This window comes from Salarias fasciatus, chromosome 7, assembly GCF_902148845.1.
Source record: "Salarias fasciatus chromosome 7, fSalaFa1.1, whole genome shotgun sequence".
In the NCBI taxonomy this organism is placed as follows: domain Eukaryota; kingdom Metazoa; phylum Chordata; class Actinopteri; order Blenniiformes; family Blenniidae; genus Salarias; species Salarias fasciatus.
In genome coordinates, this window is record NC_043751.1 from 16,573,895 (window position 1) to 16,860,791 (window position 286,897).

The following is a 286,897-nucleotide window of genomic DNA, read 5'->3' on the forward strand; positions in this document are numbered from 1 at the left end:
GGGAGGGGAAACGTCCAGAAGGACACACACGCACGCACACTCTCTCTCTCTCTCACACACACACACACACACTGCTCTTGTGCCTAAAAGCTCACAGGACATAAGTCTCTCAATGCATAGTAATCCAGAGAGATTTCACACCCTGCTGTGCATTTTTATGCAGAGCAGCGAGCAGGGTGCATCCCCTCCACCACTCTGTCATTCTTCTCCAAGGATACTAATCACAGAAAGCCCTAAGAAGCTGGCTGGAGCCGGGGAAAGATGAAAATGGGTGCCAAGAACTGGTGGGATGGAGATTCTTTTCCTTTGATGTGTTGCCTTTTAATGACAGAACCTGTCACCTTGTCCACTGGCAGATTTGTGCCCTTGTAGATGATTGTAATTGCTTTAAATCAGTAGCTTTGCTCTCAGAGATGGAAAAGAGCAGCCTGGTTCCTGGCAGCCAGACACACTCCGACAGATGCCGTGGTGCAGATAAGAAATGTATTCTGATATAATATATTCCACCTATATTTGCATTTCACTTCCACACTTTGACAGTACTGTTCATGTGACAGACCCTATATCAGCAAATCACCAGAGTACATCAGCTGAGCAATACGTGTCTCACAAGTTCAGCTTTTGATTTGTTAGGAAGACTTTCAAAGTGCTGAGTTGAGTCAGAGTTCACATAGATGTGAGCTAAATAAACGTGTGTGGAATTTTCCCAGAATATAGCTGCATGGCTGCTTTTTCATTGAATTTGGTCATTGGGTAATATTGCTGGGGACATTTTGAAGTGGAAAATATGTCATGAAATAGCCACATGGTGACCTGTTGGCACTGGAAACCTCAATTCTGATCACAAACTTGACTCCATCATTTTAGGCCACCTCTCATGGAGTCGGTTTTTAAGGCAATCTAAAATGTCGGTCTGAACGAAAGTTCCAAAAGTCACCAGTGACATTTTTTGAAAGAAGTCACAACATTGTCAATATTTAACTTCTTTGGATACGTTACTTCAGTTACACTGGAGAGGTAGATGATTTGCAGGAAAATTCCTTCAAATTAAAGTGGAAAGTCTACACATCAAAAACATCTCGACCATTTCGTTTCAAATCTGTTTTTTGAAGTGTAAAGAGACAAAATGCAAAAAATTGTGTTAATGGTAAATTATTCATGGGCCTGACTATAAGTTTGAGTCTGTCCTCATGTGCTGCAGTCGCTTTCAGAGTTATTGTTAATGTGGTTATCATTTGTTTGCATTAAAAGTTGGTAAGAAAGAAAAAAAAAACTATAGAATTTTTATATAGCTGCCATTAACAGGTGTCATCTGATCAATCATTCACCACTGTTATACACATTTATATTATGTTCTCTCATATTATCTCTCATATTTCCTCTCTAATATCAGAGAGCAACTGCTGCCAAAGTTTCCTGAGAAACACAGAAATCTTCACGTTTGACATCCCAGAGCCTGGGAGCCTCCTGTAAACTCCGCTCCAAGGTGGAACCGAGTCTTTTTCCCACTCTGCAGTGTGACAACCTGAGGGGGAATTAATTCAGCAGGAGACAGAAGCGCCCAAGTCACACTCACAAAATATGCGCAATCATAAAGTTGCATCATTTGGCCTCAAGTTTAAAAGGAGCACCGTTCACTGGGGACTGATCACAGAGTGAGCGTTGTCTCAAAGAGGCATGAATCATTAATTTCTTCAGAGATGCTTGGTTTGTAGATCTACCTCCTCCTGAGCGGAGAGACTTTCAAACTGCAGAGAAAAACAGCGAGAGACTCCACAAACATCCAACCAGTTGGCAGCTCACGGTCCATCTGTTGGTCGCTGGTCGCTAAAGCCACAAGTAAACTAATATACATGCACCTTTACCAGACATCAAGGGTATTCAAATCTGCATCTGTTTCCACGGCAACCAGGTTGATGTCTCGCCCCGCTTCTTCTGAAGTGATGTGAGCCCTGGAAAGCCGAGGTTTCAGAGGTCTGACGGAGAGGGGGATCAAAGTGGAGAGTAAAGTTGCGAAGCTGCTCCTGCTGCTACCAGCGGGAAGCTTTGTGCCGTAGTAACCCCAAGCCAGACGAAGAACTGCATTTTTCTTTGAGCCCCCCCTGAGAGTTATTGTAATTTTGGGAAATATTTGGCAACACTGAGGTGACCTTGAGGTTTTCTGATGTGGTCTCATAATACTGCAGAACTGTGACTCTTCTGATTTGTTAGATTCACCAGATATGTTTTCTCCATGTAATCAGTCCCCCCTGACATATATTCACCCATAATTCAATTATCTTATGATGTGAATGTCACAAAAACCTGTTTTGAATAAGGTCAGGCTTCAAGTGTTGGTTGCTATATATTATGTACTTTTCTGTCAAACTGAAGTTTTGCAACTTCTTTTTAGCAGTTAATGGATCATGCAAACTTCGACATCAGAAAAGCTCCAGAACATCAGGTAGCAGGAAGTGAGATTACTGGAAAAAACTTAATCTTTGAGGTAATTTTTTTTTCTCAGATTTTCTGCAGTTTTTATTCTTTTTGCATGTGTGCATGCATGAAATTAATCCTATTTTTCAAATTTGTGTTGGTTGGATCAAATGCTGTTTCTGCACGGTAATGTGGCGGTTATCATTGACCTGAGGTCACCACCATGAGGAGAGCAGAGGCGAACTGAGGGAGAATAATGTATTCAAAACTGTTCATTTACCAGGATTAGAATTAGCATTTTGATTAGAGTCTTAACCAGCAAAGTGATTGTTCATATTAGCTCTTACTTGGGGGTGAAATTTACATCTTTAATTTGGCAGAGTCTACGGTTCAGTAAATCCAGTGGCACTGCTTGGGGAGTTTAATTTTCCCTCTATTCTTTGTTTTCATTGTTCTTATTGTGAAAGGACACATGAAATAAGTATGTACTAAGAATGTGTGTCTCCGTCTGAAAATATCGGCGAGCACTCAGACAGAAGTTCATCTTAAGGTCATGGATTACAGCACGACCACAGCTGAAGTATGGAAGAGCAGGGGGAAGCCGTCCTCCAGGCTCACTGACTAAACACATTAGCGCCACAGCAATACAGTCTGGACTCGCCTTAAATCTTTCCCACTGTTGCTTGATCTGTTTGTCACTGGAAAACACAACAGATTAATGAACTTTGGAGGGGGAGAAAAATCACTTTTTATCAGCTTCAGAGGAAAAGTCATTAAGATACCACGACCAGTCTGTGACTGGCAGGAAATCCCTGTGGATTTGGCCTATTACTGCTGATGAGGAAGCACAGTGACCCACAAGTCCCGAATTTAATAGAGTGGAACAGATTGCTGGATCCGACCGACTCTTCATTTATCACCGCATTGATTCTCTTTGTCCTCACACACTATTTTGCTCTGTAGATTTTATTGCCGCCGGACATTGGATGTTACAACTGTAGATTATGTCACAACTAATCGCCCTCATGCAAGGACCAGTGCGTTAAATCCCACGCTCATCTGAGGGGACCAGCACGGTGCATCTGGTGTGGCGATGAAAGCTTTTTCTTTTTTTTTTTTTTAGGAGCAGTGGGAGTCACATTCACTTTTCCTTAAATGTTGTTTGTCAAAAAAAAAACATGATCTATACAAAAATTCAACTTGAGGCGTAATCATCCCCATAAATGAGTCCTTACATAACAGCCAGCTTAGATCCAAAGCCACATTGTCCTTAGAGACGGCAGCCACTGAGAGTAAACACAGATGTCCTATTCCTAGACGTATGTGATATCATGTTGCCGGGAGAGCGAATGCTGAACTCCTCTATTTTTATCTCAGGTTCAACAGATTAGATGAAGAAATGAAGGAATGAATGAAGAATGACCTCATTTGGACGTATGCCGAAGAATAGATATAGTAGGCTATATGACCTCAGTGCAACCTGAAGGTAAATCCTTTGCAAAACAACTGTGTGAGGCACCAAGCGGTTCACTTTTCAAGCTCGCTGTCTGTCATTATGGCTCTGCTTTACCAAAATCTGTAATCTGTACATAAAATGTACATGTGAGTTCTAGTATAAGACCCCCTTAACCTCCTAAATCATCTGAGAGACATGTACACACACTTTTCTCAGAAGAACATAAAAGATTTGAAAACTGTGCTTCACAATCATCTTAAACCTGTGAAAACATCCATCACAGAACCAGAAAGCAGCAGCATGGCACATGGAGGTCATGATCTTTTTTTTTTTTTTTTTTTCATCGAGAAAACAACAGCAACACACATGTGCACTGAAACCTGAATCAGGTTCACTCTTTGAACAGTAACCTTACCTTCATTCAATTTAAATATTTCACTCCCCCTAAATCTCGTACGCCATATGGCCAATCACAAGGAGGGTTCTGGGACAGATGGCCAATGGCGATGACCCTTACTCCAAGCAGGCTTAAGCCCAGGAAGGCAACTATAAGATTAGTCTGCTTCATAACCAAGTGAGGGTCCTCAGAGTTGCAGTAACATGTGACAAAAACACTGTGGAAAAACAGGAAGCAGATTGGTAAAATGATCATAAGAGTCTTTTTCCCCATCAGCTCATCCAGTCCACAGGTCTGCAGAACTGAAATTCAAAGGAAGTTATCAAATCTGCATGTTTCCAAAAACTAAAGCTCATTACTCCGAACTCCCATCAAACTGGTGTAAAACAACAAAAACAAACTGTGAGTTAACAGACATCTTGGCCATGTTTGACCCATAAATTCAGCATGCGAGAAAAGCAGAGACAAGATTTTCCCCATTAGCGAACAGAAATCTTCTTAGCACCGCCTGATCTGTGGATGTGGCAGCAAGCCTGTAGCAGGATGAGCCCAGTGTTACTTTAGGTTCCTCAAATATATTTTAACATTAAAATCTTTTTAACCTGTGATGGAGTAGATATATCAACAATTATGAGTTTAAATTATTCTGTGCCTTTGTTGTTTTTTTTTTTTTACTATGAGCTGAGCTGGGATTCACTTTTCCAGAGATCTGTTTGGGACCCTCATGTTACTTTCTAATCATGTGTTTTACTTGGTCTTAAAAAGCAAAAAAAAACGGGAGTGTTGCATGAAAAACAGCAATCCATATGTATAAAAAAAATATGTGGGTCAGTAATACACTTATTTTGTGCTTCTGGGGAGAGCCATCTGCTGTAAATAATAACACTCTGAGAGAGGCTGAGGATTTTTCTTTCACAAATTCAGGTCCTTTGATTATATGCTGTACTAATACACTGAAGATGGAGGCTTTAAGAAAAAAAAAATAATATTCGGCATGCATCTGACTGTTAACATGCTCTTTGCCACAAGTTTTTTTCTTTTTTTCCCCACCCTTTCTCTCCACTTTTTAATTTAGTCAAATATACAAAGCTGGTCTTTGCAATCAAGGCCTAAGCACTTGTAGGAAGGGGCTTTAGAGGCATAATTAAAAGGCCTGAGTGAGAGATGGCAGCTTTGGGTACAAAGTGACAGAAAGTGAGAGTTGATAACAAGGTTGTTTTGAACATCCGTCTTTGAGAGTGTGATCAAAGGACAGAGAGAGGGAAGAGGGAGGACAGGAGGAGGAAATAAATGTGTTGTACTACCAGAATAGATTCTACATGCATGGATGGCGAGTATGAAGAAGGTACAGAGTTCAAATCTGTCCATATTTCACTATATGCTCAGAGAATATGAGAAAACAACAACTATTCTGATTTTCTTAACAAGTGGGGAAAATATAAAGAGATTTAGTCATAATGAAGCAGATTTATTGTGTTTTAATTTGCGGTTGTAACTTGTTTCATTTCATTTCCCTCAATAAAACTTTGTGACAAGGGAAGAAGTAAATCAGCGCAATACTCTGTTAGTAAGAGCAAATGATGCTGAGCCGAGACAACAGAGTCCACTGTGGGAGATGTGAATTTGGATGATCAGGCTTCCAATGCAGTTTTAATTACAAGGCACACCAGTGGCGACCCTGATTAACCCGACAAACTACAGCGCGTGTGTTTATGTAAGCATGAAAGAGGATGGTAGTCAGTGGGTATGGAGAAAGAGACAGAGAGATTTGGAAGTCAAGGTTGAAGTCTTTCTATACCATTATCGGCGGGGCTTCTTTTAGGGGCGAACGGGGCAAAGACGGGCGTTTCAAGAGCAACTTGTGATGGGACAGCAAACAATAGCATAGTTTCAAATGTGTCAAGAGAAAATTCTTGTTATTCCCGTAAATGTGGTTTGAACTCTTACATAATATCTGTAAGATTTGATTTTTGGGAGACATACTGCAAGTGGTATCGAGAAAATGGTATTTTAATTACAGGTTTTGTCTGTGCTGCTTACACTGTGGTTTCAGTTTTGATAAAGGTATTTCTCTATAAGAAAACAGAGATCATCAGCAGTGATGCAAATATCATTTACCCTTATGAAAATTAGTCGAGAGAAAATAAAGTGTAAGTGTTTATTTTTGAACAAATGGGAAGCTAAATTGATTGAACAGATTGAACTGCAGATACAAGCCCTGAAAATACGATCAAAACAAAGAGACGTTTTAATCTCTAACTTGTAATATATATCCTATTTTGTCCCATTACAACTAACTATTTCTGTTTTAATTTGTGTGTATGTGTGTGGGGGAGGGAGAGGTTATGAAGACATAACTTAATATGTTAATAAATCTCAAATGTGGGGTAGCAAGATACATTGCTTTGATACCATCCTCTGGTACAAATTTTCAATATCAATATATCTTAATATTTCAATGAAAAAAAATGCAGGCGCTGACTGGGATCTTAAAATCCATTTTTACTGTCTGTTTAAAACAAACTGTTCAAAATGATGAGGGATTTGCAGCTCTGCTGCCAACTAGTGGTCAATCTATAGAAGTGCAACATTAAAAACGGCTTGTTGTTCTTTATTTATTCCTTCGCTTGGGGGCGCTACATGCCCTGTCGAGCCACGTGATCACGCGAGTATACCGCCTTTGTTTGTCCGCCTGCATTCAGTGTTGTTGAATAGATTTTTGTGAGAAAAATCACAGAATTCGTGATGTAACCCTGCGTCCCTGAAGGCAACATGGAAGACAAACAGCGCGCGCTGCCTTCATGGATGATATTGAGGAAGGAGGAAGTGAAGCAGCCGCTGAAGAGCAGGAGAAAACTCAAAGCTGCAAGGTAGAGAATGGAGGAAACAAGACACGAGCTTTGCTTTTCTTCGAGCTGTTTAAGTGTTTTTTGACTCAGTGATTGTTTTCAGGGCTGCATTTTACTGCATGAACGAGAAGGAGCTGGTGGAAGCGGCGATCTCATATCTCACAGACGGTGACCGGCAGGAGGCGCTGCTCGGGACTCACCAGCAGGTGGTGCTGTTTCTCTCCATGTTCAACCTTTGAAAGGAAACGGAGATGTGGAAAGAAACTCAGCAGCCCATACATGTAGCTGTATTCAGACTTAAAAACCAACTCCCTCCAAATACCACAAGTACTTTAACTATTTATAACTCTTTCTTGTAAAATTAAAAACTTTTTTTTTATTATTCGACTAAAGGAAAAAAAACTGTAGAGAGCATTGCAAAGCTTTATTTATTTATTGCACTTTAACTTTTAAGAGTTTTTTGATCCAGAAGCTATATATCCATCTATTTGTTTTGTTTATACCACAGCACACTGGAGAGCCTCGCTTTCACCCATCATCCCAGCTGATGATGGGTAAAGACATGATACATCCTGAATAGGTTGTGGTTCGATCCCAGGGCAAACACAGAGACAAGTTGATCACACGCACTCACGGTCACACCTATGGGTAATTTAGCCAGCTTGGAATCATGGGGCTATAAATGGGAGTAACTAGGAGTGCCAGGATACTCACACAGGGAAAAGGTGCAAACACTGCACGGGAAAGCCATTCAGCTACACCACTGCACTGTCCTCTGAGAAACTACATCACATTCAACCATTGCGTAACCTGGTTATCAATAAAATCTGTCAACTTCTGCACTTTAATTAAACAATATCTTAGTTTTAAGTACAGGCACTTGTGTTAAATACTGTTGACTAAAAGAAAAATAGGACAATTACTTTGTTATTTGCCACCTCTCACATAGTCTTCATCACTGTAGTGTGTTTTGGTGTTTGTACATTCATCAGTTTATCTTCCAAGTAAGTAATTTTACTCGTGTAGTGTGCACCACATAACCTGACTACTTTAAGAAATCATGAGTCACTCCTGATTGAAATGTTATTAAAATGTGCTGATTTACATTTTTTGCAGCCAGTAGATGTATTCATTTAATAGACATTTAATAAATTATTATTTTTGTATGATCATAATCATGGATCATATGCAGAATTAGGCCAATTTGAATGTATGATTTGCGCATCACGATTTCACATCAATAAAGATGCCGGCCTGCATGCAGTACTTGTCCTCACCATTGAAGCGTGGGGGCGCTATGCCTTAAACGTCACTTTAAGCAGACGTATTCCCACCGAGGCACGCGCACCATCCCCCCTCCCCCCTGCAGATCCTGCATTGTCAGTGTTTTAGAAACATGGCTGAAGTGTTTGGCTGCAGATGTTTTTCAGTGTTGTTGCTGTCTTTGCCTGCAGGGAGAATCAGTGGTGTAAAAGGTGGATGGGGATGTTTAAAATACAGCCGGCGCCACCATCAACAGCCACTTCAAATCCTTAAAGATCCTAACCTTATCCTCTCTGTAACATGCACACAGGTTGAGGAGAAGCCAAAGGACTCCCCACAAAAGAAAGATGAACCCATCGTTTTACAGAAAACAACAAAGCCGACGACAAAGACCTCTGATGAAACGACAGACTGCAGTGAAGACCTCGATGCAACGTGTGTTTCAGAAACAGACCTGGACGTTACCGAGATGGAGACATTGCCGTACGCCGAGGGCTGGCGGCATGCTGGATCCAAGGGTCAGAGGTCAGAACCCGATCAGGACCGAGGTCAGCTACCAAACCCAGATGTGGAGACAGAGAAAAGAAAGCAGCCGTCACAGACGCCAGCAGGTGCAGCAGAGGATGACGAGGCCTTCCGACTCGTGCGGGAAATTTTTTTCACGTGATGATGAGCTTTGAGTTGATGATAATGCACTAAATAAAACTTCAGTGATGGTTTTGGGCAAATTCCCTCAGGGATATTATGATTTCCTGCAGACTTGTGTATAAAAACAGACCAAAATAGCATCCATTTCCCACACCGAGTTAAGTAGTGAGTAAATATTAACAATTAAAATGAGAAAACACAGAGATACAATGATGAAGCTAAAACAAACAGATCCAAGTTCAAAGAAGTATTTACTTATTAAGAAGCCCAATAAAATACTGCACAGTGCCAGTTTACATTGTGTGATGTGATGGGTGTGTTCACTGCTCCTCCCTGAAGTTTTGTTTAATTGAATATCTCCTCAGTGTCTCAGGGATGCGAAGTCCGACATCGATAACTTACCAAAGAAATTCCCGGTGGAATAGATGTGTATTTATTTGCATTTACTCCTTCATGACGATACCTCATTTTCCTGTAACTCCTTAGCATCTTATCGTTGATGGAGCTGGTTAGTATTTCTTTAACTGTCGCCCAATAAAACCGTAGTATTTCCCTGTACCATCAAATTGTGGAAATTCCATTCAGCAGGACAACACGTCAGCGGGCCGCTGAGAGCGAGAATGACACAAACAGGACACTTTTTGTGCTGAGATGCACACTCGTCACAAGGCAATGAGTGGAACTGACACCAGCTGTGGTCATATTACAGTGTTTATCGGGCCTGAGGCTTGTTTTCAGGGAGATGTGTTTTCATAAACCCTCATGAGATCATTTATTGAGTATCGCACTGCTGTTCTGTCTACAGCCTCTTCGTGTAGACGTGTTTTCTACAGGTATCAGAATAAAGTCTCGTTTAAATGATGAAACTGTTGCTCTGTGTTTGTGAATTCACTTTGGAGTTTACTGTATTTTCCGCATTATAAGGCGCACCGTCAATGAATGGCTTCTCCTAAAAACTTTTTTCATATGTTAGGATGCACCGCATTATAAGGCACATAGAATAGACAACCCAGTCTCACAGATATTCCTGCTATGAGTCACGCAAATTAATGTATTGAATCGTGTCCAGGAGCAGCGCTTTGCACGGTTTTTTTCGTGTCCCATGCTTCTCTTTTTAAACTAATACATTTCAATGAGAGTCGCCTGGCCACGCCCACCTCACAATTAAACATGCTATAGTTTCTTTTATTCAGACGTTCAGATAACAGCCAGTTTTACTATTATTGCCCTGTCCATACTAAAGGTAACTTTACAGATCTTTGCACCCACACTGCTGAACAGGAACGTTCTAGAAACATCACAATCGTATCCATTCCAATATAAACGGGGAGAAAAAAAATCCTTCCACTTTCTATATGAGTGAAATACATATTACATTATCTACGTGGTTACATTCTCGGTTCATATGTGTTCTATAGTGAGAAAAGCGACATATCCCAGCCCGGCTGACAGGTTAGAGGTGGAGAATGTGCCTGAAGCTTCCATGTTTGCCGTTCTGTTTGAACTGGCTAGCTTAGCTACAAGCAAGCAGAGGTTGTTTGCTCATGTGATCAGATCGCAAAGAATTATGGGAACCATAGTCAAAATAACATGGACTGACAACCAGATGGTCTTTATTACCATATTTTTCACAAAAAAAGGCACACCGGACTGTTGGTTTTTGAAAAAATTTGAAGCTTTTAGGTGCGCCTTATAGTGTGGAAAGTACAGTACATGAACTTTGTCACTTGAACTTAATTTAAACTCTGAGACCAATTTTACATTGAACAAAACAGATACTGAAGTTAAGCTTTAGTTTTGCATGTCAGGAAATGGATTTGACATCTTGCTCTTCTCTTGGCATTTCTATTGCAGACTTAAAGCAGCAGCTTTTACAAACCTGTTTTTCCAGAATTAATAAACACTGCACAATTAAGTAAATGAACTAAAGGTTCCTTGCGAATGACACCAGCTCCTTGTTTCAGTCCAGGAGGCTGATGCTCCTACCTTTAGGATCAGGCATTAATTATGTATTTGACAAAGCTTATAGTTAAACGGGTTAATGTCAGAGTATACCTTTCTAAGTGGATCGCTTAAGTCTAAACCTTGGCTGAAGGTTCAGACTGAAGCCTTAACGCTGAGCTTTATCTTTGCTATAAGCTGTGCCCTCACCTGTTTTTTTTTTTTTTTTTAATCTTACTGAAGGTTCAGCATTGGAAGCTGTGAAGTTATATGTTAATGATCCAAAGTTTCTTGTATCAAGCACAGTATTGATTATTTGTCATTTATCCTTTCCATTCTGTCCCCGGTCCAAAGGTTGGAAGAAATGGCTTCTACTGCTGAGCATTCCTTCTGTTTCTTTAACTCTTATATAATTCATATTTCTTGCCTTCACAGTATTTTGAGGCCAATTCAGATCCACAACAAAAAATACACAAGAATGCCTTAACAGTATAAAATGTTGAGAAATGATTGATCTTTTTATTTAAAGAGCATGAACAGCTTATTTGATGAAAAACATCTATTTTCACACAATGGCACAGTAACACACCTGAAAACATAAGCTAGGCGTTCAAATCGCAATTGAACAATTGTAGAAATTTGACTCCCTGTGCCTTTTGACTTACTTTAGGCAAAGGTTTCAAGATTTCCAAGTTAAGATATTTACATATGTGGCATTTTTTGTGCTGTCAAATGACAACATGGATCCATTTTGACCAAACAGTCTAAAGGTGAAGCGAAAAATCAGTTTTCCTGTCTTCCATTGTCTCTGCTTTCTCACGTGCTGTGGGTGGTTTGGCTTAACTTGTATTGGAATTTTGAGTGATATCTGCAAAAAAACAAGTAGTCCAAAGTATCATAGGTCACGCGGTTATTTTGAAAGAGAAACTGTCCGAATCGGGTCATTCCCAGTCAGACTATCTCCTCCCAGGTCAGCTTCGTCGAAACAATCAGCTCTAAACGTCCAAACAACGGCAGAACCAAAGCGTCATGTCTTTCCAACTGAAATAAGACTGATGGAGCTGTAAAAAAATCTAACGAGGCCTCCAGAGTGAGTAAGCCTGGAGCGGACCACGCTTTGGCGTTGGCCGCTAACAGCAAAGCCAGCGGGGCAAAGGCCACAAGCTCCGCAGGAATGCATCAACCAAGGATTACCAGTGTTGAGAGGACGTTACTTGGTGTCTCAGAGGCCCGCTGCACTGGAACTGCTCCTGAACCGCGAGGAACGTCTTCAGAAAAGCATTTATTAGAAACACAAAATTCCCTGAAGAAGAACTGCACAGAAATTCTTAATCATGAAGAAAAAACATCTGAGTATCCCTCAAGGAGCAGCCTTGGACGGAGAAAGTTGTCCACACTTCATAATAACACATGCTGAAGTAAATGTGTCACGAGTTTAAAGTTCAACCTAAAAGAAATAGAAAATGATCACATCTCCACAAAAAGAACAGTGACTGCAAATATCAAGTGTGTACGAATCGAGTATTTCTGCATGGCGATAATCAATTAAAGTGTGAGTAATCTTCAAGAATCAGTCCTTAAATAGTTGTCAACACGAGGCACTGATGACACAGTGGATTTGTCGTGGGTCTAATGTCGAAAAATTAAATAAATAAACAAATGGGCAGCAACATCTATAGCTTGATTTTTTTTTTTTTTTTTTAAATAAATCCATATAGGTTCAATCTTCAACCCAGAAACATGGACTGGCATTTATAATGAAAAGTGCATTTAACAGAAATACAGAAATTGGCATGACCTTACTTGAATAATGTGTGAGATCCTCAAGAATGTCACTTCAAAGAGATAACTGTGGGATTCTCAGTATGAAGCATTAGTTTAATCATCAACCCAGATCAGCTGATCTGCATGTCTGCTTCCCTGACATGATTACATTATGTTTACTGGCTATGCTGAACACTTAATACTTCAGCTTTCTTCACAGTACAATTGTGAGTTTGATAAGAAATCTTCTTCCAGGCATGATTTTAGATTACAGATTTTATTTTGGTGCAAAATAAACATAAAACTACAAGGTGGGTAAGACATATATGTATATATATGGTTAACATGTTATGTAACCGAAAAGGTTTAGGGCTGAATTATACAAAAGTCGAACCAGAGACCACAGTTCAGATAGATCATAACAAAGGGAGTCATTTTTTTTTATTCTTTTTTCCTGTCCTTTTATCTTTTATCTTTCTTTCCCTTTTATTATTTTCCTTCCTTTTTCTTCTACTCTCTCTTGCCATCTTCTTTTCCATTTCCTTTCCCTGTCATCTCTTTTTCCGTTCAGTTTTCCTTCTTTTTCTTTGTTCTTCTTCCCCCTTATGAGGCCACTAAGAATGGCATTAAGAATAAATGATAAACTGAAATGGATTACGAAAAACAAGACAGACAAAAATGATAAAAATAATAGATTAATTAATAGATCAATGAAAAAAAAAGAACAGAAACAGAGATCACTCTGTAACTTAATTTTTATGAGGATGAAAATCGAGCCACAGTGATGATGAAGTGATCAAAACTGTCCTGTCAAACTTTACTCAGCTGGACAGCGCCTGATAACCGTGGAAGAAGAAGAAGAAGAAAAAAATCCAATCAATGTGACTGTGGCGTGCTCACTGGTACGCGCACCGGACGCGGGCACGCGCGGCGCTCGAGCGCTTTTTTAGGGCTCCTAGGAGCGCGCTTCAGCAGACAGTCGGACTGTCCCACGTCTGCAGGCTGCGAGCTCATCTGCAGCGTCTATTCCGCCTCAACCGCGACAAAAAACCAGCTCCAACAGGTCGGTAACGTGTCTGTCAGCGTTCTGCGTGTTCAGTCTGTTGAATTAACCTCTAAATTTTCCCACTTTTTAACACTTTTGGGCACTTTTAACAGTTTGTTCTGCACGGCGGGGAGGCGGGGTCGCCTGCACGAGCTTCTTTGTTCGCGTTGCTCTCACGAGCAATTTGTGAAAATTAGCTAACTGGGATTGTTCGGATCCGTAATGATCGTCCGGGGTCTGGATCTTTGTGTTTCGGGGGGGGGCTGATGAGCTGTGGCGGGGTTGCACGCGGGGCTGCGGGTCAGTGGTTCTGATACACGCAACTGGAAGAAGGTGCGGTTCTTTTTACAGAATAATTACAAACCAGATGTGGGAAAAAAAAAGAAAGACTTTCCGCAAACTCGGAATTTTCACTCGACGCAAACTGACAGTGGTTTGAAGTGACGATCAGGTTTTATTGCACGCAAGTCAGAACTCGCCTCAAAAGGTGCTGATCGTGGAATTAATGCTGGTTTAATTACAGTGTAATAGAAAAAAAGGGATCGATGACTTTAAGGCTTTAAAACGGGCATCTGTTAACCTGGAAAACGTTCAGTATTTGAGCACGCTTGTCTTCCTTAAATATTCCACATGTTGCACATGCAGCCTGGGAAGGGAGAACATAATGTACCATGGCTCACAAGCAGAAACACTTCTGCTCAACCAGTTCCACAAATCTGTGAAGGGCTCTTTCTCTCTCTTTACTCTGAGGTGTTCCAAACGCATGCAAGAAATATGTTGAATTCCCTCTAACAATACACTATAATGCAAAAGCGGATGTGTTTTGTGTTTGTCCAAAGAAAGGAAGAACTTGCACGATCGCACCACAAACGGATTGATTCTCATCTAGGCTTCCTGCACAGGTCCATCATGGGAAACAAGTCCAGTCGAAGGCGAGATGTTCCAGCCGAGACGGCGGCCGCCGAGCAGAAGGCCGCAGAGGGGCCGGTGGACTCTGAAGTAGCACAAGCTCAAGAGGCCACTGAGGCGGTGGGCCTAGATAAGGGGGCGGAGGAGGCAACAAAGGAGACCCCGGCCGCCGCAGAACCCGAACCGTCGGTGCCAGCCGAGGAACCGGCTCCTCCAGAACCAGAAGCGCCGGCTGATCCGGCGCTCTCCCAAGAAGCTGTTCCAGAACCAGTCCAACAACCTGCGCCTGTCTCGGTTCCAGAGGCAGTGGCTAAGGCAGACCCAGAACCTGTCCCAGAACCAGAACCGGTCCCAGAGGTAGTCCCTGAGCCTGTCCCAGAACCAGAACCGGTCCCAGAGGTAGTCCCTGAGCCTGTCGCAGAACCAGAACCAGTCCCTGAGCCTGTCGCAGAACCAGAACCAGTCCCAGAGGTAGTCCCTGAGCCTGTCGCAGAACCAGAACCAGTCCCTGAGCCTGTACCAGAACCAGAACCAGTCCCAGAGGTAGTCCCTGAGCCTGTCGCAGAACCAGTCACAGAGACTATTCCTGAACCTGAAGCTGTGGCAATCCCAGAGCCTGAGCCTGTCTCAGAACCAGAACCGGTCCCAGAGGTAGTCCCTGAGCCTGTCCCAGAACCAGAACCGGTCCCAGAGGTAGTCCCTGAGCCTATCCCAGAACCAGTCACAGAGACTATTCCTGAACCTGAAGCTGTGGCAATCCCAGAACCAGAACCCGCCGCAGAGCCAGAACCTGAACCAACGTCAGCCCCAGCCCCAGAGCCAGAACCTGAACCAGCCCCCGAGACAGAATCAGCCTCAAGTCCTGAGCCACAAACAGAGGCAGAGCCCATCTCAGAACCAGAACCTGTCCCTGCAGACCTGCTCAGCCAAGAGCCTCTACCTGAGCAAGCGCCCGCCCTGGCCGACGCGGACGCCCCTGAGGCCACGCCCATCCCAGACAGCACGGCCGAGTCATCCGACGCGCCAGCAGCTGAGCAGAGTCAGGAAAACGCTGAAGAGTCTGCAGAAAGCTCAGACTCTCCAGCGCAGCTGATCGAGGTGGAGGCTGGAGAGAAGCTCGGGAATGACGTGAACGAAGACAGCGTTTGTGAAATCCTAAAGAACTTGGAGCTGAAAGGAAATGACCTGATTAATGACCTCATTCCAAGTGACGCGGAGATTCCGGGAGACACTCCCATCACAGACATGTGCACGACCAACGAGCTGATCTGAATCCTGCAAGGGGATTCGTAAAAGAAATACTTCCTTTTTTTTTTCCTGTGAAACTCTTCTAACCATTTTTATGTGAATTATGAGTGGTTCAAATCTACTTCTTATCTCACTGTAAGTTGCCAAGTTAAGACAAATGTGGCAAATCCTTTCTTTGTTCAAGAATTGTTTGAATCAACAGTGTAAGAGGAGGCCAGATGAACCGAAGAATGAACTGAAAACAATCATATTCCTATACTTTTTGACACATTTATGCAGTCAGCTTGTGTTTTGTTGAAGGGTAAAGGGGCTTAAACAGCTCAGGGGATCTAAGTGTATTGTTAGACAACAGAGATTTTCCTCTATGCAAACCCTCCGAGAAGAAAGTAAAGATACTGAAAGCCAGCAAGTGAGGACGGAAGATGCAGCCACATTTCACAATATGGCAGGATAAACATTGATGCCTTCTAATAAAAAAATGTCAGGGGTTTGCAGCAATTTTCTACAGACAGCGATTGTCACATTATGGTATTTTAATTACACCTAAGAGATCTTTAACTCAAGCAATGACTTGATTGTAAAAATAAAAATTGTATTCTCCATGTGTGTTGCTTATGTCCCTGTTTTTTTTTTTTATAAGTAGGAAATGCAAATAAATTCTGTTTGTAGGTTAAAAGAAATGGTTTATCAACATGAAGGAAGGTTGGTGTGACGGCTGTAGGACTACAGTGTGCACTCTGTTTTAAATGTGACATACCGGGAGCCTTTTTTCAAGTATCAAGCTGTGCTTTCGACACACAATGTAAATGTGAAGGACACAGTGTACACTCAGTCGTCAAATTCTAGCAAGAGCAGCACAGATCATACGAGAAAGACAGTGCTGCCTCACAGCCTTGTTGGAGAGGACACCAGAGGGGAGGGAAGGAGGAGGAGGGGGGGCACATTCTTTCCAGAGGAAGGAGGTTTTCGGGGGGCCTGGGTCAAAAGTCTTCAGTGTGACTGCGTTTCAGTCCATGAGAAATCCGCTCCCTACATGCCTCTCCCACCGCATTCCCCCTGCACTCACTGCATTGTAATTCCAACATTGTGACCAGGAAGTCAGCGGACTGGTACGAGAAACTCTGCAGGAACCGTGAACATTGTCGCTTCCACAGCAACAGCACCGAGCAGTGAGTAACACCTCCACGCAGTGTCACTCAGATTTGCCATGTGGAAGAGCTCCATTTTCACAATGACAGTAAGTAGTAGATTGACAGAATTGTCTCTTGGTTAGTTCTATAATCACATTAGATCCAGCTCTCCACGTGCACTCTGTGTCATCCAGACGCGCCGAGCTTCGACGGCCCACGCCTCGGGGCATGGCATTCGGGTAAATCCCCCGATTTTAACAGCAGACTGACGAGTCCCCACAGAGAGGGAGAGGCACTCTTCAGACAGTGATCTCAGTCAGGCTCGGTGTTAGGAAAAGATACAGCTCAAGCATGCACGCACGCATGCACATGCACGGCTTCTCCAGAATAGATGAGCAGCATGATTTGCACTATTTGTGATTCCCGTCATACCAGAGGCTTTCCACCCAATAAACAAAAAAGCAGTTTCTCCTTATTTATTTCCTGTCTCTTTATGAACTGAGAGCTGAGAACAGAGACAAATCAGACCGAGTGTTTACTCCCATGTCAAGAAAGTTATACCATTTTGACTCTTAAACAGAAATCCACATCGAAAACTCACTCAGCCAATATCAAGTCGTGGCTTCTAGTTACAAAACAGAGAATGAAACATAACGTTTTCTTTAAATACAATTAAATAACATTTTGACAATCTGTCAAATCTGACAGTCTGAAAAACACCAAAAGACTGCAAGTGAAAACATCTGACAGTACAGCCACAGGCAAAGCACTAAAAATCAAGCAGTCATTGAGAATACAACATATAAACAATTCATTCTGGATTTAAATAATTAGACATCAAAATGAAGACCTTGCAGATCACTTCAAGCTGGAGGCCACCGAGTCTCAGGATATTCACACACAGCCAGCGTCTTGGGCTTCACGTTTCTGAGGGCAAAACCCAGGAAACTAAGTATCTGTGCTGACAACATGCTGACAGGTACAGTGGAGTATTTCACTGCAGTGTTTTCTCTTTACCAGCAGCCGTCTGTACTTCATGGCCAGATCGACGTTGGTGCGTCCGGGCTGAAATGGGTATGACCACAAGAGGTCCAGGAGCCGCCGTACCGCCTCGCTCCGCTCAGCAGGTAATGCACCTCCTCGCAGGTGAAGTTCCTCCGCCTCCTTCTCTACAGGTATTTATAAAAGTCACGCAGATAAGACAACACTTTTCAATGCTGGAACAAAAAGGAATTCAGGAACAGGGGATGGAAAATGTATTCGTGTGGGTTTATTCTTATGTAGGTGTTGGAGGAAATGAAAGAGCTGATAAGATGGCCAAAGAAGCAGTGAGGAAAGCACATATTGATGCACCCATCAGACTGTCCAGGTCAGAAAAAAGAGGACGACACCTTTACAGCATACAGAAGGAAGTGGGAAGTACGAGGATGGGAGGAGGCAGCAGAGAAGAGGAGACAGCTATCACAAGACTAAGAATTGGTCATACATACCTAAATAGTACAAAGCATTTAATAGGGAAACATCCAACAGGACTCTGTGATACGTGCCAGGAGCCAGAAACAGTGGAACATGTGTTAGTAAACTGCAGGAAGTATTACCAGGAAAAGAGGGAAAATGATGACAGGATTAAGGCAAGAAGGAATGGAAGGGGGAGGGATGAGGGAAATATTGAAGTGGGGAGGAGGTGGAGGACATTTGATTACATTCCTGAGGATGGAGAGAATATAAGAATACTATAAGATAGAGAGGTAATGATCAGCAGATGGCGGTAGTGCAACCCCATGGGATGCAAGCCGCCATAAAACACCAAAGAAAGAAGAAGAAGAATACAACACTTTTCAAAACATGGTGAATATTGAAAGAAAAATCATGCCTGCATGGATTCACACTTTATGGACGCAGCATCTAACACCTACAATGACTGGACTTCCTCACTCTCACTGAACTGTTCCTGAGTGAACAAACCATGAATAAAACAGGACAAAATGTGCTGAACTAAAACATTTTTGCCTTTATTCCTATAGAAAGTAATCTTCCCAAGCTGCTCATAACATAACAATTAGGTGGTTTGGCAGATTTCAAACGTTGCATATATAACCGGGGAACTGAGCGACACCTACCATACATGTGTTAAGTGACTTCAGCTTTCCCAGTTTGTTGTGACAGTCGAACTGCTGATGTGTAACATATGCTGTTGTGCCATTTCTGCATTTCATTAAAAAGGCACTGGAGCGTTGAAAGACGCGGGACGCTGTACAGTGAATTCTCTATGACTTCTTGTTTTTTTTTTTTTTATTTTAGATCAACTTAAATAGCACTTCTCCAAACATGTCCTCTCTTTATTCCTCAAATACTTTTCCGACTTTGTCAATTTTTCAGCAGATTTCAATTCCATGACTGCTTTACACACTTCAGAGTCTGCAAAAACATATTTGCACATTTTCTCTCGGTCTTACTGTGTCGCAATAGTCACTGTCAGTCGTCTGCTGGTTATCAAGCTTTGGTTTTCCACTTCTCCTTCTCTCTGCAATGAACACATACAGCAGTCTGAAAACTAGATAGACATCGAACAAAGAACGATACAGCAGGAGATGGATGGCTGGTGACAGAGAATGAAGGAGAAAAGAAGAAAAGTAGCAGAATTACAATGGAAAAACAGCATAACCTCAGGAGGAGTGGGAAAAGAGCTGACTAGGCTAGAAAACTGTGGAGTGGATGAAAAACTATTCTAAGTATGAACTTTAACAATGTGAGCTCTGGAAAAAGCATTTGGCTGAGAGGTAATAAGAAACAGTGAATCTTAACGTGACACCACGGAAACACTGCACAGTAAAATACTCCACATGTCAACAGCACAATTATTACACGAAATTCTGTGTAAAAGGCAAAACTCAAGGAAGCAGAGGAAAGAAAAACATAACTGCAAAATAAAGCCAAATGTTTCAGAACGTCAGTATGTGAGACAAAATGCCAATTCCAGCATGTTAAATTAGAAGGCAAACATTTCCTTTCATGTCCAAGCAGAACACAAATACATCAAAATACATGACGACGTTACACGTGTGTCTGTCACACACATGCAGCCGCACTGACACGGAGTGTTTCACAGTGTGTGAAACGGCTTAATACAGCTGTGCGGCTCTGAAGCCGTTCTGGCCTGCTCTGTGAGAACATTGGCTGCAGTTCAACATTCTTTCTGCTCTTTGGTTCGTTGGCTGCCAGAAACACATCGCAGAAAGCTGCTCCCACCGCAGGCTCTCAATCACAACATTCACACACACATGCTCGAAGGGTTCCACTGTAAATACCTCTATCTGTCACTGCAGATCTATCTGCAGGAAGGTGTTGCCGTTTCATGGGTGTCAGGCTCGGACCTGGGGGAAGAAGTCTGTTTAGTGTCGGTAAGTGTGAAAAAAAAAAAAAAAGGAGGACAATACTGAATGACACACTGCTGCCGTGTGATGATCAGTCATACCAGCTCTGTTGTAGGGGACGGATGTTTCCTCTTTCGCTCTTCTGCGCAGTGGAGTCAGAGTAACTGCTATGAGGATGAGGACAACCAAATTCAGCCTCTCAATCCACCGATATCTGCAATAATGTTGTGCACTCTCACTGTGTTCACGACAGTTGTGATACCAGGATCTTGGAGGAAAGTGTTGCTCTGTCCCTCAGCATCTGATTAGCTTAGTCTTAAGTGGGAGCAGGTGTTTAAAAATGGAGCTACGGGCGGAACCAAAGCTCTTTGGGTTTTCGGGCTGAGAACAGACTCAGCAGCTAAATGGCAGCTCAGCATGAAGTGTGAGCTGCACGGCAAGGGCGCTTCAGGAGAACATCAGCTTCATGTCAACTCGTGTTTTTAAAATGGCCAGAATGAATTACAAAAGAAATTCTTCAACCGTGCCGTCATTATTACTCACGTTACCGTGACTTTCCCATCTGACACTACTTGTCATACTTTTCTTTTCAATGCAATGAAAAGCAATGATGAAGATACAAGCTGTGGTTTTATAAGGTCTTACTGCTCCATTTTTCACAGTCTCTCTGTAGTCCTGTGGCCGAAGGCCTCTTGTCAGGTCCTCTGCCGTCCAGGTTGTCGTACTGTCGCTCATTCCTGAACAAGAGCTTGCAGTGCTGCACCCTGAATCTCTCTGTGGCCTCTTGCAGAACTTTGTGCATGTCGCATCTGTGGCAGCAAGAGCTCAGGATGGATGCAAAATTGCGGCTGGTTACTTCCTCAAATGGTAACACACAGCCTAGAAGGCACAAAGATGAGAGTCTTGTGATACCTCTGCTTTTATATCAGTGTGTCTGAAGTAGTGAAGAGCTGGAGGAGAAGCATGAGGAATGTTTGTTTTGCAAAACCATGGAAGCCTACACATGTAGACGAGCAAAACAAGTAGCGCTCGCTCCAGCCTTGGCCTGCTTTTACACAAACACCACAGTTCACAATTTGGCTCTTTAAATAAGAAATATAAAAGACACATTGTTGTTTGGTAAAAATGCAACATGGTAGATAATCTGATGCTCAGTTTTTGATATCCGACCTGCACACCGGATATGAGAGACTGAGTTTCCCTCCACCAGGACTTCCTCGACCGTCTCACTGTCCTGTAACTCTAAACATCAAGACACGTCACTGAAACGCACATCAACTGCAAACATCAGTTCAAATAATCAATATATGATAAAGGAACGATGCTGTTTATCTTACCTGCAGTTCTTTTAATCTCTCTGCTGTTCTTGCAGTTCTCTGGTTGTGGGCACTCATAAAAATGACTGAAAAAAAAACATTAATAAAGAGTTATTATCCACAATACACCATTTCTTTAATCAATAAACAATCAGCCCCAAAAACATCAACTGACCTGTTTTCTGTTTGTGGCTCACTACCACTCTCTAGTGACCGAACATGAGAAGACACCCGGGCTCCTGCACCTCTGGACGCTGAGCAAGACACGTCCTCTAAATTGGTCTGAGATTTGCCGGGGTTGATTTTCTTCACTGCGAGGTGACTTTGCCCCTCGGCTGATGTACCGTTTCTTTTCAGCCGGTCGATCTTATGGAGCAGTTCTGCCGCTGAATTCCAGAAGTCTTCCAAATGTGTCGGGGAATCAGCATTTTCAGCCCCTCCTGCCGGCCGGTGGCGCTCTCCCAGGCACATGGCTTCATAACCAGGAAAAATGCATCATGATCAGAGTTCTATTCTTTTCATTGACTGAATGGTTTAGTGAAGACATTGAATTTACTGCTTTAAAAACTCAGTAAAATCCTACTACTGTTTGTCACTGCTTTTTATCATGAAAGAGAAAAATACTTGAGAAAAAAGAAAGGTTTAGAGGGTTCAAATGACAACCCGACAGGAAAAAAAAGACAGGATGACAGAATTGTTTTGACTTACTGGCCTGTTTGCAAGTCTGCAATATGAAAGTAGCTGCCCTTTTGATCTCCTCATTTGTGTCGTCCGTGAGTAAAGTTATGATCACCGGTAAACCTCCACACTGCAGCAGCTGGAGCTGGTGTTCCTCTGTACATCCACACAAGAACACAGTTGTAAAAAGATATGCAGAAAGTGTGCTGTAATCATATGCAAAAGAAAATAGTCACCTCCACCACGCCATTCAACTTTTAACCTTCAAGACGAAAGACTTTAAACATACAAAACAGAAAATTGACTTGAAGTCTCACCAGAGACTGCAGTGCAGGAGCCAAGGCTCAGCAGAACAGAGAGCCTGTCTTCAGGGTCCAGGTGTGGGCTCTCCAACAGAGACAAAAGCTGTGACACCACGCCGTACTGAGCCACACATGAAGCAAGAATACCTGCCGAGTAAAAATATGAGTTCGTTTTTGCACGAGGCCTGTTTGATCTGGCTGTATTTGCTTCGAGAGCAGTACGCACAGTTATCTGTGATACAAGCTGACAGCGTTTTGGATATCATTGCAGACAGTTGACAAGACAGCAGGCTCGACTGTGCAGCGGAGGCAACACGAGTCAGTGCACGAGTGAGAGTTTCCAAACCCCCGCAAGCAGAGAAACTTTCCTGAACACATGCTGAAAAAAAAGCATGAACATTTTTTGTTTGACTGTTCATTTAGATGTTTTATAAATGTTGAAAAAAAATCATAATATCAAGTTAACACACATTCTGCTTCTTTCACTTACAGTTGTTGGAAACTGCCATTGCTATGAAGGAGCATAGAGGCTGAAAAATCTCAGTGTGGGGCAAGTCAATCTGCTGAAGCCAGATTTTTATCTCAGGAAACACAGCAACACAAACACGCTGACCATCCTCTGCAATACACAAAGAGAAGGCATTAAACACAATCTGATAAAGCCCTCACTTTAAGTATAATCCTACATGGAGAACCTGACTGCATGATGAGGAGATGGGGAGTTCTGCATATCCTAAAACAAATACACAGTTGACGGTACCATTTTGAGGATTGTTGATACATCCACAGAGGGCACAAGACGCAGACTGCCAAAGCTGGTGCACTTCAGCAGCATTAGCTGCGTGTGACGCAGCACCTGCAGATAGGGGGAAAGTGGTCCTGCAAGAATATCAAGTGATTATAAAAGGTGTAAACACAGGCGCTCAGTGTTTTTAACTGGACAGTCGTAATCCAATATACCTGAACAGGTCCAGTAAGACAGCTAGGCATCCAGTGGTTTGGGCTAAAGTCTGCCCTGCTTCTGCAGAAACACACACCGCACCAAAAACAGCACTCTCAGAGGTCAGAAATATATTTTCTACAAGCTGAACTTTGTTTCACATAGAAGAAATACACAGAAAATGCCTTCATGGCTCAATATCAACAATACAAATAACACTTGACAATATATGAAAAATATGCACATAAATGGAAGAACCAACCAACAGTTGATACTCTTCATATAGATAGGAAAAAGAAGTCTCAGTCTTACTGTTGTTGGCTACCAACACAAACAGCAAGAAGACAGACACTCTCTTGTGTGTCAGACGGACATCTTGTTTCCTCAAACAATCAGCGAGGTCTGCAAATGTCTCCTTTTTGCACAGATAATTCTTGCAATACACTGCGAGATGGAGAGAAAAACAGCGTATAGTCAACATAGGAAACTGTACTGGAATTGTTTTTTTAGACAGTAATACTGCAACATTCAGCACATATTACTATTGAAAGATATATAGAAACTCTCTCAAACAGACACACATTTAACATCTAAACTTGCCACATTCTAAATTCTCCTAAGTGAAATGTTCTACCTGAGAACCTAAAACCACACATATAATCAAAACGTGATGGAAAAGTTACCAAACCTCCCATGCCTACCATTGGCCTCTGCCAGTGCACCCAGTGTGCCCAGTGCAGTCTCCTGAACACCTGGATGGACTATGCTTGATTTGGAGAGGTTGTACAAAAATGCCACACCTCCCATTTCTCTCAGCAGATCCATGTTTTCCTCTGAAGTGAAAAAACAAACAAACATATGGAACAGGTAGTTTGCAAAACATGAAAAAATGAAGCATCACTCAGTGATTACTATATAATCATGAGCCAAATGTCAATCAACCTGATTAATAATATCTAATACCTTTGTTTTCACAAATGGAACGAATGGTATAGAGAGCCTGTTTCTGCAAGTCAGGGCGTTTCATCTGACACTTGAGACATTTCAGCAGCAAACTGAGATCTGTCTCTGTGGCTGAAATGGACACAATTATATAAATTCAATTACATCCAAATTCTTGATTGTTTATGCAGAGTTAAAGAAACTTCAAATATGTAGGTAGAGGGGGAAATACTTACAATAGCGACTGTTTCTGCTAACCACCGTCTTCTCCATGTTCACTGTTAAAATGGTTGTCTGACACCTACTAATATTTGGAATGGTTCAGTTGGATAAGTAATTCGCAGGACAAAGTTAGCTAATCTTCAACACCGGTGTTGATAAATGCTACGTTCAAAGCTAGCATTAGCTACCTGTAGCTGACTGAGCCACTTGTCGAGGTAAATGAAATGTAAATTGCTACTGTTGTCACCAACTTTACCACTAAACCACTGGTTATAAAATATAGATAAAAAAGAAAAAAAATATTTCAATTTATTCTTTGAGTTTCAAGAGCATTTTAATAGTATTTTGATCATTTTGCCAGTTTATGAAAGCCAATCAGGAAAAAAACACTACGTGCGTACGTAGGACTACAAACGTACGTCAATCGTGACGTCACACGTAACTTTACGTCGCCGATATGTCTGTTGCTCCTTGACCCGAAGAGACCCTGTCGTAATTTTGCAAAGTTTGTACGTATTCGACCAAGTGTTTGTACAAAGGATTTACTTTATGCACAGCTTATGTGTTCTTTGGGGTGTTAATCTGCAGCGCGGGTTCTGGGCTAATGCTAATGTTAAACTGTAAATTCTGAACCGATTACGGCGCTAGCCGTCAAGCTAACGGTAAACGCTCTCTCGGTGCAAAGTCGCAAGATTACAGCTATATCGCCATGTAGATTTACTTAATAGTTTCTGCAATACTCTGCCCTGCAAGACTTTATCATCCAGGTCGATATTTGTGCACGTCGTTAGTCGTTTGCAGGCCAATTCCTCCTGGATGGTTTCTAATAGCATGTTGATACTCTGTCTTACTCTTTATGTTTCATTTAGAACTCTTGGGTACTAAGTTGCACAACACCACATCGACAGCGTTGCTTTTAGAGATGTATGGACGTGTGTACGCCACCATACTTCAAAGAGCCTCCAACCACACACTGCCACTTTATGCAACAGCCACGTCCCAGGTTTGTATCTTAATTGATCTCTTATTGCACATGCAGTTATTGTGTTTCATGATTTTCGGTTATTTGCAGCACATCATACCACAGCACTTGTTCTAATCGATATTTCTGTTTGTCTTTTAGCATGCCACCGTTGTAGCCTTCCCCTTTCAGTCTGTACCAGTTCAGCAGGGTCACTTCTCGTCCTGGGGCACCTCAAGATTGAACCAGGGGAGCTACACTGGCGAGGAATCAGAAAACTGCCTTCAAAGTGGACGACACCTCTCAACCCGCCAGGATCTGTGCTTCCAGCTAAACCAAGTCCAGATCAATAGTATTCTGAGGTCCAATGAGCAGGTATTGTTATGTTAAAGAGAGAAGTAACATTCTCTTGTTCAGTTTTTAAACATACAATGGCTGAGACTCTTCTTCAAGAAGAATTTTGGAAAATATCCTAATGTTATTCACTTTGATTTGGAGCAAAACATTTTGAAACTGTACATTCACGTACCTCTTTTCCAGACTGTCAGTGTTCCAGAGTTTGATGGCAGGGCACTCAATGCTGTGAGAAAGTTTGAAAGCAACCAGTTAGCTGCCAACACACCAAATGAGGACCGCCGCAGTGCAGCCACCTGCCTACAGGTATGCATCTTTTACATTTTGTTTGTGCATCAGTCAGTATTTCTTTCTCTTTTTCTAGAATTGACAGAACGCTTTCTTCTCCAGTCAAAAGGTATGCTTTTTGGAGTGTTCGACGGCCACGGGGGATCGGCGTGTGCTCAGGCCGTCAGTGAACGGCTGCTGTACTACATAGCAGTCGCCATGATGTCGAAACACAACCTGGAAGAGCTTGAGAAAAGCATGGAGCAGGACAGGCCAGTCCCTCCCATCTTGCAGTGGTATAAACATCATACCGATTTTAATTATCGGGAATCTGCCTCCCTCTACATCGACCACCTCAGAGTCTTCTGGCAAGAATTGCTGGACAGTGAGGATCACAACGAAGGCATGAGGTAGGTACATCTGGCAAATTAATCATTTGGTTTTATGTTTTTTATTCAAAAAAAAACTGTGCCATGTGCATTTTTGATGTTTTTCCTGGTTATCGATAGTTTGGGGAAATGTTGGCACCAAAAGCTGTAATCCAAATAAGTAGTGATACTATGGTAGTACTGGGATTCTTGGTGAATACAATGAGATCATGCCATATACCACAGCCTGCTAATCTAATTAACAGTCCTCAGGATGCTCTGGATCACGCTTTCAGACGGCTCGATGCTGACATCTCGTTGGAGGCTCAGGTCCCTCTTTCCAATGACCTGATGAGAAGTACGGCCATCCAGGTAAGAGGGGCGCCTCGTCCTCACTGCTTTCAGTGTGTTCAGCGTCACACGGTGTTGACGCCCTCCTGTCCAGGTTGCCTTTGCCGGGAGCACGGCCTGCGTCGCTCACGTGGGCACGGACGGGATCCACGTGGCAAACGCCGGGGACTGCCGGGCGGTGCTCGGCGTGCAGAACGAAGACGGCTCTTGGAGCGCCGTTCCTCTCTCCCAGGACCACAACTCGCAGAACCAAGCCGAGGTGGAGCGGATCAAAGCGCAGCATCCCCCCTCGGAGAGCGACACGGTGCTCACAGACGAGAGGCTGCTCGGAGTGAGTCTCTGTGAAATGGCATGACTTTGAGAGATGTAGAAAATGAAGTCACCTGTTCTATTCTTTGTCTCGCCGCCAGGTCCTGATGCCCCTGCGCGCCTTCGGAGACGTGAGGTTCAAGTGGAGCAGCGAGTTGCAGCAGAACATTTTAAACAGCCTGGAATCAGGAGTCGACCTCGACGCTCTCAACCTGTACCAGTACACGCCCCCTAACTACCGAACGCCTCCGTATCTGGATGTGACTCCGGACATAACCTATCACAAGCTGCGGCCGCAGGACCACTTCCTGATCCTTGGCACCGATGGGTTGTGGGATGAGCTGAGCAGCGAGGAGGCGGTGCGGCTCATCGGAGAGCACCTGAGTGGAATACACTTACAGGTAAAGGAAACGCGCTGTCCTTCACAGAAGATTCTGTACGTCATTTTAACTTTACCCTTTGTTTTCCAGGCTCCGGTTTCGCCCTCGGAGAGACAGCTGAAGCTGGGCCAGCTGCACGAGCTTCTTCTGAAGCGCCGGGCCCGTGCCTCCCCCGCTTCGGACAGCAACGCCGCCACACACCTCATCAGACACGCTTTGGGCACCGGGGACTATGGCGAGCTGTGCCAGGAGAGGCTGGCCTCCATGCTGGCCTTGCCAGAGGACCTGGCCCGGATGTACAGGGACGATATCACAGCTACTGTCGTCTATCTGAACTATGACCTGGCAAAACGCCACCATAGTTAATAGATGCTTTACAAACTTTGTTTTTATTATTACAAACTGGACACATATGCATCAAAAACAGTCAGCCTTCAGATGATTATTTCCTGGACCAAAGTTAAAACCTGTTACGTAAATCAATTTTTTTTTTTTTTTTTTTTTTTTTTTTTTGTTAATGACCAGTTTTCAGAGTTGTATCGCACACAGTTTGTCTTCTGTAATGAAAACGAGCATTTCCGTGAACGCGGCACAGGTTACAGTCTGTAGTTGTTGCACTTTTTGGGTCAAAACTGGAGGTTTTTATAGATGAGATTTTGATCTTTCAGAGTATTAATGATGAACATTTCAATCATCAAGCGAAAGCAGAGCTATGGGAGACGAAGATGAACGCACACATTAATTGTATATCCATCTCTGTGTCAGCTTTTCCTGCAGGGACAATCCTTCTGTGAATTATTTTTGTTTACCTTTGTGAAAGCGTTTAATTTCTGTGAAGATCCTTTAATGTGTTGATTGATTCACTGTATTGACGTTGTTGTTCTGAAATGTGCAGATGTTACCTGCAACTTCCATTTCACGAGTTGTTTGACTCCGGAACCTGAAAACAGATGAAGTTTTCATAATAAACGGGGCTCATGCAGTAGCTGCCGAGCGTCATGGGAGCCTAACTGACTTGTGTTTTGTAAACATGAGTGCGCTGCGCTCTGAGATAGTGGTCTTTAATGCCCTGATTGTAGTAAAAAAACTAAAGTAGAACTTGGTTAAATCATATAATTTTCTTGATCTTTGTAGTTGGACACATTTTTCTACATATCTCTCAGAAATGTAGAGATTATTCACTAGAATCTTCAGTTGACAGAGTGGAATCCCTCACCTGTATAAACACCCACACACACCTGCATGGGTGGCAGTGTCACGTCTCACTTCTCTGTTTATTGCCAAACATCTGCTGATAAAATCAAGCAGCTCGTCGAACAAAACTGCGCAGAAAGAAACGGCGAACTGCAGCCACGGGCGGTTTGACGAGTCTTCACACGCAGTGACGGCAGATCGGTGGCAGGATGCATTAACACACTGACCGAGGGGCTGCGATGACGAGACACACTCCATGAGGATGGTCGGTAACTGCCACAGATCTGGCTCTCTGCCGCTGGAACAAATCGGCCGGTCTGCTCACAGAGAGGCTCTTCAGAGGCGCTGAGAAACAGACCTGACGATGGGCAGCAGGAGGACCTGGTTGCTCTTGATGTGGCAGCTGCAGGTGAGTCTGTTACACTTTAGCCAGACTCACCTCTGCTTTTGATGCGGTGACTCTGGTGCTGAATCTGTTTGTCAGACCAAAAACACTGAATATCATGTTTATTAGTGATTTAGTGGCAGTAGGTCTGTTTATTTGTGTATTTGTAAAGTTCAACATTAGGTAAAGGTCAATATCAAAAAACTACAAAATACATTTCTACACAACTACTGCACTGAAATATTTTTTAAGTCAAAATTATCGAATTGATATTTGCAGTATAGGGTTAAATTAAGATCAAACTAAATGGTGTTTATTAGTTGTGGAATAGAAAAAATGTGAAATGAAACTGAAAGAGTTCATCTGATTTGATCTCAACATAAAGTTTCTGAGAGTGTCAAATGAAAATAATTTAAATCTAATGTTCTTGATGAAACTGAATAAGATTTGTTTGCTTATATTTGACTGTTCATGCGTAATGTTGTAAGTTGTCCACAGGTTGTAGTTGAAAATGAGACCTTGCGTCTCAGTGAGACTCACCTGTATAGATAAAGGTTGAAATAAAAATCAAAAAGTGGGGGTTTGAGAAAACACGGAAAGATGACTCTTTATTTCTTTACCTTTTATCCATCCATGAGTGGGCTTCCAGGGAGCAGCTGGGGTAAGTGGCCCCACTCAGTTACCCACAGTGGGATTTGAAGCTCCAAGCCTGTCTCGTCTTTCAGTCCTCTATGAACTTAATCATTTTCTTCCCACCTGCCCTCAAAAAGAAGAAAAAAGACTTATTCAGATTGTGATCATGTGTGTTTTTAACTATTTATCATTTGTTCTTCAGTGCCTTGCATCGGCAGCCACAGTGATCCAACCACATCTGTCAAGCAATTTCTCAAACAATGGAACCTCAAAGAAAGACGCTCTGGAGGTATTGAGTGAAATTTCACTGATTACTTATGAAGGAGGAGTGAAATCATGATCTGACATCCTGCTATGATTCAAACAGAATAAGTCTGACGCTGACCTCCAGCAGCTGCCCGTCCTTGAGTTTAGTCTCCGGTCTGGGACTCTGAGACGAACCAAGAGGGAGTGGGTCATTCCAGCCATCAATATTCCAGAGAACACCCGTGGTCCGTACCCCAAGTTTGTGGTGAAGGTGACCGGAAGCATTTTGAGCACATCAAGTCGTTTTGAATGTCATCATACCAGCTGAAGCCCCCCGGACTGAAATCTTTTCTTTCTGGCAGCTTAAATCCAACATGGGTGAGAAGGTGGCCATTAACTATAGGATCTCAGGACCGGGTGCAGATCAGCCACCCGAAGGTGTCTTCACTGTGGACCGGCGGTCTGGGGTGATGTACGTGACCCAACCACTGGACAGGGAGAAAAAAGACATGTACATCGTGAGTAAAAAAAAAAAAACAAAAAAAAAACAAAAAAAAAAAACGGCTCTCTACCAATGTGCTGGTGGTTCAACTGTCCACAGTTTCTGAGACCACTGTGTGTGCTGTGTGTTCCAGATGAGGGCCCATGCACTGAATGAAGGAGTGCAAGCCGAGGTGCCCATGGAGCTCATAATCAACATCATCGACCAGAATGACAACGCTCCAGAGTTCACTATGAACCCTCTGATTGGCCTAGTGAGCGAAAGCGCCAAAGCTGGTACCATCAGATCTTTCTTCTTGGTTGGCCTTTCCACAGCGCATCCTCTTGCCGTCTGCTGCACCTTTGCACCAGTTGCTTTCATGCTTCTTAAGATGTGAATGTCTGATACGGCTGCTTAGTCTTTGTTGTCTTCGACAGGTGACTCTGTTATAAAGGTAATAGCACTGGATAAGGACGATCCACTCACGAGCAACGCCATAATCAGGTATAGAATTCTATCTCAGATGCCTAAAGTGCCTCATGAGGACATGTTTGCCATCAACCCAGTGAGTGGAATGATCAGCCTGCAGGCCAGCGGGCTGGACAGAGAGGTGATGACACAACAACGACGCCACACGTCTCTGTTCTGAGTGCATGATCTCAGCTCAAACTCATTTCCTTGTCTTAGACTCACCCAAATTACAAACTGGTCATAGAAGCGGCGGACATGGAGGGGGAGGGGTTAACGGCCACCTGCACTGTTGTCATCTTCATCGCTGACAGCAACGACAATCCCCCACAGTTCACAGTCAAGTCTGTGAGTCGAATAGCGATAATTCCTACCAGAACCAAGAGCTCTTCTGGCAGGTCACGTTGGTTCTCTGATACTTTTTTTTGTTGTTTCCAGGTGTCCACATCAGTTCCTGAGAATGAGGCAGGAGTGGAGGTGATAAGACTGAAAGTCACTGACAAAGATGAGCTGGGATCTCCGAATGCCAACACCAGATATTCAATAATCAAAGGCAACATAAGAGGTGAATTCAACATCTCTACAGGCTCTAATAAAATGGAGGGAATCATCACAACAGCTAAGGTGAGATAAAACGGGATCTTTTTGATATTTTATCTTTCAATTTGTTATTTTTGCCACACATTGAGCTTGTTTTCTTGGTCTCTGTCACTTCGAAGGGTCTGGACTTTGAGTACAGTCCCACGGTCACTCTTCTGGTGGCGGTAATAAATGAGCTGCCGTTTTCTGAGCCTCTGTCCACCTCCACGGCCACCGTCACAGTCAGCGTCACGGACGTGAATGAGCCTCCAGTCTTCGTGCCGGCAGAGGTTCATGTGAGCGTCTCTGAGGACGTGGCGGCACGAAGCTCCGTGGTCGACCTCGCAGCCACGGACCCGGACACCGCCAGGAGGCAGACTGTTCGGTAATCCAAACCTCATTCAGTATTTAGACCTAAGTGAAATTAAAACTGGTATAACAGTTCACATTTTCATGTGCACTTTTCTTTGTTTTTCAGGTATAAACTGTACAATGACACTGCCAGGTGGCTGAGTATCGACAAAAGCACCGGATTGGTCACAGTCAGAAGCAGCATGGACAGAGAGTCACTTTATGTCAAAGACAGCAAGTACACAGTCCTGGTTTTGGCTTTTGATGATGGTAAAGTCATCCTTTCGGTGGTACTTCACCAAACCTTTACAGCTGTTAAAGATCTTGAGTCACTGACTGAATAACTCCACAATCTCTCCCTTCTAATGCCTCTAGATCCAGTTCCAGCTACAGGCACGGGGACTCTGGTCATCAGTTTGCTGGATGTAAACGACAACCTTCCCTTCCTGAAGCAGAGGAAAGCCAGTCTGTGCAACCAGAACCCTCTACCCGCCCTCCTGGATGTGGTGGACCTCGATGGGCCTGGCCACGCCGGACCGTTTACTGTGGAGCTTCATGGAGAGCACAAAATCAACTGGACCGTCAGCACCAACAGCTCAAGTAGGGGAGCTCACACATGGCACCCGGACAGTCTGTGGAAAACTCAGATTTGTGACATTTTAACTGCAATTACTTTCCTGAAGTGTTTCCTGAAGGCCTCCGTTCGTCTGCAGGTAATGTTGCTGCTCTGGCTCCCAAACGAGACTTACCCCCCGGGGACTACAGCGTCCTGATGCGTATATATGATGTAGGGATGCTGTTCCAGGACAGCACCTTAAACGTAGAGGTGTGCCACTGTGAAGGTGAAGTTTCCACCTGCTTCATCCGGCGCCCTGCCCCTCAAGTCCACCCCTCTTCTCTGGCTGCAAGAGTCCTGGGAGCCGTTTTCGGTCTCCTGTGTATGTGGCACAACCATTTTTTTATCTCAGCTTTTTGACTTTTAGTTTCCCCTCTGTCATTCTTTGATATGTTGTTTTTTTTTCTTGCAGTGGTGCTCCTGCTTCTGTTGTTGCTGCTGAAAAAGAGAAACAGGGTGGAGAAGGATAGGCCTCTTCTGGAACAAATACCCAGAGATAACATCTTCTGCTACGACGAGGAGGGAGGAGGTGAAGAGGACCGGGTAGGAGGGCTGCTTTCAGTCTGATTCCCATTTGCATGAGGATTTTCACAATAACCCACCTTTCAGAATATTTACCTTCCATCAAATACACTGTCTATTATTCACTCTATTGATTGAATCTGGACACGGAAGCCACATGGAGGATGGTGATCCACTGCTGATCAGAAAGAGAGAGGAAACCAGGTTTAAATCCTCCGTTTGTGATGCAAGACTGTGTTAAAAACTACACCGGTGATGAAACACAGATAAAACAGAAGCAGTCAGAGGGTAACTGAAGCTCTGTTTTTTTCCCTTTTCTCTCATTATTCAGGATTATGACCTTAGCCAGCTCCACAGAGGGCTTGACAACCGGCCCGAAGTCTTCTGCACTGATGTGTTCCCTTCTGCCCAGAGGCGGCCAAACTACCGCCGCCAGATCCAAGCGAATGAGGAGGTCGGGAAATTTATTGAAGATGTGAGTATTGTAGAAATGCAGGCGCATGAAGAAGAAGTGAATGCATTACTGGAAAAAAAAAATGAGTGTAGAAATAGCTGACAAAATGCACTTTTCAATCCTCTGATTCATTCTTCCTCTGGTCTGTAGAACCTGTGCGCTGCAGACAGCGATCCCACTGCTCCTCCCTACGACTCCCTCCTGGTGTTCGACTACGAAGGTGCTGGATCCGATGCGGATTCGCTGAGCTCCATCTCCTCCTCAGACTCCTCGGAGGAGCAGGACTTTCAGAGCGTGAAGCAGTGGGGTCCGCGCTTCAGGAGACTGGCAGACTTGTACACGGCGGAGGAGGAGGACGACGACGCCGAAACGCTGCCCGGCAGAACGGAATGGGTCTGAGATGGATCTGTAATGAACTTCAGACCCTCGAGGCTTGTCTCCGTCTGCCCAAGAACATCACAGTGTTCTGTGAGCCCGTTCTGCTTCCTGTAAACCTGCCTTTACCTTCCATAAGTGGTTGCTTTGTCCGTCTGTGCTCCGTGTTGATGATTTGATCTTGGGTCCACTACAGAGGCTGCAACAGCAACTCAAAATTCAACATTTTCATTTTTACTTCACAGTATCGAAGCATTTATTCAGAGGCAATTTCACCCGGTTTCATCAATTTCTCTGACATCTGTAGGATGATAAATGATTTCACAGCGAACGTCACTGGTGTATGGACTCAACATTTGTGCCATCAAAGGTTGTTAAGATTCTTACAAAGACGGTCTTGAAAATTGTGGACAACCATGTATGATAAAACATTATTTGTTACAGTTGAGGAGACTTTTTTTTAAAATTTGTTTTGCTGGAACCTGTAGAGTTCCTGAAATCTCAATCAAAGATCTTCACTTATTTTGGATTCATTGTTCATGCTGTATCTCTTTGCTTCATTAAATCAGACACATCCTGATATTTTATGATTAATCCAGTAATATGAATAGGAGCTTTTTATTAAAACTTATTGGTTTTACTGAACTATGCAGAGTTTCTGTCACGTGTGTCACTACATTTATTTGAAAACATCTTGCATATAGGAATGTTGTGATAATGAATTCAAAGTTGACTTAAGTAAATATAATCTTGATTTTTTTTTAACTTTCTAAATTGTGATATAAGTATTGTCGACTGTCTGTTGGTACACATTAGATGCGATTAGAAAGACTATCATGTGAGAAAGGCGTTGCAGTGTTTACCAGAATCAGTATTGGAGCCAGATGACTAAATGCACCTTCTGAGGAGAACGCGGTGCTCTGATGCCGCAGGAAGCCCTGCCTACATGTTGATAAGTGTCTAACTCAGGGCCAATGATCTCTAAGAATTCCTCCCTCAAGAGTGAACTTTAACCGTTCATCAACATCCAACTCATGTGAACTTTGACTCTCCGGATCCAACGCGTCACCCTGTGGTGCAACAGCAGCAATGAGAAAAAACAGCCTATTTTTTTCATCTGTATGATATTTCCTCCTGCTTTGGATTTATAATGTAAATCTTTACAACATCTGCTGAAGGTAGGAGCTCACAGTCGTCAGAATCTGAGTTACAGGAGTGTGTATGCAGGGAGATAACACACCGGTAATAACGGTTGGGCGGCATTCACCGGTTCTTCTGGTTTTCCTCTCACGCTAACTGGCCTCTTTCCCGGCAGATGACACAGAATATGTTCATGGAGGGGCTGTACCAAGTGTTTTTTCGGGAGACACCCCCAGCCCGCCCACTCCCCCCAGCCGCCAATAACGAGGAGCTGAACGACGTCAGGATCCACCGCTGGTTCGGGTCTGTGGTGAACAGCAGGCTCTTGGTCACCGGGGTGAGACGCCGGGCCCCGGCAGACAAGTGTTGAACATATAAATAGAAATATATAAATACAAAGTTGAAAACTAAATATAAATTCTCACTCATGCTATGTCCTCCCCCAGGTGGTTGAAGTGCTCAGTGGCCTCTCATGCATTCTGACCACTGTCATTCATGCATGTGTCAACTACAACTGCTCCGTCTCCATGGTAACGCCGGTCTGGCCGAGCATACTGGTGAGTTTACCTCTGGGTCCACCGAGTTCCTCACAGTGGCAATAGTGAGAAACCGTGCAGTAACCGCTGGTGTTTTTTGCAGTACGTGGCAGCTGGCTGTCTGGCAGTGGAGGTTCAGAGGAAAGCAAGCAGACTAAAGGTCAACAGCTTTCTTGAGTTTTTCCCTTTGAACTCTGTTTTTACTGAAGTGACTTGCTGACTTATCTACTTCTATGTCAACAACAGATCCTCTTGCTCATGGGTCTGAACCTCTTCTGTCTACTGTTTGGATTTTCGGCTCTGCTGACCAACAATCTTCATTTTGCACAGTCTGCTGGTTTCACCACCGCTCAACAGGTACCTGTCAGACTGAAACATATACCTTACTTACAACAGTTATCTCCATCTAACATGTTCAAACGTTGTGAATGATGGCTTCACTCTTCTCACCAGAAAGCTGGTTCGTACGTTGCGAAGGCCAGCTCCATCACGTTTGCTGTCCTCTGCTGCCTGGCGTCAATCTACATACTGTTCCTGTCCTGGAGAGGCCTCCGGCGCTACAGCTCGCCCAACATTCAAGTCTACAGCCGCGTCTCGGAGGTGAATATCGTAGGAGAGGATGTGTGGGACAGGAGAGGGGAGACCTGCTGGGATTTGAGGTTTGGAGGCAGGATCCAGGGTCAGGTGGAGGAGGAGGCTCTGCTGAGGGGAATCACTAATATAATCGATAACCTGGGCTGAGAAGATGAAATTTATCCTTTTCTTTTGTGCTTTATTTATTGGAATTTATTTGCTTTTTTGGCAGGATGATGAGACCACTGGGCCTTTATTGGATCAAATGGAACTGAATCTGTGAAACACAAGAGACCAGAAAACTCATAATATAATATATATATGGTATTATGTTGTAAAATATTGTGGAGAACTCATCAACGAGAAAAGACTCCTCATAACGCTGTAAACTCAGCCACTGTCTTGGATGAGGCACCGCTTGATCATTTTCTGAAATTCTGATTTCCCACCTTTGTGTAAGTACTGCCATCTGACTGACTGCCCTCGATCACCTCTCCTCTAGAATTTAAAAAATCAATCAGTGCTTCCATGAACTTCAAATTTTCAAGACAGACTGACAGGAAATGAACAGCGGCGTGAAAAGGAGACCTCAAGGCCTTTTGAAGCTTTACATTTCTAATTAAGTTCATATCATTGTTTCAGTTGTGAATATATGAAAACTGTAATGCCATTAGTTAAACAATAAAGATTTGTTATTTAAATCAAAGCTCAAAGACAGCTGATCAGGTATTGATTATTAGAACAAATCACATTCATTGTTTTTCTGTTGTTTTATGAAAATCCACTAGAGGGCAGCATTGCAAGGCTTTTTATTTGATTGTGATACTGTGAGCTACAACCGTTCCATTGATTTGCCAGGACTGTGGAAACCAGCTTCAGGAAGATACTCTGATAAAATAACTAGATTGGAATTGATGTATTAAGTCACAGTTGTACTGTACTGGTTATACAGAGAACTAAGATTATTATTACTTTTGGAAAGGCTTGTTCAGCTTTGCACACATTCTTTCAGCATTTAATTGTACTGTGAATATTTTAAGTGATCTCATCATCATTAACATAGTCTCAAAGAACTTGTGCGCACACAGTCCAGATGTTGTGAAGGGTGTGGTGTGCTCCAGCGTTTCAGTGATGGAAGATTTCATTAAGAATAATGCAAGCTCCCTCTCCCTCAACCTCTCTCTCTCTCTCACACACACACACACACACACACACACACACACACACACACACACACACACACACACACACATTCACATATGCACTGGACAAACACACTTGTATAAGTTAAAAAAAAAAAAAAAAAAAAGGCAGTGCAGCTACTTTCTCACGGCATGTCTGGGTAACAGCTTCCAGCTGTTGCCTGGCTGGGAGAGCCTCTGGGAAACACACCGAGTACAAAGAGTAACATGGGATCAATTAGTGATCGGACACAGAACCCAACAGAAAGAGCTGAATGATGACACCGGAGCGTCCTCAGGTTGGATTCTTTCTGTAGAAAACACACATGAGCTCATCTTACCGGTCAGAAGTCTGTATTTCACTGCTTTGACACGTAGAATGATTTTTCCACGACTCGTTGGATTGTCTAATCATGAGGATTGTTGAACAATTTCCTGTATGTTTGGTGCATATCTTCCTGACTGGACAGGAAATCCTCTCAGAAGGTCTGGGTGGATGGAAGTGAGCGAGGCCCGGGTCTGATGACAGCGGAGTGAGTGTGTCCGGAGGTGAGGAAGTGTGTGACTACACGGCGAGGCTCCCTTTGATAAGACGACTGGACTGATTCCGTCCTCTGTGTCCTCTGTGAGTCAGTGAAAGAAGAACTGACAAAGCAACAAGAACAAAAAGGAGAATTGTCTTGAGAACATTCATCAATAATTTATTTTCTTACTCTCAAGAACCACCACGGCTTCTCATCTTGAAAATTCATCATCAATTTCCAACAACACAGTTTTGAAAAATGTAAAGTTACTATACAAATTCTTAATAGAAAAAAGAATAAATTAACTGTGGAATTCAGGGTTTTGTTTTGTTGTTTTTTTTAAATCAATTCCACATTTTTTTCTACAACACCTTTAATGTATTGTTACGGGTTGAAGAGAACTGATAAAATCGAGTTACATGCTCTATTGTCTGGTAGAGGAAGTGTTCTACTATTAAACTGTCTGTTAAAATAAGCTTCATTTTGCACATCTGGTATTGAATCTATTGATAAGAATGGAGAGACGTCTAGATCCTACGTGACGAAGCAGTAACTGGTCATTTTGTAGCACCTGAAAGGGTTGTTACAATGTCAGAACTGAAAAAAACAACAAACAATACCGGTTCATATAAAATGGGACGTTGTTAAAACAATGGATGCGAATGTTAAAAACCCCACAAAAAAACCTCACGGCGCCCCTCCATACGTACAGGAAAAGACTGATAAAATAGTTTCTCTTGGATCGTTACAAAAAAAACATTTGCATGGAGCACAGGAAATCAGTCGCGGGTGGAAATACGGAGGGAATGGATGTCACACGTCTTCACGATGGGTTCAGAGGTTGGAGATTACAAGGACAGAATTACGTTGTTATTTAGGGGCTGTCACTATGGAGCAAAAATCTGCGTTACGAAGTGAAACGCTGTCTTTGGGCGGGGGGGTGTCTTCGTTTGGAGCGGGTGGATCTGCAGGGCATGCACGGGACCCTGTGATTTTAAAACACGATGCAGGAGCAGACATGAACACACAGGAAGTCATGGGTTCATATTATTAAGACGCTCAGCAGGAATCGCTGTTTTCAATTATGGGTAAAGACTTGTCAAATTTGACCAAGCATGGGTGAATAAGTTTTGGAGAAGCGACCATGCGGGGAGTGGGGCCACGCCTCTGTGCTGAAACAGCACAGAAAGTGGCAGAGAAAATTACAGCAAATCGACAGCAGAACGGAAACACGACACTACCGAGGACGGGGGGGGGGGGGGAATGGAGACCGTTCCTCCTGTGCCGAACAGCACAGAAGCAACTTTAATCTATCGGGATGATTGAAAAGCTTCCTCTAAGTCAGATTTACAACTTGTCATAATTTTAACAAAATTAAAACCTCATGAATTCAAGAGCGTTTGTTGAGATGCTGATGAAAGAAGAAAAGTGTGAAAGAGAAAAAACAATGTTTCTTCCTTTATAAAACCAGGTGTGCTTTTATAACCCTGTTTTGAAGGTTTGATTGTTGCTCGGGATACGTCTGAAAGTAACTTAACCGATGGCTAAGAATTTCTCTCAGGTCTGGCTACAGCTTCTCTTCTGCCCTGACGGTGGAGCATTCATCGTCAGCAACCTGAAACTCGTCTGCATACTCGTGAAAATTAACACTTGGTAGTAGCACTTGTAGCGAGAACACACTATCTTCAGGTAAAGCCCTCAATTTAACACTGTTGTGCTTTCAAAGTATGTCTGAACAAATTAAACTTCAGCAAAACGTGTTGCTGTTGCGACCTTGCTGGATGGCTTTCGATTGGGTAGATTTAAAGGGGTGAAAATGTCTCTGTACTTCACTACAGTACGAACGCAGAGCACCAACGTGTTTGGAACCGGTTAAAGAAAGTTGGGCGAAGCGGGAGGGAGGCGAGAAAAGGCGGCGCTACCGAGGGGGCCGACGGACACTCGGAGTGGCGATAACTGACAGTCGGGACCAGAGCAGGTCAGAACAGCTCACCTCAGAGCGGCCTCGGGATCAAACTGCCGGCAGACACCGGCCACCGTCCTTCACGGTGAAACTCAAAGGAGGAATGATCAAACCACAACACTGATAAGAGGCTCCTCACCCTCACCTCGAACGGCCGCCGCGTGGCCAAACAAATCTTTTAATGATGTTACATAAACATGAGTGATTCGCGTCACTGAAGAAAGCCAACGCCAAACCCAATCACCACCACTTCAAAATCTGCCAACGATTCACTCGTCGCTCCACACTCTGCAGAGTCAAACCAGTTCACAGACCTGTACACTGTTATTGCTATGATCCCCATCAACATCGCTGACAGTATCTGAGAATCCACTGAGCATTTCCTCTGATCCGGGTGGTTTTTATGAACCTTTATGACCTCTGACCTGTCACCTCCAGCTGCTGTCTTTGGTTGTGGAATTACATGAAGACATTTTTGAATTTCCTTGCGTCGCTGTTTGTTAATCTCGACTCTCGGAGAAGTCTTACCTTCTCTTTTTAACAAACGCTCGGGGCAAAAATAGAGACAAAACGACAAACGACGAGAATGCGGATGATGAAATGCAACGACAGGCTGAAAGATAAATGGGTTTCAAACTGTTGGCTCATATCCAGCAGGTGTCCTCCAGTGGGGTGGCAGTGCATCGTAGTGGGTAGGATGAGATGTGAAACACGTCCCGCGAACGGCCGATGTCTGGAGTTGTGTTGTGTGTCTGATTTTCATCTGTGCTCTCTCTTCTCGTTGCTTGTTTCCCCTTCGCCTGTTGCTTGTGTGCTGCAAGTAAAGTGAGTAAAGAAAGCGCTCTGTGGTGCTGGAGGGCAACAGTTCAACAGCTGAGAGGGGGGAGGGGCGGGTGGGGTGGGGGCGTTTCTCAGTCCGCCCCTGATCAGAGCTCGGCGAGTGTGTCCCTGCCCAGCTGAGCTGTGAGAGAAGTGGTGTGGTTCGGGGGACGGGGGGGGGGGCTCACGTCCGGTCTGGTTGGGGTGGTCATAGGGCTTTCAGGATGAGGTTGTTGGTTGTTGATGGGTAGTAGTGAGGGACAGTGGAGCGGCAGTAAGGAGAGGGCAAACAGGACCGTCCTCGGTCTCAGACCAGCGTTCCGGGTTTGGCCTTGTCTTGTCCGTACCACTGCACGTCTGCCAGCTCTGAGCACAGCGGGCTGCTGAGGAAACAGCTGTCACTGAAAGACCTGGATACACACACACACACACACACACACACACACACACACACACACACACACACACACACACACACAATCAGACTGACAGGCCAGCGCTGCTGCAGCATCAATGTTTATGTTCAGGGTTTTTTTTTTTTTTTTTTATTAGTAAAATCCTGCAAGGAGTGAAGCGTCACAGTCGGAACACAGCAGAGCTCATGCAAAGATCAGGTGCAGATGCAGCCAGAGAGGGAGGACGTGACACAGACACCTCCACCGTCACACAAACGACAAATGATCCCTTTAACGACCAGACCTCTCCACACATGGCGACCATAATTTCCCTGAAGACGCTTCCGGGGTTTGATTCTTCTGAATAAGTATGTCACCGGTACCACCGAGCAACAAGTGTTTTCTTAACAGTTGAATTTTCGCTCATAATTAGCGTAATGCTGCTGCTGTGTTGCCTCATCGCTACGCTCTAGCTTTAAGGACACGGGGAGGCCGAGACCACAGACGGTACCTCTATGCGTCAGAGCTGGGCTGAGGGGGGGTTTGACAGACGTCCTCAGTGGGAGAGCTGTCTGCTGTGCCTCTAAACCAGGAGAGAGGACACACACACATCAGGAAAGGAGGGTTAGTAGAGACAGAAAGACAGGCCAGAGAGAAACCACAAATATTATTTCACAAGAAATGTTTTTCCACGTGGACAAAAAGAGAGAGAGAAGACAGGAAAACAGATAAACGAGTGAAGGCAAAAAGAGATCGGGAGTGAAACGAAAGCACAAATGATAAAAGAGGATAAAAAGCCACGAGAAGTGATAAGAAAGTAAAGGAATGGAAAGTTGTGAAGTGATAACAGGTTACGATGTTAGCGGAGACGTCACCGGGCAGACAGTCAAAGCGTGCGAGTGGATTAAGAAGAAAGTCTGAATCGGGACGTTCTTCGAAATTCACACATGGCTTCAGACAGCGGCCGTGTGTGTGTGAATGTGTGTGTGCCTTACCCGCTCTGCCAGTTGAGGATGTGCTGTGGGCTACAGGGGGGTGTGGGTGTGACTGCGTGCTCGCTGGAGGGCGTCATGCTCCTCTGGCTGTGCGGGGATGCAGCTGAAGAGAAAAGCAGCAGTGAGCGGAGCGGCAGCAGGAGAGGGGCCCCTCAGGGGGGGGGGGGGGGGGGGGGTCATGTGACGAGAGCTGTCACTTTGGACTGCTGTAACAGGCCTCGTTGGCGCAGTAGGCAGCGCGTCAGTCTCATAATCTGAAGGTCGTGAGTTCGAGCCTCACACGGCGCAAGCTTTTTCACTGCTATCTCCACAAAGGTGTCAATAATGATACCACTGACAGAAACACAAAGATATAAACACATACGTCTAATAGCCAAACTCAGCTGCCATTATGACATGAGTCCTAAATGAAGAAATGCTCGAGTTACGCGTGTCTCTGGAGGAGAAATTTAACATAAGAGTCTCTGAATGTTCTTCAACATCTTAGATTTTCATGTTTTTCATTCAACATATCTTCTCACACGCCATAGATCTAAAGCCACTACGCCAATTCTGGAAAACGTGTTCAAGGAAAGTCAAGAAAATTCCATCACCTAACAAAATTCTCTGATGATCCGCACAACTTTATTTGATGTTTTAAAGAACTCAAAGCTTTCAGTAAGTCCTCGTCACTGAATTTCAAAATATGATGTAACAAAAGTTTTCAAGTTCTCAAATGAACTGAGAGTATGGCTGAATGTTCTGCTCATGATTTCAGTTATTCAAACATTTCAGTGCAACATGTGATCAGTAATCAATCAGACCTTTTTAGCCATGCGATTTACGTACTAATGCAGGTCCTGGTAGCTAATGGAAAAGACGTACCTGGTGAGCCCTTGGCGAGTGTCCCAACTCGACTCCCTCGACCGTGTCCCAGAGTGCCTTGCTGTGACCCGGTCTCGGATGATGTGGATCCTGAATGTGAGTGACTCCTCTCCTTCAGGCTCCCTGAAGACCTCTGGTACCAGCACCGCAGCTCCTCGGACACCGCCGCCCTCCCCCCGCCGCCGCCTCCGCCCCCCTCTCGCCCCAGCGACGGAGTCCGTACGATCTGAGAGCGCGACGGCGTGAGTCGGCCGCTCCCCTCTCCCCCCTCCTCGCCCCCCCAGGCCTCCTTGTACAGTCCCCCGGCCGTGTAGGAGCTGGAGGTCTTGAACTGAGCCTTGACGCTGTAGTGGCCCTCCTGGTCGCTCTCCAAGCTGCGCACCACCACGGGGTTGGGGCTGCCCTCCACGTATAGCGGATACTCTTTGATGCGGTACTGGGACGAGGGCTGGCTCTGGCTGTGCAGGTAGACTCCGTGGTGTCCGCCTCCTATCCCGCCGCCGCCCGAACCTCCACCCGAGCCGTTCTTAGCTGCCAGGTTTGGCATTGAACCGGAGTTAGAGGATCCCAAATGGCCTGCAGACCTAGAAAGAAAGAGATCATTTCAGTCTGTGCAGTACAGGGTGAAAAAAATTAGCTATGCGTCCAAAAAGCCCGTCCTCTTGCATTTCCAGGTGTGTACCTGTGCCTTTGCCTCTGTCTCTGTCTGGCTTTGGAGGGTGAGTCCTCTCCCAGAGTAGAATAGTTTGGGTTGCTGCCAGGGGGTCCGCCGGAGGGGTAGTAATGCTCTGAGCTGCTTTGGCTGGTGCAGGAGGAGCAGTCGTCCAGGGGGTCGGAGCCATTGGAGCTGCGTCCAGGACCCAGGAAGAAGTCCGGGCTGCCTAGCGTGTGTGGGTGTGCGTCCGGATCGGACACCAGCAGCTTGCCCTGGGACTCCAGGCTGGAGCTGCGGTTCCTAAAGTGCTGAGCGAGACTGTGCAGACGTGTGGGACTGATGTCCACTGACCTGTGAGGACGAGGCAAAACAATAACATCACATGCTGAGGCTGAGGCTTCAAAGGTTTTCTGAAAAATCCTTCAATTCAGAAAAGCAGAACGAGAGACGGAAACTGACAGAATTCAGCTGTGAAATCCAGACAAACTGTCCTGACCTGGTGGAATGTACATAGTGTGTGTTCCTGGTTCTCAGGTCCGGGGTCGATGGCATGCTGGACTGAGAGTTCCAGTGAGGGAGACTCCTGATGGGGCTGCTCTGCAAGGAGTTGCTGCCCCCTGCTTCTGCACTGCCCGAGCTGGGGAAACGCCTGTGACTGAGCACACACATATAACCAATCTTATTATGATTTCCACGAGTTCCACGTCCATGTGTCACATTAGTTTTGAGCAGTCTCTGCCAGCTGATCCGAAGTCTCTCTTACCTGGAGTGAGAGGAGCGCTTCTTCACTTTTTCGTAGGGCTCGTCCAGCGACGATTCACTCCACATCTTGGGTTTGATTGGGGATTTATCGTAGTCGGAGCGCGTGTAGTGCAGGTGTCGCAGACCGTCCAGGGACTGCGGCGGAGGGGGCCGGCTGTGGGACGGCGGCCGCGGAGGCAGGCCCTTGTGAGGCGATGCTACCGGAGAAAAGGTTGGAGTACCTGTGACTTGAGGATCATCTGAAACAAAATTGGAAGAAATTAGACGAATTAAAATATGAATCACACATCATGAAGAACTATCTGATGAAAAGGACAAAGACTCACCGTCATCTAAGACCAGTGCATCAGACAGTGAGCTGTCTTCAGAGCAAATGTTGGCTTCTGTAGAACAGAGAAACCAAAAACTGAGAGATCACATCGAGACGCGCTAAAAGACTTGTGTTAAAGATTTTGTGGTTTTCTGTCATCTCGACAGTAGCACCTCTCATGGAAGTCAGACTGAAGAGGAAAAAAAAAAAGATCTGACAACAAGAGATTTCATTTCCTTCAGTGAATAGGAATACATTATTACCTTCTATGATAAGTGATGCCCTCTGCGTGGGTTTCTTGCCGGAGCGGACTCGGTACTCATTGATGGAGTTCTCAATTTCCTGGAGCTTCTTCAGTGCGTTTAGATAAGAAGTCTTCCTCTGCTTCTTCAGCTTCTTGCTGCTCACGTGAGGATCGCTGGCAAGACGCCGGGCTGCCTCTGTAATCTGCGACTGGATGGCAAACTCCCGCTCCAAACGCTCAAGCTCCTCTTCCTGACACACACACACACACACACACACACACACACACACACACACACACACACACACACACAAATGCGAGTGCAAACTTTTAACGGAAGTACAAAGTCACGCACAATTTTTAGCAACAGAAAAATCTGCCAACGATCCAAAAGCAACAAGTTCTGGTCTGCAGACACATTTTTCGACCAACTTTCCCATGCAACATACTCTATTTGGTTCGACACACGGGGAAGGCTTTGCCAGGGAAAACACAGTATGGAAATCATTTATCGGTGCTGTGACCAGGCATTTTCTCACCACTGGATATTCTCTCCTGTTCCCCAATAATAACACCCCTCCATCAATCCATCCTCTCCTACACTAAAGCTCTCTGCAGACTTGTGCAGCTGAAACAATCAGGTCGACCTAATAAAAAAAAAAAAAAAACTTCTGCTTAATGCAAATGTCTTGAAGAGTGCTCTCGAACACTGTGGCGCAAATTTGAGAACGTAATTACAGACCAGGAAGCAGACTCACGGCCGTTACAGGACACAGTGTGTACAGCGAGCAGGTAATTAGCTCCTCTCACGTCTGGGAGTGCGCACACACATGACTTCACTCGCCTCCAGAGAGACACAGAACGGTGATGCATTCGCTCGGGTTGCCTTCGTATTGGACGACCTCAGTTCTCAGGAATCCCTCACGCTAACGGCGGCTTCCCGCTGCTGCCGGGGCGGCTTCTGTTTCTTTGTGTGAGCTTAAGGTGCTCGGTGTAACATCTTTCTGCTTGCGGGGCACTTCTGAGACGTCGCGTCTCTGGATTCTTTTCAAAGCACACAATCCAGCAAAACACACACACACACACACACACACGCGCATATACACATGGCTTCACACAAGCACACAATCCTACTATCGCCACTTCCTGAGGCGAGAATGCTGCCAGACTATATTTAGAAGTCGGGCTCTGGAAAATCGAGCCGTGGCACAAAAAGACAGCGAGACAACGGTGCAGTACAAGTAGTTTTACAAGGTCAAGATGTTTCAAAGCGCGACTTTTAACTGTTCTCACTTTTCTTTATTACCTGAAAAATACTACTAATGGGGATCGGCTGCTCTGTAACTGTATGAATCAGCACACTCCAGGCCATTTTCAGGGTATTAAGGAGGGAGTTTTAAATAAAGCTTCCACCGAACAACCCTTGATCTCCACTGAGTATCATACAGCTTTTAAACCTCAGTTTTGATCTCCGTCCACGCTGCTCATAAACGGATCATTAACATTACCGCAGGCTTAAGTACAGATAAATTCTCCACTAATTATTACTCTACTTGACATCCTGCAGGTCGTGCATTACAGTGCCTGGCAGAGCGAATGTAGCATTATGAAATGACCTCATGTTTTTATTTGGCCTGTGTGGGTAGCGGGAGAGACTGGACAGTGAAGTAAAGAGGGAGCAAGAATGAGAGACGTTGCAGCTGTACCTCGCCCTTAGGTAGGATTTTCTGCTCGTCCAATTTGAAGGCAGTGCCGATCTTCCGTCTCACAGTAGGAGGCTCCTCTCCTGGATCTAAGGGATACTCTTTTGGAAGTTTTCCTGTCAGCTCCTTGAAAATATAAGGAAAGAAAAGACATTATTAAAATGAAAAAAAAAAGGACTTGAAGGTATTTCAGTTGTCACAATTTTTGTCTGTGTTTTCTCATACCGCCTCTCTTATGCAGATGCTCTTCAGTTCCTCTAGTCTCTGTCTTAGTGTTTCTTCCAGAGCTTCCTGTCTGGCCCTCAGCGCTGCCAGCATGTCTTTCTTAGCTGTCTGGGAGCTGTCCGATTCCTGAGAGCCTGCAGGTGGCATGAAACACATCAGGCGATGGCACGAGTCGGGAGGGGGCTTCTGAAGGGGCTTTGGAGGAGAGACCGGAACTGGCCGTGCACCTGCGGCCGTCTCAGGATGTTTACAGGGAAGTGAGTTGAACGTTTCGATAAGGAAGTCCGGCTTTGTCGGCATGTTTGTGCAAGTGTTTAGAGGAAAGGGCAGTTTAGGACAAAGTGTGTGACGCACAGCTCTCGATGGTGCCAGCCTTGTTTGAAACATGCAAAAACTCTTCTACGCACACAGTGTGGTTTACAGTTGAAGTACATTTCGGGTTATGTTTTAAGGTTATTTATCTGCATAAACTCAAGAGTTTCGCCACGACTGGAGACACTCAGTTCACATGGAAACAAGCTTCGATAACATGTTGGTGCTGCTCTGCAGTGATGGCACCCGGTCAGCACAGGATCATCAAATCAACACACACAGGACTGGAGACAAAGTAGTAAGACATAGACTCTACTGAATGGAAGGACTGACTGGACTTACACTTAATGTAACCAAGTACAGTGTTTGTGGATGTATGTTCAATACTTTCCTCTCCTCTTCACTCTAATTTTGAACATTACTTGTTCAGCACAGATAAGAATTGTTTCAAATACCCCCTGTGCCCCCTTCATTTTCTCACCCACTATATTTAGAGGAGACAGGGGCCTCTGGAGGATGAGTGTGTGTGACGTGGACGGTGGGAGTGGTGCTCCACACACACCCAAAGAAACTGGGTGGGTTGTATGTACAGTATATGTGTGAGAGCATTCAACAGAGAAACCACGGTCTCCTTGCAGTGGCAGCTGTTTCTGCCTGTCCAGCTGTCAACAGGAGTCCTCATCACTATGCACAAGTGAAAACAGAGACAAATCCACACGCTGTGAATCGTGTGTGGAAGTCCTTCATGTATCGGGCCTCCAGTTCTCTGAGAATCCCTCATGCAGGCCGTGTTCTCACCTGAGGACAGAAGACTGCCACTGCTGCCGCTGATGATCTTTCCCTTGCTGCCCATGTTGGCCAGTTTGGACGTCTTCAAAGTTCCTGTTTCCGTAAGATCTATTGCAATCTCACTTAAACTCCGTGCTGCATGGATCTTTGACTGGAGGGACATAAACAGCGAGAGGATATAAAAAGAAACGTCAACTACTTATTGATCACTTCAGATTCGGTTGGATATTTTGACTGAGACGCTTCCAGAGCAGACTGACCTTGCTTTGCTTGCGGTCCAGGTAGAACTGGTGCTGGCTGATGGCCATGGCCCAGATGGATTTGATGAGGGCGGGACAGGCGTACCAGGTATGCACGGCGATGCCGCTGTGGCCGAACGTCCTTCTCGTTACCGACGCCCTACAGTAGGAGCGGACACAAGGCCTCCTTATATACACTGAATAAAGAAGTCGGCTTCACGTTTACAAACCTGCCACGTCAAACAAAGGTCGACTAACAGGATGAAACAAAAGCGGATAGAGATACTTTAGCAGAGCCACACACGACGTTCCAAACTGTTTACTCATCTTTATTTAAACGCACATCTGTATCTGAGCAATAGGCCAGTTCCCTCTAATGAAGGCTTCTTCTAAAGAAAACACTGCTGCTCTCCGTTTCACCCTGCCTGTCTCTTCTCTCCCATTCCCTCCCTCCGTCTGTAGAATAACACTCCACATATAGAGCCGTGTTAAATAAACACAGGAGAGGTCACTTCCTCCGCAAAACCGCTATCGCGCAGCCATCTATCCTTCTGTGGTCAGCGATCAAGAGTCTGCCCTCGGTGATCGAGTGCACGTGTGAGTGTGTGTGTGTGCATGCATGAGGCTGCACAAGTCCGTTGATAATCAAGTAATCAATCAGTGCAGGAGTCCTCCAGGACATCCCCAAAATCTCCCTCTGCTGCCAAGACAATTTCTGCAGCCGTTACAGAATTAGCTTCAGTGTTTCTTTTCCGTGCTGCTCGGTTCATTTCCTGACAGATTCACATGTGCTCCAATCCTAATTTACAGTAAAATTCACAAAAGGAAAAACTGCGTTGCTGGTAAACGTTAGGTGGAGAGCAGATACTGAACAAAACAAAAGCTGAGACCAGCTTACATTTGTGATATAAATTTACCTCCTGGGGTCATGAACTTCTACTGAAAACTTCTTCTCTCTGAAGTAGAGGTTCTCCAGCTGCCGCCATTGGAACACCTAAGGTTTAAGACAAACAGACACTCTTCAGGAATGTTGACAGAAAAAAAAAGACGCTTCACATTAAATCCGCACAGCTTTCATCTTCGTGGTTTGTTCCAATTTGTCTTGAGAGAGAAAGTCCTGAGAAAGAGGATGATGGAGAGAAAAAAAGTCGATAAATAGGAGGAGTTAGAAATACAGGGGGGAGGACCGAGTCTGACGCTCTCTGATCAGGTCCAGATCAGGCGGTGTTGTCCGCAGTGGGTGCCAACTCTCGACGTACTCACTTTGGAGAAACGCAATCTAAACGACGGACGCTTTCCTTTTCTCTGCTTGGCTTCTCTTTCTTTCTCCTCTTTCCGTACACTTTATGAACCATCAGATCGTCCTCAGGAAAAAGTAAAAACCAGCTGGCCGAGAGAAGTTTCCCTCAAGAGTTACTCCACGGCATGTGTGTGTGTGTGTGTGTGTGTGTGTGTGTCTGAAATCCTGCCTGGCTCTCCGGCTCGAGGGAACAGAAAGTTTTGAGGTGGTGGGTGTTCACCATCTGTAGGCATGTGCATGTGCTGCTTGAGAGAAAGTGTGTAAAGTTTCCTCCTCTCCCGGAGCTTCGCTGGGAGGGCTGAGGGAAAGAGGGGGCGTTCGTTCCTCCCCTGCTCCTGACCCCTCCTCTCTCCCTCGGGGACTGTGCGTTCTGCTTTGGGCTGCGGTTGGGAGGTGTGTGTGTGTGTGTGTGTGTGTGTGTGTGTGTGTCTGTGTGTAACGAGGGGCTTGAAGGGAGGGGTGATAAAGGGGGGGGGGGTTGAGAAGCTTTCTGTGGCCGCGGCGATTGAAGTGCCCTCTCTTTGTTTAGTCAGACTTCTTCTGCGCGCACACAGACGTTCACCAAGTCCGAGTCTGGTTCTTGTTAGCGAGAGAGAGTGGAGGGGCAATTCTGGAGCACAAGATGTTTTACATCTATCAGCTGGAGCAGGCATGCAAACACATACACACACACACACACACACACACACACACACACACACACACACACACACACACACACACACACACACACACACACACGCATACAATCGTCAAAAACTGGAAAAAAAAAAAAAAACAAAGTAGGAAAAACAAGAAAACATAAAAGGAGTACAAGAGGTGAAAAGGAATAAAGGAAGGAATGGGTCACAGCCCAGGAATTTCACCAGCTTGAGAAAACAATGGACCGAAGGATGAGAGAAAGGAAGGAGGAGGGGACGGAGGAGGGTACGATGAAGAAAGTACATAAACACTCGAGTCTAATGCCGGCGTTTACGCACTGCGTATGTGGACATGTGAGCACGGGCCTGACAACATCAGCAGACTTATCCAAACTCTCACTGTACCGTACACTTTCAATAGAGTGTGACCTGCTAATGTAGCATGGTGCTAAATATAGGAGGCGGGGCAGATAATGAGGGGATGGATGTGTGTGTGTGTGTGTGTGTGTGTGTGTGTGTGTGTGTGTGTGTGTGTGTGTGAGCATGTGTGTTGGCCACATGTGAGCCAGAGCTGGGGAGATAGGAAAGGTGTTTATAACTGTGTTCTGGCACGAAACCACAGCTGTGCTTGATATTACATGCACAGAGTCGCCGTAACTTTAAAAGCTGACTTGATGTTCCAGGAAAAATAGGACCAACAAAATATATAACTAATTGGAAAATACTACAAAGAATCATCATATTTAGAGCTTGATATGATTATTTATGGGAAATCTAAGACTTTTTATTTGTGTGATTGGAACACACACATATTTCACAATTAACAGCTTCAGAATTTCTCAAAATAAGAAAAATACCTGAGTGGATCATCAAAAAAATGCTGCATTGTATTAAATCCGCAATAAGCAAAACATTAACTAATTCAACATGGTTTTTGTGACTGACATTTACTGAAAACTGGCTATAGAGAAGTGTGAAAGGACCAACAACGGTCACTTGCATGACACAGAGCTTAAAAGTCCCCTAATTGCTTTGTAAAAATGTTGCAGTCCTCTGAACAGATTCTTAATGGTTTAATTATCTGATAAAAATGTGCTGAAAGCTTCTTTCAGGCCTTCGTGTACAAAGCAGTGAGTGCTTCTGCTGTTAGAGGCTCGGTTGTGTGTGAGCACGCACTATAAATCATGTTCCGTCCAGTCACACACACACACACACACACACTGGCACAAATACACACAAGCGCAGGAAATAAGTCGCCATTATTCATACACCAATGGCATGCTCGTGTGCACACACCCAAGTGCGTTTCGTAATAATGTCTGGGCACCAAACACACATCCAGAGCAGATGAAAAGGTCACATCTGACAGAGGGTAAAAGGCTTTTTTTGTTGTTGCCATAGTTGGCTCCCGGGAGACTACTTGAAGAATAGAAAGTTAAAATAGCATAGGTCAGAACCACGATAAAGAGGCCAGGTATTATTCCTTTCCAGATTTGGACCCGAGGGTCCCAAAGACTATTGTTTCACCCAGAGGTGGGGTTCTTATTTGCAGCACTACATCCAGCAGTTGTCATAGAGATGAACATACACTCTGGGGGCCTTTTGCTTCCTTTACGTTAAAGGATGTTTTTAAAAATAAATCCAATCAAAACAAGGCGTATTGGGGCATTCTGCACACAAAAGCTATTAAAAATAAAGCTGCAGAATAATGACAATCATCACTGAAGATCTATGAACTGTGTAACAACTCCATTAACCTGAGAATCTCACCAAACTCCCTGTACCTTCATCACAGGAAGGACAGGTTGGCCTGAAGTTTGTGAGGTAATTAACATAATTAACTCTGTAATGTTGCCAAAACACATCTTACAACACTAAAGGGGGATCAGAACAGCATGCGGTTCCGATAAAAACCCTGAAGAAAGTGTATTATGTGTGGCGGTGTGGGGAGCACATGGGGAAGTGTTTTAAAATCCAGCTGTGGTAGACGCTCTGCATTTAGAATCAACAGGATCTCCCCTTGTAAAAAGACCAAGTAATTAAACACAACTGCATCCAGAACGGACAGCTATCAAACAGCGTGATGTGAAGTCTGAAGCTTCACAATAACGGAATAAGGGATTTGGGATGAAAACGTCTTACTGTGAAAAATACTATTCTTTTTTTAAAGTTAGCTTTTTGCCTACGTATTTGTTCGTTGAGGGAGGGGTGACGGCTCTCTGACTCACAGGTTACTGGTACTGAACTGGAACTGACTTGAGTAATCACCCAATCCACACTTCCTCCAGTTAAAAGGGTGATGACACTTCTTACTAGGATAACATCTGCTCATAATCTAGTAGCCTCCCTTCTTTCCAGACCATAGTTTTGGAAAAAAAAAAAACCCAAAAAGAAGCATGAAACACCGTCCTCTTTCTGTCTGATGAGCGAACAAACATTTTGGTGGATTCACAGAGATTTAGCTGGACTTGTGATGTTGCATTAACAAAATGTGCAGCCCACAAATCTCGTTTTCCATCAAGCTACTTACTACAGTACTATAATTAAACTTGCACTGTGAAGGGGGCAGCCTTAGTCATTGTCTGAGTTCAGATGTGCGTGTGTGTGTGTGTATGTGTGTGTAAGTTATAGAGTGGAAAAAAAGGCAAGGAATAAAGGAAAGGGTGGGGGGGTTAGTGTTGAAGCTTAACAGACCAAAGGTTCACAGACTGTTGCTCTGGCAGCTGAATGCTTGATAAGTCATTTGTAAGGGAATGCTATTAATGCCTTCTGCTCTTCTATTCTCCTGAAAAAAAAAAATGTTCCTGCTGTTTTCGTCCTTTGTTTTGGAAAACCTTATTCTATCTTTACAACTGTCAAAACGTATCACATGCAGTACCAAAAAAAAAAACCTGATTTCTCCACATGCATGGCTTTTCCACTGTTCGAGTGACTGCATGCTCATGAGTTCGATGTGAGACAGACTGATTTTTTTCCGTCGCCATGGCGATTCAACACCTAAGCAGCCAGAAGATTAAGAGATTTGAGAATGTGAATGAAAAAGCAATGAGGCCCGAGGTTGAGAGTCATTTCAACTGGAAATCACCGGTGAAAACACGCAAGGACATGTGAAAAGCAAGACACGAGCGGCAAACAGGAAAGACTCTGCGGGACAGGAAGTATTCATCAGGATGGCGAGTTCAGTGCTCAGTTCATTTCCTCAATCAGTGTGTGGATGTGTGAGAGTGTCTTGGTGGTCGGTCAGTCAGTGCGGACCGATAACCCCCTGTACGACAAGACTGAGTGCCAGAAATGAGGGTCCTGAACAGGCCCGGGTGTCAGAGGTGAAGTAAAAGGTCCTTCTGAGATAACACACACAGGGTGAGCAGACTGGGAGGCGGACACTCGCAGAAAGGCAGAAATAAATGCAGAACAGGATGTAAAACATTCCAAGACTGAATGTCTCCAGACAGTAATAATTGTACATCATTGTTGTACTTATTTGCAAACACAATGTCCTGACTCACTGGATGGAAATGTGGACAATGGAGACCAGTCAAACAGACACAGACAGGGATGAGAGGTTTGCTATAAATGCAAGGCATTATTGACATAAAACTAATAGCATTAAATAAAAAAAAGGATATTAAACAGTAAAAGATATCAAAGACATTCCATTTTGTGAGCTGCTTTACACAGATATTGAATGAAACTACTGGTTTTAATGCTATTTATTGCCTGTTTTTATGTTTTTCATTTTATGTGAAGTCATGAGTGAGCTTCAGTTTACATATGGTGTTTATTATATAAATTAAGACGTGAATAGTGAATCTTTAAGTCGCTGACAGTGGTTGCCATGGTGACTTCCTTACAATTTTGAGTAAATTATCAAATTTCGCAAATACCTATAAAAAGACAAATCATTATTTCAAAGTTTTTGATACTTTCAAAAGTGTGTCATTAATAGTTTAGCCTCGTTTGAGCAAATGTTTCTTGCCATTCTGACAAACAATCCAAAGTGGGAGACTCTGCCAAGACAGAATTCCCGCCGTGAGTTTATGAGTTTTGTGACACCGGACGCCATGAAGAAAAAGCACCGCAACTCCTTTAAAGAGAAATCAATCACTGAGAAGAATGGTGACAGTGCAGACAGAGCAGATGGAGCATTCATCTCACCTTCCTGGGTTTAACTTTGTCCTGGTGGTCATACTGAAAGATGCCTTTATAGCTCAGTCCTAACCACCACGGGATCCCCTGTTTGTCCTAGAACACACATACACACACACACACACAAAAAGAACCTTAGAAAAGAAAGGAAGAGGCCTTAGAGGCTGAGAAACAGACACATCTGCAAGTGTAGCAGTTCAAATTTTATCATATCAGCGTGCTTATAGGGACAAAAATGTGCGTGGTGTGTGGCGCGTGTGTGAGAAAAACAGAAAAGGCAAAGTAGTAAAACTGTACCTTTACAGCGTAGTAATGCACTCCATATGTGGGCAGAGACTCCACAATGCTCATATAACTGTGAGGAGCACAGAGACAGACATGTCAGGAGATGGTCTTACACACACGCGCACGCACACACACACACACACACACACAGTCTCGTATTTCTATCCTTGTGGGGACCTTCCATTGACTCCCATTCATGTCTAGCCCCTAACCCTGACCCTTACCCTAACCCTAACCCACACCACAACAAAGCCTAACCCTAAAGAAATGTTTTTGCACTTTTACTTTTTTCAGTAACAACAACACGGTCAAGAAAACACTGTTTCTCCTACTTAGGACCGGAAAAAGGTCCCCACAAGGCACGTCGTTTCACGTTTTGCTATCCTTGTGGGGACATTTGGCCCCAACAAGGATAGAAATACGAGAACACACACACACACACACACACACACACACACACACACACACACACACACACACACACACACGCTCAGTCTTGTATTTCTATCCTTGTGGGGACCGTCCATTGACACCCATTCATGTCTAGCCCCTAACCCTGACCCTTACCCTAACCCTAACCCACACCACAACAAAGCCTCACCCTAAAGAAATGTTTTTGCACTTTTACTTTTTTCAGTAACAACAACATGGTCAAGAAAACACTGTTTCTCCTACTTAGGACCGGAAAAAGGTCCCCACAAGGCACGTCGTTCCACGTTTTGCTATCCTTGTGGGGACATTTGGCCCCAACAAGGATAGAAATACGAGAACACACACACACACACACACACACACACTTACTTTACAATAGCCTGGCCTCTGGACTGCCCACTGAGCTTCTTGTAATGCTCTATGACTCTGTCTTCACTGGGATAGAGCAGTGAAAGAAGAAAAAAACATATAAGAAACACAGCAGGAGACGCAACAAATGGATTTGTGGACAAGTCACTCACCAGTAGGCCAGAGACGGGTGTTCCTTTAGGGCCTGGGTGGGCAGAGCAGGCAACTTTTTCAGGTCAGACCTGGTTGCATCGTTACTGAGAAAGAAAAGCCACAGGAAGAGGTCAGCACCACTTCAGCAAGAACTGCTACTTTCGGCTGTGGCCCAAACAGATTAGCGCGAAAAACTAAAAGGCACCGCTTCACGTTGAAGAGAAACTCTTAAGTGCACATGAAAGTTTTCAGTCAGAGCTAAATTATGTATTTCCCAGAGAGGCCACAAAATCAACTTTAAGGAAATGTGCACAGAAAAAAGACTTCATTTAGTCCAGAGAGAGGAATAAATCCTGATGCTGTGAGACTGGGCGCGGCGGATCCCAGAGCAGCTGCAGAGACACTGACAGTCTGAACTATAGGAGAGAAGGAAATGACACAAACAGAAACAACAGAGATACAAAAAGAAAACCCCACATAAAACAGGATATAAAACAGGAATGAGGCAGGAAAAGATTAAGACTGAGATAAAGCGAATGAGACAGGGAGCCACACAGAGAGCTAAAGGGACTTGGCCTCGGATTCAGTTTTCAGACCTTCAGTGGCAGCAGGTCTTAATACCCAACTCTAATCCCCTTGCCTCACTGCAGCCTCCACCAAGGCCCTGGAAGACTGGGGAAAGCCCTGGGAACATGACAACCTATGAGCTCAAGCCCCTGGAAGAGATCCCATCCTCCCTTCCCGTCTGTTCTTCCAACGTGTGAATGCAGCTGTGTGTCTGGATTTTCTGATATCTGTCCGTGTAAATACTCCTCAAGTGCATGGGTCTCTACATGAACGTTCTATGAAGAATCTTATATTTTAACCAGATGATTGGGATAAAAAAGTATGCAAGTCATTATCTAGACTGAACTGATGGGTGTATAACTGAGAAAAGTGGGGGTAAAGTGAGTGGCCGTGAAGCAACATGAGGAGAGCCGCATTAATGAATCTTTACAGAATCGAGATATGTATGCTTGTGAGAGTGAGTGGGAGGAAGGGGTAAAAAAAAAAAAAAAAAGAGAGAAAAAAAAGAGGAGAATGTCTTCAGAGTGAGTCACATTCCAGGCCTCGACAGGATGTTGTGTTTATTTACTCCTTTCACCGACGGAAATGAGGTCAGAGGTTGGTAGCTGCTGTACTCTGTTATCCTCGCCACAACAAAGGGGTTGAGGGATGACACACGTTTAGGCCACCATCGTACAGACATACATCTGAAGAGCCACAAGGGGTGTATCGTTTCTATGAATCATGGCCGCGTCTGGCAGGCTCCACACGGTTTAAGTGATGGAAGTGCAAAAGGAAAAGTGAAAGTGGAAAAGGGAATTGATCTCTGTGCTATGTCTAACCCTGTCCTTAACTTTTGACTCATTTTTGTTATATTCTGCCTACATTTTGCTCTGACCTCACTTACTCTCCTTTCAAACTGCTAAAAGGAACCTGTGGTACTGGTGTGCTTACCTGGTGAAATCGCCTTTCGCCTCCTGTCGTGCAGAAAGGAACAGATAAAAGAAGATAGGTCAGTTTATTTACATGCACGTGTGATCAATGCGCAGTGTTTATGTAGTGACTGTATAAGTGGATGTGTAATAAAGTCTGCACAGCTGGAGTCAGAGAGAAACATTAGACCTCTATCTGCAGTAAAACCTCTGAAGCTCCACTGAGCAGACACCTGATACTGTACATCTGCACCTGCGCACACACACACACACACACACCACTCTGCTATGTGTAACACGACCTTGTAGGATTGCGGCTAATGGACTGACCTACTCTGAGAGAGAGACGGGGGAAGCGGAGGGCTGGAGCGAGGTTTTGTGAAGTGGAAGGGTTTCCCTGGAGTTCTGTGATCTTTGAAACTACACGAGCTGCTGTCTGCCATTTCGCTGGTAGGCAAGAGTTTCTCTACCCAGTTGAAACATTTGAGGTTTTTTAGGATGCAAATTCTCCGAGCATCGCCGCGTATTAGTGACAGATTGATGACTGCAGTAGATAACGCAGGTTTAATCACTGACAATTACGGCTGCAGTAGATAGTGCGAGTTTAATCTTCGTCAATTAGGATCAACGGCTAATGGAAATATTTTGGAGGGAAACTTCAGCCCTTGGTTTCAGAATCGTTTGATGGCAGGACAACATCTCCTGGATTAGCTGGTGTGTCTGGGGTTCGTGTACTACAAACTGATTAAAGGATACACACCGGCATGAACATTCACACACGTAAATACACATCCAAATAAAACTATTCAGCTTACTTGTAGAATGTAGGAGGCCAATTCGAAGACAACCTCACTGTCTACTTCGATGAGTTCCTGTGAAAAGAAGAGAAAATTTAAGTACGGGTATCACTGAGAGCAAGAAAGTATACAAGCTCACCGTGTTGTGAGTAAAAGTGGATCCGCGTCAGATCAAACCCCGTTGAATCGTTCAAAATGAGCTGTAAACTTCTATCATCTCCATACTAACCCTCCCATGTTCCCTCCCTTCCTTCTCAAATGTCAAGAGGGCTTCATGGAAAAAGGACCCAGAGATTAGAGGCAAAGCGAAGGGGGTTGTATGAGGGGGTTCAGAGGTTAAAAGCCACGCTGGTCTGATTACTCAGTCTATTTAAAAAAAAAAGTGTTTTACAGTAACATTTTTCTTCAGGGTTATTTACCAAGAGAGTGGATCTGTAACTTACATGCTCTGTTTACATCATTCAGAGAGAGGATTTGGGTTAGTGGGCAGTGAGTAGCAGGTCATGTATGCAAGGAATGCTCCCTTTACAATCCAGGGCTTAATTGGTTGGAAGATCAGACAGTCGGGACGAAACACTAGACAGAACAAACCCACCCTGAGCGTACCACCCAACACGACTACCAATGGTCACACACTGTGTCGTTTTGTACGGGGCTTACAGCCGAAAACGTTCAGAGACAGTGACTGAAGAAAAGGACTACACAGTGTACCCTGATCAGGTATGTCCCATCTGTGTTAAATATCTAACGTGCACATTGAAAATACTGCACTCCTGTGACTTCTACTGGTTTTAATTCCATTTTTATAACCCACATGCCCTCATCTGGGAATAAAACCTTACTGCTTTAGTGCAAGTGTCAACAAATGCACTTTAGACTGACCAGCACACACAAACCCTGCACAAAGCACAACACTGTCAACTGAAACTCTACACAAATTTATGCAAACCTTTTTTAATTGTTCTTTTGAGGTGGTCATCTTAATCACAATTTACACAGTTTTCATAAAGATGCTTCTGCAACTGACAGATGGCACTGAATGTGTCAAACTATTTGCTAGTTGCAGGAATGTAGGGCGGCGCATAACATGATGGCGAACAGCTGATGAAAGTGGTTCACATTTTCTGCCTCACCAAATCAGCGAGCAGGACTGAGGTCCAAGCTTTCCTCTAGTGGCGTCTCTTCATTTAGAAGCAGAAATAGGCTAATGAAGTGGCGCGCTGCTCCGAACAACATAAAGCACTCCTCTCACATTTGTTTATCCATGAGTACGTTTGCTGAACACCCTGAACCTCATTACAAATGATTGAGGACATAATCTCAAAGGCTTCCTATCACACATATCTGGAGGTACGAGGACAGTAATAGGCTTACCTTGTAGATGATGGACTTGGCATTAAGAAAGAACAGCTCAATGGTTGCATTGTCCTTCAGGTAGGATATACTTTCAATGTAGAACCTAAAAAAAACAGAGAAATGTTTATTTATTTTAGAGGTATAAGTAGCATAAATAACATAGGTGCGAAAAATTGCCATCCAGATTATGATAAACTAATATGGAGTTGTGAGAAAGAGAATGAAATGACAAAAGTGACCAGAAGAGGGCGCATCAGACCAGAGGCTGACTTTGTTATCAACATCTTTTCACTTCCCTTTACACCCAATCTTTCTCTCCCCATGCTGGCTGGCAACGATCCATGATTAAGTTTGTGAGTGTGTGCACATTCCACGTATTGAACACACACACACACACACACACACACACACACACACACACACACACACACACACACACACACACACACACACACAGACTGAATGTGCACATGATGCACTTCGCACATTGTCTGTCTCTGTGCATGATCAGCAGTGTGTGGTAATTCCAAACACACACACACACACACACACACACACACACACACACACACACACACACACACACACACACACACACACACATGCTGTCATATACTGGAGAGAGAAGCACAGTAACCCACTTCTGGCAGAGCAGTGAGCAGCGAACTAACATAATAATGCAGTCTATATTTAGCTCATGAATACATGCAGAGCCAGAGGGTAGCTGGGATGGTGTGTGTTAGGAAGCTACTCATTGTTGGCGCCCCTGTTCAATAAAACAGACATCAAGAAAAGTCCAAAGGGTTTGGATACTCTCATGTGTCCCCTTACATATTTCCTAACATGTGATGTTTCTCATCAAAACACTACTTTATTAGAAGAAATGGGTGTGATGCATACTCATTAAACACAAGCACGTACGCATATTGCGACCCACACTCATGTTCAGACGCACACACGAGAATGCTCATGTTGATTTGCACACATACGACTGTGCAAAGGTATTGAGTGAGAGAGACTCTGGGAGGATCAATACTGAAGGGTTTAAATCGCATTACCAATTGAGCTGCGCGGGAGAATGAGAGGACCCTTGTCAATATTCAGTGTGAACATTTAATTAAAGCCACCGTGTTGATGAGACATACACACACTGTCAGCACAGCGGCAGGCACGCAGAAAGGCATCCAGTGAACCAGCAGGGGGTATTCATCTGCTTAACATTTAATGGGAACGAGCACATCACACAAATGCCACATGAACTTGCAAAAATATGACATGCAGACACGAATAGGGTTACACGCACAAAACAAAAACAAGTCCTAATATTGTACAAATAAAATCAACACATTCAGATGCAATAGATTCCTGTCTTACATTTGGGCAGACAGTTGTGAATGTTCAGTTCAGAGTGACTGTACAGTATATATATGTGTAAGAAACAGGGTGGGATGTGTTTTAGAGGGGGTGTATCCAACACGGCATTTGTAGAGATTGAGGTTAGAGATTGGACTGAACTGCTTGAGAGGAATGGGGGGAGATAAATCCTCAAAATGGTGTCAGAGGCCACAGTGTCACATCGCCGCTACCGCATCGTCAAACACCTATTAGTCTATGTAAATACACAGTCAGTGACCCTCACCTTGCACAACACACCACCACAGCCACACACACAGAGCTACAGCTGACTTGAGATAAAGACAAGGCCATCGGTTAATGCCGGTGGTTATCAATGAAGTCAGCACATTGTGATCATAACACTGCAACACAGCATCTGTTCACTAAATAGCCAAGACCGCTAAGTTTCTGTGCTAAAAATACATTTTTGGTACATAGTCAGCTCTTTGTCATATTGTGTGTTGTAAATGTCACTCTGGAAATGACTGCTTAGCGACATTGTTTGCGGGGATTGATGTGAGTTACTATGTGTGTTGCTAACAAAGACGCGGTCCCCCGGGTCTGCATGACATCATTGCAACATGGGGACAGACGAGACCACTGGACCCACAAAGCCCTGGTTTTCCCTTTCAGGTTCTCCCTGAGGGTGTGTGTGTGTGTGTGTGTGTGTGTGTATGTGTGTGTGTGTGTGAATGTGTGTGTGCGCATGCGTTTGGCTGAGATTAGAGGGGAGCTTCATTTGGCTTTAAAATTACTTAAGGCATATGCTATATGTTATGCTATATTTACACCCCCAAAAAATCCCAGATATGCATACTTTTTCATACACACTCATATGATTCAGTGCCTGTGATTTGGTTTGGAGTATTCTGTATGAAAGTGGCCATTGTATGAGCGACACAAAGGGCTTCACAAATGGAGTGTAGTGCAGCAGCATAATTTCATAACCCTGTCAGAGCAGGTCAAATCGGAGCCAGCTCCCAACACAGCATCAACGGGAAACACTCAAAGCACATGTGAATCATCAATAAATGACACTAGTAACACAAAACTTGCCTCACTGTGTTTAATGTTATAAGTAATGCTTCTATTAATTAGTTTCCCAGTTCTTGCTGAACTGTTTTAAGAGACACCGATCCAGCACTGATGTATGGAAGAATTGTTGACGCTTATCTCCTGTAGAAATACTTTGTGCTGTTGTGTTTGGTGTACTCCTGCTGTCAGTGTGGATCTGGTTGATGGGATTTGCATGCAGTGCATACAGATGAGGTCTAAGAGGCTCATGATTGGATGAGAGGCCCTGTGGCGGGAGTTAAACACAGGGGTGAGAGCAATTTCATCGGGGTCTTAATGACTAATCGAACTAATCAGCTTCTATTAACACATGATTGGATGTGAATACACAAATACAGACAGACCCACTTCACTGTCTCCGCTCCGAGAGAGGCATGCGTATCACGAGGCGTTTACAGTGTTGATAAACACTCACCTGACGCAGAAATAGAGGACAATAGGGCCGGACTTCTTGGGGAATTCATGTTCTAATACCCGGCGGTCCAGCTGCAGCCAGCTAAAATGGCCCCTGATGAGGAAAAACAGCCAGTTAGTGTTAAGAGTTATTTAAAGATGTCTGAACACTCAACATGCAGAAGTTGATCACGTGACGCTTGAGTGTTTTCTTCCTAAGCCTCCCTGTTTTTCTATTCCTAGTAAAATCTTGTTCCCTCTCCCCACCCCGCCACCCTTACCCTCTTTTCTCTCCCTGTTTCCAACAGAGAGAAAAAACTGCAGAGACAGCTTGTCACCCTGGTTACTCTCTACAGTCTCCCAAGCAACTAAGCAACATCTCCCAATCATTCCTCAGTCTCCTCTCTCCCTTCCTCTCCTCGCCTTCCTTCCCCCCCCCATGCAGACATCCTGTGACCGGCAAGTCGTCGGAGCTGGGGCGTCTGCTCTACCCAGGCACACAGAACAAATCTCCACATCACAGTATTCGCCCAGGGGGACGAGGACTGGAGAGCGGATGCTGCTCTGCTGGACTGACACAGGCGACAACGCGCATCACAGACGTATAGACGTCAGGCAGCAGAGGGACAACAGTTTGAGCATGAGAGAAAACAAGGAAAGAGAGAGCCGTGTTTGCCTGTATGTAAATCGCTGACATGGTTGCATGACTCTCCTACTGTGGTGCTTCTGTCTTTCTAGGTCACCAAACACAATAAAACTAATTTGAATGTCGTTTTTTTTTTTTTTTTGCATTTCAAGCACGGCTCTTGTAACAAGCCTCCTGGAGAACACAGACTTGTCATCTGTGTTCGGCCTCAGAAAGATAATAATAACTTCGTCATAGCATCAAACCCTATTGTGGCTCTTACACGTCACTTGACGTTTCAGACTAAAATAAATTATGATTATTATTCTTTGTTTCGCCGACAATGACATCAGTAACGGCTGATAAATAAACGGTTTCGTTTGTAAGTGGAAGACAAGTAGAAACTGTGCTTCAGATATCTGGGATAAGTGTTTTTTCTTTGACTCGGTGCACTATTTCATAGTTAAGCTACACAAAACAAAGACCAAACAGTCGAGCTTAAAAAAAGCACACTGGAAATTCCTCAAGGGAGAAAACATGCCAAAACCAACAACCGCATTTTAAAAGCGGTGCTTTTCGTACACTGTGCAGCATCTAACATTAACTCTAAAGTTCACAATGACCAAAGCTTTTTCAAGGGCTTTCGGATTGCTTCACTACAAAGTTCAATTAGTGGGTACACAGTGGGAAAGCAGTTGTGTGGAAATTCACTGGCAGCACAAACATTTGAAATTATAAATCCACAATCCAATGCCATTCAGTGTGGTCTGTTTGTTCTTAAGTAATTGTAAAACCATACCTGCTACTATGCATCAGGCCAATAGGCCTTTCAACCTCTGTTGAGGCTAAAACACACTGGCATCAATTCAAGCAACCAGGAAGTCAATTTCCCCTGCACACCACTTTTTTAGGAATCTGCACAAGACCCAAGTAAAGAAACTCCAGAAACTGTGGGTACAGTAACCAAGTGTTTCTATTTTACTGCTTCCCACCTGCTGTTCGGTGTTACTGAGCACCGTCATTATCTCTGCAGCTGTTTACTGGATTTGGTTACGCAGGTTGCATGGGCAGAGGTGACCTCAACATTAAACCAGTGAGACTGGGACTGGAAACCTGGGGTTTACATCCCACTTCCCCTGATTCACACTGAGGGTTGAGACATCTGACTGTAGATCACAATCCACTGAGGGAACCTAAGAAAGGAGTAGCCAAAAGGCTATAATCGCTTCAGTACACATTTTTGTGCACTTCCATGCAAATATTTGTACTTTCTGTACCTTACACTCACAAAACTGCTGGTCACTTGTTTTATCCTAATGATGACTTGAAAAGATAACTTAAGAGAAACAGCAACACAAAGAACTGAAGTTAACCATGGAGAAAAGACACTGGGTCCATCGGATGTACAGTCTGTGACACTGAGAAAAAAACCCCAGACGGCAGCTTCCTGTGTTTCACAATAAAAGACAGCGGTTTAAACTAGATATGAAATGTCAAGGCAATCAAGATGATGTTATAACCCTTACCCTTTGAAAGGGTGGGTAATTCTATATTTATTACTTATCTTATCTGTTACAATTATGGTTTACCGCAAAGTCTATTTTATAGCTTTGGACCAGTCCTCACTTAGTTTTATGAAAATCAAATAACAGTACCAGTGTTTCAAAAACTTAAGGTTCAAATCTATTATGCATATTTAATTGATCAGTGTTGCCACTAAAGATTGTACCTATGAATATCTATGCCTTTTTGCATCGTTTTGTTTTTTGTCTTGGTACTTTTGAGGTGACCTAAAGGTTAGAAAAGAAAATTTGTAACTAAAGTATTGATGGTTCAAATCCCACTAGTCTGCCTTAATCCCCAATTCCTTAGATTGTGTCAAGTAGGGCATCTGGCCTAAAAACTTGTGCCAAATCAAACATCCAGGTCACATGATCTACTATGGAAACTTTCAAAGAGAGCAGCTGAAACTTTAGCACTTTGGTACATTATTGCATTTATTTTAGTAAAGCTGACAGCTTATTTGACAGCTCCCTTTGCACAGGTCCTGTCACAGCCAGTCATTTTCCCTTGCCCTGCAGTCTCGATGAGTTTTTATGCTGAATGCTATTCCTGCTGCAGCCACGAGTTGAACTTGGGTCTCTCACAGTTTTGGTCAAGACCTAGTCAGATGTACTACCAGAGATAATGAATCTCTATTAAGGAAACTGCCTTATCTAGTGGTTTCTTTAAATCAGTTTTTGTACTTCTGAAGCAGAGAAATAGAGAATCTGAGTCCTTCTGCAGCATTTAACCATGACACACTATAATTATTAGAGGTAATAACTGCTGAATGTGACTTACGTTTCATCCGTGTATGCGATTCCAAAGTACTCCTTCTCCTTTAGGTTGAAGTGAGAGGCTACTAGGTCCAGCAAATCCTTTGCCATCAGCTTGGGCTGCAAAGAAGCACAGACATAAGGTTGGGTTAGATTGCAATTATCTGTTCAACTCTACTTTATGCATGAATGTTCATCACACTGTTTGTTGAGCTGGAAAAGGTACATGTGGTAAAGCTTTATGTTAATGTGCTATATCAGCTATTGATTTTGTGCAGTGACTAAGCATTCTGACAAACACGGGGGAAAAGAGGAAAAGAACAAGAGAGGTGGAGATAAATGAGATAGGGAGAGTTCGAGAAAGATGGATGGAGTGTATGGATGTTGCTGACAGTGCAGGTACGCTGCCCTTCCCCTCCCTCCTCTCTCCTTTCTGCCTTTCTGACCCACACCGCCACTGCAGAGTCATGGCTCCGGGCTGAACCACTGTACTGCAGGGAGACGGCTGCAGCTAGCAACAACACCTTGCTGGCTAATGCTGTGGAGCAATGCCTGAGCTGAGTGTGACGAGAGATCCTATTCATTATAGCACATTATGAGAGCAGGCACATCATCTTGAAACCAAGCAAAGGCCACGGACTGCTGCCATATGCTGCTGGTTTGTCACATCCTGAGCAACAGTACGCCCGACCCTGAGGTTAACCATGGGTGTGACTCGCTGCCTACACACACACACACACACACAACATCCAGTCCACATGATGTGCACTCCCAGTTTTCAACGGGAACACTTCGGCAGTAAAGGATAAAGGCAGACATGATGAAACAGGCGCAGTGTGAAAAGTGCAGACACACACGACACAGTTACATTACAGCGCACTGCCATACTACGCACATTCTCATCCTCGTGTCCAGCGGCTCCTCACCGCACAGCTACAACTCGAGTGTCACAATCTACTGGGAGCTATTTAAAGACAGGGACAGCACACACACGCGCGCGCACACACACACACACACACACACACACACACACACACACACACACACACACACACACACATCTTCAATGACCTAGATCCCATATAAGTACGATGCCTACAGTAATTCTGCTACACATAAAGGCTCTGGAGAAATCAGACGTGAAAGAGAGAGCATCGAGTGAACATGCAGGTTCAGGTTCTGCCATATTTTCTTATGTTTTACAACAGTCAATCCAAAAACAAAAAAAAAAAAAACAATGTTTCTTCTCTAGATAACTGAGCCTTTGAGCCTTTCCACAAGACCCCGAAGGCTGTTGTACTAAAATGTGACAGCACATTGAGGTTATCATTGAAAGCAGCCATTTGAATGTAAAACAACATAAAGCAAGTATCAAAAAATGCGCTGAAATGGTGTCTACTCTGTCTTTTATGTAACACATGCACTTGACCTTCTTTATGTTCAAGCGCTGATTTGTGTGGCTGGACATAAATTGGTACTCTCATCGACAGCAGCTCAGTTTGGCTCTGTTATTTCCCTAAATAGGAGAGTAATACCCCACCAGATCAACACGAGAACCCCTTTGAAGCCCTCAACACATGTTAGATGTGGAAATTTTAGGTTTAAAGGGAGACTATCTTTATAGTATTAGCAGTAATGCATGTTTTGGTTGTGAGTCTGAGAGGCAGACTGCGCTGGCCTTTCATTACCACACAGCAATCTACTGCCTTGGCAACAATATCAATTAAACAGCATCCATTCCACCACAGGGGAACAAAGAATGAGTGGGCGACAGGGACACATGGCCACATGCAGTAAACCATTGGAAAGATGATATGAGGATAAAACAGGCCCAGGATACACAGTCAAACATCAGAAGAGCATAACTGATGATGAAAAACAACATGGAAAGCGTTCCAGCAAGGTTGCATTGGGCTTCTTTCATCAAACTTGTTATGAATACCAAGTAGCTTGTGGAGTCACACTGGGAGCATCGGATAGTATAATTAAGTTTGCTTCCCTCTTCAAGTGACGATACCCTCCCTTTGCACAAGCATGTACTACAGCGCATCTGTGAGATTGCAGAAACCAGTTCTGTGATATTGTTGTGGAAGATACCAAAAGTGATACACACAGTGACTGGCAGGCAATTTACTCAGTGATATGTTACGATAAACATGAAAACAGTCAGACCCAACAGACATAGACAGCCAGCGCAGACACATTTTACAAACACACACACCACGGAGCCATCCATCAGAGAGCAGCACTCTCTGCTAGCTTAGACAGTAATACTTTTAAGAGACGTTTAGCCTGTGCCTCCTCAGCAGCACAGGTTATTAAAAGTGCACGAATTACAGGGAGGTTGAAGTGAGGAGGAGACACCCAAAAGCTAACCCACAGACAAGTGGCAAACACAACAGTGGCTCACTTGGCTGCCTGGCTGGCGGCAAGGCAGAGCTCGGTCTCTGGAGGAAGCTGACCAGACCCTCTGCGCTTTCAGAAATGCTTAGATTTATAAGGTGCTAACTGATTTATCCGAGGCCGTCTCAGGCTGTGTAAGGACAAGGCTGTGGCTACACGTCGTGCGTTAATTCAATTCTATAACCTGATAATGTGAAGACTAATAAGACTAATAAGTGCAGTTATCTTTAGACACAGATTGCATCGATTTAACTATAAAATACCAATCACCCTTCATTCAAGAAATTGGAAAATAAAGTTGGTCAACATGTCGTTTCTCGCAGTGCTTTATTCGCTGGTTAGTTTTTATCTTTATAACACGGCCGATAGGTGAGCTGTCCCTCCGGCACATAGTTCTCTACCAATGAGGCATTGCTCCATAAACAAACCACAGAGGACACGCCGTCAAATGTAGGAGTAAGCGGATAAGGAAGAGGGAAAGGGTGAATGACACTTTTGGGATTAAACAGCTGGCCAGCGTTACAGTCAGTGACAGAAGTCAGATCCAACCCTTTAGGAGACGAGCTGAGTTGGCGTAATGACTAAACCTCATCACACACTGAACCCAATCGCTGCTGCATGATCAAGTGAAGACTTTCATAGCATTATTATGTCTGAAATATACAACTGCTGTCACTGCTTATGAACAAGGTGCATGGCTCATAACAATCCTTTCTAGTGGAGGTGGGAGACAAACTACTTCTAAGAAAAACAGTGTAATTCTCTATGGTCCTGCTCACAACTCACTGACCTACAGAACGTCTGCCCAACAGAGAAGAGGACGGACGGACAGCAATAGGGAAAAAGAAACGGCAGTGTCACGATTTATGCTTGTTAATAAACAAACACTTTTCTGGCCTTTGTCTCACGCTCTTTTGTTAATACAATTGTCAAACTGTCAGGAGAACGTTACTGTGTACATTAGTTGATACACAATTTCTGTGCTGTCCCTGTAAAACTCCTTCAATAAACGCAGCGTAAAGCCGAGAGTCTTTGCATTCAAGGCCGCGGCTGTCTGTGTTTATGTCCTCGTTATAACCTCAATCGGCCACCGAGAGGATGAGGAACGAATCAAAGGAGAGAATGGATGGATGAGATACGGAGCAGCAGCAGATGTGTTTGGAGATTTGCCGCAAAGGGAGGCAGAGCATTGAAAAAGCAGGTGGATGAATCAGAAAAGACAATAAAGAGGGTGAGGAGCTGCGAGCCAACGACATAGAGAGGAGAAAAGTGGGAGAGAACCAGAAAGAGGCACCAATTTTAAAGAGAGGATCAGTTCTGGCAGAGTAATCAAATCAGAAAGTCAGCAGACCTATCCCTGGCAGTCTCCTCCATTTTCTCCTCTCTATTCCCATCCATTCATTGTCATCTCCTCTCTCTCCACTGCTGAGCTCTCATCTCACTTTTCTCTCTCGCTCTCAACCTACTGAGTTTTTGCGTCAATCTTTCTATTCTCTGCTCCGTCCTCTTCTCCTGTTCCAGGGCAATTACTGTCTTTTTGTCTTTCTATTCTTCCAGAGGAATCAAGTAATGGTCAGACCAAAGGGAGCTGGGGGAGGTTAGGAGGAGGCTAAGGGGCTCTTCATGGAAGATTCAATTGTTTTTAAATGCTTCATTTGGTGAAAACGTAAGTACAGAAAAGATTGTATGTAAACAGAAAGATTTTGTTATCATTACTAATCTGTTTTTGTGTTCAAATAATTGTGGAGAGGCCTGGCAGACACAGTGAAAACCCAGAAACAGGGTAGTTTGGACCAAGTAAATCCTGGTACCGTTGACTGATTAGATCTGAAATCACTGTCGGGAGGCATTGCTTGAACAAGGACAGAAAATCAGAGTTACAAGCGTTATGCCTGCTTGTGTTTTTCACAAAGTGTGGAGAAAGATCAAGTAAGCAGCACAAAAGCACAACATCACCTACTGCTGTAGAATTTCCCTTTGTCAGCATGAATCAAATCCCGGAGGACAGTAAACATCACGTCTACCTGGCTCTAAGAGACAGAAATCTGCAAAGAAGGAGGGGAGGAGGAAAAGGAAATGCTGGAAGGAGCGAGGGAGAGGTCTTTACCTGTACGAGGAGCTCCAGCTTCCTGTCGTCCAGGAGATGGACCTGACATCGCCTTCCCTCTGTCATCTGAGAAAAACAGCAAAGAGAAATGTTTCTTATTACATTTGTTTCACTAAACCACCTTAATACATTGAGTCATGCTGATATGCATCAAAATCCCAACATTTGTTTGGGTTTCCACACACAAACAGGATTTCTTCAATGTCACAGAAAAAATTACTATTCCGGTTTATCGCATGAAACAAGAAAAATGTGAATCCCAGCATCAATTGGTGCACTGTGTGAGCCATGTGGTGTATGCCAAACTTGGATTTACATGCCTGTGCATTATCTCAATAATATCATAACAAGGTTAGCGGAGCTAACTGCACACAATGGGCCAATAGAGACAACATCCCGCTCTCTGTTCCTCACGGACATTTCTCACATTCCTCCTTTAGCAGGAAATCCATTTACCATCAATGAACTAGTGACCACAACAAGCAAAGATGGCTGTTGACAATGTTCTCTGTAATATATTTTCCTGTGTTGCTGAGTAGAACCACGGAAGAAAAACAAGACTGATAGTATTCATCTGTCAATTTCTGGCATAAACACTGAAGCAGGTGCATTGGGGAGGCAGCCAACTGCGGGAAAGCAAAAGTTTGAACAAACAATTCATGTGACAGACACAACCGCCCGTCACTACAAATGTGCCTGAGAATATGAGGTACAGCAAACAAATAGGGCTACAACTTTAACATATAGTCAGATACTTCAAAACAAGGTCCAGAGGCCAGAGTGTCCTGGTGTTTTTCAGCACATGTTGAGTTTCTCCCACATTGTAACAGGATGTGAGCACCCCGATAAGCACAAACACCCTGTGGCTCCTCCTACACTTCCCTCACATCTGGGAGATGGGGACCGGAGGAGGTGACAGCATGTGGGGGTGTGTGAAGCAGCTGAGTAATATAGGAAAAACTATAAGACGCTCTCAGTCTCAACCAACTCATGAGAATTCACTCCCAAAAAAAAACGCAGTTGACACAAACATGAACACAAGCGTAACCGGTTTGTAACTTATCACCGTGAGGATCATATTGGCCTCTCGAGGCTATTCCGAGTTGGTATGGGTGTGTCTGCAACAGGGTTTGGGTTTAACGGGCGCTTACTTTCTCACCATTTGTGCCAGCTTGCATTAAAGCGGGAGCCTGGATGTGAGAGTTTAGCAAAGAGATGAAGATACCAGAAAAAGGAGAGGAAGAGAAATGACATAGCTGTGCCTTTATGCTCGTCTCTATGTGAACGATCCTAAACGGGGACTGACATGTGTGTGTGGCTTCTGGTGGCTTTGCAGAGTTGGCATTGCCTTCCCACACACCATTGATCTCCTGTGGTTTGAGGGTTTGGATTGGGTGCACCTGTGCACACAGTCTGTGACATACACACCCCTGCATTTTCCAGCGTTGCCTTTTTGTTTTCATCTCAAACCCTCCTGACTTTGAGTTACATTACCCTTCCAAAACTTCTCCATGTTTATGCTGTATACAGTAAATTTTAATTACTAGCAATAACAACTGAGTGGTAGGTTAATGGTGAATATGACCTCTGATATTGGCAAATACATTTAGAATATTTTCACTAATCTGAAGTGCAAGTGAATCCAAAGTTGCTGCTAAACAAAGAGGGTGAAAGTACAATATACTGACTTCGTTTAAAAAGAACAAATGCTTTAAACTGCAATGCAGAGTCAGTGTACAAACACATAGATTAGTTCACACTGGCATTCTACTCGAGGCACCTGGGAATACTGGTAAAGCCTTACCGTCAAGGTAACAAATCACTACCCTGAGGCTAAAATTAGGCAGCCCAATCTGGCAGGAACAGACACTTATTGGTTTTAGTCATAAAATTCACTTTGTGGTCTTGGCCACATGCTACTGAGCTTCAATCCATCGCTAAACCAAATGTAATAAAGTCTCTATGAATAGCTCAGTGCCATTAAACATGACTGAAAAGCTTGAAAATGATGACTATTTCAACTTAATGTAATGTCGAGCCACATCTCAGGCAGACAGTTCAAATCACTGGAAGTATTTGCTGCATTTATGAGTAACAGAAGTGGGAAAAGTCCCACCTCCCAGTGTCAAAAATACTTCGGAATTCTTTCATAGTGGGAACTTCCAATCAAAGAAGTGAGAAGCATATCAGAGCTCTCAAAACCTAATGTAGTCTCACTCAATACCACAACCTTTAATTATTTACTATGTAATAAACAAGCTTTGCTGAATTTCTGGTGAAAACAGACAGATTTTTGTTAGCCTAGCCTTTGTTGCTTGTGAACCAGCAGTGATTCTGTAGATTTCCCTGGAGTAATCTGGTTGGCTATAAAAAACACTTCTAGGAAATGGTACTTTCCCAACTGGTAACTTCACAATTTCCCAGCTGCACGGACACATTTTGACAAGCATCCTGACACTATAGGTCCCTGAAACATGTCCACATTAATGAAGCTGAAAGTAACACATGTGAGGGCTCATCTTCATCACCTGGCTCCGGTGGCGTGTGATTCATGCTGCATGTAATCCACCAACATTTCTCAGCCATTACTTGTCAGGTCTGAATTGGCTAACATGGATCCTCTGGCCTGAGTCACTGAACAGAAACACTGAGATCAGAAAGGACCTGGCATGAAAATGAAGGGACATAAAGCACCTATGTTTCATTATTTCGGTGGAGCTGACAGCTAAATTACACACACACACACAGACACACACACGCAGTAACAGTGATGCTCGGTCAGCGCCTGCAGTAAACATTATCATCAGTACCTTGCTAACAAATGCTCCCACACGGTGACCGGCTCCAGGAGGGAGGGGAAAAGAGAATTAAAAAAAAAATCGTTTAATCCCAAAAAGATACCAGTCGAGTCAAAAAACCATCAAAAAACAGCCCAGTCCCCGGCTGGCCTAGAGGAAGCGGCACATCAGCATCCATGTTTGTGACCATGAGTTAACGTCAGTTAAGCGTCGCAGCTGGCTGGAGGTCCGCGGAGCCTGGAGACACTACGGCGTCTCATCTCTCCGCCGAAAAAAAAAAAATTACGGTTTTCGGAAGCGGCTCGTCTGTCCTCCCCCTCTCCTCTCTCTCTCTCTCTCCGTCTCTCATCCCTCCTCTACGGAAGGCAGGAGAGAGAAGAGAGTCGCGGCGGTGCTCCAGTCCCGGTCCGCCGATCCCCCTCCCGCCCCCACTACGCACCCACCCCCCTCCCTCCTCCTCTTTTCGCTACCGGCACCGTGCTCGCAAACGGCGCGTGGACGTGCGGGGTGGCGGGAGACCGTACCACCGGTCAGCAGCCGCAGGGGGACCACCGGAGGACGGCTACGGGCTGTCCGCCTTTACTCGCGCGGCCGCGCCGCTCGCTGTCACCGGAGTTGCTCTCGAAAACACGGGAATAATGGAGGCAAGATGTGGGGGCGGGGAGGAGAGGAGGAGATGAGGGGGAATTTTCTGCTGCAGCTCACAACCATGAGAAACTGCAGATCTCTCTATCCGTGTGTGTTCTACACACACACACACACACACACACACACACACACACACACACACACACACACACACACACACAAAGTCTGCTTTTGCAACAAATGATAAATAAGAATGAGCTGCATACTTTTCAGGAATGCTCTGTTTGTGTGGGAGTCAGGGTTCCCTATCCCCATATGACTGATCACTTTCATACCTCATGTATTTTGACAGGTTTCCACAGGCCTAAAATTGTTGGATTCATATCTCCTCTGCATGTGAGGGATTCACTCTTCCTCTCTCCGTGCAGTTTGTGGCCTCTCTCTCGTTTGCGCCGTTAAACACTAACCTACTTGCTCTCAGGTTTGGCTGGAATAAATTTTGGACTTCGGGTCCAGTGCAGCCGTTGGGCTGACACTCTGTTTTTTGTATGACCTAAATTGGGCGCTTGTGTTCATTTTACACAGCTGGAAAAGCAGCCGTTGAAACCACAAGTTGTTAACATAACAAAATCAATCCGGTTTATGGTACCATAAATAGATACTAATGTCTGCGCCAAAGGCATGGCTGAGCCTATAGGGCACCTATGTTTGAATGACTCAGCTGCTGTGTCTTCTGTTGTATTACAGCAAACATAGTTCCTGTATTACAAAAACTGAGATGTCATTTATGCAAGATGCCAACCCCTGACTATCTGAAATTCAAAGATCAACTTAGTTTTTTTAAAGGTTTGAGAGAAACACAGCTGCAGCAAGTCTGACAAATAGCTGCAGTCTTATTTTGCAAGAATTATTTAGTTTTCAGACACGAAGCCAGCACCAAGATGTGATTGAATATATTGTGCTTAACAAGAGCAGTTTTGTTTCAATGAGGACATGAGCTTCTATCCAAAATTTCAGCTTAGTTTGCTAAAAGCACAGGGTCACAAGAGAAAGGAGGACGTGTATCCTTTCCCTTCCTGCTTGAGTTTTTTTCTGTTTCTGGATATTTTTGGCCTGCTCCAGACACCGGAAACTGCCCTGTCCAACTTAAACATCTCCAGATGACTCTTTCTTTGGCTTTAATACACACATCCGTCCCTCGCTCCCTTTCGCCGGTCAAATACATATCTCCCTTTATTGGTGGCTTCCTCAGTTTGCTATCACAAGGGCCCCGTTGTTTGACCGTTGCAAGGGAGAGAGAATAAAAGGGACAAAGCAATCGATGGGGGATTGAGAAAACCCGGTGAAGACAGAATAGGAGAACGAGAGGGGGAAAAAAAAACTGTAAAGAAAGATCCTAAACACTTGTACTTCATAAATTTCTGACCTATTGTTCCTGTTTGGAATAAACCTGAGCAGCTCCAGATTTGCTGAAAGAGAGTGGGGGCAGGTTGACAATATAAGACTGAGTGGAGAGGGAAGGAAGAAAGGAAGCAAGGCAGGAAGGGACAATAACAAGCAGCTGTGATTTAGTGAGACACTATCCAGCACTCATACCCCTTATCTCCTCTATACATGCTCACCTTTCTATGACCTACAGCAGAAAATATTGCCAAGAAGCACAAGGTGAGAAACACTTGTAGGTGCAACATATCTGGGGCCCTAAGTGAGTCTTGTTATGAAGTGAGCGGGTATCTATTCTCGGCTGTGGCGTGGTCATAATGAGGCACTGATCCGGTGAATTTGGGTCCGAAAAGGGGAAAGATACCAAAAGGGTGAGGCAGGTTTACCAAGGGGTGGACACTGGAGTCGGGTTTTAGGGTCGTGTGGGGAAACGGGGTGGATGGTATGCGCTAGGAAAGGTAACCTATATTGGGTGAGTGTGATATAAACACTGCTGGACGGTTAATTGAAGCAAGATGGAGAATCTCTTTAACCCTGACGCTGGGACGCTGCGGTAGGCAGTTCAGACTGACACACACCCGGTCCGCGCTCCCCTCTCTGTCTTCCACCGTCTGCCGTCGTCTGCTTCTCCCTCGTATTTATTGAGACTAAATAAACACGCGCTCTTAAACGCGTCACTTTGAGAGCAAGCATCGTCTGACATAAGCAGTTCTATGGTGATTTATGATGCTGAGATCATTATATCTGAATAGGCTTTATGACTCGTCTGCACTTTTAATGTAACAGCATCTACATATGGTGCAGATTAGCTTACGACATAAGAGTCGGGGGGTGGGGGGGGCTCTCTCAGTAGACTACAGTTTCAGCTCAGTTCAATGGGTTATTGAAAACCTGATGGAGAAATAATAGCAGGGCTAAATCCTGTCTTTTCCCACATCTAGTGCTTCACGTAGTGGCAGAGTGAGATGGAGCAGGGAGGGTCAGGCAAAGGCAGCCAGGAATGTCTAGAGAGAAGACTGACCCGGAGAGATCTGTTTTGTTTGTTCAAGTGTGTGTATGTGCGCAAGTGTGAGCGTGTGTGTGTGTGTGTGCATATGTTTTTGTGTGTGGGTGAGTGCTCCACCCTCCCTGCCCGTGAGTGACTTTGGGACCAAAATGTGGTTCCAGTTAGGGCGTTTTTAAAATCAGAAACATACTGGCACTTCAAACAAACTGGAGATATTTTTGTAGCCAGTTTTGCTTTGTTCTCGTTTCTCACTATAAAGCACAGTTCCCAGACTTTCACCAAAAAGCACTTTTCCCATTTTTTTTGTAACACAGGATTACAACCTAGATTAAAACTGACAGCATGCTTTGCACAGACACATTGCTGTGAGGTGTTTCAGCAGACACAGCAAAGTTATCAAGTTTTGGGAGATCCAAACCTCTGTTATGATAAAACCACATGGATACCGCAGACCTGTCTTCACATCTTAAAGTGAGCTTTGTTTCCGTGACAGAATCAAAGAACATGCTTAGACACACACACACACACACACACCTGTCAAAAAAAGCCCTGAAAATATTATGCAAACCATGAGCCAACGGTTTGCATGGTGTATATGTTATGTGAAAGTGAAAGGAAAATAAAGGGAGTGCAGATAACACAGGAGGACAGACTATTTTGTATTGGTACAGTAGATTTGAATATCCCTCCTAGTCATAACATTAGAAACCTCAGCTTGTACTTGTGCTGATTTTCTGATGGTCTGACAAACTCGTGTTACTTCTTTACAAAGATTCACTGTTAAAATCTAATCCGACCATAATCAAGAACTTTACTGAAAGCTGCTATTTTGTACCAGTAAGACTGAGCTCTGAAGTTTTAATTCAGATCTGCAAAATGTGATAGCCTATCTCCTGTAATCGATAATTAGTAAAACTCAAAGAGACTGCTCATCTGTGTTCACCCATATATTTCATGCTCACATTATCCTAAAGCTTTTCCACATTTTTTCCCTATTTTGCTCTCTTAATCCATTATAGGCTTGATCTTTGCATCACTGAAAGCATTGCATTGCTCTTAGTAATGCATAGACCATGAGGCTGCTTAAACTGGGTCACGTGTACACGTGTGCATGGGCTCTTGTATAGAGAATAAAGTTGTTTAAAACAGAAATCTACATCAAGGTTACAGCAAATGTCTCCTTCAATGACATCAAGTAAAAAATAAAGGTCCCTCATGAGCACGGTGCAATGTTGCAGCGCCACAGTGTGTCAGTCTGCATGCAAATCACCACTGGCCACCGTAGATGTCGTGCAGGCAGTTCCACCATTCTACTTTCTACCACTAATTTCAGTGTGTTCTTTCACTGTGTGGTTGTTTTCTGTCTTTTTTCTTTTCTTGGGATGAGCTGTATGAAAATAGTCAAAAAGGAATTATTTCACTTCGCTTATTTCCCAAAGGAGGGACAAGCCACCTTTTATTCCGCAGTTCATGAGTCCCTCTCTCCCGGTGTCCGCTCTCACTTTCAGATTAGCGGACATTCCTTGAATTCCTCTCCAAAGAGAGCACTTTTGATAAAGCCGTTGTAAGTCTTGTGGAGGTCTCCCTGCTTGTATTTTGGTTAGCGTGCCATACATCTGCTCTGTGTTTTGGATGAAATGGATCTGAGTAATTCAGTAACTTGAGCAGCTTCCAAGGAAGGACAGAGAACAAAGCAGCCGGGAAAGGGGGATGAAACCGTGCTGGCAAATTAAAAAGAGGAGCGCAGCCTTTTGGGACAAATAGGTGCAGGTGATGTCATGTCTTCAGGACTTTTATCTCAATGAAACACAGTCTTGGAGATCGTGGGGGTTGATCTGGACTGTGAATGTGAGTCACTCACAGGGGAAGGATCTTTTACCCCAACACCTCCTCTCTTCATCTATAATTCACGCAGTGAGAAATCACTGTAGACCCCGATGACCCCGTGTTCACTGATACTGCTGCTGCAGAGAGACAGAGTGACGTAGATGTGGGGATTTGGTTCTTTGCTGGTAACAGACCCCATACATAAATGTATAAAAAGTACCTGTGTGTCTGTGTGTGTGCACGCGGGTGCGAGTGCGTGTGCGTGCAGATGTGTGAGCATGAAACTTTGATTGATCTTCCTTTTTATATCTTTCTACTGGTTTCTTGCCAGTGTAAAACACGTGCACAGTAGAACACACACAAACACAAACACACATTTACACACTTTTTATACTTTTGCGAGGACACACATGCTCGCAGCTTAAAACTCAAGGGCACTGTATGCTGCATAACAGCTGAACTCTGGTGGCCTCTATACCCCGTCCTGTGACTGGCTAGAATACCAAGCACTTTAATCGTTAAGCATGCTGAATATTAAACAGTGCTGTCTGCAAACCCGTGTGTGTGTGTGCGTGTGTGTGTGTGTGTGTGTGTGTGTGTGTGTGTGTGTGTGTGTGTGTGTGTGTGTGTGTGTGTGTGTGTGTGTGTGTGTGTGTCACGGTAATAATGTATTCTTCTTGCCTATTAAACATGTACCCTGAGAACAGAACAGCAGGGGAGAGGTGAGTTTGGAATAAAAAAAATCCACTATTTTGCATGTGTGTGTGTGTGTGTGTGTGTGTGTGTGTGTGTGTGTGTGTGTGTCCTGGTTCTGCGACCCTCAAGGCTAATTAGAGAGACAGCTAAACAACAGCATCACTCACGAACATTGGCGCGAGCTCCCTTCCACATAAAAACACAGAACTTTTCAACTGTCGTACTTCTCCAGCTGAGTGACATGGAAACATCCTGTAGTGTCAAGTACTCACATGCACATAAATGTTTGACCAGCCTCCTTGCCCTGTGTGCGAGCGAGTGAGACACAAACAAAAGTTGTCATGACGACTTTCTAGGAGATGTGCCTGTCTAGAAATGTAGGGCGCGTTAAGGAGGAGGCATTGTCACACAGGACACTGAAACAGGCAGTAACAGATGTACAAAGAGTGAACTTACGGTACAAAGAACTGAAGGCTTCCCTTGCAGAGAAAATCCACGACAGTATAGAAAATCCTCTGTCTTTGTAAGATATGTGATGATATACAATGAATACCCATCCTTCAGTTTAGCTGACCCAGATATACGTCAGGCTGTACGGGCTCATTTGATGTTAGCACACAGAGGATGAACACAAACACACGAGGATAAAAAAGGATCAAGCAGACATCTTGGACAATAACTGAGAATAAACAGGAGATGATGCAGGAAGACAAACCGAGATAAAAACAAAAATTGAAGCACTTGAATGATGAGTGTTGCTAGAATGATACAGCACAGACTAAGAGTGCTTTGTCATGTTCCTCTAAGACCCACTTTGAGGTATTCTAATTCTAAAAGTGAGTTAAAAAAATACCCATCAATCTCCTCACAGACTGTCCTGCAGCGTGTCGGCTCTGCCACCGCTCTGCTCTACAGGCAGGATTTATCAATCTACAGCTTTGGTTCTATGTGACTGTGCCCCATTACTGCACACTTGATTCCTCTGAGTCAGGGTAATGAAAAATGACCCTGCTCATCTGCAGGGAGAGCCCTTTGGCAGGTGTGTGTGGTCTCGGTGTATATGTGGGTGTGGGTGCCATTCCTCTTGTCCAAAGGGAATCCCGTCTGGGTAAACGTATTGAATGTCTTCCATTTGGCCTTTTCGCCTCAAGGAGAGTCAGAATCTGAAGGTAGGAGTTGGATGGCTTGTACTCAACAAATAAAAATACCAGATCAATCACATGGTGGCCACAGTTACACAGAGGAACTGGGTTATTTATTTTAGGTTAAGTGGTGGTATTTGTTTTCAAGCTCATGATCCCTAAAAGCCTTGAAATAGGAAAAAAAAACAACGAAAAAATCTGAGGCTGCTAACTAGAGATTGTACTTGATATAGGCAAAGGTATGCAGCTTTTTTTTAATATATATATTAAATGATCTGAGAATGACGATAGCTGATATAACTCCTGATATTCTACAGCTGGAGTTTTTAAAGTGTGTTATGTCATGTCTCAAGTCAGTTAGCAATATTCCTTTTCACATTATAAGATATGATTGTTGCCAGCTGGTAGGAGAAATGGGCAAATATAGCTCCCCTCCTGCTCGTTCGATGTATTTAATTTAAAATGTCTGCTAAGTCTCTGTACATAACCTGCCACGACACAGCAGTTACATTTCTAGCTTTGCAGTAAAGCTCATTATAGCTTTTTAGTTTTCCTCCATAACTTTCCCAATAAATTCAGTTCTAAAAACGAATGTTTCAATTCAATAATTGAAACACTTAACAGAATGGAAGCTGACAGTAGATGATAGTTGGGAATATGTGCTTCTTATTTCCACCTTTCACTCAAATCCAATGTGACTGATATGTGAAGCATTTGTTATGAATATGTTTAGCTCATCGAAATAATGTTATGTCATCTCACAGTACCAGAAAACTTTAAACCTCTGTTCGGTAAACACATGTGGACACACTTTTAAAGGATATAATATCCATACAAATAGAGGATCTGAAAGTCCCTCGGAGGGATTTCCTCAGATATTTACCAGATTCTCGTGGTAATCCCGTGGGATTACCATTCTATACAGAGGCCCTAACCTCTGAACTTAAAACATCATAAGCTCTTACATCCCCAACACTAATGCTACAGTTAAACCTATCACTTCTCTCAACAGAGGAGGACCACCTCCAAAAACCTGAGATCATGTCCGTTCTGGACACTCAGTTGGAGCTCTGGCCACAGTTCAGACACACTTACAGGATTTAAAGGGATGCCGGCCAGATTTATCAAGTAGGCCATTCACCCTTTGGCCTAATAAAACACAGGCCAGATATTACATGGTTTACCATGTACAACATCTGAATAGTCTCCAAAATGGCAGCTGATATCTGGGAAACAGCTCCTTTTTGGCCGTCTTTTGAACATGAAGTCAAAAATTCTTTCAGTAAATGTTTATATCATCCCCGTTTTTGTGCACCACGCAAGAAACAGATGATTTCCCTTGAACGGAGACAACACAACACCCGGTTTTCATTGAATGGCATGCTTTAAACCAGAGAATCAGATTAGTCCTCTGGGACGGCTGCACGGTCCGCGTGTGAGGAAGTGAGACTGCAGACATGCAAACGTCTGTAATTAATCAAGTGAGCGGCCATCCTATCAAGTAGTGTGACATATTCTCGCATTACCGGAGAAATCAGATTCTGGCGTGGCGAAGACGCTTAAAGTGCACACGGCTCCAGAATGATAACATCACACCCTGGCACATCAGCGGAGAGGGGGCGTCAGGTCTTAAATATTTATCACGTAACAAGACTGAAGATCACCAGATTACTCATCAAACACATCTGAATCAACAGCATTTTGGTGGCAGATTAAACATTGATCACGATTTATGATTTATGCATTGGTGAGAAAATTGTTCAATTTGCTGATAAATCCACAGCCTTTGTCCCATCGCCCTTTTTCCACTTCTCACACATATGCACTCACATACGGAGTATTTGATAAACCTGGGAAGGGAGCAGTGGAAATGTTTTCCAGACCAACTATGCAAATAAGACTTTCTCCCCAGGGAGACACACTAAACGACTTCAACCACCAACACAATCTAGGGACGCTTGTTTATATGTGTGTGTTCGTGCATCCGTACGCCTTTGCAGGGATATCAAGCACAAGCATGCCTGCGGCTAAATGCCGACAAATTATAAAATTACAAAAAGAAACAAACAAAGCACTGGAAAAAAATCTGGGGCAATATCCGTGCTGGCCTTGTACCCCTCACATCTCCAGACCTTGCTCTGTCGGTTCTGGGAAAAGAATTTTTCTCACATGCAGTTCCTGACTTTGAGAGCAAACACTGCTGCCAGACAGAAATAGTGATCAACATTCTTCAGTAGGAAGTCACTAGTTCAACTTCATCCTCTATCCAATAACTGTTTGGCTGGAAAACAGGGAAAAGAGGAGAGGGTTTGGAATTAGTGCGGACACGAAGAATTCCCGTTCTGGATGCTTTCCTGAGGTCATTTATTGACATGTGTTTCAGTGGCGCATGAGAACAAACGGTGGATGAATTGAACACGAGAGAGAGTGAGACTTAATCAACTGAGCTGAGAACAATCATGACCTGATTCTGCCGAGAAATATGAAACATCACGGTTTGACTGAGTGCCCATAACTTATCAAGTCACAAACAAAAGACGGAGCTGAACAGATTTGAACAAAACAAAGTCCTGAACAGCAAAAGAAAAGCTGTGTGTCTTAGCAATGTTAAGGCTTTGCCATGTTTCTGGTTTTCATCGCTGAGAATGGGGACTCTTGGGGAAGAAAATACAAAAGGAATATGATTCATGACGGCACTTTTCTCACAGGAAACGGGACCAGATGAGTTCAGTGGGATTAAACATAACTGTGTTCCGATCATTCCAAGTATGATGCTGTGAAGCCGACAAGCAAACACTGCAGCAATGGATAGTAAATATGTATCACAGATGTGACATAATGTCGGCTTTAAAATATGTATAAAACTTTTCCCTGATGTGGTGTTGCTAGGAGACGGCCGGGATTGAAGTTTTATTTTGCCATTGAGGAGAACCATCCTCCTGTCAGCTGTTATTAGCGAGTGCAGTAAAAGGAAATAACTCAGTTTATCTGCAATGTTTATCTTGTCATGTCTTGAAAGATCTACAGGGATGCTGAACATGCTCGCTGAGGATGAGATTTGCAGTGCGAGTCACTTCAAACTCCTCAGAACAAAATGATCGCTTGCAGTAAAATCTTGTGAACTGCATTCACAGTCATGACTGCAGGTAAACACAGAAGGAAGTCCAACCACCTGTGTTTTCCCTGTGCAGGATAACCTGTCTGTGGTAAGGGTTTGGGAGGCATCTAGACTAGTAGGACAAAATAAATGATGTTTTAAAAACAAACAAACAACATAATGCACACTGTTGAATTCATTACAAATGGAAAGAAGCATGAGAAATGACAAAATAATTACCGGAGACGCTTAACAGTACAGCAGGGCTCTGCCCTCAATCGCCTGTTGGTACTAACCCTGTTCAAAGGGTCGTGCCACCAGAGGAAAATGTGTGACTGCAGGCTGTTGAGTCAATACTACTCAGCCTGATGTGTGAGTGTGAACACACTCCTGTGATTCCCTCGTGAGAGAGCGTGAGCGCGCACGTCGGTGCAAGCAAACACTTCGCACAAATGTTGCAGTCTGCTGGTTAAAGTAGCGCCGCAGCTCAATCACAGCGTGCTGCATGCAGAGTGCGTGAAAAGGTCACCTTAAAGTACAGCATGTATCACACGTGTCAGTGTCCGATATGTGTCTTTCTGAGTTTCAACCAGAGAAAAAATGATTTGCATCTGAAATTAGCGCCATTCAGTTGTTTGAACTTGGAATTTGTTTGTTGTTTTCTGAGCTAAAGTTGAACAGGACCAGGTTGTGGGTGAACTTGTAAAACTACACAGAGTTTAGATTTAAATGCAGAAATAAAATGTAAAATAAAAATTTCAATGTAGACTCAGTTCAGAACAACTGAGTGAAAAAGCTTTTTTTTTTTTTTTTTGGCAGAAAAGAGACATTTTCAGTCAGTCTTTCTCTTCCTCTCCTCTCCGGTTGTGTGAGTCTGGGTATCTCATTAACAGTAATAGAGGAAGCCAGGCATGGAGGCAGAGCGGCAGAGCAGGCAGCCAGGGATATCCCCATCCTGCAGCATGACACACTGACCCCTCCTCCTCTGCTTTTGCAACTCCCTCCACTATTAACTGCTCCACCTTGGACTGTGCCACTCAATCTGGCTGGGTGTATTGTTTAGAGCTCAACAAAGGCCTTATGCGGGAGATCTCTGGGAAAGCACTAAAAGAAGCCAGCCTGTGGTACCAGGAGGGTGTGTTTAGGATGGGTTTCACTTTAAGAGGCCTGGTGAATAATTTCGGCTTCCTCTGATTGTGTTACCCTCCCTCAGGATGCTTAAACTTCGGAGTTACATAAAACCCTTTTTGAAGACAAAAGTTACAAAACAATCCAGTTCATTTCTATCCTGAGATTAAAGGAATCAGGAGGAAAAAGGCAGGAAAATGCACATGCTGTGTATTTCTGATTGTTTTTCATTTTGAATTTGTGTAATGCAATAGAGTTTGTGTTGTTGGTGATCCTGCAGCAGGCCTGGGTTTTTCTGTATGAGGCTTTTGGTTGGTGTGGGTACTGCCAGCTGCATACAGGGCAGGTGATATGCCTGGGGAATACTAATAGCTCCATGAAAGCCCTGAGTACCAATTCAAACATGGTGAAGTGAATACTGATCAACCATTTTGCTGAATCACAGCGAGACAGACACAGGGCACCAAAGACTGACACTTTAATAACAAATCGGATATGATGCAGAGACGGAACAAGTTGAGACTGAAGCAAAGAGAGACATTTAGTGTGTCGAAAGTTATGAAGGTTAGAATAAATGTGAAAAGTTAGTGACTGGAAATTCTGTAAAAAAAAAACAAAAAGAGTCTGTGTGTGTTTTGAATGGAAGAGAACCGTTTAGTCTCGCTATCTTTTCTCTCGATCTCTCGATCACAGTCTCTCGATCATAACATTCTTGTTAGAACAGCATCCTTGGCACAACAATCGTAAAATTCACACTCACAGAGTTACAGCAACGAATGGCAATGAATGCTTTACAGGTTAGAGGAGTTTGCTGTCAATGCTGCCACATCTTCTAACCCAGTTCTGTCCTTCATGCTTAATGACACAAATCAGTCAAGTTTCACCCGACTGCTGCTATGTTGCCTGAAGGATATACCTGACTTCCAGCGCATCATCTGCTCCTTCTATGACTTCTTGTCTCAAGCTTCACACTTTCCCGAGCCAGATGGCGCAGCATGTAAACACACAATAGGTAGCGGCAAAATGCAGTCACTGCATAATTATCTCCTAACAGGCGAACATTCATTTAGGCGCAGATTGGCAATAAAACCTGCTCAAACATCTGAATGCAGCCTACCTGGTAAAGTGGCCTTGAAACACACCTGGGAGTGTGTATAAGATGCAGAGGCCTGGGAAGGTTTCTAGCCTGCACGCGGAGCCGTCGGATGGCCGTGGAGGTGAGGGTCCACAGCAGACCCTGCCGGGTGCAGACCGCCTCATCCAGACCCAACAGTACAGCTTCCATCACTGAACTAACAAGCTGTCACAAGCTCCAGAGGTAAGACGATTTGACTTTTTCTCAGCTCAAAATCCACAGGTATCAAATTTTTTTTTTTTTTTTTTTTACAGGTGAGATATTACAGGTAACATCCACGGAGACTTAGGTAATGAGATGGTCTGATTATCCTTTATTGTCCTCTTGATACCATTGAGCTCCACTAGATTATAAATAGGTCATCTCTTGAGGTAAGCCACAGAGATGCAGGTTGACACCGTGAGCGCCTATTCCTGTGCCTCTGTCCCTCCTGGGTCCTCAGCCTGTCTCTCTGGGATTCACCAGTGTGATGTCCCGTCAAGGTCAAACCCCGCTAGTCCTTCTGTCCCAGTCCCACACAGCTTGTGGTCTCTGCCGGCTGTTCCCCGCTTCCTGCTCCTCTCCTCTTCTCCTCTTTCTTCTCACCACAGCAATGCACCCTCTATCCGCGAGTCTGAGCGCCACAAACACAAACATTCCCACTGAAGAAACGCAGCCCGTCGCTCAGTCTCCCTGAATGGAAGTTGTTTTTAAAGTGGTATGCACTCTCACACTGCAGCTCTTATATGGGGAGCAACCAGTCCCTCTCTCTCTCTTGCTCTCTCTCCCTCTCTCTCCCTCGCTCTCTCTCTCTCTTTCTCTCTTTGTTTGTATGTCTCAATTTCCAAGTTGAGAGGTGTTTGCTTACAGGTTATACACCTGATCAGAGTGCACATTTAGTCCTGTAAGATGAGCATTATACTATTCGATTACATGCTTAATAACCTCTACATGTTTAATAATGTATTAAAACGACACAAACATTCAATCAATCAAACAAGCGTAAAATTACAATACAGGTAGGTAAGAATACATATGTCTCTAGAGTCATGAGCAAACTCACGAACAAACTAGCAAATCACACTTTATTAAGCCTCTTTGGGAAATTCCTTTTCTGCATCGACCAGTCCTGTTTGTAAGGTGTGGAGGTGCAGCGGCATTATGGTGCTCCTGGAGGCTGATGGGCATCAAAGGTTTTGCTCAGGGGCACATCAGCTGAGGGATTCAAACCAGCAAACCCCCAACCCCAAGTCTGCTTCTCTAGGCTCTAGGACACTGCATCCCCACTGTACAACAGCCCAACAGTTCTTGCCAAAAAGCCCATAAAAAGATAGACATTTTTTCCCCTGAGCAATTTTCCCAGGCTGCAGTATCCTGGCCTGACCTAACTCCAAAAAAAAAAAAAAAAAAAAAAAAAAAAAGCCAATGAATATTCAACCCGTCTGCTACTCCCTGAAAACTCTATCCTTACTGCTGGAAGCATAATTAAGTCAAACTTGTTTGTTTGAGATACATATCCACAATCAATCTTGTCTTAAATTTGCTTACAACGCTCATGTGCAACAATGGCCACATGGAGGCAATACAAACCCCATGCAGGCGCCGTGCCTGCCTGTCTGCCTGCATCCCTGCCAGTCTGTTGTTACAAACTCTGGTTCAGCAGCACAGCTGAAACAACACAGCTTGAGCATCATGGGTTTCTGGTGTTGCATTCAATACAAATGTCAAAATAATGCAGAAATTGAATACAGATGCACCTTCTGCACCACCGGCAGGCTGTCCCAGACCTCTTCGGTCACAGAAGCTATTGAAATGTCACTCCTCACATTGAAAAAAGAAAGAAAAACATTGGTTGGTTTTACGCAGCCAAGCAGCTTTATTTCCTCCCCCCCCCCCCCAACTTTCTCCTTAGTCTTTCCTCAGAGAGACTTGATCAATACAGAATTCAATAACTTGGTCGTACAGTATACAGTAATTCTCTGTCTTTCTCCCAAACTCAATCTGACTGCGGGTGGATTAAATAGCCTTTCGTGGCTCACTTTGATTCATGGTGAGGTTTATCGATGCGAGAGGTCACCCCTGCTCTACTGAGTTTGTGTGTGTGTGTGTGTGTGTGTGTGTGTGTGTGTGTATGTGTGAGCGTGCGCGTGTGTGTGTGTGAGAGAGAGTTTCTGCACTTACAAATTATTCAGCTCCCAATACAGCAGTGGTGAATCATTACAGTGTTACAATGAAATCTCCCCCTAGTGGCTGAAGTAATTATGATGAAAGCAAGAGAGGCTGTCCGTTAAGATCGGAGAACAAACAAATGAATTTCCATACCCATAAAAGGAGGTAGTTTGTGTGAGGATGAATGGACTGGGTACAGGAATTCTACCCAATAATCAAAACTGAATGGGAAGGCATGCTGAATATGTAACAAAAGGCGTATACAAAACATAATTCTTATCATCACTGTATCATTTTTAAACTGAAAAAATGGTGAATAAATTGCACGTAATCCCTGTTTTTTCACTGTTTCACATGATCAAACATACAACCCTCAAACTGAATGACAACCTGCATCTCCGACTGAACCACAGCCACCCCAGAGTTCAAATATGTGATTTACAATTCCAGGAACAACCTCAGGAGTGATATTCAATGACAATCTTGTGCTAATTGGTGGCACTCTTCAGTGGACAAACATAATTGTTAAATAGTAAAGAGGTGTTGCTCCCATGGAGGGTGTTAAACTCACCCCACTGAGGGTGCTTTCACACTTATTTACACTGCTCTGTCTGGTGTTCTGCGCCACCGCTTCTAATGCCATTAAAAACAATTCACTTTAATGCAATTAGGTTTTTTTCTTGTTTTTTTTTTTTTTTTTTAAATTTTACACACTGACACCTTTTCAGACCGGTCTCAGTGTGGCCGCTTGATTGAGTACGGAACTTGGGACTTTAAGTCTTTTGGGTGTGAGCTTGTTAAATGTTCAAATCCCACAATGCTAAAAATAAACTTCGAAGCATCCTAAATTTATCAGCCAAATCATCCAAGGTCCGTTATTTTGCAAGTTTCCCATTCCTCTTTCTCAGGGCCTCACAGAGTTCTTGCACTGGAGCCTTGAGAAACGCATGAGGAATGTGTGGCATTCAGGCGGTGTGAATTTTCCAAAATGAATCAGGGGTCGGCTGGAGACGCACACCTCACCTCTCAGCTACTGTAATTTACGACGGGCGTAAATATTTTCTGTAGTAAGGATAGAGGAGTTTAGGTATGTCCGTGCGCCGTTCCCATGATTTTATGTGTTTGCAATGTCCTGCTGAATCCTGGGAAAGGTCACGCAGGCCACGTGATGTAAACAGACATGAGCGGCGAATCAGCCGGACAGCTATTGCCACAGGAATAAGACGGGAAGGAAGCAATTTGAAACAGATGCCACTGACAGCCAAACAGGTAGTCAACTTAATCAGCCACATAACGACAAATAATAAAAGTCACATGCACAGATTTGAGGGCATGTCCAAACAAACAAGACAGAAGAAAATCAGAAGTGAGCTGTCTCACTTTCTCAACTCTGCCTCCTACATGGGGGATTTACTTCCAGCCCGCTACTTTCACCTATCTATCGCAATCTCGCTCTTCCACTTTCATCTCTCTCTATCTCTCAGTCTGCGTCTTGCTCTCTGATCTCCACTCAGGCGTGTTGCACTCGAGTGCAGGCAGACCAGAGAGAGAGAGAGAGAGAGAGAGAGCGAGCAGTGGAGGGAAATGGGTCATCGAAACTATAAATTCACAAGAACCTTCTCAGCTGAGGCACTCTGGTGCACAAATTGCCTAAAACAGTTGTGTACAAGAGTGGAGAGAGCAGCTGACACAGGTATAAGTAATACATGTCCCTGTTAACATGATGGTCGTTCTGGCATCTGGTGTCACACGTAATCACACACACACAGAGCTCCAGCAAAGAAGACAAAAACACATTGATTTATGTCCGTAACTATAACTATAACCTAGCCTAATCTCATCCATCCATCTTCAATACCCCTTTGTCCAATTCAGGGTCGAAGGCACTGTGGACCAGTCACCACTTTATCACTGGACAAACAAAGAGACACAGACAACGGCGCAGTGTCGAATTCGCACCAATGAGCAATTTAAAGCGATCGCTTAACGTCAACTGCAACTCCAGGCAGTCAAGACCGTCACAAAACCGAGAATTTTCTCACTGCAGTGTGAGATTGCTCGTCACTGCTTCCCAAGTGCACCCCGAGTAAGGCATTAAACAAAGAGTGGCCTCAAAATTTCTGATTTATGTTCTAAAGATGTGATTATTTCCATCTATAGTTGAAACAAGCCTCTATAATGTGCAGGTGGCAACAGACTAAGACACAAACACAAACACTGATTGTAAGTGACATATGTGTATAGACCGGGTCTGAAACTCAATTCTGATCATTCTACTTTAATGTGATTGTATTAGAGGTGCAAGCAGGAAAATCAATAACATAACGTAATGTGACTCAAGAGAGGCATCAAAGCGGAGGAGCTTCTATATGTCTCAACGTGAGCAGAAATATTATATCTCACTGCCACGAGCCGGGGTTTTCTCCAGTCCTATGGGTGTTTGGAATAACTCAAATAAAAAGGCAGAACACGCGGGCACCCATGACGACATAAAACCTTTGAAGTTACTGAGGCTTGTTCGTCTCTTAAGTGTAGAAGTTGACCTAGTTCATGTGTTATATGCTCTAATATACTACACACATGCACAAAAGGGTTTTCACTCCAAAAAACATCCACATGAACTCTCTCTCTCTCTCTCTCTCTCTCTCTCTCTCTCTCTCTCTCTTTCTCTCTCTCTCTCTCTCGTTAATCATTCTCTCCACTTTGCCTGGCAGATAAATATTAATGAGGATTACTATGTTACTGCGGTACACCCATGGGAAAACAAGCGACTGCATCTTTCTCTCTCTCTCTCTCTCTCTCTCTCTCTCTCTCTCTCTCTTTCTAACCCTTTACCGCTCTGTCTCTTTTTGTCACTTGTGATACCAGCCACCCACCCACTCACACACACACTGTCTCACACATACACACACACATGCACCACACTCACTGGTTCCAACATCTTCAAGAAAGTCGTTAACACTTTTTTTTTTAAATGTCTTCCCTCCAACTCTTTTTTTTTTTCCTGTTACTGCAGAATCCACACACACCAACAGACAAAAACACACACACACACGGACTATGAATAACCCCCTTCATATGAGTGAGTCAGAGACAGTGCCTCCGTTCTCACTGAGACGTGTTATCTCTGTCTAACAAAGAGCCCAGATTGTGCTGGGATATTAAAAGAACATTTCGGGGGTCTCCACATCCTGTTTTGTGGGAGCTGGAATTCAACAAACGCCTCCCCATCAGCCCATGCTCGCTCCTCTTTTTTTATTTTCGTCCGCTCTGTCTGCCGATATCATGCAGTCATTTTGGAATAAAAGGCGAGCGGATATAATAATGAGATGGTTCTGGGCTCTGCATGAAGGTGGCAGAGGATGGGAACACACCAGCGCACGTCCATCCATCGCCGGGATGTTTTGGCAGAGGACGGAGTCCAGTCTCACCATGGCTACCCCGCCAGCAGTCTGTCTCCATAGAGAAAACACATTATCGGTAGCTCACTGCCTTCGGCCTTCGCTCACAGTCAATAGGCGATCATCTCTTCATTGTTTGATCACGCTCTGCGCAGATTTACTTTGAACTTGCGCGCAGCTGTGTCTATAGGTCTTTGGGTTGATTTTGGATGGGAGGGGAAAAGAGGGAGGAAAAAAAAAAATCATAGCACAGGGTGATGAAAGAGGCAGGGTGGAGGGGAGGGTGGGAGTCTCGTGTGTGCCCCCCCCCTTCCCTCGCTTGCTCAATAACATTCTTCCTTCTGAGCTGCCTTGGGGAGAATGGGGGTCCCCCCTTTCATGGCGATCAGGGTGTGGTGTAGAAAGGGGCCTTCAGGAGCCCTTTAGCTCCAGTTAGTCCCATCTCTTCTCCTTTTCCCCTCTTTCCCCTTCTCTTTGTCTCATTAATTGAGCGGACTGACCGCAGCTTTCTCACCTGCTGTCCTGGGGGCAGGTTAACATCCCCGGGAATCAATACTGCAGCGAGGCAAAGAAGCACCGAAGGGGCAAAAAAAAAAAAAAAAACTCCAAGCGCTGAACACGTATTTGCCAACAGGGGGATGATAAACAAGTTAAACAAGAAACTTTTTTTTCTTCTTCGGTTTAGTTTTCACATCCATTTCACAACTGCCTCAATGAATCCTGACTCTAATGTGCGGAGAATTAGATCAGTCTGATGAGAAACAAGCGGCGCATCAGCCTGACCCGCAGAGCGCCGGGGTCCAGCGCTGACCTTCTCTGCGATTGGTGCAGACGAGACGTTTAAAGGTAACAAGGATTGATTAGTATTCCGGCCTCATCACCTGCCTGTCTGCTCCCAGGCTTTCGGGCCCACAATTGTAAATTACAGTTGTGGGTTGTTGTTGTTTTTTTGTTTGCATTCCTATTCTGCTCATGAATGTGTTTTGAACATGTGTATATGTGCGCGCCTGTGTGAACTTCTCTCTCTCTGACAGTGATCCACCCCTCCCACCTCCGTGCCCTCGCACCCCCGCGGCGCCCCTGACAACAACATGTTTCCTTGGAGAGCAGTTCATCCTCTTTAAAATCCTCCGAAAAACACCACAGCCCAAACACGAACAACACTTAAATGCACACATAAACACATATGCCGGTGTTCCTCACACCCCGTGTTCTCTTTGTTTTTTTGTTCTAATTTTCACATAAAAGAGCTCATCAGCTTAACAGGATAGCGGAATAACAAGGGCCGGAGATAATCCTAATTCGGTCTGCTCAAAGAGGTAATCTAAACGGTAAACACCCCCTTAAAGAAGCTGCTCAAACCTGTCAACAGCTACTCTGCATTTCACCGTTTATTTACACTGTAAGCACTTTATGTCTGACAAGGAAACAGCTACCTGCTCATGTTCTACATGTCTTTTTTCCTTTTTCTGACAACGTCTCACAACAGAATGATGTGTTTTAAAGCAACAACGAAGAGGAGAAAATATAAGGTACAAAAAAGACATAATTCATAGATGAAACGTTGATCCCCATGTCCATTGTGTCATAGTTACTGAGGCATGTGTCACAGCTGGGGCTTTTTTCGTGAACAAGGACAGCTATCTTCTCCTTGTAGATATTTCTCAATTAACTATGATGGGAGCCCATATCCATCAGAAATGGACAATTTATCTGTGTTACATAAATGACAGGGTGCAGACGGGCTGTCTTCAATCAGCAAGTTGAAAAGCAATCAGAAGAGTCCAGTTTCAGGATATCTTTCAAACACATTAACTGGATACTAATGGGTCTGAAATAAAGTATTTAACTTGTGTGGATGTGCAATCATTAACCTCTAGACTCACTGCGAAATGCTGAAGGGCATGAAAAAACTGAAGTTCAAAGTGTGTAAAGTACATTTAACTGGATATAAGCTTGAAGCTGTGTATTTCCTGCTATTTTATTTTCCTGCTGTTCCTCCTTGACAGCTCCAGACATTGCATAAGGCAGAGATTGGATTTGAATGCAATGAGTTATCTAACGTGACAAGTCAGAGCAAGACAAAGCTGCAGCTTGGTATAGAAGTGAAAGTATTCCAGGGGGTGTCAGTCAGGACATGGAGAGAAAAGGTGCAGCCTTCACTGGGTTGTGTTCACAGATCAGCAGAAAAGACAGGAACAACTCAATCCGTCCAGCAATTTCAAATCTGTTTATTGCTTTTCTACGCTTTGGTCGATTTATTGCAGAATTCTCAGCCTGTGCGGTTTGATAGATCCCTATCCTAAAAATATGATGAATTGGTCACCTCACAGCAAACTGATGCACATCTTTCTCGTCATTATTCCCCCACAGCGATAGAATGATGGGGGCGAGTTTATGTAAATCGCAAACAAGTAATCCCCCTTCAGTCTGACTGCACACAGCTGGTGGAAAGAAAAATGACGGGGAGAGGAAAGAGAAAGCAATCAGGAGCGAGCGAGAGAGAGAGAGAGAGAGAGAGAGAGAGAGAGAGAGAGAGAGAGAGAGAGAGAGATTTGATGTGTGTGTGTGTGTGTGTGTGTGTGTGTGTGTGTGCATCAGCTTTTCCGCATTAATTACGGTGATTTGAGCCTGTATGTGTGTGTATATTCATGGCTCCAGCCAATCAGCCAGGAGCAATTACTTCTCTCAAAAGGACAGTGAATATTCAGTTTCCTCCAATTAAAGATGATTATAACAGCCAGAAGGACTCTGTCGGGTCACAGTTCATCTTTCTTTTTTTTTTTTCTAGCTTTGTTGGGATTAACAATACTAAACCTGAAATCCTTGAATAGTGAGACCTGAAACAAATCTGACTGAAATGAGACTTAGATCTTCTAACATGCTTCTTCCTCTGTGATCTCCCAGTTCAGTGCAGCGCAGCCAAAACACCCAGGCTGTGTTTATTGTGTTTCTTTAGATGCAATGTGTTGAATCTGTCTTAGCTTATTAAGGTGAAAGCTGTTTTCATCCCATATACAGTCTCTCTCTATAATTTATGGTAGCATGTGTACGGTGTGTGCGTGCGGCTGTGTGGACTATTGTATCGTGTGTGTACACATTCCATCAAAGGGAGAACTACAAAGAGACCAGCGGTCCTCAGACGAGCTGCTGGCATCGGCCACGAAGAGAGTTTCTGTTAATGAAACCAAAGTCACGCTACAACAGGAGGGAGGACTAAGATTTTAAACCTGGGGATGAAATTCGCTTTGGTGCGATCCAGTAAGTACTCCATGATTTTGGGGGTATTGCAGCTGAGAGCCCGACTCGCCCATCACCTGAACACACACTCTACTTAAGTCTGATTCACCTAAAACCGGTGCATTAACAACATGAAAGGGCGCTGACGCGCGCCGCAGAAGGAGCGCAGGAGGGGAAAACACACGCACATAAATACAGTCGCAGCAGCAAACTTTTTCAGAGTTTTTTTTTTTTTTTCTTTTAATACCCATGCGGATTCCTCGTGGCAAAAAACATTTCTGCTGGAGCCCAGAGGAGCTACGTCAATCATCTGGCAGGTCAGAGCCTGTCTTTACAGTTGACAAGAGAGTTAAACTTGCAACACACGTTCCTCATCTTAGCTGGAAACAATTATTTTTCAGCAAACGCCCACCAGCTTTCCAAACACATAAACACGAGAGGAAAGCATGGGAGGCGAGACCACCGCATCATACTTTGTGTGGTTTTAGTTGATCAAAAAAAAAAAAAAAAAAGATAGCTAATTCATGTCAGGATTGCAGTTTATTTGTCCTGACAGTGACTCTGAGACAGCTCTCCCACACTCAAGACTTCCCTGTAACCTTGAGAGTGAGGACAGCAGTGGAATACATTAGCAGTGACACAGACAGACTGAGCATTGCGGAGATTGACAGACTCGGGCTGACAGTAGAGACACACACAGAGAAGAATTGTCCACTGTAGAGATTAAAAGCTTTGCTCTTGACTTGCCTTCCACCAACTCAAATCTAATACGGTTCCCTGGATTAGCCAAGAACCTTTTTAAATCCCACTTACACACACACACACATACGCACAAGAGCACAACGAAACACAGCTGACCAGAGAGGGAGTCGAAGAAGAGGAGAGAAAGTGAGGGAGAGGAATGGAGGGAAGCTTGTCTCTTACCCTCTCTCCACTGTTCCTCCGGAGAGTTCCCACCGGCAGCTTAAGCATCAGCCGGCGGGTTCTCCCGGGCGTCACTGCTCCCTGGACCACCATAGTACGCTCCACCACAGTGTGTGTGTCCGTGGGCGTGCGAGCATGTGTGTGAGAGTGCGAAGTGGGTGTCCTCGCCGTCCCGTCCAGCCTGACAGCCGTGGTTCGCGCGGGCTCGCGCGTGGGTGTGTAACGAGTAGGGAGGAAGTGTGCGATGTGAGAGCTGGAGGAGAGAAGGAATCCCACACACACACACACGCGCGTGTGCGCACACACACCGGTCCTACGCTCCTCTCTTCTCTGCGTCTGTTCTCCGACGTGGTGAAACCCTACCCATCCTGCTCCGCTCCGCTACGCAACCCACTCCGCCGCTCATGAGGTGAATGAGTGTGTGAGAGTGTTCGGGGAGGGAGAGGGAGAGGGAGTGGGCTTTGTCTCTCCTCTCTCTCCTCCAGCTCTGGCGGCTTCCCCTCCCTCTCCCCTCAGACTCACTTCCTTCAGTTGGGGGGGCTTAAACAGGTCACTGGATTAATGTGACGTTTCAGCTCTTATTAGCATACGCACTTGTGTCACGTGATCCAATAATAATTGCGCGCATGAGGCTTCCACCACCCACATGCACACCCACACACCCACACACACACACACACACACACACACACACCCCTTACAGGGCGTCACGTGGGGGACCTCAAAAGGAATATGGGATGTTTTGCCATCTGGTAGGGAGATTATCTTTGAAATCCCACATCCAGCTTTCTCTCCCCTTCACTGTCTGGTTGAGCACACAAAGGAGGAACACACACACACGCGCGCGCGCGCACACGCACACATGCGCACACGCACACACACAAGGATGCATGCATCCATTCAGTCAAGCATGCACATTGCTCATGCATGCAGATATTGATCACACTGCATCATGTGTACGAGGGAAGTGTTAAAGTCGGCCTGAATGTTTTTCTCCCACAAACCAGTGACAGTAGTGGACTTACAGTCGCCGGGCTCTGACCCCGGCGGAAACATTTTAGAGTAAGTGCAGCTACGGAGAAGAGCTTCATTCAGCACGCTGCAGGCCTTTTCAGCTGAGTCAGTGCTGCGGACCCACCGCGGTGGTCTTTACATGTCCATTAAAGCTATTGGATTCATGAGTTACAGCTGCACCGAGTGACTTACTGTCATATTCCCATCATCACTCACTGGTGAGCGTGTTTGTTTCTGCACATCAATACGCAACCGTCAGCTGATTAACTGTAGTGAGCAGACAGGCAAAAGCAGGGTTTGTGAAATTGCACATATGCACACGTGTACAATATGTTCAGACATACACTGCATGCATTTTGAGACGGATAGGTATCAAAGGATTATGGGATGTGAAATCAGATTTAAACCACCCGTCAAAATGAGCAGTCAAACGTGGACCTCTCATCCCCCATATTGTTTCCTTAAGTGTGAACTCCTAACAGCTTTAGGTCAATGATACAGTACTTATATGTCACACATAAACATGCACGACCACGTACGCAACCACACACACACACACACACACACACACATTGTGTTAAAGTCAGGCGACAAGCATACAGGAGGAAATCATCCGCAGTGGTAATCCCCAGCAAGCATTATTTATTTAGTGCGCTGGCCCACATCAGTGTGTGAGTGACTGTGGCCTACATGAGGAATATCAAAGAGCTATTTATAAACTTTGTCTGCGGACATTCTGGCTTGACAGACGACACACCGGAGGACCCGAAAAAAGGGACCACAAGACACAATTCATAGGTTTCACACACTGCGTGAGCCTCTACTGAAAACAGCAGGCGCGGGGAGAAAGGATGGATGAATGGAAAATGCGACTCATTCCTCTGTCTCTGCAGCCCGACTGCTGCGCCCTGTGATGTATGTGCTTGATGTTAATTCAGACGGCGATGACAGAGATTAACTGCCACTGCTGATTCGGGAGACAAAACCACTCGGCTTCCACGGGGATCTCACATGACACCTTGACAGGGAGATGACAACACACACCCCTAATTGAACAGTTTAGGTATGGTTTGTGTTCCTTTCTTCTCTTTCCACAGCTCAAATAGTTTTACTTTTTAGATTTTTGTAATAAAAAAAAAAAAAAAAAAAAAAAAAAATCCACTGACTCAAATCCACTGAGGTGATATGTCCTTGTCTTGACAGAAGGAAAAAAAAAAATAACAAAGAAACAACACGTTACTATTCTTAATGCCTCGGGCTGGATGCACGATGACCCATTTCAGTCAGCAACCAAGACGAAAATAAAGGCAAATGGGATTTACATTTGCTGATACCACTGTGTGAAATACAAACCTGTGTACAAAAGAAGCCACGGACATTTCAGATAAGCCAGGGGGAAAAAAAAACAGATGAATTCTGGTGTTTACTTTGCTTCTTTAAACCCAGCTATCCTTAAAATGAACCAACACCTACGAAAACACTCCAGAGGAAAAAAAAAAACCTGCAGGTAAGAAGAGGATAAAAGAAAAGAAGGGAATTTCACAAGGTGGTTGTGAGAGGTGCTAATGAGGGAAACACAGCAGCTGGATTGTCTTAGTTGTATTTGTGTTGTGTGTGTGTGTGTGTGCTTGTCTTTGTGGTAAGAATAAGAAGCAATGGTTCTCGATTGTGGCGTCCCGGCATTGTTTTGCATTAATTTACCCTGATAACCCAGCCAGTCTCTGCCCACGGCCGTCTGACTCATCCCTATGGTCCTGCTCCTCACTGTGTGTGTATGTGAGCGCGTGTGGGAGTGTGTGTTTATGGAAATGCCCTCTAGCTGGACTCACATCCTATTCCAAGCCAGCAGGGAGGGGGCTGAATGTTTATGTTTCACGACTCCAAAAATTACAGAGGCTTCGGTTACAGTAACAATGTAAGAAACACAGATAAACGACAAGAAAAACAGAACCACCCTGATCGTGTAATTCAATTCGGTCCTCTGTGTGTATTCCTGTCTATAGGTGTATGTTAGTGTTGTTTTTCTTGAACCTCTTCAGAGTGAAACATGCAGAACGTGGCGCCTCCCAGCCTTCATCAGGCCAGAACCAATCACTATGACTTCTCCACAGGGGAGCATCCACTTCAATTATCATCCCCTCAGCAGTGTCTGTGTCAGACGGCCTGGGAAACCCTTTTTTACAAGCTGGAGGAGATAACGGATCCGCTGTGAGGTTTCATTTCTAAAATAAAGTGGGACGTTTGTGTGACTCACGGTGAAAACTGGGACATATCTGTGTTTTTTTTTTCTGAGAGATTTGGTGCGGCGCTAGAACAGGTTGTCCCGATCAAATCGTGTCGCTCAGCTCACATCTGCTCAAGCAGCTGCAAGGTGACAGAGTTAGCATGCGCGCGCGTCCTGTTTGTGGGTCTTTCGGTGCGATTAACGTTTTTAGACAAAGGCACTAAGGTAGTACATTATGACGGATGATGGTCGTAACAGGGCAGACTTGGACTTGAATAAAAATCTCCGTCTGGGCGCAGTCCACAGCCGTTCTCGTACGCTATTGTTATAATACAGCCATCTCTGCATTCGTGGAATTAGAATACATCATCCCAAAAGGCCAATCAGCAGTAGCCACAGCCTTGAATGGGGTGCTAGATTTGCAATTTGCCACTGCGAATTTCATTGAAAGCTCCTGAATTATTCACCCAAGTCTGCTGGAAAGCCCTTGTGAGTATTGGGGTCGGTGACGTCTGAACCGTGCATGCAATGGAGACTGGTGCAGGATGAAAGCCCATTCAGTCACGAGAGATTAAAAATGAAAGTTTAATGATCAAGTTCAAGATAATTGTCTTTCTTTCATTTATTTGGGTAATTCTGAGGCCAGGGAAGAGTAATGGCTGAAGCCAGTGAGATACAGCTAATTGCTAAAGCTAACTCAATCAGCGTGCACGGTGGAGTAGTGGTTTACACTCACGGCCTACAGTGATAATATCTCTGTCTGAATTTAGGCATTTTGTTGTGAATTTGATGTTGTCCATTTGAGTACATGAGTTTTCTTTGAGTGCTAAGATTTCCTCCTACAGTTCAAAACGTACACTGGATTTAACTAGTAGTAGGTCTAACCGTCCCGTAAGGCCGAATGCAAGCGTACAATTTTCTGTCTGTCTGTGTTTGCCGTAATGGACTTGTAACCTCTCCATGGCGTACCAGCCTCCATCTGGTCAGGTACGGACTCCAGTGCTTCGTGACCCTGAGTTGTATAACAAAGAAGAAAAATGGACGGATGGATGGATTCAGGGCAGATGTCCTCAAATTTCATTCTCTGCTTCTAGACTCTTTTTCAAAAACAAATTTAATGGAATACTCAAGCACAGCAATCACAAATGTCACTGTAACTTTTCATTTTAACTTTGCTGTTGTCCAAACGTTAAGTGTTTTGTTTGTTTTCCAATCCATCATCACAAATAATTTCCAACAAATGGCCTTATGGCTCCTTTCTATTTCGTGGCAGCAGTCATAACAGGGCTGAGTGATGCGGTCAGTGCAGGGAACTCAAAATAAAAGAAAAAAACATTGAGAGATGAGATGAAACATTGGTTTCTGACTTTTTAGATAAGATATGTAAGACATGGAGTTTTTATCTCATAGGAAAATCTTTCAAAGCTTTGCCTTGGTTCTGACAGGACGCTATGTTTTCAGCTGCTGCTCAAATTGATTCAAAGTGGAAGACGGATGTTCGGTGGAGTGAAAGGAAAAAAAGGGAGGAGGTCAGTTGGCTCTAAATGAACTGGTTTGTCACTGGGCAGGGAACACACCCATTACATAACACAATATTCTCCACATAATGCACTCGGTCAATAGTCTTTATCTGAATCCAAACATCTACAGCGGCAGAGTCGAAGGAGAACAATAGGCGGCTACAGACGTTACGTGCGTGCACACACTGAGGGACACACACACACAGCGTGAAATGTCATGACACAGTTCCAGCTATTAGGAGGCAGCTCTTGGTATCAGTAAGTCGCAGTATTTGTGCTTCTGGCAGGCTGAATGCTCCCAGAGACCACAGGGCCTTTGTGACAGACAAGCTCTCCCAAAGATATAAACTAGTGCTTTATGGCCGCTGGAAGGAGAGGAGACGCCGCTGAAAAGAGCAAAGCCGAGCAGTGCCGTACAGCTGTGGTGGAAACAATCCCATCCAGCTGAGGTCTTTCTCTGCCAGGGGAGGCTGAGGGGGGGCGGGGGAAGGAAGGGATCTGGGAGGAAGAAGAGCGAGAGAAGAGACGTTCAGCTTTGCCTCCAGGCCTGCATCGTGGAAGAGATGTTAGGGGAGCGGTCTGGGGTGGGGGGGAGTAGAGACATTTGTGGGGTGCACGAGGAGGAGATTCAATTAAACTACACAAGGACTGAATGCATTTTTAATCACTCTGCTTCATTTCCTGATGTGACTGCTGTCAGCCTTTGTGGAAGACTGTGAGGTTTCATCTGGAGAAGCTGGCGCGCCTTCCCTCACAGCCCAGCAGGGCAGAACCGAGACGCACAGCAGCTTCAGCAGAAACTAATATTTTACTACAAAAAACAAAAAGAAATCAGAAAAAATACATCATGTTATTTTTACATCTACCTGATTACAATTATTCTAAAAATATAGCATTGTTTTAACGGTGTTTCTGTTCTTCCTTCGTATATTTCTGAATTTAAACCGATACAACCAACTCAGCGACTTCTGCTGCCAGTCAAGTGCCTTAAATGTGTCTTCGTCGTGGTGAATGCCGAAGACATGAAAGTGTTGACCTGAAAAAATCCACAGTCTGCAAATGACTCTGTGTTCACTTGAGCTTCAAGCAAGGCAACAAAACACTGACCTCCTTTTCTTGTCGTAAAAGAGGCTGTAAAGGAAGTTGACTGCCTTGGATCCTCTCGACTTTCTTGAATCATTCATATGTGCGGCTCTGCTAATGAAAATCGCTGTGCTCCATTGAATATAGCCAAGCTCTCCGCTGCTGCTGCTGCTCTGAGCCAATGAGCAGCACAGATGAAGCTCAGGAATTCCTTCTCCATGGAGGATGGAGAAATACTGTCATTATTCTAATGACCCTAATGACCCTTAATATTTCCCCGGTCCCTGGGTTCAGCTTGCATGTGGGTAAAATCACACATACCACATTGAAGCGGACAGTATACGGCATAAAAAAGTTAAAGCTGGAACACAAAAACAATTCTAAATTCTCAAAGTAATACAACCCTATTAAAATTCTCATAAAATACCTTAATTCCTCCTGCCTTTATTTGATGGTTCACTGACATGAGACTGATCTTTGCTCATGCCTGCATGTCTGCGCGCACATATGCGCGAGTCTGTTCATTGTAGGCATGCACTGCCATGTGCACATATGTCAGGCAGCCAGATTGGAAAGGGTGCGGGGAATTTGAATATTTCTCATTTGAGTATGCAAAGTGACCAGATAACCCTCTGTTTCCCAGCCTCTTGCAGCAATTAGTGAAAAAAAAAATAAACACTCTAATTAGGATGCTGAGAGGAAACATAGAAGGAGGCATTTTTCTACCTCCCGCTTATTTTTTTTTTTTCCATCCCACATGCAGAGCATGAATAATCCAAATCCTGTTCCGGCCATAAACACTAATCTTTATTGCTTCGGTCATAAATCATCTATTGGATATACGGAAAAGACCAAATCTCCAAAATAGGCTGATGGATTCCAGCATCAAATCTATGCATATATATGAGTGACGCCGCTGCCCTGCAGCAACGGACTGAGTGCTGATGGCGTTGATTGGAAGCACAGTATATATCAGGAAAGGACAGATTACGCGTCCCCATAACAGATGCCTGTGCCTGTAAACAATGTTAAAGGCAAACAGAGGCTTAACGACCAAACTCATTACGGCAGCCGGCAGATCAAAGCGGCCGGGGACTCGGAAGTCACATTTACTAAATGTGTGTCTGTCTGCAGTCCGCACGCTGCTGCATTGAGATATGAGTCTACACCTGAATTTCTGCAGATTTCTGCATCTATATATGTGCGTGTATGAAAGATTGAGCAATGAGCGTTTTTTTCTTTTTTTCATTCCCAGAGCCCAAATGCTTTAGAAACCACAGGGGCCTGAGTAATCTACCTCTAACCAAGCGACGCGGGCAATAGAAACATGACTATCACATCCATCAGACTTCTCTTCTCATTCCCGATCCTCTTTCATCCCTCATTTCCTCCTCCCTCTATCCACACTTCCTTTACGTGGAGATTCTATTCATTTCTAATCAAGTGATTTATGGCTATCGGCAGATGAAAATGAAGGATGCAGACCACAGAAAGCAAAAATAAGCCCCCGTTCTGAGATTTTATCCGCTGGAGATGTACGCCGGCCGGCTACCCACACACTGATTTCCCAAAGTCTGCATTCACTGGGCAGACTGGGCTGTTGAGTCATATATTAGGTCATGCAGTGTGGGTTTGACTCCCGGTCAGCCAGTTTATTCCTTAAATCTTCCTGAGCACTAAATCTGATGCTCAATCAGCACAATTTTTAAGAGCTAATTAATGAGAGAGCATCTGGAAAGAGGCATGAACATGTGGTATCCTCTAAACCACAGCTGCAATTAAGCACGGAAGAGGTCAACGTGATAAAAAAAAAAGCATTGAAATAAAGAGAAAATGCTATTTATAGAAGAAGAATTCAATGCTGTACAGTTTGGAGAAACTTACGAAGACATCCATGAGCATATGTTCCAGGGTCACCTCCAAGTCCTCCAGTCGAGCTGCAAGAGTCATTGTGAGCTTGAAGGTGATGAAAAAAAAAAAAGAAAGAATCTGAGCTTTTGTTTTGTCTTCTTCTCACTTCGTGTGATGATGTGATACTGCAAAAGAACTTAAGCCAAGTCAGCTTTCAGATATCCCACTTCTCCATCAAATCGTGCCATGATAGCCTCTAACGGTCCCACTTCGTTTTTCTCCACCCTGTTTTCATCCCGTGTCCCAGGCAGCTTTCCAAATCACCAGCTGCAGTCCAAATCTGAACCAGACCTCACGTTTATCTCCGGTAAACGTGGCCCTGAAACTCGTCTACGCTCTTATCGGTGCTCCAGAGCTTCCCGGGAGGAGTCCAGCGTCCCGTCAAAGTGCCTCCCTCAGTCTCTTCAGCAAGAACTAACGGGGATCTGAGACAGACCAGAGTCTTGTAGTCAGTCCCCTCTTCAGATTTGACTTATGATCCATGAGAAAGATGAAAACACTGACAGCTGCCCGGCCGAGGGAGGGTCCCGCTGCTCCTAGAAGGATGCAGTAAAAGAGGAGGAGGCTTGATGGGAGCGCTAACAGCCCGAGAGCCAATTACTGTATGATGAAGTAATTCCCCTTCTATTTCTCGATAACTCTCTGTATTACATTTTGTAAGTTGTCTGACTTGTTATCTCCTCCCTCTTTTCCACTTTCTCTTTGTCCTCTTCCTCTGTGCCTTTTCGGGTCTCTGCCCACAGTGGACGCCTTTGTGCGGCGGCGGCGGTGGCAGAGCCCGGGGCCGCCGCCGCACAGTTCTGGGTGCTCTTGGCCGGGGTCATCCTCTCTCACACTGGGCCCCTCATCAATGGGCCTTTGTGGCAGCCTCATTAAGGCTTGGCCCTGGATGCTGAGGCTCCCGGAGACACGCAGGAGGGGGAGACAACAGTGATACGGCCCCGGTCTCTGACTGGAAGCTTATGTAACAGTTGCAGGGGTGGAGGGGGTCGGGGGGTGGGGGCAGTTGTAGAGGACAGGGTAGAGGGCTGATTGAGGGAGGGAGGGTAAGAGAGCACAACAGAGGGGTAATGATTCACTGAGGAGGGAAGGGAAGCGGAGTAGAAGATGGGAAGTGGGGGAGACGGAGAGCGCTGGTGGGAAGTCCAGGCAGAGCGGCTGTTTTTGTTTTTCTGGCAAGCGCTACAAGAATGTACCCCCCATCCAGTTAACAAAGAGACGGAAAGAGAAAGACCGAAGAGAGTTCTGCGGCACTGTACTAACTAAGAGGATATGATCTGGTACAATATTAAACTGCAAAACACAAAGTGGCAGAATTCAGGTTGGAAAACAGAAACTAGCTGTATTATTTCTGAGTCAAGGCTGGTTCGTATTAGACTTATTTTTGTGTTCAAAGTCTTTTTGTTCATGTCATAACGCTGTTTATATCAATTTTTGTAACCAATGACCCCAGTGACCTCAGTGATAAACATAGATTATTTCTGTAAAAAAACATGAAGTCAATGAATTGATCTTTTTTGCAACATCAAATCTCCACATCTGGACACTGGATGGTGAAAGATGACAATTTTGTAATAAATGGCAGCAACTAGCAATGTCCGCTATTTTAGTATTTAGTATTTTTTTAATAGCTTAAACAATATAGACAGTTTCTGCACAGTGCTGATTCCCAGAAAAAGCTGCTAATTTTCACATAGTCTAGACTCTAGAGCATCTTAATATGGCAGCGGATCACATGTTCACCAACAACATACTTGGAATCTTCCAAAGTCAAACAAGATTTAATTTTGATTTAATTTTCTTTGAAAATATGTTGTTGATCAAAAGCTTTTATCACGCAGAAGAGAGCAGAAGATGAAAAAAAAAAAATCAGATAATATTGAGTATTAAAAATTAACACTTTCTTGATGTGTGTAAATTTATATTTTATTTTTTAAATAATGCTTTTTCATTATGTAGAAATCTTTTGATATACCGAACATCAAAAGAAGATGTGCTGTATTCATAAAAAATAGCATTATTTTTGAACTTTTAGAGATAAGGTTTTGTAAAGATTCTCAAATGAAAGTAACTATGTAGAATTATGGAAAACATTCCTAAATGCAAGCGAATAGACCTAAGTGACATGGTTGCAGAAATATCTATATGTGCAGAAGCAATCAGCAAAATCAGTTCATAATCAGATTTTGTATTTGCTTCTTTGATTATATGTTGTTTACAGTGGTAATAAAACAAAAATGACTTACGTTAAGTGAACACAAAGCACAAGAAGAGCTTCCTCGGTAGTGTCGATGCACTCTCACTGAACTGAAAACGCTGCAATCTTTGAACTTTGCATCTAATCTTTTGGCTGTTGCTTTTACTTTATCACTCCCTCATGATCATAGCACGACCTCCTTCCATCCTCCTCAAGTCTGTCTTCAAAAGTCATTTCGACTCCATTGCCCTTTGATCTTTGCACAGAAACTATTAGACATATATCACACACAAACACACACACAGAGTGCTCATCCTCTTGGTTTTGTTGGCCTCAGGAGGATTTCCCAGCCCTCCTGAATTCGTTTCTAATGCAGCCGGCTGTAAATATGGAATTCTGAACCATTAATAACTCTGAAATCTCCCTAATTCTCATCTGCACGCTGCTCATGTATTATAAATACCCGCTCATTACGGCGGAGATGGACAGTATACGGCCAGTAAGACTTGTGTAGGGGATTCTGAATGCAGCCAGGAGTTTAGAGAGCGGCAGGTAGCCTATTAAGACCAGCATTTATCATTAGTAAAGAGCTTAACCCCCAACAGAGAGGCAGTGCGGGACAGCATGTGCCAGCCTGACTCTGCCATGGCACTGCGAGGGTTAAAACCCAGATTTCTGAGTGTAATCCGATGTGTGTGTGTGTGTGTGTGTGTGTGGTAAGAAAAAATATAGAGGAATGAATGGAATGAACTGTTAGTGTAATTTTAACAGCGGCCTTCGGACAGAAGACTGAATATAACTTTAGCTATTTGCATAAAACAAAGAATACATTATGGCCCACAACTCTTCACTTCTGAAGCACGCCGACATAATAGCTTTTGATTTACATAAAAAAAAGGAGTCTGAACTGCCAGCTACCGTTTCTGCACAGATAAGAGTTCAATTTAAGACTCCCTAGTGAATCCAAGTTCAATCGTCCTCATATGCATTGCCATGTTTATGTAGAGTAATAGTAATTACTTGTGAATGTAAATAAGGTGATAATTCAACAAATGAACAAAAATAAAACTCCTGAATGATAAAAAACAACTCGACTCGGTACCTTGAGATGAATTATGCTGCAGCAGTCAAGGTCCAGTGTGTTCTCCCATCTCCCGCTGCCACCAGGTTCATTTCTGAAGACGTCTGTTCCAGTAATCCAGTAAGCAGAAAGAACGCCCGAGCGCTGGCCGCTGCGGCCGTTCAGTCTGTGCATCACAAAATTAGCACTAACAAGCCGCCGTGATTCTGATTCATCTTGAAAAAATAAATCTCAGAGGGCATTCTTCTTCTTTACATTTCATTTCCAGCAGGAGAACAGACTGTTCGCGTTTGGCGCCACGATGACGTCCCCTTGATGTGGAAAACTGGGATATGTGCTAATCGAACTCCTGGCTATCTTCCAGGCGGCTTCATGTTTTACCTCACACACACACACACACACACACACACACACACACACGCAGACACTCAAAAATAGTATCTATTCCAGACATGTTGGCAAAGCCTCTTAGGCACCTGTTTGCGTCTCACTGTCTAAAGGGTTTAGGGCCGGTCTTTACACTACAGGCCGAGGTGTCGAAGTCTGTCGACACACTGCACCTCACTCGCTCACGTGTCTGGTCGACTGACCTCAACTGGTTATATTGATCCAGTGGATGTCACGTGGTGAGTTGTTGTTGCTTTCTGATGAGATTTTTGTGTTTCCAGTTCAGCCTGAAAACTTCATCGTATCTTTATATAATGTTTGTGCAAGAAGTTGATAGAAAACAGCCGGATTTGATAGATTAGATCTCTACAATGAAAGCACTCTGTACAAATTTAAAAATAAAAAGTCAATAAAAGCACATACTGTCAAAACCAATCATTTAAAGGGAAGGGAAGTTCTGTCTTTTCTTGCACATTTTTACTGTATTATTCATTTGTTATGCTTTCAGCTGTGGGAGACAGACGGTGCGAGTGAAAGGGATTCTGCTGAGTCACTCTGCATCCCCAAATCTGTTCTCCACATGATACTGAAAGTCTTTGTGTTACTGGGTGCAGGAATGTATGACTTATGAGAAAAAGGCCCGTGAGGAGAGAGGCCTGTGGACTCCTCCGTCATTCATTCGCAGCAAAGTCACCTTGAATTTCAGCGAAGCCCGTTCAATAGATGTTCCTCGAAAAATGTGTCGGAAAAAAAAAAAGATGTGGAATGAGAAGAAAAGATGACAGCGACACAAATACATAGCACACCTTCTCCGTCGGTCTTCCTTGTCCTCATACGAGCCTCTCAACAGAGTAAGAGCACGTCTGAGAGGCGCTGAGCAGACTGAATGCGACACAGGCATATTTTAAAGACTGGTTGTATGGAGGCGCTGGATTGAGTCACGCTCCAGCATTTTCTGCCCCAGTAAACTCAGCCCACTTTACCCAGCGCCAAGGAGGCTTCCCAGCCGAACGCCGCGCACGGAAATAGACGCAGGGAGAAGCACGCATGACAACAACACCATTAAGTAGATAAGAAACCAATGTTTCCCTAACACTGATTCACCAATTAAGACACTTAAAGAGGGCATGCTTGTCTGCCTGCAAGTCCGCACAACTTTTATGAATTACTCGAGCGTGCAAAGCAGCCCAGTCACATCCACTGAGGATCCAACGCACACGTGACTCTCCATCCCCAAACTCCGCACGCACAATTAGGAATCTTATTCGATGCAACGTGACTGTTAAATGTTTGATGATTCCGCTACATATTTAATCTTTACAGACCAGATCATGCGGGGAAATGGATTATACATGATCGCATTCCTGGTGGGAAACACTGGGATCCTGGGAAAAGAGGGGAAACACGGACTTACATGGTTTTATGAGTTCACTCCGAAATGCAATGTGGGTTAACACCGAGGGCCGAGGTTCTTCCAGATAAATATCAAATGCTGCTTTATAAATTACATGTTCTATTGCTCTTAAACAAAATTCAGAGCTCATAACAGCTGTCAACAGGAATAAGGTACATCAAAAATTGACACAAGTTACATATTTCACTAACATAGCCATCATTTACAATGTCTATAGTGTTTATATGAGTAATAAATTGCATAAAACAAGTGTTCTTTAAGATGATGTAAGCAATGAATGTTGGTCATTCTGCTTTAATACTCTAACTTGTTAATGTTCAACATGGAATTCAATGAGTAATTGAGTAGTCAGTTCACAAGGAAAGATTACTCTGGGACTTGTAAACTGATGCAAGTTTTCCTGTATTGTTCACGCTCACCCCGGAGAGTTTTCATTCGGTGTACCTTTTCCTCAGACACATTTGTCTACATGCAGGATGCAGCTGTGCTTATGACTCTCGTAAACCTCTCGGCCCGGCGTAACAACACAACTCTCCGTCTTTATAGACAATGAATCACTCCCATCTCTCGGGAACAAGAGCCGTGGAGCAAGTATGTGCATAAACAACGTGTAAAGAACAAAGAGGATGCACCTGTGCAACGTCCCCCCCCCCCAAAAAAAACCTTGCATTTCCTCATTCTTCTAATGAGCCAACAGAAAGTACTTATTTCTATAACCCTGAAGGTGCATGCATGCTTTCTCCCTGGAGTGCAGTAACTCAAGCCAGACCCTGCCAGCTCCGCCTCCTGCTGCAGGCGTGGGGGGGCTAAGCTGCTTGTTACTGTACAGATGGGGCCCACACCTCTGACAGGTGTGCCGACTCCTTCTGCTACCGGGAGAACGAACGGCGAACGCTGGCCCAACGACTCAGGCAGATTGTCTTTGTTAGCGTGCGGAGAAGGAAGGGGAGGAGCGCCCCCCGGGCTTCGGGGACAGAGAGACGTAATTTGAGGAGATCGTCTCCACCTCCTGACATGACTTCAGGCTTGTTGTCATAATTTTGGAAGGGCAAAACGTAAAATCACAGCTTGTGGTTATAGTTTTACATGCGTTGGTCCATATAAAGTAGACTATTAGATACTCGGTTTATGTGTCTGAGTTTCCCATGAGTAATGAAAGGGATCGAAGAAAGATCCAGAGAATCAGTGGTCTCACAAGAAGAAGTGGGGGGGACTGATTCCCTGGGGTCACAGCGAGACAGACCATTCACCTCCTGCCCTCCTCCTGTCTTTGTCCTTGCTGCACCTCTGCTTGCTTTTGACAGACAGGCCTCGCAGGCTCCCAGGTTTCCCTTGAAGCCAAGGTCCCGTCCCTTGATATTGCCCGCTTATTTACATTCTGCTCTCTTTATCGCCATGGGAACACAAGCGCTGTGCAAAAGCAGCCACTAAAAGGAAGCGAAAAAACAAAGAAAAGAGTAGAGGTTGGGCACGGATAAAAAAAATGAAGGGACATCAAAAATTAAGATGGGGGATTTATTGGAGAGGAATCGAGGGGGGGTAAATCCCACGTAATTGCCCCTCCAGTAGACAGCAGGGGTAATGGGATGGCCACTCGGTCACTGACACAACTCATAATTATTAATCAAGCCTTCGCCTTTAACATATGCTTCCCTCTTTCAATCTCCCAGTCACTTGCGGCCCCCCGTTCCCTCCTTCTTGTCATTTTCTCTCATTTGATTTCACCGGGTTTCCTTGCGTTTCGTCTCCTGCAGGCTCATTGTCTCCGTCCGGGACAGCTGGAGGAGTGAGATGGGGTCATTAATTATATACCTAACAGTTTCTTGGTCACTACACACACATTTACTCTTCTCCTTTTCCACCTGGTCCCCTCTGTGAGCACTTGTGCCTTTGTGAAAGTTGCGATGATGAATGAGAGGAGATGTCGAACTCCAGGACCAGACAGCCTGCACTCTCTCTCTCACACACACACACACACACACACACACACACACACAGCAGCAGCAGCAGACTTCTGCTTGTGACAGACAATGGCTCCATACATTAGATGGGACAGAGTAAAAAGAATTGTGGTCCAACCAAAGGTGAAGAGACATACTGTCAAACTCACTCAGCCAATTCGGAGACAGCAACTAATCTAAAACCCATGTTTTCTGAATGCAGGAAGGAATCGGAGTTCACGGAGGAAAACCCAGACGTGCCAAGAGACTCAGCGAGGAAAGGCCGAGGCCAGACTCAAAACAGGGTTTTGTTGTGTAGGCAAGCATGGACACATCAAGGAATCCCATCACACAGCGCCCTCTAGTGGTTAGAGAGTACAGCACCCCTCACAGATGAGAAGATTTGTTGGAGACATGAACAGAATATTACTGCAAACTTCTTGACACTGAACTGAAATAGTAATTTACCAGGACACATTTTTTTTTGTCTCAACAAAAACTGTCTTGGTTTTCAAAGCTGGGGTTGAGGCAACACTATCATCTTGAAGCCACTTTTACTTGTAAAAGTGTATTCTACTTGTCTTGCATTCAAAGACTCAACATCCACCTGCAGCCGCTTTGAAACTTTGATAACAACATTCCACAAAAGATCTGTGAGGTATTGACAAGAGGAAGTCAACCTCATCTTTATTATCTATGTTTTATCACTGAGAGAAAAGCTACTTCCTTGTTTTGTTCAGCTTCTACGCAGGTGTCGACTTGTCTTTGAAGGTGTGTACTATGCAAGAGGAAATTAGCAATCAGCAGCCAATGAAGTTCCTTGGCCACACAAAAGCAAATATTCACTTTTTCAATGTAACTCAGACACTATTGTTGTAGCTTGAGTGTGTGGTTTGTGTGCTGTCTGTTCCTGTGATTGCACACAAACCAAAGCACAAAATCATGAGCCAAAACAGTCTTTCCCTGAGTGCAACACTGTCAGAAAAATAGAGATGCACTGTATATTCAACAACAGATACGCGAGACAACTTCCAAAGATGCACGCACAAACAGAACAGTGCGGTAAATAACAACAGCTGCTGCTGAAAACCAGACACATCCACATACAAACACCTCTAGACATGTATTAATGGCCTAAACTGCAGGCGCAGATGCTCACATCTGCTCAAAATAAAGCACACGCACACATACATGAACAGACAAAAATACACACGGGGGCGAGTTATAAATCTGACACGTGTCACCTTTAATTGTTCTAACAAGCCATAATGAGAGCATCGAGGGTCAGCGAGACACTTAGGATGATGTAAGTATTCCTGGGAGGATTGACGCGCATCAATCTGGCAACCTTGACTTCATATTTGGGTTTAATTCACCGTAATGACAGCTGTCTGCACATGGGAGAAGGGTGGTAATGGGATACCTGGCAAGCACTGCGCAGTTTTCATAGAGACAGAAATTGATTGGCGATGAAAGAGAAGAAATGGCAAGATGAGTCCAATAAAACAAGAGCAGCACTGCCTGTAATTTAGTGGTGAGAAACAGCGAAAACCTTATTATAGACTAAATCTACTCTGAAATGACCCCAATAATTAAGTGCGCACACATACTGGAAGCAATCCAGTGCAGCGGTTTATTGTGGACATCTTCAGGCGCTGCAGTGGTGCGTTTTTCTTATGAAAAGAGCCGACAAGCATTATAAAGGCAGATTCATGAATTTAGTCTGGTGGAACCACAAGTTTACATTACTAGGAAGCTAAAAAAAATTTCTAAAAAATACATTTGCCCAAACCTACTGACCCCTTAAGCTGGATTTTGTCACTATAAACACATTTACTCCACTTTCCATCCATCCATCCATCCATCCATCCATCCATCCATCCATCCATCCAATCAACCCCAGCAGTGATGCTCGCAGGCCGACGAGCCAAGCCAACATTATATTAACAGTTTGATGGAAGCATATGGGACCATATGTCTGAAGCTGTGCACATAGATGTTGTGAGGCATACTAATTGACCAGGGTATAGGCATGTGTTGGTAGTTTTGCACGTTTGTAGCCTTCAAGCAGGAGAGTGTTTGGTGTATTTTGTCTTTTTAGAAGCAGTCATGTATGTAAACTATGAATCACTCATTAGTTTACTAGAGCATAAAAAGAGCTCATTTAAAACTGGCACATGCTATTTGCAAGAATGCCTGAGATCTGAAAAAGAAGAAGGTCGTTTCTGAAGACATTCCGAGGACAAATATGAAGACACATTTCTTCTGAAGATAAAACAAAATTGCTTGAAGATTTGTAAATTGTGTCACTGTGCTCTACAAGGACAAGGGTTATTTCCAGCAGGTTAATGTTACATGGCAAAGTAGCTGCTGGAAGCAGCACTCTCAGAACTTGCAATTTCTATTTGTTATATCCTCTTGCAATTTTGGAATGTTTGATGTCTCTCTGCACTGTTTTCCATGCAGTTACCTCCCTCTGCAGACCTGAAGAGGCTCCATCATGTATGGAGTTTGCAATTTGCTTCTTTTCATCTGTCAGCAATCACGCCATAACTGAGTGCTGCAGCCAGCTTGCAGTAGCCATCAGCATAAAAGCCTGGTCCTTGCAGCTTCATATCGGCTGCTTTTGCCAATTATGCTCAAATGAGCACCCACGCCAGGAGCCAGGAAAGCCACAGCCAGGGACTGAACCTGCGTCTCAGCAGAGGTGGGGGAGTTACTGCAACCTTGAGCTCCAGGCTGCATTCGTAATTGTAATGGAGCCAGTTTCCCTCAGTGCATGTGAGCAGGTCAGAACTGGAACGGTGCAGTTGTCACCGGAGACCGCCGGCAAGCATTAAACGTTGAGTTGTTTTTCCATCGCGTCTGCTGCTGGTGATGTCGACGCGCTCAGCACCTTAGAAGATATCTTCTCAGATACGAACAGAGCCTTTGCCTTTATTCCGTCTTCCTCGTGGAACAAATCACCCCTCTCTCCCCCCTCAGCATCGTGTTGACAGCGGTAAAGTGTTTTTTCAGCCAATGGAATCTGAGGAGAGCTGCTTCTGCCCGTTGCGAGCCGACTCTCTGCTCATGTGAAGGGTCAGAGTTCAGAGCCCAGGGGAAGACATCAGGCAGTGGAGGTAAGATGACTTGAAAGAAGAAATCGAGGCAACGGGTTACAAACGGTGTCTCTCTGGTGAGGGTGAGGTGAAAATGATCGAATAAAGACTGAGAGAAATGCCAGAGTGTATACGACCGGAGAAGATAAGAGAACGGGTAATGAGGTGAGGTAAAGAGAGGAAGTCCTATTTCCTGTGTAGGAGTGTCTGTGTGTATTTGCGTATGCATGGAATGGCCAGCGCTCCGTAGATCTACTGATAGGGTGATGAATGATACCTGTTAAATGCGGGGTCACCCTTTGTAGCAGAGGTGACACCACTAATCCTCTGCTCGTTCATCAAACGTGTCCGCCTTGGTGTGTCTGCGTATGTGCCAGTAATCACCACCATATTCAAATATAGGAATTTATTTTTTATTTTTTCGCAAATGCCATACTGATCCTCTCATGGCTAAAAGCCGTAAATGAAACAGTCTCTTGAGACAATCTATTCGATACAATTACCCAGATAGAGTCAATACACATAATAGGGACGGCTGGAGGCACTTTAATTTAAACTGCATGGTTTTAACACCGACACACAAAAACGAATGCATTAATTGAAGTATGGCGGAACAATGAAATTTCCATTACGACTGCTTTGTGTCTCGCAGTGTGTTGTACCCATCTATGTGAACACTAATTTTCCCCTCCCATCTTCCAATTGGCTTTCTTGGAAAATTATTTGAAAATGCCTGTAGACTGATAGCAGCCAACGAAGCGGAAAATCTGCACCCTGTGTTTCCATGACAACACATAACATTAAGTGAATCACTGGTTTGCTTCTCTGATTGTTCAATTGCGCTCTGATTGATCTCATCATTTGGGCCTCTTCAAGGGGACAAGAGCGCGTTTGACATGCTTGACACAGCAGGGCACGGACACACACACACACATACACACACACACATGCACGCAGACTGATGTGGACATGGTCGGAGATGGCGAACAGCCAACAGGCCACATCTTCAAACAGAGGAAAGTGGAGATGTGCCGCAGAGAGAAAAGGCTTCAAACAGGGAACAGTGGGAGGGTCTCTCTCTGTACATGGCAACCCACTGATCCCATCTTATACTGTAAAGTAACAGTTCAGCCTCTATTTATCTTTCTCTGCCTCACGAAGCTGTTACAGATGGGACGAGATTGCGTCACAGGGGGAGTGCAGTTAAAGTCTAGAATAGTATTTTCTTTGTACGAAGGCAGGAAGTAAAGAAAAAAATGAATAACTTGCTTTGTGATATATTGACCATTTGAAGTTTCCATTCACCGAATTTAATAAGCTGCATTAGTATAGATAAAAACTTTTTTTTTCTTTGTAAAATATCTATTTTAAATTGAACAGGAAAGGTATTGTCAAACATCACAGTAAGTGATAATGTGGAGCCGAAAATCTATCATTGTGGCTCTAATTGAGACTATCCTTGACAGTGCACTTGGTGGGCCAAGATGACAGCTGGGATATGTGGCCCTTCATTGACTGATCGTGTGTGTGTGTGTGTGTGTGTGTGTGTGTGTGTGTGTGTGTGTGTGTGTGTGTGCCCCATGTGGTTCCAGCGACCAGACAACCCTCAGCTGCTTACTTTGGCCTTTAAATGCTGCCAGCTAACCTGCTGTGCACTGAGAAACTGGTGGTGTGTGTGTGTGTGTGTGTGTGTGTGTGTGTGTGTGTGTGTCCATGTATCTGAGCAGACCGACAAAGGCAAACCCACCTTGTGTGGCAGGCCTAAGCCCCCCCCAGCTCTGCCTTTCCTTTCTAATTATTCTCATCCACACGTCTAGCCTGTGGCCGGGGGTCTGGCTGCCTCTTTTGGCCACTTTGTTCTTTTCCCCAAATCAGCCAGGTCTGTAATTCTTGTGACGGCCACCTGCCTGCAAATGAACACGGGATGGGGAAGGATTTGGGTTCATCTTTGATAAGAGAAAATAGTTGGAATCTCGCATGTATAGACGACGGATGCGCCGCAGCGATATTGTACCAGCGCAGAACAGGAAGTGTGAACTGCACGTTAAATTGGCCATTTTTTAATAGAATAAACAGAGTAAATATATGAATGTGGGTGACTGTGCATCTATGGCCAAGCCCTTGGCCATTTCTGTAATGGCTCCATCTGTCATGGGCAGCTGGACACACACACACACACACACACACACACACACACACACACACACACACACACACACCCACACCCCCCCTCCCAACACACTCACACCAACAAACATAACCGGTAGGCGAAAGAGGACAAGACGCTGTACCGAAAGAGAGAGTGAGTGGACAGATAAACCGGGAATGAGCAGAGGAGCGTCTGACCGGACTGATGAAGCTTTGACAGGGTTAATCTCCTGGTAACTACTCCTCATTGATCTACTAACAAACAGGAGGAGCTCATTAGAGAGAAGATACACACAAAAAAACACACTTCTGATGTGTAAATAAAATATGCAATATCAAAACAAACATGTTTTCAAGAAAAAAATATTTTGAAGTTGAGCTCCTTGTTCTACTGACCTATATACATATATTAGAAAAGAAAAATATGAGGGTTACACCAATTTTAAGCTTGGTCGTTCATTAGTGGACCCAGGGATGTCTCATTGACTGACTCTCACCATCACACAGGAAAAAATGCCGTCTGGCAATTGCAGCCAAGAGAATTTGGAATTTTCTTGAGTAAATATCAACTGTATTAAACTCATGTAGAATATAGACCAGTACAGACAATGCAGGGGGAGTGAAGTTTATGGACAAAGAGGAGAAAATGAGGCTCCATTTTCATATTCCCCTCAGGATTATTTTGCTCACTCCATGCACTTCGTGTCTGTGTGTTGACCTGTTTTTCAGTTGGATGTAACTATACAACGGCAGCAGACGCCCAGCTCACTGATGCTTATTTTACTTCATTTTTGTGCTTCAGTGCCCATTACTGTCATCCTGAATAAAGAAACACAGGGCAGAAGATACAAAGTGCAGGGAAAGAAAAAGTGAAATAGAGAAATAAAGGGAAGAAAAGGGAGCTTTGAGGAGATGTGAGTACAACTCTATCAAAGTCCACTAGACAGCCCATACAGCCATTTCAGTCCTTTTTTTTTCCAATTTGGTGAGCTGAGGATTAGAAGTGGTGCAGCTTTTACAGGCTACCGATGATCCGTGTCTCTTATTTTGGTGAAGGTCACCTTTTGTCAGTCCCTGATGCAACATGCCCCACAGAAAGACCAGAAGAAAGAGATTCCTTCGGCAGCAGATAAAGCGTACAGAGCTGGTTAAAAGCCACTAATCAGACCATTCAACTACTTTATGATCATTTCATTCTCTTCTCTTTCTATTATTCACTTTGGTTTCACTCATTGGTTGTAAGAGGATCTCATCAACTTCCAAAAACAGCCTGAACTATAATTGAATGAATGAGTGAATGGAGAATAAAATAACACAGAAGAAAAAGAGAGGAAAGTCAGCGTTATTACATCTACTGTCCTGCTGGGAAATATAGGTAATAAACCTGGGACAAGACCAAAAAAAAAAAAAAAAACCATCAAATATTTAGTTTTTGGCAGATAACCTTCTTTTATCTCCAAGTGTGAGAGAAAGTGTATTAAAGCAACAAGATGTGGTGTCCGCGGCGAAGACTCCCAATCTAATTCATCATGCTGCGATTCAGAAAGCTGCTGAAGTGACTTTGATGCCAAAACTGCAACACGCAGATCAACTGTGGGGCATGTGACGCTCAATGTGTCTGATGAAGATAAATGCAAAAAGTCGTTCCGTGATTGAAAACGATTCCCACAAGCTTTCGGGGAAAAGCTGGCCAGGGTGACAGACAGCACAGATAGACTTGATTCCTCGCCATATCTTTGAAGCCAAGTCTATCTCCAAAACAGCCCGCTAACACTCCTCTTTGGATTTGATCGTGGGCAGATCTGCAAATACAAATTGCGGCGGCTCCCCATTAGCTGCCACCGGCGTGACAAGGGCAGACAGAGGGGAGGACAGGTGGCCGGACAAATGGAGCAAAGAGGTAGGAAGGAAGGAGTCGCACACACCCACGGGTCGAATCCAAAAAGAAGTCTGGATGGAAAAAAAAAAAAAAATGGCACACAGACCAAAATAAAGTGAATAAGGAGGGTGACTTGTAAAGATGAGGGAGTAGTGGTGAGCAGACGGGAGTACTCATGTGTGACGACGCCATCAGGTCATCCCAGCAGCTTAAACCTTTCAGCATCCTCGAGCTGAGGTTTGTGTGGGAGGCATCCTGTGGTTTCCAGCTAAACCTGGACGTTGGAATACAATCAAACTGGCCGTATATGTAAATTTTCACGTGCATAGTTCGTGGAAAGCGCATCGAGAAATTTATATTTGGATATACAGGACAGTGCCAGTGGTGATAAAATAAGAAGGGGGATGGGAGGGATGCAAGAAAATAGTCAGGCAGCTAAATCATTTCTGTCCTCTTGTGGGGAGAGAGAAAGAGAGAGAAGCAGACTGAAGGAAAAGAAGGAGTAGAGACCAAAGGGATATTATTTTAAGGTGAAAATGTGACATTCAACTGGTGCTGCTGTGTTTTCATCCAGATCCTGCGGATATACTGTGAGTTCTATCAGAAAGCAGCCATAAAATCACTCCTCTCTTTCAAGGGAATGCAATAACTCCTTTATAAATATTAATAACACATTGCAGTTCTCATATCACATACAATAACTATTCCTCACCTCATACATACACCCACAAACTCTCACTATAATTTCTGTGAAAAAAAAAAAACATCCAGGAAAACCTGACTTCTATAAAAACCCTCCCCAGAAGGGAACCACCTCTCAGAGTCAATTATTGTTCACACAGTTGTGCTCGGTGTCAAACAAATATCCTAGTGTGCTCTAAAGTATTGCACAAATCCCTCACACAGCCAGAAAACACACATATAATTTACTTCTTTTCAGTGATTTACACACAGTGACTGTCAAACAGCTGTGGAGCGCAGCGCACAAACGACAAAGACCCACGCAGGACAGAGGCATTAGTATCTGACACAGAAGGTCGTGTCTTACAGGAACAATGGTGAATTGCCATTTTCAGACATTCATTCAATTCACTTCACAAACTGAAGACAGTTCCTTCCTTGCACCTCTTTCTCTTTCCTGAATCAAAAGGCTTGTACCGGACAGAGATGGGCACCGCTGTGAAACACTGTGTCATTCTTTCAAGTCAAACAGTTGTTAATCAGAGCAAACACACACACACTCTGAAATTCAAACTTCAGTCTAGTATTCCAGTTTCCTGCGATGCTTTAACATTATTACACACGGTCAGAGACGTGTCTTGTCTCCCACATTCCTGCACCGCGGTGACGGCAGCACTCACTGATTTACTCCAGCGGTCCTGCGGTTTGCGAGACAGGATTCCTCCCTGTAAAACGCCGTTCTGGTGACGGATACCTGCAGAGGATGGGATGCGCTATGATCCACATGGCAACTCACCCGCGTCCTCATCGGAGACAGCAGTCCCTCCATGGCTGATGCGGTTGGTTCCGGTGGGCTCGGGCCCCCTCGGCTGTGTCAGTGTATTATCCCAGTTCGCAAATAAGATCCCGTTAGAAATGCTGTCTCATCCTCAGAGCGCACATCTCTCTCTACAACACGGCTCCCTACCCACCCGGAGAGCCCGGCGCTCTGACAGGCTCACAGAGAGAGAGTGTGTGAGTCTCTGTGTGTGTGTGTGTGTGTGTGTGTGCAGGCATACAGGCACGCCACACAGCGGGGAGCAGGCGGAGACAGGGCAGCGCCAAACTCCCTGAGCTTCTCCTCCTTCCGCCAACCTGTCAGTTGGTGTGTAATCTTCTCCCACGATGCACTGTGGCTTTAATGTGCAATGTCCATGGAAGGTCTCTCTCTCTCTCCCTCTCCCTCCCTCTCTCTCTCTCTCTCTCTGCCTGTCCCCTTCTCTCTCACTCTCCCTCACTGCCCCCAGCTACATTTGTTCCCTTCAATGTGGCAAATGATTGCAGGTTTCTTTTTTTTTTTTTTTTTTTTCCGTGGTACAGCTCTGCTGGTCTCCCTCTGCTTGCACTCTCATCTCCATCCCTCTCTCGCCTCCCCGCTCTCTCCTTCTGTCCCTTCTCACCCTCTCAGCTCCCCATAATGCTTCTTTGTCGATCCTCCCGCTGACTGTCATCTCCTTGTTCCCGCCCAAGCTGGGGGGGTCAGACAAAATGTACATTTCATTTATAGTGTGTGTGTGTGTGCGTGTATGTGCATGCTTGTGTGTGTGAAAGAGATGGTAGAAGCGACAGAAAAAAGAGAGGGCACTCTCGGGTCTGCTATTGTCCCTCCAGACAATAGTGGCTCTTAATCGCCTAGCAACCTGATCACCGTCTATTCTCTTAATAGACAAGGCATGAGTCACACTCTCATACAACACACAAATACACACAAGCCTCGTCCCTCTTTTCTTCGAACGCTCACGCTCATCCCACGACACCTGCACTGTAACCTCGTGCAGATATTCATGGCGTGTGACGGGTCATCTAACATAATGTGGGCCGAGACGAGAGCGACTGGGTGTCATGTTTTTGGGGACTTCCTGGCTTCCTGCCATTAAAAAAAACACATAGGGGTTGATGGATGAGCTTAAATTAACTTTCGTGCATGTGTCTGAGACTGGTGTGTGTGTGTGTTTGCATTAAGTCAGTGCTACTTCCCCTTAAATGGATGAAAACACGAACAAATCATCACCTCTGCTCTGAGCTGCATCCCGCCGTTGCCGTGGAAACAATGTCCGTTAGGGCAAGAGCACAGAGAAGCAGTGAGACCATTAAAAAAAAAAAAAAAAACCTGAAATAAATAAATAAAATCTGTGCATTCCTGCACCTGCTGCCTTTCTCAGCCTCAGCAGCTGGATGTAAGTACGCGATGAGGAGACAGCGGTGGTTCAGGTTGCTTCCTGCTGACTTTGACAAGCCTTTCGGCCTGGACTGCATGACACCGCGCGAAGCCTCTTCTCTCTGCCTCCCACACTTTCTCTCAATTATTTTTAGCCGGCGTTCCTTCTATTGACCCACATAGGGAGCCAAAAAAGAAAAAAAAGAAAAAATTCAATTAACTAGAAGGTACATTATCCTTGAGGGGCCCTCGACAGATTATGCTATGTCTAACATGTCCTTATCGTGTGCCACAGACGCTTAACGCAAAGCTACACTCCAATACAAATTTCCAATTTTATGACAATTTATTATCATTAAGAAGAATTTCCTCTAATGATCATAAGTGAAAAGAAAAACTGTGCTAAAGTACTGGTGTGCAGAACATTATTGCCAGTCACGATGGAATTACTGGGCAGTAAAGTGGCAATAAACCGAATAAATATATATTATATACATTACCCCTAACTATAGGGCAATCCATTCTACGAAAACACCCCCTTGTCCGTTATATAACACATCTTTTCTTCAGTGTATACTTGTGTGTTTAGATACAATTAAATAACACCATAGATGGTGGCCGATAGCAATGTGATCGATTTGTGCCAAGGAGCTGAAAACGTATGGCGAGCATTAAGCCATCACACAACCATCACAACGATGAAAAAAAAAAAAAAAAAAAGCAGACGGACTGGACCCTGCTGTCACATTTCAGCATTGATCACAGGCTAGCCCAGACACCGCCGAGATTTCAGCACAACAATGTGAGGACATGATCAATAACAGTCAACCTGCAGGTGCCACGGCCACTGAGGACATATACGTCGGTAGTATGTGCTAACGCAGTGAAGCCAGAGACAACATAAAAAGAATGACTATATTTAAAGTCGTATGCTGTAAATGTCACTGACTGAGGAATGAGAAAGTGCAACTTTATTGCATCCTTTGATTGTACATTTGAATTTATGTCAGTTGAAAAGCTCAACGTCTTTGTGTTGGAAGTCTCTAAACTCTCCTGAACCGGTGCAGTATCAGGAAATATGAAAAAAAATGTGCTGATGACTGTTTTATTAGTGGCAAAGTTCATCGACCCAGAAGGTGACATCTGATGCAATATTAACTGCGATCAAGCTAATTAACATCTAATTGAAAAGAGCCGACATGAAAAGGGCACATGGCTGCGCCTGCATTTCTGAGGCATATTTAAAAAGTGGAGATTTCCCCCGAGGAAAACACTGCTTGGTTCAGTTCACTTCAGACAATTTACCACTTCAAATGGAACATCGCCATCAGACCATATGACTGTATCACAGCACATGCTGACACACGCTCACACACACATGCATCAACGACACAGAATAGACACAGACGGATAAAAACGCCCAACGCAGCAGAAACCCTTGATCCTCTCGTGCAGTCATAGTGATGATTTTAAAAATGCTGCGGAGGTGTCTAAAGGGAGGCACCGGGATGAGCTCAGATCTCATTAATCAGCTGACCTCTGTCCCCGGAGTAGTGCTGGACCCACACCGCTCTCCTGAGTGTAAGATTATAAATAAAGCAAGTGCAAATATACCTTTGACAATTCCCAGATGCTCGCATGCTTTTTTGGTGCATTTGTTCCACTTTGTATTTTAGTTACTTCCTCTTTTCTCTTTGAAGATAAATTGCTGCTTGTGCTTGGCTTAAAGCATGTGTTTATGTGAGGGATTATATTTTCAGGCAGAGCTGTAATTTTTTTTGTTTGTTTGTTTGTTTTTTTGGCCAGTACAGGAATATCATTTTGGGGGTGCTTTTCTTCACCAGACTGTATGAGGTTGTGTCTGCCAAGCCACACAGTGACATACAGCACTATATATCACCATCACACATTACTGCTGACAGTGAATGTTAACCTGTCAGCAAATCCCACACACACACACACACACACACACACACACACACACACACAGTCACACACACACCTCGTCCCCGCCCCCAGCCATTCCCAGTCAATATTAAACCTGTACGGACATACCGGACAGAATGGGCGGATGGGATATAGCAGGTGATAAACATTACAATCACAGGACAATGCCACAGAGTGCACCGCACATTGCAATATACTGCATATTGTGCTTCAACCCAGCCTGCTCTCCCTCCCCATCCCCCTCTCCTGCTCCTCAGTCTGGTTCCCGTTGTCCCAGCTGGACCCCAAAATTAATCCCTGGTGAGTTTTTTCCATCACATGGATGTGAGCAGACACACCTCGGTCAGAGTGGATGGGTGATTTATGGCTGTGGTACCTCGCGGTTGTTGGCTTTTATCTTTTCGGCTCTTTTTGTAGTGTGCGGTGACGAAATTTGACTGCAAATATAACATACAAACAAAAGCATTTGCAGAGAGCGAGCGTGTGAGAGTCACATCATGGACAAATGTGAAAATGGTGTGTAATTTTATCTGATTGCTTGTGTTTCTACTGAGAGCTGCAATTACACTGCAAAAAGCAGACGTCCAATGGGCTGAGGTAATTAGCCGCTGCTAAACACACTGCAACTTCACGGGGAAACAAAGGAAATAATTGCAATGATTATCAATTAAACTGCATCACAACAGGAGGAGGAGCATTAGAGGTTCTCCGATTTCTTTTTGAGGCAGTCCAACTTCACGCTTCGACCTGATGTCTTTTTGTCTTTTAATCTGTTGTCCCATCTGTCATCTCTGGCCGTTCCAGCACTGCTGCTTTTATTGCCTGGCACCAGTTGAGGGTTTCATTATTTAGTTTGCTTTTTGATATTCAACAGATTAAAATTTACCTTGGGAATATCGACTTGCAAGTGCATTTTTAAAAACAAACAAACAAGAGCATCCCGGCATGATCACGACAGGTCAGAGCCGAAGGGATAAAGGCGGAAAAGAGGGAAGAAAAGGGGAAAGAAGCAACGTCATATTCATCTTTATTCACTGTGTGTGCCCGGGCGTCTGGTCGGGAAAAAAGAGGGACCCACAAGTCAATGCCTGACCCTGTGACAGCGTTACAGCTAAATCAATGACAGCAGCGAGGGAAGTGCTGCTGACTCTCGCACGGCCGACTGGGACTTCTCAACGCAGACCAACAGCATCGACTCAGGAGGGAGTTGGAGAAACATGATGTGTCCCTGTTAACAATCACTGTCGATACTGTGGGTGGTCCGATGGAAACACCGATAGACTCGAAACCCGCTGCTGCAAGTTCGGATGCAGATCTTATCTTGCGGCATCCACTTTCAAACCAGGAACTGTAATTTATAGTTCATTTAGTTCGAGACTTTGGATGTCAGGGACATTCTCGTTCTTTAACTAAAACCTTTCCTTTCATCATTTCAGTGAAACCCTCTCATCTACAAACGCTGGTAAATTGATATTGGCAGCTCTTTGTGGTAAGTGTCTGTGGGATTAAAGCAGTAATCCAAACAAAATGTCTAATTCAATTAGCCACATTACTGTCATCTAATATTCGGAAAGGTCATTCCTGGTGGACACATTAAGAAAGCTGCTGTACAGTGAATGGGTGAATGGCAAGAACATTTAAGCTGTGATAAAAAAAAAAGGTGATATGTTAGCAAAATTGCGTGACTACCCAAGACATTTCACCACAATCGGTTGCTGCTGTTTGCTGTCAGAGTTGTGGCCAAGGTTGAGATTTACAGTGATATATTGGAGTGTGAAACTACTTCAGTCCATTCCCAGAGCCAGGGGTCCTGGCCATGTTCTAGAGAGCCGGCCTGATTGTTGCCAGAGGGAATTTGTCTGACATCTAATCTAAAGTTCATTAAACAGCAATCCCAGGAAACATGCTGCACATGCACATTGATACGTATACCATCGCACGCATGTGTGTGGACACACACACACACACACACACACACACACACACACACACACACACACACACACACACACACAAACAAACACACACATGCACACACCAGTATTGCACAGAAATTTACATTTGCTGTGAGTGTTTGCCCTCTTTGGTTAGCAGGCTTGGATCTGGTTAAAGGAAGAGAGGGAAAGCCCTCTTCTCCCACACCTCACCACAGCTCAGAGAGAGAGAGAGAGAGAGAGGAGCATCTTATCTCACTCCTGCAGAGAGAGGGAGAATTAAGAGAGGAAAAGATGGATGGGAGCTGGAAATGTGAGCAAGAAAGAGAGTGGGCAAGAGAGGACTGCAATAACAAAAACACAAAGCGAGAGATAAAGGATAGAGAGAGAGAGAGGGGAGAGAGAGAGAGAGAGAGATTATTTCATCAGCTTCCTTTCTGCAAGTTTCATGTGCCACAGGAACAGCCTTTGTTGTCCCACTGACTGTAAAAGTGTCATTCAAGCCGGATACAACCAAAACATCAGACTGACTACCTTTCAGCACATCCCGTAGCAGCTGAGCGGCTTCAGCTACACGTATCTATGGCAACCAGTCAGGACAAACAAAATCACTTCTGAGCGCATGCACATGTGCTAAACATTTCCTCTATTTGAATACATGTGTCATGAAGAAAGCAAATTTATTTTATTCATTGTGAACGGCGGCACGAACACGCTCGATGCTATGAGGTCATTCCAAAATGGTCTCCTAGCAACTGTCGTCAGGGGCAACCAGCATTCTCTGCAGACAGCACACCGAAGCCTCGCCGAGCGAGAGGCAGGGGAGACGTGCGGGGAGTGACAGCGTGGTGGCGAGCTGACCGTGGTTAAATGATGTGTTTGTGCATCTCCGTGCCGTCAACACCGACACAATCTTCACATCCCTGATCCCACATTCATCATCATGTGTCATCACTCGCACAATGGCTCGCGAGAAGCATGTTCCCACTCCGGAGTCACCGGCTTTGTACGTTTAGAGCATGACGATTTTGTCAGTGGGCAAAGACACCCACTGAAAAATGACCTATTTCTAAAAATTCTGACACAAGCTGCACACTCACACACACTCACACACTGCATATCCATGAGCATGGCCAGACTTTCACTGTGACATGAGCCATCCTGACGTGTCAGCCACGAGCATTCACATACTGCCCTCTGCTGAGATACCTTCAGTAAAACATGCAAGTGATTCATAGAAAAACCTTCATGAAGTTAACTGTGTATTATCAAACAGTCTTGTGATTTGTGAGCTGTCAAATCAATTTGCATAATGCCAGCTCAAAGATGAGCTCTGTTAAACCCTCACTGGTTATGAATAATGTAAAAATGCAATGAGGATATGATAGATGATAAAAATCCTCTTTCTCCATATTGATAAGATATGGATTCCCATATCTTTCTAGAATATTAATGTAGACTAACACATTTCTTATTCATCACATCCATGCCTTTGTTGTCTTGTTTGTTTGATACTTGAATTCTTGACAGTCTGTTAGGTCTCAGACGTGTCCGTTGACATGTTCTCAGTTGATTGATGTGAATTATCAGTCAAATTTCCCCTGTTTCAGGATGTGAGAGAAAATATTGAAATTTAAAGCTGAAAGAAGTCAAACACTCATTGTGTGTGTTATTTTCAGGTAAAATCGAGGGTTTTTTTTTCTCCCCCAAACTGTTTTTAAATGAAACAGTTAAACACTAAAAGACAAAAATAAATGACATCATATTGTTATAGAGATTCTATCTAAGCTATCCAGTGAAAAGATTTTGTGGTGCAAAGACTTTAAAGGCATATTCCATCAATGCACATAATAAATGTATGGATTATTGATTTCTTCTGATTGAAAAGTTTTCTTTGCATTTAACCACTAGTGGCAACAGAGCTTCAAAGCAAAGTGATTGCGCTGCAACACAGGTCTTGCCCAAGGACATTTTTGCATAATTTGGAGGAACAGACTGCTATAATACTGTGCAATCTCAACAGATATTCAATTAAAAACAACAACAACAACAACAACAACAACATCACAAACTTAAATATATGGTGCCTTTCCACAACAGATGCAAAATAACTGATAATTGATCATAATCACTTGGTTAATATTCACTGCTGTCTGAACTCACAGATCGAATTACTCAGGTTATAAATGGCTGAGAGGTATGAGCAGTGAGTGACTCTCCATCAGCACATACCCCAAGTTGTAAACGTATTGTGAACTGGTTCTTTCTTTTTCAAGGATAAGTCCACAGAAGATAAGTGACTGATAAAAACTCTGAGCAACAATGACAAATATCCTCAAGGTACTTTAATATAAATGTGAAAATGAAGACAGTCTCTATGACTGCCATATGTTCACACAAAATTATTTGAGATATTTTATTTATTTGCATGTGTGTATTCCTCGATTCGATTCTATTCTGTTCTGTTCTACTGGATGACAAGTGCATTTTCAAAAGTATATAGTGACTTCAAAAATACACTTCATAGGCTGTGTGCATGCTGAACAACATAATACTACGAGACAATTCCTTTTGTTCAATTTCATGATGATCAAAATCAGCAACCTTAAATCAGCAGGGCTCAACAGGAACTAATTACACAGAAGTCAGTACATTTTGAGGTGGACACATGCTGTGTGTGTGTGTGTGTGTGTGTGTGTGTGTGTGTGTGTGTGTGTGTGTGTGTGTGTGTGTGTGTACAGACTCACGTGGTGATGCCATTTACAGCAGCATGCTGGGATGTGGCATTCACTGTTGACCTACAGCTCTCTGACCTACTCAGACCTGCTGGGTCTGCACAACTGAAGACCAGCTGAACAAATAACAAATCACGCTACACTTTCCAGGTATCTCCAGGCAGTCCAGCGGTTCTGCAAAATTCATGGTACATCATTATAACAACAAAACGAGCGTACTTGCTTTGGCAATGGCGAAAGTCGCTGTGAGGATTTCTTTTTGCAGGCTTCATCTCCCTCTAGCGGCAGAAAAAGAAATTGCAGTAAACTGTTTACTGCTGTTCTCGCTGTCCTCCTATATCGTCTTTATTTGGCTTCATGCTGAATTATCTGAAAAGTGTGTGATGGTAAGATCTCAGATACATTTTTCAAATCCTACCCACATCTATGTTTCACACACTTTAAGCACTTTATTGTCAGCTACACAGTAGAAAGGAGACAGTTTTATACCATGCATTTAAGTTCTTACTTTACCTGTCTTTCTCCGCTGCATTTTCATGGTCACCATTGATCTCCATTGTTTCGAGGATGTATTGGTCCACTCCTTATAAATGTATTTACTTGTATGGCTCTGAATACTTGTATGTGCTTGTGCACTCATATGTACGGATGCCGTCATGTTGCGTTGTCTGAAAGGTGATCAATAGCTTAAGATTCACTGATTGATTGAAATATAGCAACAACTATGAGGCGTCCCAGTGCTGATTATGCTGAATATCACTCCTAATGCAATGTATTTCATCCAGCCAGGCTCAGTCTGAACTAAGTGTTGTGTAATTTAAAACATCTAGACCTGGTTGATTGAGAGTCTCCACATATTTTCTAGCAGATTTTGTGCAGAACACTGGAGTGAGAGTTGTTACTAGGACAACCAAGGTTCTTGCTTTGTTTGCACAAGTGAGGGTTTGAAAGAAAAGACAGTGCAAAAGCTGTGCTGATTCAGACACCCCCCTGTTGGTTTAACTTCACATCAGCTGGTCAGGGAAATTATTTTGCTGCAAACATCAATTTTTGAAAAATTAAAAAAAAAACAGCACAAATTCTTAGAGATGCTAACAGGACTCAGAGAACAAAAAAAAATTGCTCAATTTTTTGCTTTACCGCATAGAAACTTCATTTTATTTAAAGTGTTTCCTGTTAGAGACAGGACGCTGGATTGTTCTTCATTCTTCTTCTGTTCATGACAATGGCTTTTATATTGCAAAACATGAATACAGCAGGTAAATAAAGCCCCTGCATTTGTGTCGTAATCTCAGCCAAGCCAGTGTGACATTTTCAGCACATAAACAGACTTGTCAACTCCCACTGTGTCTTCATCTGGAGCAAAAAGGACTTTGGCATAAACACAGAAATGCAAAATATAGCGGTTTTGAGGATGTGCATTTAGTCTTTGAATATGTAGGACAGTAATTTGTAAAGCATCTCCAGAAAAATAAAGTTTAAACATGAAAATAAAATATAATTAAACTAATATTAATTAAAGGCCAATTTTAAAAGATGTTAAATAATCCTGGTGGATCTTTGACTTCTGATGAAGTTTCGTTGGGAGGGCCAGTCAATCTTATTTCATATTTTCTAATTATCATCTCCAGTTGGTTATCTTTAGTGTCAGGAATCATGTGGCACATACACGGTGCAAGTGCAGAGTCATTCACCTGTCAGGTTTCCTCTTGTAAATGCTGCTAACAGGACAGCTCTTCATTATGACGCCGACTTGTTCTGTGTTAACTCTCCATATGGAATCAGCCCCACTGGGACCAGTGTCAAGCAGAGTGTGAAATGTCAGATGTACGCACGTGACAGCACACACACAAATATACATGTCCATGTCCAAGTGAGCGCGCGCACACACACACACACACACACACACACACACACACACACACACACACACTACACACACAAAACGGGGGGAGAAAGTGAACTTGGAAGCAAGCGGAGGTTGGTCTTCCTACTCAGACATCTGTTCAGTCCCAGAGACAGATGGTGAACCAATCAGACCGCCTGGCGCCTCTGCTACTCCCCGCCTCTCGTGCCACCCTGCAGCCCCTCCCCTGAAACCTGCATCCTGGCACACATGACAGGTGGCACCTTGCAAATGTGACACTGGAAAATTATTGATGTATTCACCACATTAAAGCCAGGATGCAGCGCATAAGGAGAAGACCAAAGATGTGCGCCCAAACCAAAACACTTAATCTAATTCATAATAAAATCAAAATGAATGAACTGCCTCCTGTGAGCGTCGACCATCCATAAAAGCATACTTTAGCTCCTGCTGTGATTGATTAACCTGGAATACACTGAGCTTATTTCATCTTGATGCTCCAGTGCCAAGCGCAAAGGTCTCATTTATCTGACCTGAAAGGTTTATTTCCACGGCAGCTTGACCTTCTAAATGGGACAAGCATCAGATAAATGTCAGATGTGGTCCTCGTTGAGGGCAAAATCCTGCGGAACAACCGGAAGATTGTCTCACGCTGCTGCAGGAATTGTATGTAAACGTTCCGTTTGCTCTAAAAACTGTGACCCGCTGCACCACATGGTAGGATGTGTGTGAGAATATGGGAAATGTGAACGTCGGAGGGTGTGTGGGCGAGGAAGAGATCTTCTTTGTTATCCTGCTCTGCAATCAATGAAATGATCAGTGTGGTGCAATGAATGCAATTACACATCTCATCCCACGTTTATCCACAAAATTACTCCCTGCGTCATTTCAGGATTTGCACAATGTACTTTAATGCCATTTAATTTCAGAGCACGTAAAATCACCTGCAGAGGAGGCCGGGACAGAGATGGAGGGCGTCAATAAAGACCGGGAGGAATGCAGAGAGACGGGGTGCGGGGAAGCAGTGACAGAGTGTGATGAACATCTGCCAGGGTGCACATGCTTGTTAACGGCGCCTCCAGTCACCCCTTTCCTCGCGAGCTGCCGATGACCTGGCTCGCAAGCCGGTCGGCCATTACACCCACAACACTTCGCTCAGAAGGCTGCAGCGAACATTAACATGCAGGGGGTGACGCTGCGCGCGCGCGCAAACACCGCAGCACTGCAAACACTTTGCTCGGTCACACCTGAGACCCTCCGGCAGCGACGCTAAGCCACTGGCAACTCGGCTGAAGTCAATTAGAATCCGGGCCCCTTCACCTCTGCAGCTCATCAATACTCCTTAAACAGGCTGCAGTGTAAACAGCCCCCAAGATTTAATGAGATGCTTTACGCTCTCTCCCTCTCACAAATGTACACCCACACAAACACACACCACACCTTATACATTTATGCATGGTGTGAGGTTCAATACAATGGTCCTTGTCTTCTTTTTTTTTTTTTTTTTTTTTTTGTACACAGACTGCAAACCAAAGCTATTCTTTAAAAACAAAATGAATACAGAGAAATAAAAACGTTCAAGAAACATCTATGAGGTATTAATCCCACAAAGATTACAGCCAAATCCACCTTGGAGCATGATTTCTTGATGTAGACAGGTCGATCAATACTGTGATTACGGACAACTTTTGAAGCTGGACGGCCGAGAGTCGAAGCTAAAATCAATTCTAGACCTGTGCTTCGAACATGTGGACTGTACCAAATGGAAACTTTAGTTCATCAGCGGTTTTCTTAAAACCTTTCATGTTTAGTTGCATTTCACATCTCCGGTTCAGACCGATCAGTCTGACAGATCTGTCCTGTACAGATGGTCCTCATTAGAAAGTGGATAACGCTTGCTGCTAAATGAGGTGAGTGGATTTAGCTCAAGACGCATTTTATTAACAAGAGGATTTGATGAAAGGAAAGGGGGGAAAAAAAAGCTGCCTGGAAATATCAACCTTGAGATTGGTAGAAATACATCTAGTGATGTGTGTACTTTCTGAATATATCTTTTAATACGCTAGCCTTCAGCTGAGACAGCGTATCACAAATAGCAGTAATAACATGTCTCATAACAGCTCACTGGATCGGCTTTGCCTTTGGGAATAACTGATATGAGGTTTTCAGCAGACTACTTTGTTTAGTGAAAAACATGGTTGTTACACGTGATGGAAATGTCTTACAAAGAAAAATAAATGTATTCTGCTGTGACACACTATATGAGGTAATTTGTTGCTTCATATGATAGTTTTACATAAACACAGCCTGTCTAACATTGTGTCTGTGTACTTGTTTCTTTTAAATCAATTTAAACCATGACATGTGCAATTTGGAATTCAAATTAGCTTTGAATGTAAAGGTTTACCTCTCTTCAAAATTCAGCAGCATTCTTTTTCTTTTGAAAGAGAAAACAGCAGAATGTGTTCACTGAGCTTTTCATCAGACGTAAAATAAAAGTGTTTCTTTCTCTCCTGCGGCAACTCCAGAGCTTCAGATAGCTGACCTCAGCAGTACTGGCTCCCAACATCAGTCAAGCATGACCGTTCTGCAGGAGGACTGCAGCTTTGTGGAAATGATAAACTGCAGAATGATTACTTTTTGCATCAATATGAAGAAAAATAAATGTCGCTGGATAAAATAAGTTAAAAGAAACTGGAGAGGTAGAAGAAAAGGAGAATAGAGGAAAGATTGTCAGTGAGATGAGGCAAACAAATAGATAAATGTTACTGGTGTACTTAAAAGTACAAACACACAGTTCCATCCACACGGTGGGATATCTGCCTCTCCTCCTCCATTGTTGCGGGGAAGTAATCAATTATCTTAGTATGAGGTCATTCTGCGAACCCTCCCCCACGGCGTTCAGCCCTCCATCCGTTCACTGGCTGCTCTGCTACCTCTGTGTGCACTAAATCAAAAATAGAAACAACAACCCAATTGTGTTTTTGCTGGAGAAGATCCTTCACAAAAAAAACCCCGAATCACTCATGCTTCATTGCTTCAACTTTTTTTGTTTTTAGGGAGAAACTCGTAGCGTGAGGTTAACTGTAACAGCCACGTGCATTTACACAACATAAGCACATCATAGAGCGGTGATTACATTAGTGCTGAATTAGTGCAGCAGTTTGATCACACAGAGTCATTACGCCTCTACCCTCCGTGAGGAGTTAACTGAATGAGAGACACTAATAAGAAACATGGAAGCTGATATGAAGGGCAACAGGACGTCTTTATTTTGGAGTGGACTCTCTTCCAGTGTTCTGTTTTTTTGGCTGAGTCTTTACCTGAATGTCAATAACACCTCCTCCCGAGGCTGTCAGCATGACTCCACACAAGTCAAAGTGTAACCCAGAAACAAACGATACTGTCGACCGTGCCAGATCTGCTCTGTGCAGAAAATAGACAGAAGTAATCTAATGCAGGCTGCTGTAACTCTGAAGAATAAAGAAGCTGTAAGCTGCCCTACTCTTGCTGTATGCAGAACAGATCCCTCCAGCATTATGAAGATAATCCACTTAGCTTCAGTGTGTGTCAAGATACCAATTTATCCTGCTTTCTCTCAGCTCTGCCTGCAGAGCCCAATGTAACTGATAGCAAAATGAATATTGATCAGCTGCACACATTAAAATACACAACCAGTCTGACGAGAGATTCGTAAAATGTAAAAATGTGAGGTATACTGCAGAGCGCTGTGTGCTCCAATTTCCACCAGTCCCATTCCCCTCTCTAATTATTATTCCATGTGACATGTTATCAGCATGTCCTGAATTCATGATAAATCCTGGATTAGTTACTTCAAAAAAAGCTAAACCTCGCGGCTGTGAGATGTTGTGGGATTTAGTTTGTAATCACTGCTGTTGTTTACCTCTGAGGCTCATTAAAAGCCAAAGAATTAAAGCAGCTTTTACCCCCCCAAAAATTAGCTTTGTTTGATATTTGTTCTGTACTTTTCCTTCTTGGAAATAAGAGCAGTGAAGAGCAAAGTGATTCAGTTCCGCAGTGAGCACCAGACAGGTGCTGCACAAATTCTCATTTAAAATACCAAGAAACCTCTGCAATCATGACTACATGTCAGTTTCATCAACAAAGAAAAAGAAAACGATCAGCATACATCTCGAATCGGGTGCAAGTCTCCTCAGCAAGAGTCACTCATTGTCATTTGGCTGAAGGATAAAGCTATCATGTCTCTATGAGCGAGATCTCAGCAGGAATGCCATTGAAGTAAAGTGATAGCATCTAGTTTGTGGTCTGTTCCTGTATAGGATGGCAGCGCGTCTCCGTGTGTCTCAGACTGAGTATTGATCTTATTATTCTTCTCTAAAACTGAGCCTGGGTGTCCATTAGAGAGAAAGAGAGAGAGAGAGAGAGCAATGAACAATCAAGAGCAATGAAGGACCGAAGACTCATTCATCAATTTCTCTTTGGTCATTGTATGTCAGTGGTTCAGTCTATCTATGTATCTATGTATCTATGTATCTATCTATCTATCTATCTATCTATCTATCTATCTATCTATCGTTTGTCAGTTTTTGACATGGACTACTTGTTGTGCTGTCATTTCAAATGATTTAAAGCTGTCCCTTTAATTACTGCGGGAGATAATCGCTTATTCACCTGAAATATTAATACACACAGAGGCAGGAAGCATGATCAATATTAATCTTGGCTCAAACAAGCGCACGCACGCACACACACACAGACAAACTCCCATTAATAATTTAGTTGGGTTCAAGCTAACGTGTCAGTGTGAATGCAAATGCCATGGATTTGGGGGCCAAATCACTGAGCTCTGAAATTAGTTCTGCAATGCCAGTTTAGTTGGGCGAAAAAATTAGAGGGAACAAATTGCAGAAAGTTTCAAACATGTTAGTGTTTTGATTTAATCAGTTGAGGAAACTGAGGCGATTGCAAGGTCTCACTGTAACTGTGATATAAATATGGCCCTGTATGCTCAGCACCAAGCCCTATCATGAGGCAGAGGTATTTATAGCCTGCTTTTTGTTTTTTTTTAAATTGAGGTTTAATGTCAAATCTGTTGAAAAGTGAAGACATATAACCTTTAGAATGATGAAGAACAGGTGAGAATGCAAAACACGGAAGCTCAATCCAGATATGGTCAGTCCAGGTTGTATGAGGTTTTACAATCTGAGTGGACGTACAACAAGGTGCTTCACTTTATTGATCAGGAAGCTTGCAAGACTGGCAGTTAAAAAAAAAAATCAATTATTTGAATCACACAGATTTTTCTTTCAGCATACAAATCCATCCATCTCCTGCACTAATTTTTGATAAAACTTTGGAATTGTAAGCTGATTCCCACCTGACTGTGGGTCAAGACAGAGCCAATCACGCCGGTCAATCACGCCGCAAGCACAGAGAGATGGACAATGTCAGATATGCACATTCACACCAATGGCCAATAAAGACTCACCAATTAACCTGAAACGCATGTTTTGAACTGTTTGAAGAGCACCAGAAGAACATGCAACCTCTGCATAGACGGACCTCAAACTTAACCTGAAGTTGAACCAAAGAGATCCAAGACTCCCGATGAGGTGAGAAGGACCACGACATCTCTGTGGTGCCTTCAGGATAGAAATGCGTCCATGATAAGCCTAACTTGCCCCTTCTGATTGCACATCTCTGCTTTGGGTCATGTTTCAAAACCAGGACTCTGACTGTAAAACTGGGCTGTCAGGTTTGAAATTAAGGGTCCTTGTACATAACCACCCTCTACGCTAATGCTCTTATGCACAGTCTACAAGTAAAATGGTTTTAAAATGAATTGTTACTGAAGGTTAGCAGACATATGAAATTATGCAATCACTAAATGTCAGGCAGGGTAAAAGTATTTCCTCATAATCACTCTATTTCAGTGATATTTGCACTAAAAAAATGTTTTAATGCATTCTCGAGAGATAAAAGCTCCAGTTCCTTATTATTTTCCTTTCTGTCCCCACATTCATTGCACTTCCTTTTTCACCTTTCTCTTCTTGTTCTGTCCATCATCCCTTCCACTTTTCTGCTGCCCTGCTCCTTTTACCACTGCCTCTCCCTCAAGTGGACTGCATGGCCTATCGCCATAGTAACAGACAGCCATGACAGGTGGAGATAGCAGGTCGTGCGGCGATGCATGACTCCCCCTGGGACTGCAGAATGCCGGCACTATAGAATGAAAATGAGCAGAACATGCTCTCGTAGACAGCCGACCCGCTAACCTCGCTTTATGCCCAGTTCATTGAAGGTCATCCTGGATTGGGCCCATTCCTCATCTGTATTCTACACATGCAGCAGAGCCAAACGGCCATTGTTTCAATGTGAAGCTGGATATAAGAGTAAAAGGAGTTCACTGGATCCCGTGTGCGTTGTGCTTCTATTTCATTACTCTCGATGATCAGGTCTGAACCATGGCAAGCAAAGCCGATCTGTTTTTTGTCAACGACAGACACTAATAAGATCCCGGGCCATGTGCTGGAGGCAAACTGGCTCCTCTTTATAGAGAAACAGGTAATTGATTTGATTCTGTCCTACATTACTCACAAGCTGCCCCGACACAATACAAAGAAAGATTCACCAGCACTGAAGAAAGCAGCAAAGGTCTTAATCCGTCATGCACAAGTCATAAAAGACTCATTATTAAATAATATCCATCTTCAACATGCACACACACCATGATCACTACTGCAGCCTCATGTCTGCAATAGCCACGTCTCTCACACAGCACCACTGCAGCAGTTGAACACGTGGAGGACAAAAGCAAGAGTTGTTTTAGTTGTATTGCAAAATTATTATTTTTTCTTTAGAAATCAGAAAGTAGCTTTCTGATTCTCACCATAAAAGTTATTGAAAATATTGCTGTTCAGGAAGAGGATCAGCAAACAAATCACATTACTTTTAATGTTGTGACAGCTCACCCTCTGCTTTCGAGGCTGCCTGGCCGCTCGCCATGAGACAAGAGCGAAGAGTGAAAAACATGGGAGAAAAGAAACAAAGGCAAACAGTGGAAAGCTCCCACAATTAAACCTCTGAGACTCACCATCAGCAAACACACGGCTGATTCAGGCATGAGTTGGACCGCCATCCTTCTAAAGAATTGTGTCAAACAGGAATGTTGTCAGTTTCCAAAGGGGCGTCCTTCTTCGTTTTCTCCTTCGGTTCTCTTATTTTGAGTCTTCACTGGAGCTAACCTCTAATCAGGGGAAGACCTGAAGAGGTCTGAGTGGTCGTCCCACTCAGTGTCCTTATGACCAGCCCACTCTGTCTCTCAGTCAGTGCAGCTGACTGCCGCTAAGCTGTGATTGTAATTCCACAGTCTCTGGAGAGTGTGTGACAGCCCAGCCTCGATGTGATTCTTCAGGCTGTGCGCAAAGCAATCCTCCTTCTTCCAGGTCTTTGATCTGAGACCAGAGTAGACCCCCCCCCCCCCCCCCCCCCTCCCCCTTTCACTTTTAAACCACTCCCTGCGGACCCCACACCCTCCTCCCCCAAACCTCTGTCACTCTGGTGCCTCTTGCTAAATGTGCTCCCCTCCTTCTGTTGCTGCCTTCTGCCTGCTGTTTTTCCGGTCTGCAGTCCTCACAACACAAAGCACATCCAGACTTCCACGTGGGTCTTCAGTCTCACAGTGCCGTACCAAGGCTGTCCTGTCGCAGCTCCAAAGGATGTAACCTGTCTGCATCAGTGATGCTCCCCAGTCCGACAGCACTCTTCCACTGTGATGGAAAGATGAACGTTCACCTCAGCTATCCGGCGCAGAGAGCTCCCCTTCACATTGTTTCCCAACCTCATAGATCATCAGCATGAGACAAAAGCAAAGAAAAATAAGCAGGATATATGAGACAGTTTGAGAAGGATAGATTGAGCCAAAGGCAGGAATGAAGAGGGAGATGTAGCACAGAGAGAACCCACTGGTGAGAGAGGTCCACGCTGAGATGAGCGTAAATGAAGGTGGGTGGGGAAGAGGGAGGGGAAAGGGGAATGGAAATGCAGAGAGCCAGAGCAGACCGCGCCTATCGATGCCGGCTGTAACAGCAAAGCAGCATGGGATATGAGAGAATTCCCACCTAATGAAAGGGGTGTGTGGTGGTGCATCTACAGTGGTATATTGACAAGCACTTACGTTCCACACACAGAAAAATATTTTTGATTGTATGTTTTCAAAGCAGAGTGAATTATTTAATAATCTGCAAAGATAATGTGAAAATTACTGCTTTTGTCTTGGATTTTTGCACAAGTGCAGCAGCCGCAAAATGTAAAGCCAAATAATTATTAGCACATAATTGAAAATTAAATAATGAAGGAGATGTAAAGTGCTCCCAGGAATCATTTTGCTTTAAATAAGATGAAATTGTTATTATCTCCCGTGCTTTCAAAATAAAAAAAAAATTTTTTTTAAAAAACCCAGAATAAATTAACAATAGCATGTATAGTACAGTGGTTTTCTTTTCTTTTTCTTGTTTAAATTTGCATGCTGGGTTGATATTTAAAAAACAATTAAAATTGCAATTTTTTGAACAATCAAATCTGGATCTTTCATCAATTCTAATGCAGTAAAAGTAATATCCATCCATCCATTTTCTTTGCCGCTTCTCCCTTTCGGGGTCACGGGTGGCTGGAGCCAATCCCAGCTGCTGCGGGCGAGGGCAGGGTACACCCTGGACAGGTCGCCAGTCTGTCACAGGGCTGACATAGACAGACAGACAACCATGCACACTCACATTCACACCTAGGGGCAATTTAGGGTGATCAATTAACCTGACATTCATGGTTAATTGGGAGGAAGCCGGAGTACCCGGAGGGAACCCACGCGCACACGGGGAGAATATGCAAACTCCACACAGAAAGGCCCCGAGCCCCGGCCGGTATTTGAACCCAGGACCTTCTTGCTGTGAGGCAAGAGCGCTAACCACCGCGCCACCGTGCGGCCAAAAAAAAAAAAAGTAATATTTATTTTATTTAAAAAAAAATAATTGATGACTTAAATTGATAGTTCGGGATTTTTGACATGCATCTGTATGGCATCCCCATCAGCAGTGTTGTTCATTCACACAGACTTACCCCTGACAGCGTCCAGTGAGCAGAGATCCTGTCCGGTTTCGGTCCAGAGGAAAGTAGTCCGGCAAGTTTGCTGGGGTCATGAAAATAAAGCGTTTTTCTACTCAAACCAATATGTGTTCAAAAGAGTGATATATTTGCATCACAAACCATTGTCGACGAAAAAGTCAGACCTCGTAAACGCTTGGCACTATTTTCTCTCCCTTCATATCACTCCGCGCCACCTCCAGCTGGAGCTAACTTTACTAGCAAACCAATAAAGTGAAACCAGCGCGGCTGCCAGCTGGAGGCGGCGCGGAGTGATGTTGGATGGGGTGACAGCTTCAGCACGTCACAACTGAAAACAGTTGAACCCAAGACTGAAAAACCTCCTTAATCACAGTCACCCGCACCAAATCTACTTGACTTAACTTGAGGTCAACCAAGTGTTAACAGACCTGGCAAATCAGCAGACAGTCTTCAGCCAGACTGAGCACCAGAATGGACCAGCTCCAATGGAAGGCATTCATTTATTTTTCAAGCAATCCTTTTTTGTCCTTTTCAGGGTTGCGGGGGGCTGGAGCCAATCCCAGTTACTTTGGGTGTGTGTTTGGGGTTAGGGTTACCCCACCATAGACAGTTCGCAGGGACAGACAATCATGCACACTTGCATTCACACCTTGGGGCAATTTAGGGTCACCAATTAACCTGACATATATTTTTGGACCATGGGAGGACGTCAGAGTACCCGGAGGGAACCTGTGCACACACGGGGAGAACATGCAAACAGCATGAGGAAAAAGCGCGAGTCACTGCGCCACTGTGCAGCTCAATGGAAGACATCCTTTTTTGAAAAATAATGGACACGAAGGTCTGCAGAGATGACTCTCACAAGTGGGTTTCCCCCTTACCTTTCAAAGAACCACACCAGCACTTACCAAATAACAAAGAGCAGTTGGTCAATCACTTCATATCCCTGCAATGAAACATCTAAAGGAAACCTGAGAGGCATGGCCAATACGTATCATTTATGGAGAAGACTTTTGCTAGTGGTCAGGCAGAGGTTGCACCCCCACTGGACCAGGACAAAGTGTCCTGGTGTTTACAGTCATTTGAGGTATACCACGCACAAAAGCCCAATCAAATCAGGGTAGTTTTTGATTCCAATGGTCAGTACTCAAGTGTCGCCCTGAATTACGTGCTTCTCACAGACCCTGACCTTAATAATTCCCTTCTCAACATCCTCCTAAATTTCAGGAAGGAGAGTGCTGCAATCCCGGCAGACATTCAGCAGATGTTCCACTGTTTTTTGGTACACAAAAACCACTGCAAATTTTGATCTCAGTCCAGTTATTGAGTACCGGATGAAGGTTCACGTTTTTGGCAATGCTATTTCAATCTGTGGGCTGCAAAGAACCATTGAAGAAGGTGCACAGAGGCATGGCTATGACATGGTGGAGCTTCTCAAAACACACATTTAAGTAGATGATGGCTTGGTATCTTTGCCGTCTGAAGAAGAGACTATTGACCTACTCCAGCGTACATAGGCCTCACTTGCAGAGTCCAACCTCCACTTGCAAAAATTTGTGGCAGATTGTCAGGCAGTGACTGAAGCCTTCCCACCAGAAAATGGGTTCACGTTATTAAGGACCAAGATGTTAAAGGAATACTCCAAAGATTTTGGACCCACGTCCTATCCCGATCATTTACACAGTGAGATAAGCTCATAAATACCTTTATTGTGTCCGTTCCTCCAGCCGCGGGCTCCCAGCTGTTAGCATCGTAGTTAGCTTAGCTCAACTGTGGGAGGTGAAGAGGAAACAGAGCTGGACTGACGAAAGTGGACAAAATCCTCCTTCCAGTGGTCCAGGGGACGGCGTATTAGCACGTGAAATAAATCCGAATGGTTATGAAACATTTTAAAAGACGTTTTTTCCTTTTCAATCCATTAAAATAACGTGTTGATACACACAGATATGCACAAGCATAGTGCTCTGCAGAAGGCTATACCGGCGCACAGCGGCTGAGTCTATGCTTCTACTGCTGTGCTCCGGTATATCCTTCCGCGGAGCACTGCGCATGCGCAGGTCTGTGTGTATCAAAATGTTATTTTAACGGAATGAAAAGGAAAAAACGTCTGTTAAAATGTTTCATAACCATTCGGATTTACTTCACGTGCTAAAACGCCATCCCCTGGACCACTGGAAGGAGTGTTTTGTCCACTTCTGTCAGTCCAGCTTTGTTTCCTCTTCACCTCCCACAGTTGAGCTAAGCTAACTACGATGCTAACAGCTGGGAGCCCGCGGCTGGAAGAACGGACACAATAAAGGTATTTATGAGCTTATCTCACTGTGTAAATGATCGGGATAGGGCGTGGGTCCAAAATCTTCAGAGTATTCCTTTAATGGAGAAATAACACGCACACAGAGGAGTTTTGGTTTATTCTGGAAGATCACATTAGACACCTTGACTTACACAACATCAATTGAAGTCAAACCATTTAATCAATGATTAGTTCTCTTCACTAACAACAGTGTTTTCCATCTCCTGGGTCTGATGACTCCCATCACGATCTAGGGCAGAGTCCCTCTGAGAGAACTGACCTCTCAACAATCTGAGTGGGATGCACAGGTTGTCCGAGACCTTAAACAGCTTCATATGGCTCACACATACACACCAACCTCACTGAGCAGAGCAGTGTATGGAGAATTGTGCATATTCTCAGGTGCCTCAACCAAGGCTTTTGGTGCCATGGCTTATCTGAAAGTAGTTCAAGAGGATGGAAAAGTGGAAGTAGGATTTGTAATGGGCAAAGCCAAACTGACACCATAGTCTGAATCTACCATCCCACAACTTGAGGTCTGCACTGCTGTTCTTGCTGGAGAGATGGCAGATCTCATCCAGCAGAAACTTGATCTGACGTTGGCTGCTGTCAGGTTCGACCAAGCAGAAACTACGGGTTGTCTTTGACTGCGGAGCAAGCTTTCAGAGCAAGAGATACAGCGATATCTCCATGTCTTCACATAACAGCGATGCATCTAGAGATTGCCTCTTCACTTGACACTGGTGCATGTCTCAATGCAATCAGAAGGTCTATTGCCAGAAGAGGACAAGTAAGAGAGGTGCATTCAGATAATGGAACCGACTTCAGGTCAGCAGACAGTGAGTTGAAAAGGGCAATCAAAGATTGCAACATTACCAAGATTGAGAAACACTTGCAACAGAAAGGTCTTCAGTGGCATTCCAACCCACCAACAGGTTCTCACCACGGAGGAAGCTGGGAGCGATTAGTCCGTTCGGTGAGGAAAATCCTGAACATCACAGTCAAGAAGTAGCTTTTTGATGAGGAAGGTTACCACACCTTACTTCGTGAAGCAGAGGCAGTGATCACAAAGGAACAGCAGGCCCATCGCAAAGGCATCATCAGACCTCAATGATTTGGAGGCCTTAACACCCAATCATCTGTTGTTGATGAAGGTTGAACCTGATTCACCACCAGGAGTATGTCAGAAGGATGATTAGCATACTAATCGCCGCTGGAGACAGGTCCAATACCTTGCATTTGTCTTCTGTCAACGCTGGTGCGAGGAATATCTCACACAGCTCTAAGAACATCAGCTATGGTCTACACAGAGAAGAAACTTTTATGTGGGTGATTTGGTTCTGATCGTAGATGACACTTCTCCCAGAAATTCATGGCCACCTGGAAGAATCGTGGAGACTTTTCCTGACAGAAATGGCCTTGTTCGTCAGGTGAAAGTAAAAACCAAGACTGGCGAGCTTTGTCACCTGCATATATCAAAGCTATCTTTTTTAGGAATCAGAAGATAACTGATGGACTGTTCTGAAATCAATAAGAACAATGGACTTGAGTTACATAGTGAAGGTAATACTATTGAAGCTCATTTAATTTATGTTTACACATTTTGAGTAATTGTTTCAAAGATATTGATAACAGTTGGGGGCCGGTAGTGTAGGAGGTTAAATACAGTTTGAGTTTATCCATGTGAAAATTGTGATTTCATATTTAAATTATTATTTGTGATTGAGATACAAAGGGATTATTTACAGGTTAAAATATTTACAGATGCATATGTACAGGATAATAACTTATGCTGAACAAAAAACAAAAAAACAAAAACGTAGGTTTCGTTGTAAACTTCTGCTTCATGTGGAGTAAAGGATAAGTTTGGTTTAAACAGTTTTCACGTTGTTTATAGAAAGATGTATAACAATATACTCACTCAGAAGGGTTTTCTGATCCGAAAAGTGGTCCGGGAGAAGGTTAGATCCATAGTCGAGCTGCAGACCTCCATACACTGTTAGCTAATGGGGCATCCATGGCGCCGGCTCCCAAAACGGCTTTAATCGTCCAAAAACTCATTAGTTTCACCAATATTTCCTCCTGGTTTGCTCACGCCACTCCTCCACCACAGCCCGGTGTCCCATTCCAGCCAGGAGGAGGTTTCCCTACAGACTGGTGGGATCACTCTTTCCACACATTCCACTGGATATGAGCTCCATCGCTTTCCATCAAATATAAGTGCAAGCTTGCCTTAAACAACACCGAGTGCACTCCCAAAAACAAAACTTCATGAAACTTGAATTTAATTCTTTGCTGCAGTACTTTGTTTTGAACATTACTTTAATACAAAGAGTAATCTAAAATTGCATGATTGCACGGTTTCCTTTTTTTCTTATACAAGCAGGATTAACATAGTTATTTTGATGTATTTACTCATTTTGAATTCTGGGAGAACTTTTTGTTAGGCATAGTTTTTTTTTTTTTATTAGAATGTCTCTTTTACCAAAGTATTTATGTTGAGCAGGAAGTAACGTGCACCTATTCATAAATTACTTCCTTATTATAACAAGCCGAATGGTGGGTTACATAAAAAAAGTCCATTGCTGTCACTGTCTGCCTGTGGCTGTTATGAATTATTTTGTTGTGCTTAAAAAGAGTTGAAGAGACAGGAACTGCACAGATTACAGATTACTGGCAGATGCTTACTCAATATCTTATCTTCACTTGTCCTCACATGTCTGAAGTTCTCTTGCACTGACACTCACAACACTTGTCTGACTACTCTGAACATGTTGTTGAGAATTCAAGGAAGTTCACATAATATACCCCCCCCCCCCCCCCCCCCCCCCCGTGTGTGTGTGTGTGTGTGTGTGTGTGTGTGTGTGTGTGTGTGTGTGTGTGTGTGTTACCAGCCTGGTCCCTCCCCTTTAATAGGCGAAGTGCGTCTGAGAAACAGAAAGTGTAGACACAAAGTGTCTCGGACATTTAGTAGCAGAACAGATACAGCTGAGCTCTTCGGTCGTCCTTCAGGAGTGTGTGGTGAGTATCAACAACAGCTGGCGGTGATTCCTGCTGGAAAATGTGTGAGATAGTGAGATAGCAGAGGTTTGTGTTGCTCCACCGCTGTTTCAGAGTGCGAGTGCGGCTCAGGCACTGTCTGCTCTGTGGTGGAAATGGAGTAGATCTAAAAATACTAAACCATATTTCATGTTTCTCTTGCCTTTTTCAGTAATCACGTGTCTTTTATCAGTCTGTGATGTTTGAAGCTGCGTTTCATTTACCAGGAGATGGCGCTGCAGAGGCAGGAGCTTGTGTCGGGAAATGAAGCGCTGGAGAGGTGGACGAAGCTTGGCCAAGGGGGATTTGGATCTGTCTACAAGGCCATAGTTAAGGACTGGGGATTTAGTGTGGCCATTAAACTATTTCGCAATGTTGATAGGTAAATTTACCACCATTGCTTTTTGAACCCCTTGATTTGTACACGTGAAGTCATATCTAAATGTATTTTCTTTTCAGCCCTCCCAGCAGTCTGCTGTCTAAAAACAGCCGGTCCATATGCAAACCGCTGCGTGACGAGGCTGGTCACATGGATAAAGCTTCCAGTGATTTTGTTTTGAAGGTTTATGGATTTTATGAGGGAACCCCACGAATTGAAGGAGTCGTCATGCCATATCAGGGAATAGTCATGGAGCTGATGGAGATGGATTCTGTTCTGAAGCTGCTGGAGAAACTGACAGAGTCTCCACAGAGGCCGCTGGCCTTCCGCATCGTCCATGAAGTGGCTTTGGGGATGAACTTTCTTCATTCAAAGGATATTGTGCACCGGGACCTCAAGCCAAGCAATGTGCTGCTGACTGACGACCTGAGGGTGAAGGTATGTGCCATCCATTTTTAATTCAAGGTGCATTTATATTTAACTGCTACTTTATTTTTGTCCTTCTTATTACTGTTTTGAAGCTTGCAGACTTTGGTCTGTCCACCAGTGTTTTGATGACCAGCGAAAAAACAGCAGAGCCAGGAGGGACACTTGCATACATGCCTCCAGAGGCTTTTGATCCACAATATGAACCTGTCTGGGCTTTTGACATATACAGGTAAAGACTGGGAGGATAGAGTGTGATTAAATCTAAAACTTCTAATATACAAAAATGGAAAACCTTTTCTGTACCTGTGTCAGCTATGGGATCCTTCTCTGGTCAATATTTAATGGGAAAGAGCCTTATGAAGGTACGCATAACTCCACTGCCATGCTTTTTATGCTCCTTTGTTTTTTTTTTAACCTGTTCCTTCAAGACGTTACTTAACAAATTTGTACACATCTTGAACTTCAGGCAGACCCAGTGTTCTTGTGAAGCACTGGGTCAAAAATGATCTAAAACTCCCTCTTGATGAAATAAAAAATCCAGAGGAGTTGGGAGAGATGATTGAACTGATGGAGAGATGCTGGAATTCGACACCAGAGATGAGGCCACCCTTCAAAGGTATGTGCTTGTTAACGTGATGCTCATTTTTACTGTATCACTTTTTATACTTGCAAATGGACACGCTCTTCCATGAGATTCTTAATAGTGCATCACTGCACATTTTACTCTCCTTGTTTCAGACTGCCTGAAAACAACTGAGGAGGTATTCTCAAGGTACAAGAGCGGCATTCGTGCTGCAGTCGATGGCATCCTGAATCCACTGGTACAAATAAAAATGCAATTGCAGAAAGTCCAGTACCACAATCAGTCAGTTATATCTAGCTGGTGTGATATTTCTTTTGCAATTTCCTGTGTTTCTCATGTTATTGTTTCCATTTTTAAGGACTCAACAAGCAGTGGTAAACCGCCAGGTAAACTGTCCCTCGAACACAGGGTCATAATTGCTGATTCCTGTTATTTTCTTGTATGCTACAGTACAGTTTTTTTTTCTTTTTTTCCAGTGTCAGAAGCAGACTCGCAAGACACTATAGATCATTCTGCAGTCACTGAACAGGTATTCCGTATTTGTTATATTCCATATCGTGGCGCAGGAGCAATGACTCACGGCAACGGCTAGGAACGAGGACAACAGCAATCCTTTTGCTTGACCAGTGCTTTTATTGTTACAACTATTTATGCATAGTAGGAGCATTTCACACACACTCACAATGCTTGCAGACAGGCCAGGTCACTCTCTTACTAACCCTTCTCACTCCTGGTCTGACATAACGTAAATAAATCTTAACATAAAAATAACCAAAAAACAGCAACAACACATAGAGAAACCAATACTTTACACATCTAAAACAAAAGGAAGCACAATGAAACACAATTTCACACAAAAACACGGCCTGAGCGGCCTGATCGGCCCGAACGATCCCCTGCCTTGCGTCACCAGACACAGCCCAGCTGCGCCCGCCACTGTTACAATATTTTACACTTTGCGAGGTCATCTGGCAGGTCGGCTCGGATGCTTGATGGAACAGTTTTGACCTCTGCCTCATATGCTTGATACCCGTTCACCTTGCATGGGTTGCCCTGCAACTATTTAAATTGATGTACTTGTTGTTTCATATAGAGTGCTCCATCACTGTTTCAGAGTGCGAGTGCGGCTCAGGCACTGTCTGCTCTGCGGTGGAAATGAAGGAGATCTAATAATACTCAACCATATTGATGTTTCTCTTGCTTTTCCAACTGTCACACATTGGCCGGATTCACACGCTCCCACGCCACATCCTCCATTTCTCCCGCTGAAATGTCTTTTCAGGGACTTTGTTTTCGATTTCGGCTCAAAAGTGATCTGTGATCTACCTGTTCAGCCTGTGAACTCGCGATCGTTTAGTTTCGTCTCAGACGCCGTGCAGAGATGAACTGACGCCGTCAGGTATGTGGGTTTTCAGTATTTATGCTCTTAAAGTTATAATTACATTTTCTTATTAGTTTATGTCTGTTGTGAGAACATTTTAAGGCGTTTTGAGCGCTTTGTGGGCCCTATTCGGAGGGTTACATGCTTAATTAGTGAAGCTGCTTCACTCTGTCCTCACAGCCGCTGCTCCTTGTGACCATCTGGTCTGTATCGATGCTGATCAATCAGGGACTCCAGAGCAGGATTCACTATTGTTTATCAGTTTTGGGATACACCTGTTGTTCTTATGAGTTCGTTTGCAAGCTGAAATGTGATCAAATAAAACTAAACAGACATATCTCTACAGTTACTATGCATTCAATAATTCCTGTCTACAGGACTGTCTCAGAAAATTAGAATATTGTGATAAAGTTCTTTATTTTCTGAAATGCAATTAAAAAAACAAAAATGTCATACATTTTGGATTCATTACAAATCAACTGAAATATTTCAAGCCTTTTATTATTTTAATATTGCTGATTATGGCTTACAGCTTAAGAAAACTCAAAAATCCTGTCTCAAAATATTAGAATATCATGAAAAAGTATACTAGTAGGCTATTTAACTAATCACTTGAATCGTCTAAATAACTCGAAACACCTGCAAGTGTTTCCTGAGCCTTGAAAAACACTCAGCTTGGTTCAGTAAACTAAATCACAAGTATGGGGAAGACTGCTGATCTGACTGCTGTCCAGAGGACCATCATTGACACCCTCCATCAGGAGGGTAAGACACAAAAAGACATTTCTCAAAGAGCAGGCTGTTCACAGAGTGCAGTTTGAAAGCACATTCATTTCTTAAGCTGTAAGCCATAATCAGCAATATTACAATAATAAAAGGCTTGAAATATCTCAGTTAATTTGTAATGAATCCAGAATGTATGACATTTTTGTTTTTTTAATTGCATTTCAGAAAATAAAGAACTTTATCACAATATTCTAATTTTCTGAGACAGTCCTGTATGTGTAGAACTTAAGAACAGTTTTATGGTCACTTGTTAACGATTTGTTTTCACATGTTAAAAAAGGGGAATTACAATACACTTGTTTGTGATATTAACCTGTTCGGAGACAGTCACTGGTTCACTCCTGTAGGTTTAATAAACCAACATGAGGTTTGATAAGACAGGGCCAGTGGCAGGAGGGAAGAGGGAACAGGTTTTATCAAGATCAAAATCGCCTCAGGACGACAGAACTCGAACAGCTTTGTTGTTTGCTGATTCAGTGAAAGGAAAACAAGAAAACAGTAACATTTAAGAGCTGATTCCCTCTGTTCTTTGTCCAGTCTTCATAGATGATGGGGCTAAATCTGTCCCAGAAGTTTGTCACCATCACAGGGCTGGTCCTGGTCCTGCCCCACTCCGGTGCAGATGCAGTGTGTTTTCTGTGGTGGGACTAAACAAGACCAAGACCAGGAACAGCTTGGCTCTGGTTGGAATCCTGGAGTCCTGGAGCCCTGCTTCAAGTGGGAGCCCTTCCCCTCCCCAGCATCTGGGCCTCAAAGACCACGACTCAGTACAAGAAGACTCAGAGCTTCAACATTTTGACTACAGCATCCTTTATCCACAACCTGAGATGGAGTAATGGGATTACAGTTTGCACATAGATACACCAGCCTTACAATACTACACTGCTAAATAATATTACATAGAAATTGAATAAGTTTTGTTATTCCTTGCTCCTTTTCAGACCTTTTTTGTTTGTATTCTGTTCTTTGTTTTTCAATTCATTTTTTAAATGTTTGAAATAAATTCCTTCTCTTATTCATACATGCAAATTACATTTTGTTGTCTGTGGATTTGTTCTCTGCACACTGGAGTTGAGTGTAATCAAATGTAATTAAAAATAACTGCAGCGACAAGACTTTTCTCTGGTCTGTGTAATAGTGTGATGTAATGAAATTACGCAACTGTTGTGTGTCAGATGTTTACTATTGAAACTGTGTTGGTGTAACATCACATCTGTCTGATAATGTACAAAGTCATAAAGTGTGGAGAGCCAGGTACCAGGCCCTGGAGAATGGGACACTGCCTGCAGGAGGACTGCAGAGGCTCAGACACTGTCCAGAGAGGCTCCATTCACCACAGGTACATTTAGCTGAACTGAAGTGTGTGTTGTGACACACAGTGAAAGCCTTCCGATTCAACAGTCTATTATGATTACATTCTTTTTAAAGCTTCTTTTCACAATTAATGTTAATAAAAGCAGATGTGCAGCCCTTGGTTTAGTCAGATAACACTGTCCACATAAAGAAAGTGATAAAACAATGTGGGTGATGTCGACAAGTATTAAATTAATCACAAGCAAAACTTTGAAATAAAAATTACTGTGTAATAAATAATTTTCATAATGTATTCCGTTGCTGAGACTGACTGAGGACGCTAATATATATTTTAGTCTTCATTTGGCATGTCCTCCCTGTGTTGTAAACTGTTTTCTTGTCTGTCTCATCTGCTGATCGTGTGCCCGTCCTGCAGAGGGAGCTCTCCTCTGTTGCTCACACTGAGTTTTCTTCCATCATTCGTGGTTGAGAGTTTTCTTGGGAGTTTTATCTCAGTGGATGTGAGGGTATAAGGGCAGAGGATGTTGCTATGAGGCTGTGTAAAGCGATTACAGACAAATTATTTGTAAAAATGGCTTTACAAATAAAATTACCTGGCTTTGTTTAACCATTTAGAGTTTAGCTTGATGGTATTTTTAATATAAGATGTTTAAATGATCATTTCTGTGTGAGATAATAGGATAAATTTATCTTTCTAAACTAGACAGACACACAGATCGTTTTTTAAGTATGTAATTTTGCTAAACTTTAAACGGACATACGCCTTAATAAAGTTTGTCCCAGTAGAGTTGCCGTAACGAGCTGTCTCGCCGTAAATCATGTCGTGATGATGAGGGCACATGCGCAGAAGCGTCTGGTACGGATCGTGTTCCGGGTACGGATCAGGTACTGACACCCTCAATTCCACTCCACTTTTAAGGATCTCGTGTCACGAGATCTCGCGAGATCGCAACGCCGCGAGATCTCGCGAGATCGAATGCCGCGAGATTAAGTACGTTTATATCAAGGCAAAAACTCTTTATTAACTGGAATATTGACGGATACATTACATGGCGCACAGCCATATAAACACGTGCAAAACCCTGAATATGCTCATATTCATATTTAAAAATCCGGTCGAAAAGGACATGAAATACTGTTCTGCGCATGTTCTATCCGCAAGGAATCTTGGTCTTTTGAGTCCACAAACTACTTGTGATACAGTTTAATTGATACGACATAAAGAAAATGTGCAGAAACGATCATTCAGTTCTTCTCTTTTATTGAAAAAACGGTGCATCGCATCAATGCACATTTTACCACGTCTTACCGGCTCACACTCTTTTTCTAACAGCATGCAGAGAGAGCCTGCAGCGGCTGCGGCGCCCTTCTTTCTCTGTGGTGTCTGTGTAAAATAAGGTTGAACATGCAAACAGCGCACCTAGTGGCATGAAGTGCAAATGCAGTCATGGCGTCGTCTGTGCGCCGCGGTTTGAATGGAAATAGGGGAACGAGGCGGCCGCCTCGGGCGCAGTGTAGAGCGGAGGGCAACGTGGCCGTACAAGGGGCACTCCGACCCGACACTCCATGCTCCGACGCTGCATGTGAGTACCGCTCTGCCCCCCCCCGGTCTCGTGTCGTCTCGATCTCGTGGACTCAATCTCGCGAGACATCTCGTCCTGTGAAATTTGTGTCTCGTCCCACCCCTAACATTTATAGACTGGAATGTGCATAAAAACACAAATGAGTTCTGAATTTGGGATAATTCTTCTCTGTAGTGTTTGTATCAAAACAATCAAGTGTTGTTTCTTTCCGATTCTCTACCATGCATTTTCCAAACTTGTCTGTCTTCCTTCATTTTAAAAACATTCCAAAAACAATAAATGGATCAAAATGAATATTTGCGGAGCAGCGCATATCTGTCGACTATTTTAACAAGTGTAGTCAGCATATACTGAAAAATAATTTTGACAATAATTACAGGTTTTTTTTGGGAAAAATTTTACTGGCTAAATAGAGGAAAATTGAAGTATTTAATAATAAAAGAACAATAGAAAAACAGATGAAGTTCTTACTGTCAAATCTGCACCTCTCTCATCTGTTTGCCATTGAGCAACCTGCCTTGCTTCGAGCCGTAAAAAAAAAACTTTTACAGCTTTTGTCGCAAAAAATGCGCTTATTTCTTTTCATTTTATAAAAAAACAGAGACTAACTGAGGACGGGGGAAGTTGTGAATTCTGTTGAACCAGTCCTTTCTTCATCTGCTCACGGAGGGCAAGCTTCAATACCAAATCCTTCATCAATTCTTCCATAAAAACGCTGTTACACCGTCTGGAAATGTTGTGCTGCTGGAAACATCTGGAGAAGCGGAGCCAGCGGTGAGGGGGCGTGGCCTCTGCAGGCCAACTTTCTTCGGCTGCAGCTGAACTTTCTTCAGCATTGCGTGGAGCTGGAGCATGAAGAGGACTCTGGACTCACCTGCATGATTTCCCACGAGTCGTTGTCCCATTCCCACCAGGAGGAGGTTTTCCCCGCAGACTGGCGGGATCACCCTTTCCGCACATTCCACTGGATATGAGCTCCAACACCCGCCATCAAATATAAGTGCAAGCTTGTGTTACAGTAAATGACGTTGAGTGCACTCTAAAAAACCAAACTGAACTTCATGAAACTTGAATTCAGTTCTGTGCTGCAATTAGTTTTGAACATTACTTTAATACAAAGAGTAATCTGCAATTGCATTATTGCACGGTTTTCATTTCTTTATACAAGCAGGATTAACACAGTTATTTTGATGCATTTGTAACCCAGATTGGGTAAACAGAACTGATTTAATTAAATATTTAAAATAAATAAAAAGCAGTTAAAAAAGTATTATTTTCATTTAAAAACACACCGCTGATTGAAGAGTAAAATTTTATTTATTTAAAAAAAGAAAAAAAAGATTAGATTCAGGATTTACACCCGGCAGCCGTGAGCCAATCACGAGCTCCGCTGGTCACATGGTAGGCCGTCACTTCCTGCTTCGCGGCAGAGACGGCAGACAGCAGAGAAGCGCCTCAATGGTTCCAGAGGGAAATTAATCCATGTTCATCTTCGGGGTAAGATTAAAAATAACCATTTTAAACTGCCATCCGTTGATCAATTACCTTATTGGTGATACGTAATTATTATATCTGGCGTTAATTTCCTCTAGAACCGTGCGGTTGATCGAATGTTCGAGCTGAACGTGGCCATGTGATTAGGGCCAGGAGAACAGAAACTGACTCAGCGGTGAGTGAGATGGAAAGATTGGATGATTGTATTGACGGAAATTGATTGTAAAATGGTTGATTTTTATGGTGAAGATATTTGATGTCTTTTTATTTTCTTTATGTGATGGAAGAGCTAAATGTTTTGTGAAATGTGGAGCAATGAAGCACACATTTGGTTTTGTAACCTCAGGTTGCCAATTATTTTACATTCATTGTGTTTTTTTATCAATTTGGTGGCTTTATATCACGTTTTCTGTTTATTTTCTATGAAAATGGATTAGTTTTGAGCTTTTGACTTCACCATACTTTCAGAATAGATGTGATTTCGTATAAAGAATGCGTGAAAGTAATTCTGATTGATCTTTTCTGGCCTGTTCATAGGTCAGGTTTTTTTTTGTGAATTGTTTCCTGTTGGATTTGAGTGGTGGATGTTCATCGCTCGGTGTGCGGGTGGAGTTTCCGACCGGGACCGGAGCCACACTCCGCCAGGGTCTGGAGCTTCGCCTGCGGGAAGCAGTGGGGCTGCACAGCCCAGGATTTTGGATTTCCCGGTGTGAACTGGGTGGCGAGCCAGGACGAAAGAACACGCACGTTGATCACAGATTCTTCTCCTTCACAGTGGTAGGATTGAACTGATCACTGACACACAGACACTGACACACTGGAGCACTGACACAGTGGAATACAAACTGAAGAACTTGATTTTGAAAGGGCCCCAACGGAACAAGGACTGCTTGGGAACTGGGTTTTCTTTTTGCCGGCTTTTATTATTTTGATTTATTATTTTCCATATATTCTTCTGCTTGCTGTGTTTGTCAATTGTTGTTGTGATTTCAAATAATACGTTTGCACTCAATCAGATTGTTGTGTGTGTCGTATTTGATATCTAATCACTGGCTCTTAAAGATCTAGAATCGCTCTGATAGTAGCCCAATTGATTTGATTTATTTGACACCCACCTGTGCCTTATTACGACTTCGCAATATTGGTTACAGATTTGGCGAGTCAGCCAGGAGCCGGTTGATTTGATATCAATACTGAAATCACATCCAGTATGGACTTCATACAGGAGTCTGGTATTAAGATCCCAAATGCAGTCATTGTTAGTGGAGCAACCCAGGTTGCAGATCAGGACGAGCAAGTCATTGATTTTTTGAAGAAGTATGGCTCTATCAAGAGAGTTGTTTTTGTTGATGATGATGCCTCTGAGTTTTACAAAAACCTGATCGTTGAGTTTTCGTACGGCACGGCCATTGAGGGATTGGCAGAGATTTTGCCGTACACATTTACAGTGAAAATTGATCCCCCTGTTGTTTATGTTGTGAAAACATTGAGCAGTGTGTACCATACCAGGATTGGTGGTAACATTACTAAGACTTACCTGACTGAGCTCAAAACACTAGCCAAGCGAAGCGGAGTTGAGTATGAGCTGGTATTGAAAGATGTCATGTCCCAGATCAGCGAGGATGTTGGTACTATGAGTCTAAATCCTGAAACAACTCCTGAAGTGCATGTCGAGGCCTCCTGGCCACATGCCACAGATGATGTCATGAATACAAAGGAAGCCAGATCTCCGTCCCTTTCAGTTGGTGATGTGAACCCACCTGAAATCCAGAAAGTCGTGGTTGAGCATATAGTCAGGAGGGAAACTGATAGCTCACATTTGCAGTCTCCAGTAAGGCTTCGCTCCTTTTCTGGAAAGACTCCCAGACCAAACAGTGAAGCTGATTATGACACTTGGCGCTCACACATTGAACTGTTGTTGAGTGATCCTGACATGGCCCCTCGGCAGATATCCAGAAGGATTGTTGAAAGTTTGCTCCCACCAGCGACTGGTGTGGTTAAAGGTCTACGGCCTGATGCTCCCCCGTTAGCCTATTTGCAACTGCTTGATTCTGCATTTGACACAGTCGAGGATGGGGAAGAACTTTATGCCCAATTCTTGAACACATTCCAGGACCCGGGTGAGAAATCTTCAAATTATCTCCATCGGTTGCAGATAGCACTAAATCAAGCTGTAAAAAGAGGAGGGGTTCCATCTAAAGAAGTTGACAAACACTTGCTGAAGCAGTTCTGTAGGGGGTGTTGGGAGAGTTCTCTGCTCACTGCCCTTCAGCTTGAACAAAAGAAAAATGATCCACCCTCATTTCCAGAGCTTCTGCTGTTGTTGCGTACTGAGGAAGATAGACAACAAGCAAAAACTAATCGCATGAGAAAACACGTAGGTGCCACAAAGCAGCGGGTCCAAATTCAGTCCCAGGATGCAGGTACATGTGTGGAACCAAAAGAGAAACCAGATGCAGTTTCTAATGCTATCAAAGACCTCGAGAGACAGGTTGCTAGCTTGCAGAGCCAGTTAACCTCTCTCATGACTCACAAAAAGAAGGAGACAGGCAAGAAGATTCCTGTAGGAAAATTCAAATCCCAAACAACAGATGAAGACAACACAAACTTCAAAAATCAAACAAAGCTGAAGCAAACAGGCAGACCTCGGCCGTGGTACTGCTTTAACTGTGGTGAAGACGGGCATATCTCCCCGTCGTGTACTGAAGCACCAAACCCCAATTTGGTAGCTGAAAAGAAAAAACAACTGGCAGAGAAGCAGCGTGCATGGGACACCAAAACCAGTCCCAGTGCACATTTAAACGAGTAACAGCACCTGTTGTGGGGCGAACAGGGGCTGCTCAGATCCAACGTCCCTCAGTTGATAATGCTGGAAATAAGTCTCAGGCATGTACCAGCCTGAAACAACTGGACAGGAACTCCCAAATTAAGCTTCCTGATGGATTGGTTGGTACTAAATGCACGGCTTGTGTGAACATAAAAAATGCAGAAGTCAGATGTCTGTTTGATACGGGTTCCCAAGTGACAACAGTCCCCCAGTCGTTTTACAACCAGCATCTTTCAGAGCAGGAGATTAAGCCGTTGATTGATCTTTTGGAAGTAGAAGGAGCAGCAGGGCAGTCTGTTCCTTATTTGGGTTTTATTGAGTTGGCTGTAACTTTCCCAAAAGAGTTTGCAGGGGCACCAATTGAGGTTAACACACTTGCTTTGGTTGTTCCCGATTTTGAAGCCATCAGAGATCCCCTTGTGCTTATAGGCACTAACACTCTTGATGTACTTTATGACTTGTGTTCCAAAACTGGAGTGATGCACCAGCCTATTCCATATGGCTACAAAGCAGTCTTCAAAGTGCTTGATGTAAGGCACAAGCAGACAGACCATTCTGAGTCCAGAGGTGTTGTGAGGTTGCAAGGGAAAAGTGCTCAGGTCATTCCGGCTGGTGAGTCTGTTGTTCTTGAAGGAGTTTGCCCAGAATGCCAGTTTCAGAATGAAAAATCTGTTCTCATCGAACATCCTTCTTCGCCTTCATTACCAGGGGGTTTGTTTGTGAGGGCTGGCTTGGTTGATCTTCCCCAACGGCAGCCTTATGTGATACCTGTTGTGATGTGTAATGAGTCTGATCACGATATTGTCATCCCTGCAAAGTGCGCAATAGCACAAATTTGCACTTACCAGACTGTCTTATTGAAGGAGCACAGTGTGACTGAATCACTTGAGTCATGTAAGAAACCAGCGCAGACAGAATCTTCACAAAAATCCACTCTGAACTTTAACTTTGGTGAGTCTGAAATTCCCCGTGAGTGGAAAGAACGCATCACTCGGCAACTTAACAGCATGCCTGATGTGTTTGCACAGCATGAATTGGATTTTGGTCGGACAGACAAAGTGACACATCACATAAAACTCTCAGACGAGACTCCCTTTAAGCAGCGAGCCCGACCAATCCACCCCCAGGATATTGAGGCAGTTCGGAGGCACATTCAGGAACTTCTCGACACAGGAGTTATCAGAGAGTCAGAATCACCTTTCTCATCACCCATTGTAGTGGTCAGGAAGAAGAGTGGCCAGGTTCGTTTGTGCATCGATTACAGGCGTTTGAATCTCCAAACCATCAAAGATGCCTATTCTCTCCCAAAGTTGGAGGATACATTCTGTGCACTCAATGGATCTGAATGGTTTTCGGTCCTTGATTTAAAATCAGGATTTTACCAGATTGAAGTTGAAGAATCAGATAAACCAAAAACCGCTTTTGTGTGCCCTCTTGGTTTTTGGGAGTTCAACCGAATGCCTCAAGGAGTGACCAATGCTCCAAGTACATTCCAAAGACTAATGGAGAAATGTATGGGGGACATGCACCTAAAAGATGTGTTGGTTTTTATTGATGACTTGATCGTGTTTTCTAAAACACTGGAGGAACATGAAGAAAAACTGATGAAAGTGCTCTCTCGTCTTAGAGAGTTTGGCTTAAAACTGTCACCGGAAAAGTGTGTTTTCTTCCAGACATCAGTTCGTTACCTTGGCCATGTGGTGTCCAGAAATGGAGTGCAGACCGATCCAGAGAAGGTCACAGCTCTCAAGACATGGCCGATCCCTCAGAACCTGAGGGAGTTGAGATCTTTTCTCGGTTTTGCAGGGTATTATCGGAGGTTTGTGACGGATTTCTCCAGCATTGTGAAGCCCCTCAATGAACTGACTTCTGGTTATCCACCTTCCCAAAAGAAAGCAAAAATGAAACAGAAATCGGAGCAGTACCGAAACCCAAAAGAGCTCTTTGGAGAGCGATGGACTCCTGCTTGTCAGCAGGCATTTGACACAGTCATCACAAAACTTACCACTGCCCCTGTTCTGGCTTTTGCAGATCCCCAGAAACCTTATGTGCTTCACACTGATGCTAGCACCACCGGGCTCGGTGCTGTGCTGTATCAGGAGCAAGAGGGTCAGCTTCGGGTCATTGCTTATGCAAGCAGAGGGCTGTCAAGAAGTGAGAGTCGCTACCCAGCACATAAGTTGGAGTTCTTGGCATTGAAATGGTCGGTTACTGAAAAATTCAGTGATTATCTGTATGGTAATGATTTCACTGTCGTCACTGACAGTAATCCATTGACATATATACTTACCTCAGCCAAGCTAGATGCAACCAGCTACAGATGGCTGGCAGCATTGTCCACATTCTCATTTAAGCTTCTTTACCGACCAGGTAAGCTGAACAATGATGCAGATGGCTTGTCTCGCAGACCACATGGGAAGTCAGAGGATGATCTCAAGTCTCAGAAAGAGAGAGAACGCATTCTTCAGTTCACCCGAGACCACCTTTCAGACCCAGAAAGCATTGATGCTGTTGATCGAGAGGTTGTACAAGCAATCTGTGAAAGGCAACTCATCTACAGTGTAGATGATGATGAACACAGGGGTCTTAACAATGCTGTCTTGGTTGAGAGTCTTGCTGTTTCTGCTGATGCTGTGCCTGACAGTTATCAACAGGAAGGTCAGCTTGGAGGGCTTCCAGATATTCCCTATTTGTCCAGAGCCGAGTTGATGGATAAACAAAGAGCTGATCAGTGCATAAGGCATGTCATTTCCCAACTTGAACATGGTGACAAACCACCCCCCACTTTACGAGATGAGATCCCCGACCTTGCATTCCTACTAAGGGAGCTGAACCGCCTTGAGCTTTTGGATAATGTTTTATACAGACGGCGTCAAGAGGGTTCTAAGGTGACTTACCAGCTTGTGCTTCCAGCTGAGCTTCGTGATGCGGTATTGACCAGCCTCCATGATGACATGGGTCACATGGGGGTGGGCCGCACAATGGATCTTGTGAGGACTAGGTTCTACTGGCCAAGGATGGCCGCAGATGTTGAAAAAAAGGTCAGAACTTGTGGTAGGTGTGTAAGAAGGAAGTCACTGCCTGAGAGAGCCGCACCACTTGTTAACATTAAAACCACAAGGCCCCTTGAGTTGCTCTGTATGGATTTTCTTTCTCTTGAACCTGACAGAAGTGGGATGAAAGACATTTTGGTGATCACAGATCATTTTACCAAATATGCTGTAGCGATCCCTACACCTAACCAGAAGGCCCGCACAGTGGCAAAGTGTTTGTGGGAGAATTTCATGGTGCATTATGGTATGCCAGAGAAGCTACATAGTGACCAAGGACCAGATTTTGAGTCCCGTTTGATCAAAGAGCTTTGTCAGATCGCCGGCATCCAAAAAGTCAGAACAACCCCATATCACCCCAGGGGTAATCCTGTCGAGCGGTTTAATCGCACTTTGCTAGACATGCTAGGCACTCTCCAGAACAAAGATAAGTCTCGCTGGCGTGACTTTGTAAAACCTTTGGTCCATGCCTACAACTGCTCTAGGAATGATGTCACAGGGTTTACGCCATACGAACTAATGTTTGGACGCCAACCTCGCCTGCCGGTTGACTTGGCGTTTGGATTGCCAGTACAGAACAGCCAGCATGTATCACATTCTGATTATGTGCGAAACCTCAAATCTCAGCTCGAGGAAAGCTATAAGATTGCAATGAAGAATGCTGCAAAGATAGCACAGAAGAACAAAACACGGTTTGACAGGCGTGTCACTGCCTCGGATTTGGAAGTTGGTGATCGAGTGTTGGTCAGAAATGTCCGGATTCGAGGAAAGCACAAGATTTCGGATAAGTGGGAGTCTATCGTTCATGTGGTCACGAGTAGGGCAGGGACGCTTCCTGTTTATACAGTCAGGCCAGAGAACAATGATGGTCCTTTGAGGACATTGCACAGAGATTTACTCCTCCCCTGTGGTTATTTACCTACAGAGAAAAGTGGAGAGTTGATTCAAAAGCCTGTTAAGCACAGACCCGCCACTCGTGCAAATCCCGCTGTGGATGCTGATCCTTCCTCGGAGGAGGAGGATGAACTCATACCAGTCTATTGGTTTAGACCACAACCAAGTACCGAGCTCCCTACAGTCCAGAGTTCAGAACAGACCCACTCAAGAACATTCATTAAGAACAGTACGCAGCATACGGAACGTCCCAATATACTTCCAGCTGAGAGCTCAGCAAATGTTCCAGAGGTTGGTTCTACTTTTGAATCAGACAGATTACTCATCTCTGACAGCACATCAGGTTGTCCTCTAAAGGTCAATGAAACCACCAGTCATCCGGATGGCATTGAGCACTTACCTGTTACAGCAGCTGTCACAGTTGAACAAACCTCTGAAGTTGCCCAGACCAGCAGTGTTGTAACAGACCGTGACCTACCTGAAGAGTTATGTTTGGTAGAGAGAGAGAACTTACCTGCTGAAGTTGATGACATTCATAACGAGCAGCTTGAGGCAGATGAACCTGTAAATAAGGAAGCTGAAGAGGAAGGAAAGGATGAGTCAGATGAGGTGGAGCCAGGTGCAAGTGAAGTGTTGGAGGGACACACTGTCAGGAGGTCAGAGAGAGTTAGCAAACCACCAAAACGGCTTGACTACGTTGACCTTGGAAATCCGTTAATAACAGTGGTGAAATCATTCTTCCATGGGCTTACTTTAGCACTGGCCGAAACACTGAACGAAGCAGAAAAGTCCTCATTCCCCCCTATACTGTCAGTTTAATATGTCTAAATATTGCCATGTACAGGGACGTACATGAGTTCAGCAGGGGAGAGTGTAACCCAGATTGGGTAAACAGAACTGATTTAATTAAATATTTAAAATAAATAAAAAGCAGTTAAAAAAGTATTATTTTCATTTAAAAACACACCGCTGATTGAAGAGTAAAATTTTATTTATTTAAAAAAAGAAAAAAAAGATTAGATTCAGGATTTACACCCGGCAGCCGTGAGCCAATCACGAGCTCCGCTGGTCACATGGTAGGCCGTCACTTCCTGCTTCGCGGCAGAGACGGCAGACAGCAGAGAAGCGCCTCAATGGTTCCAGAGGGAAATTAATCCATGTTCATCTTCGGGGTAAGATTAAAAATAACCATTTTAAACTGCCATCCGTTGATCAATTACCTTATTGGTGATACGTAATTATTATATCTGGCGTTAATTTCCTCTAGAACCGTGCGGTTGATCGAATGTTCGAGCTGAACGTGGCCATGTGATTAGGGCCAGGAGAACAGAAACTGACTCAGCGGTGAGTGAGATGGAAAGATTGGATGATTGTATTGACGGAAATTGATTGTAAAATGGTTGATTTTTATGGTGAAGATATTTGATGTCTTTTTATTTTCTTTATGTGATGGAAGAGCTAAATGTTTTGTGAAATGTGGAGCAATGAAGCACACATTTGGTTTTGTAACCTCAGGTTGCCAATTATTTTACATTCATTGTGTTTTTTTATCAATTTGGTGGCTTTATATCACGTTTTCTGTTTATTTTCTATGAAAATGGATTAGTTTTGAGCTTTTGACTTCACCATACTTTCAGAATAGATGTGATTTCGTATAAAGAATGCGTGAAAGTAATTCTGATTGATCTTTTCTGGCCTGTTCATAGGTCAGGTTTTTTTTTGTGAATTGTTTCCTGTTGGATTTGAGTGGTGGATGTTCATCGCTCGGTGTGCGGGTGGAGTTTCCGACCGGGACCGGAGCCACACTCCGCCAGGGTCTGGAGCTTCGCCTGCGGGAAGCAGTGGGGCTGCACAGCCCAGGATTTTGGATTTCCCGGTGTGAACTGGGTGGCGAGCCAGGACGAAAGAACACGCACGTTGATCACAGATTCTTCTCCTTCACAGTGGTAGGATTGAACTGATCACTGACACACAGACACTGACACACTGGAGCACTGACACAGTGGAATACAAACTGAAGAACTTGATTTTGAAAGGGCCCCAACGGAACAAGGACTGCTTGGGAACTGGGTTTTCTTTTTGCCGGCTTTTATTATTTTGATTTATTATTTTCCATATATTCTTCTGCTTGCTGTGTTTGTCAATTGTTGTTGTGATTTCAAATAATACGTTTGCACTCAATCAGATTGTTGTGTGTGTCGTATTTGATATCTAATCACTGGCTCTTAAAGATCTAGAATCGCTCTGATAGTAGCCCAATTGATTTGATTTATTTGACACCCACCTGTGCCTTATTACGACTTCGCAATATTGGTTACACATTAACCAATTCTGAATTCTGGGAAAACTTTTTGTTAGAACACGTGAGAATACTGGGCATAGTTTTTTTTTGTTTTGTTTTTTTTAGAATGTCTCTTTTACCATAGTATTTATGTTGAGCAGGAAGTCCTTATTATAACAAGCAGGCTGATAAAAGGGTTACATAAAAAAAAAAAATCAATGACTGTCTGCCTGTGGTTGGTCCAAATTATTTTGTTGTGCTTGAAAAGATTTGAGACAGGAAATACACAGCCGATGCGTACTCAGTGTGTCTCCTCTTCAAGGTTGTATAGAGGATTTTCCACGGAGGGAGAAATCCAGTGACAGTTTGTCCTTTTTGAAATGCTGCGCATGCGTGACCTACACCCCCTCCTCCCCTGCTCCCTCCGGAGGACCGCCTCCTCCTTACGCAGAAAGTAGCAAGTAGCATGTAGCAACTTAGCATCACAGTGCTAACACATAGCTACCAACGTGTCCTTTTGAACAACACAAAACACAGCGAAGATGAGTAAAATCCTGTACTTGTGCCAAATCCTGTCCCTGACCCGTCCCTGCTCTCGGGTGGATCAGAGGAGGACGGGGAGGTTTGTTTGGAGCTGAAGGACTGGAGCAGACTCACGCTCGGAGCTCACAGCTGGGCTGTGTGCGCTGCAGCCTGCAGACGTGAACAACCCCCCCCCCCCCCCCCCCCTCCTGTCACTCTCCGGACTTTTTCATACAAGTCTTGTTTTAAGATTAAACATACGTTTTCGCCAAATGGCAGCACGTTGTAGCTTTGATTAAGAAAAATTGTCTCAAGTCTACATGTGAAAAGGTGTTGATTGTGGCAGCAGAGCTTAGCATGGAGGGAGTGTTGTGCCGACACCGGGGGGGGGGGGGGGGGGGGGGGGTACGTAAAGGGCGGAGGAGCATGACAGTTACGCGAAAAATGTGGAGAGGTTGATTGACACGTTAGAGAACCACTAGATAACGAGGCTACCTCGTTATTGATTGGCTAAAGTAATATTGATTTTACAACCTCCAGAGTTGATTAATTTTTATTTTATTTTTTTGATCATGATAAAAACAAGGCTGCTGCAGCTTAGTAACGCCATTTTTTAGCTTTAATTCATTTTTGTTAGTAATAAAGATCTTCTATACAACCTTTCACTGATCCTCACATCTCTGACTTCCTCTTACACTTACACTCACTCACAACACAACACTTGTTTGATTTTGACACAAATGGAACCCCATGTGAATGTGTTGTCGAGAATTCAAGGAAGTTCATATAATCCGCACCCCCCCCCAAAAAAAAAAAAAAAAAAATTACCTGAAACATCAGAAACGCTCTTCGTGTGTGTCCGCGCACGTTTTTCCACACTTGTGGGGACCAAATGTCCCCACAAGGATAGGAAAACTTGGCACGATGTGCCTTGTGGGGACATTCTTTTGGGTCCCCATGAGGGGAAACAGTGTTTTCTTGACCATGTTGTTGTTACTGGAAAAAGTAAAAGTGCAAAAACATTTCTTTCGGGTAAGGCTTTGTTGTGGTTTGGGTTAGGGTTGGGGTAAGGGTCAGGGTTAGGAGTTAGATATGAATGGGAGTCAATGGAAGGTCCCCACGAGGATAGAAAGACAAAAGTGTGTGTGTGTGTGTGTGTGTGTGTGTGTGTGTGTTCTTGTATTTCTATCCTTGTCGGGGCCAAATGTCCCCACAAGGATAGCAAAACGTGGAACGACGTGCCTTGTGGGGACCTTTTTCCAGTCCTAAGTAGGAGAAACAGTGTTTTCTTGACCATGTTGTTGTTACTGAAAAAAGTAAAAGTGCAAAAACATTTCTTTAGGGTTAGGCTTTGTTGTGGTGTGGGTTAGGGTTAGGGTAAGGGTCAGGGTTAGGGGCTAGACATGAATGGGAGTCAATGGACGGTCCCCACAAGGATAGAAATACAAGACTGTGCGTGTGTGTGTGTGTGTGTGTGTGTGTGTGTGTGTGTGTGTGTGTGTGTGTGTGTGTGTGTGTGTGTGTGTGTGTGTGTGTGTGTGTGTGTGTGTGTGTGTGTGCGCGCGTTATCAGCCTGGCCCCTCCCCTCTACGACTGGAGGCGCGTCTGAGAAACAGAAAGTTTAACTTCTCGGACATTTTGTAGCAGAACAGATACAGCTGGGCTCTTAGGTCGTCCTTCAGGACTGTGTGGTGAGTATCAACAACAGCTGGCGGTGATTCCTGCTAGAAAATGTGTGAGATAGTGAGATAGCAGAGGTTTGTGTTGCTCCACCGCTGTTTCAGAGTGTGAGTGCGGCTCAGGCACTGTCTGCTCTGTGGTGGAAATGAAGTAGATTTAATAATTCTAAACCATATTTCATGTTTCTCTTGCCTTTTTCAGTAATCACGTGTCTTTTATCAGTCTGTGAGGTTTGAAGCTGCGTTTCATTTACCGAGGATCACCAGGAGATGGCGCTGCAGAGGCAGGAGCTTGAAGTGTTTGGAAATGAAGCGCTGGAGAAGTGGACGAAGCTTGACCGAGGGGGATTTGGAACTGTCTACAAGGCCAGACACAAGGACTGGCAATTTAGTGTGGCCATTAAGCTGCTGTCTAAAGACAGCCTGTCCATGTGCACAGCACTGCGTGAGGCTGGTTACATGGATAAAGCTTCCTGTGAGTTTGTTTTGAGGGTTTATGGATTTTATGAGGGAACCCCACCAATTGAAGGAGTCAGCAGGCCATATCAGGGAATAGTCATGGAGCTGATGGAGATGGATTCTGTTCTGAAGCTGCTGGAGAAACTGGCAGAGTCTCCACAGAGGCCGCTGGCTTTCCGCATCGTCCATGAAGTGGCTTTGGGGATGAACTTTCTTCACTCAAAGAATATTGTGCACCAGGACCTCAAGCCAAGCAATGTGCTGCTGACTGATGACCTGAGGGTGAAGGTATGTGCCATCCATTTTTAATTCAAGGTGCACTTGTATTCAACTGCTGCTTTATTTTCGTCCTTCTTATTACTGTTTTGAAGCTTGCAGACTTTGGTCTGTCCAGGGTTTCCACCAGTGATGCGAAAAACAACGAAAAAACAGCAGAGACAGGAGGGACACTTGAATACATGCCTCCAGAGGCTTTTGATCCAAAATATAAACCTGTCCGGGCTTTTGACAGATACAGGTAAAGACTGGGAGGATAGAGTGTGATTAAATGTAAAACTTTAATTGTAAAATAACGGAAAACCTTTTCTGTGCCTGTGTCAGCTATGGGATCCTTCTCTGGTCAATATTTAATGGGAAAGAGCCTTATAAAGGTACGCATGACTCTACTGCCATGCTTTTTATGCTCCTTTGTTTTTTTTTAACCTGTTCCTTCAAGACATTACTGAACAAATTTGGACACATCTTTAACTTCAGGCAGACCCAGTGTTCTTGTGAAGCACTGGGTCAAAAACGATCTAAAACTCCCTCTTGATGAAATAAAAAATCCAGAGGAGTTGGGAGAGATGATTGAACTGATGGAGAGATGCTGGAATTCAACACCAGAGATGAGGCCACCCTTCAGAGGTATGTGCTTGTTAACATTATGCTCATTTTTACTGTATCACTTTTTATACTTGCAAATGGACACGTTCTTCCATTACATTCTTAATAGTGCATCACTGCACATTTTACTCTCCTTGTTTCAGACTGCCTGAAAACAACTCAGGAGGTATTCAAAAGGCACAAGAGCGGCGTTCGTGCTGCAGTCGATGGCATCTTGAATCCACTGGTACAAATAAAAATACAATTGCAGAATCTGCAGTACCACAATCAGTCAGTTCTGTCTAATTAGTGTGATATTTCTAGTTGCAATTTCCTGTGTTTCTCATGTCTTTTTTTCCATTTTTAAGGACTCAACAAACAGTGGTAAACCGCCAGGTAAACTGTCCCTCGAACACAGGGTCATAATTGCTGATTCCTGTTATTTTCCTGTATGTTACAGTGCAGCTTTGTTTTTCTTTTTTTCCAGTGTCAGAGGCAGACTCACATGACACCATCGATCATCCTCTCGTCACTGAACAGGTATTCTGTGTCTGCAATATTCCTTATTTTACACTTTGCGAGGTCATCTGGCAGGTCGGATCGGATGCTTAATGGGACAATTTTGACCTCTGCCTCATATGCTTGATACCCATTCGCCTTGCAACTATTTAAACTGATGTACTTGTTGTTTCAAATAGAGTAAAATATGCTACTTCTTCTCCCCAACAGAACTCACCTGGTGTTCCCACAAAGATATTGACAGTTGAGAGAAAAGGTTCCTGTTTTTCTGTTATTCTTCTGCGTCAATATATTAGGCCAGTGTCATGACTGGAATTAGATTAATTTCATCAGGTTTCCACTGCTCTTTTTCCCAACAGCAAAGTTTGTGACGGACAACATTCCAGTGTTAATACAACTGGTTTCTGCAGTACTGGAAATTGCAGAAGAGCTTGGAGACATGGTCCATCCTGAAGTCCTCGCTCGGATCCAAGCAGAAAAGACAAGCCAGGACAAAATGAGGCTGTTTCATTCCAGGATATTAGCTCCGGCAGGGGGGAGAGTCAAAGCTGCTTTCTTTGACACCCTCAAAAAACATGAGCCCAGACTGGTGAAAAAACTTGGTACGACATTGACAAAGAAAAATACATTATTATTTTTAACTCTGTTCACTTGTTCTTTTAACTTTTTGACTATGCTTTCTTTTATTTCTTTTTCTCTAGGTGGATAATCCTAAAGCTTGTCTTCACGGATTGTATATACATACACAAGCTCTGATTCTCCTCTTACACTTCCATCCTCAATGAAAAACCATGAATCCTTTCAGTCACATATTTCTAATTAATCACGTTTTATGACTAAGTCATATTTTAATAGCTGTCTTCTTTTTATATCTGAGTGAGTAAAATGTTGAAAAAACTATTAGTCATCCAAAGGAGAGAGAGAGAGAGAGAGAGAGACTATGTAAGAGGCTTTTCTGGTTCAATCCCTCAGTAACTGTCACTAGCAGTCAGTCAGTCACCTGCAGATGATGGCGTCGAGGGCATCCCAGGCAACAAAGTTATCCTGTCTCGATCTGAATCACTTGTCTTTTTGTTACAGATAACATGCTGTATGAGAGTGAATGTAATACACTGATTGTAATCTAAAGAATTTTTGTGTAAATGAAGCAATTTTATTTGGAAATATTCGACCATTCGATACAACAAGCAATGTAAGTTTAAATAAAATGTTCTGAAATGACTTACATGCAGCTCCTCCTAAATGTGATTATGAATTGTTTATTTATGTTGTTTTGAAAGTTGCACCTGTCTCCACACACACACACACACACACACACACACACACACACACACACACACACACACACACACACACACACACGGGCAGCATAACAACTGCCGTTTAACCTTAGCTTCATTCACAGCTCTACCTCCCTGAGGGTTGCAAAAGAAAACACACACACCTTCACAACGTGGTAATCCTCTGGGGGAAAAGTGTTCAAGCGTCATCTTGACCCATCCTTCTCTTCCTCGGCCCTGCCCTCCGTCTCACCCCACCCCATCCTGCATTAAAGCTCCCAGTCCTCTTTGTGGGAGAGTGACGTCTGCTACTGTCAGAAACAGAGTTAAGCTCAGCGGGCTCCAGTGAGAGCAGAGAGGAGAGAAGCTCCCAGACTCGGGGAAAAACCAAGCAGCGAAACGTTCTGGGCCTCCAGGGAAACAAGTCTTGACCACCTGAGGAGGACCTGACTCTCATTCCTAGAGGCTTCCCAGGTCTCAGCTGGGAAACTTGAAGGGAATTCCGAACTTGGTTGAACAAGAAAGTTCCCTCCATCAACAGGTTAGCTGAGAAACTCTGGACTATGCCTGCAGCGTGTGTGTGCTCTGAGGATGAGAGCAGACCGACTGGAATAATTATTCTCCTGTGTGCACACCGTGCTGCTGTGAGGATTGTTTGCTGCTGCTGCTACTGCTGCTTCTTTTCTTTTTTTTTTTTTAAATTAAAAGATACATATTTTTACTTTTTTCATGCAGGTGATCCTGACCTGCAGCCTTATTGCTGAGCTTAATCAATGATACTGTGTTCTGGACCAAACAAACCCTGAGACAACATGAAGAAATTTTTAACATGGATGACAAGAAAGGCGGAGAGAGACGAAGACAGTGAGTCAAAGGAGAATTCTGGCTGAGTGTAGAGAGGCAGGATCCACTCTTCGGGCAGAGGTCTGTGGGCATTATGCTTCCTTTTGCAGCATCTTACCTTTGTGAGTCTGGCTTCTCTGCTGTTGCTGCACTGAAGACCAGGTACAGGTCCCAGCTGAACATTGAGCAGGAGCTGAGAGTTGCAGTATCATGCTTCAAACCTCAATCTGAGAAACTGTGCACTGCAGAACGTGCTCATTGTAGCCATTAATCCTGGCTTCCTCATTTTGATAAAAAAAGGAAAAAAATCAGCACAAATTGTTTTATTCGTTTTTGTTTTGTCGGTCAAAGTGTTTTATATTGTTATATTATTATATTGTGCTCCTGAGTTAATGTTGCTGAAGTGAATTTTAATTTATTATTTATTGATTTTGTTCAATTTTATTTTCCAGCAGCAAATGGTGCAATAAGTCTGTCAAAAATGTTTACAGTTTAAACAAGGATATTATTATTTTTTGAATTTCAGGCAAATTGATGCACTTAAAATCTTTTCTTTTACAGACTAATAAATAATGTTCATAAAGTCACTCTTGCAAGTTGAACTATATCTCTTTCCTTTTAGTTTTCTTTAATGTTAACAAGGATGTTTTGCAGAAGTGTACCTATAACAATTTTATAAACAAATGCTATGACTTATAGTTGCAGCGGAGAGTGGGTGGTGGGGTGGGGGGGCCCAAAATTGTTTTCTTCTTGCTGGGGGGTGGGTGGGGGGGGGGGGGGGGGGGGGGGAGGGGCATAACAGAAAATAATTGAGAAGCACTGCCTTAAATGAAGAGTTAAAGTTACAAAACTGGAACACTATTTGCAGAGAAACAGATACAGCAAAATGCTTGCAAAAAGAAGAATAACCTGTATAAATCATTTCTTAGACTAAAAACTAAAGAAGCTGAGAATAAATACAAGTTGTACAAAAATAAGTTGACAGATATAATAAGAAATTCCAAAAAGTTATATTATAAAAAACTGTTATTCGATGACAAATCAAACATGAAAAAGACATGGGACATATTGAACAATGTTATTAAACAAGGAAAAGGAAAAGATAATTATCCAGATTTTTTTGTTGACGCAAATGGTGAATATGAAAAGTGTGGTTCATAACTTCAATAACTTCCTCACAAATATTGGCCCAGAATTGGCTGCAAAAATTCCAAGCCAAAATATGGAAATGAATTTTGAAAGAACCAATAATACAGTTGTACTTTCCGCAGTAAGCGAGAGGGAAATACTGTTGTTCAAAAATTTTAAAACAAATTCTCTACAGACTGTAATTTAATTAACATGATAATAAAAAAAAAGGTAATAACTAGTATTATATCCCCTCTGACACATATTTGTAATCTGTGCTTCAAAATGGCTATGGCCCAAAGAAGATGAAAATTGCTAAACTCACCCCACTCTTTAAAAATGGATATAGACATGATTTCACCAACTACAGACCCTCTGACCCAACTACAGACGTGCCTCTGACTGTGCCGGCTTAAATTGATTTGTATATCAATGATGTTTTAAATGTTTCTCAACTGGTGAAATGTATATTATTTGCTGACGACAAACATATTTTATAGCAGTGACAGTTTAGATGAACTTATCAACAATGTGAATAATGAATTGAGAAAAATAAAGAAATGGATGGATAGTAATAAGTTGTCCTTAAATTTAAATAATACAAAAGCAATGATGTTTGGAAATTACAAGTTGAAATCTTTAAAGGTGCATTAAGGAGTTTTACAACCTTAAAAATACTTATTTTCCACCATAAATATGTTACACATTTTTTAATGATGTGTACAATGTGTATGGCGTCATTTTAGTGCCAAAATTCCGCGCGCAAAAAAATCATAATCGCGCACAGTTAACCCACTCTCTGTGCGCTCGCGGTGCCTCTCCGCGCGCGCGTGGTCTCTTTCTGCGCGCGCGCGGTCACTTTCTACGTGCGCGACATCACTTTCTGTGCGCGCGCGATCTCTTTCTGCGCGCGCGGTGACATGTCTGAGCTGTCTGCTCGCGCGGTGGTGTTGAGTTTTGGCACTCGGTGGGCGGGCTTTGAGTTAACGCCACTCAACCCCCCTCTCCTTTGTGATTGGTTCCTCTAAACGTCTACTGTCTTCAAATGGGTCTATTACTTTTGTGACTTATGAAACTTATCAACATATCACCTGCTCAAAACAAAGGAAAAAAAAAAAGCAAAAGTACTTCACTGACCCTGGCATAAAATCAAATGAAATCTGAGAGAGAGGGAAAAAGACAGAAAAAAAGGAGAAAAAATTAACTATAAATGTAGGATAGGTATAATTGAATAACAGATATAAACTAAATAACATAATTAGAGTTTAAACATTATTTTAAGACAGATATAATCAAATAACAAATATAAACTAACAGATATGAATTAGATAATTTACATATAAATCTAAGACAGATATACTTAAATAAATAACAGATATACACTAGCAGATACAAATTAAATGTAATTAAAAAAAATCTAAGACAGATTTATAATTAGATGAATAACAGATATACACTAACAGATATAAATCAAATATAATTTACATATACATTTGAGACAGATAGCCTTGATGGCTCCATGAAAACGTTTTTATTCATTATTTCTCCTCCCAGGAAACAGCCAGGTCTCCTCCACAGTAATCAAATCACTGTATGGAGGTTATGTTATGTGAATTTTACTCCTCAATTTTCCAATTCTGCCGCCAAACGATGACTACCCGCCCTACTTAACCTCTGATTGGCTCTGACCGGAAGTCAGTAGACGTTTAGAGCAACCAATCACAAAGGAGAGGGGGGTTGAGTGGCGTCAACTCAAAGCCCGCCCCCTGAGTGCCAAAACTCAACACCACCGCGCGAGCAGACAGCTCAGACATGTCACCGCGCGCGCAGAAACAGATCGCGCGCGCACAGAAAGTGATGTCGCGCACGTAGAAAGTGACCGCGCGCGCGCAGAAAGTGTCCACGCGCGCGCGGAGAGGCATCGCGAGCGCACAGAGAGTGGGTTAACTGTGCGCGATTTTGATTTTTTTGCGCGCGGAATTTTGGCACTAAAATGACGCCATAAATGTGCCCTGACATATTCATTACAAGTACCTCTAACAGCGGTAAATTGTCACTTGAAAGTTGCAGTGCCGGTCCGGCACCAGCATTTTTTTGGGGAGAATTTAAAGGAATGACGTAATGCGCACACCGGCTTGTTCAGTTTCGCTTTGTCCGCCATTACTTCGCCAGATGCTTAGTGAGCAACAACTGAGCAGGAGCTTCCAGAAAGTAAGAAAATACTGGTTTCTCGCACTGCCACAACTCCAGCACAGACTCCACCAGGTAAAAGAAACTTAAATCTTACTTGAGCGCTTCTAAACGAGCGAAGACAGAGTCCCCCTCTTCCGTGCACGCGAGCCACAGGGACGAGTTTTTCACTAAGCTGCATTACGCCCAAAGCCTACAGGGGGCGCTGTTTCGCATAACACGTGCAAGCACCTTTAAATCAAGTTGAGTTAGATGGTGTACAAATTGAAAGTGTCTCAGGAATAAAATTTTTAGGTTTATTGACAGATAATAAGTTAAGTTGGAAAGCACACATCAGACACATTAAAACTAAAATCTCAAAAAGCCTTGCGATTATAAATAGAGTCAAATATTTTCTTGACTATAATGCTCTATATACATTGTATTGTTGCTTAATTCTTATTGTGTGGAGGTGTGGGGCAACAATCACAAGAATTCGATGCAACCACTTCTTTACATCCAAAAAAGAGCAATAACAATTATTCACCAGGCAGGGTATCTTGATCATACTAATCCTTTATTTTTTCATTCTAAATTATTAAAAGTACATTGTCTTGTAAAATTATATTCTGCACAATTTATGTTTAAAACTTTTCATAAATTGTTACCAACTAACATTCAAAACATTTTCTTAAAAGAGACAAATCATATAAATTGAGAGGATTTGGGAACTTTGATGTTCCAATAATAAGAACCTCCAGGAAGCGTTTTTCTGTGTCTGTATGTGGAGTTAAGTTATGGAACAGTCTGGGGCTCCAACTAATTAATCAGGAACCTACACTATTTTTATATTACTGTAAAAATAAAATGCATATTATTTAGAGACTGGAATGTGCATACAAACACAAATGAGTTCTGAATTTGGGATAATTCTTCTCTGTAGTAAACAATCAAGTGTTGTTTCTTTCCGATTCTCTGCCATGCATTTTCCAAACTTGTCTGTCTTCCTTCATTTTAAAAATATTCCAAAAACAACAAATGGATCAAAATTAATATTTGTGGAGCAGCGCATATCTGTCGACTATTTTAACAAGTGTAGTCAGCATACACTGAAAAATAATTTTGGCAATAATTAGCCTACAGTTTTTTTCGGAAAAATATTACTGGCTAAATAGAGGAAAATTGAAGTCTTTAATAATAAAAGAAAAATAGAAAAACAGATGATGCTCTTACTGTCAAATTTGCACCTCTCTCATCTGTTTGCCATCTAGCAGCCTTGCTTCTAGCCATAAAAAAAACAAACTTTTACAGCTTTTGTCGCAAAAAATGCGCTTATTTCTTTTCATTTTCTGAAAAAACAGAGATTAACTGATCAACAATACCTGAGTGAGGACGGGTGTAAATTCTGTTGAACCAGTCCTTTCTTCATCTGCTCATGGAGGGCAAGCTTCAAGAATTAGTAGTTACTGGATGTAACTCCAGTTCTACGAGTAAGTGAGTGCCCGCCTCCGGGCTTCGCTAGTGGCACTCCCCTTGGCGCAGCCAATCAACTGAGACAACAAAAGCTCGACGCACCAATCCCCCGCCGCCCGATGGCGCGGCTCCACGCCCCCCGAGGGTATACCCCGAGCTGGAGGCAGCCATTCTCCCTTCTTCTGAATCAGCCAAGTAAGGGAAGCAGACAGCTGGGCCAGCAGGTAGGTGGGCACGCACTTACTCGTAGAACTGGAGTTACATCCAGTAACTACTCATTCTACTTCGTAAGTGCTGAGCACGCCTACGGGCTTCGCTATTGGCACACATCCAGGCGAAGGCCGTAGGTCGATGAATGTACTCCCGGCTGGCATGCTGACGGGATTGGTGCGTAAGATGGAAGTAAACAAACCGTACGTCCAGAACGGTCGCAGAACCCCCGAAGAACGAGGCGGGCATCCATGCGCCGAAGTGCCGCCCGCGACGTGAACAAACATCGCCACAGCGACACACACACGCTGGCCGGGGCAAGCCACAGCAGCAGGCGGGGAACCCTGGTCCGCGACCCACACAGGGAAGCTGCAGCCGGGCTAGAGAATCCAATACAGCGAGCGGCAGAACTCCTGTTCCCGCGAACACCGTCACTGTAACAACATCCGCACACCGTGGCAGAGCCAAGCGGCAGGAGGGGAGAAAACTCTGGCCCGTGACCCCACCCGGGACGCGGCAGCCGAGCAAGAAGACCAACACGGCAAGCGGCAGAACTCCCGTTCCCGTTAAGCACCGTCACAGGCTGCGGCAAAAACCAAGCGGCAGGCGGGAAAGCCCTGGTCCGCGACCCCACTCGGGACGCGGCAAACAGGCCAGAAGGACCAAAACGGTTAAGCGACAGAACTCGTGTTCTCGCTGAAACCGACATGGCCACAGAGTCAGTTCACATATCCAACAGATATGAACGCGGAGGCCCAGAAGGCAGCCTGGCAGATGTCACCGTGACACCCCTGCACAGGGCCGCACAGGCAGCCACACGCTGTGTGGAATGAGCATGAATCACTGCCAGCGGCGAGAGATTCTGTGCCCTGCAGGCAGCTGCAATAGCGCCCCCCACCCAGTGGACGAGACGCTGAGAGGTCGGGGGGGGGGGCCCACGCCCCCAGGCTCCAAACCCCACAAACAGCTGGTCCGTGGTGTGAAAAGCAGCTGTGCGCTGGACATAATGCAGGGCCCTAACCGGGCACAGCAACCGCAGCCGTGGGTCATCCTCAGATGAGCCAGGCCGGGAGCAAGCGTTTGGATCCGGATCACTCGCGACCGGAAGTCCGAAGTGATCACCTTGAGATTAAAGGCCAGGTTAGGCCAAAGATGCACAAGTCCCCCATCCTGGCTGGACAGCCTGCAGGATGGGCTGACCAACAAGGCGCAGAGATCCCCAACTCTCTTGGCGGATACTAGCACGAACAAGGTGGCGGCCTTGAAGGAGAGAAAGCGGACCTCCGCCTTCTCCAAAGGCTCGAAGAGGGGAGCCCCCCAAGACCCTCCAACACAACGTGGAGGTCCCACGGGGAGACCCCATGCCTGGGGGGTGGCCGTAGCCAACACGCCCCACACAGAAACCGCTTCAACAGCGGGTGACTGCGTGCAGAGAAGCGGCCAAAGCCGCCGTAACCCACTATGATGGCCGATGCAAACACCGCAGTGTGGATGCAGCGCAGCCACCATCCAGCAGGGCCTGGAGGAACTCCATGGAATCCCAGGCACCGCCCACCACATGGTGGTCCAGGGTGACTCCCCACCCTGCGAGAGACGCATCCGTGAACATCTCGACGTGATGCGATACGCAGCCCAGGGGGACTCCTAGCATAGGAGAGCAGGATCCATCCAGAGAAGGAGATCCTGGCGTGCCCGGGGGCGGGATCGAGACCTTTCTGCATCCGTCCCGCTTCCCCAAGCAGCGGAGGCGTGCAAACCACCGTAGCAGCCTGTGCATGTGCAGAAGGCCCAAATGTACCACCAGGTGGGCCACGGCCATTAAATCCAGGACGGTCCTGACCAAACAGACCCTGACCAGAGGCATGGTCACTGCAGACCTCAGGGCTGAGAGGAGGGAGGCTCGCCTGTCTGCAGAGAGGCGGGCCGTCATAGAGAGCGTGTCCAGCTCCAAACCCAGATAAGCCATGTGCTGAGCTGGGGTGAGCGCGCTCTTGTCCCGGTTCACCAAGAACCCCAGGAGCTCTCCAGGAGGTGTCTGACCGTCAGCATGCGGAACCTCCTGGTGGCTATGTGAGTGTTTAGGACCCGCTGGTCCAAAGCGGGTCTCATGCCTCCGCTCTTCTTGGAACCAAGAAGTAGGGAGAATAAAACTCCGAATGCACCTCCTCCGCGTCCAGCTCCGTAACCGCGCCCCGGCGGAGGAGCGAGGACACTCCTGCTTCGAGAGCGGCCGCCCCCACAGGGCATGCGAGCCGCGTACAAAGAACCCCATTGAAGAGAAGCAGGCGACAGGCGAAGTGCAGGGCACAGCCGCGTCTCAGCGTCCTGAACAACCAGGGAGAAAGCGGTCCCCAGCATAGCACGCCACGTCCGAAGCGGAGCGTGAGTGGCTGTACCACGGCCTGAGGGGACAGTCCACCCGTCCTCCCAGCCTCGGGAGACGGGGGACCCCCGGCGAAAGGGATGAAGGGGGCGTCCCATGAAAGAGCGCGGGCGGCTGCTTCGGGGCCGCGGACCAGTGCTTTGCTGGGGACAAACCCGGTGGAGGCGGCATGATCCCGAAGTTCTCGGGCCGCTGACCTTTGTGCCGATGCTGGGGCGCTCATCAGCGGGAACCCAGGCTGGCACAGCTCCGCCGCTCTGACGCTTCTCTGTGCTAACACAGGCGGAAGCCGGCGGATAACGCAGCTTGGAGCGTTTATAAATGATGCCAGGGCCGGGGCGCTCATCGGCGGGGACCCGGGCTGGATAGCTCCACCGCTCTGACGCTTCACCGTGCTGACACAGGCGGAAATCAGCGGAAAAAAGCAGTTTGGAGCGTTTGCGAGGTACCGGTGGGACCTCGACGGCGTTCCTCATGCGCATAGCACACGGCGGATGAGCCAGCAGCCTTAGCTCGCTGCTGTGACCCGCGTCCACGGCTGCAGCATGGCAATGAGGGGGCGTCCCATGAAGGAGCGTGGGCGGCTGCTCCACAGCCGCGGACCAGCGCTTTGTTGGGGACAAACCCGGTGGAGGCGGCATGATCCCAAAGTTTCTCGGGCTGCTGACCTCAGTGATGATGCCAGGGCCAGGACACTGCACGTAGCGCACGACGGGTGAGCCAGCGGCCTTAGCTCGCTGCTGTGACCCGCTTTCACGGCCGCAGTGCGACGAAGAGGGGGCGTCCCCTGTAAGAGTGTGGGCAGCCGCTTAGGGGCCGCGGACCAGCGCTATGTTGGGGACAAACCTGGTGGAGGCGGCGTGATCCCGAGGCTTCTCGGGCCGCTGAACCTCAGTGATGATGCCAGGACCGGGACGCTCAATAGCGGGAGCCCAGACTGGCAGAGATCCGTTGCTCTGAGGCTTCGCCGTGTCAATACAGGCGGAAGCCGGCAGAGAGACATCGCTGGAGGTGGTATGAGTGATGCCGGGGCCGGGACTCTGCGCGGCGGTAGCCCGGGGCAGCACGGCTCAGCTCCGCCGCTCTGACGCCTCGCTGTGCCAACACGAGCGGAGGCCGGCGGATAAACGCAGCTGGAAGCGTTGCGAGTGATGCCAGGAGCGGGCTGCCTTACAGCGGGGACCCGAGCCGGTGAAGTTCTGCCGCTCTGACGACTCGCTGTGCCAACACGAGCGGAGGCCAGCGGATAAAGCGTGGCGTGTGATGCCGGGAGCGGGGCGCCTTACGGCGGGGACCCGGGCCGGTGAAGTTCCGCCGCTCTGACGCGTCGCTGTGCTAACACGAGCATACGCCGGCGGAAATTACGGGTGCCGCCGGGGCCGCGATGCCCCACGGTGGAGACCCAGGCTGGCACAGCTTCGCCGCTCTGACGCTTCATCGTACTCACATGAGCCGAAGCCGGTGGATAGTGCAGCCTGGAGCGTTTGCGGGGTGCCGGCAGGACATCGGCAGCGCTCCGCTTGCGTGACACGCATGGCGGGGAAAGATAGCGGCCCCAGCTCGCTGCTGTGCCCGCATCCACAGCCGCCACGTGGCAGAGCGTGGAGGAAAAACCGGTGACAGTGCGTGCGGCCAGGCGGCTCCGTGTGCAGTCCGCTCACCGTTCTACGCCGCTTATCACATAGGGGGGCGAAGGGAGGAAGAGCCCCGCCGAGATTGATGCTCAGTCATACAAGCACGGGAAGGGGGAGGATAGCTGCTCTTGAGAGATGCAGCTGTGGAGAAGGCGTCCCATGAAGAGCGCGGGCGGTCGTTCCTGGGCTGCGGACCAGCGCTTTGTTGGGGGGCGAACCTGGCAGAGGTGGTGCGGTCCCGAAGTTTCTCGGGCCGCCGGCCGCGGTAATGCTGCCAGGGCGGGGCGCTCATCAGCGGGGACCCGGCCGGCGTGGCTCCACCGCTCTGACGCCTCGCTATGCTTTACACAGGCGGAAGCCGGCGGAAAGTAGTTTGGAGCGTTGTGAGGCACCGTGCAGGACCTCGACGGCGCTCCGTTTGCACCTCGCGCTCGGCGGGAGAGCCAGCGGTCAAGCTCGCCGCTGCGTCCCGCTTACACGGCAGCAGCACGGCGAGCGTGTGGAGGGAGAGCCCGTGATAGCGCCGTGCGTCCGGGCGCTCCGCTCGCCATTCTCTGCTTTATCACGTAGCGAGAGAAGGGAGGGAGAGAGCCCCTCCAGCTTGCGCGGGAAGAGGGGAGGCTAGCTGCTCCTGAGTGATGTATCACAAAGCCGTGCTAATGGTAGCCCCTCACCGTCCTCTTGGCAGTGAGCGGGGCGTCCCAGACACGCCGTACGCAGGCCTGGACCGGTGGCACGGCGGGACACAGCACCGCAGTCTGGGACCGAGTCCGTGACTGGGTTGCTAGCCCGAATGCTAAGCCGCGCTGCGCCGGCTCAGAGGCTACGGCGGAGGCGCGAGCCCGCGTTGAGCGGCGGAGGTGAAGAGCCCCGCGAGGTGCTCCACGTGCTTGCGGGGGGCTCAGGCAGGAGTACTGCAACAACACATCATGAGTAGAGCAAACTAACCCGTCTCACAGTGGTCTGAATAAGGTGGAGAAGGCGCCGTCGCGTTGCGTGGGCTCCATAGACGAGGGGACGCTGCTGCTGCTGCTGCTGCTGCTGCTGCCACATGCGCGGGAGCCGGTGAGACGGTGCCCATAAAGGCCGCTCGCCACTGGGTTACCTCGAGCGGCAGAGTGAGGCAGGCAGGCAGGAAGGCCGCTGGCAGTGATGCCGTCAGCCGGCGCAGACAAAGCAGCGCTTGAAATGATCTTGCTCGATGAGCAGAGTGATAGGCCCGACGCCCGATGGCGACTGGTCACGGGCAGGTCCATCCATCTTGATCCGAAGAATCTTGATCCGAAGAAACTTGTGGCTTCTTCATATCTCAAGTGATGCTGAGGAAGAAGAAGGGAGAATGGCTGCCTCCAGCTCGGGGTATACCCTCGGGGGGCGTGGAGCCGCGCCATTGGGCGGCGGGGGATTAGTGCGTTGAGCTTTTGTTGTCTCAGTTGATTGGCTGCGCCAAGGGGAGTGCCACTGGCTAAGCCCGTAGGCGGGCTAAGCACTTACGAAGTAGAACAAATCCTTCATCAATTCTTCCATAAAAACGCTGTCACACCGTCTAGAAATGTTGTGCTGCTGGAAACGTCTGGAGAAGCGGAGCCTGCGGTGAGGGGGCGTGGCCTCTGCAGGCCAACTTTCTTCGGCTGCAGCTGAACTTTGTTCAGCATTGCGTGGAGCTGGAGCATGAAGAGGATTTAAAGTGTCTGGACTCACCTGCATCATTTACCACGAGTCGTTGTTCCATTTTGAACCAAGAGGAGGTTTTCCCCACAGACTGGCGGAATCACTCTTTCCGCACATTCCACTGGATATGAGCTCCAACACCCGCCATCAAATATAAGTGCAAGCTTGTGTTACATGACGTTGAGTGCACTCTAAAAAACCAAAGTGAACTTCATGAAACTTGGATTCAGTTCTGTGCTGCAATACTTAGTTTTGAACATGACTTTAACACAAAGTAATCTGCAATTGCATTATTGCAGGGTTTTCATTTCTTTATACAAGCAGGATTAACGCAGTTATTTTGATGCATTAACCAATTCTGAATTCTGGGAAAACTTTTTGTTAGAACACGTGAGAATACTGACTCCCAGGCATAGTTTTTTTTTTTAGAATGTCTCTTTTACCATAGTATTTGTGTTGAGCAGGAAGTAACTTGGAGCTGACAAATTACTTATTATAACAAGCCGGCTGATAAAAGGGTTACATCAAAAAAGAGATAAAAAAAAATGACTGTCACTGTCTGCCTGTGGTTGGTCCAAATCATTTTGTTGTGCTTGAAAAGATTTGAGACAGGAAATACACAGATTACATACAGTATTTAGCGGATGCTTACTCAGTGTGTCATCTTCACTGATCCTCACATCTCTGACTTCCTCTTACACTTACACTCACAACACAACTCTTGTTTGATTTTGACACAAACGGAACCCCATTTGAATGTGTTGTCGAGAATTCAAGGAAGTTCACATAATCCGCACCCCCCCCCAAAAAAAAAATTACCTGAAACATCAGAAACGCTCTGCGTGTGTGTGTGTGTGTGTGTGCGCGCGCGTTTTTCTATACTTGTGGAGACCAAATGTCCCCACAAGGATAGGAAAACCTGGCACAATGTGCCTTGTGGGGATCTTTTTCCGGTCCTAATGAGGGGAAACAGTGTTTTCTTGACCATGTTGTTCTTACTGGAAAAAGTAAAAGTGCAAACACATTTCTTTCGGGTTAGGCATTGTTGTGGTTTGGGTTAGGGTTGGGGTAAGGGTCAGGGTCAGGAGTTAGATATGAATGGGAGTCAATGGAAGGTCCCCACGAGGATAGAAAGACAAAAGTAAGTGTGTGTGTGTGTGTGTGTGTGTGTGTGTGTGTGTGTGTGTGTGTGTGTGTGTGTGTGTGTGTGTGTGTGTGTGTGTGTGTGTGTGTGTGTGTGTGTGTGTGTGTGTGTGTGCGCGCACGTTATCAGCCTGGCCCCTCCCCTCTACGACTGGAGGCGCGTCTGACAAACAGAAAGTTTAACTTCTCGGACATTTTGTAGCAGAACAGATACAGCTGAGCTCTTCGGTCGTCCTTCAGGAGTGTGTGGTGAGTATTAACAACAGCTGGCGGTGATTCCTGCTGGAAAATGTGTGAGATAGTGAGATAGCAGAGGTTTGTGTTGCTCCACCGCTGTTTCAGAGTGCGAGTGCGACTCAGGCACTGTCTGCTCTGTGGTGGAAATGAAGTGGATTTAATAATACTAAACCATATTTCATGTTTCTCTTGCCTTTTTCAGTAATCACGTGTCTTTTATCAGTCTGTGAGGTTTGAAGCTGCGTTTCATTTACCGAGGATCACCAGGAGATGGCGCTGCAGAGGCAGGAGCTTGAAGTGTTTGGAAATGAAGCGCTGGAGACGTGGACGAAGCTTGGCCAAGGGGGATTTGGATCTGTCTACAAGGCCAGACACAAGGACTGGGGATTTACTGTGGCCGTTAAACTAATTAACAATGCTAATAGGTAAATTTACCACCATTGCATTTTGAATCTGTTGATTTGTACACATCAAGTCACATCTCAGCTTTCTTTAAATGTATTTCCTTCTCAGCCCTCCCAGCAGTCTGCTGTCTAAAGACAGCCTGTCCATGTGCACAGCACTGCGTGAGGCTGGTCACATGGGTAAAGCTTCCTGTGAGTTCGTTTTGAGGGTTTATGGATTTTATGAGGGAACCCCACCAATTGAAGGAGTCGGCATGCCATATCAGGGAATAGTCATGGAGCTGATGGAGATGGATTCTGTTCTGAAGCTGCTGGAGAAACTGGCAGAGTCTCCACAGAGGCCGCTGGCCTTACGCATCGTCCATGAAGTGGCTTTGGGGATGAACTTTCTTCACTCAAAGGATATTGTGCACCAGGACCTCAAGCCAAGCAATGTGCTGCTGACTGATGACCTGAGGGTGAAGGTATGTGCCATCCATTTTTAATTCAAGGTGCACTTGTATTTAACTGCTGCTTTATTTTCGTCCTTCTTATTACTGTTTTGAAGCTTGCAGACTTTGGTCTGTCCAGGGTTTCCACCAGTGTTTTGATCACCAGCGAAAAAACAGCAGAGACAGGAGGGACACTTGCATACATGCCTCCAGAGGCTTTTGATCCAAAATATGAACCTGTCCGGGCTTTTGACAGATACAGGTAAAGACTGGGAGGATAGAGTGTGATTAAATATAAAACTTTAAAAGTACAATAATGGAAAACCTTTTCTGTACCTGTGTCAGCTATGGGATCCTTCTCTGGTCAATATTTAATGGGAAAGAGCCTTATAAAGGTACACATAACTCTACTGCCATGCTTTTTATGCTCCTTTGTTTTTTTAAACCTGTTCTTTTAAGACGTTACTTAACAAATTTGTACACATCTTGAATTTCAGGCAGACCAGACGTTCTTGTGAAGCTCTGGGTCAAAAAAGATCTAAAACTCCCTCTTGATGAAATAAAAAATCCAGAGGAGTTGGGAGAGATGATTGAACTGATGGAGAGATGCTGGAATTCGACACCAGAGATGAGGCCACCCTTCAAAGGTATGTGCTTGTTAACATGATGCTCATTTTTACTGTATCACTTTTTATACTTGCAAATGGACACTTTCTTCCGTTAGATTCTTAATAGTGCATCACTGCACATTTTACTCTCCTTGTTTCAGACTGCCTGAAAACAACTGAGGAGGTATTCTTAAGGCACAAGAGCGGCATTCGTGCTGCAGTCGATGGCATCCTGAATCCACTGGTACAAATAAAAATACAATTGCAGAAACTACAGTGCCACAATCAGTCAGTTATGTCTAATTAGTGTGATATTTCTGTTGCAATTTCCTGTGTTTCTCATGTTATTGTTTCCATTTTTAAGGACTCAACAAACAGTGGTAAACCGCCAGGTAAACTGTCCCTCGAACACAGGGTCATAATTGCTGATTCCTGTTATTTTCCTGTATGTTACAGTACAGTTTTATTTTTCTTTTTTTTTCCAGAGTCAGAGGCAGACTCACATGACACCATCGATTATCCTCTCATCACTGAACAGGTATTCTGTGTCTGCAATATTCCTTATTTTACACTTTGCGAGGTCATCTGGCAGGTCGGATCGGATGCTTTAATGGGACAATTTTGACCTCTGCCTCATATGCTTGATACCCATTCGCCTTGCAACTATTTAAACTGATGTACTTGTTGTTTCAAATAGAGTAAAATATGCTACTTCTTCTCCCCAACAGAACTCACCTGGTGTTCCCACAAAGATATTGACAGTTGAGAGAAAAGGTTCCTGTTTTTCTTTTATTCTTCTGCGTCAATGTATTAAGCCAGTGTCGTGACTGGGATTAGATTAATTTCATCAGGTTTCCACTGCTCTGTTTCCCAACAGCAAAGTTTGTGACGGACAACATTCCAGTGTTAATACAACTGGTTTCTGCAGTACTGGAAATTGCAAAAGAGCTTGGAGACATGGTCCATCCTGAAGTCCTCTCTCGGATCCAAGCAGAAAAGACAAGCCAGGACAAAATGAGGCTGTTTCATTCCAGGATATTAGCTCCGGCAGGGGGGAGAGTCAAAGCTGCTTTCTTTGACGCCCTCAAAAAACATGAGCCCGCACTGGTGAAAAAACTTGGTACGACATTGATAAAGAAAAAATACATTATTATTTTTGACTCTGTTCACTAGTTCTTTTTACTTTTTGACTATGCTTTCTTTTATTTCTTTTTCTCTAGGTGGATAATCCTAAAGCTTGTCTTCATGGATTGTAGATACATACACAAGCTCTGATTCTCCTCTTACACTTCCATCCTCAATGAAAAACCTTTAATCCTTTCAGTTACATATTTCTAGTAAATCACGTTTTATGACTAAGTCATATTTTAATAGCTGTCTTCTTTTTATATCTGTGTGAGTAACGTGGAAAAAACTATTAGTAATCAAAAGGAGAGAGAGAGAGAAAGAGAGAGAGAGAGAGACTATGTAAGAGGCTTTTCTGGTTCAATCCCTCAGTAACTGTCACTAGCAGTCAGTCAGTCACCTGCAGATGATGGCGTCGAGGGCATCCCAGGCAACAAAGTTATCCGGTCTCGATCTGAATCGCTTGTCTTTTTGTTACAGATAACATGCTGTATGAGAGTGAATGTAATACACTGATTGAAAGAATTTTTGTGTAAATGAAGCAATTTTGCTCGGAAATGTTCGACCATTTGATACAACAAGCAATGTAAGCTTAAATAAAATGTTCTGAAATGACTTGCACGGAGCTCCTCCTAAATGTGATTATGAATTGTTTACTTATGTTGTTTTGAAAGTTGCACCTGTCTCCACACACACACACACACACACACACACACACACACACACACACACGGGCAGCATAACAACTGCCGTTTAACCTTAGCTTCATTCACAGCTCTACCTCCCTGAGGGTTCCAAAAGAAAACACACACACCTTCACACCGTGGTAATCCTCTGGGGGAAAAGTGTTCAAGCGTCATCTTGACCCATCCTTCTCTTCCTCGGCCCTGCTGCTTTGCTCCACCCTACACACCCGTCTCACCCCACCCCATCCTGCATTAAAGCTCCCAATCCTCTTTGTGGGAGAGTGACGTCTGCTACTGTCAGAAACAGAGTTAAGCTCAGCGGGCTCCAGTGAGAGCAGAGTGGAGAGAAGCTCCCAGACTCGGGGAAAAACCAAGCAGCGATGCGTTCTGGGCCTCCAGGGAAACAAGTCTTGGCCACCTGAGGAGGACCTGACTCTCATTCCCAGAGGCTTCCCAGGTCTCAGCTGGGAAACTTGAAGGGAATTCCGAACTTGGTTGAACAAGAAAGTTCCCTCCATCAACAGGTTAGCTGAGAAACTCTGGACTATGCCTGCAGCGTGTGTGTGCTCTGAGGATGAGAGCAGACCGACTGGAATAATTATTCTCCTGTGTGCACACCGTGCTGCTGTGAGGATTGTTTGCTGCTGCTGCTACTGCTGCTTCTTTTCTATTTTTTCTAATTAAAAGATACACATTTTTACTTTTTTCATGCAGGTGATCCTGACCTGCAGCCTCACAGCTGACCTTCATCAATGATACTGTGTTCTGGACCATTTTCTCAAACAGTTTCTCAAACAATAAAATAGATGGCAAGGCAGCTACCTCGCATGTCAGGTGTGTCTGAAAGGTTCTGTGGTGTGTACAAGCACACTGAGCACTGAGTGTTTATGAACGCTTACAAGTGAACAGCAAATTAAGAGTTGGCCTGTGTCTTCTGGGACCTGCCAAGGCCACTGTTTACGTGGTGTGTGAGTCTGTGTGTGTGAGGAGCGTTTGTGTGGAAGGTGGTGGTGGCTCTGCGGAGGAGGAAGCCCTGGATCTCTTAGAGATGGAGGGTCATGGTTATGACCGCTTTGGAGAAGGTGAGAGAGACACTTACCAGATTGACTACCGAAGGATTGTTGGGGACACGGAGCCAGCCCGGCCGCGTATCTCAAGCAGAGAAGCAGAGCAACCTCACCCCTATGGGGCCTTTGCCCACCCGACGGCACACGGACACGGGCACGAGACTGCAGCTCAGCGGTACAGCGCCACGCGTATCCAAGCTGGATATGAACCGGAGAGGTCAGTCTCATGCCGCCGCATTTGTGTGTCCACCATTCTCAAACTGCAATGTGATGAACTTCTCTGGTGAAGGATCCCAGCTGAAGAGTTGTTTTCACTTTCTCGTAGCATTGGCCGTGTACTTCCTGCAAGCCCATTTACAAGATAGCTGGGCAGCCGACCAAATCCTCTTACCTACTGTACTGCTGTCATTGACGTACAGAAGTCGTTTCCATTGACAAGGACGAATCCCTTTTGCCAGCGTTTCCTGTCTCCCCTACACCATTTGTAACAGGATCTGCCTCAAGCACGTCTGCAGGCAACACCGAGACAGTGCCAGAGAGTCGAGCATGGCGTTCAGTTTTTATTGACTGAGAAATTACGTCCTTGTGACAATAAAGCAAATTAGCACTGCTTGCACAACCTTAAGTACACAAAAAAAGTTTATCAGACATTTGAAATTCTCTTAGAAAAGCTACATGAGATGTCAATTCAAATCAAATATGTCAGCTTTTCAATTTTTTTTTAAAAAAGTCTGCATTTATGTCCATTTTTCTGATGTTTAGATGCATGATTCTTCTTCCTTTTTTTTTTCCAGCATGGCTGATTATTTGATCAGTGGAGGCACAGGTTACGTTCCTGAGGATGGACTCACAGCTCAACAACTTTTTGCCATTGGTGATGGACTCACGTACAAGTAAGATTTGCTTGGAAATCACACACAGTACTGCTGTTTTACTGAGTTTACTGTGGTAATGACAGTAAGCATAGCCAGAACATGCTCATATGAAGAAAACACACAACACACACACACACACACACACACACACAGACCAATGCAATGTTTTCATTTCAGTGTGTATTAATATCAGAGCTTGGGTTTTTTTTAATGTAGGATTATTATGAGTAATACTACTTTCAAGGATGGCTCTGAGTGCTGCCACAGGCATTAAAAGCTGTGTGTGTGTATGTGTGTCAGTGTGTGTGTACGGATGTCGGTGTAATGGAGGCTGTGTGTGGGATTTATCTGTGTACAGAGGATAAATGGAGAATATTTCTGAGGCAGATTATTATTTCTGCTCAGCGTCATTAAAAACTGTCACTTTGTAAGACCGAAGACTCTTCACATAACATTACTACTTGTCGTGGTTGTGTTTGTGTTTATTGTGGTCATTGTTTCACTGATGCCAATAGTTCATTTTCTGTATTCATATAATGTACATTTCTTTTACCTGTAATTCCAGTGACTTCTTGATCCTCCCCGGCTTCATAGATTTCACTTCTGATGAGGTGGTGAGTGTCCTCACACTGTCTGCCCCCTGATGCAAAGAGTATTTTTTCTACTTGTAATGTCAAATTTTCTTTCATCAACATTAAACAAACAAAAAAAGCTCCTGTTTCTGTGGGTGTTAAGGATGGAACAATGACTTTGGCTGACAATAAGTTCTCTCTTCTGGGCAAAAAACATGTTTTTGTGCTTAAGCTTGTTTAAAAAAATTGTCATGATTACTATCATTTATTGCTGACATGAAGATTTTACTGTGATAACCACCAGCTGTGTGAGTTAAGTGTTGATGGGCACAGGGCTGTTTATTCGCCTGGCTTTGTTTTCATCTCTTCAAGCTCTGCTGGGACATTAAATTAATTTCATGCCACACATGGGCTATTGCTATAGCAGGTGTTCAAAACATGAACAACACACACACACACACACACACACACACAGTCTCGTATTTCTATCCTCGTGGGGACCGTCCATTGACTCCCATTCATGTCTAGCCCCTAACCCTGACCCTTACCCTAACCCTAACCCACACCACAACAAAGCCTAACCCTAAAGAAATGTTTTTGCACTATTACTTTTTTCAGTAACAACAACATGGTCAAGAAAACACTGTTTCTCCTACTTAGGACCGGAAAAAGGTCCCCACAAGGCACGTCGTTCCACGTTTTGCTATCCTTGTGGGGACATTTGGCCCCAACAAGGATAGAAATACGAGAACACACACACACACACACACACACACACACACACACACACACACACACACACACACACACACACACACACACACACACACACACGCACACCCTTTAACACTCAGCAGGTGCCTTCTGCAAGTTTTTTTTTCCCTAATGCGTTAAACAAAACAGGCATCTAACTCATTACATTGCAAAATAAGAACAAACTAACATTTGTGCTGCAGAAACAACAGTGCAGAGATGTTTGTCTGTCAGTGCATCAACCTTTGGAGTAATTTCACTGTGCACTATTCTAATTATACCCAAGACAGGTTGAAAATCAGTAGCTCAGTTGATTACAGTGAGGCCATGATTATGTTTATATTTCATGTTTTGCATTTGTAAGGATCTAACCTCTGCACTGACAAGAAAGATTACCTTGAAGACGCCTCTGATTTCATCTCCGATGGATACAGTCACGGAGTCGTCTATGGCCATTGCCATGGCAGTGAGTACAGACTCTCGTGCATCATATCCAACTGTGCAGTCATCGTGTTGTTCCACAAACTGAAAAAAAGTGTGTGTTGTTTTATATCTCCATACTGACCTCATCCCTCTGTCTTTGATTGGCTCTAGCTGATGGGTGGAATTGGAATAATCCATCATAACTGTACAGCGGAGTTTCAGGCCAACGAGGTGCGCAAAGTAAAGGTATGAAAGGCAAATCTCAACAAGCATGAAGTTACAATAGATCTACTGTACAACTTTGTCGAAATCATATTTCCTCAATAGAGAAAACCGTAATTTGACACTTTCTAGAATTTATAGTGCATAAATGGGAAACTGCCCATTGCTTCATGTGTGGAGTGCTTTTGGGTGATTTGCATGATCTACTGATTGCCCTGCACAAATAATGAATCTGTTATTTGCACAAAGATCCATCTATCCCGCTGTGTAATTTAAAAGTAGCTACAGATTAACATGCAGTTGTCACAATCTATTGATTGTTTATACTTGCCCAGTCTATCAATATTCTGCCTTTTGTTTCACTGCAATAGCTTGAAAATTCAGACATGGGAGATCAGTCTGCGTCTGTCTCTGTCATCACCATCGAAGAAGGTTGGGAAATAATATCCATGTCACTTATTACTCATGTTTTGTTGTTGTTGTTGTTGTTTTTTGTCAGAAATTTGAACAGGGGTTTATCACAGATCCGGTGGTAATGAGTCCCCACCACACAGTGGGAGATGTGTTCGAGGCCAAGATACGCCACGGTTTCTCTGGGATCCCAGTTACTGAGACGGGCAAGATGGGGAGCAAGCTGGTTGGCATTGTTACCTCCAGAGATATAGATTTTCTCTCTGAAAAGGACCATGACAGACCCCTGGAAGAGGTGCGTACACAAATGTTGTGGCTTGTGTCAATGTCATATGTTTTGTTGGTTTTTCTGATAATTATCTCCTCTCTGATCCAGGCAATGACAAAAAGGGAAGATCTTGTTGTCGCACCAGCAGGAGTCACACTAAAAGAGGCTAATGATATATTACAACGCAGTAAAAAAGGTAAATCTTCAAAAAGATATCTAGTCTTTTGAGATTTCCTCTTGAACTCCTTTAACAATCTGATTTTCTCAGGTAAATTACCCATCGTGAATGACAGCGACGAGCTGGTTGCTATTATTGCTCGGACTGACTTAAAAAAGAACAGAGATTATCCACTGGCTTCTAAGGACTCTCGCAAACAACTGCTGTGTGGAGCGGCGATCGGCACCAGAGAGGACGACAAATACAGATTAGACCTCCTCATGCAGGCCGGGGTCGACGTGGTGGTCCTGGTAAGTTCTGGCTGCAGTACAGTCGGGCTTAGGGAGGATTGAGGGTTTGTTTCTGACACATAAAGTAATGTGCAATGCCGAGACAAGACTCCTCTTGTTTCCTGTCTTGAATCCAATGACAGGACTCCTCCCAGGGAAACTCAGTTTACCAGATCAACATGATCAACTACATCAAACAGAAATATCCAGAACTGCAGGTAGTTGGAGGAAATGGTGAGCTCAACTTGTTTTCTTCACAGCTCATTGCAGCATTTCCTCTCCTAAACGGTCATTTGACCGCATGCTTCCTGTCAGAGCTGCCTGACTTTTCTGTGTCTCCGGCGCCCTCTAGTGGTCACAGCCGCTCAGGCCAAAAACCTCATAGATGCTGGTGTGGATGCTCTGAGGGTGGGAATGGGCTGTGGATCTATTTGCATCACTCAGGAAGGTACAGCAACAACAATCACCATCTTTATCATCATGTGAATGTCAGATGATTGAAAATGTACACAAAAATCTTCTTAAGATGTGTAGGAAGGAAGAGGCAGTACTGAAAGCAGAAGACATAATAATAACAGGACTTGTTATAGAGGAAATATTTCATCGTCATTGTATTATTCTTTTGTTCCTAAGTGATGGCGTGCGGACGGCCTCAAGGTACGTCCGTTTACAAGGTTGCAGAGTACGCCAGGCGCTTTGGAGTGCCTGTCATAGCAGACGGAGGCATTCAGACTGTCGGCCATGTGGTGAAAGCTCTCGCTCTTGGAGCCTCCACAGGTGAATCAACACAATATTTGTTTTAAATGATGTGAGTGTTGCTACAGTCTCTCATTTCATTGAACAAACAAACTAGACGTTGAAAATAAAAGTTAGAATTGTATTATTTAGTGTGCAGTATTTCCAGCTCTGGCCTGATTGTTTAGATTAGCATCTTCTGTTCATTCATCTATTTTTCAGTGATGATGGGCTCATTGCTCGCGGCGACCACTGAGGCTCCGGGGGAGTATTTTTTCTCAGATGGCGTGCGTTTGAAAAAATACAGAGGAATGGGCTCACTGGATGCGATGGAGAAAAACAACAGCCAGAAGCGCTACTTCAGGTTGGGGCCCTGAGTAACAAGGACTCTACAAATAATGTGTCTGAAAAATGTGAGGTCAAATGAGACATCTATCCACTGCTCTTTGTAACTTTCAGTGAGGGAGACAAGGTGAAGGTGGCTCAAGGAGTCTCAGGATCGGTCCAGGATAAAGGCTCCATCCATAAGTTTGTCCCTTATCTGATTGCTGGAATCCAACATGGCTGTCAGGATATAGGAGCTAAGAGTTTGTCCATTTTAAGGTAAGGGTGAAATTATTCGAGTTCTGCTAAAAGTTCTTCCTGTTAGCCTTCCCTGTGTGAAAGATGAAGTGTGTGTATTGGTCTCAGGTCGATGATGTACTCTGGAGAGTTGAAGTTTGAGAAGAGAACCATGTCTGCCCAGATGGAGGGAGGAGTCCACGGCCTCCACTCGTAAGTCATCTTGAGTCACATCCTCAGCAGTGACCACTCGCTTCCTGTTTCTTTTTGTTTCCTCTTTCCTCCACATTTAGCAGGCAATGGTTTGTTAAACTCAGACATCCTGTTTTTACTATGTGAAGATTTGAGATTGACTTTGTAAATGCTATGAAACCAATGCATTGTGTCCTCTAGCTTCACTTGCATTAGAAGCTTTGCTAATATTTTTAAGCCTAATTCAAAATGCTATTAGGTACATCAAAATTGTCTTCTCTTTTCTTTTTTCTTCACTCATGCTATCATATTAGATATTCTTTTGTGCCATGTAAGTACATCCACCATCTATCTCAGTGCTCTCTTTTCTTTCATTCAGCCCCAGTTAAGTCAGTTATTGTAGTTCCACAAATCAATTGATCTTCTTCCTCTTGTTTTTGTTTTTTTTTTTTGTTTCAAAATCTCCAAACATAGTTACGAGAAGCGGCTTTACTGAGGCAGGAGGAAGAGGAAACCCAAGAGCGGGACCGAACGTCCCCGCCCCGGCCACTCTGAGCAGATGTGCTGGACGGACGTGATCAAGCCGGAAAACACACAGAGGCAGTTGAAGCATCAGGACGTCTGCCCTCAGACATCATTCTCCCTTTTATCATTGTTTGTATCTGACCACTCTGAAGATGGAACAACAGCCCTCAAGGATTGACGAGATCAGGATGATAACCCAGAGCTGATCACATCAGCGGATATGCGTGTGAATGAACTCTTGTGTTTCTCGTGGGTCAGTGTGTGTTGAGGAGGTCACGTCACTGACTCTTTTGAGCCTTTCTGAAAAGCAAATGCAAACAAGTAATTAAGTTAGGACAGGCTTATTGTTTCTACTATGATTGGAGCCCCATCTGCCGGGTTTCACCCTGTTAGATTATATATCAAACCTTGAAGGCAAGGAGCTCTCTGCTCCTGTGCTCTTTCATTTTATCAGAGATTTCCTCTTTACCTCAGGAGCCATGTAGTAAAATATTGCTTGCCAAGATTAGAATTATTTTGTAATGACAGTAGAAATAATATTTACGGAGCCTCTGCTGATGTATATATTTAGATTCAGGTAGATTTACCACCAGTCAGTGAATTCTGTGCTGCACTTTTGCACAAAGGACCAAAGCTTAGCTCCAGCCTTAACATCTTAAACTGTATTCCAAATCAAACAGACTCTTTTAAAGACACCTAGAATCAATTTAATCTCATTTGGAGCTCACAACACTGGATTCAAATCTTTGAAACCCAATAGAATACCCAAAGATTTATCCCTAATTAACATTTTCACTCAAACGAGGAAACTGTCTATCCAGAGTGATGTTGAGATCTACCATTGCTGAAATTTGCAACAAAAGAAAAGAGGAAAAAAGGTAAAAGACCTCTATTAAGCAGATTGTTCATGACATTTATTAAAGATGGTTGCTTGATGTTTTTTTGGCTCAGTATTTAAAGAAATAAATAATGAGTTGCAGGATTATAATTATTACAAGCAAATGGTAGGGAGCCAGTTGTTCAGTTTAGATGATCTATTTTCTTATGTTTTGATGAAGCTGTGGACAAATGCTTGTTAGATATGTTGTTTTTTGTGAGAAACTCAACAGCTTGATTAAGCTCAATCGGATTGTGTGAATAATAAAGACACTTGACATGTGCAGCTTATAAAGTTTTCATATTTTTGTCAAAGTGACGATTAAGTTTGCAAAGTTTTTAATAATACCGATGGGAAAAATGTTGAAGAGAAATTACCATAATTTTGTATATACCGTATGTACATAAACTTTACCACTGAAATGGTTGATTTCTGTCATGAACACATATGTAAATACATTTTAGCATAGAAATACACTTAAATGTCGATGTGTGCACCTTCACAGTAACACAATCCTAAAAGATGACACAGGAACATCCTTCTTCGTTTATATACATTGTAACGTCCTGGATCTTATGAACTCATTCGTGTTGCCAACTCTGTGTAGGCAGCATGTTACACTTTAGCCACATTGTAATTGATGTGTTAGATTAAATTATCCACATAGCAATAACTCATCCAACCACTTTATCAGATTCATCCCAGTCAGTATTTCAGAGAGTTGGACCCGATTGGTAGAGTGTCACCGTACCAAGCTGCTTCGGATCATCTCATGCCATTTATTGATGGTGTGCTAATTGTAGACTTTGCTTTTCATCAATATCAGATTGTTTTAAGAGCTACACAGAAAGCATAAACTAAATTATCATGTTAGCTTATTTAATTTAACTTAGTGTGACCCAACATCATGAAAAAAATAAGCAAATACACTAATAAGTATAATTAACTTTCTTTTGTCGATTTGGAGCGAACAAGTTTCTTAACTTAAAGCTTATTCTTCATCACCTACTGATATTTATGAATTTTGAAATTATCTTCGTGTTTTCACCTCTAATATAACTTTAGCTTTCACACAAAACGACACAATGGAGTTCAAATGTTTTGACAAAAAAAGAGTAATTTATTTTCAGGACATTCCATGTTGCCGTCAGTCACAGAGCGAAAAGACAAAATACAGAAAATCACAAATCCATTCACACCTAGGGTAATACTGAGACACCAGTTGACCTAAGAAGCATGTCTTTGGTGTGCGGGAGAAAACTGGAATTCCTGGAAAAAGTGTCTGCGGGCAGGAGGAGAAAAAGCAAATCCCACTGAGAAGTTAACATGGGATCTTCTTTCTGTTCCACCACCATAGTGTCATCAATCAATCAATCAATCAATCAATCAATCAATCAATCAATCAATCAATGCAGATTCAACAGTATCCCATAATTACCGGCCTGGAATATCAAAGTACCTCTCACCTGTAAGTTAACATTTTCTGAGTCCAGATTAAACCATATTTATATTCTCACTCACAGACTCTAGCATGAGTATCACTTACAAAAATCTTTCATATTCAAAACACACCTTAGTTTGATAACAATAATCTGTGTCTGTATAAACAGATAAAATATCATTAACATTCAAGATTGTTTAACTCTCGTGAACAAACTAACAAAATGTTTCAGCAATGGAAAATGAACACTTGTGCTGCCAAAACAGACCTCTGGTTCTGAGATCAAAAACCATGACTTGTATAATATCAGCTGTACAGAATTTACACAAACTGCTTTACTGTATATATAATATGAGTAATATCCATTCTCAATAACTTCAGGTGATTATTGCAGTTCATTGAGGTTTTCTGATAACTTAAATAGAGCCAGGCTAATTCTATACAAATGCAACTGAATGTCAATCACATTTGAAACTGTGCTTTACAATTCAATGGTATCACTACAAATACTCAAGGCATCAATTTGTCTGCACACATTGACAAACTCAGCTTGCACAGCCAGATCCCATTCCAGCTGTTTGCTTTCACTCAGTTGTTTGGTCCCTGCTAACCGGCCAGAGCCCTGACTGTCCTGGGAGGCTAAGCTGAGGGTTCGGTAACGCCTGTGGTAGGACAGGTGTGGGATCGCTCTTGGAAGGCTACTCTGAGCAAAGTTTTGCCCTCTGTTAGCCCAAGAGTTTGATCGCAACTTTGCTGTTACTCTTGGGTGGCTGCACAGGCCCTGGGTTGAACCAGTCACACTCCCTTTCCAGTCCAACTGCTCTGGTGAAATTGGCGCATTGCTGGGAGATGTCATCTGGCCATGAGGCTGGGAAGGTCTGGAACTGGACAGGATGTTCTGTTGATCTACATCACCACAAGAGGAGGTTCGGTAAAGAGTGTCTCCCCCCAAGCTCGGCTCTTGCTTTGATGTGCTTTGGCTAGGAGAGTTTAGGGAAAGGCTTGAAGACACATAGGACACTCTCGGCAAACCAAAGATGCTGTGGGAAAACAGGGATTCACTGAAGAGAGCTTGATCAATACTGCGAGACAAGTCTATCGGAGATGGAGGCCTTAAGTCCACAGTCGAGTCACTTTCCAGACCCCAACTATCCAGAGATGAGAGCTGAGATTTAGCTGCTTTCTTTGTTTGGAATGGCAAGCATGGAGACGTTGGTGGAGGTAGTACCGTTTTGGTTTGGATGAGCTTTGAACTATTATCTAGTCTATTTCCAGGAGACTCTACCATTGAACAAAGTTGAAGAGCCTCTGACTGCCCGTTGGTGACAACATCACAGACCACCAGCTTTTCCTGCTTACCCTGGCACAAGGAATCATGAGAGGAGAGGATGGGAGAATCTGAAACACGCATTTGGGGCAGAGTAGGTCCTCGTAGAGGGGAACTACAGGACAAGCGGGACCAAGACCCTGGACGGGAATGTGTTCTGGTCTTGATGGAGGAATTATTGTGACAGAATAGAGGGTGCGTTGCAATGAGAGACAAACCTAGACTCACTCCTATCTCACAGACTCTACATCCAACCTGATAGCCCCACCAAGGCCAGGGTTGGAACCCAAAGCCTTCCACCCCACCAAAACCAAAAGCATGCAGAATTCCATAAAGCTGAAAGCCTCCACACCCTAACAAGCACATTGAGGTTCCTACTGCAGCTCCTGCTGCCCTCTCCCAGTCCTCCACTTTGGCAAAAGGACAAATTGTGGGCTGTATTGCTTCAGAAGTTTCACCACTCTCACCATTGTCATTCAGCCTGTAAATGTGCTTCGTATTGACTTGTGCTAAGCAGTAGAAAATGAGGTAGGAACAAAAAAGAAAGATAGTGAGACAAACAAACAGACATTGAGGGAAGAGCAGAATAACAACCGGGAGTCTGTGGAAAACGTGGAGAATGCCAACACACCCAAGAGAAATTATGAAGTGTAACATGGACATGAACAGTAAAAGGCAAGGCCGCGGCAAGGCTGAACATGTGGCAGAAAGAGCTACAGGGAGTGAGAGACACATGCGAGAGCGCAAAGAAAGAAGAAAGAAGGCCAGGGAAAAGGCTGAGATCAAACAGGGGAACTGCAGTTCGTAAAGCAGCACAGAGACCAGAGGTGGAAGGCGATCCTGGTAACTGTAAGCATCATAGAGCAAACAGAAAGCCTGGATGCCGGCAAATGCAAGTATGAACAAGTGCAACAGTGTAAAGTAGGGACTTCCTGGCGGACACCGCAGAGGCAAGCCTAACAAGCAGACCACTGAGATAAGGCAAAATGCTGTGAAGATAGAACCTAAGCCATAGATGTGTGCCTCCCAGGCAAACCCCCATGTTGCCAGGGCAGAATTCCAGTCTGAATATAGAGGGACCAGAAGTACAGGACTGAGAGCTGCAAAGGGGGACAGGGACTCGCTGGAAGCCAGGTCTTCTGGGTATGTGGGAGTCCAGGACTGATTCACTGTTTTGCAGGTCGTGACAGATGTGTCCATGTGACCATCAAGCAAGCCTGAGCCACTGGTTCTTGAAACATGCAGCTCATCATTCTTATGGTCATCTGCAAAACAAGTACATCATAAACAATGAGTATTCCATGCGTAACTAGAAAGACAGCAGAAGGTTAAAATGTGTCTGAGCTTCGCAAACAGAGAACAAGGCACGCTGATGACCACAACAAGATATCACGAGTCTAGCCTTGTCACAATGATTATGTGATTATGTGAGGGGTGCAGTATTGGCCGAGAGATTTGGAAACAAAGCTTCTAACCAAACGTTTGCTGATTCCCTCTTCTGGTGAGTCACTGTTGTTCCTCCTATCTGTTCAGGTTCACTTAGGAAGGATGCCTACTGGTAAGTATCTGCTAAATCAAGCGCGCAGATCACATCATCTGCACTGGCAGATCATGCACATCAAGTATGTGGCCAAACTGCCTTCACAAAATGCGATACACTACCCAAACGAAGGGATTATTTTTGTCAGTAGTGGTATACTGAACTTCTGTTTTTAGCTAAGTTAATGTAGTTCACTGTGAACATTAAATCAGACAAAACAGATGATTTCACTGTCCATATTTTTCCAGCAAGAGAACAGGAAGGAATCTACTCCGTGTGAAGTTAATCCATAATAAAACAGACCGGGCTTGCAAATGGAATCTCTAAGTAGGTCACACAGAGAGCGACAGCATGAACAACTTGTGTGTGTGTGTGTGTGTGTGTGTGTGTGTGTGTGTGTGTGTGTGTGTGTGTGTGAATGTGTTCATGTGAAAGAGCGAAATGCGGGTTGATTAGCCAGTATTGACCTCGATGGTGCTCTCATTTTTTGAGGCTATTATTAAGCATGGTTAGTAGGTGTCATGCTATATTTTAGAGTCTGTAAAGACATCTGTGAACAACATTGACTATGAATCCAATCAATAATGTAATAATGTCTCACTCCCGAGATGAAATAATAGTTAGCTTGAGCTATATGAGGCCATTTGACTCAGAGAACCGACTGTTGGAATGTGTCCTATTTCTGGTTGTCAATTGTACATGTACTGAGGCAACTAACACGTTGTGCCAATTTCTTAATAGAGAGTTCTTTGGAGACATAATGATTTACAGTATGTGTAGTAACTGTAGATGGTTTTGTTTTGGTGATGCAGCTGTCGGACTGCTGCGTGGTAGTGAATACACAGGTGGGAGGAGGACAGTCTCTTACCCAGTTCTGTCAAAGTCCTCCTCCCCCACAGCTTGTGATCAAAACACATCATTTACTTTGACAAGCCAGTGCCAATGTGTGTGCTGTAAATACTGTATGTGTACACTAGTCAGTTGACTCTGAAGTCAGGCAGTGGACACTGACTGCAATGTGAACAAACAATGTATTTTCTTTTACTTTAGTCAGAGTTTGTGGACTGAATTAGGGAATCTATGATGAAAGAACAGAGAAAATAAGGACGTGGATATTTACTAAGTAGGGTAAAGTCAGCTTGATCTGCCAGCAGAATACATATTACAAATACTGCAGCAAAACAGATTTGTATTCTCTGAACGACATACCTGCAACAATAATTTACTCTAGAATTTCTGATCAGTGATAAGACATTTATTTTAACTCTGGTTAAATGTAGATCGTTCAAAATGCTATACATTTAACTTAAGACAGCATTCTTACCTTTGCCAGGCTGCCTGCTGACAGTTCCTTGATATAAAATATTATCTGCAGCAATGGTTATCCCATCTATTTTTCCCTTTGTGGTAAAAGAGATGCCTGTGGTCAACCCCAAACTGTCAGTGGGTTGTGCAGCAGTAGGGTGCTCTGTGCTCGGACCATGTCCAGCAGGCTGCAATGAATCCTGCTTGTTTGATTTTACTGAGCCAGACAGACGAAAAGGAAACTGGCTATCAGTCATCTTATTTTGGATGGTTGGAAATACTAGCCGACTCTCTCCCGTCTGTGGAGGATGCAAAAGCGAGGTTGCGGTGGTGGGTTCAGCTGACTGATACTTTGTTTGTTCATGATGGGAGTCAGATGGTGAAGACCTTGTCGTTTGTTTACTCCACTCAGATGTTGCGTCTTCTGTGGCTCTCTGATTGTATAGAACAGATGTCTCGGTGCTCTCCTGTAGATCACTGTATTCACCGATCACACCCTGTCCGTCATGCTCCTCTGATGATGATAAGATCCAGCTCAAAGGTTGACCCATTCTGTCACTCTCTGGTCCGGTGATGGGATTACCCATGGGGAGTGAATCAGATCTATCAGGCCTCTGCAAGCGCTGTCGGAGGAACCACACTGTTGGGCGAATGCCAGGATCTTGTGTCTTTTCAACATTTTCTCCATTTAACGCTTTGACAAGGAGTGACAGAAGCAAGGAGAGAAGAACAAGAGAATAAATATTCCACAGAGAGACCATGGTGAGGGTCTGCAAACTCCACCACAAGTCACTCGGAGTTGGAGGTCAGTCACATGTTTGATCGGTCCATGATTTTAACTGTCCAAGGATGTCATTCCTAGCACACCTGGGGAAATTAGACAAATCACAAAAACAATTAGTTCAATCCACAAATGGTATTGTAGCATATGTGCAGTAAATCAGTCATTAACAAGCAGATCTCAAGTAAAGGGACAACTAAAATGCCAAATATATGAATGAAAGCAACAATAATAATGACTATTTAAACACTGTAATGAAGCCCCAACACTGCTTTCCCTCTGAAGCACATGCACGGGTACGTAGAGCAAGCATTACAATGAAACAACATAAAAAGAAGCATTATGCAAACAGCTGCTTCGAGTGTTGCAGCCATTCTCCTTTTTTTCCCCTCCTTACCTCATTAATAGCCCACTCTGCTGCAGCCTCTTTAAACATATATGCCGCTCTGTGCTGCTGCATGTCTGCGGTCCTGTGTCTGCACTGCACTCTGTGTCCTTTCATACTCACTGCGCTGTGCCCCTCTCCTCTCCATCAGGCAGTCGACACATGGGACAGACCCCACCTCCTCTAGAATACCCCCGCTCTGCCTCATGCTGCTGCTGCTGCTGCACCGATCTGACAGTGCTGTCTGAGATCTTCCTCAATCTGAGGCGACGTGATGATGGGAACAGGGAGGAGAGGAGAAAAGGAGCGAAGAGAAGACACGAACGTATCACCGAGGAACAGAATGGAGGAAATTTTCAAAATAGCGCTTTCCACCAAACACAGATGCAGTACCCCTATGTGAACTTTACCGTGCCACAGATCAATACATGCCATTGATTATACTTTACAACCAAGAGTTAAAACCATTCCATAAAGTGCTCTGTTGGAAACAACAGCAGCATTAGGTGAAGCTGAATATTTACTGTATACATCTATTATGCATGTGAGTGGTTATTTATGGGCCTGCAGCAATTCAACAAGCCCCATTTGTCACCTTGTTCTATTGGGGTTGGAAGACGTTAATAGTGTCATGTTATTGAATTTCTTCACTACCTCCTGTTTGTAATGTTTTGGACAGTTTCACGTGAGCTGTTTTTGCCCAATGGGGGAAATCCAGTAACCTCATGGCCTAATTCAATTCCCATGGAGAGGACGGAAATAGCCGCTGATCCACATACCTAAGGATGCATTTGGAAACAGTGAGTTTAACACATATGCAGACTTTTTTTTCCCGTCAAGCTTACATAAGAACACAAAAAGTTGTTTGATAAAGTTTTCATTGACTGATTATCCCATGATTCATGAAGATTGATACTCTGTGAAAACTGACGAATACAAATAATAGTGTAACTTAAACTAGTCCGTCCAACATATATCTTAAAACATGTAAATAAGAGGTGCTTCAGCACAGCAAGGTAATTAACATGTATATAGGACTGGTTGTATGAAGAGTTGTGTGTACAAACAGCATTCAAAATGTTGTTTTGCAGTCATTCAGTAACCTCCCAATGTATGGAAATCCATCTTTTTTTCTCATAAAACTATGATTAAAAAATATCAGTGCAGCCTGTGGAACAGTGAGGGCTCATTCAGATCAGTCAGTCACACCAGGGTGTGATAAAACCAGTGACTGGTGAGGACACAGGAAAACATCAACCCATCCGTAACTAAAGGGACTAGATGAGCAACAATGGCAGGGCAAACAAATGAGCTCAGTCCGGGACATGGCCACATTATTGCCGCCTCATACATATTCTAACTGAAGTCATTGAGCAACACATTTCTGTTTTCACAAATTATCCTCCAACAAGACAATGTCAGCAGGGGATGGGCTTCCAACAGGGATGGGGCACGCTCGGGACAAGACTCAGAAACAAAGCTGCGTAAGCAAAGAAGAGGATAAAAGCAAGTAATGCCAATGGTCAGGATAATGGATGTGAGCAAGATAAATGTTTATGCTGCACATTGAGTCCCATTAAACATGACCTGGGAAAAAAGGAAAAAAAAAAAACATGTCTCGTGAAGTGATGCAGTGCATGTGTGTGTGTGTGTGTGTGTGTGTGTGTGTGTGTGTGTGTGTGTGTGTGTGTGTGTGTGTGTGTGTGTGTGTGTGTGTCCTTAAAAAGATAAGAAAATTTAGCTCAAGAAGATAAGGGGGAGGGGAAAAACACAAGACAGTGAGTGAGACAATGTTTTACAATAGAGAGCGACTATGTCTGTCCCCATTCATGCTTATCCTGAGCATACCTCCCACCTCCTTTGCCTCCACATGCCCAGATGTCTTGCAAAACGATACAAACAAAGCTTCTGAATCTGCACAGTTAGAGAAACATTCCACTGCATCATCTCTGCACTCCCTCAGGTGCCTCTTGCCTTGGACTTCCACAGTGACTAGAAACACTGCTTCCTCAACAAATGTGTTTGTTGTTGTTTTGTTTTAATATATCATGATGAGCCATCCAGACTTCTCAGATAACCTTACTTATATGGCTAGTGTTGGAACTAAGCATGCAAAACTGCTTTAATATTGCATTCAGCAAACATTGCAGGAGCTTTTCAATAACTAAAGCATTTTTTATGCTGCAGTGTATATTCAACTAAGATACAATTTTATTTTGTTGCTTTTATGTTTTTATCCTTGTCTGCTTTGTTTTAATTTAATGTTTCAAATCTGTTTCCTTGTTCTTAATCTTCTTGTTTCCCAGTTCTGTTCTCTTCATGTTGATCGGTGTGAATTGCCTCATTACTGAAGCATAAAAAAAAGTGGCCCATGGTCTGACCCCGGTTGACCGGAAGAGGGCAGCAGTCTGCCTTCAGACATGAAACTCGACGTGCAGACAGCAGGGTAGAAGAAGAAGAAGAGCGCTTATAAAACTTCAGAACAGCTCGACTTGTTGTTTTCTCTGAAGCTCGAAAGTGAAACCCGCAGGTGAGTGAATCACTGTACGTCACGGCGCGGCGCGGCGCGGCGCCGCTCGGTGTGCGCGTGCGCCTGCAGCTCGTTCAAAGTGCTTCCTGAGAGGCGCCGGAGACAAAACACACACACACACACACACACACACACCGGGACACGGCGGCGTGTGTGTGGATGTGCCGGGTGTGACGACCCGTCCCTCCTCTCTTTCACAGCGGCTCTGATGCTCGCCCGGGCAGCCATGGGCTCCACCGGCGTTATAACCCATCGCCTGGGGAAAAACGTCACGCTCTACGTGAATGAATTGACCTCCTGCGCTGCGGGACGCCTCCGTCCAGCCCCGGAGGAGTCGAAGCCCATCCTGCTCATGCTGCCCTGGCTGTTCTCACATCCACAAGCTCAAGCCAAGTATTGTGACATCTACTTTCAGTCCGGTTTTGATGTCCTGGTGGTGGACAGTGAGGTAAGAGACGTTCCCCCGTGATCTTTAATCTTTTGATGTTTTGTGTTTTTGTTTTCAAATTGCTAATCTAATCTAGGTTGTTGTAAAATTTATAAGGATAGACATAAAAGAAAGCCACAGGCTCCAGTTCCTTTACTTGGCCATTTAAAGTTAACAGTATTTATTAATGTTTGGATTTTTGAACCAGAAATAAATCATCCATTTAACTTAGTATTGGTTCTATTATGTAAACCAAAAAAAAAAACAAAAAAAAAAACAAACAAAACAAAAACAATATTGTGTAGATGTATATATCTTACTCTCAGTTTTCATAATCTTTTTCTTCCCTGTTTTGAGTTTTCCCGGTGATCTCAGAGAAGTAAATATGTTTTACCAAAGCAAAGCTGAACATAATCATGACACTAATGTGCACTCTCAAATTAAGAACAGCAGCTGTTCCTCAGTGTTTAGCATGATTACATTATCTGTTATCAATTCACAGGTAAAGTTTAGGAAATGCCAAGAAATGAGAACCTCATCAGACCGATAATAGGTTAAATTTATTGTACATCATGACATTTGCTCCACTGGGCAGCAAGGTGGTTTAATTATCAGCTGCCTCACCTTACAATTAACAGGCTTGCTTTCTTTCTTTGTGCATGGGTTTTCCCTAATTTCCTCCTACAGTACGTAACTTGGGTTTGAATGTGAGCCTCTCTGTGTTTAACGTTGAGAGACTGGATGGTGATCCTGTCTTTGCCAGGAATCCAAGCGGATAAAGTAGTCCTGGAAAAATAATGAATTGATGAAGTCAGTAATCTTCCTTGGATTTGATGCAATCTTCACTTTTTGAAATGTGTACTTTAGGTGTACATTTGTTGACCGTAGGAGCAAACCTAGAATGTAGGTGTTGCTACTCTCATTTTATTTTTTTCCTGTGTTCATTGTTCTTTTTCTTTACATCATGTTCTATTCTGGTTATATTTTGTGTTCCTAGTATATTTCCACTATAGACCCACGGTCCTATATGGTGGTTATGGACTCTATGCACAACTTCACCACTTCCTGAACTTCAGGATTTTCCTTGTTTCATGTCTTTCATGACAGGACGAGCTGATTAATGCAGGTGTGTCTGACCTCTGTAACAACTTCAGACACACCTGCATTAATCAGCTCATCCTATCACGAAAGACAGGAAACAAGGAGCCTCCTGAAGTTCAGGAAGTGGTTGAGTTGTGCATAGAGCCCATAGTTTGCGTTAGCATATACCTTATCTCCTTGTGTCTGTGTCCTTATATTACCTTTTGTGCTGCTTTACCCTTATCACCCCCGAGTGTTGCCTCATTTAAAGCCCACCCTCAGTATATATACATGTGCTGTCCTCAGCCTTGTGTGTGTGTGTGTTGCGCTAATTTCTGTCCTAGCTTTTTGTCTAGACCCGTTTTCTGACCATATTTGTGTCATTCCTGCACGTAGCTCTGTTTGCTTGACATACTGTACTGTTTGATTCCTGCAACAGTTTGTGTCAAAATGTGTCTATTTCCCTCAGGCACATTGATCGAAATGCATACTCTGTGTATTGTAAAGATAACCAATACTGGAGTAATTTGAATGGTGGCCTAAAGGTTTTGGAAACAAGCTCGTGACCTTGCTGGTTCAAATCCCAATGCTGAGAGGTCACCACTGTAGGCCCCTGAGCCAGCTCTTTAATCCCATACTGCTTTTGCTTCAGGAAGGGCAAAGGTACAACATGTCAAATCGAACGATCAACTGCATAAATACTTGGAGTATTTATTTAATGGTAAATGGTAAATGGTCTACACTTATATAGCGCTTTTACACTGCATTGACAGAGCCCAAAGCGCTTTACACTGCATTAACACATTCACCCATTCACACACATTTAATAACATATTTACGTGTAACTGAGTACAATTTAAGCAACGTGGACATTGTTGTATTTCCATTGGTCTTCCCATCTGTCATTTTTAGGATTTTTATTAGTACTGAAAAGGTACCTCAAAGGAAAATGAGTCTGCGAAAGTAACGGTTGATAATTTCCCATTTAAGTTCACAGCATAAGTTTTGATTGCTCTTTTAGGATCAGAGTTAATATTTAAAAATAACTTTTGGGCTGCTTTCATATTAAGGCCTGACCTTTGGAGTTATTTTGTAACTTTTGATTTAGGTCAGTCTGTCCCCTAACTTTTATCAGAATTGGAATCGGGAACTGGTTTATTGCCAAATACAGTAAAGTGCTCAGGGAGTTTGTTTTGGTGGTGGTGCGGACGTAGGGAAAAAGGACAAATTTAAAAGGCACAAGTATAAAATATGGAGGGAATAAAAGAAATAACGGTAAATCACACCATAATTATGGATTTATCTCCCCTCCATTTAAATTTTATACATTTAAAGGGGCTGTATCATGCTTGTTTAGCTCGTCCAAACCCTAGAAATGGCATTAACATGGTAATAGTTTATTTTTGGCACTAAGGAAAAGTCATTTTGTGTGAAATAAAAGATTTTCTGGGGCTAATTCTGAAACCCGGAAGAGAAAACGTTTATCTCCGTAATCGGAGATACAAAAAGCGGCAACGCTGATTACCGAGGTCCTGCGGGAGGGCGGCGTGGGGGGGGGGGCTCAGGGGAGCCATCTTCTCCGTGTGACGTCAACATGGGCAAGCAGACCATTTTCACGGGTGCGGGAGGGGCTGCCTCTCTGAGCAGCACAAAAACGAGGAAAGCTCAAACACACAGGCACGAAGGAAAAAAATGCTTTGGGGGTGTTTTTGGTGAGTACATAACTAACATGAGGTTAAAACATACAAAAAGTGAATTTTGCATGATACAGCCCCTTTAAATCATTCTTTCAAGTTTTTTTTTTTTTTTTAATTCAAATTTTTTTCTGTTGATTGTGACTTTTATGCACGGCTCCCTGACCGCTCGAATTCCCTCCCACTCTGTCACTGTCACCTTGCCTCCCTCTGCCTGCTGGCCCTCGGAGAGAAAGATTTGAGATAAGAGGACAGGGAGCGTAGATGCAAATGGCACAGAGGCCGAACAGGATGAGTTTTTCTTCCTTTCCATAAATGGAAGATTTTCAAACGTATGTTGTGTAGTTTTTACCAAAGATCTTTGAAGGGCACCCTGAATGAAATCCACATGCTCTCTGCAGTTCTCAGTTTTGTTTATCTGAATTTTTCTTATTCTAAGTGACTATGAAATGTTTGCATTTTTTTTTTTTTTTACCAGACAAATGCTGAACCTCAGAGGTAGAACACTGGTGTAACCTACATATAAACTGCAAACAAACCAATGGCAGAATGAACAGGGCAAAGGTCAAACAGTTGCCCTGCAGTTATATCTGGAACGCGATAACATTACGACTACATGCCTGCTTATTATTAAAGACAAAGACTATTCTAATACCAACAAGACCCAACATACCATGTATTGTCACATTATACATGCATTAAAGGTCGCAAGCTTGTTTCTGTCTGTAAGGTCAGGGTTGACGTCAGACTCCCCTCGTGCCCCCCAGAGAAGGACATCAGCCATAAATCCTGTGCCAAGCCAAACATGTGGGCAATCACGTGATCTGCTCTTGCAACCTCATCCTACACTGTTTAATTCCATTGAAAGGCCCTGTGAGAATTTTCTTCAAACGCTGTTGTGTTTGCTTTTGTTTGTTATGCTGTACTTTGTACCGCTGGTATCGGTGTTCTGTGTAAGGGAATTCAGTGATTGTTATACTTCTTTAAATATCTTTCTCTCAAAGGCCAAAATACATGCAGCAATACAGTAAAACAGAAATGGAAAGTTACTGAAAGTCATTCTTGTCTTTTGTTTAGAGAATTTTAAACTATAATGTCACATTGATATTAGCTCATGATCCAAAGACTTCAGTTGAAATCATTATATTCATCACTATCCATTTAATTTTTATTCTTTAATTCTATTTGTCTCACTTTATGGATTGTGGTCAACCCAGAATAACATTCTCTTGCATATTTTCTCAGCGATACTCCAGCATGCAGCGTTGCTGTGGCATTGTGAAAGGTTAATAACTAAACAGACTGAACATTGTGTTTCCCAGGTGAAGGATTTCCTGTGGCCTCGGTGGGGTCTGGATCGCGGACAGAGACTGCTGGAGTTGCTCCACACCGAGCGCTTCGTGTCCCGCCCGCTACTCGTGCACGCCTTCTCCATCGGAGGCTACACGTTCGCCCAGCTGCTGGTGCACATGTCGAAGGACGTGCAGAAGTATGAAGAGTTCACCAAGAGGATCAGAGGCCAGGTCTTTGACAGCTTGGTGCTGGGCACTGTGGAGCAGATGGCCGCAGGTTGGTCGGCATTCACGCAGTTCAACACATCCAGTCATCAGTGAAACCTGTAAAACAAAACTAACACGCCCTATTAAAGAATCCTGCTGTAAACCAGTTAAACTACTGTCTGGAAAAACTGGTATGAAAGGCATGGAGACCTGGTACAGGAGTCTGCCTCCACCCACTGCAGCAACCGGTAGTTAGACTCAAATGTGAGGACACGTCACTTTATTCTGAGTCAAAGTTCATCCCCAGAAATCTCCTAAACTTTTCTTTTTTTGGGCACATGCTGAGGATACTGGATGATCGTCTACACTTGATGCCTGCAGAGGGCACATGTGGCCAAGACCAGTCACCACAGTCTTGGTCAATTCACATTTTTCCACATTTCTAGTCAGGCGTGTCCAAACTGAACGGTTCACTCCAGTCCAAGCCTCCAGATCAAACTGGGGTGTTGCTGCTGCGTCACACAATCCCATTTTGCAACGGACAACAATATTGATGTGGCTGTGTAACATATAATCAACCGCGGTGACGCCTGCACGTTAAATTGGTTTTTCATTGTGACCAATTCTTTTCCTCCTCTCTTCTCAGGTCTCGGTAAAACGGTACTTCCTCGTTGGGACACATTGTTGAAAAAAGCCAGCTTGCTTTACTTCAATACTTTCCGACAACAGACGGTCGACTACTACAACTTAGGAATCGATACGTTTTGGAACACTCCAGTCAAAGCTCCCGCGCTGTTCTTCTTCTGCGACAACGACGTGATGAGTGACTCCGAAGTTGTGACGGAACTGATCGCTTACTGGAGGAAGCGTGGGATTGATGTCACAGCAAAGCAGTGGAAGGAATCCGTACACGCGGGTCACCTAAAGAAACACCCGCAGGAGTATCTGACTACCCTGAATATGTTCCTGCACTCCATCTACATCGGCCAGCCCAAGGCTAAGATGTAAGATTTCACAAAATCAAGTACTGAAGGGGGAAATCTCAGGCTTCTTTCAGTCTGGTTTGTTACAAATGTACGTGAAGGAAAGTAGCTTTGATGCACATTTTCAAGACTTGCACAACTTTTTAAAGACTGACACAGTTGAAGCGTCGTAAGACCCGATTTTCAACCTCTGAATGTTGAAGCACCCGCCACAAACCCCCCAAAGCTTTTATGTCTGTCCTGAGAGGTTCCCTCCTAACTTCTTAAAAACCTTTTACAAATATTAATCTAAATGTTAGTCTTGATATTTAGTTTTTCCCAAAGCACAACTATGTCTTTGTTGACATAGGCGTTAAAATGTTTGAGGTTTTTACCAACATAACTTTTAATGGTTCTTTAAAATATTTGATTTATGAAGTTGTTATTGTTGCAGTGGGATTAAAATCTGCAAACTTACAGTTTTAAGTGTGCTTCTCCAACCGCTAGGCTACCATTGCCATTTCAAGCCTCACCAGCGACTGACGGTGGGGGAAAACTATATGAAGTCAAACCGCCCGCCTGCTGACGGGGCAACAGATGGTACAGCTTGGCGTTGGAGATAAGCGTTTGGGATCCACTGCCGCGCTTTTTTGCCACCCCAGGATGAGACCTCCCACCAGCAGGGTGACTAACAAGAAAAGGAGAAGTAATACGGTGTGGTAGTCTGGCAATGTGAAAATGTGTGCACTCCATTTACGTGGCATACCACTAGGAAAAATAAATTAATCCTAAATCGGTTGTTTGGCGTGAACGTGAAATGTTTGGGGTGTGGCTCTCTAACTTAAATAAGGAAGGGAAGTGGATGGCGTCGTCTTCAGATTGTGTGTGCTCACATTCACACCAACAATCATCAGTTACCTCAATTTATTGGACTGTGGATTAAACTGGACTACCGGGGTGCTGATGAGGAAGACGAGGGACAGACGCTTCCATCAGTCGGTCATTCACTTCACTTCAAGAATGGACTACAAGTCCGTCCTCAGGGCAATGCCCTGTTCTGACATGGAGCGACTCAACAACCGTCTTCAATCTTCTCAGGAAAAAAAGAGTCGCAGCATGAATGTCGGTCTTTCTAGTCTGCAGACCCTCGTCTGTGAAACGCACCTCCTGAGAGTGCAACAGACTCTGGAAAGCATCAAAAGTGGACTTAAAACGTTCCTGTTTACCAGACTGGATGACCTGTAAGTGTGTTTGTGTTGGACTATAGGATCTTGGTCTTTCTTTGTCTTTCATTAACCGTTGCCTTTCACGTTATTTTACAAGCAATGCTGAGATATTTTACAGAATGCAGAACGTCTCGTATCTGACATGTATCACTTCCTGGATAAAACTTGTGTATCACCTACCCTTGTCGATAGTTACGTTGCTATCTGAGGAATGGAATATTTAGCTGTTAGTGCGACTGGTACTAGTGGGTAATCTATATATTTGTGTTTGGGATACAACATTGTAACACTGTAAAAGAATTCCCCTCTGGGAATCATGTACTTTATTATTCTGAAGGTCAACACATGAAACTTTTTAAAGATAATATACATAATACAGAAGAATATCTAGCCTAAAAGATTCATTTGTGGATGGGCTCCAATATTCTCTTGAAATCATAACATTTCTACAGGTATTCAATACATGTAATTCAGAAATGTCAATTTCTCTCAAATTAGTGTGTTGAGAAGTCACATGAAGTATACTTTACTGATCCATTTCAAAAATTTACTCCTGTATTTAACCTGAACTGGACATATAGGGCCTTGTGACCAAAACGGTCTTCTGTCAGCAGAGGGATTTGAACCTGCAAGCCGCTGCTGCCAAATAGAACATAAAACTGAAAAATGACAATATTGTGAGTTTTCTCGAAAGCCAGAGATTTTCTTTTTATATAATCCACTAATTGAGAACAAAAAGGGCTTTGCTTCTATATTTCTTGAAGGATAATTCTTTGAATAAGCTGTAATTTGATCGTTTGAAACGCATAATATGTTTTTGGAGGTAATTTGGGAACTATCTTCTGACTAAATAAAATCTCAAGTCATTCTTGACTCTTTATATAACGGATTAAAAAATTTTCAACGGAGGGCTTTTTTTCTAATCAAAGGTGGTCAGAACTAGACTGGGAAAAAGAAATTGGTGAAAAATAACTGGGATAGCAAGGTGTTGCGGCTATAGACTCACCTCAGCAACAGATGTTCGTTTAAAAAATGCAAATTGCAAAACTTTATGTTCTGAATATCTTCAATCCCACATATACGGTTAAATAAGTTAATAACTGGTTTTATTTTTTTCTGTGGTGTTCAGATTTTTAACAATTTTTTAAAATTTACTTATTGTACAGCCCCACAATTTTTATGTGCGAATACATAGATATGTACATCATTCATCACATAAAGGCTAGAAACGTGTCCATTTAAAAGAAACGGATTTGAATCGTGATTGTTTGAAATGAAGTGAAACTGCAACCTGTGTCAAGCTTTGTGCTTCATGACTTGAACATTTTAAACATGCAAATGTATCATGACTGCTTCGTTTTTTTAAGCATTGTTTGTTTTTTATTAAATAAATGAGAACATAACTACTGTGATGTGTATTTTTTTTTTATCAGTTATGAGCTAACATGGATGTAAAAAGTCTTCAGTTTTAAAGCCAACACCTTTTTTTCAGATTGTGTTTATAATTTCTTATTCTTTGAAATGTGATTTATCCCACCTAAAGCACCACCTGCTGGTGGAAAACATGCAACACAGTCCTCATTGTGACAAATACAAGGATTTAAGTTGAAATGTCAATGATTATATTCTGCTGTATTCAATTTAGAAACAGACACTTAATTTTTGGGAAGGAAAGTGGAATGTCTGGAGAAAACCAATACACAGGGAGAACATGAAAACTCACCCAATCTGGACCCGAAATAATGTACAAATCGAACCAACAACTCTCCAGAAGGAACATAAATATCACATTAACAATTAGGACCCAACAAGAAAGCATAATGCACTTGGAAATTAGTACATTGTGATATCACATTGAAGAATCCACAACACTGAATCGTAGAAGAATCGCATAACTCAGAGTTTTAGTCAAAATCACTTAATCCGAGACTCAGCCAAGGTGAATACAAGACGGGAGCATCCCAAGACTGTGACAGGGGCTGAAATCGAGTCAAGCTCAAGACCTTGACAATATGGTTGAGATTCAAGCTGCTATTGAGTCCTGCAACACCAACTAAATACGGTGAACTTCAGCTTGGCCAGTTGGCAATTTAAACCAGTGATTTAGGAAAATGGACTCTTTATAAGCTCTTGAACTGACTCCAAAGAGAAACAAGCTTATTCAGTTCTCACAGGGAATAAAACTGAAGTTTTTGCAGTTGGAGATTTTGCACAAGAATCAACATCATTATGGAAGTAGTGATGAATTGTGGGTAGACAGTGACAACTGTTGTGACTGTTGAGACAATGTATTAATTTAATTTAATTTAATTTAATTTAATTTAATTTAATTTAATTTAATTTAATTTAATTTAAATATGGCCCTCTGGCAGACCCCCTCCGGGACAGTAGGGGGCGCCACAGATAAACCTCCTGCGAATAAAGAGCTTCCGCCACATTTCGAAGATGGCGGCTCCCACATGTAAACATGCGACTGGATTCGGTAGCTTTTGCCATTCGGGATAAACCGTCATCTGACCGCTCTACGTGCCTCTGATTTGTAGTTTGACTTTAATTCAAAGTGCGGTTCACTTGTCGGAGTCGTGCGGAGGTCGAGGGCGGAGAGAGAAGGGAGAGTTTAGCGCCATGGCATCGCCGACCGTCTTCGTCGGTTCTCTTCCAGCTTCGGCTTCAAATGAACGGCTGGAGGAAATATTTTCAGAGATCGGTCCCGTGAAGCAGTGCTTCGTCGTTAAAAAGAAAGGTAAGGCTGCCAGAGTCGAACCAGAGCTTCCTGAATGTGAACTGTTTGTGTAGTGATTAAACACGTGCACTGCAGGTTAAATTCAATGCTATTTTTTTTTCTCCAGGCGCTGAAAAATGTCAGGGCTACGGGTTTGTCACCTTCTCCATGTTGGAAGATGCCCAGCGAGCTTTGAAAGAAGTCAAAGATTATGATGGACATAAGCTGTTTTTGTCTGTGGCGAAGAAGAAGATGAGAGACAAGAAGAAGAAAGCAGGTCTGTGCTCGAGCATCACCCTGAGGAGAATCCCACAGCATGTCCACCTGATAACCTCACCTCATCTCCCTTCAGCAGGAGAAGAGTCCGGTGAAGCTCCAGAAGACAGCGAGCAGAAACCCAAAGCCAGCAGGAAGAAAGCAGTGAAAGCCAGGTTAATCATCAGGAACCTCAGTTTTAAGGTAAGTATATGTTGTGACACTGATAATGGACAGAAACACACTTCAAATATAAACGTTTGCTTGTGGTGCGTTGTGTTACAGTGCACAGAAGATGAGCTCAAAGAAATATTTGGCAAGTTTGGAACTGTTGTTGATGCCTACATTCCTCTTAAACCAGGTAAAAACTCGTCCATCTGGGCGACGAATAACTCATGTTTTGATCGAGTTAATTTTCAACAGAAATGCTTTCTCACAGATGGAAAGATGCGTGGATTCGGTTTCGTCCTGTTTAAAACTGTATCTGGTGCTGCAAAAGCACTCAGCGAAATGAACCTGAAGGAGATTAAAGGTCAGTGAGCGGCACGTCTTTTTGTTCAGGTCACAGTATGGGATTGTGCGTCACTTTGTTTGTGGAATGTTTTTACGAACAGGTCGTCAGGTTGCGGTCGACTGGGCTGTAACGAAAGAGAAGTATGTCGCTACGCAGCAACCTTCAACTTCAGGTACCTTTTATTGTTAGACTTAAACAATGACAGGTGTTTAATGTTTTAGATATTGCAAGCTGATAGTGCTCTGTGCTGTCCTTTTCATGTGATAGACAAAAATAAAACAGAGGAGACCACTGCAAAGTCCAAAAGTGACTCTGGAGATGATGATGATGGTAATGACGATGATGATAATGATGATAATGACGATAGTGATGATGATGATGGAGAAGACGGGGAACAAAAGACCCAAGCAACATCTGAGAAGAAAAAGTATGCATCTTTACTCCGTCTACCCCTGTTGACAACAAACAAACGGTTGAATAAAATGTTAAATCTGTTAAAAAACCTTTCCAGGGTCAGTTTGAAACCAGCTGTGAAGCAGGACGAAGAATCATCAGAGGATGAAGATGATGGCATGGAAGAAGATAGCGAGGAGGAGGAAGATGATGAGGGAAAGGAGAAAGATGATGATGATGATGAGAGTGACTTTGATGCAAATGATGATGAAGATGACAGTGAGGAAGAGGACGGAAATGATGAAGATGAATCAGGTAGATGTACTTCTCATATTTCCGTAATTTCTTTGCATTGAGTGGTATCGGCCTCCTCGGTGCTCCTCTGGAGGCGTCATGTCCGTCTGTTTCCTCTCCAGCTCAGAAGAAAACTGTGAAGAAGCAGCTTCCTTCAGATGTGAAGGAGGGAAGAACAGTTTTCATCAGGTTGGCGAATCTTTTCTTCTCTTAAACCCGCTGTTCGCTGACGTCGCCCTCTTCTCACAGCTGCTCCTGTTACTTTTGACTTATGATCATTTTTTTAATTGTGACCGATGCAGGAACCTCTCCTTTGACACAGAGGAGGAGGGTCTCGAGGAGGTCCTCCTGCGATTTGGAGAACTGAACTACATCAAGATTGTTCTCCATCCAGACACAGATCATTCAAAAGGTATGAGTCTGCTCAGTCTGAACACTCTTCTTACTTTGTTTGATTTCTGATATTTTCACTCAGTGCAGGGTTAGTGTGGACATATTTATCGGTTTCTGTGTGATCGTCCTGTTTGACTTTGCTGTATTTGTTTTCTGTTTGTCCAGGTTGTGCGTTTGCCCAGTTTAAGACTAAAGAGGCAGCTGATAGCTGCATAGCTGCAGCTCAAGATGCAGCAGAGGTAATAGAATTAACCACAAATGGTCTTTCATGTTTGCCTGTTTTGTGTGACAAATTGACGGCGCCGTCTTGTCGTAACCCTGGTTTCTTTCACATAGAACGGCGGCGTCCGTGCTGATGGCAGGAAGCTGCTGATTGTTGCAGCGGTGAGCAGAGACGATGCCGTCAAGCTGAAAGTTAATAAAACCAAAGTAGAAACGGGCAGCAGGAACCTCTACCTGGCCAGAGAAGGACGTGAGTAAAAGCTTTTCTTTTATTTATGTCATCAGGTGTAGGGGCAGAAAGACAGTGGAATAAAAAAAACAACAACAACAAAAAAACAGTGCAGCTTTCTAAAATCAGGATCTGACGCATCAGCTCTAAGATATTGTTTTATTACTTGCATTTATGATGCTTTAATGTGCACAATTCACAATTTTCACAGTCTATTCAGCAAATTTTAGGAAAGCCACATTTCTTCAGTGCAATAGAAGTAGTTTTTTTTTTCTTTTAGTTTTGCATCATATAATATAGTTTATTCTGCTTTGACCTCAATACCCAGTGATCCGTGCTGGAACCAAGGCTGCAGAGGGCGTTTCTGAGGCCGACATGATCAAAAGAACCAGAGTAAGTAGATTTCAATCCCCGAATGCATCATACTTCAAATGCTGTGTTGTCTTTTTATGTTTTTTTTTTTTTTTTTTTTTTCCAGTTCGAAGAAGTGAAAAGGACCAAACTTCGGGACCTAAACGTGTTTGTGTCAAAGACTCGTCTGTGCATCCACAACCTGCCCAAGTCTGTCGACAGCAAGAAACTCCGAACGCTCTGCCTTCAAGCTTTTAAAGGGGTGAAGGGAGTCCGCATATCAGAGGTGATCATGCTGCGATGACTGACATCCGCAGATAAACCAAGACAGGAGCTGGATAGTTGTGTTTGTTGTTGAGATTGTTACGTCTGGGCACCTGTATCCAGTCGGGAGAATTTGTGTTTCTCGTTTTCCTCATGTTTTTTGTGTGTGTGTCTTTTTAGTGTCGGGTCATGTACGACAAGAAGCCCGAGAAAGGTCAGGTCATGGGCCAGTCGCTGGGCTACGCCTTCGCTCAGTTCGGGGACCATGAACACGCTCTCGCCGTGCTTCGCCACCTCAACAACAATCCCGACATCTTCGGGCCCCATAAGGTAAAATAGCAGTATAATTCAAAGATAACTGATCCTGCGTTATGAAAACATCTTCCCTTTATGTCTTTTATCACGTGTTCATTTCATTGTTCATTTGTTTTCTACGCTGCAGTTGTTCAGATTTTTTTGGTGCTGTATCTCATTTTTACAGAGACCCATAGTTGAGTTCTCGCTGGAGGATTTAAGGAAACTCAAAGTAAAAGAAATGCGACAGAACAGAAACAAGGTGTGTTTTCTCTCATTTCTGTGGCAGTTTCTCAGAAACAAAAAACATCCTTTTCTCAAACTAACTTACATTTGAACTGACTTGTTTGTGTTTGTTTTTACTTGATATTTATCAGGAGATGGCCAGAAATCCACAATTTAAAGGAGGACAAAAGCCCGATGGCCAGAAATTTGGAGCTGGAAAAGGATCAACGCAGGGAGGAAATAAAGCACAGTCTTCTCCACAGCAGGCTGGAAGGCAGAAAGGTTGAATGTTATTAATGTTTCTTCTGCATTTTCTTTTTCTAAATCAGACCGAATATGATAAACATAGATGTCACTGTTGTTATTAATGTCCTGTTCCCCATTTTTCCAGGAGCACCTGTTCATTCAGGACCTCAGAGGAAACGTGGAGGTTATTCCGGCTTCCACACCAACCCCGAGGTCGAGCACGTAGATTTGGAAAATGGGAAAAAACGACGAAAAGTCTTGCCTCTGCCTTCTCATCGGGGACCTAAGATCAGGTAGTGGGTTTGTTTATTCGTTTGTGTTTTGCTCTTTTGCATTTGTGAATGGCAGTTTTCATTTTTGCAAAATCTACACATCATTCGATTGACAGCAATAACTTTATTGATGCATTGTAGTTTTTTTTTTTTTATTATTATTGAATATAAGATAAAATTTCAGATAAATAGACACAGTGAGAATGTTTTCTCTCAGGTGACGACTCCCATTTCATCCAGTGAGATTGATTGGTTGTCTGTAAGGCGCATCAGGCCCAAATGACTGATTCTGGCCTGTAATTTGCAGAATGCGCGACAAAGGCAAGCAGCAGGCCGCGCCGCCCAAGAAAGGAAGACCTGGACCCAACAGGAACCAGCGTCAGAGGCGACAGATGGGAAAACCCACACACTTCAGAAATCAGGTACGTCTGAGACGGAGACGCATGTTTTCAATGCTCCCCTGCCACAACACTCATCCTCTCATAGCCCTCAGTTAGATGAAGAATTTATAAAGGTGACTCTTTTGTTTGCCGGTTTTTCAGGCGGTCAAGACGCCTAAGAAGCAATTCAAGAAGCGGGAGGGAGACCGCTTTGACAGCCTGGTGGAGAAGTACAAGAGCAAACTGATGGGCGGCAGCAAAGACTTCGCTGCCAAGAGAAACAAATGGTTTGATAACTAATGCTGGTATTGAGTGAGTGTGTGTGAGTGAGAGAGACAGAATTGTGGTTCTGTAAAGTTGAGACCACAAGGTTTTCAATGAACATTTTAATTTCACATCAGTTTTGTGTCACAGTGTACAGTAAATGAGCGAAACTTCATCCAGAGCGTCTCCGTTCCTCTATTCTGAATAAATGTTTTAAATATGTAAGGATCGACTTGTCTTGTATACATGTTTTATTTAGTTTTTTTTTAATGAAAATAATGACATTTAACCCTTCCTTGGGCAAGTTATCTTATTTCACATCCCTGTTTCCTTCTAAACTAAATGAAGTTAATAGAAGACATGTTTGTTGTCTCCTTTTCTCAGTTTCTTCAGCTGATTAATGCAGTAATTTGAAAAAAAACTTCTTGAACGTCTTCCTACTCCTGTACCCTGAGCACACAAATGGTATAAAAACGAACTCATTGTGTAATATATCCACCTGGTCAGGCTGCCTCTTTATGTGTTTATTTCCAACTCTTCTTCTTTATCTCCCAAAAACAGACATTTCAACAAAAAGCTTTTATTGACATTTGTAAAAAAAAAAAAAAACAATATTACAGTTGGAAAATATACATTATATTACATACAGATAGAAATAGCTGTCTCGGAAGAGCTGCTGATATTGCACTAAAGTTCCCCTTTATTTTTTTGGTTTTTACACAAATGTCAGTCTTTCTTGGCGAGGTTTCAGTCTGGTTCTGGAGTTTCCAGGGATGATGGGACGGCGCATTGTGACATTTCTTTTGGCAGCACTTTGCATTACACAGATTTTCGACACAGCAGCGGTGTCGTAAAACAAACTGAAAGCCGTTCGGTTTACAAACAAACATACATTTATGCTTCATATGTGCATATAAAAGACGATCCTTACAATAGACTTGTTTACTGTATAGAAATAAATACAAGGTGTGTATAAATAAATGCATTTTTGAAAATACATTTTTGCAGTAATATAAAATCACTTTACAAATATAACAATCAGGGCGAGTAACTCACAAAGTCTGCTGGCAGTCTGCTGTTCAGCAGGTTTTCAGTGTGTCCAGGTTCTTCAGCAGCAGATTGAGGAACGCCTCCACCCTCATGAGCGCCTCCAGGCTCACGGTGTCGATGAACTCCTTCTGCCTCTGGAGCTCCTGCAGCGCCCCGGGCAGCGGCGGCTTGGGCCGCTGCTCGCTGCAGTGCCTCTGCCCCCACTGGCCCAGGTAGCCCGCCAGCGAGGAGATGTCGTACTTGATCTGAGAGACGCCGTCGAGGGCGTCGGAGATCAGGCTGTTGTACCCCTCCAGGACGGCCACCACGGAGGAGAGGCCGTCCAGGTCGTTCACCGGGGGGCTGAGCGTCAGGCCGGGAGGGACCTGCAACCAGACCGACGACACCTTGAAGTCAAAAGTGCACCGACTTGTTGAAACTCTCTCCGCAGAGTGCAGCACGGTCACTACCTTGAAGTCTTTGTTGAGGCGGACCACCAGCTGCTCTGCCATCCACTTCACTTTCGAAGTCATGGTCACAACTTCTGCTGGCAGAGGAGCTGCTGTGCCGGTGCTCAAAACGTGGAGCAGAGAGAGCAGGAGGACCAGGGAGACGTCCATGATTCCAGTACTTCAGTATCTACTGCAGCGCTGATGTTCCTGAAAGACATAGACACAGATTAGTAGAATTTATACAAATGCTTTTAGTGTTGCGTCTTTCCAGTTTACCGTTATATATCAATTATTAAATATTTGTGATGGAGACTCCTGCGACTGTAAAAGGTACAAAGTCTATTGGACTGACACTCCATGCTTTATGAAGATAAAAGAGAAAACAACTTTGCTCAATTTCTCAAAAATCAAGAGTTAAGTGGTCACTTAGTTTACACACACAAACGTATACATGCACGTATATGTAGCAGGCAAGTTGGAAGAGTTGACTCCCAGATGCACAGAGACGGAGAGGAGAGTTGACCTTACCTCGGTTGGTGTCGGAGTGTCTGCCACTGTTGGGCTCCATCAGGACATCTTATAGTGGAGGACTGTTGACTCATCTCTTACTCACCTCTCCCCGATCCCCCACCCTCCCCCGCCCCACCGCCCCCTCCCTGTCTCATACCCCCGAGTCCCCCGGTGGTGCTGCAGGAGTCAGTGTGCAGGTTAAATATACATATAAGTTCACTTTTAGTTACTGCTGGAAGACAGTTTAGTTACCGGACGGTTTGCCTCGTTTTACCTCATGTTGATTCACGACTGGGGATGAATTTCATTTCCTTTGCAAATAGATCAAAATCATTAAACATGACTTGATCAATCACACTGCAACTAAAGTGACTCATAAAAGATAAACACGATGGAAGTCATGGAAAAGAAGTACAAAGAAGCAGTAAAATCTCACGAATAAGATGTTAAGTGGCTCGACTGGATCATCTGCAGATCTGGTGTTTTCTCAGAAGCAGCCCCTCAATATTTCATCATGGACTGACATTTAAAAAAACAACACTACATTTCAGCAGAATACTTGTATGATGCACAGAATGGACAGATGTGACACATTTTTCTTTATATATAACCTCAATGTCTGACAAAAAGGAAACGTCTCATACCACAAAAATGTAAATGTTGAACAACAAGTTGAATTTTGTGATTGGATTTATAATTTCAAGCTGCCTATTAAAGTCGACTAATGGATAGTTTAAGCATATATAGGTGCATAAAGAGTTATCAGTGTTTTCAGGGTAGATTTACTTAACTATACAAAAAATAAATAAATTTCAGCCATGTAAGGCTTAATGAAGATGTAATAATAAAGAAAAAAAGCCTTTATTATTGCGCAAAAGTGGGATTTTCTCTCTCTCTCAACCTTTACTGGACAGCTGTAAGTCCTCAGATCTTTGTAAACATCATTGCCTAACGATGCCACCTGCCAAGACCAGTCAGGTTTGTGTTTATCCGGGATTCAAGGTCACAGTGTGACTTTGTGCACGTCCATCTAATGAACAAACAACCAAAATGACTCTCAGTTGTTTTAGCTTCCATACTCAAATCTCTGCAATTGCTTGTGTGATACTTTCCAGTTTAAAAAAAAAAAGTAAGTCTGTCATTATGGTGTTATTTAGATTTACATTGTTTTGGTGGCACTGAATACATTTCAGCCCTGACATTCATGGTCAAACACAGGTTTCAGCTTGTCTCCAGTCCATCACAGGACTAATGCAGGGAGGAGGTGGTACACACACACACACACACGCACATATGGCAATTCACAGTCAGCAACCTAACATGTATGTCTTCGGATTGTGGAAGGAAGCGAATCAAACACACCTGCTGACACCGAGAACATGTAAACTCCACACAAACAAGACTCATCAGGTACGTCAAGTACAAACCAGAAACTGAACATTTGAATGGAGGAAATGAACGGTGAAATTGTTGAGGGGAAATGGGAATTACATCGATCTTTTACCAAAAACGTCTCACTCACATACTGCACACATTAAGAATGCAGATTACATAGTTCCTTCTAAGTCTTTCTGTGCTCTTCTTGGAATATCTATTATTGAAACCCTTTTTTCTCCTAAATGCTGCTATTTTTGGAAACAGATGTTTGTTGTTGCTCCACGCTGAACCAGGGGAGTGGCAGCACGCAGCAAGTTTCCGTTTCTCTGAAGGGAAAAGTTCAGCGGGGCCAAGAATCTCTGCACGTTCAGTCCAGACCAACACAAGGCCATGATGGTAATTTCAGTTTTCTCTCAAGGTAACTTACAGTAAACCCCACTAACTGTTGTTTCTTTATGCACACCAGGGCTCATAAAGCAGTTAACACATGGTCATTGCCCCACGCTGAGCAGGATGAACACATGTGATTGGAACAAATCTTGGAAAACATTCAAAGGACATATTTCTGGGAAGAAAAGTAAATGTGCGACTGTGTCCCACTGATAATTTCAACGGGAATTGTCTGGTATTCATGACCTTAAACTCAGACGGATCACGTAAATGATATCATTGGTTTATGGTTATTGGAAGCTAATCGCTTCCAAATATTGTTCTTTTCAGGGAGGCTTTTGGACAATTTTGGAGGCTCTCGTGTCAACAAGAGGGTCGATTTCATTGCAAGAAATGTTCCTTATACATCTGGGATGAATAATGGCTGCTTGTTTTTTGATTCTGGGATTTGCCTGCAAGTATGTGACGCCTCAGTGTACAGGAAACACTCAGAGAAAGTGATCAGCAAGTGAAAAGCAGCTAATGCATTATTTGGAAAACACTTGGCTGTATCTCATTTTCTGGTTCGGAGATGAAAATAGCTGCGGTGGTGTTTATTATTAATATCTGAGATGGATCTGTGGTATCAGTGGTGTTACCGATTAGTCAAGATGTTTATTTTCTCTGCTGAAAAAACCCCCAAAAACAATTCATATAAAGGATGAGTCAAAGGTATTTCCTCTTTTCCAGACAGTTTCTAAATGTGTTTATTCACCCTGTGGCTCTCTGCATGAGCCAATTAGTTCCGAAAAACAGACACACACACTTTTGTTCTTCTGAAACGGAAAAAAAGCATCACTACTTTTGCGTTTTGCTGTCTGTGATCATAAAGGATCAATCCAACTGCATCCCTGCAGGACCAGAAGTCACCTCTCAGAGTGACAGAAGGACGCTGCTGCAAGGCCTCATTAACAATTCATGAGGGGTTTGTGTCACATGACTTATGGGAGCATATGAGTCACGTCCTTAGAAGAAGTGTGTGCCTCTTTTTTTTTTTGTCAAACTTCACACTCTTGCACAGCCAGGCTTAGGAGAAGGTATGCAATTACTTTTACCAGTAAATCACACGCGGGACAGAAGGTTTCCGAAGTGTGGCACTTGCCGGGCCGCGCTAATGGGAATCGCGCGGTGTCATGTTACTTGTCCAGATGCAGATGAAAACCAGGAATTCCACTCAGCAGGATCTGCCTCCTGTGAGTCACAGGAATGACGGGAATTCAAATTCATTGATCCTCCCTGCGCTGCCGCTCAGGTCTCTGTTCTGTTCTGTTCTCACCCCCCAGACGCCTTGAGTGACGCTAGCGCCATAAAACCTGCCTGAAAAGGCCTGAATCAGCATCTGCTCCGGGACGGAGTGAGGCTCATGCAGAAATCCGGTCACAGCAAGAAACGTTTTCAAAGTAAATGAAACATTCAGCAACAAAAAAAGCAGCAGAGGTTGTTTTACATGACAAAACAATACAAACATCACAAGTCCTGTTGAGGATTAAGAGAGGCGAAGGATTTAACACTTGACTGAATTCATGCAGATTATGACTTGTGACATGTTATGCAATATCCCAAACGGTCGGGTTCACTGGTCGCTGAAGCTTTTTCCCATCAGCATATTATCAAGAGACCTCTTTCTTCTGTGGTATTTAAATAATACACTGGAAACACAGTTCGGGTCGTCTGTATCCTGCAGGGAGAAAATGTTCTCTTAAAAATCACAGAATGCAGAGAAACAAACAAGTTAATGTCGCTGTTTACCAGAAATATGTTAGGATTATTGTTTATTTGAAAACATTTTGTTCACTTTTATGTGCTGAGTTAATTAGAAATAAATACATCTGCTTGCATTCTTCTCAAATTCATGACAGACTTACAGTACAACTGGGAAAAGCTGAAAAACAGAAAATAAAGCTTTCACAATGGAAGAAACTCAAATTAAGAATCAATCAAGGAGACGTGGCAAAATCAGATGCAACAATAAAACTAGATTTAATTCTACCTCACAGGGTAAAAAACAACTTTATTTTATTTATGCTGTTGTTGCACAATTGCATTCATTGGGATTGGTTGGACTTTACCTCCGCCCCATTTCTCCCCTTCCCTTCATCTCCAAAATCTTAGAGAAAAGTGTTGCCTCTCTACTCCACTCCCATCTCACCCACAACAGTCTTTATGAACAGTTCCAGTCTGGTTTCCGTCCCCGCTACAGCACCGAAACAGCACTAATAAAGATCAAAGATGACCTTCTAATGGCAGCTGACTCTGGTTTGATATCCATCATTTAAAATGATACATTGTTACAAACTTCTCAGTCAGGAAAGTTCTAAATGACATCTTCATACAGAAAGACGGACAGAAGACAGAAAGAAGAACTTTCAATCAATGCAAATCATCTAAATTACTCAAATGTCGCTGTGTGATAACATGAGACGAGGCACCAATCATATTTGATTTGTAAATGTAGCATAATAGCATTTCTGCATTTGCAAAAGAATGACGAAACACAATAGATGTATGAAAACAGATATCTGTACTTCTATTTAAAAGCTGCCTTTGACTCTATGGCTGCAGCTCTGTCACTTCACCTGACTCACTTTGCACCAATATGGTTCCTTCTTTCTGTATGAAGAACCTTCCTGACTGAGGAGTTTGCAACAATGTATCGTTTTAAATGACGTCATCATCAAATTTGACCTAGATATGCAAATGAGCCTCTACACAAATTAGAAGATGACGCCATTTAGAACTTTCCTATGTGTCAGTATTAAACCTTTTTTTTTTTTTTTTTTTTTTGCAAAATGCAATAAAGTGCATCATATTTAATTTAACCACTAGCATTTAATGTAAATATTAACATAATTTTATTATTATGATGGCAGAGCATAGCAGAGCATTCAGCCGCTCCGCTCCCCAACCCTGGACTTCTCTACCACCAGACATCTGAAACATTGATTCTCTGCCTCAATTCAAATCCACTCAAAACTCATCTGTTTCAATCTGCCTATCATCTGCAATTTCACTCTTTCTTTTTAATTCTCTGTGTTACGTTGTCTGTTGTTTTATTTATTTGTAATGTGTTTTTAATCTTTATTGTGAAGTGTCCTTGAGTGTTTAGAAAGTCACTGTGAAATATGAAATAAAATGTATAACTATTATTATTATACTGTTGGACTTTACTGAAATTACTAATGCTAAGGATTGTTTTAGATACCAGCATCAAGATATTTAAGATGAAATAAAATAAGTACAATATCTTGTTTATTGGAAGGCCTGAGCTGCTGATAGTGTTTCCGTTTGTCTTCCCTCAGTGTGTGATTATCTGGCTCCGCCCTAACGTGGTTCACCTGTGTCCTCCCTCCTCAGTGGATATAAGTTCCCTTCCTTCGTGTTTCTGTTGCCAGATTGCCTTCTCTGTGTCTGGACATCCTGGGTTCTTCTTGTGTTTACCTTGTGTACTGATCGCTTTCATTCTCGGTGACCTACCCTTTCAATGATTCTCCCAACACCTTTGTTTGGATCTCGTTTTTCTTTTGAACTCTACTTTCATATGCAATTCTGCATTTGGGCTCTGCCTGTATTTGTAACACCTTGAAACTAAAAGCTTCTTCACTTCATTTGCTCCTGACTCTGGGAACAAACCTCTTCCTAAGGACCTGGATGCTTAATATTCTACCAGTAAATCTAAAATATATTTTTGCCTGAGACCATTGAAAGCTTTACAGACCAGAAGAATGATTTTGAAGTCAATCCTTTGACACACAGGCAGCCAGTGCAGAGATTTAAGCTCAGGTGTAATGAGCTCCACTCTGTGTTGTGAAGACTCTGGATGAGCTGCAGCTGTCTGAAACACATGGCAATAATAATCCAGCCGAGTGGAAATAAATGCATGAACAAGCTTTTCTTATTCTTGTTTCGTTGCAACTTATTTATTTCTTACAATATTTTTGAACTAGTACTAAACTGATTTCGTTATTATCCGAATGTGGTTGTTGAATTTCAGTTCTGAGTTACTTCCGGTTTAAGCTGTAAAAATTTTTAGCATATCCGCTCATTTAATTTATGCGCTTACTCGGCAGGTATCAGAGTCATTCTCTGTCTCAAAACTGCAGTCATATTAGATAAACTGTGTTTATTCTTGCTGCAGGCCAGCGACTCTATGCTAAGCGAAGCAGCATGGGGGTTTTCTCATCTCTGATGGATGCTGCCTATGACCTTATGACCTTCGGTGTTTGACTGAGCTTCAGTGTCGCTTGCTCTAACGATCGCCCTCGCAGCTGAGGTTTGGGAAGGCAACAGAAAGATTCAGTCCCCTCCTCAGAATGTCAAATGTCAAAGGAGCCTGTGTGGAAGATGATGTTCGCATTACTGGGATGTGTAGAAAAAACACGAGACAGCATCAGCGTTAGCTCTCTCACTGCTGCAAACCCAAACTAGACCAGAGTCATTTCTGTTATTGGGTAAGAGTGCTCACCGTTTAACCTGAATCTCCTCTGAGACCAGAGGACAGCAATCGCAGCACAGAGACGATATCATGAATATTTTAAGCAACAGTTTCTGTAAACGAGAGAACATACAAACTTAAAAAAAAAAAGTCCATACAACATGGATGTATTAGGCCTTAGCATTTTTTAGTTTTAAACTGAATTTGGTAATCAGTTGCTTCCATCTCATAAAATCCCCAGATTGACATATTGCACTCTATACTACACACAAAAGGTTAATATTTCGCAATTTGATGCAATTTACTGCAATTTATAGAAAATGTAATGCGTTAATATATCATGAAAGCAGGGGTGTTTACCAGGATTAATGATGTTATACAGGTAGTATCGACTGGTCACAGAGAACCTTTCACTAGGCGCATCGACTAAATACACCTGTTCAAACTGTAACACCGCCTCCAAAAGCTCTTCTGGCCACAGGGGCTGATGTACACTGTTTTCCTTGATGCTTGTAAGAGATCGGTGGCCTTCATGACTGCTCAGTGTGAATCAGCTCTCATCAGAGAGTCCGTGGCTCTGTCTGCAGTCAGGAGCTCTAACAGGTCATATAACACACAGGCGGTGAAGTGAATAGTCTCATCATAGTCTAATCATTATAGTCTGTGTATTAAACTTTGAACAACAGCATTTAAAGCTGTGTTTTGAACAATCCAATGGATTAGACTGTTGATTATTTAAAAATGGCAGGACAATAACAGATTTTCGTTGAAAGGATCTTATGAGTTGAGCTGTTTTTATTGCAGCTTATTATTTGAGATTATTTGAGGTAAACCTTTGACAGCTGAAATTCTGGGAGAAACCACATCTTAGAAAAAACAAATTCCTACTTTGTAAGAATTTCTACACATCTCAATTTCACATTTCCTCACTATGTTATCTCAGTGCAGAAATGATAATTCACCCATTCATTCATTCATCTTCTGTTTTTCTTCTCGTGTTCAGGGTTGGGCTGCTGGAGCCAGTCCCAGCAAACTTTTAGACGAGGGGTACACTGAGCAGGTCACCATCCATCGCAGGGCAAACACACACACTCACATTCACACGTATGTGCAATCTAGGCTCACCAATTAGACTCACATGCTTGTTTTTGGACCATGGGAGTAAGCCTACGCACACACGGGGAGAAAGTGCAAACTCCTCACAGAGATGTAGGTCAGTATTGAACTGAGGACCAAACCAAACGAACACCCCAGGATCCAACAAACTGTCAATTTAAAATGTTTATTAAATATATTTACATTACAACTGATCAGTCAAATTAATGACCGTGAATGAAATGTGGGTTCGTGCGTTCTACAAAACATTGCATTTTGGCTTTTTGCCTGCATTTCACACACTGCTCCAATATTTTCGAAATTGAGGAGATAGAAAATATAACTGTGTTTTGTCATAATTACAGCCATGATATGGTATATTCATCTAATTTGTGACAAAACAGATGCCACGTTCATGTACAAAGTGAACGCAACAGAGTGGATCCATGATGCTGTGAGATGATTTAAATCAAATTTCACAGCAGACAGGAATCTTGAAAAATGCTGCCACCTGCTGGTTAATAATTGTGGTGCTTTCGACACAGAATTAGAGCGACGTTACAGAAGGTACTTTGGGATACAGAAGTGTGTTAGTCTTTATTCGTGGCAGATAATTATGGGCATCTCAGACAAAAGCTGAAACTGGCGGGAATATTGGGTAGAAAAACTGAAATTACTGAGGAAAATGATGAACAGGTGAATCAAGCACAAATATTTATCATGGCAACTTTAAATTTTTTCATTGGTAATGGTCGTTACACATGATAAATGTTTCTCTGTAGCTCCTTCACATGAAACCACACTATTCCCCTGTGTCTGGCCCATCAGTGACTAATATGCTACTTCACTGTTACACTCTTCTATTCCAGAGATGAGACTGAGAAAAGGTGCTGATAAATTAAACCCAGGAGTCCGGATAGCTCTGTGTGTGCTGGTTTCTCATGATGCGAGGATCCCCTGCAGATGCTTTTTGGGGTAAGGGCTTCCTGGATTGTCATTTGACAGCAAGCCCAGACCGCAAAAAGACCTGAAGGAAACAAGACTGCTCAGGCCAAGGTCACACACAGCTGGTCTAGTGCCTGAAACACACAGTTACAGATAATTAGACAACAAAATAAGTTACATATAGGGATAATGATATTTTTTTAATTGAATGTCTTTGTGTTAAAATTTCTACCCAATTAGAAAGTTTAAACAAACTGTCAACTTGACACCACAGTCAAACTTTAAAGAAGAACAGTGATAGAGTTCAAGTTATATTTTCTATCGTCACGATCAGCTCAGCCTGTGAACATTAACTTTTGCTGAAGGTGGATTAAATACGCATCTGACTCAGTGTGGTTCAAGGAAGTAAATTCCTGTTTAGTGACCTTGAGTCTCTACACTCTGACTTGTTATTAATAAGCCGTTTCTTAGACATGTTTTAAAGGTGTAACAAACTGAAATGAAAATAAAATAAAATTCGAAAAACCAACAAAGACATTAATAAAATCCATGAGCATTTGGTAAATCACCGCTTCACTCCTGTGAACACTCTAACAGCACACACATCTCTTCTTTTGTGTCAGTGATTACCTGACCAGCACCAGTTTATACAAACTGACATCATCCGAATATCACCATGCTCCTAGATCACCCTGACACATGAGTCCTGTTGTGTGATTGAGGCTCGATTTTATCAAATGACTCAATGTCTGAGCATAAATAGATTTTCTTTGTGAATACAATTTGATTGTCTATGAATTTGACATTTTACGCTAAATTTATTTCAGCTTCAGGAGAGAGTACGTCAATTAGCGTGTGACAATGCACAGATGTCACTGGTCACAAAGCAGCTGTTTATCCATTACATTCGGGACTGAAGAGGAAAACATTTTACATGCAACCAAACAACACATGGACAAAATCACACCATCAAACCTATCAGCTGAACACTGTTGTTCATAATAGAATAACTAATTTGTTTGGCAAAACAAATATAGGAATTGCAAGGTTTGATATCCTCTTAAAGGAAACTGGTGCACCTGTGAATAAGACTGAAAGGTCCCAGAGCACCATCAAGTCCTTCATGAGTCCAGGCTGAAGAAAATAATGTTTTACTGCTTGTGCATAAGAGAAGGAAAGGCACATTTTTAGTGTAGATGTTTAAGTTAAAATCATCTCAATATTGTTTAAACAAGAGAAAAATCTGTATTTGAGATGACAGAATTAAATTGTGGATACACACTTGCTGTGAGGGATGCCGGCTTACGGAAGAAGTGGTGTATAATTAAAGATGTCTTTCATCCAAATGAATATTACTTAGATGACATTATATGTATGTTTTTCTCCAACCCATCTATTTCCTGAGCAGAGGATAACTGACATCATTTCACATGAGTGCACATTTAGCAGAAACTTGACGACTGCTTAGAGGACAGAAAAAAAAAGAAAAGATTATTTCTCCATAACTGAAAACATATCCATTACTATTTGAAAAAAAAAAAATCTGGTCTTTTAAAGCAGTAAGAGGCAGAGCCATTTGACCAGTCTTATCATGTGTCAGTGATGTAACTGTGTGTGTGTGACAGGAGAAAGTATAGATCTCAGTGGATAAGCTTCACGTGAGCTGTCCATGGTGCTGAACGCCTTACACCAGCCGGTAAACGCCCTAACCCCCCCTCCCACCCCCACCACACCCCCTCTCACGACACTGTGTGTGTGTGTGTGTGTGTGTGTGTGTGTGTGTGTGTGTTTCTGGTTAGGCAGGAATACCACCTCAGTGCTGCATGCAACATAGCCCTCTCTTGGTTTTTTTTTTTTTTTTTTTGCAGCAAGGGGGGGGGATGCACTGTCAACTCATCCAGTCTCTACCCACGTCACCTAGACACAAGCCTGCTTACTACCCACTGAAAAATAGCCCTCCTCCAACAACACTGTGCCTGGAATAAGTGGGAAACACACACACACACACACACACACACACACACACACACACACACACACACACACACACACACACACACACTTTAAACTTTCACCACGAAGAGATGATCCACAGGCGAATTCAAAGTTTTTGGAAAACACTAAAAAAAAAAATCTCCACTCATCAGCAGCGTTTGGTCGCGCGCGTCGGCGGGTCGCCGAGCCGCGAGCGACCATGACGTGCACAATCTTCAGCTTGAATCGCCGATATTCCTCCTATAATGCCATGCAAATCCTGACCGACAATTCAAAGGCGAAATGTGACCGAGGAACAGAACCGGGCACAAAACACCGCAATAAATGGGAAATATATGTGTTATTTCTGACTGAACGTGTGGTGAGGGAGAAGGTGCTCGTTACCTCTGTGCGTCTCGATGCGAGCGCTTGCAATGGGTCGGGACTGTGTAAAAGCCCTTGGGAGAAAAAAAGGGAAGAAAAAAAAAACAAAACAAAAAAACTAAATGCAACGAAGACAGAGTTTAATCACAATGTAGCAAATGCCAGATAAAGACAGCACACGGCGTTACGCAGGGAAAGAAACTGCACAATACGTACAAACAAGGATCACACGAAGAACAAACAGCCGGAGCTGTGCACAATAAAATCAAAACAACACGCAGAAATATTCTCAAAAAAAAAAAAAAAATGTTATTCCAAAAGGGCTAGTCACTGGAAGACATCAACCCACAGATGCGCTGTGGACGAGGAGGAAAAAAAAAAGCATCCATATATACACACCTCCCTTACTATCGCTGATGCTCGAAGGGTTGGGGCGACGTGCTGCCACTGTGATCATTTTCACTTCTGCATTTTGATTCACCTCTATTTTCGATGCATTTTGGAGGGAAATATACTTCCATTTTGTACCCGTTTCCATCCTTTCTGTAGGAAATACTGCAAAAGCCCCAAATGGAAGCCACTCAATTCCTCCAGTCTGCGATTGACCCGCATTGACGTCATTGCGTCATTAGGTCTCCCCTGGAAACACGGGGCTCCCAAAAATAGCAACACATTAATTCAGCCTGCGCTGGGGTTGGCTTGGCGGGGGTGACTATTTGTATCAATCCATAACCCCTCCTCTGATTCTAAGCAATAATACAGTCCTCTCTCCCTCTCCCTCTCTCTGCCTCTCTCTCTCTCAAGGACGAGCTGATCACGACTCACGGCTATTTTTGGAAAGAGAGAGAGAGAGAGAGAGAGAGAGAGAGAGAGAGAGAGAGAGAGAGAGAGAGAGAGAGAGAGAGAGAGAGAGAGAGAGAGAGAGAAGTGGGTGTGATGAGAGACGCCCGCACCTCTGCTCTCCTCTCTGCTGGCTGGCTGGGAAACAGAAACAGCACCGCGGGGATAAAAATAGCAAAAGAGCGGTCAGCCAGCAGCGGGGTGTGGGAGGAGAGGCGAGACCCGAAACCTGCTTAACGGGCCGCCAGGAGGCCCTCCCCGGCCCGGCCTGACGCTCTCAGGGGGGAGTCGGGGGGCCTGGCGACCGATATAAGCACTACAGATGCAGTGTGTGGCTTTTTCATTCATTCATTCATTCATTCATTCATTCATTCAAGGTAGGTTCAGACAAATCATATTTCTTTCTGCATGTAAAGCACTTTATATGACAACTTGAGAACTTTATCAAAATACAGTGTGATTGATTCCCCCCTCTTTTTTTTAATGATTCATTGATTTATTGAAGACAAGGTGAAGTAAAACAAATTTACTTGCATAGCACATTATGTCTGTCAAGCAACATGCTTTATTTCCTCAATAGAAAGAAAGCCACAAGGACATAAACACTATTTAAACCCAATAACATTCAACACATATGCTCCAGGGGTCCCCAGTCAGGATGATTTCCAAACATGACAACCATCCATTAAAACTAGAATCATCTTGTTAGTCTGTTGAAGCTTTGAAAAGTTTTTTCACAGAAAATAGTCTGAAAGAAAACACTCAAATGTTCTTATTAAAGATCTTTAATGTTTTCCCTCACATTATTCAAGTCCCCTTTCCGTAATGACCTGTCCCTGCACCGAGACATGTAACAGAGAGAATCAAACCATGACTCCCCATTTACAAAATCATATTCATGGGCTGAGTAATACACCTGTGACTCCTATAATGTCACAAATCCTTCTCCTACAAATAAGAAAATACCAACAAAACCACATTTTCCCTCTAGGAGATGAAAGAAAAGACAGAGAAGTAAATATGACATTGGTTTTGATGTATTCATGCCGTCTCACATGAGAGAAAATTGTCGAGATCTAATGCAGAAATGTTTTATTACACTCCATTGTAAACCCACGTGTTAATCTTGAAATACTGATGCCATCTACTGGTTAAATAAAAGACCTGCATAAAGCAGAGAGCGTGGTTGCATCATCCAAACAGCACAGGGTGAGAGGGGGCTTTCTTCATCTGCAAAACCTGGCGGTGTGATGTGGTATTACACGGGATTTGGATGGGTTGGAAATGTTGGAAATGTTGGATTGGGAACTTAACCTGCTCCTTTGCTCGCTCACCTTCCCTCCTGGTGAAAGTTGGGTATGGATTAGTGGGGACCTTTTTGGGCTTCCTGGTCTCCATCCTGTCCTGCTGGTGGCTGAATGTCGGCTTTCCTCTGACAAGCACGGGTCAGTAGCCACCTGGAACAGAAGACAGCTGAATCAGATGAGGGGTGAGTGACATTTCAGATGCTGCAGTAGGCCCCACAGACAGCAGGTGGCAGGAAGGAACGCTGTCTGGAGGGCCAACCTGTTGCAATGTCTATAAAGTGTAATGTGGCTTATGTAAGCCTTTTATCTGATGAGCTGCCATGCAGGGGCCCCTGCAAGATGTAAATAACTCACTTTGTCAACATGCATGCTCAATGCTTCCTGGTTCTAGACGACCAGCGGACTGCCAGCCCAACACGAGCCATGGGCATCTTGCTAGATAGGCCTGCAGTTTGGCACAGACAGTATTTTTTGGTGTAAGCGTAGGGAAGTGAAACGGGTAGGGAGATTTCTTCCCTTTTGATATCTCTCTCTCAAAGGAACACATCCTGTTTTATCCCATCTCTAATTAAAACTTCTTTTATGAGCATCTTTATTTTTTTTCTGGTCAGAATTTTCAAGCTCATCTTCTTCCCTCCACTCCGGGGACTCATCATGAGATTCAAGGTATGAAAACAATAGAGGTTTCAGATATTGCAATGCTTACTGAAACCCAAAATTGCCTGTCTCAGTGATCAATTTCAGTGGCTTCCCGTGTAATTTTAATTGCACCATTTTGCACCCATATGGTTCAAGTATAACACAGTGGGGTGCCTTGGGAAAAATCAGTGAAATCACCTTTGGAGAAAATAATAGCAGCAATATCCATCCCCAGCCACAGAAATTAAGAGCAGACGCTGGCATCCATTACAGCTCCTGACGGTAAGCAGTTTAGTTCAGCCTGCTGTAAATCACTGCCACTGGAGACGCGGGCTCTGCGCTGGCTTTATGTGTGGTTTTATCTCCACATATTCCTGATTTATCATGTGCCCCTTTTTGGCAAGAAATAATAGTAGCACAGCTTCACCTGGTGGAGTGCCTCTGCACTAAAGAATTTATTGATTTATTTGAGACAGCAACGCACTCTTATACAGTTTGAGATTTCTGATGCTGGTTCTGCAGCCAAAGGGTGTGTGTGTGTGTGTGTGTGTGTGTGTGTGTGTGTGTGTGTGTGTGTGTGTGTGTGTGCGCGCGCGCCTTTAACAGCTTTATAAAGGCACTGCAGGGAGACATAGACTAGTTCATTTTCAATTAGCCAGAGACTCACATTAACTGAAGATATTAAAGAGCAGAGTAATGCTGTTGTACAAGCCAATAGTCTGTGAAGGCGAGGATCTGCTGAGTCTGCACTGTGTGTGTTCATGCATTGCACAGATTCAAGCACACACACGCACACACACATATTCAGGCTTAGCTGGTTAGAAACCCAGAACTGCATGCTCTCATGCATCTTCAGTTTAGGTCACATTGCTGATCTGCCCTGGCGTTGCATTTGATGGCGCGTGTTTTGCTCCCTGCGTCGCTCCCAGCAGGATTCCAGGTTGGCTGCTTGCTGCCAATTCACCAGGGAGCACCATCAGCTGCATGGAGAATAGATCTCCAAAGACTTAAACGTGAGGTATACCGAATCCACCAGACATACCTAAAGATTAAATAATACCAGCCCGGGCTGTAATGTCAATGGAACTGGGGGAAATAACGTCCACCCTGTTGACACATGCATCGTTTGGTCAGTGACATAAAGATATGAGTGGCATAACTCATGCCCATAAAGCTACACTGCGGCCACTTAAACATTTTACAGCACATCAGCCTGCGTATGGCTAGCACGGACAGGATAATTCATTTGTCTTTAATTTAAAATTCATGCATTCTAATTTATCTTTATAACCCTGAGCAGTCTTTTGCAGCTCCCTGCTTCATGCATCATATTTGTGCATCGGTACTTAAGTCCTTGTGTACCGCCGCAGATGGGGACATCAGTGTATCTCACAATGACAAGTCACTGCAGTTAAGCCTAATAGAAAAACTGAGACACCCACCGAGACAATTGTTTAATCTTTCTACTTATCTGTAGTAAGCAATGTAAACAACAAAAATGTCTTTGTAACGGTCGAGTTACTATTCGATGATGGTTTAGAGAAGAACTAGACTGACTAGATTTCATGAGCATTTGAGTGTTTGGAGCTTTGTAATCAGGGTGGAGTTACAGATAGTCTTGTTAATATGTTGACCAGCCCAACGCACTGATCCAGAGTGAAATTATTTAACAGTTTGGAATGATTGCCATGGTATTTTTTAGACATATGTCTGTGGTCCCAGAAACTGAATCCTTCTATTTTTTCATAAACCATATTTTTTTTTTACTTTACTTTTACAAGTACGTCCCTCCATTCCGATTCAGAGCTAAAACTACATTGTGCCTCTCATGACTCTCAAAATGTTTTTTTCTCACACCAGGTGTAGTTTTGCTGATTGAACTCCAGACTTTATGACATTTTTCACATCATATGATGTTACTGTTATGGCTGATGGGAATCCAGAGGCATGAAAGGATAAACATGAAATATTTAGTAGTTTTTGTACTTCACTGACCCTTACACCTAAATATGTGTGAAGCTTCTTTCTCTTTGTCATGATTTCTTCAAAAACATTCAGTTTCTTCACTGTTGGTCCAGGCCTTCATGGATTAATCACTTTGTTTAATCACTGACATTTCACCTGAAGCTGTCACAGAGTCAGCATTTCTAATTGTGAGTGTGTTTTTGACCAGTTGTATTTAAGACCAATGATACTGCATTTTGAAAAGTGATGAAAACAAAATACATAATTGAAGGTATTTTCTGTAAGTTGTTTCTGTAGGTGCAACATTGCCCTCGTGTGACATGTAACTTTGTGTATTTATGGTGTTGTAAAAGCACAGGGTGGATTTCAGTGTTGCATCAATGAAAGAGGGAGGTCGGAGGTCATGAACCCACTCACCATGAATGAATAGTATTTCAGTTCAAAAATGAATTTAAAAATTGTGGGAAATTGTGAATACCATAGTCAGAATAAAGCTGCAGACCTTCTCAAGGCAAACCACACACTTCAGTCACTTTATGGTGGCAGAATTGGTGTTTGAAACTGGATTGATTTTTTAAAATAAAGTCATTATTTAGTACTTAAATCATATGCATAGTTCTTGAATCCTGTTTTCTGCTTTTCTCAAAGAGACAGTAGTCATGTCTTGATCACATTTATGTTCCAAATCACTGTGAATACGATCGCTTCAGAGAGGTGAGCAGTGGTTAACAGTGAACCCAGCGCAGCACAAGATCAGCAGCCCACAGCTCCAGGTTAAGAGCAAATGTTTTAACCTCAAACTGTGCCAGTGTCTGCAGTTAAAACTTAACTGCTCCTGCAGGTATTGCCACATTAAGCAGCTAATATAGACCTGCGGTGCAGTTCTCTATCGGTGAGCAGGTGTATGCATTTAAATTTTCACTACTACATGTCTGGATTTGTAAAAGATCTGGAGGACTGACTCCTTTTGGAGCTCTGAGTGATATTTTTGCTGATGTTTATATCGATGCAGTTAAATCATTTCTACCTTCTGCAGCAACGCAGGATAAGCCAGATTCAATGAATCTCGATGAGCACTGTTTCATTATCGCCTAGAGGGGAGTCAAATGAGCTGAGTGTTTCTAAAATAAATTAACAGAGTGGCTATTGACTAGCGATTGCTCCAACAATGACTTGATTCTGAGAATAGGATTTCAGACATGAGATGAAGCTCCAGTCAGGTTTTGTCTGCAGCATCTTGTAGCTGAATTGCCGGCTTCCTGCTGAGCTTTAGAGGAAGAAAAGGTCCACAGAGGGAGCGTAATTCACTTCTCAGCAATATTAGAACAGTGTCATATATCACGGCTCGTATGAGTGTTGATTGCACCATTGTTTGGAAAATATTGATAAAGTTACATCATTCAGCGGATAGAGAGTGACAGTCAAACGGCGGACGGGGTGATTTTATACTCCGCTAAGTAGCGTGATGGATGATGAAATACTGGCCTAAAAAGCAAAAGTGAGCAAACAAAACAAAACAGCAAACTTGACTGTAATACTCCAAGGACAGCCACGGGAGAAGGAAAAAAGCAGATTGATATTCTATCGACGCAGTTTGTTTGTTTTGCTGTAAATCTATTGAGATTATGCCAACTCATATTAATAGAAGTGAAAGCTTTATGTGGATGCTGTCAGCAGTATGGGGACCCAGAACCCACTCCTGTGTGATCTGCTCATGAGAAAGTCAAATATTTTTATTTCATCCCTGCTTCAGGACACGTAACTGTAGTACATATGACTTATTGCTCAGGCATCATGTAAAATCACATTTGTCTAAAAAGTCCTATATATGATGCTATATTTTTAGGTACAAAGGGTCCCACTAAATAATGATGTCTCCTCTTTTTTCACTTTGGATGCTAACAGGTAGAGCCGGTTGTCTTCCAGTTCAGTAGTTGGTGGTTTAATTCCTTGCTGTCAATGTGTCTCTGAGCAAGACACTGAACTCTAAAGTCTATCTTGACTTGAACATATTACATGACAACAGTCTGTGACTGCTGAAGCAGTGAGGACATGTCGTATAACTGAATCACATTTACATCCGATTTTGCGTCATGTTATGAAAATTGTGTTTTTCCACCCTTTGCATCCTGCTGAATGACACGAGGTGAACATGTGACGGCGATAATTCTGTAAACAATTGCCATCACTGATTCATTTACAATAACTCCAATCACTTAACTGTATGATGAGGATGTCATCTTCATAACGGTCTTTCCCCCAAGTAAAGACCAGCTGATTGGATCGTCTTGTTTTAGATTTTTTTCACGTGCCTCTACAGTCGACCTCTTTGTTTATGGTTTTTCTTCTCGATTGACTTTTTTTTTTTTTTTTTTCGTTGATCACAGTTTGGGTGCGATATTTTGGAATAATACCACTTTTCTTTCATATTTAAAATTCTGTCAGTCTGAGCTGACAGCATAAATGAACAGTGCACTGAAAAGCAATCAAGTGCAGTTCAGTCAGTCTTTTATGATGTGTATGTTAAAATTGTGACAGATTTGTGATATGCCTTTCACTTCTATTTGAAACCTTCTTTCACTCTTGCCTAAACATGCTTGTACAGTGCTATCTGTCCTACGCTATCACTTTCATCTGATTTTCATAGGCTGATTTACTCAGGGCCTTTGAACTGTCTGAGATCGAAGACTGATTGAAGACAAAGTGAAGACTTTTTTTTTTAAGTTGAAGTAATCTTTGTACAGATCATAGCCAGCTGTTATATATTGTAATGTAACATAACACAACACAAAAACAGCCTCGGACATTCTCTTAACACAGTGGATATAACTGAAAATAGATAAATTGAGTTTAAATCAACATTTGGAAGTCTCAAATTGAAACAAGAAACTTGAGCAGGATTTTTTTCATAGATTAAGTGCTGGCAGGTCACTGGAGAATAGACGGAACTAAAATTACCAATTTGAGTCGGTCACTGAAATGAAAACTTGGTAGAATTTAGTCATTAATTCCTTAAAAAAGTGATGGAGTCACTCAGAAACGGAGTCACTTTGCTATTTTCACTTCGGCAGAACTTTTTATTGGCTTTTTTCAATTAACATATCTTAATAATGGGCACATAGTGGTAATATTGTAGTGCTGCTGTGCCACATTAGTCAGCACTGTGTGGGTTAGTCCCATCACTGATTCACTTATTGGGTTCAGCTGAAGTCGCATCAGTTAATTTAGACTAAAATGGCGGCGTATGCGTGTTATTTTGGTCTGTTTTGAATTAATCAGATACTAATAAAGTCTGGTGTTTTGAGCTGTAAGCAATCCACAGCACACATTCAAGCACTGGGGACAGCAGCGATGCAGAACTCTCCATCGCTGCTGCGCTTTAAAGAACTGGGATTTATGAACTGAGAAGAAGCAGCAACAAAAAAACTGAGACAAACCACCAACATGTGGACAACTCTTAAAAAGATAAGTTAAAATGTGGGCCTGCAAATACGTCTAGTGTGAAAAAAAAAAAAAAAAAAGCTTTGGCTTGAATAAGCAGAGCATGAAGAGGCTGCAGCCCTGCCAATGTTTTCATCTATGGAAAAATAAAAGTAATGAGCTCATGGAATCTTCAGTGATTGTAACTGCATCATTAGTTTCACAATAGTCATTAGTTACTGGCGTGTTACTGCCAAAAGTGGTGGCGTTGGAGAATCGTGTTACTCTTTAACACACTAATCGAAACACTGCTGGACAGATCTGATCAGACAACATCCTCCCAGGATCCCGCTCCCTTTTTGTGCTTTAACTAGATCTTGATTCCGAAGGCGACTGAATAAAAATTGTGATGTGATTTGTTATTTTAATGCGTTGTTTTGTTTGTTTGAAACCGGAAAAAAATGTGAGTCAAAGAAATGCTTTTTTGCTGAGAATCTCTTTCTGCCTAACGTTGCGTTATGTAATCATTTGATATGATAATAAGTGTACTGCACATCACAAAAATAGCCATGAATGTTAAATTCTCGTCTTTGTAATTAGCATCACAGACCCAGTTGCACACACTCCTCTCTTTTTCTTTCTCTAAACTACCAACATTTCCATGAAATTAATATCTGTATTATCCTCGTTGTTATATCATCACTGCATTCTGTTGTTTTTGTCGCTGAGCTTTGCTCTCTGGTGAAAAAAGTAGCTGCTCAGAGACGATTCCTGCTTCTTATGCTCCAAGGTTACATCAAATGCATAAAGGCTTCTCATCTCTTTTGGGCAAAACATGGGAAAACTCCTGCGTTCAGCATTTTGCAGCTGCGTTTGTTAGCATATGACATGGATTTTACCAGAGTATAACATCCGGCATGACATTTCTGTCAAATAGGTTAAATTGTGCAAGCAGTAGTCAGTTGCTTTTGTGAAAAGTATCATATACAGTTGACTAACTACTGGAAAAAATCAACTTCTTTGGAAAGTAGCTTTGTGTGTTCACTTTTCAGCGATGTGCTGCGTCGCTGCACTGTTGCTGTGACACATTTGTTGAGTTGTCACCAGCGTGTGAATGGCAATTTGTCATTCCGCATTATTTGGCTATGAATAAAGTCCAGTATTTTCATCTACAAGATCTCCAACACTCCCACGAGGAGAATCCAGTTTTCAGTAGTCATGCAGGAAAATTTTTACAGGAAATATTTTACTATCCAGTGACAACAACACAGTTGAGAAAAACCACCAAATTGCAGACAAGCCAACTTTTACTTTTGAATAGAAAGTTCAATTTTAGTTACTTTGCTACTGATTTCATGATCGTTTGTGCCAAAAGTAGCGGTGAAGTAGAAGCATTACGATAATGCATCACTTTATCGAACATTATTCCGAACACTGTGGTCAGTAATGCCTGGTTTACACACAGCTGCTTTTGTTCAGCGGTTATATAAGAAAGCGTGATACTTCAGGCTTTCTTGGATAATAGATCTTGTTCACTGAGACGTTTTGCCTTGTTCAGTTTCAAGGTCCGGTGATGGATGTCCGTTTATTGAGGCTTGCACAAAGAGCTGAGCTCTTGTTTATGTATTTGATAATATTTACTTGGTCCCTCTGTGACAGCTTGAAAAGATTGCTGTGAAAGAAAAGACCGGCGGCCTGGAAACACATCAGCCGCTCAGCAGCCAACCTGACTCCTCCGGCAGTCTGGTGCGTTGACCGGCTCTAAACGCCACCTTGCCTACAGTCTGAACAGCATCACGCCGCTGAAGGGGTCAGCGAGAGGCTCGGGCAGCAGTCTGTTCACAGCACTTTATCACTGCAGTGGGGGAGAAAAACACCTCACATAGCCGCCGAATTGATCCGAAATTGATTCAGAATCCCAAAATGATTCTCGCCGCTGATCGTATTTACCTCAGTCTACAAAGCTCCGTCTCTCCCGTCAGGCTACCAGCAGAATTTTAAGCCTGATGGTTGGATGCCTTTTACTGCAGCGTTCCTTCAGGCAGCGGCTTCTTGAAGCTCACCTTTAAAAATGCATCAATGACTTTACAGCGTTGTGCTCCGTAGCTTGTTGTGACTGTTTATCCAGGAGTATGAAATATTCCCATTGATGATGACCGAACACCGGTGGCCTATTTGCATAATTATTCAATTCTATACACCTTTTCTACTCTCCTCTTTCTGTTTTACTTACCCTTTCCTCCCTCGATGTATATATGCATCACAGCAGTGACCCGACTGGGACTGCCTGGAGAGAAAATGTCAGTGTGATCCACTCATTCCCCACCTTCACAGCAGGGAGTCTGGAGGCTGTGTTCCAGCCTGTTTATCTGTGTGCGTGCGTGTGAGTGTGTGTGTGTGTGTGTGTGTGTGTGTGTGTGTGTGTGTGTGTGTGTTTGTGTGTGTGTGTGAGAGTGTGCTCGGATGGCTGCTTCTCAGGGTTCGCGCGTAGCCCGTGTGAGCGAAGACGCAGCTGGAGTCAGCACGCTGTTATCAGCCTTCCGTGGGGACCGGGAAGGACGCCGGAGATCTGTAAAAGATCCATCCTTACATGTGTTCGAGGTGTGATGGACGACGTGAGACCGCCTGCGGTTGCAGACTTTGTCCTGTGTGGGGCAGCAGAGATACAGCTCTCGCCCTCTCCCCATGATGCTCTGGGTGACTGGCATTGCCGCAGCACTGACACACATGACAGCCCTCAAACACACACACATACACACACACACACACACACACATGTTCACACACTCAGTGAGGCCAACATGCTGGACACAGACCTCAGGCTGACCGCTGCAGACCACCGGTCCCCTCGTTTCAGGCTGACACAGATGGTGATGGTGTATAAAGTATGTGAAGAGGGAGGAGGAGTAGGCGGTGACGGACGGAGAATTGTTATAAATCTTCGTCTTGTATGGAACAAAAAAGATTTCATCCCACACCAACAGGCGAAAGCCGCTTGTGACACCTTTTTAAGACAGTGGGGACAAGACGTGTGTGGTTGATTGATGGCGATGTTTTGCTTTAGGAATTGGAAATGGAGTTAGAAATGCATCGAGGCAACACGGAGTGGGCACTCTGCTTCTCAAAAACCACACTTTAAAGGATAAATACGGTTTTGTCCTTGAGGAGGAAAGGGGGAAGAAAGACAGGGTGGGGGTATTGTCCTGGTGAATGGAGGCTATTCTGTGAAACTGTTCATACACGGAGTGATTCTTCAAGCGTTTATCACAGAATGATTGACTGTCGAGACATTTTCGCTTGATTTTCGATCCTTCCTCGTCCCCTCCATTATGAGTGACGGGCCACACATTGCTTTACCCCCCCCTTAGCCCAAACAGGTGGCGCATAATGATGTGTTTTGGCCAAACATGAACTCACAAATGTGCGTATGCACAAACTAAGGGCATGTAATCAAAAACACCTGCAACCTTGACAGCCGACACTTAAGTGATAAATATTAAATGGTAATTTGGGTATGCTTAACATGCAGCATGCTGCTCATCCGAAGCAGAAGTTGTGCCTGTGACAGTGAAACTCATCGGGTTAGTGGTTTAGTGGTCTCATAAATAGATTCATGAGGCAACATTAAGTGGTCTGCTCAAGGTCTGGTGGAAATTTATATTAAAAAAAAAAAAAAAAAATCCGATGTGGAGTTTTTTTCTGTGGGAGCGAAACGTGGAGCCAAATTTAAGGGAGACTGAAGAATATGAGCCGCAGTTTGTGTTATTCTGCTCAATTAGTTTATGTACATCGATGGCTTGAATGCACATTCGCGCTTGTATGTGCGTGTAAATCGCAGCGCCAAGCTTTATAATAAGTTGGTGATTAATGGCCGCGGTGCTCAGAGGGCATCTCGTTGTCCCGTGGCTTCGTACAGGGACTCAACCCAGCCTGCGCATGAGACACACACACACACACACACACACACACACACACACACACACACACACACACACACACACATCTATAGACACAGATTCTCTCCAACGCTTTCTCTTTAGTCTCCCATTTCTCTGTTTAATTATGTCCATTAACCTTGGCTAGTTTAACTACCAGCCTACAGGCCATTTTGAAAAGAAAGAAAGAAAGAAAAAAAAGAAATGTTTGTGACATGCAGTGTCCCAGTGAGCCGGCGACGGTGAAATAGTGAGCAAACGTGCTCAGGAAGAGGACATCCGCACTGAGGAAACAACATAGAATTCAGCCACACTTCAAAAAGTTACTTGCATCTCTGCTTTGCTGCTCTGAGTTGTCAAGCTGTCTGGAAAAAGGCGATTCTGAAAGCTAACCTCCGTTGCACTCTGTGCTTGAGTCTCGCCTCCCGTTTCTTCTCCTCAAATGAAGCAACATATTGCAATGCTGGTATAATTCAGGCAGGAAGTAAATAAGACGACTGAATTCCTCCCTGGCTGCATAGTTTACTCTACCAGAAACCTTTGCTGGACTTTGTAATGAAACCACAAAGGAAAAAAAAAAAGATCCTGTTGGTTTGGATGATGCAGAAGCACATAGCTGTGCAATTATGTTGTGGAAGTTTGCCAGATTGTTTGTATTTGTTTGTGTCTCGTGTGTCTGTGACACTTTTCAGCCGAAATCTGTGACACCACACTTCACAGAAGCTCAGCAATCAGCTCTTGGAAATCTAAATGGCGAGCCATTGGCAGCGCTCCTCATGCTCTGACTTGTGAGATGTTAAGTGGCTTACCAGCTTCCCCAGTCTCTGTCATCTGCGGTCTAACTTCGAGCCCTGGGATTCAAGATGGCATCCCATTATTGAAGACAGCAAGTGACTGAGCTGTGAGGGATTACCAAGAACACTCCAAAGGCAAAGCATCTTCATCAAATATAATTAACATGGTTTCTACTTTTGCCAAGCTGCAGATAAGGGCTATGATTAAAAAAGACTGCTTCTAATGTCAAATCTGCAAAGGGTTCCTAAGCTCTCGAAATGCATTATTAATTCACTGTGGCATTTTAATTTCCACAGCTCAAATCCCTATTTGGCACACATATTGTAGTGTGACATTTAGTGTCATGATCAATGTATGGAGTTTCGGAGATGCACCTCATCACTGGAGGTTCTTGCGCCCGTCGGAAACATATGAACCGTTTAGTGAAAACCCCAGCAGTACCCGTGTCACTTCTCTCTTCAGCCAACCTCCAAAAGGAGCTATCAGAGAGCTACAGCGAGTATATCTTTGCAAAGGATCACTCCTCTTCAGACAAATAAACAGAAACATAGCTACAAATATGGAAAATGAGGACAGTGAACATTTGAGCATGATTCTGTGTTTTGCAGGAACAAAGTGAAAAGCAAACCAACAATCGTATCTGGAAGTCAGCTGAGCCCAGCAGCAGAAATCTGGATCAATGTCTGCTCCACAGGCTGCAGATTACCCTCCTGTTGGCACTCTGCGCTCTGACTCTCCAACAGCTCCGAGTCACTTTTCAAACAGTAATCAGGTTTGTAACATAGCCGCTTCCGAGAAAAACAAACACGCTTTGCTTTTAACTTGCCCTCGTTCAGGATGTTTTATCGGTGCGCCTGCAGTCGCGTTGCTTTGACAGACTCGCTGAGCTGTCAGTGCTGAGCGGGTCACTCTAATGATGGAGTCCCTCATTATGTTCACCTGCTGCCACATTACACCAGTTAGTGGGAAATTGCATGTTTCTTACACACACGCTTTTCTTCCCTGTTTCGATGTATCAGTCATTAAAGTTTAATATTTCCAACTCCACACTTCCCCAATGGGGATACAAACTGCACCTGTTCTTAAAAAAAAAAAAAAAAAAAAAAATTAATAAGGATGGACTGAGGAAGAAGCAGCATGAACAGCTGATATACACTCCCAACATGTCAGCAGCAGCAGACAGCTCCTTTAAAGGTAAAATATTGATTATGTAGCTTCAGGGGGTCTTTTTTTCATTAATGTTTTTACTTCTTTTAAATTCACAAAAATATCCAACACTGGTAACAGATTATTGGCTTTATATTCAAACTAGTACTCTACTACTTTTTTATGTATGACATAAACTCAGTAAGCTTGAAGTATAAAGTGCAGTATTTAAAACATTGCAAAGTGTCCTCTTTTCTGGTTGCCCAATGTTCCAGCAGCGCATCACCCTACAACACTTTATTTCAAACACTACTCTTCACTTTGTTCTGCAAGTGAAGAATCTCTTTACAGAAAAAAAAAAAAACAGACTTGATGTAAATTCCGTGCAGTTTTAACCGGCAACTAGCAACCAATTCTGGCAGCTGTTTATCATTAAGCAGAAGCTTGTTATGTAAATCGTCATGGAACACATGTTGTTTTCTTGTGTTATTTTGAGATTCTGACTCAGTCTGTAGTTTCAGTCTTGATTTCCCTTCTTCATGTCTGATTGCCGCTGCTGCCCTGATGTCTTTCACCTGTGTCCGAGTGTGTGATTGGCTTCACCTGGTGGCTTTGACAGATATATTGGGTGTCTTCTGTGTGTTCTGGTGTTTGGTTCGTCTGTGTTTCGAGCTCTCCAGTTTGTGTCTTGTGCCAAATGTGTTTTTTTTTTTTTTTTAGTCTGAATTTTTGTGGTAGGAGTCTGTGTTTAATCAGGAGAAAGGTGGAAGTGTCATTCATCTATATTTCTCCCCACCTGAAATGCCGTCCTTCCCTCTCATGAGCTGCTCAGACTAAAATGAGTAGAGTCTGTCGTGTCCTCCTGCTAACTTGTAACTAAAATTCAAAAAAACTGCTGTCGCGCATAATTACAGTGCTGAAACTACCTCTTAAGAGTTTGAAGTTACAAAAAAAAAGAGTGACTGAGGCTTTTGTTCTTCGGTTGTCTGTTCTTAACAAATTTCTGTTCAATGTTGCCAGAACAAAATAATTGAAGAAAGTGGTCTGGCTTTGTGATACTAATTAAAAAGTATCGCATGTCATGAAAAAAAAAAAAAAAACCATTGCAAAGGATGACTTTTTTACACTTGAACGATTGATTTCAAGGTTGGAAACAAAGTGAGACATCCTCAGCCCTTTCAGCACTATAATTGTGGAAAAAAAAATGTTTTATTGAATAATATGAAGATTTCATTTTACAGACGGGTCACGAAACTGAAAAAAACCCCCACATTTACAACTAAACTCTAACAAGAAAAGGTCAGCATCTTAGGGAGAAAGGTGAATGGATAACTTATTTACAGACCGACTGAAAAATCATTAGAGGACATAACACTGAAATATTTACGCATACATTAAACCACAAATCTAAAGCAATGAATCCAGGAGCTTTAAACTGCTCTTGACAGATACAAAATTAGATTTTCTGGGTGGCAATTTGAGCCAAGACGTGTCTGAGCGTTTACAACCAGATATGGGTGAGGTCAAAGAGAACAAGCTTCTTATTTTGGTTACTTTGAACTGGGGCGCAATCCATCATCCCCTCAGGTGCCGACGCCTGCATGCGAATTGTTCACAATGTGCCTTTTATATTTATGGGATAATGATGGAGACAGGCTGCAGGAAGTTGTCACCACAGGCTCTGATAAGCGGGCCTATACAAAGTGGATGTTTTCACAATGCAAAACTCAAGTTAGTTCAGTACACACACACACACACACATGGGCTGGTGTGCAGTGTCACAGGCAAATGATCAAAAAGGAAATTACAGTGTGCTTTGGGAACCCTGATGGGAAGGGGATAAAATTACAGAAGGTGCTTAATTCAACGCGACACATCCATTTACACAAAGTAAATGGCTATTACTCAAGTGTACATAGACTTTTACACTCACCACGGGATATATGGAGCGGGTGCACGGAGATGGAGTTTAACATTGACATGTGATGTGTAGCATGCAGTACAGGTTACAATTTATTCAATCCCAACATTATCAAGCGGAGAAGAGGAAGAAGTCTCACTTGATCAAATCCAATCCCCAGTGTGGCTTTGGAACACGCTTTCATAAAAAGATCACATTTATATTCAGTTACTATGCACATATAAAACTCTGGGAGAATGCCTCCCTATTTCACCGTCAACTAATGTGTTGTGAAACCCCATATTTTCCCATGCAAATCTGAATCAAGAGCAATGAATTTCTAGGCAGGTGACGGCGAATCCTCTTTCTCTATGTATACAGCCGCATGTGTAGAACGAAATGGGCTGAAAATTACACTGTGAACGTTTCTCTTTGCCTGCGCTGGAATCAAACCGGGGCGCTGAAGTGTGAGAAAATGTCAGTGCGGAGTGCACAATATCTGAGGAGTTGAAAGGGAAGCTCCAGTAACAGTGGAATTGTTGTGGAGCAGCTATTTGAGGCCTGATTTACCGCCGTTGTGTGTTCTGGTTTTGCCGTAGATGGCCTCCGGCTCTCGAGCCCACCGTGTCTTTGGGGAGGCAGAACATCTGTCACCGAGGACAGAGTGATATGAAACACATATTTCCCAGAGAGTGACTGGTTATTGTATGCGGGGCATGGAGGGAAGAAAAGCTGTGTGTGGGGGAAACTAACTGAATACGCAGAATTAATTGTAACAATGACTCCGTGGATGTAAAGGTCCTTTTCGTTAGTCCATCCAAAGTGCTGCCAGGCCACGTTACTCTGACACCCCCTTAAAGATGCTCAGTGTGTTTGGAAAGAAACTGAAAATTGCTGATGCAACACTCAATGAAATATATTGGCTGCATGGTGGTGCAGTGGTTTGCTGCTCCCCCAGCATGAGTTTCATTCCCCCCCCCTGTGCAAAAACATGTGCTTGAGGTTAACTGGAGGCTCTAAAAAGCCTGTCGGCATGGATTTGAAGGTGTGTTTGATTTCAGCCCCTGTGGTTTGTGGGCAACCTGTTCAAGGTGTACTCTGCCTTCGTCGGCCGGGATCATCTCCAACACTCCGATCCTGAGTGGGATAGAAAACCAATGGATTGAGTGTTCAGTGTCTGCTGTGTATCACCATGTCCACACTGGGATCCCTGTGCGCCTTATTATCAAAGGTCAAGCTCCCATCAGTCCTGGGCTCCTCCAGCTTTCTGACCCAAAGGATGGCAGCATCTCAAAACCTGTAGAAGATATGATCAAAGATACACCATACTGATCAACTCTCAAACCGCCTCGTCTGACTACTATCATAGTGAAAGAATTGCATTTCTGCTTTCTTCTTATGTTTTTCTATTTAAACTTAGTAATCTGTGTCAAAGTCACTTATTGAAGTCACTTCTATTGTCAAACGCATGACGTTTGAGTAGAGGAGTTCCTGTTTTCTCTACCAGACAGTTCTGTCAGTTTAGGTCAGGAGTTATTCCACCCGGCTGAGCAGTGTAAAGTCAGTGTAGCTTTTATCCCCCGAAGTCAGTTCTCTACAACCTCCTGGAGCTGCTCCCTCAGCCAGGAGCACGACCGCCGCAGCTGCAGCCCGTCTGCTGCGTCTGCTGGCAGCCGCGCTCCACCAGCTCACCCTCACTGCACTTTCGGGTTTACCAAGTCTCCCCGCCATCTGATCCAGCTTATCAACAGATGGAGATCAGTTGATAACTATACTCCAAGCATGATTTGATTGATCCAAAACTCTATTTTTGAACACAGTTTTTGTCACTGGAACTTCACCTCCGGTAAAGAGCTTGATTAATGAAGCATTCTCACCTCCTTAAAGTTTCTCCGCTCTCCTCCCTCGTGAACTATGAAGACTTTTAGCAGCGCTATCCATTTGCTTGGCAGGATCATTCGAGGAAGTCCTGTGAACGCTGGGCGCTCTGACCGTCATAGTACACAAAGTCTTCCTCTCATCAACGCTCCGTCAGCTCGCGGCGGGATTTTCCCTTGAAGTTCACTTTGGACTTGTGGGTATCTGAACACCTGCCAGGTACTTCCTCCCCTGGGCAACTTTGATAGCAGAGAGGTCCAGTCTTCCTGTAGGAGCTTCATTTATGAGCTGTTGCTGCGTCTGAGAATAAGCGTCAGTCTATCCCGTGCACCTCAGTTTTAAACGCCGTTTCGGGAGAGGTGATTGGATTCCTCTCAGTCTTAATGCTTACAAATTGTGAATTAAATTTGCGCAAAGAGAACCAAAACAGGATTCTCTCTTGGAGCAACATCAGGCTGAATAAACTGCGTTTATTTTTAACGCTCCTGCTTTTGTGTGCCTGTGTGAGTGGGCTTCTCCACCAGCGTTTGGCTTTGATGCCACCGCAGAAATCAGACGGTGTCCACAGGACTCCAGGAAAAGGGTTTGGTTTTTTTTTTTTTTTTTTTTGTTTATAAAATACAGCAGTACTTCTGAAAAGATTTCAAACATTTACGCTAACAATATGTGTTTTTGCCGTCTGGGAACATTGCTTTGAATTCTATTTTCTGCAGATTTACTTGCAACAAAAATCTAACTACTTCTTCCCTGACTTGAAATTTAACTACACCTCAACCAAAGTCTAAACTTTAAACACCGTTGCCTCCAAATTCCTTCTGATTTTTGTCCAATTTTTGTCATTGAAATGTATCTGCATTGGTCGGCCTGCAGTCTGATGGACTTCCGCGGCAGTAATAAGGAGCAATGCCTCGCCCACATGCATCTAATGGCCTCATGCCTTCTGGAGACGCTGCATTTATTTACATGATTAGTCCACCCTAACAGCGAGCCTCTCCGTCTGAAACCTTTTCCTCACCTGTTTACGCCGCTTCCATCCACCAATTAGCACAAGTGCTGTCCTTGTATTTTTTGTTCATATCTGAATATAATTTACACACACACACACACACACACACACACACACACACACACACACACACACACACACACACACACACACACACACACACACCCTTCTGGGCTGTCTTTCTACTTTCTAACTCACTCTGTTTCTCCCTCCTAATCCCCTGTTCAGTGTGAGGTGTTTTATTCCGTGCCTGTCAGCAGTTTGATACAGCAGTCTCATATCCATTCATGGCATTGTGTTGTACAATTACACTGACAAATGCTTGAGTGATTTTCTTGGCGGTGTTTCATTAAAAAAAAAAGAGAGAAAAAAAAAAGAGTCCATACAAGGGGGTAAAAGAAATAGCCGGAGAATAAAACTATGTTTTTCCACTCCGGGGTCCTTCTCATAAATATTGTAATTGTCCAGTGATAGAAAGAGAAAAGGCACCCACAGATATTTCCAGTTTTCTGGTTAGTACAGGACGTCTTAACTTCTCTGCAAGCTGAGCTCGGGAGATAATGCGAGAATATCTAAACAGTATCTTCATAATTATGCTGTCCCATAAAGGATGACAGCCCAGTGTAAAACATGCAGATTTTGCAGACAGAGCTCCATGAGGAGAATAATAATTTTATGGTGATTTGTGCCATATTTTATCTGAAAGCTCGCAGTGACAAACATAGAATCTACTGCAGAGTCAAAAAAAAAAAAGTGTGAAGATTAGTTTCTGTGTTGTGTCAGCTATATACTTTGAATTAAACACATAGTGACAGCGCAGCTGGTCAGAATAGTTCCTTATGTTCCATTCAGCATGCATTAAATCATTTCCGTCATTATTACAGCGACGATAAGGTAATGGTTAGCTACCAGATCATTACTGTTAGTTGTAGCCGTTGCTCCTTTTGCGTGCGTGTGTGTGTGTGTGTGTGTGTGTGTGTGTGTGTGTGATCCAGTTGGTGCTGCAGGGAACTGTCATTTCTGAAATATATGAAATAAATGAAACGGTGAGGTGAGATGCGGGGCAATTTCAAAGATAACACATTCAGCCGAGAGGTGCTAGGCTTCTGTTAACCTTTAAGCAAATTTTAATGGCTGTTACCCACGATGCATGAGAGTGTCGGTGTAATATCTACGCTTACACATTCAGACTCCAGCTCTGCAGCAGCTGACATCTCATAATACGACAATGGGCAGAGAGGCAGTTCGGATTATTTTAATAATTCCAGAGTTATTGCGATGCAGAACATTGGAATGCACCGCTACATCCCACCGTTGTAACGTGATTAATTGAGATGCCAGTTGGAAGGTTATTGTGGTTTGGGCTGATTAGTAGGGTCATAAGCATCAACCCTGCACTATTGAACCAGACACTGTTAGCAAAGCATCAGACCGGCAAGAGTGCAGAAGCCACACACACACACACACACACACACACACACAGTACACACATGTAGACACGCACACACACACGCACGCACACAAGCAAACGTAAACAGACAAATAGAGACAAAAACACAGGCGAACAGCTCTGTGGACAGACTGGTTGACAAATGCATAAATGCACCGCTGGAATGGCAGAAACATTACTTTTCATGCTAATTAGCTGTCTGATCAAGTGGCAGAGACAAATATAGGTAACGCCATAGTGGAGGCTCTTTTGTGGTGAATCACAATTTGCAGTGTGCTGCAGAGGAGAGAATAACACAGCTTTAAACTAATGGTGTTTTGTGTTCTGCAGAAGTGCTGATGCTTTTTGTTCTCACTGTGCTTGAAACTTCTCTGAACAACAAAGTCAGTCAAGAATACAACTTTTTTTTTATTTTATTCATCTTTCAATCTTTCACCCAATTTGAGTTTGATAGCCTCCATTCAATCCTCTGTAATTTCTTTTATTACTCTTGAAGGGAGAGTGCAGCATTGTGGGAAATCTTTTTTTTTTTCTTTCTTTCTTTTTTTTGCCAGGAGTCAGATAAGAAAATTAATATCACGCTCTCATAGGAAAGTGGCATCAATCTTCTCATCTAACTCTCAGCAAAACGTCAAATACGCAGAGCTGCGGTTTGTTCAGTTTGCTGTGTAAAAACAGAACAATAGCAAAGCGAGTAAACTTGTAAATCGGTGTATTTTGACTCTTCTGTCCTCGTAACTGTTCACTACAATCAAAAGCCTGATTTCATTGTTGAATATATGATTCAGTCCATAACAGAATGTTTGAACGTAGACTCAGTGCTTTGTGGCACACATGTTCCCATCGGTGTTACAAAACAAATGACCTGGTGTAGCGCTACTCTGATCCTCTGAGGGAACACGGTCTGTCTCACACAAGTGTGTGTGTTCATGCTCCCATTTTTTTTTTTTTTTTTGAATCGCTCACTTGTTCTTTCTCTCCCTCCATCCATCCCTCCATCACTGGCTCTTCAGCAATTTTTGTTCCCGGGGGGGTGGGGGTGTATGTGTGTGTGTGTGTGTGTGTGGAGAGGGGTGCGATGGAGGGGTGGAATCTAGGACACATGAAAAATTGAAATCCTTCTTGGGAAGTCCTCGTCATCAGCATATGTTGCTCTCATCTCTGGTTCACTGTCTCTGTTTCTACTTCAGCAGCTCCTCTTACTATTCCTCCCACTCACAGTGTCAGACTTCCTGCCATGTTATGTCAGACTTCTCTCATTCATTCATTCCTTCACTCATTCATTCATTCTGAAGTGGAGAGAGAAGTAGCTCACCTTGAATGACTCTCTTTCCAACAAAGTGCATTGTGTGTTGGAGTGGTATTATTCCCTGAAGATCTATTTGGCTCCATTAAGCATTTGGCCTATTTAGCGATTCCGCCCCCTCGCTGGCATATATGTCTACGCATATATCCTAATATCTCATAATTACTTTATATTTATACAATAATTGCTGTGTTTTTCCTTTTAAAATCAAATATGCTTCGCAGTGTTAAATATTAAAAAAAAAACCTAAGGGCAATAATAGTAATTAGTGTTCTAGTGATATTACAAGACGCAGAATCAAACTGATTAATATTTTTTTTTCTGCAACATCATTAGACCTGTCATCGTTTCTTCTATCATGCATGTCGACTCTTTTCCTCACAACTCTGGACTCCTCACTCGGTCCTTATCCATGCCGGCTTGTTATTTTCAGGTGGTTCCAAGAGTGAAAAATGTTCTGCTGCTTCAAGGTACTGAATCACCCACTTGGGAAATGAAAAAGAGATGAGAGAGAAAGAGAGATGAGAGTGAGAGATGGCCCATAAAGGTAAACTGGGCAAACGGCCAGACGTTTAAAACCCTCCTTTACAGGGAAATAGCTTCATCAGATAAACAGGTGTGCTGATGTGGAATCCCAATAAGCAAAAAAACATCAGACCAGAGGGATTTATAGAGAGAAGACACTCGCTTCAAGTGTTCCTTGACCTTCAGGAGCAATCTGACACTGTGTTAAGCCGGCCCCACTCCGTTTCATTCGGCTGTAATTGCCTTAATGGCTGGTAGACAAACTTTTGTACTCGAAGCGGAGTTATTCACGCTGGGCCTGCTGCACCGCAGAGAGAGGATCCTCACACGCCGGAGTTCGTAGCTCTGTGTTTGTTTGGGACAAAAAAGGGGTAAAAAAAGTGATTTTCTCTCCTGGGGCAAAGCAGTTTCCTAAACACATTTGGAGTGTTTTTCTCAAGTGGCTCAGCAGCAGTGTGTGTGTGTGTGTGTGTGTGTGTGTGTGTGTATGCCTGTGGTGTGACTGTGTATATGTGTGTGGTGCAGCTACATTTTGTTGATGATGCTGTCACTGCTGCTGGCATCTTGGATGCATCCCAAAGTCTCTGCAGGCAAAAGAAGAAGGTGGGGGGGGGGGAGCGATATATTTCTTCTTGCATCAGACGCGCGCGCTCACACCTCCTCCAGCCTCCTCCACCCTCTCGTCTCCCATGTGTGGCCTCGGTGGGCTGCCGGGGCTGTAGTAGGAACAGAGAGTGTGTAACTAAGCACATCCTGTCAGACAGTCATGCTGCCTTCCCCTGCTCCAGACCCAGCCTTCCCTTCATGGTCCGTTTGCCTGCTATTCTCAAGGGGCGGCTGCTCTGAATAAGAGGCCCCGCAGTGAGGGAGCCGGCTGTGTTATATCACACTCGCATAGATCAGCCGAGTCTGGTCAGGTCTCAAGGTGAATTGTGTTGATAAGGATAATATGTGTTTTTATTTTATGTCAAATAGTGAAGAAGTCTTTTTATTTTTTTTTGTACAGCCTTGCGAACACTAGAAAAACGGTATTTCAGCAGCACACATGCCCGATAAAATGAAACACAATGATACCATTTCATTTCTCTATGATATTTGGTTCTGATGTCAGGCTACTGTTTTACATATTCATTTAGTTCCCAGAATGCAATGCTGAAATGATGATGGATATTAGGATAGTGCTGCTGACACACCAGAAGACTAATGTGGGAACATTTTCAGGACCAACCCACTAATCATGACCTTTGTATACACCTGTTACCTCCGTATTTATCTCAATTTACCCACGGTAGTCTTGTGCAAACACACACACACACACACACACACACACACACACACACACACACATACTGCCTTATGTCCTCTTTGGGGGCGCACATCAAAACACCCTACTTTTGGGAACACCACTTTCTGAATGGTTTAGAGAGATGCCGGTAAGTGGGATGTATCACCGGGAATACCCAGATGATGAAAATCACCTGGGATTTTAGTTTAAAACAACTTTTGTCCAACTTGAATTTTTACCTTGAGATTGGGGACAAATAATTTTAATGTCCATTTTGAGGACTTCAACTGTACACAGATACACAAACTCATAAAAGTCACTTTTAGGTGCCTCAAATTCCTTTGGGGACAAAAGTCCATAAAAGTAATTCTAGCATGTATTTTTGTTATGTTTGAGTTATGAGAATATTCAACCATCAAATTCAGTCTCAACACTGCTCCTGAGTAGCTCTTGGCATCTACAGAAATGCACTAACTTTTTTCTTATTTAACTTTTTCAATAGAAACCAAAACAACTGAAGGACAATGGCTTAAGTAATGGCCAGTCCTTGCCATATTAGCAATTTTTATGTTGTAAGGACTATTAACAACAGTTGAGCCTCAGGTCATCTGATCGGAACCTTCTGAGAGTTCCCCATACTTGTTTTAAAACCAGGGGTGAATACTCTTTTACATCCACTGTGCCGCGCCTCTGGAACGAGCTTCCTCCGGACCTGCTCCCTGGACTCAGTGGATGCTTTCAAGGAACTCTTAAAAACATATCTGTTTCAGAAGGCATTCTAGACCCCCGGTCAGCGCTGTCTCGTCAGTAACACATACTCTAATCTCCTTGTTTTTATGTACTGTGTAATGTCTTTGACCTCTTTGTGATTTTTACACTGTGAAGCACTTTGTGACGGATGATCTGTGAAAAGCGCCTTATAAATAAATTTTACTTACCGACTTACTTGAGAGTCAATAAAATTCTACAGGAAACACTTTGTTCTAAATAAGATTTAGACTGAATATCTTAGCCACATTGGAACCAGAATCAAATTTGCATGAAAATAAACATCACCCAACAAACTAAGGTATGCTGTCAAAATGTGTTTTACTGAAACAATGTGTGAACATTAAAGCTCAGAACAACAATTTATGTGGTTCCAAACATACAGGTAGTGTGTAACAAGTCGATTTCTTCCAAAAGATAACGATGAGCTGATGAATTACTGAAAACTAACAAAAACTGGCTCTTATTTCTGTGGGTAGAAACATATAAGGGGCGGCTGTGGATCAGTGGGGAGAGCAGTTGCCTGACAATCGGGAGGTTGTTCGTTCGATTCTCGTCTCCCCCTGTGAGAGACCGCAACTGGACTGGTGTAAAAAATTATGTCAGAAATCGAATCACTGCTATGAAGAAAAAGGCTTGTGCTAAACAATAAGAGCCAGTATTTGATACTTTACAGATCATTCATCAAATCATCCTTTTCTCTTTTGAAATAAATGGACTTCTTACCTGTCACTTATAAATGGTAAATGGACTACACTTATATAGCGCTTTTTCATCTGCATTTTGCAGAGACCAAAGCGCTTTACACTGCAGGATCACATTCACCCATTCACGCACACATTCACACACCGGTGGAGGCGGCTGCCATGCAAGGCACTCAGTCCATCCACCGGAGGCAGTTCAGGGTTCAGTGTCTTGCCCAAGGACACTTCGACATGCAGACAGGGTCAGTGTGTCGGGCTCTGCCCTGATACACTGCAGACAGTCCATCTTGCGTGGTACCTTGCAAGTATGTCTGAAGTCCGTCATGTGTCTTTCCACAGCACGTACCTCAGTGTCATCCCACTTACGTTTAGAGTTGTCTCTTTTAAGATGGATCTGTGAAATCTCTATAAAGAAAAGAGAAAAGGTGATGTCAAGTTACAGAACAGGCTGTTTCTGAGCCTGCTTTCTGATATGCACTTGAACAGCAGGGTAAATCTGCTCATTTCAGGATAAGCAGACCAAACTCAAACTCAACCGCTTCAGAAGGGATTTTCTAAAAGAAATGTGATGTGGCAAGACAGGGAGGAAATGATTATACTTAAATAACCAAATACAGCATCAAGAGTATGTTACAGTTAAATGGCAGTGATGATGCATTTCTCATGAGATATTAGCCATGGCATACATCTAACCTTAATTATACTAACATACACACATCCATACCTTCAGGGTCAATCTCAATGTCGTCAAGGGCCTGGCCTTTACACTGTGAGAGGGTCCCCTTCTCCACTGTCAAAAGCACTTTGCCCAGTTTGGCAAGCTGTAGTGTTCCCTGTGGCAGGCAGTAATACAAAGCAAACATGATATTCTATTCAAGTACAATAACAAAACTTTCCGTAATTTTAAACGTATTATTAAAGGAATACTCTGAAGATTTTGGACCCACGCCCTATCCCGATCATTGACAAAGTGAGATAAGCTCATAAATACCTTTTTAGTGTCCAGTGCCTGGTTAACAGCTGTTAGCATCGTAGTTAGCTTAGCTCAACTACGGCAGGTGAAGAGGAGACGGAGCCGGACTGAGAAAGTGGACAAAATCCTCCTTCCAGTGGTCCAGCGGACTGCGTATTAGCACGTGAAGTAAATCCGAATGGTTATAAAGCATTTTAAAAGACGTGCTTTTTTTTCAATCCGTTAAAATAATGTTTTGATCCACACAGACCTGCACATGCGCAGTGCTCTGCGGAAGGATATACCAGAGCACAGCAGTGGCAGCATAGACTCAGCCGCTGTGCGCCTGGTATATCCTTCCACAGCGCACTATGCTTGTGCAGATCTGTGTGTATCAAAACGCTATTTTAAGGGATTGAAAAGAAAACACGTCTTTTAAGAAGTTTTATAACCATTCGGATTTACTTCACGTGCTAATACGCCGTCCCCTGGACCACCGGAAGGAGGATTTTGTCCACTTTCTCAGTCTGGCTCTGTCTCCTCTTCACCTGCCGTAGTTGAGCTAAGCTAACTACGATGCTAACAGCTGTTAGCCAGGCACTGGACGAACGGACACAAAAAAGGTATTTATGAGCTTATCTCACTCTGTAAATGATTGGGATAGGGCGTGGGTCCAAAATCTTCAGAGTATTCCTTTAAAAGTCTAAATTTTGATAATGCCCTACTCTAATGTGTAAAAGTCAGCAAGTCATAAAAGAAGGCACAGTATCCAGTCTCTTTTATTCTGTATTTCTATAGCTGATGTAGCTATAAACACACATTGCATGAAGTGAGGAAGCTGCATTGCATTTACAGCCTTGATTTTCAAAACCATGCATCTGCCAAAACACTTTGGTGGACACGTTATAATCTGCACCTTCACTACGCTGTGAAATATTAATGCAAAATTACCAGATTGAGTTGTTTATGCGAAGATTGCTAAGACGGAACTACTTACTAAATATGGCATCTGGGCACAGTGATTTCAAAATAAAAAGTAGTTCCCAGTATTTGCTTCAGTGTCGTAACGCCCCAATATCATTTGTTGGTGTTCCACAGCGTAGTGAATGTGCAGATTATAACGTGTCCACCAAAGTGTTTTGGGGTTGTTGGATTTTGTATTTGATGAGTTTGACGAGGGGAAGCAAAAATACCATTCACTTCCATTGTGTCCTTCCTGAAAACCATCCCCGACTCACCTCTGAATAAACAATATCTCGCCCTCACTAAAAAAGTAAGTATGCTGTTCAAAATGATGAAGGAATTGCGCTAAATGGGCCAATTTGCCAAAATGTTGAAGTATCCCTTTAACGTTTGAACTTAGGTGTGTGAGGATGAAGGCGGCTCCATTTTTGTCAAGCCTGGGAACATTTTACCTGCTCAGTGTTAACAGATGTTGAACCAAGTTAAATTTAGTTTCGTTGGTCAGTCTAACCATACTTTTGGGGTCATTAAGAACACACACACACTTGCTACCCAAACCTAATTGGGGACGGCTGTTAGATGAAACCTTTAGACACCAGTTTGAGAATCGAGCTATACTTTTGGGGTCATTCAAAACACACACACACTTGCTACTTGAACCTAATTGGGGACGTCCCGTTAGATGAAACCTTTACACACCAGTTTGTCAGTCCAACCAAACTTGTAGTCTGGTAATTAACAGACAGAGTGATCACAACAGCAGACATGAGAAGTACTTGTAGACATAGCCGACTTGGACTGATTTAAGACAGTGCTGGGAGGTCATTTATACTCACTGGCTGTGTTCGAAACCGCATACTGTTTACTACATCCTTACATACTCATACTATCCATCCTGCATCCTGCATCCTCAGTCCATCAAACAGTATGCGAAGCGTTTACACTCCAGCATACTACATAATAACCCACAATGCATTGCACTTCTTCCATGAGCAGAAATCGATCTGCTAAAGCTGATTTCACTTTAGCTCTAAACTCGTCAAATGTATAACTTCATCGAGATGTTTTTTTAAATTAGGCGACAAAGTGGTGGTTTAGAGCTCGAGTGTGTCGTTTATTTGTCCGAATACCAGCCGTCTATGATTTTGTTAGGACGAATTCGGCGAAATTCAAGCCAGCCGCAGTGAGCAACGCACTTCCGGTTATTTTCACCAAAATAAAGCACCCCTTTCCCTTTCTCATGCAAAAAAACCTCAGTGATAAATCTGTGCCTTTACTTTGAAAACAAGAAGGCAATCTTTCAGCAATATATCACGCTTAACGTCGCCGTTTGGACCGGTGTCCCGTTAACGGACCACTTATTATGCCAATTATGATGCTTTACCGACGGAGAGTTTTTTCGGCTCTTCAACAAAGATCGGCTCGCCGCCTTCGGTACATCATGGTCGCTTTCAGCATGGAGTTGTTCTCAGATGTAAGGGTTTTTTTTTTTTTGTTTTTGTTTTTACTATTTTTAATAATTGTCAATCCAATCAGAAATCTCGTAACATAACATACCTACGAGCACAAACAATGGAGGGAAGATTAAATCTAGAACCATACTCAGCTTGCTAAATGTACATCATGAAGAAACGGTCATTGTGAACTGAATAAAGTTTATTCAAATGTCCGTCGTGTTGCATCTTGGGCAATTTCAGTATGAGTAGTGAACACACGATGTATACTCAACATTTCTGGCTAATGCAGTATGCATCCGGGAACTTCTCGCATACTCAAAATCGCATACTGCCAGTGTAAACACACTGCATACTCAATAAGTTAGTATGAGTAGTACGTAAGTATGCGGTTTCGAACACAGCCACTGACCCACTATATACATAACACAGACAACCAATATTGTCCAATCTCTAAGAGATTAAGTCATGTATTATAATCTGGCTCCTACCTGAGAACTGTCACTCTCATCCACAGTCTGCTCGCTGACTTCAGGTGATGACTTCTGCTGGAAACAGAAACAAGACACAATTTAAGAAACCAAAAACACTTAACGTTTGTACTTAGGTGTGTGAGGATGGAGGTGGCTCCATTTATGTCAAGCCTGGGAACATTTTACCTGCTCAGTGTTAACAGATGTTGAACCAAGTTAAACTTAATTTCGTTGGTCAGTCTAACCATACTTTTGGGGTCATTAAGAACACACACACACTTGCTACCCAAAGCCAATTGGGGACGGCTGTTAGATGAAACCTTTAGACACCAGTTTTAGAGTCGAGCTATACTTTTGGGGTCGTTCATAGCACACACACACACACTTGCTACTTGAACCTAATTGGGGACGTCCCGTTAGATGAAACCTGAACACACCAGTTTGTCAGTCCAACCAAACTTGTAGTGTGGTAACTAACAGACAGAGTGATCACAACAGCAGACATGAGAAGTACTTATACACACAGCCGACTTGGACCGATTTGAAACTGTGCTGGGATGTCAATTCATGCTCACTGACCCACTATATACAACACAGACAACCAATACTGTCCAATCTCTAAGAAAGTAAAGGATAAGTTTGGTTTAAACAGTTTTCACGTTGTTGATGGAATGAAGTACAACAATATACTCACTCAGAAGTCTTTTCTGATCCCAACAGTGCTTCGAGAGAAAGTTAGATCCAAAATCGAGCGGCGCACATCCCTATACTGTTAGCAGGTAGGGCATGTGTAGCGCCGCTCACTAAACAACTTCAATAATCCAAAAACTCATTCGTTTCACCAATATTTCATCATGGTCCGCTCACGCCACTCCTCCATGACAGCCTGGTGTTGCCAGATATGTCATATATGCAGATATATGTCCGATTTGAATGTACTACTTGGCGTCCACGTGTATCTAGACACCTACATCTAGATATCTATGTCTATATGTCTAGGCAGTAGTGTGAGGAGAGCTACGGAAGCCGCAGTGTTGTTGTATGTGTGTTTTTTCGACTGCCAGTGCTAATGCTGCTTTTGCTTAAGAGAAAATCATTCAAAGTTCTCATCCACAACAACTTCATCCGACAGATATTCATCCATTTTACACTGCACTGGAAAAAAAGCACCGCGTGCAGCCTCAGGTTGCCCCGGAAACAATGAGTCGTACTACACATGCGTGCGGCGCCGTAAACAAAGCTTTCAGTTCAGAGGTCAACGAAACAACAAAAACATTAATCTTTGTAATATGCTTGAAAGAAGTCCAGAGTTGTTTGGCAGCGTGAGGAGGTATATTCCAAGAGCACGGATCAGAAACATGCGTTCGGATCGGCAGTCGAAAAAACACATACAAAACAAAACTGGGGCTTCCTTAGCTCTTGTCACACTACCGCGTAGACATATAGACATAGATATCTAGATGTAGGTGCATAGATACACGTGGACACCAAGTAGTACATTCAAATCAAACATATCTGCATATATGACATATCTCGCGACACTGGGCTGTCATGGAGAAGAGGCTGAGCGGACCATGATGAAATATTGGTGAAACTAACAAGTTTTTGGATGATTAAAGCCATTTTGCTAGCGGCACAATACATGCCCCATCTGCTAACAGTATAGGGATGTGCACTGCTCGATTTTGGATCTAACTTTCTCCTAAAGCACTGCTTGGATCAGAAAAGCCTTCTGGGTGAGAATATTGTTGTACTTCATTCCATGAACAACGTGCAAACTGTTCAAACCGGACCTATCCTTTAAGTCATGTATTATAATCTGGCTCCTACCTGAGATCTGTCACTCTCATCCACAGTCTGCTCACTGATTTCAGGTGATGACATCTGCTAGAAACAGAAACAAGACACAATTTAAGAAACCAAAAACACTTAACGTTTGTACTTAGGTGTGTGAGGATGGAGGTGGCTCCGTTTATGCCAAGCCTGGGAACATTTTACCTGCTCAGTGTTCACAGATGTTGAACCAAGTTAAACTTAGTTTCGTTGGTCAGTCTAACCATACTTTTGGGGTCATTAAGAACACACACACACTTGCTACCCAAAGCTAATTGGGGACGGCTGTTAGATGAAACCTTTAGACACCAGTTTGAGAGTCAAGCTATACTTTTGGGGTCATTCATAGCACACACACACACTTGCTACTTGAACCTAATTGGGGATGTCCCGTTAGATGAAACCTGAACACACCAGTTTGTCAGTCCAACCAAACTTGTAGTGTGGTAACTAACAGACAGAGTGATCACAACAGCAGACAATGAGAATTACTTATACACACAGCCTACTCGGACTGATTTAAGACTGTGCTGGGACGTCAATTCATACGCACTGACCCACTATATACAACACAGACAACCAATACTGTCCAATCTCTAAGAAAGTAAAGGATAAGTTTGGTTTAAACAGTTTTCACGTTGTTGATGGAATGAAGTACAACAATATACTCACTCAGAAGTCTTTTCTGATCCCAACAGTGCTTCGGGAGAAAGTTAGATCCAAAATCGAGCGGCGCACATCCCTATACTGTTAGCACGTAGGGCATGTGTAGCGGCGCTCACTAAACAACTTCAATAATCCAAAAACTCATTCGTTTCACCAATATTTCATCATGGTCCGCTCACGCCACTCCTCCATGACAGCCTGGTGTTGCCAGATATGTCATATATGCAGATATATGTCCGATTTGAATGTACTACTTGGCGTCCACGTGTATCTAGACACCTACATCTAGATATCTATGTCTATATGTCTAGGCGGTAGTGTGAGGAGAGCTACGGAAGCCGCAGTGTTGTTGTATGTGTGTTTTTTCGACTGCCAGTGCTAATGCTGCTTTTGCTTAAGAGAAAATCATTCAAAGTTCTCGTCCACAACAACTTCGTCCGACAGATATTCATCCATTTTACACTGCACTGGAACAAAAGCACCGCGTGCAGCCTCAGGTTGCCCCGGAAACAATGAGTCGTACTACACATGCGTGCGGCGCCGTAAACAAAGCTTTCAGTTCAGAGGTCAACGAAACAACAAAAACAATCTTTGTAATATGCTTGAAAGAAGTCCAGAGTTGTTTGGCAGCGTGAGGATGTATATTCCAAGAGCACGGATCAGAAACATGCGTTCGGATCGGCAGTCGAAAAAACACATACAAAACAAAACTGGGGCTTCCGTAGCTCTTGTCACACTACCGCTTAGACATATAGACGTAGATATCTAGATGTAGGTGTATAGATACGCGTGGACACCAAGTAGTACATTCAAATCAAACATATCTGCATATATGACATATCTCACGACACTGGGCTGTCATGGAGAAGAGGCTGAGCGGACCATGATGAAATATTGGTGAAACTAACAAGTTTTTGGATGATTAAAGCCATTTTGCTAGCGGCACAATACATGCCCCATCTGCTAACAGTATAGGGATGTGCACTGCTCGATTTTGGATCTAACTTTCTCCCAAAGCACTGCTTGGATCAGAAAAGCCATCTGGGTGAGAATATTGTTGTACTTCATTCCATGAACAATGTGCAAATTGTTCAAACCGAACCTATCCTTTAAGTCATGTATTATAATCTGGCTCCTACCTGAGATCTGTCACTCTCATCCACAGTCTGCTCACTGATTTCAGGTGATGACATCTGCTAGAAACAGAAACAAGACACAATTTAAGAAACCAACAACACTTAACGTTTGTACTTAGGTGTGTGAGGATGGAGGTGGCTCCGTTTATGCCAAGCCTGGGAACATTTTACCTGCTCAGTGTTAACAGATGTTGAACCAAGTTAAACTTAGTTTCGTTGACCAGTTGACCAGTTTGTCAGTCCAACCAAACTTGAAGTGTGGTAACTAACAGACAGAGTGATCACAACAGCAGACATGAGAAGTACTTATACACACAGCCTACTCGGACTGATTTTAGACTGTGCTGGGACGTCAATTCATACTCACTGAACCACTATATACAACACAGACAACCAATACTGTCCAATCTCTGAGAGATTAAGTCGTGTATTATAATCTGGCTCCTACCTGAGATCTGTCACTCTCATCCACAGTCTGCTCGCTGACTTCAGGTGATGACATCTGCTGGAAACAGAAACAAGACAGTTTAAAAAACCAACAAGACTTAAAGGGAACATATTGTGCTATTTGTCAGTCACATCATATTGGTCTTAGAAGCCCAAAAACATAGTATTTAATTTTGTTCGCCCCAAATTCATCCTTTGTTCGAAGTTTGAGCAGTCTAAAAAGTCGCTCTGACGAGCCCTCCTCAGAACAGGCTCTTTCTCAGCCTGCAGCCTGCACTTGAACGCATCTGTCCACGCCCACTCTCACACACATGCATGGTGGGGGCACAGTCAGGAGGAGAAAAATCTCCTTATTTAATGGCCGAGTTTGAGTTTGGTCCGTTTATCCTGAAATAAGTAAATGAATGTTGTCATTTATAGAACCTCTTCAAAATCTGATGATGTGCAGTCCTGGAACACAATTTTTAATTTAATGTTTTGAACAATGTGTTTTCATTACAATACACTAAACACATTATCTTATATCAAAGTTTAAGCTTTAACTGATTGAAAATCTCAGTGCAAATCTCAGTGTCAATGCAATCAGCAAAATCTACTCACTCTTCAATGAGTCATCCCCTTCTTCAAAGACTATCATTACTTTTTATCATAAATTGTAAAAGCATTCACAAAAAAAAGTTCACCAAGACCTGTGCTAATCTGTGTAGCGCACCCCTCAACTCACCTGCCCCCAAAACTAATTAGCAGAGGTGGGACCAAGTCACTGATTTGCAAGTCACAAGTCAGTCTCAAGTCTTTTCAATCAAGTCCCGAGTCAAGTCTCAAGTCGAGACTAATAAGTCTCAAGTCAAGTCACAAGTTATATACTTTCAGTTTCGAGTCTTTTCAAGTGATTTAAACAACAAAGCAATGACGCATCGAATTTAGACAGTTTATATATACTTTTAAAATCTATAATCATTAAAACAAACTCATTGTGTGTGTTTGAGAGAGTGAAAGTGTGTGTATGTGTTTGAGAGAGTGAAACAGTACATGAACAGGGTTGTGTATTTTCTGTTATTTAAGGTAAATATGAAGTTTAATGAAACTTCTCAACCATGGGCAGTTTTTGCTGTGGGGCATGTGAGCAACTGCTCAGAACATTCAATGAATCAGGTGCAGGATGGGACTTGGGGGAGCTCCAGCTGTATAGACAGGTTCACTATATGTTGTCCTACAGCAGGGGTGTCCAACCTTTTTTGGGCCAAGATCTACTTTTCAAGTAGTACCTGAAGGTAACGCGATACTTGTTCTAAAATAAGTGATTCCAAAATAAAATCTGTATCGTGTTTTTCCCTTAATATTCTATTTTTTTTACTTCCTCTGGTAGAAAACAGAACAAACAACGTGATGTAGTGATTATACGCATTAGAAGAATGAATGGTTTTGTACTTTGTCACTGCAGGAAAGTCAAACGGCTCCAAAATTAAATGAAACAGCTCTATGAACGGAGGGGCTCTGTGTTCTCAAATTGGGCAGGTTTTTGCCAAGTCAAGCTTCTTTTTTGAACACGTTGGACGGGTTGATGAAATGATTGTGTTTATGACGTGTTCTTTTATTACACAAGTACAGTTTTAATATGCATTTCTTAACCGAGATGGCCGTTTGGGCTGCTTTCTATTGAGTTAAACGGGTTTCGTATTGTTTACAGGGGAGAGCGACAGATCTGTCAACCTCCTCCAGTGGACTGCAGAGACACTGCAGGCAGTGATGCGGTGATTCCGTTCCGTAGGTGGAACGCAGCCGTTTCGCAGCCGGACCCCATCCAGTGTGCATCAGGCATGATTGTCATTCATGGAGAGTGCTGCATGCGCACACACGCACTCGCTCGCTAACGTGCGCACACACTTGTTGCTTTCTTCTTTTTTTTTTAACCGCACAAACTTTTTTTTTTCCCCCTGCACCTCGCGGTCTACCTGGGGACACTCGATCGCGATCTACTGGTTGGGCACCCCTGTCCTACAGTATACAGTGCCCACGGGGGGGGGGGGGGGGGACTGCACTGCTGCATAGAGCACAATCCGTGTCAGTGACCACGGTTACATGGAAGTTCAGAATTATTTAATTCCAAATTACATTTGTTAGCTTGGCGTTTACATGGAAAAGACAAAGGATTAAATCCACTTTAATGCCGAGAGTTGAAGCGATCTGCTTGGACAGTGGGCAGATGTGACATACTCCCATCTACCCATCTCAAACAACAAGTTTTGTTTATGATCATCAAACGTTGTTTGTGTGTGCGTTTGATAGCCTCCTCCAGTTGCCTTATATCGCTGTTAAATCGTGGGTGCTCGTTGGTGATTCTAATCTGGCTTGTATTTACGCTAATAAAGATATGTGTCACTGAGGTGTTCTATGTGTTCTTTTTTTCTGCATCAAAATTACTAAATCGCTCAACAGAGTCATTTGGTCCCAAGCAGTGCTTTGCACGGTTTGAAAATTGACTAAAGGCTGGTCCATGCTTCACATGTACGCGTTTCCGCGTCCGCTTTGGAAGGTCCGCGCACCACCGATGCGGACGCGCTTTCTCTCATACTACATTTTGAGCTCAGCTGTGTGCGTCTCATGCAGGCGCGGTGATCCACGCAGCCTCGACAAGCTTTTCCGGCACTACAGACTGTTTATCTGCTCCTTTATTACGGATTATTTAGAGAAATTTAAGCACATACATTGCCAGTACATTATCTTTAAATATTAAAGTTTATTTAGCCTTTTTTTTCTGTTTCTGAATTGCGGGGGCGGCGCCGGAGCGATTACTTACTTTTTCACTTCTGTCTGCAGACCTTCTCCTCCCTCCAGACAGTCTCTCTCTCTTTCCACGAGTTTTTCACTCTTTCGGTGTCTTTAAGTGGAGCCATCAGGCTGGAGCTCCGTCTACTTTCACTTTTACCGTCATGTTTTGTTTGCTATGGCGCTCTGGCGCAGGCGCACACTTCCGCGACCTGCGCGCACTGCGCAACGCGGTCTCAAATTCTGGCTGCTGCGCGGACGTCCGCAGATCGGTCCGCGCGGACCCTAGCGGACGGGAATTCATGACGATTTTTACGTCACGCGGACCAACGCGCAACGCGCACCCACGTGGACATGTGAAGCATGGACGGGCCTTAAAGGGCTATCACAGTGTCAAAATCAGCTTACTTCACCTGCCACAAACTGATTCATGCCTCTAGTATTATACATAGAGGGATATTTTGCCCCAAAATAAGTTAATATAACACAGCAGAGTCAGATTTACCCCATTTGAACACAACCAGTACTTTTTACTACTGGGAACATGACTAAAGGGCCATCACAGTGTAAAAATCTGCTTTTTTGCTTACCAAAAAATTATTCATGTCTCTAGTATTGTATGTAGATGGATATTTTGCTAATTACATGTATTGATGGCATGATACCAAGTCATTTTTTGCAAAAAATATGCAGGTCTGTGAAGTAAAAGGGGGATGAAACACCAACAAGCCTATTTGACAGCGAGATAAGGCAACTGTACAGACAGGAGGTTATCAAACACACACACAAATAAACATCATTCAATGATCATAAACAAACTGGTTGTTTGAGACTGATGAAGACTTTCACAGAGTCACAGAAGCTGCACTTTTCAGCTGTGTGCGCTCCTGCGGACCAGAAATCAGTTTCTGGCAGAAATCAACACTTGTCTTATCGGCACTGAGGAGCAGCGTCTCGCCCTGCCGTCACTCTGCGTCCCCACCGCCCGACCTGGGCTACGGCGAGCGGTGGGGTTTAATGTTAGCTCAATGTAAAGTGCATGCTGTACATAATAAACCACTTTATTGCAGAATGCAGTACGTCCAGTCGTGTCATGCATGCACGCGCACATCACATACACACGTTCTCAGAGAGAGAGAGAGAGAGAGAGAGAGAGAGAGCGAGAGCGAGCACTGCAGAGCGTCAATTAGCATACCTTTTTTAAAAAAAAAAATCTGTTTGGTTGAAAGCAGAAAGTCAGATCAACTCAGAAGGCTCAAGCCCAAGTAAAGACTCGAGTCTCAAGTGGAAGTCGATTCAGACTGAGTCCACATCTCTGCTAATTAGTGCACCTGCGTCTGTCACTCATGTTAGCCTCGTTAGCATCAGGGCTAAAAGGTCCGACCATCTGCACCAATTCATCAGAAACCCGGAAGCGGCACGTTTTCACTACACAACTGGATGTTGGCACACAGCACAAAACCCTGCTATTCCAATAAAAAGTTTTGCCTACCTTTAAAGGTGACTCCATCAGGCGTCCTGCTGTCGTTCCCTCCAACACTGACTGACGCGCATGCGCAGAGCTGCCAGGAAGACACGCTTCCTGTCGGGAGTGGGGGATGGGCTGTGGTGCCCGATTAAATGAGTGTTTCACACTTTAGTCAATGGTGACTATTATTTATTGTGCAAGTCACCTGAGTACACACCTTGTAATAATTAATTGCTTAATAAAACAATTATTATTAGAAATAGGTAGCAGCAGTATTAATTTCAACTACATTCACAAATACTGTTCACCTAAAATGCAGTATTGTTTACAATTTTCATAATACTGAAACTGATCCAGCAGTGCTATATACACTGTATGGCATGTTGATAATTAGTTCCTAAGTTGTTTATTAGAACAGTGATCAAAGCAGTTGGCTAGATTTGTAATATAGAGGTCAATAAAAATGTGTCTCACCTCCATTAACCTTTGGTTAAATCAAGATTAGAGTAATTCTGCTGAGGAAAGACAAAAACGAAGGATGCATGGTTTGAAAACTTATTACCTCTATCCCAGAACATTTTGATCCATGTGAATCTCTCCAAACCTTAGTGACCTGTTTCACATCAACAACAGCTTTTTTTTTCCCACATCAACCACAGCTTTTTTTTCCCACATCAACCACAGCGAATAAGCTCTTCACATTTAGGTATAAAATGATCTATTTCTATACACTACATCTAGATTGAGTTTTTTGAGTTTTGAGGCTTTATTGCTGTCAGTCATACAGTGTGCATCTTTAATTTTTTGGTTCCCTCAAATTAATACTACTGACATATGACGTGTTTCCACCTACCCCACTCTACTAGACTCGACTCTGCCCCGCTGTACTTGACTCGGTTTTGTGGTGTCTCCACTGGCCTTGTTTGTCTCCATGGATACTGTTCTCAGTGGGCGGGGAAATCAGATGGTAAACATTCCGCCCCTCAGCAGACATAAACAAGCTGAACAAAGGACATAGGCCATCATGTTTCTTTCTGCTGTTTTGGCGCTTTTCATTGTAAGAAGAGAGTCATAAAATGTTACAAACAGTGAGAAATAATGTGAAAGAAAAGTAGGGAAGAGTCTGGGAGGCCCTGCAGCGGAATCAAGCTGAAGATGAGATGTTAAGAGCTGTGAGGAGATGACTGCTCAGGGTGAGTTACCAATCTGCAACTGCAGTTATTAAGACAAGTTTGTGATTTAAATTGTTTTATTTGCGTTATTCTAGCGATCCGGTCACAATATGCAAACAGTCCTTAAAGCAACACAGTCAGTGATTAACATTAGATTCAGTAATTAAAGTGCATTTCTGTTCTGTACTTTTGTCGGCAGCTCAGAGGAGTTTTAAGGGAACATATTTTTCAGTCACGTCATATAGGTCTCAGAAGCCCAAAAACATAGTATTTAAGTTTGTTCACCCCAAATTCATCCTTTGTTCGGAGTTTCAGTGGTCTAAAAAGTGGCTCTGAGGAGCCCTCCTCAGAACAGGCTGTTTCTGAGCCTGCCTCCAGGTATGCACTTGAACGTGTCTGTCCAGGCCTACTCTCACACACACACACACATGGTGCGGGCACAGTCAGGGGGATGAGTTGAACCCGCTTATTTCAGGATAAGCGGACCAAACTCAAACTTGACCATTTCAGCTTCCCTTTCATTTTCACAAAATGTGGTGCAGCAACACACGGTGGAAACAGACACTTTTCACATTTGAACGTCATAATGAGGCTACGGCGACACATAATACTATAAGAAACTCTTCACAAAGTGAAAAAAGCGTATGCCCCCTTTAAATGCCGAGATCAAATTTCAGATCCACGGTTGAACATCTATTTAGTGCAAACAACAACCCCAGGAAAAGTAATAAGAATTTGAAACGACACTCACGGAGTGACGTCGTTGAAGCTGAAAATGCGTGTCCAGACCACGCCACGGATTCCAATTGACTTTCAGTGGAGACTGAAAGTCTCCACACGCAATTTCAGCATATTGCGTGACAGGAGCACGTAATCTGGGACCCTCTGGTACTAACAATGCATGCTCATTTCATGCATTTCTGTGGGATCAGTTTGGAAAACACAGAGGTGAGGTGAGGTAACCCTAATCGGGATTCCCCCAGAGGATGAAAACAACGCATTGAGTTAGAGACAGAAAACTTCAGATTATATCTTGGGAATGCCGCCCCATCCCCCGTGTGAAATATCAGCCCTCTGGGACCCCCCCCCCCCCCCCCCCCGGGTTGTGCCGAGACCAAAGGTCAAAGGTCATAGGTCAACCTCAACAGGACTCTGCCACACTTTCGGCGAGGGAGATGAAACGCTAGATCCTGCATGGGGGCTGCCAGGACATCCACTGTGTGAATTTTCAGCTCTCTAGAAGATTTTACTGAAAAAATCCATCAGTTTCCACTTGCACAGTGAGAGGCCCGAACTGCAGCCTGATAGACAGGAGAATGCCTCAACGCTTTGAGCTAGGGAGCTGAAAATCTAGATCCTGAATGAGGGCTGCCAGGACATCCATTGTGTGTATCAGCCCTCTGGGACCCTCCTAACCCCAAAGGTCAAAGGTCAACGTGGCGAGAATTCCCTCAACGCTTTGAGCTAGAGACATGAAGCTTAAGATTATGCCTCGGGAATGCCACCCCATCCCCTGTGTGAAATCTCAGTCCTCCAGCCCCACCGGAAGCCTTTCTAGGGAGCTGGAAGGAGCAGATTTCAAAAACACCTTAACGGAGTATATTTTGTGCGCCGTTTTTGAAATACTCCGCCAAACGAGCTCAAACCAGCATGAAATCACCCTCTCCACACCGCGCTCATGTGTGCCGGCTGTGGTGGTTACAGCTCAAACGGAAGTACCCATAAAAAGCAAATTTCGATATTTTGCGTTTTCACGTTTTTATTTTCTAAAAAAAAATGGTGATAGGTGGGGGGCTGAAACCTTCAGGGATTCCTTGTTGTCCCATCACACATCTATGGTGCGATTTTCAGCCCTCCGGGACATGTAGAAATATGCAAATGAGGCAAATGCTAGCATTTTGTGGCTAAAAAAGAAGCTAATTTAGCTGTTTCCATTAATAGCTCCCAAACAGTGATAGCTAGCTGGCTCAAACCTTCACACCTGGTCTGTGGAGACCTTACACATCCGTGGGCATGAGTCAGCCCCGCCCACCTTGTAGAAATACTGCACAAAGTGGGCGTGAGCTGTGATTAGCTGTTCGCTGCTAATCCCAACTTCCAGCTTGAATAACTCCTAAACGGTTGAGGCTAGGGAGATGGGGGTTGGATGTGTGTGTCCCTGAGGGGGTCCCTGACATCTCTGTGAGAGGCAATCCCCCTAGCACCTGAGGAACATGTGCAGTTAATGGATGTAGCCGTTAGCTGCCGTTACCGACTTCGGCGGTGAATAACTCTGAAAGGGGCGGGGCTAGGGAGATGGGGGTGCAATATGTGTCTCCCGGGGTGGGGGGTCCTTGACACCTGTGTGCGATCTCATCCCTCTAGCACCTGCGGACCGCTGCCCTTTGACCTACACCGCACGTTTCATTGAATAGCTCTGAAAGTGGCGGTGAATAACTCTGAAAGGGACTTGGATGAGGCTTCAAGATGTGTCTCCTGCCCAAAGAGTCCCACCACAGCTTGCACACACAAATGGGGTGTAGAGACAGTGATTCCCTTCTGCTTTGAGCTATCTTGGTGCAGTATTTTAAAAGTTATGAGCAAAAGATGCTCCGTTAAGCAATTTTTGGAATTTCCCGTGAGAATGGACTCAGAAGACCCCCCGAAAGGGATCCACTGGGGCTAGACGGCAGCAATTTGACAGAGGGAATATGGACACATGTAAAACTAACAAAATGTGAATTTCACCTTCCTAGGTGAAAGTGTGGAGGAGTTTTGATGAGGTTGACCTTTGACCTGTGGCCTTAGCATCATTCCAGTGTGTCCCAGAGGGCTGAAATTACACACAGAGGATGTACCAGTAGCCATGAAACATAATCTAGAGCTCCAAGCATGGAAGAGTTTCCCTGTAATAAGAGTACAGAATGGGAAAGCAAATTCACAAGTGGAAACAACTGAACTTTTTCAGAAAAAAAAACATCAGAAGGAGCTGAAATTTCAGATGTAGTAGTAGCTCTGAAACATAATCTAGAGTTTGAAGATCCCAGACGGAGGTGTTCCCCCTTTTTTCACAGCTCGATGCCTTGACCTCTGTCTGAGGACCCCGTTTCAGCGTCCTTCAACCTGCCGTTGAAGGACGGAGGCAGGGTCAACGGTGTTGTGCAGGGCAGGAGGGGCTCTACCGGGCGGTGTGGAAACTCGGTCTTGGGTCGGGACCCCCCAGGCCCAAAAAAGGGGGGCGTGAGGTGAAACCCTTTCACCCACTTGATTTCCTGAGCCGGGGTCAGACACCGGTTTTAAATTTTGGAGCCACGCCCTAAAAAAGAGCACTGTTAGAAAAGCTCGGGTCACCCTGAACGAGAATCCACCCGACTCGGCCCCGTGGGGCATAAGGGGGTGGAGCTAGAGGGACGTAAATTTTGGGAAAAGGTCTTACGTTTGGGACCGTAGCTCCGTCCCCTACTTTTCAAACACAAAATGTAGCCCAAAATAAAGACTTCAATTTCAGGACTTCCCCATCTCTGCCTCTCCCCCTCTTATACTCCTGACATGAATGCACATAAGGATGAGCGTCTGAACATATCCTTTTTGGTCCTGTGTCAACCATGTCGAATTAAAAAAAAAAACTGTTGTTTCTCTATCGGTGTTGGCATCATCGCTCTCCCATAGCTAACTTCTTTTATCTACTCTACTTCCCCACACCCTCTTCAAGTGCAGGGATGCAAACCCCCAGTACCTCTCGTCAGTGACTGGCTGGTTGTTGCAGCCTCGGCTGTTCAAACAGACTGAATTTTTTCAGAGCATATTCAGAGGACAGTCAGCTCGCAGATTGTAAGATGTTTGCTGTAGGTGACCAGCTTAGAAACTGCATGACAGGACTTAGAATACCTTCAATTTTGGGAAGGTTATAGATAGGCACAGGTTCGTGATGGAGGGGTAATGCAAATAAACAAGATGATGTATCAGTCAGGACACAGTGAAGGGGAGATGAGGATGGTGTACTGAATTTGTTGAGATTATCACAAGGGGGGTCACAGCAAGGCTACGAAACAAAGGAAGGAACAAAACAAGGAAATATGATGAAGTCTTTGGCTAATGAAGACAGATTGTGGTGTGCTGTGTGTCTCAAAAGTCAAAATATTAGATTCTGACAGTGTGAGGTAGAATAAGTAGACATCTGAGACATAAAAAAGAGCCTGTTGATATTTGAGAGAAATAATTGTTGTGTACAAGTAAATTTACCAAATTAATCATGCACATAAAAGGTTTACAGTTTGCAAAGAAAATTGTTCTTTAAGTTTTTTTTTAGTTGCGATGTCACACTGAAGTTGCAGTTCTGTATTGGTGAGACAATGTTTACGAAACAAGTCTTAAGACGTTTTCAAGAAGAAGATGTGTATATGCATTCACAAGGGTGGTGGGGCTTGAAAATATTTTTAACTACAAAGGGGGGGCCACAAGAAAAAGTTTAGGAACCACTGACATAGCTAATGTTGCCAAACCGGCTTCAAGTGATTGCAACTTGAAAGTTTGCAAAAAGAATCAGGTTTCTCAATATTACAAAGTGTGACTCACAACTGTACTTAAAGGTATACTGGTGGATTCTCTGCCGATTTCGTACAACATGGCCGATTTGCCATTTTTGGAGCACTGCGCATGCGAGGCTCCCTCCGCATGAGGACTGTGGGAGCGCGCACGTCAGCCGCATGTCAGTTTGTTTACATCTGCGCGGCTGGAGCATCGTCTTTCCGCATAGGATTAAAACACATTTGTAATCATGTCGGACTCTTCTTCAAATCATACATAAGAATACGATCCGTAAAGTAGTGTCTTACGTGTTTATGCAACAGAAACACATTTGAATGGGATAATAAGCATGTTACCTGTCCAGCAGAAACTTCCCCATGTCGTGATCAGTCCTAAATCCTGTTTGTGCTTTGAATGTCCGCCACCTCATAAAGGAATCTCCGAGTAAAACACGCGTTTTGTCCTTCTTTTCTATGGCCTTTCTTCTATCCTCTGCCATCTCAAACAATGTTCTTTTTTGTGGCTGGCCATCTTCGGAGGTGTTCGCGGGAGGAACAAGCCGCTTCTGCGACTTCTGCTTCTGCGATGGTCGCTCCCGCTGCATGCCACTTCCTAAACAATGCTCTGCGCATGCGCGGCTCGAAACAAGAGCGCACACAGAGGAGGCGACTCGCCATGATACGTCATCACGCAAACGCGTTCCCACATTGATTGGCATTATGACTGTCCAATCATAAGTTGGAACCATACAATTCTGATTGTTCTAAGGATCCTCCAGTATACCTTTAACTTTAAGCAAGTTAGGTTTATTTAAAGTTAAGCAAATCCATTGACTTGAGCAGATAGCACTGGTATACGCATGCTACTGCAGTGCCAGCTACATTTCTAGCTATGGATAGCAGTAGATGAAAATGTATTATTTAAATATATTATATATATATCAGTCAGACTTTATTTTTGCTAAATTATCATTAACTGTGTATCCGTTCTATTACCCTACCTTTGGGGTCGTGCAGTACCACACACATCCATTAGGGGCAATGTAGAGTTATACACAGATTGGGGGGGGGGGTCCACACACACACACAAAATATCTGAAAAAAACTATTTTTGGGGACAATGGAGATTTTAAGGAAGAAACCCATTTTAGAGCATGCTGAATGCAACTACAATGCAATCTAATTGGGGACCGTGGTTTTGGTCCCCAAAGGCAATGGTGTCCCCAATCAACTGGTGTGTGAGCTGATGAAAATCCCCAATTTGGACATAAGTAAGAACACACACACACACACACACACACACACACACACCTTATCGATCCAACCTGCAGGTATGCAGGTATATTCCACAAATACAAGGCTTGTCATTGGCTGTTGTAATTCAGTTAAAAATAGATTTTTGCAATAGGGTTTTTGCAGAAAAGTTCATGGTTTTGTATGTATGGTTTATAGTTAAGGACAGAAAAAACCACTTCCCAAGATTTCTAAAGAAACTTCAGTGCTGCAAAAAATACCAAGCGTTCAGTTGTTTTTCAAATATTCAGTTAGAATGATCACTTTTTTTTCTGAAGAAAAAAGCATATTCTTCCAAAATATCAGGTTTTATGTAGAATTAGATTTAAAATGTGCAACACTCTTAAGTGATTAAGAACAAAAATCCATTTATCAACATATTTCTTTATTATTTGTGTATTTGTAAGTTTTCTCATTTTTTGGGTTACAAAAATATAGACTGATAAAAAAAAAAAAATCATAAAGCAGTAAAATGGGAGTGGACGTTTTTGTAGCTAAAGACTTCAGATGATGGTACATTTGTTCACAATATAGAGGAAATCCCACTAACAGCCAAAGTGGTGGACAGATGAAGAGAGAGAGAGAGAGAGAGAGAGAGAGAGAGAGGAAAAAGAAAAAACAACTCAAATGGACAAAAATGATCCTTAATGATGCTTCGGGGTAAAATCAGTTTGACTAAGTCCTAAAATGACAGAGTATCAGGATGAGCTTTCCCTGCTCTGAAGCTGGCATCGTAAAATCTGCACAAGCCAAACAAAACCATGAAAAGACACTTCAGAAAATCTGCTACAGAAACTGTTTCATGCTCCTATTTTGAATTTTCATTTCGTTTCATTCAGTTCTTTGTCATGGCAATACTGATGAGGACTGAATACATACAAATGCAAGACATTAAAATGATCATATATTAATAAAAAATGTCCATTGTGCATTACTGCATTGAGTTCATGTCGCTGAAGTTGTTGAACTTGTATTTTATTCACATCATTTCGTCATTAAGTAAGCTCAGTGTTTCCAGTCCCTCGCTTCCACTGAAGACGATGACGCTGGGTTAGTGCGAACGGATTGACTTCCACATTTCAGCAGCAGCACCCACAAAGACAGGCTTGATTGTTTTGCACATTACAAATAACAAATACCACCAGCAGCTGGCGCCTGCAGAGATGTTTGAATGAGATCATGTCAATCAAGAAAATGAACCTGCCAGAACTGAAAACTTTGCTTTTCTATTTCTTATTTGATGCATTAATCTATGTCAGTGTTTCAGACTGGAATACTAACAGGTGGGATTCCAGGGAAACGTTGGCATCAGCAGGAAGAAAGTAAAAATAAACCTACAAATGTGACGCAGATACAAAGAAACAGATTCTTTATTGACTGAGTTTCTATTGGATTTTCTTTATTGTGTGCTCTATAACAAAGAGCTAACAGAGTTAAGCTGAAAAGGTATAATCAGATTTTGATAATTACAGAAATCTGCAATGATTCGTCATGTCAATATTCAGATTATCTTCTCTGATGAAGCAGAACTTACTGCAGAGTGGCTGAACATACGGGAGCAGAGAGCTGGGAGTATTTTTGGAGACTTCTTCGACTTTCTCACCTCGGAGGAGGTCTGACATTATAGGTCCATAGAGGAGATATCTTCCCCAGGAGGTCTCATCTTATCTAATTCTGTCTCATAATCTCATTCTGACCTCTATGATCAGGTTAGCTTTCAGAGGAGTTTCTACTACCCAGTGAAAGGAAACATCCTAAGATTTCATATCTGTGGACAGTGGAAGAAAATCCGGCAGAGAGAACATGCAAACTCCAGACAGAAGCCACCAGATAAACTGTGAATAACTATTCTAACTACAACAAGCAGCTCCGCTCACACATCCTAATTATCCGAGCACGTTAAATTGTCATATTTCTTTGAGTGCTGCTTCTTATTTCGGGAGTATCGGTGTGAGGCGTAGCTTCAAACATTTGTCAGCATATGCTTATCCACGTTATAATTTTACATGCTATTACCTTCCTATCTGTCGTCGGTAATTGATTTGATGTCCGCGAAATCTCCTCCTCATGTCAGTGGCATTCCTCAGCAGGAGATAGGGCCGGATTCATTAATGAGGACAACTGTGCGCACACACACACACACACACACACACACACACACACACACACACACACACACACACACACACACACACACACACGGAGCGGGGTTCCTTTACCTCTCTGTGGCTTCGTTTGCATTCGGCGTGTTACCTTCAGACACATTAACGTGACTGTGTCTGAGCGCTTCGCTCATCATTAGCAGAATTACTCATTACCCAGGGATATCAGGGCCACAGTAGCTGATGTAACACAGGTTTCAGTGTCGCACTGAATAAATGTGACTAATGATGACAGTGTCACAGAACACATTCAGAGACATATTTGGCTCCCAATGAGGGAAAAAAAAAAAAATCTAAGGGATTCATTCACCAGCAAGGGCGTCGTTCCTCTAAACAGCTCAGTGAATACAGGGATGTGTTTCAGTAAACAAGTGATAAAAACAGAGGCACATAGAAACATGCAAACACTCGCTATTTGTTTAAACACATATTCACAAGTGTCAGAAACCTGTGTGGAATTGACTGAAACTCATGTTTATGTACTCCTTGTTTTTTGTGTTTCCCCTCTGGATAAATTATTGTCCTCCTCTACTTTGGATGCTTAAAAATAAAATAAATGCATTTTGGATGCCCCACTTACCCTTGGTCACAATCTTTGAACAGTAACTATGATTTGAATCAAATGAAAACTTCAAAATAAGCAGCTCGTCTCACCCTGAGCGACATTCTGTTTATATATATAAGCCCAACAGGAGCTGGACGGTAAAATGCTGTTTGTTTGCATCAAAAGCAGGTAGTTCATGCAAATGAATAGGATGTCTCTGATACGCCTCTCTGTGGAGGTATTCTGGGCATGTACAAATTGGGAGGAAACCCTAGATAGACAGAACATGCCAGCGGGCTTACAGATCCCATCTGGCCTAAATAGCTTGGGATTCCCTGAGAGAAACTGGAAGACGGAGCCCATTTTTCTACCATTGTGAGTCGAATCCAGATACCTAGCCAAATGTAAAAGAATGAGAGTGTGGGTGATGTGTTTTCTTTTCCTTTTTTTCCCCCCACTTTTTTGGCTCTTTTTGAGGACAGCAGCATAAAAACCACAAGCCGAGTCGCAATTCATACCCAGGAAACTGCCCGTCCTGCCTCCACACAGAGACAGAAGCCACACGGGAGGGGAGGCAAAGTCAATTTGAGACGGTTTATGAGTAGATAAGGACAGAAGTCTGTTACGATCAGTCCAACAGTCAATATTCAAACAGTTATTCACCACAGGCTGTATCAAGCATACAAGAACTTTCTTTTTTTTTTTTGTCTTGTCTTGCCACAGATACAGATAACTCTGTTATTCCTAATTCAGAACAGTGACTCCTGGACTGTTTCTGACGTGGAGGAAATTCAAAAACTAACAGAAATAAGTGAGAGAGAGCTCCCAGACAATACGGTGGACTCACAGGCACGACTGAACACTTAAACCGTGAGCTCCTCAGCAAAAATGGAAGAAACGGCAGATTTCGAAGGTTGAAGTTATCTCGAGAGAAGCGGCAGGAGCACACTCTTATTACACGTTTTTGGACAATTCTACAGCCATGAAATCAAAATAAATCAGAGCGTCCGGCTCGTCACAAAGAGCGTCAGTTCCTGCTGGTGTTCCTCCTCACCTCGTCTTTCACAGTCTTGCTTGTCCGGATCCTCCACCGGCAGCATGGCAAACAAGCCTCAATCACGCAGCAAAGTGAAAGTCAATACATTCGTGAATGAATTTGAGCGAGATGCCCAAGGCCTATAAAAATAATGGAGTGTGTAACATTATTCCCAGCACCCCCCGAATGGAAACAGCCTTGAGGGGGAAATATCCGGCATAAGACAGCTCCACTCATCTGTGCGCAGCAGGGAGTGCAGGGGAAACAGGGTGCAGTGTGAACACTTACCTGTGTCGGGAGACCTGCAACCAAATTTAGAATATTACAAAGCTTCGCCTCATTACAATTCTCTTCCCCACGATAAGCCTCCCCCGTTGCTGCGTGCGTTCCTCGTGCGCGTCTGTTTGCGTGTGCGTTGAAATATGGTTTTTACTTCTCCCCCGGTGAACCCGCGCTCGCGCCGCGCTCTCTATTTGCATGCATTAGGATTGCTCAAACACAGAGGGGGTTTCAGTGCTTATATCCAAAGATAGAACAGAGGAACAGTGTGTACAGTGTTAGCAAAGCAGCACTCCAAACCTCAATGTGATTGCCTGCGTTTTTATATGTATGAGTCTCGGTGCAGTCCGCGGAACGCTTGTTTTCCCAAACACCGTGTTCAAGCCGAAATAGATGAATTGACAAATATGTGTAAATAAATAAATATTTCAAAAAAAAAAAAAAAAAGTTGAGAGGCTTTTTATGGCACCTAGTTGGAGAACTCACAGTGCAATCAAATGTTCTCAGTTTAGAGACAGGCTTGACTTCTCTGTGCAGCGCAGCATGCTATCAAACCCTGGTCTCTTGAGCAAGGCTGTCTTTCGGAGTCAGTGTCAGGAAGGCCAAGGATGACAGAGTTGTCACAAAAAGAAATTCAGTCACACGTTGTCGGCGCCACAAGGACACTCTCTGTCTTCATCTGTCTCGTTTTAACAAAGTTTATTTTCTTTTCCTCCTTGCTTTTGTTGACGTGTGTTTTTCTCGTTCACCTTCCTTGAACTTCTCCGTCCTGTCGGCTTAGAAGTGAAAACTTGAGTTATTCGTCGGCGCTCACAGCCGAAATACTGAGTAACCACAAAACATGCTGGATCTCGATGGCTTAACATTTTTAGGCTTTTTTTTCTCTCTATTTTTTGTTCCCTTCCAGAAACGTTGTCCGATTCAGTCAGATTTTCTTATGGAAACTTCTGAACGTACAATAGATTCACTTCAACATTTCATGCTGCCACTAGAACATGAAACCACTCGACAAATACCAATGTGATGCAAAGGTCATTACATGAACATTTGGAATATATATTATCATTCTTTAGAGCTTATCTTCTAATTTCCACAAAAACTATTAGAATCCTGTTGAATTGAAGTGCTGTTAGTTTACTATATGATGTGGGAAACTATCAGTGAAGTCTTCTTCTCAGCGTCTGACTTTTTTTACGTTTTAATTCAGTATTCTGAAGCCGAGGTCTTTTGAAACCAATCTGTAATTCAAATTCCTAACATACAACCAGGAAACTCAAAAAATGCCGTCATAATTGCAACACAAATGTGGATATGAGCTCATTTGTCTCCGCTTCTCCCTCCACCGCTCGCTTGAGCTTGTCGTCTTGCCTCCCTCCCTCTGCGTTCACATGACACTCTTTTCTAACTAGGTCATCTCACCCCAATAATTCAGCTCAAGCCAAATCACCAGCTATCTGCTTCCCCCCGTTTCACAAGACGGCTGACTTGATGTTATTTCATGGTTCGCACTCAACTTTGTGTTTCCTGGAGCCTGAGCCTGGCTCGTGGTTTCCACCAGAGTGAATCAGCAGTGGCGAGCGACTCTGAGGAGCACCGGGAGATGTAGTGCTTTCCCAGCATGCTAATAACCCAACATTGCTGCTCATTGCGGGTTTTTTTTTTTTTTTTGCACAACCCACTCCACCCTCATACATACTTTTTCCAGATATTTTCTTCTTCTTCCTCCACATTGTAATACCCTGGTCGTGCTTCAGTCTGAGAATATCTTAACTCCTTTTTTTTTTCCCATTGTGCCTCCTCTGCGTTCCCCTCCTCCTCAACTTTCACACTTCCTCCTCCCCTCTTACAGCTTAATCGTTTTGATCAATGTGCTCCATGGCAGAGCCACCTTGCTTTTACCACTCTCTACCCACTTTTTATCACTCCATCTTCTCCCTTTTTTTTTTTTTTTATGGTGTCTCCTGCCATGTGTCCAGAGACGGCGGAATCGTCTTCACTAACAAACAACAAAGGAAAGCTCAGAAAGACGGAGAGATATCGGCCGAAAAGAAGAAAGTATATCAACCCCCCACGGGGCAGCAGTGAGCGATGGGCTCCCCCGCTCAGTCAGGTTCTGGGGTTGCTTGTTACCACTCAGGAAAACATATCATGAAAAAACATCATTCATACAGTACCAACAATGAAGCATCAGTTTGCAGTTGTTGAGCCGACCGTTGGCAGATGGAATACAGAGTTCTCTCACTTATTGCTTCTTAGTCTTGTGTGCAAAAAAAAACCACGTGACTCTTTTGTGAAACAGCTGAGTGGGTTTGACTTTGACCTTTTAAATACGCGCTCTCTCCGCCGTCCAGCAATCAAAATGGTCGTCAGATGTCAAGGCGAGCGGAGGTCGTGGAAGAATCTGGCTTGTATTCTGCAAAGCGAATCATTTCGTCTTTGAAACTCCAGCGAGACGCGCTGCTGTTCTCGGCGAGCGTTTGACGTTCATGGCAGCCTCGAGAAAAACTGCAAATGCACTTTGTGTTTTCGAACCACCTGCAGAATTCCCACTATGACTTCTACTGAGTTGTTTTGCTGATTAAATTCGAAGTGATAGATGAGCTTTTAGAAGTGCGTTACATGCATGTGAATTTTATAAATGTTCCCACAGAGGGAAAGACAGCCAGGATGGAGAATTTGGAGATAATGACTGCAGATGAAACGGAGCAGCACCAACACATCGGCTTTAGAAGCTACTTAAAATAAACTCAACACCACTGAAAAGTGCTGGAATTCCAGCCGATAAGCGCTTCCTGCCCTCAGCAGTTTGAAAGAGAACTTAAAATTTCACATCAAGCACATATACTGTTGCACTGAATTGTACTAAATTAAAAATAGTTTTTCCCAGACCACATCCTTACTGTATTATACTCATATATAGTGTACTGCTGCGTGTATACTAGATAAAAAATACAATCAGTCAATTTGTTTGAGAAAATCATACATTAATTGTAAAAAAATAAAGTGGATGACGCACCTTTTTTTAACATATATATCAGTTATAATCAAAAGTGAATAGATTACATTGTGTGTATAAGTATGACTGAAAGTACACAATAATAAGAGGTAAGAATAACAAAGAAAGACTAAACTCAAGAAATTGCAAGTAGCCAAAAATAACACTTTACCTCGATATTAGTATGTTTAATTCAGTACTTCACAACAGATTTATCGACAGCCTTCTAGGAAATCTACATTTTAGAGAAAGCCTGTTCAATACAGTTTTAAAGATAAGTACTAATCTATTGTGACTTTCTGAGAATTTCAAAAGTTGTACTGTAACCGTTCACACTAATAAATCTACTTTGCAGGTTGATCAAAAGGCTGCTGCGTGTTATAAAAACACTCACAGCAGCTCGCTGGTGTCCAGGAAGAGACTGTTTTAACACAGATGGGAATGAATTCTAACATACAACTCTCTCGACTTCCCCGATTATCTGTTAAAGGGCAACTAAATGTAAAAACTCAATATGGAGATGAAGCATTTGATTAATGTAGTTCACAGTATTCTGATTATAGATCCCGGAGACACATTTTAGCTCTGCGATGCCCTTTACTGAACATAAAATATTTCTAAATATGTGTTTGAGGAGGTTTCTAATGTCTTTTAAATTCATGACATAAAGCGCTACAAATTGCTTGTGTTGATAACATACGCCACACAAATAAACTTGCCTCACAGTGTGTCTTTCTCTCACTTCTTTCCTTTGATGTCTCAGCCCTAAATGGGATTGCAGCTCCTTATTTAATTTGGTGAAAGTGCATAATTTAGCACAATGCGTGTCTATGGATTTATTTTAAACCGCCATATCCTGCGCTATTGTCAGGTGTTTTGTTTGGACTTTGCTTTTCTTATTACCTCCTCATTTCCCATTTTGTAATATGCATGGAGTAGCTCATTCTGTGGATTTCCATTGTGGTTTTGTAATTGCTGTTACTTGAATCACTTGTCTGGTCTATTGTTGCGAGATGTTTTTCATACAATGTCTGTGTGATCCGCCGCTTTGGTCCAACATGTAGTTTAATTAATTTAATTTAAATCGTACACGATTGTAGTGGAGAGCGGCTTTCAAGCAGGACTTCAACGCCGCTTCCCGCCGTCTCCCACCTATCCGCTACGTCTACCGACGGCCCGGCGACGAGCAGAAAGGCTTCAGAGACATTTCCTTGGAGGGACTTTGTGCCCTCCGCACTTATTTTGCCAGCCGAGCACTTCCAAACAGTGGCTGTTACCGCTCCGGAAATACAGTGCAGTTCTTTGTCGTATTGCCTTGGTCAGCTCATCGATGTCAATAGTGGAGGTTTAGTACAGTGATACTTTTTAATTAACTTTGTTTACATTCGTCTTTCATCCGTCTTAAATTGATCTTGCAAACAAAGCGGCTATTTGCCGAGAAGAGGAGACAATTCCCCGTCCCCTAAAACTAAAAGCAACGTATCGACCTTCACATCCCTTATCAGTCTACTTTGTGCGCACGTACGAAACCCCGGCTCTCGTCTCCAACACACACACACACGCACACACATACATGCGAGCACCTCCCTCCTGACCCATCTAATCCTTAATTACCATGTGTAATTAGGCCCTGACAGCAGAGGTCAATCAACTAATTACAGAATCACAAGATGAAAGGAAGAGTGAGGAGAGGAGCCGCCAGTCAGAGACCTCGCGACCGCCATCGCAACCTGAGCATCAGCTCCAGATCGTGATGCACTGTCGGCGTGTTGACTCTGTACCTGGACGCCTGAGTTTGAAGGTTCATTTCATTTAAATGAGAGATCCGGGGTTTTCAAAGTGTGAGGCAGGCTTCAGGGCAGGATTAGAAGAATATGAGGTCAGGGATCCCGCCATTTTGATTAAACAGAAACAAGTCAAGACTGTTAGATATTTTATTAAAACAGCGTTCTTCAAATTGAATGTAATATAAACAAATGAAATTAGAAAATCAGTGAATTTTTGCTCTCAAGCTGATCACACAGAGATGGCAGCCTTGTTTCGACTCTATAGTAGCCTCTCTGCAGTGGTTCACTGAAGGATAGCTTTTTTATGTTATTCTTCCGACGTATTTACCCACCAGATTATATTTAAATAATTCTTATCTTGAAATTCAAGGTGAAAAATATGACATTTAACCCAAACAACGGTTCAATAGTTTGTCAAGTAAAATATGCGTACCATGTTTCTGTTCAAATGGAGCAACGTACACAGATCCATTTCTGTTGTGTGTTATTTATGTGATGTAAAGTGTTGAATATGAGTGAAACAGCTGAAAATTAAATCAACAAGTTAAAAAAGTTTAAAAGATCAGCCATTAAAAAGGACTATATTATGCAAAACACCTAAAAGAGTCACATGGATGCAGGTCATCATGGTCAATAGACAAGACTCCATATGCATGTTATTAAACCTTAACATCACTCTACCCATTCATGGACACGCTCGTATTTAACTATTACATTACATAAAACTATTAATTATGTCATTTAAACTTGAACTATACACTGTGATGCTGCTCTAGAGCGTGATTTTCTTGGTGGAGAGAGATAGACCTTCTCTTCTGGTCATCAGAGTTGTGGATCTCTGTGTTACAGTCGAGCTGTGGCTCGCACTGCCAGATAACTGTCAGATGACCCGCTTTCACTTTAAAAATGAGACTTTACTGTCTTCCTGAGCCTCTCTGGGTTTTCTCTGGGTTTTCCAGCTTCCTCCCGCAAGCCGAGCTTATGTCTGTTAGACTGACTGACAGTTAATGCAAATTCACAGTTTGTGTTCATATGCATGTTTGTGTATGAGGCAGGTATGTATACAATATGGATAAATAGACAGATGCATGTTCGTATGGCTGCAGGTTGCAGACATATGCAAGTTTCATGTGCAGGGTCTATTCCTTCTTATACCTACTTACATATTCATATCGTGCGCCCAAACATGTGACATGTGCATGTAGAGTAAAAGCCACAGGCGACTCTCCACCTGGAGATCGCTCCATCATGCAGCACTCCTCCAGGCCTCTCACTCACAGCTGTCAATTCCAGCCTCGTCTCTTATCGATCCACAGCTGGAAGTCCATGCCCCGTACAGCTCAACTCCATCTACTGGACGTGTATGTTTGTGTGTGTGTGAGAGTATGTGTGTATGTATGTGTGCGTGGCGGTTGAGATAATCCTATACGTTCTTTTCAAGTGAGTTGCATATTTAAGTACATGAGTTTATGCATGTGTAAGCATCTGTGTATATGTGTAGCGTACATACCGAGTATATGCCTGAAAGTGTGTGTGTGTGTGTGTGTGTGTGTGTGTGTGTGTGTGTGTGTGTGTGTGTGTGTGTGTGTGTGTGTGTGTGTGTGTGTGTGTGTGTGTGTGTGTGTGTGTGTGTGTGTGTGTGTGTGTGTGTGTGTGTGTGTGGGTGTCTTGTGTTAGGTCAGGCCCTGAATCAATATGTGTTGAAGTGTCTTGTATTTTATAGCTGCATCAATACCAGGATCAGTGTCTTAATCAGCAATGTGTATCTGGCCTGGAAACGGCGTCCCCGGGGAGAAGCTGTTTGGAACACCAGAACAGCACTGACGTAGGCCGTCCCACCATCTTCCCACCTCCCGCCCTCAGGGTTTTTGCTACAGGATGCAGCTTTTTCCAGACTAATGAAGGCCGATGTTATTATTTTTCCGTCTTTGGAAATTCCGTCTACATGCTATAAGTTTCACAGATACGTGTTCTGTTTATGACGAATTAATAATTTCATCATCGGTGCCGTGTTTCGCTCCAACAAGCTTGTTGGCATCCGTGTCGTTTTGCGAGCGTGTCATGAGCACATTAGAGAAGGGCTGTGGATCAAAAGCTGGGAAAAACAGAGAGCAGAATGGTTTGCAAAATAACATTTAGTGGATAGACTGGGAGAGCCAGCTCCCCAGTTGTTGATATGTTTTTAGTGACAACAAATCCCATGAAAACCGCACTAAACCTAGAGTTGTTGGAATCAGACTTTTTAATACTTTCTGACTTCCCTACTTTTTCTGTGCCTCTCAGCCCCAAGAAACAAGATGCAAATCTTTTGAAATGGGTCACAAAAATACATTTGCATGTTTTAGAAAGGCTCAATAGAGTCCCTTAACAGCGGGCAATGTAGTTTTTGGCAAATGTTATTCTAACAAGAACAAAGTACATTTGTTCAGGACTGTATTCAGCTGCAGCTTTGGTGTGCAAGTGACTTTTCACAGCAGCAGGATGCTGAGATGGTGTTCAGAATTAACTAAAGTACCCCTGTTCGTTACAAGGGAGCATGTCTCTGTAATCACTACAAAGAAAAAATTTTAGGCTTTTGCTATCAGTCAAATTTGCTTGAATATTTAGTTTCGTTTTGGGCTCAATTAAAGAGTTGAATCAGACGTTTAAGCACTTTAAAAAAAAAAATCCAAAACCCCTTCAGATTGTACTGGTAGTGATGGCTTGCTGGTATCACTGAAAGTAAAGTTTTGGGCTGGAGCTTTTGCTAAAACTATTTTATCACATCAAGTTAAAGAAACTCACATATATGTGGAAACTCCACAGCTGGCATCACTTTCATCATTGCCGGTCACTTTATCAGTATTTTTAAATAATATTCTGTCACATCTATGTGAGCTATGGTTTTACAGTTTCAATGATCTTATCCATTTTACTTGACACCAGTATGCAGTAGTTATTTTTTCAAAGGTTGTTGGTGCCAGCTGCTCGCCAGGACCCTGCAGGCTGAAGAAAACCTGGATCGCGTGTTTGATTTTGAAGTAGAAGGTCCCTCTTTAATTAGGCACTGACTAACAAAAAATATGACAGACATCCACATGACTGAGTAACACCGTTACTGTGTTGTGTTGCTTCAGGTTTTGGCCTGTTATCAGTGTCTTTGAGCACGTTTGTGAAAGACTGATAACAGTTGATTAATCACCAGAGGATGAATTGACAATAAATTGATTTTATTGCTGTGCCATGTCTTCTCACAGCTCTCCTCACAGCCTTCCTTGCAGGGGAAATGTGCATTAGGGGAGATTAATAGAAGCTAGTCGGTTTACAAATAATCTGCTGTGTACTTCCCTATTCATCCTCCACCCTTTGATTACTCCTTATCTATCTATACACTTCCCTCACCTCTCTCTCTCTCTCTCTTATTCTCTTCATTTCTCTCATCATCTCTCTCTCTCTTTTCATTATTGCTTCTCTTCTCTCATGAACAAAGTGGTTGGACTGCAGACCAACCTGAAGGAGCAGACCATTTATCCCACTCCGAATACTGGAAACTTGCCACAAGTGCAGCGAGGCATAATGAGTATTTTTCTTACAAATACTCATATCTTTCCCTGCTACAGATCCAAGTGTGTGTTTGTGTGTGTGTGAGGTATACGTGTGTGTGTGTGTGTGTGTGTGTGTGTGTGTGTGTGTGTGTGTGTGTGTGTGTGTGTGTGTGTGTGTGTGTGTGTGTGTGTGTGTGTGTGTGTGTGTGTGTGTGTGTGTGTGTGAGCACCTGCCATCACTTGGATGTCGGGGAGATAAATTGTGATGCTGGGCAACCTTTTAAACTAGCTCTGTGGATGCTCCTAATTCAACACACACCCCTTCAGGTGTAGAGCCAACTGGATCTGTTTTTTCTCTCTCCAACACACACACACTCGCTCTCATCCACGCGCTCTTGTCTTTCTTTTTGTCTTTCACCAGCGCCTTCCTCTGCTCATCTCGCCATTTGTACAATGCCTTTCTCCCTCCACCTTTTCCATTCTTCCCGCCTTCAAACCCATCTCCGCCTCCTTTCTTTGCGCTCTTTTGACGGCCCGCTGTCTCGTATTTGTCGTCTTCGCAGCCGTCCTCGGCGGGGGTTTTGTATTGGCTGTAATAATGCTCCGTGCCACCTGTGTCAGCTGGCACTCCCCTCCATCCGCCTGGCGTCACACACTGAGCCTTTAATGCATTTACATCTCAACCGCTGGGAGGCAAGTAGGTGTTTGCTCTGATGTGTGCGTGCTCGCGCACGCTCGCGCCGGGCGTCTTTGTGCAAAGTGTGTCTGCGGACGCGCCCGCACACATGCGACGGAATTTCTTTTTCCCCACATTCAGTCAGTCTCTATGAATTTCAATGCGATGCTATCAGCAGCAGGTGGTGACAGTTGTTGATATGACTCCGGTGCTCCGTCACCTCCAGATGAACACTGACATCCAAGATTACCTGCTAATCTGGCGCCGTGACTCCAGCTTTCTCTCTGCTGAGAATCCGCCGCATATCTTGGTCAATTCATCTGTTTCTACCAATAACTAATTAGAGTCTTTGGTTTGCCTGAATATTAAAGATGATTAAAAAATGTTTTGAGTCATCTGCAATCATTTTGGATATTTGAATCTTTAGTACAAACACTTAGACTGGGAGCTTTCAGCTGGTTTTACAAGGCCTAATTAGTTGGCAATTCAAAAAGAGATTTACTACAAAAAGAAAGTCTTAATGATTGTTCACATTAGATAAGTTTACTCCAAAGTCTGCATTGGTTTTCATATGTTTTGAAAAGATTTTATCAAGGTTGCATGTGCTGTGATCGGTTTTTCAGGTCCCTCAACACAGACCTCAATCAATAATGTAACACTGACCATTAATGTAAGAATTTTGTCCGTTCTGAATGTAATAATTTGTTGATAATGTGTTATTTTTTGGCAACCATAACTGAGAAAGACTTCTGCAGCAATTATTCTCAATGAATGATTGTGTCTGCTATATTCTACGGTGCCAATTTCACATGAGCAATCAAAACCAGCAAAAACACCAATTATAAATGGTCATTGTGATAAGGGATCAAATACCTTACACTATTTTCAAGTAACGTACATTGAAGTAGGCCAAAATGATTACATTTTTGGCAGTTGGTCTTTTGACAAAAGAACAGATCTGCCTAAATTCAAGAGGTTGAAAAAAACCCTACAGGTCGCACCTGTTGCTCTCTTATCAGGCTTTGATAATTTCCACCTAATCAGGGAGCCCTGGTCCCCTTTTGTAAACTTCAAAGTGTGAAAGCTGGCTTTCATCTGCCTGTTTGGCTTGATGATTTAAATATTGAAAATAAATCCCAAATCTAATGTGTCATTTGTTTAATAAGGTCACTTTTAATGATAGTTATGTTTCTAAAAGAATCACATGGATTTAATGAAAACGTCCTCCAAAAAAAAAGCCTTGGGCTGAACTGCTTTTCATACCTGCCTCTTTATATGTATTGACCTTAAGAAGATGATGCAAAAAGTTGTTTTTCAGAAGCTTTGATACCAGATCGGCTTCCAATGGGTTTAAAAAAAAAAAAAAAAAACTGTCGTTAATCTGGTCCAGGGGGTTTGGTTGGACTTTGATCCAGTTGTGTTCAGCAGGTGGCTGTCAGTGTAGCTGTGGTTTCTGGGGTGAATCCTCGGCAGCAGTGCATCTGAAAAACTGTCTGGCTGATGAAAGGATGTGATGAAATGATGTGATATCTCTTCAGTTGATGAACTCATCGTTAAATTATGACCTGATGCAACCAGCCTGTTTCTCTCTGACTGAATGATTGACAGGCGGGACGTACCATTTCTTATCGCTTTGCACACCCTGACAGTGAGGGACACTCTGAGACCGCATCGCCCGAGACATACAGTGCGTCAACGCTTCTGTCTGGAAGTGCACTTATGTTTTCATTTTCTCCACGAAAAGTGACTTTGTTTGCTTTAAGAATAAATTGTTTGCTGCAAAAAAGACAAAAATACAAGTGTAGCTGTTAAGAGCAGTCGTGTATCCACACGAGTTTGGCGTGATGGTGTAGTAGTTGGTATTCTGTGAGAAAAGCAAGGTTCAATCCAACACCCTGGGCTTTTTCTGCATGTTTATTCTTGGTAGTTTGGTTTCCTCCCTCAGTTGAAGAACATACATAGATGAGCGTGTGAGGGGACTTTCTTTCTTTTTCTCTCTGCATTTCTCTCCCTGTATTATTTGTTTTTTTTTTGTGTCGAGCACTTTGGCTCCCTGTGGTTGTTTGTAAGCGCTTCATAAATAAAGATGGATGGGATTGGATTGGCGAGGTGTCCGGGTTGAACCCGTTACTCCGCCGGAGTCATGTTCACTGCCTGCAACCCCAACTTGCATGACGTGCGGCGGAAGATGGATTGATGAATGGATGAATAATCACATCATCTGACGGGCTGTGAAAATGAAACATGGAAAATAGAATGGATGGAAAAAAAAAAAAAAACTGGAATGGAGAACACATGGTAAGACTGAGTGTATGTTTACATTCGTGATTTACCAGCAGGCATACAGTGCATGCAATATGCTGCATTTCACAGTTGATATGAAAGAGCAGCATGCAATAGAAAACACACAGAGAGCTAAAGGGGGATTCCCTCGCTGGAGTCAAACTATAAATGTACGTTGAAACATGTGATTATTTTATTTTCAACTTTCAGCAGCATTTTCAGTCGGCTCTTAAATCCGTTAAAATCAGGAGTGTTAACATCGTCTGCAGGTCCCGGTCTCGCACACCTCCATGCTCCAACAGTTGCAGACTCACTAAACTTGTTACGACGGAGTCGGGCTATCCGCACATTGTAACAGTGCCGGTGTCGCGCTAATGGTTTCTCACATTAAGAGAGGAACTTGACTGAGAGCGGGTCGGCTCTGCGCCAACTCAAGGACACAGAATTAGATAACTGCTGCTAACTTGAGCAGGCGTGTTCAATGGAGTGATGCTGTACCGATGTAAGGTCAACATGTAGGGCTGTCACTATGCAGGCGGGTGGTAATGGCTAGAGTGGAGCAGACATCCACCACAGAGAGGGATTCCCCAGCAGTGGCTGGTAAAACACATAGCACAGTGGAGGGGATTGTTTCATCGAGGTTATTTTATAGTGTTGAAAGGAATAAAGAGGTTACAGTTTTTCCAAAATGTCCTAAAACATGTCTCTGGACTTATTCAGTCACTTTAGTGGCAGGCTGAAGTTTTTCAAAGATTCAAGTGAAGAAAACGTCATTGCCATGGCTCATATGTGTCATTTGAATGAATTCATTTGGACTTGGTTAAAGAAACAAATACCCAGCATATGGGTGGCTTCAACATCTGTGCAATAAATCATAACTTGCTTTACTTATAGAACTTAAACTGAGATTCACAGCAGTAGAAGCAAATGTTGTTGACTGACTTTGTGAGAATTCACCTACAACTGCTACATCCATTAGCTTGATGAATATACCTACTGTGATTTAAAGCTAAGACGATCATCAAACAAACGTTATGATACCACTAAGAAGATGCCTTGTTCGTCTTTCAGCTGGTCCTTTCAGAGGACACCACCTTCATCTGCCACCCTCTGACTTTGCCTCCTCTAACGTTACACCAATCTTCATTTCTCAGGCCTTCTTTTTCACCTTGTGTCTGACAGCTGCAGCAACATCACTTCTCTGATTCATCCATTTTCTCTCACCAAACCAAACCAAACAAAATTATCTTAACCTGGCTTCCAACATTTATCTCCTGAAATAGGCTCATTTTGCAGGATTATGAACAGAGGATCAGCTACTTTATCCTGACAAAGAACAAAACATGTTTTAGCAAGTCAGTAAGGTTTTATCTTGAAATGATTTTTCCTTTTTTCTTATATCCCTTTGAATGTGTTGATGACACTTCCTGTATCTTGGGCCTTCCAGAACAAATCCTTGATTTACTCTTAGTTCTGGAGGTAACACAAGTTGATATCCTGCTTTCTCACCCTCTGTGTGCGTCAAAGCTTCCCTTTGAAACACTGAACACCAAGTTTGTCAAAGTCTAAGCATCTTGTAGGGAAACTGTCACCATTGGTGGGTAAGTGTATTAATTACTGAGTGTGTGAATGAGTGAAGGTGTCTGGTCATGTAAAGACTGTCTACACTACTCAAGCCGTCAAATGTGCAAAATAAGGAACTTTCCTGTCACGAAAAGTGTCTTTTTCTTATATTATGTTGGTCCAGCTTCTGTATGAGTAAGACTGACTTTCTAGGGTGAGCCAGTGGCAGCTTTGCCAAATTTCTCTCAGAGTCGGAGTTTCAGTATTTGTAGTGGAAACTTTCTCACTCATCTGAATGACGTATCAGGCTTCTGCTGAGCCACCTGATAAAACGTCCTTTGAATCAAATGTGTTCGAGGAGGCAGGTTCTTTAACCATGAAAGGCACTTATTCTCCAGGACTAGGACTCGTCTGATTTCTGTTTTCTGAAAAAGTAACGCGATTCATGTGGAGACGCAACATCACTGCTGCACTGAGCAGATGTAGGACAGAGATGTTTTATCTACTACTGGAAAACAAACTGCAGTCCATAAGTAGACCCTGACATCAGTTTCACTGGTGTATATGATTTTAAACGACTAATAAACCAATTTCCAAGCAGATCCTTCATTGCCTCGCTGTTCAGTGTTTACTGTTGATATCAGGCATAGTATGCAAAATTATCTGCCCAAAACAATTGGCCAAAAATAATATTTGGACGCGGGAAATCTCGAGTGTGCAGCAGTATGAAAAACATTTTCAAAATCTTTCTGGCAATTATGGTTCTTTGTGTGCATTTGTGAGGGAGAAAGTCAGAGAGAAATGCAAAAAAACACCAAAAATTTGGGACAAACAACAAAACAAACCGCTTTATTACAACAAGAATATACATTCAAGAATCTTTTGAGGTGGAGTCCAGAAGTTCAGGAGCTTCTCTTAGGAGCAAAATGAGACACAAGGTGACCGCGGACACGCCATGTTTAATACCACATGCATGTGCACACTTGAAGTTTTACCCATATTTGTCACAATGCTGGAGTCAAGCCTATATTTTTAAAAAAAATCCTCCTCAGTGAGGAGAGATCTTCAGCATACCAAACAGCAGTATGTGCAGTAATCATCAGCCACGTCAAGGTCAGGTGTACATCCATGGTCATTTTGCTTCCCCATTTTCAGGGTTATGCACCATGCAATCATCTCCCAGGGTTTGGACTCAGAGTCTCACTGGGTTATTGTGATGCATCTGATGGAAAGCATCTGCACAGATGACTATCACTGTGGCAGGATGGCAGTGCGGCCTTCCATCATTACACCACTGCCACAGTGAGTTGGCAAGCGCATTTTTCCGGCTGAAATAATATGATTGTCACCCCCCACCTCCAGTTCTCACTGGAGTTGACTCCCCATGACTTCGTCTTCCACCCCAAGACGAAGTTCAAGTTGAAGGGTTGCTGTTTTGACACAGCGGAGGAGATCCGGTGCATATCACAGACGTAACAGATGGTGCCTGACGTTTCTGTGGAATGGGGCTTTCTAAGCATGTCAGGGACACTGGGAGCAGCGTGTTACACAGAGGGTGACAACTTCCAAGGGCTCGGTGGCTGGGTTTAAATCAGGTATGGTTTCTTTGGATGCAGTCACGGAACATTTCTG

General features: G+C 43.5%; 13 protein-coding genes, 2 long non-coding RNA genes and 1 other non-coding gene across 35 annotated transcripts; 11 read left to right on the forward strand and 5 right to left on the reverse strand.

The window, feature by feature from the left end:
• The first annotated feature begins 13,717 nt into the window (after nt 1–13,717).
• Nucleotides 13,718–16,541, forward strand: LOC115392558 (E3 ubiquitin-protein ligase RNF12-B-like). Its single transcript, XM_030097255.1, has 2 exons — nt 13,718–13,796; nt 14,668–16,541. The coding sequence occupies exon 2, from the start codon at nt 14,688–14,690 to the stop codon at nt 15,957–15,959; it is 1,272 nt and encodes a 423-aa protein (XP_029953115.1). The 5' UTR covers nt 13,718–13,796; nt 14,668–14,687; the 3' UTR covers nt 15,960–16,541.
• A 1,057-nt stretch (nt 16,542–17,598) lies between these two features.
• terb1 (telomere repeat binding bouquet formation protein 1) lies at nt 17,599–24,890 on the reverse strand. The gene is made up of 19 exons (XM_030096595.1): nt 24,863–24,890; nt 24,639–24,749; nt 24,377–24,508; nt 23,988–24,119; nt 23,696–23,756; nt 23,496–23,614; nt 23,226–23,354; nt 22,962–23,114; nt 22,751–22,882; nt 22,464–22,589; nt 21,931–22,228; nt 21,777–21,841; nt 21,610–21,681; nt 21,085–21,318; nt 20,541–20,606; nt 20,374–20,439; nt 19,522–19,589; nt 18,083–18,234; nt 17,599–17,992 (listed from the first exon to the last, which is right to left on the reverse strand). Exons 1-18 carry the CDS (start codon nt 24,888–24,890, stop codon nt 18,100–18,102), a joined length of 2,127 nt encoding a protein of 708 aa, XP_029952455.1. The 3' UTR covers nt 17,599–17,992; nt 18,083–18,099.
• A 387-nt stretch (nt 24,891–25,277) lies between these two features.
• pdp2 (putative pyruvate dehydrogenase phosphatase isoenzyme 2) lies at nt 25,278–28,205 on the forward strand. The gene is made up of 9 exons (XM_030097235.1): nt 25,278–25,348; nt 25,709–25,842; nt 25,963–26,175; nt 26,341–26,460; nt 26,545–26,831; nt 27,056–27,161; nt 27,235–27,471; nt 27,551–27,850; nt 27,920–28,205. Exons 2-9 carry the CDS (start codon nt 25,762–25,764, stop codon nt 28,193–28,195), a joined length of 1,620 nt encoding a protein of 539 aa, XP_029953095.1. The 5' UTR covers nt 25,278–25,348; nt 25,709–25,761; the 3' UTR covers nt 28,196–28,205.
• A 963-nt stretch (nt 28,206–29,168) lies between these two features.
• On the forward strand, nt 29,169–34,579 carry LOC115392479 (B-cadherin). Of its 2 annotated transcripts, XM_030097104.1 has the most exons (15): nt 29,169–29,432; nt 30,244–30,330; nt 30,409–30,558; nt 30,650–30,805; nt 30,923–31,064; nt 31,206–31,378; nt 31,456–31,584; nt 31,675–31,860; nt 31,956–32,200; nt 32,294–32,436; nt 32,542–32,766; nt 32,880–33,104; nt 33,195–33,325; nt 33,636–33,779; nt 33,909–34,579. In XM_030097104.1, the coding sequence occupies exons 1-15, from the start codon at nt 29,388–29,390 to the stop codon at nt 34,155–34,157; spliced, it is 2,430 nt and encodes an 809-aa protein (XP_029952964.1). In that variant the 5' UTR covers nt 29,169–29,387; the 3' UTR covers nt 34,158–34,579. The 2 variants fall into 2 exon arrangements, with proteins under 2 accessions (XP_029952964.1, XP_029952965.1); XM_030097105.1 differs by lacking the exons at nt 29,169–29,432; nt 30,244–30,330 and having other exon boundaries at nt 30,409–30,532.
• A 152-nt stretch (nt 34,580–34,731) lies between these two features.
• On the forward strand, nt 34,732–37,561 carry tmem253 (transmembrane protein 253). Its single transcript, XM_030097106.1, has 7 exons — nt 34,732–35,311; nt 35,449–35,610; nt 35,720–35,830; nt 35,913–35,969; nt 36,056–36,166; nt 36,263–36,409; nt 36,615–37,561. Exons 2-7 carry the CDS (start codon nt 35,449–35,451, stop codon nt 36,663–36,665), a joined length of 639 nt encoding a protein of 212 aa, XP_029952966.1. The 5' UTR covers nt 34,732–35,311; the 3' UTR covers nt 36,666–37,561.
• Nucleotides 37,562–38,241: 680 nt separating this feature from the next.
• Nucleotides 38,242–134,622, reverse strand: frmd4a (FERM domain containing 4A). 12 transcript variants are annotated; one of them, XM_030096867.1, is made up of 25 exons: nt 84,456–84,646; nt 69,614–69,679; nt 65,129–65,223; nt 62,183–62,275; nt 59,317–59,401; nt 57,961–58,017; nt 57,168–57,190; nt 55,688–55,771; nt 55,536–55,601; nt 54,747–54,804; nt 54,459–54,545; nt 49,280–49,356; nt 48,384–48,522; nt 48,133–48,274; nt 47,023–47,156; nt 46,801–46,923; nt 45,114–45,345; nt 44,867–44,923; nt 44,542–44,779; nt 44,275–44,433; nt 43,806–44,129; nt 43,124–43,707; nt 42,260–42,362; nt 41,776–41,847; nt 38,242–41,279 (listed from the first exon to the last, which is right to left on the reverse strand). In XM_030096867.1, exons 1-24 carry the CDS (start codon nt 84,621–84,623, stop codon nt 41,778–41,780), a joined length of 3,264 nt encoding a protein of 1,087 aa, XP_029952727.1. In that variant the 5' UTR covers nt 84,624–84,646; the 3' UTR covers nt 38,242–41,279; nt 41,776–41,777. The 12 variants fall into 12 exon arrangements, with proteins under 12 accessions (XP_029952727.1, XP_029952718.1, XP_029952723.1 ...); XM_030096858.1 differs by having other exon boundaries at nt 48,384–48,525; nt 84,456–84,645; XM_030096863.1 differs by lacking the exons at nt 41,776–41,847; nt 84,456–84,646 and adding an exon at nt 134,522–134,622 and having other exon boundaries at nt 48,384–48,525.
• On the forward strand, nt 42,475–42,547 carry trnam-cau (transfer RNA methionine (anticodon CAU)). The gene has a single exon. It is a non-coding gene; the product is annotated as a tRNA-Met (tRNA).
• Nucleotides 134,623–141,727: 7,105 nt separating the features above from the next.
• On the forward strand, nt 141,728–164,148 carry LOC115391378 (ribosomal protein S6 kinase alpha-1-like). 5 transcript variants are annotated; one of them, XM_030095611.1, is made up of 19 exons: nt 141,728–141,862; nt 142,108–142,262; nt 142,340–142,697; nt 142,781–142,917; nt 143,001–143,050; nt 143,155–143,304; nt 143,427–143,509; nt 143,630–143,657; nt 143,748–143,800; nt 161,341–161,829; nt 161,913–162,058; nt 162,142–162,191; nt 162,295–162,444; nt 162,567–162,649; nt 162,771–162,798; nt 162,890–162,942; nt 163,129–163,177; nt 163,281–163,523; nt 163,623–164,148. In XM_030095611.1, the coding sequence occupies exons 2-19, from the start codon at nt 142,111–142,113 to the stop codon at nt 163,628–163,630; spliced, it is 2,310 nt and encodes a 769-aa protein (XP_029951471.1). In that variant the 5' UTR covers nt 141,728–141,862; nt 142,108–142,110; the 3' UTR covers nt 163,631–164,148. The 5 variants fall into 5 exon arrangements, with proteins under 5 accessions (XP_029951471.1, XP_029951472.1, XP_029951468.1 ...); XM_030095612.1 differs by having other exon boundaries at nt 161,350–161,829; XM_030095608.1 differs by having other exon boundaries at nt 143,427–143,657.
• Nucleotides 164,149–164,494: 346 nt separating this feature from the next.
• LOC115391383 (uncharacterized) lies at nt 164,495–180,275 on the forward strand. The gene is made up of 4 exons (XR_003931767.1): nt 164,495–164,504; nt 171,957–171,961; nt 172,980–172,983; nt 179,967–180,275. It is a non-coding gene; the product is annotated as an uncharacterized LOC115391383 (long non-coding RNA).
• On the forward strand, nt 176,987–180,275 carry LOC115391381 (receptor-interacting serine/threonine-protein kinase 3-like). 3 transcript variants are annotated; one of them, XM_030095616.1, is made up of 12 exons: nt 176,987–177,104; nt 177,316–177,517; nt 177,606–177,960; nt 178,044–178,189; nt 178,273–178,322; nt 178,425–178,574; nt 178,697–178,779; nt 178,900–178,927; nt 179,021–179,073; nt 179,264–179,309; nt 179,413–179,655; nt 179,756–180,275. In XM_030095616.1, exons 2-12 carry the CDS (start codon nt 177,363–177,365, stop codon nt 179,761–179,763), a joined length of 1,317 nt encoding a protein of 438 aa, XP_029951476.1. In that variant the 5' UTR covers nt 176,987–177,104; nt 177,316–177,362; the 3' UTR covers nt 179,764–180,275. The 3 variants fall into 3 exon arrangements, with proteins under 3 accessions (XP_029951476.1, XP_029951475.1, XP_029951477.1); XM_030095615.1 differs by having other exon boundaries at nt 176,991–177,104; nt 177,295–177,517; XM_030095617.1 differs by having other exon boundaries at nt 177,004–177,104; nt 177,351–177,517.
• A 1,064-nt stretch (nt 180,276–181,339) lies between these two features.
• On the forward strand, nt 181,340–187,457 carry impdh1a (IMP (inosine 5'-monophosphate) dehydrogenase 1a). The gene is made up of 16 exons (XM_030095613.1): nt 181,340–181,630; nt 182,208–182,306; nt 182,854–182,902; nt 183,978–184,079; nt 184,208–184,282; nt 184,758–184,964; nt 185,046–185,133; nt 185,206–185,405; nt 185,528–185,618; nt 185,737–185,832; nt 186,018–186,161; nt 186,342–186,483; nt 186,579–186,722; nt 186,810–186,893; nt 187,187–187,203; nt 187,347–187,457. Exons 1-16 carry the CDS (start codon nt 181,395–181,397, stop codon nt 187,448–187,450), a joined length of 1,878 nt encoding a protein of 625 aa, XP_029951473.1. The 5' UTR covers nt 181,340–181,394; the 3' UTR covers nt 187,451–187,457.
• Nucleotides 187,458–190,695: 3,238 nt separating this feature from the next.
• LOC115391585 (uncharacterized) lies at nt 190,696–195,272 on the reverse strand. Its single transcript, XM_030095856.1, has 4 exons — nt 195,177–195,272; nt 193,907–194,754; nt 191,075–191,157; nt 190,696–190,755 (listed from the first exon to the last, which is right to left on the reverse strand). Exons 2-4 carry the CDS (start codon nt 194,646–194,648, stop codon nt 190,696–190,698), a joined length of 885 nt encoding a protein of 294 aa, XP_029951716.1. The 5' UTR covers nt 194,649–194,754; nt 195,177–195,272.
• Nucleotides 195,273–197,479: 2,207 nt separating this feature from the next.
• LOC115391382 (transmembrane protein 53-A) lies at nt 197,480–205,872 on the forward strand. The gene is made up of 4 exons (XM_030095618.1): nt 197,480–197,583; nt 197,784–198,031; nt 202,107–202,353; nt 202,930–205,872. Exons 2-4 carry the CDS (start codon nt 197,792–197,794, stop codon nt 203,289–203,291), a joined length of 849 nt encoding a protein of 282 aa, XP_029951478.1. The 5' UTR covers nt 197,480–197,583; nt 197,784–197,791; the 3' UTR covers nt 203,292–205,872.
• Nucleotides 205,873–206,913: 1,041 nt separating this feature from the next.
• On the forward strand, nt 206,914–211,964 carry rbm28 (RNA binding motif protein 28). Of its 2 annotated transcripts, none has more exons than XM_030096991.1 (20): nt 206,914–207,214; nt 207,321–207,470; nt 207,546–207,652; nt 207,734–207,809; nt 207,888–207,980; nt 208,063–208,134; nt 208,230–208,389; nt 208,474–208,670; nt 208,772–208,838; nt 208,952–209,061; nt 209,208–209,281; nt 209,379–209,514; nt 209,822–209,886; nt 209,972–210,130; nt 210,289–210,438; nt 210,590–210,664; nt 210,780–210,909; nt 211,019–211,166; nt 211,453–211,567; nt 211,688–211,964. In XM_030096991.1, exons 1-20 carry the CDS (start codon nt 207,097–207,099, stop codon nt 211,823–211,825), a joined length of 2,340 nt encoding a protein of 779 aa, XP_029952851.1. In that variant the 5' UTR covers nt 206,914–207,096; the 3' UTR covers nt 211,826–211,964. The 2 variants fall into 2 exon arrangements, with proteins under 2 accessions (XP_029952851.1, XP_029952852.1); XM_030096992.1 differs by having other exon boundaries at nt 207,549–207,652.
• Nucleotides 211,956–213,817, reverse strand: LOC115392402 (leptin-like). The gene is made up of 3 exons (XM_030096994.1): nt 213,799–213,817; nt 213,289–213,477; nt 211,956–213,204 (listed from the first exon to the last, which is right to left on the reverse strand). Exons 2-3 carry the CDS (start codon nt 213,436–213,438, stop codon nt 212,869–212,871), a joined length of 486 nt encoding a protein of 161 aa, XP_029952854.1. The 5' UTR covers nt 213,439–213,477; nt 213,799–213,817; the 3' UTR covers nt 211,956–212,868.
• Nucleotides 213,818–253,158: 39,341 nt separating this feature from the next.
• On the reverse strand, nt 253,159–261,560 carry LOC115392338 (uncharacterized). The gene is made up of 4 exons (XR_003931841.1): nt 261,471–261,560; nt 257,211–257,267; nt 256,766–256,822; nt 253,159–253,202 (listed from the first exon to the last, which is right to left on the reverse strand). It is a non-coding gene; the product is annotated as an uncharacterized LOC115392338 (long non-coding RNA).
• Nucleotides 261,561–286,897: the final 25,337 nt, after the last annotated feature.

Bases quoted from the DNA above. Each gene is read 5' to 3' on its own strand.
- LOC115392558 (XM_030097255.1), top strand. From the start codon at position 14,688: ATGGGAAACAAGTCCAGTCGAAGGCGAGATGTTCCAGCCGAGACGGCG.
- terb1 (XM_030096595.1), bottom strand. From the start codon at position 24,890: ATGGAGAAGACGGTGGTTAGCAGAAACA. The intron at 21,842-21,930 runs GTCAGTTGATGT...TTTTTTTTTCAG, and splicing joins GAGCCACAAACAGAAAACAG to TCATTTTTATGAGTGCCCAC. The intron at 20,607-21,084 runs GTAAGACCTTAT...TCATCCTCATAG, and splicing joins AGACTGTGAAAAATGGAGCA to CAGTTACTCTGACTCCACTG.
- pdp2 (XM_030097235.1), top strand. From the start codon at position 25,762: ATGTATGGACGTGTGTACGCCACCATACTTCAAAGAGCCTCCAACCAC. The intron at 26,461-26,544 runs GTATGCATCTTT...TTTCTTCTCCAG, and splicing joins GTGCAGCCACCTGCCTACAG to TCAAAAGGTATGCTTTTTGG. The intron at 26,832-27,055 runs GTAGGTACATCT...TCTAATTAACAG, and splicing joins GATCACAACGAAGGCATGAG to TCCTCAGGATGCTCTGGATC.
- LOC115392479 (XM_030097104.1), top strand. From the start codon at position 29,388: ATGGGCAGCAGGAGGACCTGGTTGCTCTTGATGTGGCAGCTGCAG. The intron at 32,201-32,293 runs GTAATCCAAACC...TTTGTTTTTCAG, and splicing joins GCCAGGAGGCAGACTGTTCG to GTATAAACTGTACAATGACA. The intron at 32,437-32,541 runs GTAAAGTCATCC...TAATGCCTCTAG, and splicing joins GGTTTTGGCTTTTGATGATG to ATCCAGTTCCAGCTACAGGC.
- tmem253 (XM_030097106.1), top strand. From the start codon at position 35,449: ATGACACAGAATATGTTCATGGAGGGGCTGTACCAAGTGTTTTTTCGG. The intron at 36,167-36,262 runs GTACCTGTCAGA...TCTTCTCACCAG, and splicing joins GTTTCACCACCGCTCAACAG to AAAGCTGGTTCGTACGTTGC. The intron at 36,410-36,614 runs GTGAATATCGTA...CTTTTTTGGCAG, and splicing joins TCTACAGCCGCGTCTCGGAG to GATGATGAGACCACTGGGCC.
- frmd4a (XM_030096855.1), bottom strand. From the start codon at position 84,623: ATGGAAGCTGTACTGTTGGGTCTGGATGAGGCGGTCTGCACCCGGCAG. The intron at 44,924-45,113 runs GTAATAATGTAT...TCTGTTCTACAG, and splicing joins GGCATCACTTATCATAGAAG to AAGCCAACATTTGCTCTGAA. The intron at 44,130-44,274 runs GTCAGGACAGTT...TCGTCCTCACAG, and splicing joins CACTATGTACATTCCACCAG to GTCAGTGGACATCAGTCCCA.
- LOC115391378 (XM_030095608.1), top strand. From the start codon at position 142,111: ATGGCGCTGCAGAGGCAGGAGCTTGTGTCGGGAAATGAAGCGCTGGAG. The intron at 143,801-161,340 runs GTATTCCGTATT...TCATTTACCGAG, and splicing joins ATTCTGCAGTCACTGAACAG to GATCACCAGGAGATGGCGCT. The intron at 162,799-162,889 runs GTAAACTGTCCC...CTTTTTTTCCAG, and splicing joins AAACAGTGGTAAACCGCCAG to TGTCAGAGGCAGACTCACAT.
- LOC115391381 (XM_030095616.1), top strand. From the start codon at position 177,363: ATGGCGCTGCAGAGGCAGGAGCTTGAAGTGTTTGGAAATGAAGCGCTG. The intron at 178,780-178,899 runs GTACAAATAAAA...TCCATTTTTAAG, and splicing joins ATGGCATCCTGAATCCACTG to GACTCAACAAACAGTGGTAA. The intron at 179,074-179,263 runs GTATTCTGTGTC...TCTCCCCAACAG, and splicing joins ATCCTCTCATCACTGAACAG to AACTCACCTGGTGTTCCCAC.
- impdh1a (XM_030095613.1), top strand. From the start codon at position 181,395: ATGGAGGGTCATGGTTATGACCGCTTTGGAGAAGGTGAGAGAGACACT. The intron at 185,833-186,017 runs GTACAGCAACAA...TTTGTTCCTAAG, and splicing joins TATTTGCATCACTCAGGAAG to TGATGGCGTGCGGACGGCCT. The intron at 186,162-186,341 runs GTGAATCAACAC...TCTATTTTTCAG, and splicing joins CGCTCTTGGAGCCTCCACAG to TGATGATGGGCTCATTGCTC.
- LOC115391585 (XM_030095856.1), bottom strand. From the start codon at position 194,648: ATGGTCTCTCTGTGGAATATTTATTCTCTTGTTCTTCTCTCCTTGCTT. The intron at 191,158-193,906 runs GTAAGAATGCTG...CTTGTCCTGTAG, and splicing joins CAGCAGGCAGCCTGGCAAAG to TTCCCCTCTACGAGGACCTA. The intron at 190,756-191,074 runs GTAAGCAGGAAA...GTTTTCCCACAG, and splicing joins TCATGATTCCTTGTGCCAGG to CATCTTTGGTTTGCCGAGAG.
- LOC115391382 (XM_030095618.1), top strand. From the start codon at position 197,792: ATGCTCGCCCGGGCAGCCATGGGCTCCACCGGCGTTATAACCCATCGC. The intron at 198,032-202,106 runs GTAAGAGACGTT...TGTGTTTCCCAG, and splicing joins TCCTGGTGGTGGACAGTGAG to GTGAAGGATTTCCTGTGGCC. The intron at 202,354-202,929 runs GTTGGTCGGCAT...CTCTCTTCTCAG, and splicing joins TGTGGAGCAGATGGCCGCAG to GTCTCGGTAAAACGGTACTT.
- rbm28 (XM_030096991.1), top strand. From the start codon at position 207,097: ATGGCATCGCCGACCGTCTTCGTCGGTTCTCTTCCAGCTTCGGCTTCA. The intron at 207,653-207,733 runs GTAAGTATATGT...GTTGTGTTACAG, and splicing joins TCAGGAACCTCAGTTTTAAG to TGCACAGAAGATGAGCTCAA. The intron at 209,887-209,971 runs GTAAGTAGATTT...TTTTTTTTCCAG, and splicing joins ACATGATCAAAAGAACCAGA to TTCGAAGAAGTGAAAAGGAC.
- LOC115392402 (XM_030096994.1), bottom strand. From the start codon at position 213,438: ATGGACGTCTCCCTGGTCCTCCTGCTCTCTCTGCTCCACGTTTTGAGC. The intron at 213,205-213,288 runs GTAGTGACCGTG...GTCTGGTTGCAG, and splicing joins GCCTCAACAAAGACTTCAAG to GTCCCTCCCGGCCTGACGCT.